Source organism: Callorhinchus milii, unplaced genomic scaffold, assembly GCF_018977255.1.
Source record: "Callorhinchus milii isolate IMCB2004 unplaced genomic scaffold, IMCB_Cmil_1.0 Scaffold18, whole genome shotgun sequence".
In the NCBI taxonomy this organism is placed as follows: domain Eukaryota; kingdom Metazoa; phylum Chordata; class Chondrichthyes; order Chimaeriformes; family Callorhinchidae; genus Callorhinchus; species Callorhinchus milii.
This window is the reverse complement of record NW_024704759.1, coordinates 11,751,788-12,036,184: the sequence shown is the minus strand read 5'-3', so window position 1 is coordinate 12,036,184 and position 284,397 is coordinate 11,751,788. Positions and strand designations below refer to the sequence as shown.

The following is a 284,397-nucleotide window of genomic DNA, read 5'->3' as shown; positions in this document are numbered from 1 at the left end:
CAGGCTTAGCACTCCTTGAACCAGAGTCAGTTCTTGACACTGACATTATTTTGGGTGTTTTCTTTGTGGATAACTGTGATCCGTGCAATTTCGGAGAAAACCTTTGACAATTGTGGTTACGAAAGCCTGTTCAAACCTGATGGTAATGGCGTTTCCCATTTAATCTCTCCCTAACCTCATAATGAGTGAAACAAGATATCCAGGTATTTAACCTCTCTTCATTAGGACTCAAATCTGGGTACACAATTCGCCACATTTCTCTTGAAGAGTCAAAAATAATTAATAAATAAATATTTTGGTCATTCAGTCCACGACTGTTTGTGGGACACTGCTGGGCGCAGTTGACTGCTGGGTTTCACCCACAAAATATACAGTCAATTTACTTTACAATATATTCTGTGAAGCGCTTTGAGACGTCTTAAGATGTGGAGTCCTGTAGCTCAGTGGTTAGAGCACTCGCTTTGCAAGCGAGAGACCTGAGTTCAATTCCAGGCAGAGGGCGAAACCTTGGGCAAGTTTCCTTACTCCACACAGAGCCTAATAATAATCCCTCCAAAACAAAACAATAATAAATTGGTCATTTTCAATCTACGACTGTTTGTGGGACATTGCTGTGCGCAATTGGCTGCCGCGTTCGCCCACAATTATACAGTCAATTCACTTTACAGTATGTTCTGTGAAGCGCTTTGGGACATCCTCCCGACGTGAAAAGCGCTATATCAAATGCAAGGATTATTATTATTATTAACAGCAGGCAATTGGACACAGCAGTGTCCCACAAAAAGTCATGGATTGAGTGACCAATTTATTATTATTATTAATATTAATACCCTGGTTCATAGGATTTAGGCACGTTTCTAATGTACAATTCTCTATAAAGCTGTTAGCAGGGAAAGAGCACTATCCAGTGTTGTACAACATTCCTGGAAAGGTAATGAGACCAGATCAGCTAAATTTCTAAACAACAGAGTAAGCTACAGCTTATCTGTACTTGGATGAGGTTTGTATTGTTAATTTAACTATTACATGGATCATTTGCGTTTCACCCACAAAATATACAATAAATTCACTTTACAGTATATTCTGTGAAGTTCTTTGAACTGTCTCAAAGACGTTATAAGGCGCTATATCAAATGCAAGGATTATTATTATCATCATCTTGTTGCAGAGATTGCTGCCTAGTATTAAGGAACTAGAAGGCATTGTGAGCCAGATGTTCCCACACTTGTCTAGGAATGCAAAAAGAGCAACAGAGTTCAACACGATTATGCAACCAAAAACAAAACTGATGATGTTTTTCCCCCCCAGAGACAGGAGACCAATTTCCTGTAATGAATATAAATGAAAAATCTCATTGTTCATTCCTTAATAAGGCATTTACTTTGTTTTGCCAGGAGACTCTGAAAACTCTTATTTCTTCTGTAAGATTTCTTGTTTCAACACTTTTGTTTGCGCAGAATTGTGGAAAACTCTTAAATTTAGTTGTAACTTGGAAGCCATGTTCTTTTTAAGCACTCTCGCCTCTGAGTCAGAAGGTTGTGTGTTCAGGCCTCACATTGGGACTTTCAGCTCACACTTCAGGCTATCATTCCAGTGCAGATTTGGGAGAGCGCTGTTTTGTTCGACCAATAAAATTGGTCATTCACTTGATGGTTGTCTGTGGGACACTGCTGTGTGCAAATTAGCTGCTCCCCTTTAAGATATTTTGACAAGGTGCTAAGGCTATATCGAACATAAGGATTATTACTATCATAAGAACTGCAGTAACACATATTACAAATTGAGACAAAATTACATTTTAAGACCAAAAAAAAGTCTTATCGCTAAGACAAGGTGACATTTTGTTTCTTCACTGTCTCAACCACCTCTCCTGGTCACCTATTCAAGTCATCAATTACCTTCTGCTGCTCGTTGTGATGCTAACTAATAAGATCTGCTTTATCCAGGTGCCGTCAGCAAGACTTTCCCTGACCATCCAGCACAAATAAAACTGCTTATTCCAGTATCGCCATCTTTGTACCCCAGGTGAGGGCCTTTGGGAGAAAGGTCAGTTTCCTTATTCACAGCTAGTTTCCCCCCAACACAAAGCCCTCTCCCTAGAGTGTACCAACCCTTTTGAGTGGTGAAATGAAAAGCAGCTTTGTAAATGGCAGCAAAACAAAGGGATATAATTTAACAGATCCTTGCAGAGCGAATGGAGGGAGGTGAATTGAAACTTTAATCAAAATCTTGATAATATTTTATTCATGAATGTATTTATTAAAAAAAATATTATCAGTGAAACAAATCAGATTTTAAATAACAAAGGATTTGGGATCGCACTACAGAGACGTTTTATATCTGGACATCTTAGATTGAGTTGTTCCTTGCGCTGAATATGGGACACAAAAGAATAGTATCTTTTCTTTTGTGCGATAGATCAGTTTTCTTCTTATTGGGTTTCATTAATGCAAATTAAAACCAAACTGTGGCTTGATTCTGTTTGCAAACACCCTCATTACGAACCGACACTGATAAGTGAGAGCGCGAATCAAAACAAGCAGCGACTGATACAGAAGATATAATCTTTAATTATAGCAGCTGTTCCTTTACGAGCCAGCTATGGAGTCCCAGGCTGATCCTTTTCCACAGGCATTTGTCTCTTAAAAGGATTGATGCACTTCTGAAGTTATGATCTTGTCAAAATGCATAGATCAACAATGACTGGTCAGAATTGTGATGTTTCTTGCCAGGGTGTACTTTTTTAAAAAAAATCTTCAATTCCTTTTTAACACTGAGTGAAATAACTAGGATCTACGCACTAGTGGTTTCCCATAGCGATAACTAATTATGTGCTGACGAAATCCTGTGCTTTTTTGTTAGCCATTCTAAGCACTGTGGGAATAATGCAGAGTGGACAATGAAGAAAGCCTAGAGTAGCAATGCTTGATGGTTGGAAGGTTAAAGGTTAGTTCCTCTGATTGACTTTGCAGTAGTAAACTCTGGCGCAATCTTTCTTTTGATGTTTAATGATAACGTTTGAGAGAAATTGATCATCCTGCATTAGAAAGGACAAAACTTGAGTCGATTAAAAGGGGCAGAAACTCCACTCAGATCTAGATTTATTCTGTTGACATAGCAATTCAAGAGCATCCAGAATTGAGCAAATGAATGAATTCAGCCTTAACTTTGCAGCCGGTTTCTGCAGTTCTTAAAACAAAAACCATTTATAGAAACTCAACTTCAAAATTAAGGCTGTATTTAAGAATTTACCAAATTCAAGAGCTCTGAAATGCAATGAATAGAATAAATCTGGATCTCGGTAGAACTTTTCCCCAAAGGTCACAATCAAAAATATTATCTGACACGAAACTTATTGACCATACTGAAATTTCCTCTTCAGGAAATTGGAATTAATTTGTAAGGAATATGCTGAAGACTTGATTGTTAATGATATTATACAAATCTGCAGGTAGCAAGTCTAGAGGTACTGAAAATGTATGTTCAGACTGAATGCATTATCGCATAGTCATTTTGATGAATCTTTGTAATTTAGCTGACAACTTAACCTATTTGAGGATGTTTTTAAAGATGGAAGTAAGGAACACTTATTTTACACTAGATAATGCAATGAGCTTTATTTTTTTATTTATGAAAATACACATTGCATTAGCATCATCCGGTGATACACAGTGAACCTCATTCCAACCAAATAAATACATGTTAATGATACCCTATGTAACTTGTTACGGCCATAACTGTATTACTATTTTATAACATGTAATTATGCATTAAGACACAGTGAACAAGCATAAATTAAGTATAATCAGATCATGAAAGTCAACGATATAGGAAAGTATCATTAAAAAAAGTACAGTCCTTAAAATATAATTGAAATGTGAAATGTAGTGGAACTGGAATGTCAGTTAATATTAGGTTGTAAGCGGGGTGAAAAGATTTTAAGAGCTAAATAAGAACTGTCCCAGTTGCTACAGTAACAGAGTGTTGAATGCTTTACGAGAAGACCGAAGTCTGAATCCTTGTCACAATTAATATCCATATTAAGACTTACCTTGGCCCTGGGTTCACCTCACTCAGCAGAGAAGAGAAAGCTGTTGGAGGTCCCTTTGAAAGCCATTAAGGATCATGTGAATCGTGGAACAGCAAAGATAAGATTCCTAAAAATACAAAAATACAGCCTTGCTTTACCAAGGAGTGTAATATTAAAGTGTAAGTGGTGTGGAAGGGGGCAGGAATGAATCACTAAAAGCAAGAGAAAAATCAATATGAGACTTCTAATTCAAGTTACCCTATTCGGTCAGATTGAGAACTAGCAAATCAGTTTGCCCTCAATGATGGTTCTATCCAATTTGCCTCTTAACACCAGCTCAGGGTCAGTTTCAATTTTCTTCATGCACAAGTGGTTAAGGCCAGCCTGTAGAGTTTTGTCAGTGAATAGCTTTTGCCACTGTTGTGCTTAGACTGCTGGGACTGAAGAGGCTTTACTCCTGAGTAGTGTTGTGTAGAAGTGCTTTTCTTGTACATAATTAAGCTTGGTGTTAACAACTATGCATACATACACTGCAATTACCTTTTGGGGCAAGTAATAATTCAAGAGTTTAACAGAGGATCTAACAAGAGTATTGTTAAACACTGGGGCAATAACTGAAGATGAATGTAACAACTCTTGACTTCAACTTTCTACCAGGGTACATCAATAGGATGAATATTTTAAGAATTTCAACACGAAGTGCACGAGAGACTAAAATTATAACCAAAAGCAATATGATTTCAGTAAAGGTAGATGTTCAATTACTTAAGCAGGTTTTTGGTGTGGTTGTTATTTCGTTAGCAGATGAGGGAAATACAACTGATATGATGTCCAGTATGACATTAAGTCACTGAATCGTAGAATGTTTCAGCACAAAAGGCAACTCAGACATTCATGTCTTAGGCTGTTCACTGTACGAAATAAGAGAGCAAGTTTCGGAGGCGATCGAGATATATTGAATAAGTATGTTTTTCCAGTCGGAGTTACCAGGAAATGGTTTGGCTCGTTTGAATCCTGAGCTTGAAAAAGGGGCTTTATTTGGGCTTGACTGTCGAGGTAAATTTGAAGCGTGGAACGAACGTAATGATTTTGGCTTGAGAGCACCGATTTATAAAATAAACAGTGTTTTGGGAGGTAGTGAAGCCAAGTGCTGTGTTTATGATCATGTTCTACATTGAAGTAAAGCATACTCTGGATCTACTGATAATTTCCATCAAGTTCTGGTGGGAGAAATGTGTGGGCGGAAGCTTGCCACGGTTTCTTTATTAAAATGTTTTTCTCTCGGCCTGACAGACGTATACTTATACATGCTACACATGCCATTAATCACCCCAGATTACTGGCAGTGAGGGGCCTGGATTGTGGGCTGCCTTGGCAAGTCATCCCAAAGCAAAAGGAATGACATTGATGAGCCAACTGACTTTTTTTAATATTTACATTAGTTATGTTGTGCGACTGGACCCAGCGTATAATGTGTCTAAATCTCCCGCTCGCCTTTTGCTTGAAGCAGGCTTAGCAATTGTGGCATTGTTGACATTTAGAACGGTTCCTTAAGGTGGGATTGAGCCCACAAACAGATGGAGAGAGACACAACTGAGAAATGTGCTTTGTGTTAATATCACTGTCAGAAAATAAATTCAAACAGTTGCTATTTTAGAAATGACTGTTCCCAGGAGCATGATAATGCAGGATTTGTGTGTTGATGTACTGCCTTTATAGCAGTGAATGTACCAGAATAATATCTGTGACCTTTCAAGAGTTGCAACCAGTCTTTCTTTAATTATAATGCTATGGCAGCAGAAGTTTGCAAATCTAGTATGAAACCGGTAACTGTAGAAAACAACACAGTTATGTGAATATTTGCCATCTGGAGACTATCTGAAACACTATGCTCTTCCTCTTTAACAAAACACACAGTTACTACACTTTACACTATATCCTGTGAAGCGCTTTGGGACATCTTGCTGACATGAAAGGCGTGGTACCAAATTTCAGAATTATTATTACAATGACAAAGACTTGTGGAGCCTATGGTGCTGTGGGGGGAGGGGGCGGGGGGGATGGATTCATTGCAATGCTAGATCAAGCTTACAATGGAAATGTGAAGTTCATCTAAATATATATTGATAAATACAGGGGAAAAACCAGACACGGGTAGTCAATTATTGCAGAGGAAAGCTTTTACTTCTGGTTTGCTTATCAACTATCTCTTCCATCACCACAGTGACTAGAAGTTGAAAGCTTGATTAATATTTGCCATTCTGAGATGACAGTGACTTGAATTATGCTGAATTGTGTCACTCTCTGGTGTTGACAACAACAATAATTTGCATTTATATTGCGCCTTTCACATTAGGAGCCAGAACATATCACAAGGCTGACTGGGAGCGCGAGCTGGAGGTGGGGGGTGTTGTGGGCGTGCGGGGGGGATGAAGCGGCCTGGTATTTGCTGAGCGAGGGGAGCAACAGGACTGTAGAGTGTGCTGAGGCCACGGAAGGTTTTGAAAGTGAAGTGATTTGAGAGACACTGTACTCATTCCACTGTCACAACACCAGCGTGGGATGGTCTTTGCAGATTCATTATTTTTTAAGCTTCTTTGAGCTCAGAAACTGTTCTTACATTTTCCTGCAGTGGGGTGGGGGGGGAAATAAAATGTTTCATGACAGATTCATTAAAATACTCGTTATCTCATCTGTCATGAAACATCAAGGTTTCACTCCTGCGTCTGCATACGCGTATCAAATATTCCAATAGAACGAGGTCTCAGATTCGAACGATTCACTTTTACGAAGATGTTTCAAGTGGAAATCCAGTGCTGTGTGATAGCCACAACTGTGATCCGTTTGAACAAAGAGCAAATGAATCTCTACAGATTTATTTGATTTTCGCAGTATTGAGGGCTGCAGCTTGTGGATTTCAACATAAAGAAAAAATAGCACTTTACCAATGACATCCTTCAATCAAGCTGAGTGACATTTAAGCTGCAGTTTAACTGAAATGACATTGTATGTTTGCCAGTTTAGTGTAATCTATCCCATAGATGCTTGTAAAATGCCTGCATGGATTTGCCTTGAGCATTTCAATCGAGAAGATGGATTAAATCTCATAAAATACCATCAATCACCGTAATAAGAAACATTCATTTCTGGCTCAGTTACCTTCTAAGGTCCTGAACCCAAGTCGTGCTGTTTTAAAGCAGAGAAGTAGATAGGTTCAATTGCTGAGCAGGTTTCAAAAATATTTGTGACTAGATTGCCAATTTGGATGGTGCAAAACAATAGAATGAAACATCCCGTGAGCAAGTAACATGGAAACACACACAACATCTGACCCCCCCGAATCAGAGTGGCTCATCTGAAACCGTACTGTGTTTAGTGACTTGTGAGTAATGCAGTTTTACTTTCGTATTCCTTTTTGGGGAGGGGAAGGGGGCGAGAAGGATACTTCTGATATCATTATTGCTCGTGAAACTGTTTTGTGATGTTTAAGTTGGGTATCTCCTTCTGCTACCACAGGCCAGTGTATGTTTCCTTAGATCTGTGTGGGCCAACCTTTTTGGATCAGCCAGCCAAAGAAATCTTCCTTGATTGAATATTTCTTGATTTACGATCGCACCATCAATATCCCTGCACAAGAGATGCTGGAAGCAAAATATTGATTTAACTTACAGATTTAGCTAAATTCAGAGTAGGAATATGACAACACTCTTACCGATATAGTTGCAGGCATCAAATGTAGACAATACACACACCACCAACAGTGCCAAGGTAAATGGATAGTGCAATAGTAGCACATCAAAGCCCAGATGGACATCACAAGAAGGCCCTTCAGTTTATCCGATCTCCATCACTGCATGTCTTCTTGTTCTATTGTCTGCTTACATCCTAAAGTATTCATCTGAGTTTACTTTTACAATCCCATTTAAAATTGAATACATCTCTATGAGATCCTCTCTGAGTCGTTGTCTCTCGAGACTGTGATCTTAAGATATATCATATAATTGTTTCACCCACAAAGTATGCAGTCAATTCACTTTATTCTGTGAAGCGCTTTGAGACGTCTCGAAGATGTGATAAGGCGCTATATCAAATTCAAAGATTATTATATTATTATAATTGAGTTGAGTGGACTTGTTTGATTATTGCCCATTTAATTCTTAATATTTCCAGTTTCCCTGCATCCAGATTCTTTTCTGCATTACTAATGCCACCTGTCACCCCTCAGGTGGTTCCTTTGTTTTTTTTAGTGCGGTGAACAGATGATTGGCTCCCACACATGTTATTCGGAATGCTGTCCCACTGCCCATTATACAAAATGTTCCTATATTCTGCGTACTGTTGCAGAAAGGGTGCTGAACACGAGGAGATTGATATGTTTCTCTACAGTTTCTGCTTTGAGTTCGAATGAAGAATAAGAAAAGGTCACAAGTCACATTTGCCAGTTCTTAAAACTTCAGGCAATCAGAGCAAGGAATTGCCCAGTTTAATGAAAGCTAAAATATGTAAGTGCAAAAATAACTAAACGCTTGAACCACTTCCTCATTCCTGCATTAAATAATGCAAGCAAGGATTGGGCACAAAATACGTTTAGTCCATTTATTGCAGAATTTAACCGTCTTCACTGCATCTATTTTGGGTGCATTAATTGAAGACCGCTGCTGGTAGAAATTCCACCTGGGCCTAGATTTACTCTCGTGATGTAACATTTCGGAGTGTGCAGAATTTGTCAAATTCTTAAGCACAATCTTTAATTGCCTCTCTGTCACATCTTTTAACTACAGAAAATGGGCCTCGAAGTTAACGCTGAATTTAACAATTTGGCAAATTCTGCACACTCTGAAGAGGTATGTTAATGGGATAAGTTGCAAGCTGTGTGGAATTTTACTTTGCATGAGGTTCCAGGATTGAAGAGGTGACAGTGGGTAAATTATCCTTGCTACTGATAGATAAGTTTATTGGGAATTTTCCTTGCTATGGATAGGTAGATAGAGAAGGGAGTTTTGCAATTTTGCCTGGTGTCCTGGCCAACAATCCCCCACATAAGATAGGTCATTTGTTTCATGGCTGTCTGTAGGAAATTGCTGTGCGCAATTGGGCTGCTGCGTTCGCCCACAATAACACAGTCACTCTACTTCACAGTAAATCCTGTGATGGCGCTTTAAGACGTCCTCCCGACGTGAAAGAATCAACACCAAATGCAAGGATTATTATCAATTATTATTATTATGAGATCCTCAACTTAATGGCATGTAGACGTGTGCGATTGTTGATGACTGCGGTAATGGTTTGTGTACGATAATAAGAAGGAAAAAATGCATTTCACAATTTCGGAATTAAAATAAAAAGTAACTAATATGACTTTTCAATCATTCAATTTACCACAGTTGAATAAAAATAATGGAACATGTTTAATTGCAAGCTACTGCTAGTTGTTTTTCCAGCATCAAGTGTGGGCTGTAGACCCAAAGCTGTTTGCACGCAATAATTCTTGTCAATGTATCCGGCCAAAATAATTACCATTCACAAATGACACCGACACTAGTCCACATCCCCCGCCCCAACCGCCCTACCATCGGTGGCCGGGCCTTCAGCCTCTCAGTCCCGAGGCTCTGGAACTCTATCCCCCAGTGCCTTCGCCGACTCCTCCCTTTCCTCCTTCAAGGCCGGTCTCAAGACCTTTTGCTTTGACCGAGCCTTCAGCTCCCCTCTCGACTCTCTACCCCCTCCTTGCTCCCTCCCTTCCCTCCCCTCACCCTGACCATTTCCCCCCGGCTCGGGTCCTGATCCAACTGTACAGCGCCTTGGGACGTCCTCCCGACGTGAAAGGCGCTCTATAAATGGAATCTTGTTGTTGTTGTTGCTGGTACTGACAGTGACTGGACCCAGAATTGAAGTAAATAAGTCAATGCAGACAAGTTGATATATTGGCCTCCCTATTAGCAGTAAGTATGGAGCAAGAGTGAGCCAGACAGGAGTGGGATGACTGTCTTTTCAATAGTCAATTATTAGAAATAGAAAACCTATTTACATTAGCTGCCAAACACAAATAACATAAATTGCATAATCATTTTTGTGATTGAAGTAACATTTGAGTCTTTTTTCCCCCTTCCCTCTCCCCCCACCCCCATCCAACACGTTTGATCTTTTTTTTCATTTGCCTAATTGATAAACGATTGCACAATCTGCTGCAGAGCAGCGAATGGAGTTAATGGCCACTGTTCCATTGAAAGATTTGACCAGCTCTCGTTTCCCTTGTGTGTTTTTTTAAAAAAATCTAGCAAGACAAAAACGTTAAGGTTGTCCAAATATGGCATTTGAGCCGGATATAAATTTTTAATAATTAGAATTTGACCTTATTTAAAATGCTTGAACTACGTCTGTCGGTGACGTGATGTTGTTGATGTAAGAGTTTAAGATTTCAGCTACATTGCCAGACACTGACACATGGCAGCTACACTGGACTAACCCTGTCAGACTGCCTGTGGACCTACACTGCCAGACACCGACTAGACAGCTACACCCAACCAGCCCTGGCACACACTGACTCATGGCAGCTACACTACCCCAGCTGTAGCCTGCAGTGTCTCTCGGCATCTCCGCTGACTTGGCATCTCTGATTAGGCAGCTCCATCCTGGAGTCCCTCACATCTTGCTTTGGGGTTGTTTGAAGAGATAGTGTCACCTTATACACAAACGTTTACTGTTCTGATGTGCGTTGCGTGGTTACCAAAACAGACAGTATTTACTGTCATGTAAACTTTAAACACTGATCAAGGAATAGAATTGCACAGAATGATGTTCGAAGGAACCCAGCCTACTCAAAACTCCCCCCCCACCATCCCACGAATCGACATGCCACGTTTTTCATGCTATCTTAATATTTGGAAATACCAGAGTCAAAAGTACAATTAATGTGGAAAAAAATGCTACAAATAGAGCAGCATAAGGTACAATAAGACATCTTAAATAACCAGCTGGTAAAGTAATGGAGCCACAGCAAGGATTTGAATTTGAATTAAATGGGCCAGATGTGTGTGTTCTATCAGTGTAACAGCTTTGGTTTGACACTGTACTTTTAGATGTAATTTGATAATTGACTACCTGACAAGGCTTCTGAGGGTTTACTGACAGGCAAATGTGACAGAATAATTTTTCCGCAAAGTTTGCCTGAAGCAGATTACGTGTAAGTATTTTGTTCAGATTAGGTTGGACAATCAACCTAGCTGCAGGACAACTGAAGAATTACTGAATATTCTCTTACACACTAAAAAAAATCTGATAACGATGTGTGTGAGCAGATCTCTGGGTGATCTGAATCCTTTGAGTACAGGTAAGGTGCTCCAAGTTTGAAATGTCATTCCGAAATACTTTCTGCACAATTGCAATTTAAAATGTTACAGAATAATTCACTTTAAAACTGCAGTATTCTTGTATCCTGAAGCAGAAATTTCCAAACATAGAAGAGGTAGGTTTTTAGAAGGGTTTGAAAGCAGAGAACTGGGACAATGGTAATTGAAAACTCTAAAATGAAACAATTTGTTTTCACTGATCTCTGACTGGTAAGTGACATTTTAAAGATTAAAAATGGTCAGAAAAGCGGGATGGCTAGAAAATAGTTAAATGAAGTTAAATGACAAAGTGAGAATAGTGAAAGAGAAAAGAAAGGTTTTCAATTTTACAGAGTGCGAGCTGAAAACATACCAAAAAACATTTGGTACGCCAACAGAGGCAAAGGTTTCTGATCACCTGCCAGGAGTCTAAGGGTTAAACGTTTAAACTGGAGAAACACGCTAATTGTTGACTAAATAAATGAGTTTTGAGAAGTGGCTGTTGGACCGAAGTGCAGAATTATCTATAATGAGCACTATCGCATAGTGAGGTCATAAGGATACTTGGTGTGGGAAATGAACATTGCATGAATAAATTGCTTCAGATTGCCCAGCTCAAGTTGAGGCAGTAGTACATTTTGAACTGTTGTAGAGAGACCTTTTTCCCCCATGTCTAACCCAGTCTACAACGCAAATATTTCATCTTTGCAGCACTCACAGATTGAACATTGATGAGCTGTTGAATAAAACAGTGCTCACAGCACATAATGTTCTTTTGTTATAAGGAAAGTTGTTGCTTATTTATTATCTTTTAATCCATTATTGATTACAACTGCAAAAGGTGTTCAGATAACAATATCACTTTCCCCTTTGTAATCTGTTTTTTTTAAAGTAGATCAAAGCCTAGACCTGGCAATATCAGTATTTATTATCGGACTAGCTACGTGGTTATCAGGATTTAATTGTGTCTAGTAGTAGAAGTGACTCTCCAAGGCCACCATAGACAGATAGAGAATTCTTGATCTGCATCATGCACTCGCTATCAAATTGAATTACTGTGTTCTGTGACATTGTACTTTGGAAGGCTATGAGTGAATTAGTGCTGAGTTCTAAAGGTAACATTCCTTGACATTGACTGGAACTGTTTCAATTTTATTGTTTTTGTCGGTTGTTTAATTTGTTTAAATTCACTGGGATGTCACTGTGTGCAATTGGCTGCCATGTTTCGCCCATAAAACATCCAGTCACTACACTTTAGAGTGTATCCTGTGAAGAGCTTTGAGACCTCATATTAGTATTATTATATTTCAAGTATTGAAACATGTTACCTTGAGATGTTTGTGCTTGCTTTCTATAAACTATGCAACTGTTTAAATACGGTTTCAGGGTTTATGTAAGCGTTTTCTTCAAATGGTAAATCAATGTTAACAGTGCAAATTGCAGAACCTTGGTAACACTGTACTCTACCTACTAATCAGAGTGTGGCAATCACATAGACAGCACTGAATAGATTCATTCAATCTCTCTCAGCAAAAAAAAATACATCTTGCCTACAGCACCCATAGAGTTTAATTAAGTTTTCTTCATGTCTATAGAAAGTCTGACATTGTACTTTAATACTTGAGTCTGACATTGATGTAATTTCTACTTGCGAATACTCCAGAAATAGCACACAGGAACAATGTGAAATGTAGTTCAGGTTACATATTAAATCGGTGTTTGCCATTTGCATCTTCAAAATTGTGGCTTTATTGGTGTTGAAGAAGAGCGATGAGGCTTTTGCCCATCAAGGCACCTTCTCTCCTCTGTCTGATGTCCAAATTGACTTGGAAATACTCCAACTGCATTTGAATTCACCGGAACTCAAGGTGGATCAATTTCAATTCAGATAAAAACTTTGGCATTACAGTACGCTGAGATTGGATTTGGATCATTCAGCTTCTGATTTTTTTTCAGAGGAAATAGTATTGATTCAAATTGCAGCACTTTAATGAAGATGTGGCCATTAGTAGTTCAAGATGAGCATTGAACACAGGCAGATGCCCCATCTGAATTTGACCACTGGCACCAAACTTGCTGCACTTAAGAGATTTTTTGCAGTTGTTAAGTTAGCACTTTTACAATGAATACATTCTGCGTTAATTTTTGGACAATTATATCCACGAAACAGCCTTGAATCAATATCTGTTGGGTCTTGAGAGTCTTGTCTGTCCTTTGAAATCTCACGAATGAAACAAATGATGAACAGTGACCTAATACTATCTACTTGCCTGACTCAGGTATTGTCTACCAACGGCATGATTTCGGCTGTTGCCCTGGCTGAGATCAGCCAGGAATATGAACCACATGACTTTCTGGTTTCTAATGCCCAGCAAAGAACCAGACAATTCATTTGCTTACTATACCCATGAGGGGAAGCCCACACCCACCTCTTTAATAGCATTACGAATTAAGCAATATTCAGCGCTAGTTAATGGAGCTTTTCCCAGGTATAGGACTTATTAATGCAAACAGAAAGCAAAGCCCTGGCATGTGCAATTGGGAGTGCATAAGTTCAAAATCCTGCTAGAAACAATGTAGTACAGTTATTGAAATCTGATCTATAATCAAATCAAAACATAACACCTTTTTAAGAATGGAATGAAAAGATATCAAATCTACTATTGATAACCTGATGTTGTCCAACATTAAAAAAATGTGTGCCCTTCGAGTCCACTGTTTTTATTATATAGCACAATTTCCATGGCAGCAAATTACCACCTCAGGACTTCTGCTTGTTGTCATGGAAACTCTGATTTGTCAGTCAGAGAATGTGCAAACAATATGGTTTATCGTGAGTTTGGCCGTTTTACATTAAATGGGGGAATTATTATTTTAAAAAGTGAGTTAGAACTAATGACGTGCCTTAATTGCACACACCATAAACATAAGATTCAGCAACAAACCAGAAAATCCGTGGAATTAAAGTATTTGCTCGAAATGAAACTCTTTGCTATACATACAACGTCTTTTGTGAGCTGATTCTGGAATGTATTCACTGCTATAACCAAAATAAATATATCCACGGAGGCACAGCTATGACCATGAATGTCTAAGATGAAGCAATGTTATTTTGCTAACAAAGCATGACTGTAAGACACAAGGAACTGTACATTGAACTTTGGAGCCCTGAGGATATCGTCGACCTCTATAGTCTGTATTTGACCAAGACAGGAACTCCTGTCGATGGTGAACAAGTTTCCCAATTCATTGTCACAACAGGACAGGAGTTAGAGGAAGGTGAAGGCAATGATAGCACAAATATCCAGTTGTGTTTCTGATGACCCCTAGGATTTAGAGCATTTTCTTTAATTTTGTTTTTTTTGGCTTAAAAAGCAACAGAAACAGAACAGTTGGTAAAAACAGTGAGTCAAAATGAAAACCACAGAGAGGAGATTGGAAAATAAAGATTTTCCATTACATCTTATGGACAAATTTTTAAAAAAAAAACAATTTGAAAACATTAAAGCGTATTAAATAAGATGATACACTTCAGGAAAGATTTTCAGTCTTGTTTTGTTTCAATCATACTTACCTGACTTAATGACTGAACAAAAATTGGTCAGTAACTGAATGTGCAGTGATCAGTTGGAAATTGCACGTTTCTCAATAGATTCAATGACTACTGGTATTTTTAGATTCAATTTACTGCTGATAACACTCTTGGCTTCTCTAAACTGTTATCAGTAGTTTTTTTTAATCTTCTCTGCAGCACACAAAGCAGAGCATTAAATGAATGAACAAGACTTGAATGCAAATGTTTGAAACTCATGATACAGTCACAATTTTTTTACATTTGTGAAAGTTGTGTTTCCGGTACCAAATAATTGCCCAATACATCTGCTATTAATTTTTGATAACATGATCCCTTTTCTTCTGTCTTTCCTCTGCTGCCTCGAAAAAAGCACACAATCATCATAATGGCCAGGAATTGGTCAATGTGTGGTTGAGAGCAAAGCTTGGATGTTGAATTTTTTTTTGTCATGCTTTTTTTTGGTGGCAGATGGATCCATTTTAAACACTGTTTTTAATTAAAGCCCAGAGTCATTTAGCAGAACTGCTCCTTCCTTCCAGTAAATTACTTTGAAATGCTCGACCTCAGTTAAAGCCTGACGCCTTCCTTGGACTGTGGTGGTGGCTCTCTTGAGTGAATCAACAAGCAACATTGCTTGATGGAGCAATTTAAAGTCCTCTCCGTGAATCAAAACGGTGAACTTCTTCTCGTAACAAGTCAGTCAAACATTTGAAGCTGCGTTTGAGAACATTTTTACTTATTGCCAGCCTTCACATCTGTATTTGTAAACGAAAGATAAGTCAATCTGTCAAGTTACCTTGTCTCTTTAAATTGCTGCAGGCATTCATCACAATTGATTGAGAAACTGGCAGTAGAGGTATTAATATGCTGGGCATTTTTTTTATTGGGGTGGGGGGCGAGGGGTTCATTACATCATATACACAAGGGCAGTAGATGCATATTGTAGGTACAGTGAACTTTTGTTGAGCAGATGGCAGGAACAAAAGAAGCATTAAAGGCAAACAATAGGCATGATGGTTCCTGTGGTCATAGGGTTATGCTTACAAAAGGGCACTGATGCAAATCTGTGGAATATGGTCTCTTTATTCAGCAAAACCATGGCAAAAGCAATGGAAACAAGGAGCTGCTGTGAGTTCAACTATACAAATTGAAATACACCACTTGATTATTATGTTAATAGTGTATTAATAAACCATTTTCTTTTTTGACTCCACAGCTTTCTAATGAAAGTACAGCCTTTCATTTATATCCAACTTCCAGCTTGGCATTCCCTGATCCTGGACTCCTGGAGTTCTTCATCCACTTTTTGGGATTTCTGACATTCTGACTTCCTGACTTGTGACTTATTACTTGTGTCTGATGGGTGAGTTCCCCCAAACCGCTTGAAAATGCACTTGAAAAAAAGGCATCCAAGAAGGGCATAAGATCATTCGTGAACTATTCTTCTAAATAATTGCCTGCAGAGCAAATTAGTGCTTGTGGTTAACATACCAAGTAGAACTTAGAAAACAGTGATGACAGAAAAGATTACCAAATATACCAACATAAACATCACTTTTGATTGTTGTTATATTTTTGTTATCTCAAAGTTGATTTAGTGTTTGACCAGCCTCTTGAGTTTTGAAAACTAGTGACTGCTCTGAATGTTGAATTGAAATGTCCCCTCTATGCACCTCCCCTTTGTTGACCTTTTATAGGCATTGGCTGTCATTTGTAAAGAGTAAAGAATGTTTGTGACAAAGCTTTGGACCTTTGAACAGATGGTAACCTTACACTGAATGTCAGGGTACAAGCTCCCTTGCAGCACACAGGCTTCCTGATTAAACTTTAATGTGAACCTACAGCTGTTGAACAAGGCTGCCCACAGACTGTTATTCAGCAAACAAGGGACATGTCTAGACCAGGCAATGTGCAAGTGTTAAAAGAAATGGATTTTGACTTGTTTGCAAACATTTTCTATGCTTCTCAGTTTTGCCAGTCAAAACTGATTTATGAATTGCACTGTGGTCACTGAAGTGTTTTTAATTACTGCAGCAACAAAATGTGTCTGGCGACAAAAAGCGACAGGAAAGAGATCTTCCTAAATCCTTTATAAATTTACAGTGTTCGTACCATGTTTCTTATGGTACTGCAGTGATCCTTTTCAGTAGTATTTTACAACAGCAATTAGATGGGCGTGCTTCGTTGATGAGGGTACTTTTGGTGGGATTCCCTCATTTTTTAGCTCTGTGGTACGTGTTAGTAGAGGAGCCGAGAGAAAAAGCAGTGACACAGTGCGCTGGGAAATGTTTCTGAGTGCGGTTAACATGTTATTTTACAAATCAGCCTGCAGATTGGTAAGGAAAGGCACCATGGAAACCCAGGCAATGTTCTGCTTGTTGACACTCTTCTGATGGGCACAGAGTTGATTCATTATTATTTGTATTTAGGATTAGAAAAGTTGGAGAAGAGACATTATACACCGTATAAATTCGTCAAGGAGGGAAATTTCATCCTGTGGTCTCTCTAAAGGAAAAAAGATCACTCTGAACCTAAATGTGCCAATTTAATCCCAATTCATGTGTTGAAGAACATCCTTCCATGACAGCAAGCTGGGAAGGAGTGACTCTTTGCTGTGGGAAGAGTCATTGGTTAACTTTCAAAAGGTAACATTTGCTGATTGCGATGTAGTTGAAGGGCCAATTTGCCTGATTGAGCAGGGAATGGTGGTGGGTCCATCATTAACATTGGGTAGGGTGGTGGAGGACCTTATGCAAGCAATGTAATCTGTGTGATCCATAGAATGTAACTCAGTCACTAACACTTGTCACTGGTCACTTGTCAAATGTTTCAAAATTATTAAATGTGTATTAAAAATGCAATGAAAATTAATATTAAACCCGTACCTTAAATCTACCTTCCTTTAAATATATAGTCTAACAGGATAAAATGGGTAGATAGAGTCTACAATAAGATAGGCTTCAGGGTGCCTATAGAAAGAGTGAGATTTATGGGACCATATGACTGTTTCTGGTCAATGTTCTCTTATGTGCAGATAATTGACAACTGGTACTTGGCTAATTTGTAATTTAATGAAGTTGAGCAAATAATATTTGCAAACGGAAGACAAAATAAATGTAATCCTAAGTGTTAAACTGATATAAAATATTCATGTTGTTGCACTCTAAAATCAAGGCTTTGTGACTCGTGTTTCAATCATGCTCATGCTTTCTTTAAAAAAATCATTATTTCTTCCAAATGCTGCCAGAATAAATCTCAAACATTTGAGCTCCTGAAAAAGGCAAGGACACTGTTTTTTTTGAGTCTTGAACTGATATGTTAAATACTATATGTTTGACATTGAAAATGAAATCATAGATTTACTTACATAAGCCAAACACATCATATATGGAGTAAAATAATACTCAACTCATAAATATTCCAAACCACAGCATGCATTATGAAATACTGCGTAGGAATAGACTGTCATACCAATTGCATTGTCAAATAACCATTGACATTTAAAAGTAAGACAACAGTAAGTGATCTGGCTCAAGTCTAAGTATACACAGCGCCTGCCACTTATGTCAAGGCAAGAAAAGATTGTGTTACAATTAGAGTCTAGGAAGACCTGGTCGGTTCTTAACGAGTAGGATTGAGTACATGATCAATTTCTGAATGAAGCTTGCCAAGTACAACAATCAATTGTGTGCTCAATCCCATAAATTGGTACCATTTTAGCCAGAAACACAGTTGTGTCTATATTTTATATCCAGATTTGCTGTTGATGGCAATTCTAAAGAGCATGGCAATTGTGGTCACTGTATTTCTGCTCATGAATACTTACAGAATCCTTTAGAAGAAAGCTGATTGAAAGAGTGATAGGGAAGGATTGATTGAGGAAAGGTTAGTTTCCAAAAGACTTTACGTATGCTGAAACAATCTGTTAAAAAAGCAGCCTTGCACCCTGGCTAAATAACTTTCTGAATTTATATTTAAAAAATCCATTGATTTAAACCAATGAATTGAATGCTTCAGAAGTAAAGTTAGTTGACAGTCTTAATACACTCCATAGACGAGAATCTAAAACAATATTTCATGGAAGAGTTTAGCTTTGAATTTACTAACCATTTAAACTGTGTTTAATCACATATTCATTTCAGAATTGGATCCCAGAGGCTTAAAACACAGCCTGGTCCTAGCCTCAAGGCCGTCGTCTTAAAATTGAAAGATTCTGCAAAAATTTTGGCAGGATAAAATAAATTCACTCTTAACTTCAAAGCCATTTTTTTAACTCCTTAATTCTTAGGCGTGTCTTGGTTACACTCCTTTGAATGTGTTCAGTAGAAGGGAGGCAAAGGTTTCATCAGTGGATGGTTAAGCTGGTTCAGTTGGTGGCATTCCCAACACTAATTAGAAGGGTTTGATTTAAGCTCCATGTCAGGGCTTTGGACTTACATAGTTTATACTGACATTCCATTGCAGTGATGGGTGTGTGCTGTATTGTTGTAGGTGCTATCCTATGGATGAGACACTAAACCGAGGTCCCGTCTGCCTATTCAGGTGGATGTTAAAGATCCCATGACACTATTTGAAAAGAGAAGGGAGTTTCCTCAGCTGGCTCCCTATTCTCCAATGGGTCATCTTGAAGATCTCATTGAAAAGTATCTTCCCGACCTCGCCCCATCCCAGGCTTTCAATGGCTTTGCCCCTTCCCGTTTCTCTTCCTGTTACTACTTTAATAGCTATCTGTAAATAATTATAAACGTGCAAGTTATAATTGCTATTCTGCAACATAAGGAAAATTTTAACCTTTAAACTGCATTTAAAATATTAAAGTATCCACATTAACGCATGAGCAATAAGCTTTTACGTTTTTTGTTCAGGGATTTGCAACGTTATAAAAGTTACACAGCCTGGGAATTTTGCTAGGTGCTACCTGTCAGAGTAGATGCCAGATGTAGATGTGCAATTTAACTGATGTGATGTATTGGTGCCACAGCATGTATTTTTCTTTATGAGTTCATTGCTGCAGTCGTTTTGATTCTAATCAACAGATATGACTTTAGAATAAAAAGGGACCCAGAACACAATACAAACACTGCTGATTTTCAGCATTCCTTGACAAGATCCTGAATGCTAAATGTAGGTTTAATTATCTCTCTCTTCAGCCTTTTATATTGAACTCTGGCCTTAAGTGAGCCTTTTAACCACAGTATGTGATTTGACTAGGTAAATTCGTATCGGTGTGTCCCATACATTATATTGTTGTAATTTGAAAGGGGGTTTGGAATGTTTTTTCTTCCAATTAAACTGAACTGACTTCAGTTTTATTGAAGCTGAGACCGTAACTGCATTAGTAAAAGCTTGATTTCCTTATGGGAAATTCTAAGATAAAGTGTACATTTCTATCTGTATCAAAGATCTGGCAAAGGTTCAGTCAAAGGAATTTATTAGTACCTACTTGATCTATACTTAGGATTTACACAAATCTGATTGCTACCTTTGACACACACGTTGTCCTTTTTTAGTACATTGATTCCTCCTGCTGCCTTTAACGCAGTGACTGAGTATTATATGGCAAGATTGGTTATTAGGCAAACAATATCGCAGGAGTTCACTTGACAATCCATTTCTACAGAGAGGGTTATTCAGTCATTCAACACGGAAAGCAACATTTCCCTGGCAAATGATTTGCTGCAATCAATGTGGTCTTAAAGAACAACTCCAAGAACACAGGACTCTGAGTCATTACACGAGATACTGAAGAACCTTTACATGAGAGTCTGTTTTATACGCTTTCTTGAATAGTGAGACCTATAACAGAATGTCATTGGAGAAGTTATTCCAATAGTAGTTAATTTATTCTTAACACTGGCAAACAAAGTTTAACTCGTGAGGTTGTTACCTTGGCTACTGCTAATTACTTAACTGTGTTCTGTGTAGGTAGTTACTATTCTGAGTTCAATGATGGTAAAGCAACCACAATCTACATGCCGTGCTATTTTGAAAATCACCTTCAACAAGCAGCTACTGGCATGCAGCGTGCTAACCGAATATTTTTGCTTCCCTTTACACATTGCATCTGTGCAACAGTCTGTATTGCCTGCGACGATGTTCAGTCTAGAAATACGAGGTGATGGTTAGACCAGGATAACTGAATCCAACTGATCTAACTTGAGATATGATACTCGACAGCCTGGCACTGAATGAGCAACATGACTCAAAGGCAACATTAAATTATCAGTTTTTACCCTAGAACGGTGGGACATATGTAAACACTGAATTAAACTCTATAGAAATGTATATTTTGGGGGGGATGCGCTCTGAAATGATTCCCTGGAATTTGTGGGCTTTATAGTGTAGGGCTCAAAAGTAGTCATGTAACCTTCACTCTATGCTAGCTGCCAGCCAGTGCCAAAAAGTATTGGGTCAGTTTCTACTAAATTCCCCATCTCCTATGGGAACTTCTTTGATTCCACTGAACACCCTCTTACCCACCCCTCTCCCTCCCCAAAGTGACACTAGCAATTTACTGTTTTGGAGGATCAGACACACTAAGCTACTTTCCACCACTTTTCAATCTTGAATGTGTTTTGAGGTCCTGTAATGTAAGGGATAACTCTTCATAGTCATTATACAGTCCAAAGGTTAATCACCTTCTGTGCTACCGAATACCTTAGCGTAATACCCAAGGTAACAAACCTACTGCACTCGCTCATTTCAAATGAAGCAATTGAATTAAATGTTCTTATCCCATATTTAAGTTCAAGAGGGACGTTATACTGAGTCCTAGGGAATACACTTTTGGAGCAAAAGGCAAACAAACTTAACAACTTAACTAACTGTTGAAGGAAGGAAAAATTGATGGTGATAACATTTGTAATTTATATGTAATAAATTAAAGTGACACGTACAACATAAAGAGTTTATGCTGTGACAAAATGTAACATGATCTTCCTTATCCTAATCTGTGCTTGGGTCAACCTCAGTTTTCAGGAAAGGATTTAACCTTTTGAACCCTTTAAATCCACAGAATTAATCCAAATAGAAGTTCTTACTAAAACGACTAGGGCAATATCTGTGCGCTACATAAATACTCTTCAGTTTCATTTTTTAGAGTGCATTATTTTCAAATCTGACCTCCTAGGGAGGATATCAGAAAGGATTCTTATATTTTTCTTTAAATTCTTAACCCAGTAATAAAATGATGCAAAGTGGGAAGATTTTAAGTTGGCAACATACACTGAACACTTTTTGTGTTACTTGATCAAATGGACTCAGCATCAAACAGAGCACCATTTCACAAATTCACTAGAATGGTTTGGATGAAAAAGACCCTTTAGCTCATTTGATCTCTCCCTCACAGAATACTTACCTTGCCAATTTTCCATCAAAGCAACAAGCTTTTCTTTTATCATTGAATCCAGCGCTCTGACCTCAACCATCCATCCTGCCAATCTGTTCCAGTTATTAATTACCCTCTGAATTACAAATAATACTTCCAACACGCAGCAGTTTTGATATAATTGATCTTGTGAGTCTAAACTTGTATTTCTCTGTCTGAGACAGGTTGCTTTACTTAACTGAATACCTGCGTCTCGCCTAGCATTGCTTTTTTTATTCACAGAAATAAAGCATTTTGTCATTTTTCATCCGTCAGTTATTAAACTGTGTTCAGTTACAAGTTGTGCAAATGTGGGGACAGTGCTGTACAGCCGTGTGACCTCTTTACTAACTTGTTAGCCTGATAGCAGATATGTGCAAAGTCATTGGTCAAATAACACAGATAACGTTGAGCCATTAGTTAGGATATAAAAGTGATAAAACTTGGCTGGAACACAACTGAGCCCAGGTGTTGTTGATTGATGAATGGTGTGGGCCAAACTGGCATGAAATAAGGGAACAGTTCAAGAGAAATTATATTTGCATAATGTTAACAATTTCTAAGTGCTGGACAAGTTTGGCCAATTGAAGTTAGTAATTCTGCATTATGTTCTGCAGAGCATGCTTAATTTATTTGACTTGTTCCTCGTTCATCACCTCAGTAGTGTAAAATGAATTGAAGAACCTTTTATAGCCTTATGCCATGAAATGCTGGTTCAAAGGACATCGGATTCTTTGATGCCATAAACTGGCAGACGTGCTTGACACCTGCTTGCTGCCTCATTTGAGAACCTTACGAAATGCTAGTAGCATTTCACTGTAACTGCTGGAATAAACTGCACTTTGAGATAGAGAATGTTTTGCTCCATTTTGTCCTTTAATCAGAATTCATACAAACTCCCTTCTGTATCCCTTTCCTGGTTTTAATGTATTTTCTGTATGTTTCTCAAAGTAGCATTACAGTGCAAGGAAGTACTGTATAAAACAATTGTGCATCTGCTTCACCAAAGGACTTTTGTTTAATGATTGCTGGTCAGTGTTTCATTTTGTTTGGTTCTCAAGAACACTTGAGCACAATTTAAACCCCTTGAACATTGCATTATTCCAACAAGCACTGAATATAATCTACTTCCACACTTGAAGTCAATTTCTACAATTTCCTTTTGTGTCACATCGGATTTCAGGCCATTTTTACCATATTTGATGGTGTTTTTTCTCAGAACATAAAACTGTTTGTGAACCTCCCCCAAAAATGTACTGGCTTGTCCTGCACCATGATATCCATGGATGGTGGCACGCAGCTTTGCAGTTTAACATTTCTGCTTGCTTGGCCTGTTCCACATCTGTGGGAAGCATTGACGAAACACACAAGAACATCAGTGCTGTACGAAAATGTGATTTCTTAGCCAACTGCACTGAACTCTCTGCGGTGTGTTTCTTTCTGATGGATTGCAATGGACAGAGGTTGGCAGCCGCAGACTGGAAACATTGGTGATGAAAAAAAATAGATTTTCACTTTTGATTATGTTGGAGCACAAGAAGGAGACATGGAGTTGAGGAATAGGAGAGGATAGAGCGAACAGCCCGAGGGTATGTCAGAGGTGACTGTGCAAGCGTGGGAAGAGAAATCATTATATATGGTGTAGTGATAGGCAGTAGACAGGTAGGAACATGAAAGTGCTTTGTCCCAGAACTGGACTACAGAGGAGAATGAAGAGATCAAAAAGTCTTAAGGCAACAGGGAGAGAGACCTTCGTGAGGTTCAATGTTGTAGGTGATTTCACTTGGTCCACAAGAACAGAACCAAAATGCATAGGTTTGTGATTTACCAAGCTTCAGACAGCATTAGCGATATTACAAATTTAGATTTTCCCCATAAATTAGTGGCCAGTTTGTGTGAAAATGGATTCAACTGACCTACACTGCAGGATCATAATACACAGAGGATGGCAGGCAAAGAAATAAGAGTTATTAAATGATAAATGCTGCAGTACTTCACCTGATCCAACCTGTAAATTTACGGTTGATATCGTACATCAAGGGTTATGTTTTTTTTATATTTGCTGTTCTGCCAAGCTGCTCGCTGGTTTGGTGTATATCCTTCTAAAGAAAAATGCAATTCATTCGAGTCTATGGTGTGAATATATCCGAACGTCACATTGGAAATAAGTTGCTCTAGATATTCTGAGCGGGTTACTGTCATAAACAGAGTAACGGCGGATGTTCTCTTCCACTGATTCCAGTTCTTACTAATGCTTTTTCAGAAATGTTGCAAGTCAGATGCTGGCACATGTAATGAATAGAAAATGGAGCAAATCTTAAGTTTTAAACAAAATGCTGATTCATTCACTTGCAACGCATCACTTTTAACTTAAACCCAATGTTTTATGAACTTGGATACGACGTGCGAAAGCTCTGCTTGGTTGGTGTCATAAATTGCAGTTAATGATATTCTCTGATGTATTGATAAGCAAGCATTGTTATGTACAAGCTTTTCACGTCCCAATAATTTGCATAACAGTCATTCACATTCTACCAGTTTTTGATTGTCTTACACTTGGGTTATGCCTGCAGAAAATTACCAGGAATGTTCGTGTATTATTATTTTATTGCAACAAGATGTTGTGCTAGTTCTATGTAGATACTTCTACTTGTGGAGTCCTGTAGCTCAGCGGTTAGAGCACTCGCCTTGCAAGCGAGACACCTGGGTTCAATTCCAGGCAGAGCGAAACTATGGGCAAGTTTCCTTACTCCACACGCTTAATAATAATCCCTCCAAAACAAAACAATAATAAATTGATCATTTTCAATCCCCTGCTGTTTGTGGGACACTGCTGTGCGTAATTGGCTGCCGCGTTTCGCCCACAAATAAGCGGTCAATTCACTTTACAGTCTATTCTGTGAAGTGCTTTGAGACGTCGACAAGGCGTGAAAAACGCTATATCAAATGCAAGGATTATTATTATTATTAGATACATTCACCTGGTCCAAAGTGATGGATTGTGCTGGAAAACATTGGCACAAAATAAAATCTAAGAGATTATTTTATTTACAGCAGTTGCCAAGTTATATTCTTCTCCCATACAGTGGTTCCAAAAAGGGTAAAAATAAGAAAAAAAATATTTTAGTAGTTGCTCTGAAAAGTTAATGTTTTTAAAGTTAACTGAGAACAGATTTTCTGTCCACAGTTGGGCTGTAGATTTTTTTTTAAACGTTTGTCTCTTGTGACAATTCAGAACATATCAATCAAGTGTAATCATTCAAATGCCCACTGACTGGGCTTTGCAGTAACTATTTCACCCAGTGTCAGTGATTGGCAAGCAGTGGGCAAAGTAGACACAGAGCAAAAAAAAAGTCCTCAACTTGTGACAGTGTAAGAAAGCATCTTATGAGAAATGACCATCTGATCCATCAAGCCAACTTCAGTCACAGACCACATGAAGTGTATCTTATTATGAATTCTATCCACCACTCTATACACAAGGCTATTCTGCATTACTACACGTTGATCTCCAAAGGCAAAGTTGGCCAGGGTAACTATCTCTGTTTTTCCTTCCTTGGGGTTCAGGCTGATATCTACCTACATTTGGGACCTTAGCAGATCAAAAAGCAATAATTTGATGCATGAAGGACAATGGATACGAACTGATGACTTATCGTTTTATATTATTCTCAATTCCTTTCCATTGAAAAAAAGCCTATTGAGATTCATATTTCTTTGTTACTATTTGAGCTTTGGGTCACCTTTGGTTCTACGAAATGTAGAAACTCAAGATGATTGAGAGTTATAGATTCCAATTACTCTACTGTTTCCTTGCTTATTCCACTCACTTCTATCCTTGTGTAACTTCAGCATCCTCAGCCACTTTAATTCCACGATTTTTCCTCGAGGACTCTTGCTATCGTTGTACATTATTTTTAATTGGGTTAGATTTCCCCTGAGTGATTAACTTGAGGGATGTTGCTAGAGTTTAGCAATTATGGCTTCAGTGTGCTCGTCTCCCTAGTAACCCAAATTGGTTTGGGAAGATGTCTTTTCTTGTTTCATTCTGTTGTATATATCACAATATGAAAAATGCAATGTCCATGTATGAATGCAACACTAAAGCTACTATATATACTTGTAGAATGACTTCTATAAGTTCTTTGCAGATTTCTAATCCAGATTCACAGTCCAGTCTTTCTTTCATTTATCTTAAAATAATATATTTACCTTGTAACATATTACTGAAGTATATTTATGGATTTGTTTTATTAAAGCAACTGTGGACAGTTTTTACTATATTTTAATGCCAAGTGTTATCTTGGATGAAACACTCCCACCAATGTATTTTTGATGTTTGATCTAAAATTCTTGTATATTCACATATCTATTGGCTTCCATTGTAAATACTGTCAAACTTTTAATACATAATACTCTTGCACTGTATCAGGCAGGAAATGAAATCCTAATTAAGATCAATATCTATATGCTTCATATATGTTGTGAGGGGCTGCCCTCATTTTTTATCACTGACGCTAATGTCCTGATGTGGTTGCAGGAGAAATTCTTCTCGGGCTGAACCGATAAACTTCAAAAGGTATACAACAAAGTAAAAAGAGCAGTTGAGAGGTAAAGGTGAAAATATCATCATTATGGAATTATACAGACTGTGTAGCATGGAAACAAACTATTGACCCAATTAGTCTGTGCTGATGTTTACCCTTAATGTGTGCCTCCACTCTTTGATACTTGCTGTGTAGATACTTTCTGCTTCAACCATGGCCTCCTATTTGATGATGAGTGATAATTCATTTCCCTTTAAGTTTGAAATCACTCTTAGAGGCTGTCATTCGAGGAACTCTTGACATCTTGCAATTAACATGTTAATCCTCTATTTCAAAGACAGTGGAAGGAATGCTAAGGTATAAATCTCTTCAACGAGTCCCTGCTTCACTCTGCTCGTCCCCTCTGTTTGGTTAACTCAGGATGTCTCCTGCCTGTTTGGCACCACCATCATTGGCCAAGCCTTCAGTTATGACTGAAGTTGGTATTTGGACTTGTTGCTAGGATTTCGATTTGTGAAGTGTGATATCCAAGTTTAATTAAACCTTCTCTAATTGGTGTCTGCGTAGAAAGTAAGATGGGAAATCCCACATGAGGATATATAAAAGCCTGTGGACATCCAGCTAGGTAGCAGAACTATTGTTAAATCACTTGTTATTAATTTTTCTCTAAATGGTAGAAATATTTATGGTATCAGAATGGTATGATTTTCCCCCTGGTATCCAGTCCTACTGTAACCCTGCTCACCCAATCCCACACATCTTTTTTTTTCCCATTCCACGAGATTTCTAGTGTAGGGATCTGTTATGCTGTATTCCTGAGTGGGTTTGGTGCAAATGCACATTGTTCCATGTGTCACGATGGGAAGAATGGTATGCTTTCAGTCAATCAATTCTAAATTCCTTAATCAATATCGTCAGGTGTTTTTAAGTTACTTCAATATCTGTGATTGTTTTTGTAAGATAATTAAGATGGAGCAAATATTCACAAAATAAAAATTCTTTTTTTGTTACAAGATATGCTTTTAAAAAAAAAGACACTTTTTAAAGTAACCTGTACATTTGGCTGAGTTGAGACTTCATATTGACCAAATTACCATGGTAACGAGTGATGTTCATCGGAAGGAAAACTCTATATTACTATTTCAGTAACGTTTGTCTATTAGAAAAAAAAGATTTTGCCAGGCGACTCTATATGAATCAAAGTGTGTGGATAAGTGAGAATCACGGGGAAAGGGTGTAGCTTTGGAACAATTAGTGGTGATTTGCTCTTTAATTAGTGACTTCTTCCCACATTCCAATATCGTTTCCTTGGGAGCCCTTGAGGTCTACATCAATGTGTAAAGTAAATAGCAACAACGAAGTCAGCACTGGGTGGAGAATGTTAGATTGCCAATAACTGGGTTGTTGTTCAAACTAGGAGTTTTATTTGGATGAATCTCATAGTTACACAAGAGATGTATTTGATTCTGTGTGTGGGGTGGGGGATGTATGGGTGGGTGATTTGATGTGTCTCAGTATGTCAATGCTATCAATGGGATCAGTGCTATCTCGAATGATGGAAACTGATAATAATAATCCTTGCATTTGATACAACGCCTTATCATGTCTTCAAAACGTCCCACAGAGCTTCACACAATATACTGTTAAGTGAATTGACTATATTTTTGTGGGTGAAACATGGCAGCCAATTCTCCCTAGCAGTGTCCCACAAATAATTGTGGATTGAGTGAGCAAATTATGACCAGAGTCAAACTTAAGCAATCATCCAGCCAGGCCCCACACCCCCCTCAACCTCACGAAACTGGACTTGTCCCCCTGAACAGGAAGCCGGGAGCTTGGCTCAACATTCAGCCCCTCGAGCCTGTTCTGCCATTCATGGCTGATCTGTAAAGATTAACTTATGCATTAAAGTTGACACATTTTGTGTGAAACAAGCAATGCATAAGATAAAGGGAAACTTCCTTTGCTGCAAACACACCAGGGATACAGATCTGCCAAAGCTCAGTTATTTTCAATGAGAAACAATTTGTTTATGGAAAGAAAATGAAACCTGTTTCCAAAAACCGATTGCTTGACCGTGGGAACTATGAGGACAAATGTTTGAGAAGATTTTCGTTGGCTTGCGAAGACCCCCAAAATTGTTTCTTTTAAAAGTTGGAAACTGGAGCTTACATTTCCCTTTAGAAAGTTTGCACATCCTCACAATATGCTAATGTATTTCCGAAAACTACGTACTTACTTAATTAATTACTGAAAACTACGTCTAACTTACTCGAACACTATAAATTGGTTTTAATGAGGTTTTTACTGTTCCTAGGTGACACATAAATATTTTAATATACAACAGAACACTGTCATCCAAAATCAACTGTCAGTTCACGGGTTAGTAATGTTTAGATAAGGAACTCTTCATCGGCATGTCTTCTGGGATTTGACTAAGCCTTTGAGCATTTCAAGTCTTTCCATTCAGCGTGAAATTTGAAATAACTCACTTTATCAAAAATAAATGTTGTTATCAATATGATTTAAACCAAACAAGAACTGAAATTGGATATTGCTGTTGTGGAGACCAATATTTGTGGATGTAGGAGTCCCTCAGGGCTTAATACATAGCCTGCTGCTTTTTCATCATTTATATTAATGATCTCTGCACTCTTGGAATTACTGCAAGACTTAAACCTGTGCAAACAACATTTTAGTATGCTACTTTGATCAAACAGTGCAGAACACTTTGGACATTGTTATTTGGAAATTGATACGAGGCTGGTTTACGGTACATTCTTTGTGAGGCATGATTGTCAAAAGTGAATGATGTAGACCAGAATAAAACCTGGGTTACAATAATAATAATAATCCTTGCACTTGATATAATGCCTTATCATGTATTCAAGACATCTCAAAGCCTTTACAGGATATATACAAAGTGCCAATGGCGAGGACCACATTTATAGATTAATAGAGGGCAGAATCAACATCTGAATTCTGACTCGGGCAACAGCAGAAACTCAGCCATCCAGAAGAACATTATAGGAACACGGCCACTTCTCTCCTAAGTTGCACACTGTGTTGCCTTGGACATAAGTTGTTGTTCCTTCAATGTCAATTGGTCCAAATCCTGGAACTGCCTCCCAAACATCATTGAGGGAGCATCATAGACACAGGGACTGCAACAACGTAAAGAGAAGGCACAACATTACCTTCTCCAGGGACGAAAATTAGCCGATAAACACTGGCTTTGCTAGCAATGCCCACATTCCAAGAACAGGTTTTTTTTTAAAAACTGCATTGAATTGAAATCCAGTCTAACATTTAGTTTGATGAGTGTGAATCGACTTGGGCATATAATGGCCTTTTGACTACAAGTATATTTATATTTCAAAACGTAATTGGAATTGCATAAAGTAAACAGTTGCATTGCTGTGAAGATACCTTTTTCATATGTGCAATTTACCTATTACTCCAGAGAGAAAACAAGTGAAATATGCAAGGGCCAATTTTCAGGACCATAATGCAAAATGCTAGAGCTGTTTAATATTAAAAGCTTAGCTTCCTAGTAATTGCCAGAAAGTGATTTTTTTTACATATGTATATAGTATATAGAAGGTTTCTATTCTCTCTTCCACAATTACCTGTTGGCAGTAATTAAATCCTCAGCAGGTTGGAGCAGAAAATGTAAAAAATGCAAATCATCACCTTTCATTATTTGTCAAACGGCTGCAATCTGAAAGTAATTTATTTCTCTGGTATTGCTCTTTAGTTTCCATATTGCACACTATGGAATAAATATGCACCTCCTTACCCATTGGAGAAAAACGATTAACTAGATAAAAGGCTGTATTATCATTTGCGAGACTATTTAATATCAGATAAAGATAGAAAATTATAACTACATTGCTGGCTCCCAAACTCTTAACTATTTGTACCAATAAGACCAGATTGCTTTTGGTTATAAAAAAAGAAAGTGAGGAGTGGGTTGCCGAAATTCATGAAATGCCTCGTGTGGATTATTCCGGAGTGTGGGAGAATGTGTTGACAAATTCGTCAACTGATAAGATTAAGAAAAAGGTTGCATTTGATAAGCATGTTTCACGTCAGGAGGACCTTTCAAAGCACTTCACAGGATTTATTATTAAGTGTAGTGATTGTGCATTTTGCAAAGGAATGGATGGAGTTTATTGATATTTTTGATGCGTGATAATTTACGTCAAAGTGTTAGTGTTGGACGGACTCAGGGGGACCACATGTCCAACTAGTTCATTGGTTTTGACATCACAACAGTGTGTTGACACACAAACATGTGAATGATATTGATGATCTTTATTGATGGTCTATTGGCAGTCTGAGATTTTTGAAAACAACAGGTCATAATCAAATCAGATATAATAAAATCATAGAAGTTACAGGTGGACTCTGGGACTATATACTCCACATTAGAGTTAGATATTTCCCAGATCATTCTTCCTTAATCTTGTTTCTTTAACCTGTTTCTCTTTGAAGTTACTACATTTAGTTTTAACAAACGTATAGAAGACCTTCAAAACAAAATGGGTACGGAATTCCTTTTACTACCCACATCTAAAGCAAATGGTTACTTTGATATTATTCTTCTACAACACTGGTGTGTGCCCAATAATAGGCAAAAAAATGTCAAAGTAACCCCCAAAACAATGGAAGCAATGAAAACCGCAATGAGGCAACTGTAGATTATGTTATAAATAAGGAGAGTGCAATGCCAACATTCATGCCAAAACCTTGCTTTAGGCATTATCAATAAGTTCAAGTGTAGGATCAGCATTATAAAAGGCCATTGTAAAAGTTAGAGTTTATACATCAAGGTGATCGTGGCTGAACTCTTAATACCTTTTGAGCTGTAAGTTGAAAAAAATCTAATATCTTTAGGCATCTGACATCACTTATTTATGAGAGGAGAGTTGACCTGACTTGAGTTTTTTTGTTTGTTACCCCTGTAAGTTGTCAAGTAAGCAACTTGCTCCCAGGCCTCTGCAGTGCCACTTTTGTGACAATTCGAAGGTGAGTTTTTTTCCTTACCATGGAGAGCACCACCTTCACTTGGACTTGACCTCTCTGTGGCAAGTGGGTGAGACCAGCAACTTGAAATATAGGAGCAGAGTGTGTTATACAGAACCTTCCCATCCACTCACAAAGAGTTTATAACTTCTTAATCTTTACTCAAAGAGGTCAAAACTGAATGGTTTCGAATGGGCTTCCTCAATCAAGGACTCTATGCAGGGACTCCTAGTAACTGGAAGTATGTCAGGCTGACTTGTGGGAATCCTGCTCAAAGTAGATCCAAGATAGGGGGTTCCCAATAGTTAGAGTGATGTCCTTATATATAATAAAAAAACATTCTTAATTTCAAAGTAGCACTTTTCACATTAGAGGACCTCTCAAAGTGCTGCACAGGATACACTGTAAATGTATAGTGACTTTAGTGACTGTAATGAAATTGGTTTGAAATGGCTGTGCTTCAGACCCACACTGCTGTCATCTTCTGGTTGTATTCTATACAGGCATTCATGACATAATAAGTGTTGTTACTGTATTTGCAAGACTAGTTAGGTAAAATAAGTATAGTGATTAAAATACATCTATTCTACTGTCCTTGGCTTGGGAATCAATTCCAAGCTACAATGAAGGAAATTTCAATTGCATACCTCTATTTGGAAACTATTGTATTTTTATAACAGCGTGAGAATACTGGGAAAACTTTACACTTAGTTGTAACCACAATCTTTAACAGGAAAGTATGTCACAATTCATTGCGTGCTTCAGTTTACCATTTAATGAATACTGTGTGTGACTGCAGCAATAAATTGTGTACATTATCTCATTCTGAGGTGTGTTCAATGGGTGTGAGAGCCAGCTGAATCTTAACCAGAGACCAATGATTGCTGTGAATACCTAAACTTAGAAGTCTGTGTCAAGGAGATTCTGGAAATATTGATAGATGGGAAGTTTGCACAGTAACACAAAAAAGGTCTTGGTGCACTCATCAGTTTCCAGGAATGAAATGAAAATAAATCAATTTCCAGGTGCCTTGCAGCGTAGCTTTCGAGCAGTCAAGTCAAAAGCTTTTTCAAGCTAGTGTGAGCAAGCCAAGGTTTGTTTGGCTGAGTTTTAAAGAAATTTTTCCTGATAAAAATCAACTGCTAAAAGCAATACTTTGAGCCAGTTGAAAGGCAGAAGAGAGGGATTAACAAGGATGCATCATAAATATCATGCCAATCTTTACTGTGGCAACATGGAAAAGGTTTGTCTCTGAATGTACAAAGTAGTCACAGAAGAATACTTTACTGTCAGGGGAGCAAATATCACCACAGTATATTAGGTGTCCTGTTAACCCATGATGTAAATGACCAATTTTGCCTCAGGGATTGTTGGCCAGGCAACCGGGAGAAATTCCCTACTTTTTTCAATTAGTGTCATTGGATCTTTAATATCCTACCTGTAAAATAGACACATTGATTGATATCCAATCTGGAAGACAGCACCTCTAAGTGCTGCATTGGAATGTCAGGCTTGACTTTCAGATTTGTAAGGGTTTCTTGAATCCCTACCTATATGGGAGAAAATCACAATACAATATTGTGTTGCTTTAAAATCCATTACAGATGCTTGAGCCACAGGTTTAATTTCAATCATTTTTTGAATTTAATAATTGAATGTAATGCATGTATCTCCTAAATAAAGGTAAATAATGAGATGAAACCTGTAGCGTAGTGTGGTTAGAACACTCGCCTCGCAAGCAAGAAGACCTGGGTTCGATTCCTGGGCAGGGTGAAACCTTAGGCAAGTTTCCTTACTCCACATACACGCCTGTTTCCTAGCAGTAAGTAGGAACCTACTTAATAATAATAATAATAATAATAATCCTTGCATTTGATATAGCGCTTTTCACGTCGGGAGGACGTCCCAAAGTGCTTCACAGAACACACTGTAAAGTGAATTGACTGTATATTTGTGGGCGAACGTGGCAGCCAATTGCGCACAGCAATGTCCCACAAACAGTCGTAGATTGAAAATAACCAATTTTTATTATTTTTTGGTTTTGGAGGGATTATTATTAGGCTCTATGTGGAGTAAGGAAACTTGCCCAAGGTTTTGCCCTGCCTGGAATTGAACTCAGGTCTCTCACTTGCAAAGCGAGTGCTCTAACCACTGAGCTACAGGACTCCATAACTTGTTAGGCGATTGGCGATTGGCGGATCGCTTTCTGGGGGGGTAATAATCCCTTCAAAAAATAATGAAATAAATAATTAAAATAATTTGGTCGCTCAATCCATGACTGTTTGTGGGACACTGCCGTGTGCAATTGGCTGCAATATTTCACCCACAGAATATACAGTCAATTCACTCTATCCTGTGAAGCGCTTTGAGACATTTCAACGACGTGATAAGGCGCTACATCAAATGCAAGGATTATAATTCACAACAAAACAAATTTAATCAGTTCTGTTTGAAGTTAATTAACGACAAAATAGTTACAAGTGAAAATTAACTATAGCTGAGCATTACATTAATTTGCCAGCTCTTTATTCTAGTAATCCTTTTAATACTGAACTGTTGCAATTTTACAGCCTGGCATTGAAATGTATTGAGTCTGTAAATCTCTCTATTTGACTCTACAGTACTACTTTTGAGAAGTTACATTATTTTTTATAAATATCTTGAAGTGAAAGACAATGACTCTTTGAACATAATCGCCAATTAATTTACAATTATTCTCCAATTATCTATAAAAGGACACCATGCACGAACATTAAACCCAGTCTTGCCTCCAAGACTGTTTTTGTTTTGATCTAAAGTCACTAACACAGTTGAATGCTTTTCCGTTGATTTTGAAGAATATCCACATTCATTCGAAATCTGAATTAACAAAATGCTAATATCACTTTGATGTGTCACACTAGCACAATATTTAACCTTGAGATGATATTCAGCTCCGTGCATTAATTTGGGAACTGATATTAAAATGGGTTCCATTAAAATCTGTTACATAATCTCTAATATGAAACTCATTTTTTATCTATAGGAATTACTACAGGTAAGGAATGTCCACATTAATGTTGTATCAGGTGGAAATGATGAGTGTGCTCATGTTACCTTCCATCCTCTTAAAGACTATTCCTCTGTCAGGAGCTTAGACCACACATTTGACCAAGTATTAACATTTCTTGTTCAGTGAGATTAATTGAATATGTTATTGTGAGATCACAGACTCGAAAGCTGTTCGACATCCCACACAAATGCGTATTAACAATCCATACAGCATGTAATCAATTATCAGTCGGTACTACCGTTTTGAATTTCTCCATAAGGAAAATGAGATCACTTTAAACTCCCTTATGCCATGCATATGGGCATCCTGCTGATCCCATAGAATGTAGGTTTCTAAAATACAGAAAAGCCATTAATTGCTTGGGATGAATAATGAGGCAAAGCTGGGGCATAATAGAAAACAGACTGACTCAACTAAAGTATGATTGATTTTAACGTACACCATTCTTTAATTTCAATGATGTGAAACTACAGTCTGATTTCACCATTTTTTGTCTATCAGCAATGAGCTGCTGTATATAGGATGGTCAAATGTGACCCAGAGTGCACAACTAAGGCGAGATTTGCCTCATTGCTTTGTTATACAAAAAATATCAAATTTGGTCAGCAGAATTTAGCCATAAAGTATTAAATGACAATTGGTGAGACAAATTGTCTGCTATTTCACCTGCACAATCACTACACTTTACAGTAAATCCAGTGAAGCTCTTTGAGACATCCTCCTGACTTGAAAAGCACTACATTAACTGCAGGGATAATTTATTGTTTGAAATCATTTCGAATGAATGTTTTGCTTTCCCACTCCAAGGGCTGCTCAGCGGTGAACAAAGTAATTTGCAAATGGGTTACCAATTATGTCAGACTCTGCTATGCTTTGAGGTGATCACCTCCATTAACACTGGTTACCGTCATCTCACATTTGAATGACTAAAAGGAAAAGTAGAAAAATATAATGTAAGTAATCAAGGCAGCAATTTTCCCAGTTTATTTCCCCCAGGTCAATTTAAGACATTATTCAGCATATTGCAGATTTCAAAGAGCAGTCAATAATTTTAATTCTTTGAGTAAAATGAATTACTGGAAAATTTGTTAAGTGGTATGACGTGAAAGCTTTGCAATGCATCTTATTGACATCAAAGCCAAGTTTCGAATTGGTGCTAAATGTTTTGTGGTGGACACTCACACACGCACACGCACGCACAAACACACAGCGAAGAGCAATGCTGAACAGAAAGGAAGGAGTGCTGATTGAGATTTGCAAACTCACAAGCAAACACAAAACATCTTACAAGTTTGACATCTTCACGGTTAAAACTTGTAGGTTCGAGCATTTGCAACGTGATATGGCAAATGCCCAACAGAACTGGTTGAGAATACGTTAATGGTGTAGGTAGTTACAGAGCAGATCAATTTCAGATCCTGTTCTCGAAACTAGTGAAGGCACGCAACCTATTAAAAGCTTGTTGCCCTGATTTCACATCAAACCAGTTTGGGTGGGCCCCATCTCTACTCTGCACCCCAACAAGCCTGAAACTGCTTTACTTATTTTTTTTTGGTGACTCTCCTTTTGGTACCAAAATATTGTATTTTTTATTAATTTCAGATGGTCGGCTTGGAGTCAGGCTCCGCCACTTTTAAGCGCTCTGAGACTCTGCCCTGTGTGGAGGGCGCTATATAAGTACAAGTTGTTGTTGCTTTGAGCTTTCAGTTCTTTTTCCTTTTGCTTGACAGGAGTTCAACAAACTGAAATCATAATTGGAGTCAACTACAATTAATGGTTAGAACAGGTCTAAAGTACTACTACTAATAATAATAATCCTTGCATTTGATATAGCGCCTTATTGAGGCATTGAGACGTCTCAAAGCTCTTTACTGAATATACAATAAGGTGGATTGACTGTCTATTTTGTAGATCACAAAATAGGGTGTTCCTACTCTAGTAGGAATGTACTTCTAATAAAAAACATCCTTAATTTTGATTTAGTGCCTTTAAAGGTAAGAACAATTTCTCTAGTTTTCACCTGTGGTATTATAACTAAAATCACAGTTTTAAAACTACTCAAATGCCAGGAGCAGCTTAACCAAGTACAACATCGACCTTAATCTGTATGATACAAATACTGCAAACAATCTAAATCAAATGTTTCATTCGTCAGGGGAGTCCCTGATGAGTTGACATTTTTGTAGGTTGACTTTTTCTGACCTTGGTGATTGAACTGGTCAGATCTATGATGTGATCTTATCAATCATCTTTTTTTGTTGTTTTTCGTCAAAACAAAGCCGCATTTCAGAATAGATGGTGGTGGTCGAACGCAAGAGATTGAGGAATGGTAGAAAACGGGTAAACTTAATGAAAAATAGCAATATTAAAAGAAAGGATAAACTAGGAGTGAAAAATGACAGGGTGAGCATAGCTTTACATTTTTAAATAAAATTTGGGCTATTTTTTGCATTTAGTTTCACGTTTAAAGGTAGTGTCACAGTTAAAGTTATCCTAGTGAATGAACTGTAACATTTGCATTCATTTCAATGTCACAGAAGCATGAATTGAAATATACATATAAAAATTATTATTATATTTTAAAAATTATAATAATTTGGTCACTCAATCCACAACTTGTTTGTGGGACACTGCTGTGCGCAATTGGCCAACTCTCTTCACCCACAAAATGCAGTCAATTCACTTTACGGTATATTCTGTGAAACTCTTTGAGACGTCTAGAGACATAATAAGGTGCTATATCAAACACAAAGATTATTATTATTACACCTCACCCTTGGCTCTGTGGCTATATTGGTTAATCCCCCTCACTTGTCAACTCAACTCATCCATTCCTTGCCTTGACCTCTTCAATTTAAATCTTCATCTACTTAATCAAATTCTCTTTTCAACATTTTACGAAGCTATTTAAACCATTTTCTGCTGTCTCTTTGCCTTCATCGTTGCTTCCTCATTAAAAGGCTGTGGTTCATGTGGTCCAAATTTTCAACAACTAACCAAAAAGTTTCCTTTTGAATAGAGCAGGACCCCAAATCCAATCAAAGACCATCAAAAGCCACAAGAGTGATGTTCAGATCAACCTCTGATGTGCTTATGTGCTAAAGCACGTTTACAGGCTGACAGCTATACCTATCAATGACTCAGAAGAGTGAACTGGGACAAGTAAAGTCATTTGAAGCATGTTGAGAGTTGGAGAACCCCAGTACCGAAGTCATAGCTGCAGATTTGGCCACGACTCATCAGCTGATAGTTCTTTCATGTTATGAAATACGGCCCACTTAAAGTGACCAGTCTTAAATCTGTAACAAAAAATCATGTTTGCACCACAGGCTTGTTGGGAACTAGTTCAAATAGAACCAGTTCTCAACAGCCTCAGGCTGGGAGTGCTCGGTTCCTGACCCATTTAATTGTGGGGTGGAATCCAAAGCACTAGTGGCAACATGGAAACAGCTGTGGTTGCGTGCGTTCGCTCATAACAGTGGTTTCCAAATCACAAGTTTGCAATTTTTTAAAAAAAAATTGGGGATTAGGGAAAATGAACACTAATCTGAAGAGAAGTCAAATTGAAGAAGTGTCCTTTCAGTGTGTTGCCAAAACTGCATTGGTGGCCTATCACAGCTGGTGACCGCTGAGAAAACATCACTGCCAACTAAACATAATAAATAAACTATAGATAATCCTTACATTTGATACAACAACAACAACAAAAAAATTACATTTGTGAAGCACTTTTTATGTCAGGAGGACCTCCCAAGGCGCTGAACAGCCAGGGATCAAATTACAGCTCCTTTCACTTTCAGATAGCTGTTTCAAAGTGCTTTTCAGGATATACCGTAAGGTGTAGTGACTGTGTGTTTCGTGGACCAAAGCAGCAGCCAATTTACACACAGCAACGTCCCCCAAACAACATGAAGTGAATGAACAATTTGTGGAATCCTGTAGCTCAGTGGTTAGAGCACCGGCCTCGCAAGCAAGCGACCTGGGTTCGATTCCCGGCAGGGCAATACCTTGGGTAAGTCTCCTTGCTCCACACGCCTGATAATATTCCCTCAAGAAAAAAAAACACAATAATAATTTGGTCACTCAATCCATGACTGTCTGTGGGATTCTGCTGTGCGCAATTGGCTGCCACATTTCACCCACAAATATACAGTCAATTCACTTTACAGTATATTCTATGAAGCGCTTTGAGACATCGAGAAGACGTGAAAAGCGCTATATCAAATGCAAGTATTACTATTATTATTATAACAATGTTACCTGGAGACTTGTTGGCCAGAACACAGGGACACATCCAGTGGAACATTACTATAACAAGACATTATTATTTTGTATATGCATTCATTATGAAATGAGTATTTTGTACACTAGCATAATAAGGATCGTAAGGTATATTTTTAATGATCATCGTGATTGGAACCTCATTAGAAAGCTAGATCGAACTAAATGGTGTTCTGCGCAGCAGACTTGAAGAAATCGTATTCCTGAAAACTGACCTTTCGGTGAATCTTTGCTTTCAATTATTATTGGTGGATGTGGAGCATAATTCCCACTGCAGACCTGGGATTGTCTGGTTTCCTTATTAATTGGCTAAGACGGAAGTCGTACAACTGCGATTGTATAAAGACAATTATATGAATGAGGCAGAAATGGCAAATAATTAAGAAATCAGTAAAGTGGCAAATTGACCTAATGTTAACCCTTTTCCCAGTTAGCAGTGTTGAGGCTCCGACGTGAGAGGCACTATATATGTGTATTGTATTATAACAATTAGTCAAACTAGTTATCCCAACTAGGCTCTGACTGCATTGATTTCTCCTTCAGATATGGTAATTTATGGGAAGACAAGAAAGATTTCCTGCACAGAGAGTAAATCAGCCGCAGACTTAATTGGCACATCCGAAACAAAAGCCAATATAACTGTGGCTCAGCTTCAGAAACATTAGTTGCAGTTAGACTGAAGAGCAGGACTCAACAATCATGTGAAATTCAAAAATAGTAGTACTGTAGGCCTAACACTTCATTATTAAAATATACATACAGTACAATCCTTGCTCGTCCAAGAAAAAAATTGTAGTCACTCAATCCACGGCTATTTGTGGGACACTGCTGTACGCAATTGGCTGCCAAGTTTCACCCACATAAATACAGTCAATTCACCTCACAATGTATTCTGTGAAGCGCTTTGAGGCAGCTCAGTGACGTGATAAGGCGCTATATCAAATGTTAGGATTGTTATTATTAGTAGTAGTTTACAAAGTATTTATTTACACTATGACAAACATATGAAAATTACTTGCGGCCAGTAGACTATCTATTATATGTTCATTTATGCAGTCCTCATTGGGCAGTAGCAGGTTTCAGGCGAATTTGGTTAGTGCTCACTTATAAGGAATTCAGACTGAAATAGATTATATCACGGTTTCCCAGCGGCTTTCACTTTTGTAGATGACTTCCACTCATGTAATATTTTTCAAACTGTTATGGCTTTCACACTGTAACTGCTGTCATACTGTTGCTTTGGTTCTTTATTGAAATAACCAAAATCATGGAACAAGTGACTTATACATTTTGGACTGTAAACTGATAAAATGTCTAAATCTGGAAAAGCATGCGCCACCATAAATTTGAATTGTTTTCTTCTGTTCATAATAGTGAATAGAATGAGTGTAGTTTGAAATTAGGTGGGATTATCAATCTCTTTTCACTTTACAGAAATATTGACTTATCCGGTAATTACTTAAATAGTGTTGACTGCATAACTAATAGCTCTCAGTGAACAGTGAAATCATCAATCTTCATGCAGTGAAATGCTTTTAGAATTATATTTTGTTTGCCACAACGTTTCTGGACTTCAAGAGCCAGTAGATTGAGCTGAATGTGAAATACAAGTCAGATAATTAAGTGCATTAACAAGGGAAAGACTAACTGTTCTCAAGTTACTTGAATAAAAGTTAACAGAAAGAATGTGGAAATAAAAGAATAGACTGTAAGTAATGGCATATAATGTTCGGTGAAGATTTGTAAATTTGGCCAGAGAAGGATTGAGAAAGATAAGTACACCCATCTCATGAACAGACACTTAATTAAAGTGGGATTATTTTCCTTGAAACTTGGTTTGTGGGTCCATTATGCAAAGCTTCCCAGTGCTTGTTTCACGAAACCTCCGTGTTACAGGACAATATTTCTTCTGTTAGCTTGGCTTGGAGAAATCCAGCTGACAGTATAGTTGACGTCTTATTAGCATGTCAATCTTATAAATTTACCTGATCATTTAATTTGTTAAATAATAAATATAATCCTTGTATCTGCTGCAGCTCAGTGGTTAGCGCGCTCGCCTTGCAAGCGAGAGACCTGGGTTCGATTTCAGGGAAGGGGGGGAACATTGGGTAAATTTTCTTACACCACTCTGTGAAGCGCTTTGAGACTTCTCAAGGATGTGATAAGGCGCTACATCAAATGCAAGGATTCTTCTTATTATTCTAAGCATCTTTCACATCAGGAGGATGTCTCAAAGCACTTTATACGGTTTTACTGTGAAGTATAGTAACTGCATATTTTATAAGCAAATGACTCGAATGCGGATTTGATTCTGTTTATGTAACTGGAATCATTCTATCTGGACCTGCTGTTCCGAGGATCAGTATCTGACTTTACAGCAGATCATCACAAATTCTGTGCTGCTGACAATTTCACACACAAGCACAACATAAAGAGGGCATTTTGCTAGCCAAGCATTAACACTAATGTTCACAGTTCTAAGCAAGGTGGAATTTAAATAATTTATTTTCTCAATCTATGAGCCATTAATGTCTCAGCCTTGAAACATAACATTTATAAATCATACAGGCCAGCCTCTGAATTCAGCACCAGGAAATGTACATCTAATTGACACAAGCACAGCTTCTGTTTACGTCATTGAGATCATTTGAATGCGACCTCTCTAATGCATGTCTGTAAATGCTAGCCTTTACGACTGCACAAGAGAACATAAAAAAGCATATTTTGATTTTTTGTTATTAATAGCATTTTATGAATACTTGCCTGCTGGGTGCAGTGATTCAGTTATTTAGGGCACATTAAGGAACTGTGCCCCCAAGTAAGTCTTGTTAATTAGGACATTATCTGCAGTCAGAGATCCCTTGTGAGAATGAATTAGAGCAGCTTTTGCTTTTTGGCATTTTTATTCAAATTCAATAGACTTAAAATTTGATTTGTCTCTCTTGATGAAAAGCAGGGACGTGTGATGTCTCAGTAACCGTTATTATGAAAGGTTCAAGGTATACATGTCCACAACTGTGCAGATCTGGGGATTAAATTAAACCGGGATGTTCAGAGAAAATGACCTGGATACAAAAAAAAATTTCAGTCAACTTGACATGGATTTGTATCCTATATTCTGGATATCTACTTCGCAATTTCACCCATTCACCGTGCAAATTGAAACTTGCAGTTCGTGAGTACGGTTGCATGATTTGTTATCAAATTTGCTTGAAAAAATTAAATCACTGGGATTTAATAAACAACTGGGAACAGATGCTTTGTGACCAGGCTTTTTACTTTTCGTACTCTTTGTCGGCTTCTTTTAGCCATTTTGTGGGCGAGGAACAAAATTCAGGCAGTGTGAAGGGTTCCGGTTTGCCAATGCTGAGTTTTAGAAACTCCGGTTTGCTTTGCAAATAATAATAATAATAATAATAATCCTTGCATTTCATATAGTGCTTTTCACGTCGAGAGGACGTCCCAAAGCGCTTCACAGAACACACTGTAAAGTGAATTGACTGTATATTTGTGGGCGAACGCGGCAGCCAATTGTGCACAGCAATGTCCCACAAACAGTCGTAGATTGAAAATGACCAATTTAATTATTGTTTTTGGTTTTTTGGAGGGATTATTATTAGGCGTGTGGAGTAAGGAAACTTGCCCAAGGTTTCGCCCTGTGCCTGGAATCTGCAACATTAACATCAGCAATATTCCTGACCTCTCACAGGAAGTTATGCTCTACCGTATTTATTTTTAGCAGCTTGAAAAAGACAGAAAATACCACATCACCAAAAAAACGACTGTTCCTGATGAGGTCAGGAGCACCTTCAAAAAATAACATGGTCAATGATTGGTGCCATCAAGTAATGTCCAGCTATAACACCATGTTGGAAAGACCAACAGACAATATGGATGGAAGACAGGAGTGCAACATGTGCTTGCAATAGTAACAATTGAAAAGGGGAATAATTTCAGGGCTGTAATCTAATTTTGAGTCAGATGACATTCCTAAATAGTTCGAATTTTACTCTCGTGATTTGTATCTTGTTAGAATCGTAGAATAATACAGTACAGAAGGAGGCTAGGCGTTTTCGTAAAACGTTTAGATTAGATGGTTGCATTTTAACCGCTCCAGTTATCTAACTCTTTGTATTTAAGAACACGTTAAATGAATGATAAATAAGCAGATGGTGTGCTAATCGACTTTCCTGTATGAATTTGCCAACAATACAATAGTAGTAGAAGTATTAGCATAGCCTGGATAACCTAAAAATTAAACATTGAGATGTTTTATCCTCTGCATGACACCAAATCCAAAATAAAGAACTCAATTTCAAATTTACAGGTTGATTTTCTTTTGAATGTGTATCTGATAAATGATGCATTTCTACTATAAATTATATATACAATGAAGTGCTATAAGATGTCTCAATGACTTATATATAAGCGCTATATCAAATGCAAGGATTATTATTATTTCAGCCATATATCTAGTAATATTTGATTACTGGTTATTGAGGTACTGAGTGTGTTTAACACAAAATATTCTGTACAATGCATCATGGGTTATACATTTACGTGTTGAGTATTTATGTAAATTCAGGTGCATTTTCTATAAATGATGCATTTTAAAATGAGTCCAAATTTCTTCTTCTACCAGATTGCAATTGATGCATTCTACACAGGGTCCTTTGTTAACTTGAAATATAATCTGAACTGGATGAATGGCCAAGTGCTTGGTTGCATTTAGCTGTCCATTTTCCGTCACCTCATGACTGGCCATATCACGCTTAATGAGAATTTAGATACACTTTAGCACTGTTACCAGACTGAAATATTAAAACAGTGAGACTAACTGACAGCACAGAGGACTAAAATGTAGTATCATTGCTAAATGAAGCACTGTTGCAAATTGGAATTGTACAGTTGAGACTCCTGTATCACCTTACTGGCCATTTAATGGATATTTAATTTATTGAACCACTGAAAGAGAAGTGGCTATATTCAATGATTTTTTCTTCAAATGAATGAACCATTGGTCATGTGTGAAACCTCAAATCTGATTTCATTCTATATAGAGCAAGAAAATAGATGCTAGCACAAAGCTTTGAGTATCTTTGCGCTGAAAGACCTTCACCAGAGAACTGGCTAAAGGTTAAACATGAATCCGTGTTTCCCATGACTACCGATCTAGCAGCAATTAGCCATCCCACAGGATATCTATTTCCAAACACAGCAGCTAGTAAATAGCTGTTCACTGATTTCTGCTTATCAATTGTGTTTGGAACTGTTCCTGTCAGACACCAGGTATATTAAATGTGCTTGCTTGATGGCTAAGCAAATCACTTTGGGACTTTGAATTCACATCATCCAGGCTCACACTCCAATGCAGTACTGGGGGTTTGCTGTGCTGTTGGAAGTTCCGTCCTTCAGATGAGATGTTAAACCGAGGTCCCATCTGCCTGTTCAGGTGAATGTTAAAGATCCCAGTCTTTCAAACTTTGAAAGAGATCATATAATACATATATATATATATATATATATTATCAGAGTTAAGAAAAAAACAATTATATGTTATTAAAAGATATGGTATTCCAAATATGTATCCTTTATTGATTATTCTCAATATATATCCTTTACATTAACAACAACCACAACAAAATTACATTTGTATAGCACCTTTGCCAAGGCGCTTATATTTTTTTATCTGTAGCAAAGGTAAAGTCATAAAAATTAGCTGGACAGTGATCTAAGTCTAAACTGGACTTTGTCTCAGTGCAGCAATCTTTATAGCTTTGTAAATGAAAGCCATAATTTATTGGCACTTCTCTTCATTAGCTCCAGTCCATATGTCCCNAAAAAAATCAATCAAAGCTTCTTTAACTGTTAATAAAACACTGACATCGCACAAACACTCAGGAAAGCCAGACAAACGGAATAAGTAGCAAAATACCAATTAGTAAATTCTAAACTATGAGTTAATCCAAAATAGCTATGTATGGGGAATACAGTTAAAATCTTTATTGCAAAGCTTGAGGATCACTTGGAAAATGTTCAGCAATAGTTACCTCTAGTCATATGATTATGAACTGTGATATTTGTCCTTTGCTATTTATATGATTGTGGGCTAAAGGGCAACTTTCAGTTGTGGATAATGTTTTCATTATTGGGATGATGATGACTAGCTTCCCCACTGAATCGGTCGTGTTGTACACCACAAAGCAGTTGCTTATTGTGAAGAGTGTTTATTAGTCAAAAACAGGTTTGAAACTCTTGCTGCCAAAGCATCAAGTAATCTCATTAGGTGGGAAGATTCATCCAACCAGAGTGGGACAACTCAAGTGAATTTGGAATTTCCAATCATTTGAGGAATGTAACTAGAAAAGCCTATATTGTAGTTCAGTGTTGGAGCTGATGGGATATGAACTCATTGCTTAACTCAGCAACATGGCCTTCACTCCTCTTGTGGTTGCCATTATCCTTTAAGATGAGAAACAGGAGGTTTGGGCACCTCTTCTGAAGATGTCATTCATGGACCTCGTGGAGGCGTAATGACTAAATAGGTCACAATTTCTCTTTCTTTGCCATTTTTTCTTTCAAATCACCTGGTTATGATTTAGCAGGCTTTAGCCAGACTATTGAGACTCCCTGTGTTTAAAGCTTTTACTAATGTGTTGTTCTGGAGAGATTGCAGACTCAGTTATTTCCAGAGAGCTATTAAGCAACAGCTGGAGAAATGGCGGCAATGTTTTTTATATGCCGTTACCATTGGAGAAGGTTGTGCTCTAGAGCCAAATATTGCTGATGATCAGCACAACTGGATTGCCATCAGTTTGTATCTTACAGTATTGTATAATCATCCTTCTAAGGATAATTATACAATACATTAAACCTATTCATATTTCTGGTAGAATTCTGCATACCCATATTTGGCAAAACTTTGCTAAATGTTGGAGAATTTAGTGTTAGAAATTGAATTGCATTCTTGAAGTTACAGCATCATGGAATGCTAAAAAAGGGCCATATCCCATAATAATTATGGGCTATCCCATAATAATTTTTCATAAGTACATTAGAGGAAACCTTATTACCCAGTCTGGATCATGGGTCTGAACTCTGATTCTTGAAAAATTCACAGGAATTCTTTAGTTTGAAACTGTCATTCTGTGAGATTTTTTTAAAATTCATGAAGAGAAACTGATGAATATTTTTGTCAGGAGTGAAATAGTTGATTTGAACATTCGTGACAATTGGAAAAAGAGTTTCTCTATGTTTATCATAAAGTATTGGTACTGGGGTGCCAGCACCTTGGGACGTCCTCCTACGTGAAAGGCACTTTACAAATGTAATTTTATTGTTGTTGTGGTGGTGGTGGGGGTGCCCAGGACTGCTGTAATCTTACTGCCATCAGGAGAAAAAACAATTTAACTTAATCGCCACAAAATGAATACTGCATTGTAAATTTTAAACTACTAGAGCTAATTTCTGATCTTTCAACATGATTTACTGTGTACATTGCCATCAATGGCAGCCACATGGTGGGTTTGAAATGCCTGAAGTACTCCTTTCAATTTAGCTCTTCCCCATTGGAATAAATGAGAATCTAATCTTGTCCGTTTTTGCTTTTGCTGGCGGGAAATATAGTTAATACATTGAGGGCACAGTTTGAATAGTTTCTGTGTTGCATGCAGTAATGTTCCTTTTTTTTGTGAATAACTTAAATAATTAACAATTCTGCTTTCGGGAGTTGCATTTCCTGTTAAAAAACACACACACACAATGTGATTTCAAAGCTATCCAGCACATTTGTTTTGTTTTATATGGGGAAACGCAATTACCCCAAAAACAGAATTGCTAATTTTGTAAGTCGTTTGACAGACAAACCATTTGGCAATAACCGTTATTCGGGATTATTGCGCAAGGTTATAGTTTTGTTCATGTTCATTGGAAATTCACATAACCATCATGATTATTCAGTCACTATAAAGGCATTGGTGCATCAAACATCTTGACAATTTCACAGAAACATCACATTTGCTTCAATTGTACAACAAATACGTTATGTGGGTTGTTTGGTTATTTGCTGTTAACTGTTACACGTATACCCAAGATCTCTTGTGCTGCACAATAACACACAAGTTCTCCAATAACAAGTGTATTGTGATACCTTGTTGTTGTTGTTATTGTTCTTGTTTTGTGATTGTAAAGATGTCCTACTTTAGCATTGGATCACTTTTACTTAAAATATTAAGATATGGTGCTCATTGTATGAATAACAATAATAGTCCTTGCACTTGACGTAGCACCTTACCAGGTTGTCGAAACATCTCGGAGCGCTTTATCGAATGGTAGGATGCAAGCATAAAATTCCAACATAATTTGACAAATTGCTTCCCATTCACTGTTGTTATATTGGATTCCTGACCCAAGCATAACCCTAATGCATAGCAATTATCTAAGTACTATTTGTCAAGCTTGAATTTTCATTGGACAGCTATTTATACTGGACAAGTTGATAATGAGTAACACTACATGTTCTGTGACCACAAAACCAACCATTGGCAAATTCTCCATTTTCTTTTTCACGGTTGCTTCATACACAGCGTTCATGGAATCACAGAATTATTCGGAGCAGAAGGAGGCCATCTGGCCCATTGTGTCTGTGCCAGCTGTTTGAAAAGAACAACCCAAATCAATCCCACTGTCTCGCTCTCTCCCCTTAGCCCTGCAAACTTGTCTTCCCCAAATAATTATCTACTTCTCTTTTGTGAATTTCCAGGGAATTTCTAGGTTCTGTAAAGTTCTGGGTGTTCAATCCCTGTAATCGTGAATGTTCTTGTAGTCAGATCACCAATACATTATCTCTTATGATGGGTTCATCTTATGAAAAGTACAACCACCTTGATTGTCTCCAATAGATCTTCCCGAGAGACATGTGCATAGAAAAGTTTCTTTTAGTTATAACAGCTGTTAATAGTGAGGTGCCACTACATAATAAAATTCCCAATGTAATCAAAGACTTTGAATATCTTCCATGAGTTACCACAATTCAGGTGGATCCTGACATAATGAATTTTCTAGAAATGATATTATAATCAAGCATTTCAATGTAAAATAGGCTGTTTTAGTGCCACCTCCAGTTTAAGACCCTGGCATATATATATTTTTCTCTGAGCACCCACACTATGCAGGTTAAATAATCTTCAGGATTTGTGGTTCTGTACTTATTTTCAAAAAGTTTAATTAAATTGCAGTCGGTTTGTGGAAACTTTGCACTTTTTTCTAGCAATTCTGTATGACAACGTGAACCATAATATAAATTAGGTGCGACACATCAGGGGTCCTGCTAAAATGGTTTAAATTAATTAATTGAATAAATATTGTCCAAATCTCTTTCTCTTTAATGGTTTGAATATTCCTGCTCTTGAAAGCCATTTTCTCTTTTCACTTAAGCACCCTCCTATTTTGCACACACCAAAGTCTGTGGAGTCCTGTAGCTCAGTGGTTAGAGCACTCGCTTTGCAAGTGAGAGACCTGAGTTCAATTCCAGGCAGAGGGCGAAACCTTGGGCAAGTTTCCTTACTCCACACAGAGCCTAATAATAATCCCTCCAAAACCAAAAACAATAATAAAATTGGTCATTTTCAATCTACGACTGTTTGTGGGACATTGCTGTGCGCAATTGGCTGCCGCGTTCGCCCACAAATATACAGTCAATTCACTTTACAGTGTGTTCTGTGAAGCGCTTTGGGACGTCCTCCCGACGTGAAAAGCGCTATATCAAATGCAAGGATTATTATTATTATTATTTTAATATAGATTCAATTGCTTTTAATAAGTGGTTAAAAATGCTGATCCAGACATATTTTGCTAAACGAGTTGTGTTTGTCTTGATTCAACAATGCTGGATAATATCAAGCTTTAGCTGTATTAGCTCCTTTCAATACTGAGTTAAAGAACACAACAGCAACAGCAACTTACACTTGTATTGAACCTTCCACGTAGGGAAAATTCTCAAAGCGTCTTACAAAGATTGAGCTGGAGTCCAAACTGGGAGAGAGCTCGGGGTGGAAGGTAGTTAAAGCAGAGTCAATGAATTAAGTCTATAGACTATTTTTAAAGGCAGAAAGGGAGGCGGCAAGATTGAAGGGATTTGGAAGGGAGTTCCAGAGAGCAAAATGTCTGAAAGCTCATCCTCTAATGAAAGGGTAGAACGGGCAGGATTACGAAACAGGCCTGAGTTGGCAATGTGGACAGAGCAGCCGAGGAAGTAGGGTAGAGGAGGGACATTTTCTAACTTCCAAAAAATGATGTGCAGGTAAAAAGGAAGCAATTGAATAAATCACGTAATAAGCTTAAAATATGGGATAAATATTAACAAAAGATATTGCTTGACACCTGCAAACAGTTTTAGACACACTGGAACCACGTAGCAAATGAATTGATCAGAGTGTTTGGATAATTATTTTATTTGAATGTTATTTAATTGTCACTAAAAGTGGTAGATACTTGTACAATGTAAGTGTACGGTGTGCCTGCATTGCATGCTGCGATATGAAGTTGTTGTAAACGGCAGTTCAATGGGTTGAGAAAGACCTTTGTCGTGAACTCCCAGTTTTGTTCACACGGATCAATAATAGTAAAATACTGTGGTTTCCATTCAGTTCATACCTCTGTTGCTTTGACGATTGCTTGTTGACTCTCAGTGTGTGCATTGTCGTATTTTTCTAGAACTGTAATCTGAAGATCTATAGCTGGACCTCAAGATGTGAAGAGCGAAATGACTTACCAGCCACAGTACAACAGAATCAGTATGAAAAAGTGTATTTGATAGACACTTCTTGGCAGCTGGCAGATGAAGCAGTAAAAGAGGAATTGTACCATTGCCAGTAAAGAACCGCATGATTACACGCAACTGCAAAACAATATAATGTTTATGAATCAAATACTTTGATGAAGGAAGGCACAATATTTATAGTTAGATAAATCAGTTCTGAGCAATGCTATTTTATATTAATCTCCTATATTGGAAAATCCTAGCATCATTCTAACACACAGAAACATTCCTCTGTTATGCAGCTTCTAAATTTTAAAACTGCTTTCCCTGTCAAGCTCTCTCCACATCGCTCTTGATGTTTTGTATTGTGTAAAAGTAAGCTGTGGGAAATGCAGTATTTGACTTCCTCAAAAGAATAAATATTATGATCATAAAATGAATCGACGAAGAGAGACATTACATGGCAACAGAGAAGCAAAAGCAAATGGTGTCATATTTATAATCCATCCAGCCAATACATATTTTTAGCTGTTAGTTAAATAATCAAGCATGTCACAGTGCCTCAGAACTCATGTGTTAGTTTCATGTCTGTAAATCACAAGAAAAGTATGGGTGTAGAAGGCTGCTGAGCCATTTAGATGGGAATTAAGTGCATATTACACATTTCGATGAATAGAGATGAATTGAAACATGACTATAAGCAGCTCTCCTGGAGATCACATTACAGTCCTCGTGTTTTATTGGATATTTCATGAAAAAAAAGGTCAACTGAGAATAGAGAGAAATGGACATGGTTCAGGATATAGCTGCGTGAATGAGAACTATCTCTCTGGTCGCTGTGGAGATCGTGTTGACAAATCTGTCATCTGTCTCTTTGTGAGAATGCGTGATTGTTCGGAACAAGAAGTGATTTCAGGGTCAGATACTTTTAAGGTCATGGGATCAGAAATTACATTAATTCCTTTGACAAAAGACAGTCTGATTTAATTTGATTCACACCCACGTCACCTGGACAAAATCGTCAGAAAAACGGTTGATAAAACAAATTCCCAAGACATGTAAGTTCATTGACTCTCATTTACACACAAACATCATCATCATCATCATTTTATTCGTTTCTGTCTCTCCTGAATGTTTTCTCTGTCTATTTCAGGTAATGTTTTTTCCACTAACATCTATTAAACCATGTAAATTCCAGTAATTATTTAAGATTCCCATTGTGTGTCGAGCAAAAACTGTTTCTTAAAATGTGACCATATGGAGGGTATGCCTGGAAACAGTAACCTATCTTTCTTTATCAGATGCTGATTGACCCATTTTCCAACATTTCCTGTTTGTGTTTTAGATTTCCAGCTTTCACAGTTTTGCCTATTATCTCCAACTAATGTTTCTCAGATCAGCTTCAGGTGTCAAGTTGAGATCTAATCCTTTAGGAAAAAATATTTCCAAGTGTACAGACATCATAATTAGCTTAATCATTCTTGAGGGTCACCTAGGAAACACACGTTCCTTTGTTCAGTACTGTAGTATGGCATACATAATGATCTCCTTTTGCAAAATAAATCACACTTTAATTTTGCATGTGTAACTTTTCCCTTTAATTAGGAGTATTTTTCCCATCTGTGTACTGGCATGTTGCTGACTGTGCTGAAGAAAATAGGGTGAGAATAAAACAAACTGCTGTGGAGTTTGCTTTCATGTGATCAATTTTGCAGCCGTGATTGAACTATTTTTACTCTTATTGTAGGTTAGGTTAGGGCAACCCTAACATCTAAAATGCTGGAAGTTCCAAGTTTATTTATGGCGGAAGGATGCTTGCAGAGCAAGTGGCCCGTTGTTAAGATTAGATTTGGTTGTTAGTCGATTGGTGGATCGCTTTCCAGGTGTAATATTCCCATCCCCCAAAATAATAATAATAATTTGGTCACTCAATCCACCACTGTTTGGGTGCAATTGGCTACCAAGTTCCGCCCATAAGCCACTTTATGTTTGGAAGCTGATGCAGCCGCATAGCACTCTACCTTTTGGGTTAAGAATACCCTGTTAATGCAAAGTTTACAATTTTCAGCTCTAAAACCATTGCAAAACCATTGCTGTACTTCACAAATGATGTGCCTGTATCATTGGATTGCGTAATGATTCTGAAGAATCAACTGATTAGTCATGCAGAGAAAGTAAACAAGCACATCCTGGGTAGGAAGACACAGGCGCATGTTTACATTTTTCCAGTATGACTTATTAAATAACAAACTTACTGGCTTCATTTCTCTTAAGAAATATTTTAATTAACTCACTTCCCGGAGAGATGGATTCTTGACCAGAGCTAGAGATTCTTAAGACGTCTGTGGCAAGCCAGGACCGTCCATGTGACATTTGCTGATGTTATAACTTGGCTTTTAAACTTTCACACAATTGTTTAGGCAATGGAAAGCTTGTTAATATTCTGGCAGGGTTACATGAAATATACAGAAAGAACATGATACTGTTCAGATCAAAATTTCTTCACCCGCCAAGATCACTTGCGATGAAGCACAACTAGAAAGTGTGCTCAGATTGCAGACTCTGCAGACATCCATCAAACAAAGTTATCATGGTAATTGGATTTTTATTGAAAAATGTTGCACCTTTGATCAAATTGCTTCCTTTTAATTCTATTTCCAATCACCATAAGGTTGAAAACTTCCCCCCCATAATTACCTTCATAGTAAGAAAATTCTCGAGAGAAAAGGATGTCGAGGGGATCTCAAAGAGGTGTATAACATTTAAAATGGAATTGAAAAAGTTAACCCATCAAAGTAATTTAGGATGTACCGAGAGAGCACAATAAGAAGATGTAGGTTTAGAGCTGCAGAGGGCAATTTCAGTACAGGAAGCTCTTCTTTATCACAGGTTAATTAATGACGGGAACATATTGTCAGGAAAGGTTTTTGAGGTCAGAAAAATAGACTTATTTAAAAAGCAGCTTGGTGCAGTGATGGGGGAGATAGTAGGATGAGTGTTGTGCAGGGATGAAATCAAATGGGTCAAAAGGCCTTCTTCATCCAACCAATCTTGTGAACTTGAGAAGAACCTCTTTAACTGTGAAACATGATTAACATACCTAACTATAGGCCTTGAGCCCAACAGCTTTGAATTCAGACGTTTCAGCTGCAATATTCAAGCTGGAAAAACATTTGAGTTGCAGTGACCACTCACATCATTTATATCTGGCTGGATATGAACTTGCTCAAGTTAAATAAATTTTCACATTGAAGCTATTTTGGATCTCATCCCTGCAGTCCAGCTGAGAATAACAACTGGTGTCAAAGGTTTGATCGCAGGACGTGAAAGGCAGTTGTGGAATGTGATGTTCATTGCATGAATAAAGGAGAACTACATTCACGTAAGATGTACAGGTCTCTCTCTTCGAGATTGAAATAAATGTTGTATTTAACAACTTTCAAGACAGTATTCAGTGTTCACACCGCTCATCTTCAATTCATCCTAAATTCTCCTTGCAAGAGGCTGAACATAGACACAGCATTTGAATTTCCTTCAGGCACTACAGGCTTTGTGGGAACACAAAAGGGATCCATAGTTACTGTATTTTAAGTTGCTGTTCCTCAAGCACACCTCTTAATCTCAGAACAATTCTTTTAACTTCTATTCTCTGCACGATTTTCCAGATTTAACCTATACATCCATTTAATGCCATTCATTTCCCACTTTCATTACCTCTTTCTGCACCTTATGCAGACTGTTGTGATTAAACATCTGGCGCACCATTTAGCTTGGTTTAGACACGCAACTGCAAATTAAAATTCAAGTAACTAAGAACTCAGACTGTTCCAGCCAGCAGATTTATTTCATTGTCAAACTGTAATGCTTTCTTGTCTGTAATGAAATATGTCTTTTTCACAGATGGTCAGGATTTTTATATTACGCACATCAAGACAAGATGCCCTTTCTCAGTAAATGAGCATTGTACCTGACTTGAGTGCCAGATAAGATTGTATGCCAGAACAAAGCTCTTTCCTGTTTTATTCACTTCTTGTCAAAACACCAGAGTACCATGATCATCTGCACCTCTTCCAATAGTCAGAGAGAGGAACGTTACATTTAATTCTACAATTCAATTTTGCTTTTCGCGGCTTGAAACATTTCCATGTTTGCTTCTAAATCCACAAGGAATTCTTTCCTTTCATCAGTTCAAGTGGCTTCTGGTAGTCAGGAAACAAATAACCTTTCGCAAGATGTTCTGGTCGATAAGGTGAGGGCATGAAAAATGCCAAACTATTATTTTGAAAAATATATTTTTAGGATCAGTACTTCCCACTTTGAAAGGAAGCAATGCTTAATGATCCCGAGTCATACAATTGAATCGTACTCTTGTTCTAAAACATTAATGTTGAATTTCCCCAAATCCCAGTTTTCATCATACTAGGCAACACATATGTTGTGCTCATTGAATCTTCATAAAGACTCATATAAATCCTCGTTAGGGTTCTGTATTGATGTGCCATTGGAGGACACTGATAACTTGGGTGTGAAAGTGCAGATCTATTATTGAACAATTGACTCCCTAATGCAGTGTTGGAGGAAGCTGGGGGTATTGTCGTTCAGATTAAGTATTAAACCAAAATCCCATCTTTCTGTTCAGGTGATGTGAAGGATTCTTTGGCACAAGTCAGAAAGTGAAGGATAGTTTCTCCTGGTGTCCTGGCCAACAACCCCCAGATAAAATTAGTTGCTCACTTCATGGCTATTTGTGGGACATTGCACCTTTGAGACCTCTTGACAATGTGATAAATGAAAGGTTATCTAATTTGTTTCATTTGTTATTCCACAATCCAAGTGGGATATGTTTTCTGGGCACTTTTGCAATTCTTGCACATTCTTTAGACAACTTTTAAATTAGTCCAAGAAACATTAGTCGTGGAAAGCACCTAGATGGCAGTTTTAATACTGCAATTATAATCTCAGATACCTTCATTACAATCTCAGTAATCTATATTGCCATATAGTGGAATACAAACTTTGTTGGCATATTGTGTGCTGGTGAACTCAATGGAAAATCCAGCTTTAATGTATCATTTGAAAAGGTAGTTTCTGTAAAAATTGTAACTAGTTTGGCAACACATATACTTCAACTTGGGATAAAAGTTCTATAAAATAGTGTGTTAATGGAGTGCAAATCTACATTTGGATCAGGGTAGGCATGGAATTTGTTGTTTTTCCCCAAATTATTAAAACTGTAGCAATAATGATTTGATGGAAGTCTTTGCCTTGACCACTCTAGTAACCTGTTGCAGCTGTTGACAGCAATGTTCCATAAACAGCCGTGGAGTGGGCGACTGATTTTATTTGGGGGATTTGTGGCAATCCTTTCTCTTTTCGAATAGTGCAATGGGATCTTTTAACCTCCACCTGAACAGGCAGACGGAACCACCTCTCATTGAAAAGGTGACATTGACACACTCCCCAGTATTGTCAGTGACACCCAACAACAACAACAACAAAATTACATTTATAGAGCACCTTTCACGTCAGGAGGATGTCCCAAGGTGCTGGACAGTTAGGGCTCAGGATCCAAGCATGGGGGAGAGGTGGGGTAGGGGTGAGGGAAGGCAGAGAGGTGGGAAGGCGACCAAAGGCATGATCGAAGAGGAGGGCCTTGAAGGAGGGAAGCGAGGAAGCGAGGCGAAGGGACGATGGTATGGAGTTCCAGAGTGTAGGGGCAAAGAGGCTGAAAGCTCGGCCAATGATGGTAGGGCGGGTTGGGCGGGAGACATGATGAAAATTGGGATTTGGGGAAATTGGGAAATTGACAGGTGGGGCTTAAATTTATAACATTGTGACTCAGAGGCAAGACAGCCAGGCTGACACTATGCAGCTTCCACTTGACTTCTCAAGGTTTGAACTCGCAGACAATATTGCCCAACAACATGTTAGTTTAGTACCTTCTCACATTATTTGGACAATGTGAATGATGAATCATCCAACCAACTAGGATGAAAATTCTTTTCAAAAAGAATTTCAATGGATGAAACTCCTTTAGGAGGTCATGCAGTAATCAATGACTTCTGGCAGATTGATTTTTATAAAGGCTACAGGATTAACATTTTATCATAATGATCATAATTTATGACTGGCTTGCCAAGAAATGTTTTGCTTGGTTGAAGATCGCTGTGGTCTGCAGTTAAATGTAGCTCATTTTTAAATCTTCTATTCAAACATGTTTAACTGTTGCTTTCTTTATTTATTGAACACTCAATAGGTTGAGAAAGAAAAATACATTAATGGGATATTTCATACCGTGAATGGATTCTGAAACAATCCTCTGTTACCTCAGGCTGTAACTTGGCCGTGATTTCAGTACGTGAGTGTGGTGAGTACTAAAATAATGGTTAACTAGGGAACATTGCAATTGGATTCAAGTGTTTGCATTTAAGGGCTATGAATATAAAAGCTCACCATGAAGGATTGGCTTGGCTCTTTATATTGTGGTAGTAACCATTACCCCTAGTATTGTGCCATTAGAATGTTTGGTTGCATCAAAACAAATTTTATCCTTATGAATCCTTTCAAATCCCTTCACTCCCTGGCACCTCCCTACCTCTCCGTCCTCCTCATACTCCAATCCATCACCCGGTGCCTCCGCTCGACTGGCACCGGCCTCCTGCTCGTCCCTCGCACCCTCCGCTCCACCATCAGAGGTCGCGTTTTCAGCCACTATGCCCGAAACTCTGGAACACTCTCCCTCAATCCCTCTGCCTTGCCCCCTCTCTCCCTTCTTTCAAGTCCCACCTGAAAACTTTCTTCTTCGATTGTGCTTATGGCCACTTCCCTCCTGCTTGGAGTCAGTCTCCACCATTGTTAAGCGCTCTGAGATGCTACCCTGTGTGGAGGGCGCTATGCAAGTTAAGTGCAACTTGTTATTGTTGTTGTTGTTGTTGAATGTATAGGGACATGATTCAGACTGTGCCAAAAATTCCCTCATTACTCTGCCTCATGGGTTTTCATTTGTGGCGTGCTTTTTTGGCTTGGGACAGGTCCTGCGATAACTTTCCTACCACCTTCTGCTTGGTTGGTTGTTTCTCAAGATCCCAAGACTGGTCTGGATGAAGAAGACCCTTCGATCCATCTGATCGCAACCCTCCAGAACATTCACCCTGCCATCTTTTCCTCGCGGCATCAAGCTACTTTTTAAATGAGTCAAGCGTACTGGCCTCTGTCACCTTTACGGCAACCTATTCCAGTTGTTGATTACCTTCTGCATAAAGAAAAATGTCTGTCCTGAAAATGCCCTTTACAACTCTACATATCCTCTTGTTCTACTGTTGTGTCCTCATGACGTGAAGGCGCTATACAAATGTAAGTTGTTGTTGAGCAGGGGTACTACAATTAGTCTCAGTACTGTACTCCTAAGTAGGGGAAGCATCAAGTAAAGCTTTTTCATTGATCGGTACTTATTGCAAAGTGCAGATGTAGGGTGAGAACAAAGGTAGTCGTGATGCCTTCCATGTGAATAATTCACTATCTAGGCTTATGCATGAAACATAACCTTTTGAAAGAGGGATTTGAAGAGTGGGTATTGCGTCCATTATGATTCAGCATCTTCAGGATAGGAAAGACATAAGAATCGAAATAAACACCTTTAGTGTTAACTAATTAGAATATACTGTACATTGCACTTGCTCAACACAAAATATGTAGCTTTTCTAAGGCACTGGATACAGTTTGGTATCAAGTGCATGTGGAATACTAAAAAGGGATTACTTATGGCTGTTATCAGCTAGATCAGTATTTGACTCTACATGTTAATGGCTTAAATATTTTAATGCACACCAGACTGCTGATCAAAGCTTCCTCACAGCGATGCACAGCTACCAGTTCTGTTTTGGAATCAATGTGTGCAATACTGTACAAACATTATAAATACCCCTAGTGAATACCTAATTTTTCTACAGGAGACGTCATGGCTTAAACATGTCATGGATCTAAGAGCCAGTAAGTCTGAGTCCAATTACAATATCCACTTTGGAACAAATCCAGGTATTATTCTCAATTAATTTACTTTTGAACTTCTGCGGAAGGATTAAGATCAAGAGGAAGATAAAAAAATATTATAGAAATTGTTATGAAAACTGTAATTTATCTGATCATATCTGGGACCGCACAAGTAGTCCAATATCTAAACTTAATAAAAAGGTAATATTGTTCCTGAACAGAAAGTGGAATTTCTATGTGACATTCATAATAGCATGCCCAATCAGCAAATATTTTGTGGCCTCTTTTCAAATGGTTACTTGAACTAAACAAAATAATGACTCTTTTGTGTTTCCTCATTAAAAATCAAATTAACCAAAAAGTGATGACAAAACATTTACAGCAAATTCCGAACGTTCGAGTTAATTAGCAATTACATTAAATATCCACTGTTAAACTCAATACATCCACTACTTACCACATCTTAGCAAAACAAGTGATTTTCTAAAGTAAATGAGATCAGTGAAAATTAAGCCTTTGAACTAAGGAATTCAGTGGTGAGGATTCATCATTTGAAGATGTGCAATCAGCCAAGTTCATTGTTTGATGAATACTTCTTATTTTAGGATCTAAGGAACATGGAAGAACATTTTTATAAAGGGTTGGCATACAACTGGTGGTAGAACAACCTGGGAGAAAAATCTTTCACCATATAAAAGAGTTGATAAACTCCAGGACTGATAAAAAGCCAAGAAACTATTCAGCAGTCAAATCAAATCCGAATCCTGCTCTCTCTGAATGACAGTTTCAAAGAAACTAAGCAAATGGTTAAGTAGCTTTGCTTTGGAAACAGCTTGAGTGCAAGTTTCCACGTGCCAAAAAATGTATGCCTCTAACAATACTTTGAGGTAAAAAATGTGACAATTATTGCCGGTGATAATTATCAAATTGCTGGAAAGCGTGAAAACATTTCCGAACTTAGCCTTCATTCTTTTTGCCAAATCACAACTATTTACTGTTTTAGGTTATAAGACATGTTCTTTGTTGTATTCTGCTTCTCGATGAATTATGTCTTAAAACCTAATACAGTAAATAGTTGTGATACATTGCTAGATTTTAATGTCGAAAGATAAAAATGGAAATGGAAGTTTGAATTTATACAGATAATCCCCTGGCTAGCCAGACTAATGAATGAGAGGTCCAGTCCATATTCACAGAAATAATCATACAATTGTGTAATCGAAAAAACACCCTCTGCCAATAATCCTTGGCCAAGAGTGATGTCCAAACACCCTAACAGATGCTGGGAAAGTCATTGGCCTGATTCTCCAATCCATTTAGTAATACTGAACTAACAAGTTGTGATTGAGTGTTAATAAATGCATTAAGACTTCATATCCTAATCCAAAAGCTGTTTATATTTATAAGTAGCCTTAGGGTGTTTACCACAGTTTGGTGTGCTTTGAATATATGCGGATTTTGGCACATATGATACATATCGATTTTGCTGATACTTCCAACCAGCCTGGGTTTGCAATCATTCTCAAATTGTTGGACTTTGTGGCAAATGATACTTCTCGATTGTACTCTGCTTTGCAAACTAACCAGTTTGCAGTAATATAAATACAACATATTGATTCAAAAATAAATTTTTATAATTCCTTTTCAACAGAAACAATTTCTGAGATGAAGGAGAACACTTTGCCATGTTTCTTGTCTTAATTAACACGAGGAAAAGGTTACGAAATACCACAAATTTTGCCCCATACATTTTCCTGAATAAACATATATCATTTGCCTGTAATAGCAGAATAATCTTCTTTTATCTTTATTCTTCATAAGATTTTGGGTTGGATTTGTCAATAGGTTACTGTTCACGTTATAACAAATAACTTACCATACTCTGTCCTCTGTTAAGTGAATATAACAATGCAATTGTCTTATTTATGAACCTATCCGATATTCTACGGAATTAATTTGAATGCAACATTTAACAGGACTATATTTGTCGAGCGCTGTTATATGTTAAGTCTTGTTTACTGCATGTCAAACGTAAGTGTTTCCTCAGTTTGGGATGTAGTGGAAGAAATAATAGTTTATTCACATACGACGAATGACAGCCGGTAGATAATTCCCCAGGCACATTGCAAGCAATTCACCTTGCACACAGTACCGTACAAGTCCTCCCAGCTTACAGATACACACTGCTACTAATGGGCCTTCTAGCTGGAAAATCCTCCGCAGGGAATTGTGCTCAGCTCCTCTACCTCCTATTACCACTGCATCCTGCTCACAGGTCAGGCAAAGCAGAGAGAAAAGCGTATGAAGTCGTAGTTCTTATATCTCGATGTCTCCCAGCAGGCTTTAATGAGCGAAAGGCCTTATTTCCTCTGAAGTGTCCATGAATTAGTTATTGGGAGCATTTTAAGTGAACTCACTTCCTTTGGATCAAAGTTCATTCCCTGATCGTTTCGCCCCAGACTTCAGCCTCCTGGGTGAGTGTTCCCATAACAACCGTGACACACCGGATCCAAGTTGTTAGAATTGCTCGTGGAATAAGTATTACTTGTTAGCTTTGTCACAGCAATTAGTACACGGACACTCTCACAACACTGCTAAATAGTAGCAATAATGATAACCCTTACATTTGATACAGAGTCAGTGTGGATGTCTCAAAGCGCTTGATAGTGTAAAGTTGTTGACTGTGTATTTTGTACGAAAACAGTTACTAATAGATTGAAAGGAACATTTTGCATGAATTATTCTATAATTGACATGAAGAATTCCGGATAGATTCTCATGCTGTATGTATTGGAAATATTGAATTTTATTTAAACAAACATTAATTTCAGAATGGTTTTAGTTTGAGTGTTCATGCCATTGATTCTTGCTATGTGCTTGATGTCATCGCACTACTTGTACTTGGAGGGTGGATGGACAGGAGGAGAGGTGAAGAGGATTGGTGTGAATAAGCTAACTCTGACTTCCTGAAGTTGACCTCCACTGCACAAACATCTCAATGACAGATGGTGACACCTAAATATTGGAATGGAAAGTGTGTTGCGTCAGAAGGGGTTTGATATGGTGACCACAGTATAATAAGTGCTATTTTCATACAGAGCATCCAACGTAACAGTATCAAGAATTACATCCAGGAGTAATTTTGTATTGGCGATTGGGTCTTGCTGGGATAAGTAATAGGGACATATTCTGTTGTTCACAGTTGCAGGAGGCTGGTTTGTACGTCCGTTATCATGAGGGTACCATGCGGGAAACATTTCAACTCACAAACAGTTCATTTCTGGCATTTTGGCTTGCTTTGAATGAGGTGCCACTAAGTACACTATCTGGAAAATACACTGACGACAAGGATTGCTGATATAATGTCACCAGCCATTGTGCAATTGTTTTTAATATTTTGCCTACAATTTTTAAAGGTTACTATCCCAGCTGGCTGTGCTTTTTTAAGCAAAAAGTATAACCAATGTTATGTTTTGCTGTAAATATCTTACAGATGGCTGGATCTTGGCGTTCACATTGAAACGAGGTTTTGAGCATTCTGGATGTAATCTTTACTTGCTTAATCCATCCTGCCCTTTGGGTCCTAATATTTGGTTCCCACCACATGTGTGTGAAAGATATCACTGTATGAGCCAAGAAGAAAAACATTTTACCTCCATTCTAGTATGTTTTTTTTGTTCACACAGGAAGAAACAACCTTTTCAACATGTGAACTATCGTAACAAGCTTAAATTGTATTGACGATCGGGTCTTGCTGGGATAAGTAATAGGGATATGTTCTGTTGTTCACAGTTGCAAGAGGTTGGTTTCTACGTCCGTTATCATGAGGGTACCATGTGGGAAACATTTCAACTCACTTCCTTTCCGCCCTCCCACTCCCTCACATACAAACAATGTAGAGAACAGAATTTTAGCAACATGAAAAACAGATTAGAATTTTCAGAGAAATGGAAATTCATGGCGCTCAGGTTATGTTGGGTAACACTTACCGCATGTGTCCCTGTATCTCCTGTAGCTTGAATGGGCATTAAATCCCCATCTCTTCATGCAGGTTTGAACCATGTGAGAGATTAGATTGCTGCAAATTGTGATGAACTTGTTAGTCTCGAGTCAGCTGATGATGAGAAGCCACATTGGGCGTTGAATTGATAACTCTGACTGGGTAACAGCAGAGTGGACTTTACCCTGGGCCAAGATATCCTGAATTTCTTCTGATAGTTAACTGGTACAGATGATCCATCCCGACTGACAACATGATCCTGGAATGTTTCAATTCCATTCCCTTAACCGGATCATTTTCTTAACAGGGGCAATGTCCAGTTCAAACTGACTGCTTCATGCAATTGGAGTCAAATGTTGAAAGAACCGTGCAAGATTAACACTTGTTTTTACATTATTGCAAAGAAAACATTAGAAACTAAAATTTGGTACAATTTAACATGTGATGATAAATTGGCCTTTCATGTGGGTGGAACATGCAGTGCAGCATGGGAGCAAACAAAATATATGACAGAGACAACACAATCCCCCAAATACCCATTTATTTGGTACAGGCTATGAGGTTGGAACCTGGCTAGCCATGAATACTCATTTATTCTTCTTTGCTAGTGAAATGTGCCTATGGTATAAATGAGACACTTTCATAATATTAATGTGGATCATTTCTTTTTGTGTGAGCTGTTATTCTAGGTAATGATTCTGTGAATAAATTAAATGTGCATTATCAAAGTCTTTTGCTCTTGTGAAACAATGGAGTTCACTATTGTTTACCACTGTTCTAACTTGCCTTTGCGTTCACACCGGGAATAAAATGAAGAAGGAAATCTATGTTGCATCCTTATCAGCACCTGTGTAGATCGTTTTCCAATTCTTTACAGTTAATCTAAAACCCCCAAAGTGCAAGCAAGACAATTTGAGCCAGTTGCTGGTAAATTTAACGTTTAATTGGCATTGCCACAATTCAGCCAGGAATTGTGATCTTCCCTCACCGAGTGGCGAAACTAAGGAAAACTGAACAGTAAACGAGTGCAAAACAGACGTAAAGCAACCGCAGGTTCCCATGAAGCGAGAACACAACAACAACAAATTACATTTATATAGTGCCTTTCACATCAGAAGAACATCCCAAGGGGCTGGACAGTAAAGGGTTTCCATCCTTTACTACCCAACGGCTTGGGACAAGTTTATGCTTTGACTTTGGGAGGGATGAACACAATCGGTTTCCAATGAGAAAAGTTTAATACATGCAAAAGGATAACTACCAGGAAATTCAAATTCAAAATGAAACTCGTTTTGCTCATATGTTTGCCTGTTAATTGAGCTGAGCTCTGGCAGCGTTTGGGGGAAAATAGCAGCTGCGGCTACTAAGACAGGTATATCCATATTATTATCTCAGCTCCATCTGAGCTAACACAACAGCATTACGAGCAGAATTTTTTGTCACTGTTTTTGGTCCACCGGGGACAAGGCCCAAACTGCCAGAACTCATTTTATCTGTGACAGTCGCTTCCCATCGTGAGCTGTGACCTGCTCTTCGTCTTCTATCTCTTGGCTGTACAGGGACTAAACAGTGCAGATGGGAATGAAATTTCTTTGATCGTAGCTGCGTTCAAGGGCTTGCCTCTGTACTGTATATATATTTTTTTCTGCCCCCTACCCCCCAAAAAAATTGTGAGGGAGTTTTTTTTTCAATCAGAATAATGCATATTCCAATTCCCACCCTCCCACCCTCCCTCCCTCCCTCCCTCCCTCCCTCACCCTCCGATTTTGGAAGGGCATTGAAACAGCACAATGTAAGAGACGCATTATCTTATTCACAAAGAATTTGAATTAATCATGCGTGTTACTAAGCACGTAGATATCAAGGGAAAATATGTCAATAGGAATTAGAGGAAGAATATGGCAAGACCAATCAAATCTCAAATCAGATTGTTTCTATTTAAATTAACTATGCCCTCAGGACGAATAACAATTGCCCTCCAGATTGTATAGTCACCAGATGTAACTGATTTCTGCTTTCATATTCTATACTGAATGCAAACGAATCTCCATTTTGACTAGCATTCTTTCCAAAAGTTAATCCCAATTAAAATTTTACGCAGCGCAGTTTCTTTAGCAGATATGCTTCAAGCTGTGAAGGATATCAATATTTAATAGGATAATTGAGTGAAATGACTTCCTAAGAGCAAAGCAGAAGGTGGGAATACCCTGGACAGTGAGGTTTTGGGGGTTGGTTCACATGCATAGTGTTAGACAGGTTGTCATGGACAATATGAATAAGATAATAATGCACTAGGGGGCATTATATATTTTGCTTTTTTTACTGCCTCATTGACTTTATGTGATGACCATTTGGCTCATGACAAGCAGGACAATGGTGTTCCAGGAGAAAGCAGGCTCCTGCCATACTCACTGAGCGCTGGCAATCTAGTTGTGGTAGTTATCTGTCTACCAGTAAATCCCGTATAGTAAAATCATTCCTGCTGCTGTAAACAGCAACGATTGCTCTGCGGTAACATTTTGAGGTTTCTTAGTTGTGACGAACCCCAGCTACTATCAACATATTCTGCATGGTGTGTATTTTTTAGTTGATAACGTATTGAATTCTGGTCTGTAATCTATACCTTTGTGTACCATTTAATTTTAGTGTAACTCTTGGCAAGGGAGAAAAAAAAGCCCAAATAGTTAAACTGCACAGAAATAGGATTTTCTTTGCATTCTGTCAAAACCATCCTCTGTTAAATAGACACCGATATACTGAAAGATTCTCCCCCAATCCATCCACTCACTATAACAAAGACTTCCCTTCAACTGGCAATTAAATATTAGTCAGCTTAATCACTAATAGGCCAATTCTCCATGGTGAGACTGTCTAGAATATATGTGAAGCAAGGTTGACTTCAGTTTGTTCATCTTAAGTTACCTAAGTAATTACTGTAAAAAGATGTGATGTGGTCTATGAGATTCAAAATGGAAGTCCAGCTAACTGTAGTGAATCCTTACTCTGATCCCATAATTATACTAATATGTGTCCTACTTATGAACAAATATCAAATGCAAGGGTTATTATTATACATCTTATTACTGTACAGTATAGGGTTAGAAGTGCAGCCAGGAAGAGCAGAGGGATTGAGTGAACTTAATTGAGCAAACTTTGCTTTTTTAGCACAAGCTACAAAGTTTGATGAGTAGGTGGCCTGAATACAGTAGATAGCAAAGAAATTACTTTCTCCCAATGGTGCAAAGTGAATAGCTTAACTACAAAACTTGTCAGGTTGTGAGACATTCCTTGTCCTAAAGGATTCAGATAGCTGCTGAACAAAGTGAGCAATGCAGCGCAGCCTTGTCAGTAGGTGATTTAGATACTCCAGTGAATTAGTAAATGCAGAAATCCATCATTTGTTATCAGTTGGACTGCAACCGAAAAAGCCTAGAATGTGATGTTTCAAAAAAGTGGTCGAATTGAGTTGGGACACGCAGCTTCAAATAAAATCAAATAGATTGTACGTAAAAGCCTCACAGCATAGTGGAGCCTTACAATAATGACTAAAAAGTATCAGGGTAAAATGCACTAAACTCTTCGCAAATCCTGAAGATAAAAATACAGTCAGATTAGGGCTGCAGTTAATGTACACATTTGTAATCGATTACTTGTGACCTACAATTTTACTGGTCCAGATACAAAATGCTAGCAATATATTCCAGCTGTTTTCCACTTTGTTGAGTTTGCTTCTTTCTGATTTTAAATTACATCCTTGTTGCATTTTGTAGCAAATTGTATCCTCATTTTGCATTTTGCTGTGTCCAGGGTATAAACATTCAGTTATGCACCAATTAAAATCCTCAATTAGCATTAAATAGCATATGCAAGGGATCAATGAATATTTAACAATCTCCCCCCACACTAGAATAGGGTTGAGACGTGAACCGAACCGGAAAACTACACAAGAGAAAAATGCTGTTATTGGCATGAGGTTTATAGATATAATTCCATAGAAATGTAGGCAGAAGAGCGTGTTGGGAAAATAATATTTAACAGGGTGTTCCCTCAGGTTTACAATTAGTCAATACATTGTGGTTACAGTTGCAAAGGGTAATTCTAAGACAGACATCAGGAAGTTTGTCTTTTCTTTACTCAGAGAGTAATTAACGACTGGAGCGGCCAGGAAGGGTTATTGAGGCTAGCACACTGGGACTCATTTAAAAACAGTTTGATGTTGTGATGTGAGGACGGTCACGTGGGTGTTCAGCAAGGATGAGATCAGTTGGGCCGAAGGGGCCTTCTTCATCTGAACTCAACTTGTCATTTTGCATTGCTGGAAGATGGTGAAAATTACTTTAATAATTTTCCTTCGGGGTCAGACTCTGCCACTGTCAAGCACTCAAGGATGCTACCCCGTATAAAGAGCACTATATAAATGCAAGTTGTCGTTGTTGTTGCTGTTGTTCATTGCTCAGGATTTACTCCTTAACAACTGCAGCACTGTTAACTCTCTGTGGTTTGCTTCATTTGGTGCTTGGTATTTCTTTTACTAGTGTGGACTCATTTTCATGACTTCCTGTCGTTAGCAGTGGCTTACTTACCCGTGAACTCTGCGGACTCGATTTCAATTTATGACTCAAAAGTTGACTTTACAATATTTGTTCTGTTATAAAACTGATCCGAACCCAATGGGATTGGTTAATGATTTAACTTGTAACACAATTGGAGCTTAACACGTTCACTAATATTTTTGTGTTCGTGATCTGTGCTCATCGATGTGAAGGGACACTTTCCCCCATTTGCACCCAATATCCAAGATTTTGTAGGATACGCTATCCCACATGAAATTTGACTGTATGCAAATGCTCTTTAGGCGTAGCTATATAAATGCAAGTTGTTGTTGTTGTTGTTGAGATAGCCCAAGCTAATTTCATGGAACACTTCTTTTATGAATCTACTAATAGATCCTATGGGAGATGTGTGCTACTACAAGGTACAGATAGAAATGATGGGAATAATAAAGCCAGATAGAAAGGAAACCCACTTTTTTGGCTTTGATTTCTCTGTATGTTGTGGCATTCATAGCCAAAATGTCAACACTCAATAGAAGGAGAACAACACTTAGCTGGCTGCCAAACAGAGCAGATTTCATCCCACAAATCTGGAATGGATTTGCACCCAGGTACCTGAGATGAATGAAACATCTTCCATTTCACTCCAACACTCATAGATTCTTGAGTTATTATAACTCTCAAACATCAGACCACTGCAGTTTGTTAGCAGATTATAGACTGAAGCACACGCGGGCTAGTTTTATTTTAGGACTAGGATGTGACCAGGAGTTCAAATAAGTCTGGTATGATCCGAATCGAATTGAGGATTTCTGTGTGTATGTGTGTGTGCACTCTAGCATTTAGCATTGAGGTAAATGGAGCTAGAAAAAGATTAGTATTACTTAACAGAAATAAGGAATATAACAGCTTAGCCATTATATTAGACTGTATGCAAATGCCCTTTAGGCATAACAACCCGTTGAGCAATAATTCTTATATTATAACTCACAAAGCTCCAGACTTGGCAGCTCATTTTGATTCTCAAGGGCATTAGTGGAACCTGGTATCTAGAAAAAAACCTTTTGACTGCAGATTTGAAATAAAAAAAACAGTTGGCTGTGTCAGACATCAAGTGGTATTGCTGTATTAAACTAATCTTAGTGGGTGGCAATTAAAAAGTATATATTTTATTCTCATGCTATAAAATTTCCTCAAGTACTGGGGATTTGCATATAGGCAAAATGGCACCACCTTCTTCTCCGCTTGCCTTGCCGTATCTGAAATTGTTCTGTGTTTCCAAGTATTTCAACAACAACAACAAGATTGCATTTGTATAGCGCCTTTCACGTCGGGAGGACATCCCAAGGCGCTGGACAGTGTACAGCATTTCAGACCCGAGCTGGGGTCAGGGAGGGAGAAGGGAGGGGAAGGGGGATGACCGATGACATGGTTGAAGAGGAGGCAGGACTTGAAGGAGGCTAAGGAGGGGGCGATAACAAGAACAACAGTTAACTTGCACTTATACTGACTCCGAGCTGTAAGCACAGTCGAAGAGGAAGGTTTTCAGGCGGGTCTTGAAAAAGGGGAGGGGGGGCAAGACAGAAGGATTGAGGGAGAGTGTTCCAGAGTTTGGGGGTGTAGTAGCTGAAAGCGCGACCTCTGACAGTGGGGCAGAGTGTGCGAGGGACAAGCAGGAGGCCGGTGCCAGTCGAGCAGAGGCTCCGGGTAGTGAATTGGGGAGTGTTCGGAGAGGCAGGGAGGTGCCAGAGACACTCAATAAACCATTAAGAATCTCACATGCCTCCATTGGTTCCCCTCTGGGACATTTTTTTTCGAGGTTGAAGAGCTCCAGCTTATCTAATCATTTCTCATCATTTATCTTTGCAACACTGGGAGCTAAGCTGTGCTGCTCTTCCCTGTACTGCCTTTGGGGCCTTGTGGTCCCCTTACACACCAAATTGATTAGATTTCAATCTATCTAACTTCACACTTTCTATCATTCACTATTTGAGGTGGAATGGCAAACAGACAGGGATAGGAGCACAATAATCAGCTTTACTAAAGGCAAAAAAAAATGTTTTTTGGAACCTGGCAGTTTTTAGGCTGGTGTTGGATGTTTGTTATGCCTTCATACGGTATTATAACAGTACGTAGCACATCATAATGGAATGTATATTCAAGCACTTTGGTGTGCTGGATAATGTCTTAGCATCAGCTAATGAGTAACGGATTGTGACATTCTACTGGGAAGTGTAACTCAACTGTGGTTTGCCTTCTGTGGAGCAAACTGTACAGCTAATTCAGTCCTCCATGTCAGTCATTTACAGTATCTAAGACCTCACATCTTAAAAACGCCAAAGGAATGCAGTCACATATGTTAGAAAATCTGCAAACAGAAAAGTACCACTTTAGTAATTATTGCCAATTCTGTGAAATTGAAGCCAAATAGTTCCCCCGAACTGGTCACGTAAACTGTGACTCGATGAAGAAATATGCAACATTTGCAATGCGGGCTATTTATAAAATGTTCTAATAAGGTTTGGGTTTTGGATGAGGTGCATTTCAGAATTCATATTAATTCTCTCTGAAACCAAACAAAAGCAAGCTGGTGATGGAGAAATATGGTAATGCAACTCCATTCAGTTTCAAAAGCGGATTGCCACTTTGGGAAAGAACTACAAATTGTATTACTTTGTATAACCAACAGTAAAATTTGGATTGGTTATTTTTATTTCTGCCATGTGTAAATTCATATGTCTGCAAATTATTTTAAGCAACATTTTGGCTTTTCCTTTCCTTCTAAATTACTTGTTTCATTTTTCTCAAATAGAATTCATAAAATACTTTGTTTCCCAAGGGCAATTAGCCGGCTCCATGTGTTTTAAATAACGTATTGATTTTTTCCAAGGAAACCGAGGGGTTTTAATGCAGTTCACATTTGCTGGCTTTTTGATAAGTCTCCAGTGCAGTGTAGCCAAAGCAAACAATTGTTACAGTACAGTATTATTTTGTCACTGTGAGACTCATGTTTACACAGCAGACCAAGATCTTGCATTGTGTATTTAAACTCTTTCATTTTATGCCACAATGAACAGCTCCAGTCTGCGGGGACTGGAGATTAGTTACCTGGAAGTGTTTGTCTATCTTCCAAGGCCACCTCGGTCTCAGATCAAGAGACTTGCAAATCCTGTGTTCGCTGATTCTATTGGAAATCTAGCTGAGGTTAACAGGTGGAACACAAGAGACCTCAGTCTGAAAGCGTTTTTTAAAAATTGTCTTGACATTTAGGAAAATTCTTAAACTGGATTCTAAATTTGGAAGCTGTATTTTTCTAAGAAATTCCTTTTCAAGAAAAACGGCTTCAAGATTAAGCCCTATGTAAATGGATTTAAGGCTAAGAACACGGAAAATTTCAGGCCTCTGGAGTCTTGCACCTATTTAGTATCTTTCAACATTTTTCATCCCCCTTTTGCTTAAGATTTTCTCTTTCAAACATACCCCAAATTCTTGACTCAGTTCTACAAAACTCCTATAATCTTCAATTTATTTAGCATTTTGAGACACACCTTTGACATTTTTTAAAATTCTTTAAGGACAGAGCAACCTTCTTACCTTGCAAAATCTCCTTTTTTACTTTTTTTCATGGCAAGTATAATTTTGTGCCAGAGAGCATGAATGCAAATTAGAAATTAAGGCCGGAACAGACACATATTCACAGGGACTCATTAGAGCAAACTGCATTTGCCTTATTGTGTATTTTTCACCATACATTTGCCATGCTCCACACGATACTTTTGTCTCTGAACAAAATAATGGAAGTGTTACTGCAAAAATAAGCTGCGTTTGCTATTTTTCCACTTTTCTGGTCACAGCAAATGAATGCCATAAATAACAATGGCTGCTAGGGTGTGAGGGAGGGAATTAACGACTGGCGTGCGTGTGTGTGTGTGTCGTGCAGGGGACAATAACACAATGCAAGCCAAATGGAAAGTATATACTGTATGCAAAAGTATGCATGAGCGTAGACGGAGGATGGCTTCAGGCTATGGAGTTATATAATGGATGGAGAGGAAGAAATAAAGGAGGCAACACAGAGCAGACACAGAGAAAATGTTTCAGCCCAGAAGAAGTTTCCCTGGCGACGGGCCAATTGAAAATGCTGCAGGTGATTTTTGCCTTGACAAGCAACACTTTATTGAGCGGGATTGAAGGCAGATCTGAATGGCAAGCCCTTTATGAGCACTGCCCTGCCAATGGTAATTAAGATGATAGCGTGTTCAGCCTCTCCACTGCTGCCTAATTCTACTCAATCGCTGGGAGAGGTTTGTATGCTTTAATCTACCAGGTGTAATGTTATTAAGCAGGTTACAGCTGCATTGATTGAATAGCAAAAAGTTTTATATTTAGCTATTTTTTCCTGAGGTTAGAGAAACAATCACAGGTGGTATTGAGTACACTTTAGGAGAAAAAGTGCTCTCGGCAACCCAAAAGGTTGACACTTCATAAACGTACACCAAGCCTCTGATAGCAACATGGTCTCACACATGTGTTTGACTATAATGAGCATCCAACTGTGATTGCTTCATTCTGGCTCAGTTCTCTCCTTGCCCAGGAGTGACTGGTGGGTTTGGCAGACATGTGAAAAGTAGACTTCGATTTAATGTCTCATCCAAAAGAGAGCACTGGAGTGTCAGTGAATTATCAAGGCTTGAACCCACAACCTTCTGACCCAGAAGCAAGAGTGCTGCCACACTGAGCCAAACTGAAAAAGGGAATTACTGTGCTGTGTTGAAATAGAGGTCTGCACCAGTAATTTTCCCCTGCGAACGGGGTGAGTTCCTGATTTCAATCATGTAATTGTTATCACGTAAGAGACACTTCCTCACAGGACAGTTGGGTAAATACCACAGGACAAATAGTTCTGTGAAAATCACTCCTGTCATTTTAAAGGAGGCATTTCGCTTTGTTTAAGAATTCTGAGTCAGTCCTAACCTCCTTGTATTTGACCACTGCTTTGTTCTGCAGGAGAGGAAACAAGATGATTGAACAGCACTGAATCCCAGTTGTGTCAAAATCCTACAGCTGGACAGCTTGTGAATGGCAGCCCTGAAACATATGGAGTAGCAGGTTTGTTCTGAAGGTCAGAGATGAAAGGGAATCAGGGACATCACTGTAATAATACTATCCTGAAAATCCTAATGCATAGGAAAGACTGACTGTGGCTAATATTTCTGACTCAGATCAGGACCTTGTTCTGACAGGAGAATGAACTGTTGTGTTATGTGGGTTTAAGGATTATAGGCACTGACATTTGCCTGTGGGAAATATGACTTAACAAGTTATTACCTGAATAACGTGACTGGGAGTAAATAGTGTCTGGAGGTGCTTTCCAACATGACTGACTTCCTTTTTTTCTATAATCACTATCAGTTTTCATGGAAAAGTAATGTAACAAGTCATCATCTGAAATCCAAAGGCAGAGATACTTAATCGGGCCAAAGAATATGTTGACATATCTGGATTGATTTAGAAATGATGAACATAAAGCATTTTTTTCCCTAAAAGCCTCTCCTCATACCTTCAAGTTCTTACGTCCCTAAGTCCTTCAAACTCAAATTGTTTCTCTGTTCTGAACCTTCTGCATTGCTTCAATCTCCCCGATTTCCCATTGCGATGTTCCATATGTCACTTCCATTAGCCACCTCTCTGCAGATGGAGCTTTCATCACTTGTCAGCACTTCTGAACTAGATTTCAATCCAAATAGCTAATTTGCTTCTTATTCAATGAGTTTTTATCCTCTTTAAATATGTCGTATGAATTTCGAAATAACAAACAAGTGAATTAAATCCACTGGATAGATCTCACACATTAGTTTTTTCATTTTGTCTGAGAATAATTTGATTAGGTTCATGAAGGATAGCTTAATGTTGTTTCTAAATCCACTTAGAGCACACCTGATGATGTCCATGCTCTTTCTTAGCCGAGCATTGATAATAATGCTGTCATGAAAGATCCCCCACTACAGATGTCCATAAATTTTAGTTCAGTATGTACGTAACTGTAAATTTGCGGATTATCTACTTCCCCTTTACTTCTTCAATACGCAATACAATTCGCATTTATGTAGTACCTTTCACATGGTGAGAACTTCTGTGTATTAATCACAGCTTCTTCTATGGTACACCACAGTTGTACTTTTTGTTTAAAACCTGGAAAATTCCAAACAATTTCCCCTGGCCATTCTTTATTGCCCTCACAGTTGTGTTTTCTTATTCTTACTTTCTATGTGTAGAACCTTGCACTGTGCTATATTGAATTTCACTTGCCAGTCATCAGTCCATGCGCCTCCTATCAAACTCTGTTTGTAAGATCTTTGCTGCCTCAAGTTCCCTCCAACTTGGTGTTTATCTGCAAATGTAACTAGCTTACACTTAGATCTTTAATGTAGAACAGGAAGGATCCCAGTACAGACCCCTGAGGAACCTCACTTAATACCTCCCCTTATTTTTGACGCAACTTCTCGAAAACAACCCTTCACTGCCTTCCGTTCAGTCAGTATTGAATCTTATGTCCACATTTTGCCCTCTATATATGGTGTTGTGAAAATGGAGTTTCCCAGTAATGAAAAAATCTGATATTGTGTCTCACAACTTTAGATTTGATTTTCCAGCCTGTTAAAAATAAATCACATAAATGCTGACTTCAGCACCAGCTCAGACAAAGAGTCTGAAGGATATAAAGTGTATTATTGTGAGCTGGAACTGCTGAGAAAATTAATTGTTACTGTAGAGGGTAATCTTCACAAGAGGTTTACAATTTGAATTTTACATTTGTTGCATAGTAAGTAAGATGAGACTATTGGGGTTAAGATGCAACATTTCACAACAGATTTGACAATGTGGGACATTTTATCTGTTATAAACATCTGTACAAAATTTGAACACTATAGTCTGCATTGCACAGCATATGAAATAACTAGGAGATACAATTCCCAAGCCATTATTTTGGTCCTGTATATGTGGGCAAAACACGCTCACTCTTGAAACTCCTTTAAAACACAAACCAAGGACAATTATGTGTGGAGAAATAAATGTTTCCCTAGCAACCTCTGTGTTACAAGTGTAGAGAGACCTTAACTAGTCATGGTCCCTGTAGAAACAACCAAGACAAAAATGATCAACTCAGCGACTACTCTGCTGCTTAGAATTGGGATAATAAAGTCACCTTGAAATATCTGACTTTATTCCATGGTCAATTTGGTGCTCATACTCCACTTTGGTGAGACTAGCTACTGAATAAGTGCTGAGTACAATAGGATCCTGATGCGGAAAGTCTCTCATTAAAGCAATTTACTACATATGTGATTCACCTTACGTTTATCGAGAGCACTAATCTGGCAATGTAAATCAGGTTTATTTATTTCTGAAATGAGATAATGACAGCTTGGCTGATACATTCAGTAGTCGTCTTGTCTCTGAATCAGAACGTTGTGGGTTCAAGCCCCACGTCGGGACTTTGAGTTCACTGTCTATGCTGGCCCTCCAGTGCAGTGTTGGGAGAAACGCATTGATGGAGGTGTCATCCTTTGGAAGAGATGTTAAACCAAGGTCCTGTCTGCCTGTTAAAGATTCCATAACTCTATTCGAAAGGAGAAGAGACTATCTGCTGGTGTCCTGGCCAACAATCCCCCAGATAAAAATTGATCATTCAGTTTATGACTGTTCAGTTCATTGAGTTTTACTGAAACAAAGTGCTGGTATACAAAATGGCAATTCTAAGGAGAGTGCAGGTGTGGTGAGTGAATTGTTCCTTTTAAACAAACACTGAGGAAAACATTATTTACTAAGAACCGGCTTGAACTCTTAATTGTAAGTCACTACGGACTTTACTTCATACAGTTACTTCACTATAGCAATTGGAATGGGATTAAAAGATGAATGGGAAACCATTGAAATGAAAAGACACTTAGAAGCGGTTGCTCGAGGTTACTCTGCAATCTGCTACCAGGAGTTGATTAGGTGAGTGTCACAACACTTTTTCCATTCAATTTCCTTTCCCCAAGGAGTTGCACTGTTTCAGCACAAAGCGCCATCTAGTGATTCTGGCCAATAAGCAACACATCTGATTCAATCAAGGCAAGCTAGGTCAGTCAACTGATGGCAATCGTGGGGCTCGAGCTTTGGTTTAGGAGTGAGTGAAACATTTAGGGTTCTGGACCACTCGTGGTATCATGATCTTGGATGATTGGATTGTTTGGATGACGCCTTTAACCCCCCAGAAGTGATTATCAGAGAAACCTTCTTTGCCGTGTTCTCTTTAATACACTCTCAGACCCCTGCTATTCTATTATTGCTTGCTATCAGCCTCATCGGCTGAGATATGGTTGTACATGGCATGTGGTCACTGGTGGATTCACATGAGCTAATGGGTCTCGTGATTCTCTTGTCTGTAATATACACAAGCAGGCCTGCTGCTGTCCGAGTGCAGTAAGGGAAGACTTGCCTTCAGTGGCCCCAAAGACCTTGAACTACAGTGCACTGTTGCACATCAGCACAATGTCTCTTTTAAAGAAAATAAACATTCAGAAATTTTGTTGGTTACATTTCTGGCTGCTAATGATTTTTCTCATGGAGTTCCAAGTTAATTGCATTTTTATAAAGTACTTTAACTCCTAAAGTACCGATTAAAGATTTTATATCACAATGTGATCTTGCTACATGGCAGAAATATAGCAGAGCTGCAGTGTTGACGAGAATCACATTTGAACAGTGATAGCAACTTCTGAATCTACAAAAATAAGTGTTGAGCATTGCCTCTGATTTCTTGAAAGGATTAAATTGCTGTTTCTTGCCCCCCTCCTACACCATAAACCTGTCACCACCAAGCGTTGAATTTCTTAATTACACCTAAAAGAAACTATACTAAACTCTTTGGAGAATCCAAAACAGGTTAATCTATAACCAAACTAAAGGTGTATTTTTTTTAGTCATGTATTGAGAAGCAGATTTCTTTTCCATCCAATTTTTTTTCTCTAAAATGACAGTTGGGTCAAACAAACAGAATGTAAAATGCTTACAGGAACTAAGGTCAGGTTGGAGGACTGTTTTGTAATACATTCTGAGGAGAATGGAAACACCTTTATCTTAAATCAGCAATAATATCTCTGCTCTGAAAGGGCTAATTAGAGATGTCCTTTCTTCCAAGAGACAGTGAAGTATGGCAGCGCTCTTAAATGAAAATGAAACATTCCTACCTCACAAGTATTGCCTGTGTGAGTGAGTCCAAAAGGATCTTTCTCACTGTAGTATACTGGAACTCTCTGACTCTGGTAAGATAAGATTATTTTACTGGGTCTCATAGTTCAGGTTCAGACATTCCAATATGAGCCACAAGAGCACACAAGCCACATAAACTGATAGTGATGCAAATACTGTACTTCCATCTTCCATTTCACAATCACATCCAAAATTGCCATATGAATAAAATCAAAGCTATTTGATGACAAGATCCTAATTGTTATATGTTCCAGACTTCCCTGTGATAACATACTGTCATTCTTCAATGCTAAGCCACACACGACAATGTCAATTTTACACAACTCATCATTTGTTTTTAAATTTTGTTTTTCTCCACACATGGAAAGTATCACTTGTGTGGGTGGAGAGTGAGATTACTAATCACACCCACAGAATAGTGGTGGTATTTACAGTGAAAAGAAAGAGAGAGATGTTCTTGAAGATTGCACGTAGAAAAACAGTCTGATGTCTTACAATGTACAACTGCAGGCACTTCCAATGATGTAAAACCCTTTTGAACACCGAATATTCTTTGTATTTTTCAATACTGTTATATTTTCTAACCATAAACGGATATTAAGGTGACTGTGGTATATTTTTACTGCAGGAGTAGCGTAAATTGAATCATAGGAATTAATGGAAACTGTATTGCATTAAACTTAATTTGATACTTGAATAAAGTAAAACCTCATCGGTTGCTATGTTCACTTACAGTAAATCTACTCAAGCGATTTGGGACGTCCTCCTGACATGAAAGGCACTATATCAAATGCAAGGATTGTTATTACTCATTGAGCCCCAAACAGATCTATCTGCCTGCCTGTGCATAAACCAAACGAGGAAATGCTGCTGTGATCCTGAAAGGGTTAATTTCTTGTTTTTTTTTAACCGTATCGAGGCAGACTTGTCTTGAAGACATCCTGCGCTCAGTCCCAAAGATGCTGATTATCTTCAGGTTGGTCATGGAAATGCCAAATATTTATATGAAAGTATATGTACTGAACATAATTGTTCAAAAAATCAATATAATTTATGCACAATTCACTGACAGATGAGGTGCTATCCTTCCGGTTAGGTATTAGAGAAGCAGGATGTGAAACTAGAATTGTTTTATTCATTAGTATATTCTGTTACTCTCTGGTGCTATCATAGGTAAGGTTTCCTGTAAGTAATATCATGTGGAATTTAAACAAATACCAGGGATCAATGAAGTGTTGTAATGATAAAAGGCTGATAAGACTCATGCATTCCACTCTGTGATATAGCCATAAACTGCACCAGGGGTGAATGAGGTAGATTTCTCTTTCCAGCTAATTAACACAGCTGTTTCGTAGTAAATAAGGTGAACCTTGCCCCTTGGGTGTGCAGAAAATCAACTGATGGCAGGATAATGCCTGCTACAGATGTGCTGTGAATGCACAAATAAACCCTGTCAGGAATCTGGAAGGTCCTTGAATAGCACAGAGAGCTTTAGACAGAACTAAACACGACTGATCCACTTAGTAACTTTCCCCCCACCATCACCACCACCTCACACAGCTCACACAGCTCATTCACCAATTAGCCCTGGAAGGTACCAATCACGGAAATCTGGAGTGCTTTAGATGGGAATAGCATTGCTCCGCCTCTGCTTCTAGGAAACACCCAGCCTGAAGCTTTCACACTGGGTGCAAGTAGAGTACAGTGCATAATCCAGGCGTGTTTCAACAGATGGTTGGAGCTGGCCTAATTCAGTCATCGCAGTTGAATGAGGTTGAGAGGAGAAGCTATTGAGAGCCCCTTTTGGAGCTGTGTGGTCTCAGAGTTTGCTTGGCATTGTTAAGCGGACTCTTTTTGAGCAGCCTCTTGTCCCAGAAATGAGAGGAGACTGACTGATAAAGGTACTGTGTGTGTGTGTGTGTGTGTGAGAGAGAGCTGCTGCTTTGCTGCTGCTGTTTCATTCTATACTTCTGCTTGCCAGGTTCAAACACCCACTATGTTACCATGCTGATTGCAGTCAGCTTGTCTTGTGCTGAAGGTAAGACTTTTATCCAAGCTGTTTCATGTGGTGGAAAGGTTCATTTTGTCAATAACGTGTCAACTTTATGGCTGTAAAATCTTGAGCAGTGTTACATCTGTCGGTGTGCTTTTTCAATACTGTTTTCATCACTGCTTTACCTAGTAATGTAGTGACAGTAATCTGGAAATTCAACCCGTGAAGCACAGTAACCAGTAGGAATGAACCCAACTAAGGAAGTAGAGAGTTATATATACATATATATACATATAATGTATTTCCTGTATTTGACTTGTACATCATTTCTTCATTTTCCCTGCCAGAGAATTGTTAATTTACAGATTTCCTATGTGTGTGGTTACCTGTTAGAACTGCGGTTACACAGAAACTTCAATTCTCAGTTTTGCTGAGGGAGAAAGAGAGACTTTGACTCAGTTTGCCTTTATTTTTTGCTATTTATAAGCTGCGACTATTTCATTGCTTGCAATGTGCACTAAGGAGGAACTCAGTTGATCAGCTTTGTGATATTAAATGGAATCAATCCAGGAAAGCTAATCTTTCCAACTTGCTCAGAACCTGTACTCTTAGTAAGCTATATGAGAGTGTGTTCATTGACAGTGCCATATCCATGCAAACCTACATAGTGTTTGTTATCTGGTTGATGGGATGATTTCACTTCCAGATATTAAAAGGGACCATATTTGTTTGATTCATTTTTGAAAACCTTTGCATTTTAAATTCGCAACACATAACACTTCTGTTTGCATTTTGGATTTTTAAATTAGAATTTTTTATAAAATGATCTTTTTGCAATGTCATCTGTTTGGAAGCGCGGTTGAAAATGATTACATTTTAAGTTGGTTGACTGTTGATTTAAATACGATTTTTTTCCCTCTCCTTTACTTTACCCTAAAATCCTTGCCTCTTGCCTTTTTTATGCAAATGTCTGCATTTTGTTCGGACCATGTGATTGAGCTCAGACATTTAATACAAATAGTGCACTTTGTCATTTTGTGTGAGAAAAAAATAGGGTTCAGTGAACACATGGCACACTAATAGGCATTTCTACGGCAAAGGGCATCAATTACGTTTTCTTATAATTGGCTTTCAGACCATCAACAAACATATTGGTGCATTGGGCAGTTAGACAATTCTTATAAATCGAAACGTTCAGATTTTAAGAGTTTTATTTCTCAGGATTTAAGAGTTTTAAAGCCGTCTAGCACGTCCTCCTGAAGTGAAAGGCGCTTTATAAATGGAATCTTGTTGTTGTTGTTGTAATCTTGTTGTTGTTGTAAATTAAAAATGCCAGCAATATGGAGAGAATGTTCAAGCGAAAAGATTAGGACATGAACTCACTTTCATTATTTATTTGTCCTGCTTGAACGATTAATGTGGAAATTTTATGAATTGTAAATTTCATGGATTTAAAAACCAGAATCAAAGCAGAAATAATCTCATAAAAACCTACATTCTGTTCTTTTCATACCCTGTAACTACAAGGTTGCACTTGTGTCTTCAATGCTTACGTCCCAATGTGTAGATTGTCGTGTCTCAGAGAATGACTGGGAATTGTACTGGGATTTGGTCTGGTTTTATTTAATAGCTATCCTACCATTGTGTGCCAGCCATGACTGAATCCAATCTGAAAGGTGCAGGAATAAGCTCAGTTAGAAACACTGGACTTGTTTTTGAGCAGTACATCAGGGTGCACACACAGGCATATGAACGCTTTCACCTGGAATATTTTGGCTTGATATAATTTCTTTTGTCTGTTTCGTCCTTGGGTTTGACAAAGCGTCTGCAGGCACAGTCTGTGCCTGACATTTGCACCCACAATGTGAGCGCATCCATTGGGATGTACTTTGGACCTATCTAAATAATGAAAGGGGATGAATTTTCCCCAGTGTGTTGAGCAAGGCGCTTTGCACGGGGAGATTAGAGTCAGGTGAAGACTAGTAATGTGTGCGACTCGGGGGAAGCGTCTCGATTTCAAATGATTTTTTGATAACAAAGTGTTCCTGTCCACATTGAAGCGGAAACGTATCAACTGGCCAGGTTGAATCACAATGAAGCAGTTGCTTCTTGAACATGTATCAGAGAACTGACCCTTACCTGCTGTAGCGGCCAGGGAGAAGGGGCTGCCCCATATCTCTTGTGCATGTCACATTGACGGCTGGAGCTATGGTCTGACCGAACACAGAATTGATTTAAATATTAATGAGGCAATTTGAATAGTGCATGATTCGCACAAAGCCAAAATTGGAATTCTGTGCACGTCGAGAATCGACATTTATATCCCCAAATGCGTGTCTGCGAATAAATAGAAAATTGAGCCCATTGAGTTAATACAAGGCGTTGCTCTCGCAGTGGTGATACCTGTTTTGATTTCTGATTCCGAATATTTTTTTTTACTTTGCATATTTCACTTTCCGAATTTTTCGCTGCTCAACCTGTGCGCGGTTGAGAATTTTGTCCCTTTTTGTTGGTAATTTCTGTTCGGCTTCAGTCGGGCCACTGGAGGGCGTTCTGTTGTGGTGGTGCATCACTTGAGCTGGAGGACGAGCGAAAGCAGCAGCTGTGAGGGTGGGACACAAAAGGAAAAGTATTTTCTCTGAAGTATGACTCATAGAAACTTTGTCATTGTGAAACACAAATGATTGCTTTCAGCAGTGCAAGTCCGTACTGATCGGGAGTATTGATTATATTTGCGCAGACACTGTATGATGTCTGGATCTTCTTAGGCTTGATGTGTTCTTAACAATAGACCAGGAAGAAAGTGGCATCGATTCGCTTCTCTTTCACACCTTCTACCTCACACTGGACCATCTGAACACAAATGCTTCTACATGTAAAAAGGTACATGATTCTTACCCTCCTTGAACTCGTGGCGAATGAACACATTTCTCTCCTGCCACTCAACTTCTGCCAGGTCCCAATTACATGGCTTCCACCAGACTGCTGGGTGGTAAAATGGTTTTCCACTTTTCCCCACAAGGTGCTGGATGTGGTTCCCTCCACGTACGAGACGACGGAGACTTAGATGTGAAACTCCATTGTCTTTACTAGATTGTTTGCATGTTGAGATTAGTAAACGTTCCTGGGATAGTCTAGTGACTGTCCTAAAGCCACTTGTGGTAGTCGCTACACGCCAAACATCTGGCTTCGGACTCCTTTCGTGTGTTGCAACTATTCAAGTCAGCATTTCCACAGACAGAGCGTCACTCTACCCATCTGGAATGTACTGGACTGATAGGTCATGTCACAAAGTATCACAAAGAATCCAAATTGATCTGCATTCCTTATATGAAATACGAAACATGTACATTTAACCTGCTCTTCAGTTTTCTTGTGAAAGTGATCAGCGTTATGAATGGCCTTGAACATCCTGCATGAAAACTGAAATTAGAGACTGGATTTTGTTTGTAGACTATAATACTAATCGGTATTCCAACCACCACTGGAACACAGTGCATCTGTTCATCATAAACTCCTTCTAACCCACCAGGAAACTGCCCTATTGACTACTCTAAACCTCACGTGCAAGTATAGAGACTCTGTCTGGCTGCTCTTCACTGATGCTTTCAAATGACCTGACATGACCTATCAGATAACGCTGTTAATCCTTTATGCCTGGCAGATATATGCAACATTAACACATCAGGAGGATTATCAGGGCAGTGATCGCGAGAGTCGATACAGCTGAAAGGAACTGACATGAAGGAAAGCCTTGTGGCTTTCGGATTCGTCATCACCCTAACATGTGCAATTCTCACAGTCAGCAAGGAATTGCTACATTTCCTCTAGTCCATCCATTCATCCATCTGAGCTTGATGATAAGACTGTCTGTTGCGGTAACTTGTTTTACAGTTAAAATCGACGGTCTGTTTCTAAAGATGGAAACAAACTTTTGAGAGCAGTTTTAATATGACCCAACGCAAATGTTGAGAAGAGTTTCCTGCTTCGGATAAGCTCTTGATCCACTTTTAAATTGCCTGTTAATGCAGCTATCTCAAACCTATTGAAATCTGGAGTCCAATATAGCGAGAACATGCTGTAGATACTGGTGAATCAAATTTGGGGAGGGGTCACTGTTGTTTTTCAAAACTTGTTTCAACACACAATTTTTATCAGTGAAGCAAAATGTGGAGTCAAGTCCTGAGGGAAAAATATAATCTCTTCTCTCTCCCCACCCACAGCCTCCCCCCCCCCACCCACAAGGAAAATAGTTATTGTGCTCAGTTAACCCATTAACCCTATTCGCTTCATCTTGTAAATTGTCGGGCCTGGATTAAAATCTTGATAAAATGTTTGTCTTTTAAAACCTACCAAAATTCCTATTGTATGCACTCACTCTTTGCGTGCAATAAAACAGCCTTCTGAGTTAATCTATCATTGCCCCAGTGTCTGAACTGTAAAGCTCAATGTTTCTCACATTTTAATGGTCCAATTTTCTTGTCACAGTGGCTTCTTACAATCTTGAGTGTGAACACCCTGGATAAAAATTCCAACACAGTGAATGCTGACTGTTTGGGATGGGAAAAGGGGGGAAGGGAATCTGAGCCTCTAACTTGAACTCAGTTCCCTGAAATTAAAGGGATGGGGTCACCACAGCAAAACCTTGCAAGGCACAGATAGAACCAAGTTAGTTCACGCAGGCAAACGAGATACCTTGCAGCATTGATCGCATCTAGTACACAAAGAAAAACGTTGTAGAATCAATATAAAAACATTCCTGCAACAAAAGTGGCATTGACAGCAGCCGTAATGATCAGCAGTTTCCAAACCATGGCAGAGAAGCAGGTGGATGTTGAGGCAGTGTCTGTTTCTCACTGGTCTAGGAACTGAGCGTGTCTAAAATCTCTCTGACAAACTGATGTGGCCCCTCTGATTTTTTTTGCTAAGGTAACATGTCACAGAGCGTCACTAATGGAGGTTTGCTATGGAGATCGGCTGTGTGACTTACTGATGCAAATAACGCACTTGATATTGTCTCCGACTCTTAATGTTTTGAAAAGCTGCTGGTCAGGTGTTGTACGTCAGCGTGGAGTAAAATATTCTCCACAGCAACTCCTTCCCATTGTTTTTAACGTTCAAGACGTTGGGATAATAATGTGGTCCCCAACTAAAACCTTCTGCAGAGTTAACGCTAAGTAGAATAAAGGACCTACACAGTGCTGGAAACACACAGGAGATCAGTCAGCATCTGAAAGAGGGCGATCAATTTAGCTTCCAGCAATGGCTTCTTTTTAATCTGTAGCTTGAAAGGAAAAGTGAGTGGCTTGTTTATCATTAGAAACTGATAAAATCACACCTAATAATCTGAGCAGCAAGTGTCGTTGTAAACAGGAAGTCTTGCTATCAGATCAATTGCTATGAAACAGACATGGATTTCCTCTTCACCGCTTTGCTTTCTCTGCACGTTTCAGTTGCTGTGTTAACTACTGTATGTGTAGTGCATGACTTAACCCAATGACCCACTGTCGTTTTACTGAATCCATTTTATTTTGATGTGGGGTTGGGGGAGAGAGCAATTTTTTGGGTTCATCAATGAGATAGATATCTGTTCAGGGTACTGTCTCACAAGTAAGCGCTTTGGGACGTCCTCCCAATGTAAATTTATACTGTCATTTGTATTGTAAGGACTGATAACGGATGCAAGTCACCTTGAAGCTGAAGAAAAGACTCATTTGAGTTTTCAGGAAATTCTGACTGTTTTCCTACGGAATAACTTTTGTGGTTAATGAAGAGAGATGTGGCACCTCAGAATATTGATCCTACAGGGTTTTGTTATGCCGGTCATGCATGCAATTAGTTGCTGAAACATAGCACACACACCGCCAGGCTCAGTCTGTCTTTTGTGTGTTTCTTTAAGAAGGCGATCGCTGGGATTTGAAAGACGGCTCCAATGCTTGAGAGCAGGTGCATTTCATTCAAGTACAAGTCTGTGTGAATTTCCCCGTTCGGTGTTTGTGGCTGTAAATTATTCAGGTGGGATGTTGTGATGGTTCAGTCAACCTGCCTGCAGTGGTTTGAATTGATTATATTAATATTTATGTGTAGGAGTTCAGCAGTAAATCAAACTTTAGAGTAAGATGTGCCACCAACCTGACTCAGTAGATTGCACTCTCGCCTGCGATGCCAAACTCATTGGTTCTAACCGATATTGAGAGTGCGATGTCTTATATAGTTTACAGCAGTGCAGCTGAGGATGAGAGCATCTGTCACTGACACTAAACCCAGCCCTTTCTCGCAGGATGTGACAGTCTATTGTTACAAATAATAAATAAACTTTGCATTTGATACGTCAGGAGAAAGTGCTTCACAGGATTTATTGTAAAGGGAAGTGACTGTCTATTCTGTAGCTGAACCCAGCAGCCAATTTGCACACCACAACAACTTGCATTTATATATAGCCCTTCACTCTGAACAGCACAGACAGCAATGTCCCACGAATAGCCATGAATGGTCAGTTTTATTTGGAGGATTGTTGGTCAGATTACCGTGATAAACTCCCTTCTTTTTTCAAGTCGTGCCATGGGACCGTTAATGTCCACCTCAACAAGCAGACAGATCTGCAGTTCAAAGTCTCATCTAATGGAGAGACTTTGGCAATGACAGCCTTCCCCCAGGCTCGGTATTGGGAGTGTCAGCCCAGATGATACGAGTTCAAACTCTTGATGTGGGGCTTGAACCCATGAACTTCTAACTCCGAGGCCAGAGTGCGACCAAATGAGCCGGGTTGGTACCTTGTTGGGAAGTGGGTTGGAACAAATATGCTTATTTGCCCTGGTGGTGAGCAGGCATCCCAATCGTAGGCATTTGAATAGCGTGTGTTTGTGTGTGGGGGTGTGTGTACCTGTGTGTTTTTCCTCAGTGCTGATTGCTCACTGGAATCCCTTCCTTGTTGATTGAGTAAGGACTCCTCCGACCTCACACAGGTATTGAAAACATGTCTGGAATCTAGAAAGTGAAATTCTCCCTAAGCTTCTGCTTGTGGGGAGGGAGGGAGGGAGGGAAGCAATGCTCCTACTATCTACAAGTAAAAGTGTCACTTCTAGATTTATGTTCACACAAGAATGCTTCTGGCACGGGTCTTTTCTCTTTAAAGCATCTGTTGAGAGTAAATGTAATCCCTTTAGATTTCATTGTACGCGTCTGGAAATGCGCTAGTGCCTCACCATCGACAGCAATAGGTAGGATGAGAGTGGAATAAATCCTGCAGAATCGCTTCTCAAAGGCTCGTAACAATGCGGAACCCAAACCAAATCATACTTGCTCAAACTCAAAACTCACTCGGTATTCGGCAATGCTCAGAAGGTCACGAAAAGACTCTTTCGGCAAATTTCCGTGCATTGTTATCAATGATTCTCTAGTGACAAAACGCAGCATTTTAAGCTGTGGGATGTATATGAAGACTGCAAAGCATGAGCTGACCTCTTATCCATTTATCTCATTCATTAACAATTCTTTTTTTTAATGGGTGGGGGTAGGGGGAGCGTGTGATGCATTATTAATTTCCAATCTGAAACCTTCAGGACTGCCAATTGGCGTTCAAGTTATTGATGGAACTAAATAAGCCGTGTGCCTTCCCCTCTGCAAACCGAGGGCCTTTCTCAACAAACCACTACTGTAAGCAGCCAATGCCTTGCGTGAATGAATATTCATGACGAATAAAGTAAGGCGACTCTGGTAAATACTGTCTATATTCTACAATCTCAGTGGCATTATGAACGTCTCCTTGGTTTTCTAAAAAAACACACACACACAGAGAAGGAGAGAGACAGACGAAAAGCGCTTTCCTGACCGCCCCCGGCTTGTGTTCATTCACTGTCGCCTTGCCCTAAGCCACTCTGAACCAGCGGCAGTCACGTTGGTTAGTATTCCAGCAGGGTGTACTGATTTTGCCAATGGGCGCATAATAAACTGACACACTTGTGGCATTGAAATCCCTTGTCACCCCCAGTGTGAGGGATGATGGGTGTATTTGTTTCTGTGTTTAAAAGAGGAGAGTTAAAGGCACATTGACCTGTATTGTGATCCTGTTTATGACCTTGTTAACCTCTGGTAATTGTCTGTCGACTGGTGTCCTGGGAACCGTGGGTTTGTTTTCTCAAAGGTGGCAAAGCTTTAGAAATGTGCAACCAGTGTTTATTGTACGAGTTGCATGTTATTTAATAGAAATTAGCTAATGGGCCATGGGGGGTTTGTGACTGGGGCAAGATGTAAACTGGTGCCATACTTTGCACTCCCATTCCACACACGTACGTTTACACACATGCAAACATACTCGTTCGTATACTTTCACTGATCATTCTTTTCCAGAAAAGAAACACAATGAATTTTTACTGAACACCCACATTTCCCTTTTCATTAGAAATCAGTGCTATGGAAATGGACTCTTTCCCTGCAGATTTATGGGTTGTATCTTATAAACCTGTTAAAAAAAATTAAGAAGACAAGCTCCGTAATGAATATTTGAGGAGTCAAAATATAATTTAGGGTTAGGGCTGGTGTTAACTGGATGTGTCACCATGATGGAATTACAGATCAGCTTGCTATCTCTCTCTCTCTTCCTCTTCTCTCCCCCCTCCCACCCCCTCTCTCTTTCTCTCTCTCTTATCAGAAGCAGTTGTCTCCCTCTCTCCTCGGGGTTTCAAATGCTGAGGCCAAAATGCAGCCACAGTTGAGATTTGCTGCATTTGTGTTTTTGTGTTTACACACTTTAACTGTGATCAAATTTATAGCCACAACAAATTATTTTTTATAGTGCATTTGAAGTTGGTAGGAACGTCTCAAGGCTGGACAGTTAAGGGTTTGCACCCGAGCTGGGGGTTGGAATCAGAACTTCAAACTCCGCCACTGTCAAGCGCTCCGAGATGCTATCCCACGTGAAGGGACGCTATATAAATGCAAGTTGTTGTTGTTAATCTGGCCTGTGGCAGCACAATGTCACAGTGTAGTTCTTTACAAAATTACTCTAAAGTTCCCAAATGTTTGCTTTTAGTTTCAAACACCAAGGACTACAGCCAATTTTTTGTCATAATGATTTAGAGGGTAACAACACATCATTTCTGAAACCCCAGATTGCAACGGATCCTAATGTGAATGAGCTGCCTCTAAAAGAAAGATGTTAATTTCTGTGGCTGATTCGAGGAGATTTCTCCCAAATGCCTGTAATCTTTATAATAAGAGTACGGTTGGCACACTCCATCGATCTGTTTTTACAATGGACCAACTCTGTGGAGTGCAAGCTGCCAGTTCTGCCATTAACACCCAACAACAGTTAAAATTTACAGATGTAGGGAAGTATTGCCGCCGTGTAACTGTATGTGAGAGCTGATCACTGAGCACGGTAGTCAGACTAACCCTGTCAGACTCCATTAACGTATTGCACACTGAGAAGTTTTTTTTCTGCACATTAGAGGTAAGGTAAGATAATCCCAACAGACAGCCCTATTTCCATCTACTTTATTTCCATTGCAGTAAAAGGAAAATGTGACTGAAAATGATGGGATTGCACATGGTGACAATCAATACAATTTTACTTAATCTTCTCCATCTGAAAGATTTGCTGCCCAGATAATTGAATCTCAACTGTCTGCTGAAAAGATCAGCTCTCGCTTGTAATGGAGAGACACAGTTCTTTTCTCTAGCGAGGACTAAAGCAAGCTGGGTTTTACTCCACAATAATCATTGCTACCTTTCATATTAAAGTATTCATTTGCTTTAAAAAGCCTGCTTTTAGTTTTGATTTTCGACTATTTTAACAATTTATTTTCTAGAAAGGGTGGAAAGTACATTTACTTTTGCACAGGAGCTCCAGACTTTGATTAACATAACTTCAGAATCTTGTAGAAATATCTTTATGGTTTTATGATGTTTACAACCCTTTCTATGCAATATTGTAGCATTGGGAATTTCTACTGTAGTTTTGAAATTGGTCGTAAAATTTGAAAATCTGAACAGTAAAACACACATGGATTTTGTAATATTGTTAAGCAACTGCAGTATTCTAAAGGAGATCTATCATTTTGTATAGAACTATAATTTTGAGGTCAGTCCAGAACCAAAGAAAAATATCGCTTGGAAATTCATAGGAATATTTTAATTGTTATAAAACCAAATCACAGACAATTTGATAGATTTTTGAGCCTCACTTAACTTCACCTTTCTGCCTTTGAGTTAATATTGGAGCAAGGACTCATTTGCATATTCTTCATTTATCTTAAACATCATCAAAACTAACCTCGACACACAGGGATTTGAGACCTGAAGATTCTGGGTTTGAATCCATTAAGCTCCTGATACTTTTATGGTCGATAGAATGATCCCCGTGCCTAAATCAACTTTTAGGAGATGGGAAATCAACAGGGTCTCTGTGGGATTGATGAACTGGTTCCCGGAAGCCGAAAACAGGCAGGCCTGTAGTAATCCCAAGACATTGCAGATTGACCCGCTCAATCAATGACTGGGCATCAATGAGACTTGGAGGTACAGATGTGTTTGCAACCCATAGTCCTAGCAGGGATGGGCTAGGTAGATAAGTGATGTGAAATATATTGGATGGTTGCTATTTTTGCTACTGCTGTCTCTAACCGGAAAAACTCCTGATACGAGTGCTGAATTATAATGTTTTGGGGAAAATAAACCAAAGGTTATTTTAGACACTCTTAAGTTTTGTTCCAGACCAAATTGAGAAGTTGTGTCAATGCGATATCATGGTGTGCGTGTGCAGAAGGCAATCCTCATTCCATACGTTTCTTAACGATTGAATTGTTAATTAAGTCGGTATTTCTGTACTTGCGTAAAGAGGAGCTTGAAATTGTATTGGTTAATGAGCGCAGTAGGTTGTAGAATTAAAATAATGTGGTCCGAGAGGTTCCATGGGTATGATTCCACTTGCGCTTTCCTGGAAACTGCATCATTCAGAAACAACTGCAGCAGCTTCTCTGTATATGACTGGCATCCACAGTGGAATCCAAATTGGTTAGATATTAAAGCAGCCGAGAGATCACATTAAAAGCTTCTATAATTACAAGCCGAATAACCCAGCACTAATGACTGTTGGAAAACCAGGAAAAGTGTCTTATTAATCTGAGTCCCCAAAAATTCGGGGAAATTGATTGAAATTTCTGCTGTACCAATGTCTGGGCTTAGATCAAAATGCACTATTAGGTCTCAGCAATTCTCCTATTGATATGTCTGCTGCAGATTGACATGCAAGTATGTGTCATATTGATTGCAAGTGAATTTAATAGGAGTCACTGCAGCTGTTGAAGGAGAGTGTTCAGCATTTGGTCTGTTGTTTAGCCGCAAGACATAGTCACCAGAGCCTCATAGACGATCAGCAGGAATTAGCATCAAGGACACTGCTGCACGACTGGAAATCACAAAGGTGGGAAAGTTCGAATGCATTATCCATATAAGATTGAAATTTCTTTCAAGAATTCACAAACTTTAAGATGGATATGGATAGCTCCAGGGCATTGTTGAGCGACATTTATTTTATTCCATCCTTTAGAGAAGGAGTGTAAAAATACATTATTAAAAATGATCCTGGTGATGATGATTTTTGCATTTGATATAGCGCCTTATCGCATCGCTGAGACGTCTCAAAGCGCTTCACAGAATATATTCTAAATGTGTATTTTGTGGGCTAAACTGAATGCACTCAAATGAACCCAAAGAACTTTTTTGTGCTGCTGTTTCTGAATTTTCACTCAAGGTCTCAAAACATTTCCTATTTAACTGACCATTGGAGTCTTTAACCGCTCCGAGACACTGCCCCGCGTGATGGGAGATATATAAATGCAAGTTGTTTTGTTGTCTTCGTGACACTTCTCTCAGCAGAGGTTTGAGAACAGGTCGCTGCTAACGTCTGCTTTTGAAATGTACCTGTTGATGTTTTATGAAGGCTCGAATTGGATTGTGAAATCTCTAGTATAATTTTAATAAGAAATCGCAGAAGTAATAACCTTTAATGGACTCTGCTAAGTACGTGATTTAATTTTCGATTCATCTGGCGATTGGTTCCTTCCACAGATCTGTTGTTGCTGCTGAGGATATTTCTAACTTCATTCTAATTGTCTTTTTTCTCTCTCTCTCTCCCTTGCGATACACTGCTATGATCTCTGCCTCAGCATAATTCAATTAGTATCTTATGACTTTGATTCCACAGTTGATACAGATTGCATAGCTGATACTGGCAAATAGCTGTCAACAAGCATTTCTGTAATTAGCTGCTTAATTTGTTTGTCATGACGAAGAGCTAAGCATTTATTTACATTTGTGGTGAGCCAAAGTTTCCTCGAATCTTAGTTCCGATTCCCATTTTCAATGCGTTTAGGGCTAGTAATATTCGGTAAGGTAAAGGGACAGATGTGCAATGGCTCTCTGGTGGAGAATACATTAGCTATTTCTGTGCACAGAATGCACAGAGTGAGAGGAAGATGTACAAGACAGTTGTCTCTTATGACATCTTCTCTGTTATGTAATAAATTTCAGTCTAAATCCTTGCATGCGTAAGTGACATAAAAGTTAATTTTTGTAGCTCAAGTCACGAGTCAAACTTGGCATTCCTAGAAACTTATGATAGTGCCCTGTTGTCCGTTTAATAATACAGCAATCACACTTATATATGGATTAATAATTGTAGGAGTACAGTTTAAGGTTGTACCACATCATGGTACCATTTCAATCCTGTTTGCAATGTATAACATCCTCCAAATCCGTTCACTGGATGCTGCCTTTTTATACATTTTCGTGCTTTGGACCATATGCCCCTCTGAGGATCAACTATTTGCAAAATGGGAGATAACATCTGTTGTGTGTTTATATAAAAAAAAACACTTTCACTTTTGGTAAAATTTAGCTACATTTTAGTGGTTCCTGCTTGAAGTGTTCCCTGCACTTGCTTTATTCATAAATCGATGGACTATCCTATATTTCAAATCTTTAGGGTTGATTTCCCAATTTAAGAGCTTTGTATGAAGAGCGATTTGCGTTTCACAATGCGAGCAGTGTGTTTGCGTAACTTTGTGAAAAATAACTGCACTCATTCCTCTCACACGCTGTCTGTAATTGTAATTAGATTGTACCATGCTTGTTATCCCTTTGCGTAGATTAACAAAGGCATCAGTGACTAGAAAATTACTAGGATTTTGCTGATCACAGCTGTATATTACATACCCCCCGCTGGAGCCCTCTGGCCCCAGTTTAATACTTGTGACAAAATAATTTGAACCACGAGAAAGTTTAATCAGGCTATCACTGTCAACCCAAAGCTTAAAACGATTTAAAAAGAATAAACCAAAAGGCATTTGCTTAAGTAAGGGATGCTGCATTCTTGGGAGAAAGATAATCAGTGGAGTCCTGTAGCTCAGTGGTTAGAGCATTGGCCTTGCAAGCGAGAAACCTGGGTTCGATTCCCAGCAGGGCAAAACCTTGGGGAAGATTCCTTACCCCACACGGCTGATAATAATCCCTCAAGAAAAAAACAGTAATAAATTGGTCACTTCAATCCACGACTGTGGGACACTGCTTGGCTGCTGCGTTTCACCCACTAAATACACAGTCAATTGACTTTACAGTATATTCTGTGAAGCGCTTTGAGACGTCTAGAAGACCTGACAAGGTGCTATATCAAATGCACGGATTATTATTTAGTATTATAATTGGAAAATCTCCAATGAACGACCGGTTTCCTGGACACCTAATGACTTGTGCTGTGTGTAGTTGTGTGCGTGTTTGGTGGTTGTATCAATTTCTCTTTATAAGGAACAAGATATTTAGCCACAGGTGCTGGGAAGTGGGGGAGCTTGCTTCAGACTCTTAAACATAGCCTTGGAGCTCAACGGATTAAAAATCCTCCTCAAATGATGCCCTGTCTCCATAATTATATGTTGTGCTTAAAGTAAATCAGTAGGGGCGCCATGTCTTCTGCGACAATCTTATTGAGGAAACATCAGAACCTCATTAATAATTCACGATGTAGTCATGTCAACACTCTCATGATTTTTACAGATGAGTCCCACTGCTGAACTGCTCTGTGAGGCATCACAATAACCAAGATGGAGGGAGGCACCAATCCAGATGTTGACGTATCTGTTTTGACTTGCGCAGTGGTTTCAAGCAATTATGCCCTCTGCAGGATTTGGGGTCTATTCAGTCAATTGTTGCACTGAATGTGAAGATACTTAATCTGTGGCAAGATCTTTTGTATTCTCTGGATGGCCGACATGAGCATGATAGTCAGGGGAAAACATTTACTCCATCTTGCAGGTGTTGACCATTAGATGCTCCTGTGCTAAAAGAGGCCATTTGCCTGCTTTATCTCCGTGGCTTTGTGCAGTCCGCATTCAGCAGACGTGCAGTAACATTACAGTATTTCACGGCAATTTGGCTGGGCACAATTGGCAGTGAGGTTGGCAGGTGTTCCCCACACAGATGCAATGCAACCATTATCTTGGGTCCATTAAGACCATTGTAGATTCCAAACCAATTCTAACACATTTGGGACAAAACATCGCATTGGTTCACAATGCAGTGTAATGCATTAATTGATCCTATAGACTTATTTTGCATACAGCATCTTAATATTAGAAAAAAGCAAAACAGGTGCTCTTAAAACCTGATCATCTTGTAGTACAGCAGGTATAAGATTCAAAGTGTAATGTAATTTCATCCCAATGGCTGACTTCACAAGTGTTTGTCACTTAGATAAACTAGCAAAATGCAACTTGGTATTATGCTTATTTCCAATTGTACTTAATGAGTGTAAGAATTACTGACTTCATGTTTGGAAATCAAAGCCAGGTAAGCCAAACTGATCTGGTGTAAATGATAGTGTTAGTGATAAAATGGTTCTTGTATATTTCAACTGAGGTGCTCTATGAATTCCTGATGTTTAACTCATACCAGCCAGTTCACCTCTAGTTTAACTTAAGATTTGTTTCATTGCAGCAACAAATTCTCAGAAGACAGAACTGAACTCTAAGGACATTTCAGCCACATTTCATTTCCTGGTTCAGGAGCATTAGATTTATAGTAAGGAAATCAAAGATGAGTAGTACTGCAATTTAGTCTTCATAATTATTTCTCTTCAAACTTTCAGAACTATATGGATACCTGTTAGAACATAAATTCTAGGAAACTGAAAGCTAAGGCTCACATCTAAGAAGCTGCATGCTACAGGTGTTCCATTTGATTCACTGTGTACCAGTGTGGAGCCCTGTAGCTCAGTGGTTAGAGCACTCGCTTTGCAAGCGAGAGACCTGAGTTCAATTCCAGGCAGAGGGCGAAACCTTGGGCAAGTTTCCTTACTCCACACACCTAATAATAATCCCTCCAAAAACAATAATAAAATTGGCATTTTCAATCAACGACTGTTTGTGGGACATTGCTGTGCGCAATTGGCTGCCGCGTTCGCCCACAAATTTACAGTCAATTCACTTTACAGTGTGTTCTGTGAAGCGCTTTGGGACGTCCTTCCGACGTGAAAAGTGCTCTATCAAATGCAAGGATTATTATTATTATTATTACCAGACAATAATGTTAGTAAAATATGCTATTGAAGTACATTCCGGGTCATGCCTATTCTGTTAGTGTTTGTAGGAATTGGTTGCTTAATCCACTGAGGTGTATCTGGTTTAATAGAAGGGAATGGCTGGAAAATAAATATTTTTTTGTTCACTCAAGGGTGTTTCCATTGAAACATTAACACACCCAGTATTCTCACCATCCCTGCTCCCCATTGTTAATTCATACCCATGAAAACAAACGTGTTAAGGCCAGGGCATGTAAATGACGCTTATAATCCATAGCAATGTAACTGGTGTCACTCATAGGCCGTTGATAGATCTTAACGATGACAATAGCAGAACTTTTACTTCAACTTCTTTGGTGTGAGAATGACTGTTCACAACAAATGTCATAGTGTTTTACGGTTTCACACGTAAGCGATTGATTCCATTTGTGAAAGTATTAGGCCCCAAACTGTCTATTAGTACATTATTTCCTTTGCAAAATAGCCTTACCTTTCAGTAACTATTATCAGTCATGCAGAGCTACTGATTCAATGTCTCCTGCTTATTGTATTTACACGTCATTGAGGGGGTTGGGATTTTATTTTGTGGAAACAAATCTCTCACTGACAAGAGTCCTTCGGTTCACTGACTTCTTCTGGCACCACTGCTGAAAATGTAAACTGAGCCCTTCAATTCCTTTGCACTTCAAAGTGCTTTGATGATGCACATTGTGTTTTTACAGTGGGTGGGGAAAAGAATACAGTATGCCTTTGTATTGTACACATAATGATGCTCTTTCATCTGTGTTTCAATTGGCAAGCTGCAGGACATGATGCTGCGGAACTTCTCAAATAAATATCACAAGGGATTTATTTAAACTCGTTGAGCCTATTCCTTGTAAAAAGATGGGATATTTTGCACAGAAGAGTGTCATTATTTGTGTGTATTCTGTAAACTTTGAATAATATACGATCTCCAGGATGAGCTCTTTTGACTGTTCCCATGTGATTCATTAAAATACCAGCCCAAGAACACAGTGATAAGCTGCCACTCTGATCAAATTTGAATTTGCAAAGCTCATCTGGAATTGACACACAAGTCTTTTAGGAGGCAACATCCATCAACTAAGCTTGACAGAGGAATCTTGTCAATTAAGAATTAGTCAACAGATGTTGACACAGATGATGTGAGTTACCTAATGGGAAAAATGTGATCTTTTAAGGAAAATATTTGTACGTGGGCGATGAAAGGGACATCAAAATACATTTGAGCTCCCTGATGGCTCATTGTTGCTGACAATAACACAGAACAGGAAGAGAAATAATTATAGTTTAGTGACCAGAATTTTGCCTGCTTCAAAACAATTCCAGAACCTATCTGAGGTTATTATTTGATCAATCATTGTTCTGGCCCAGTTGTGTTTCTATTTTTAAAAAATAAAGTAAAGGTACAAAATAAAGTCCAATTTTAAAATGGCATTTTCCCAGTGATTTGCTTCAGTTCCACAATGTTTCTGAAAGTAAAAATGACAAGATGACAATGAAAAATGAACTGTAGACTATTTTGTCATTAGTATTGGCAGAGCAGAAGCACATTTTGTGATATTTCCAAAACCCAGGGGACCTGTTATGGAAGAGAAACTGCATTCATCTGAATTGCTAACTAATCCTGAATGTTCTAGGAGGGAGTTATCAAAACTACTGAATCACACAGCAAAACTAAGTAATTCAGTATTTTCAAAGGGCTTCCGTTTGGAGCCTGGGTTTGAACCCAGTCCAGAATGACAGAGTGAAAGTCTCCTCTCTGAGACCTACAAGCGATCTATACTGAGTAAGGTTTGAAAGTGTAGTCTAGCATTTATTTTACTTTGTACCTCGCTCTGTGATACCCTATTCAGGATATTTAGAACAAAGTTTTAAAATAACTAGCTGCTCAAGTGATTTTGTGCTCTATTCACAAATAAGTGCACCAATAAAAGGACGCTTTCAAAATCACATAAAACTCTAAGCCGCTGGGACTCTGCCAGGAAATGAAACATTGCAAAACATGTATTAAGAGAACATTAGTGGTTTGGAGGGGGAAGTTGTTTTGCTTGATGAAACGTCTGAGCCCCTTGGAATGCAAGTACTGTACGTAGTTATGACAAGGTGAGGGCTTGAACATTGCTGCCACAGGGTCAATGGCAAGCTGTAGCCCGCTGTACTGCTCTGGAGCTTTGCCATGGGCGGGGTGCTGTTAACTGTTGTGAAAGTGTCTGCAGTCACAAACGATTCCATTCATATTTTTTTCCTGAGTTTTGGATGTCGGAGCAACAGACTGTAGTGATAGCCAGCTGCGAGAGAGAATGCAATTTTCTCAGGGAAATCGTTTTATTGTTTCTCTTGAAAGTCATCTTACGTTTTTCTTCAGTTTAGCTGGATTTGTGCCTCGCACTAAATGCAGTGGCATAGTTGTGAATTTTTCCCCCAATGTCGTATGATTTGCTACTCATGCTCAGGATATTGAACCAGCCATGGTTAATTGCTGGGTTTATTTCACAGGCATCAGAAAAGGCATAAAAATCCATTCATAACTAATACAGGTGTGAATGAATTATGAGTCTGCCTTGCAGATGTAATAAAACCCCTAACTCAACACCACTGATGTGACATGATCATTCAAATTCACAACGTAAATAGAATCTAAGAATATTTATATGATTTTAAGTGTATGTTCGGTAAGAGATGTATTTTAGGGAACATAAACTGCTCCATTAATCACAGAACCTTGTTTAAGTGTGTGTGGTCTCTTTAAATTGTTCTGCTAACAGCCTTAAGTGATTCTGTGTGTAGTGCGGGTGGTACTTCGATATTAGTGCATGTGATATCCTGTACACTTGTGAAAATAAAGATTCATCAGTCTGGGAAAACCCAACACACCCAAACAACAAATGGTGATCTACAACACTCGCACAAATTCAACCAGTGTCCTCTGAAGTTTAAGTTGCACTAAACTTAGTAACAAGTTAACGGGAAAATAGGTCACCCAGTCAATAATAAAGCATTCTACTTTGGCCTGGAAAGTTTAGTATCGAGATAGATTTTTATTTTACGGGGTTAATGTCAGTCGGTTTTATACGATAATGAATGGTTGGCAGTGAACTACAAAACAATAAGTCAGTTGAATAGTTCATGTGATGTTTCCAGAGAGGAAGCTCGTTTTGGCTTATTTATTTAATATGAGAGGTCAAGACAAGGGGCAAGTGTTGTACTGTGAAGTGCAGTGTCTCTGTATTTTATGGGTGAATGAGACAGCCAATTTGTACGCAGCAATGTCTCACAAACAGCCATTTTATTTTGGGGGATTGTTGGCCAGGACAACAGGACAAACTCCCTTCTGTTTTTGAATAGTACTGTTGGATCTTTACTGTCTACTTGAACAGGCAAGTAGGACCCTGTTCACCCTAAATCCCGTGAAACATCTTGAAGATGTGTTGAGACGTTATATCAAATGCAAAGATTAATATAATTTGTAAGTGCTCCGAGACGCTATGTGATGTGAAGGGTGCTATGTAAATGCTGTTTGTCGTTGTTATTGGACATTCAGCCCAATTGGAAATACTATTCAATTCATCCAATGTAAACTGATACTACCTCTTAAAAAAATACATTCTGCCATTTGGTCAAATGTGTGTGTCCATCTTGAGTTGTTGAGCATGAAAGGGCTTCATTATGTCTTCCTACGTTGCAATACCTGATGTATTCTACTTGCGTTAATTAATGGGCCTAAATTTAGATTGTGGATTTGATTATTTGACTGGCTTCAATTAAAGATGTAATTACAACATTAATGCAATTTAATATTTCACACACTGCAAAGCAATGTAACAAATTAATTGGCAAAAAGTAAACTACTGTCTGCATGCATTAAGAAAATCAGCATCAGAAAAAGAGGGTGAAAGGTCCACGGTTAATAAAAATACTGACTTGGGGGTAATGATGTGTTGCTTCGAGATGTCTTGAAGACGTGATAAGGCGCTATATCAAATTCAAGGATTATTATATTACTATATTACATTCAGAGAGTGTGATTTGTGCAGGGTGGAGTTGTACATGTGTGAACTGGATTGGAAAGGATGTTCGGATTATTTAGTTTACTGATTCAACCTGTTGTTTCCTGTTAATAGGATTTGGTTGTGGGGGAGTGGGGAGAGTCCCTTGTTTATCATCCCATCCATAATGTTTTCAGGTTTTGTCAAGTGGTTTTCAGCTTAGACTCCCCTACCTATTTGGCAAGAGCAGGCTTGATACTGTCATACAAAGAATAGGGGAGAAAATTGAAAGGGGAGAAGAGAAACAGGAGGGATCAATAGTGGAGAAAATTATGTGTGTATGTGTACACATATAAGTATATATATAGATTATTGTTGAGCTTTCCTTGCATGGTCCCATACAGCCACAGCTGGAAAGCAAATGACAGATGCCACCTTAAAAGGAATCTGAATTATGCCGCGATAGTTCTAAATCGTTTTTACTTCTTGAACCTGGTGTAGAAGCACTCCGGCAGATTGAATAAGTCATTGATTATACATGCAGAATATTCTCTTAATCAGCAAGTGAGGCACAAGGCCTGAAAGTATAGCAGCTGCTTCTGGTCATTTACAGTAGAAACACCTTCTCACCCATGATTTATTTGACTAACTGTCTCGAGAGGCTGTCAGTACTGTTTGCAATTGTGGTGTGTGGGGGGGAAGAGATACTAATTTGTCAGGGAGAGTTGTTGCAGTCAAAGAGAGAAGGGAATTAGCTCTTTTCATGGGAATGACATGTTTTTTCACCCGGACACTGGATTGAAAGATGATGGCACTCAGCCATGCATTCCTGATTAAGGATGAGAAGAGGGGATGAAAAGAGGAACTATGAGAGGTCATTGAATGGCGAGAGAAACTAAGAAGTGAAGCTGTGTGCATGTGCGGGCTTGATTTTTTTGTGTGTGTGTGTGTGTATGAGTAAATGATTCCTGTCTGCATGTAGATGCTGTGAGAATCTAGTTTTAAAAATATTTTCCCGTTTTGTTGCGTTCATTTCTAATCCTGAATTGCCTTAAACAAGTCATTGAAACGCTGTCCTAACTTTCTACTTTCGAGTCTCTAAGCTTGCTCCTTCGAATGATCCGAAACTGCATTATCTCAACCAGGTTTTCAAGGGAATTGTAATGGAATTTGAATTCTAAGCCTGCAAACAAATCCTGTTTTCAGATTCCATTCAGTTCCTTTCTCCACAGGTCCCACAGAGTTTGTGTTGACATGCTGCATGTGCAAAACAGGCTCCCATACAAACTCTTGTTTCTCAGTCTAATCCAGTACATCACCCACAAAATACACAGTCAATCAATCCACTTTACATTATATTCCGTGAAGCGCTTTGAAACATCTCAACAATGTGATAAGGCCCTATATCAAATGCAAGGATTATTATTAGTATAAATATAGCATGACATGGTGCAAGGTGCAGGATTCATCTCGAACACAGTTTCACTCAATGACTTTCATTGTAGAACCAGCCTTTTCACTTGTAAGGTTTAAGTTTAGATAATGCCTTGGGTGTATGTACGGAATTTGATTCCATTGGAGGTTCTGAGTAGGAGTTAATGGCAGTAGTCCCCTACATTTTGAGTTTATTTTGACCTCTTGCATTCTTCCATCTAATCCCTGTGCTTGTGTGTGCGTTGGAGATTTATTCAAAGAGAACACACTGATCATGATTTTCCTCCGTGCTAGTCTTTCCACATTTGACGATGCTCATTTATCAGGAAAAATCCTTAATAGTTTTGGGGTCATTAGTGTGCGAGTTGTAAGATATTAAGATTTTCATTGCTTTAGAGTTATGCAGCTGTTTAAGAAAAACGATAACTTTTTCTGGCAAGGTAGGGCCATTCCAGGTTCACAAACTAGGGGGTGCACAAGTTGCAGGGGGAGGAACGTCTGAAAGTCTTATAAATATACAGAGAGTAAGTTTGAGTGAGTTATATGAAATCCCCTTCCCTCCCCCCCATCTCCCCGTTGCTGCTCGATGATGTGTTTATTCTTTATACACATGGCTCATGATATGACCTAGTCATCGGAGCCATTTCAAATGAATTCTGGACTGGAGAACAGTTTGCGTACAGTTTTACTCCGAATTTGATTTGGATTATTTCACCTAGCTGTGAATTTATTAATGTTGTTCCTCACTGCTGGAATCAAAGTATTGATTTTATGATCATGATGAAGAGCCCGTTTACAGTGTGCTTCAAATACAAATGGTAATTATTCATGAGGCACGAAGAGGGAAGCCAGTTGTTCTGGAGCCTCTACTGAATCATCTTCCAGCAGCTCTTGTTTAAAATGGATATTTATTCTCAAGCGGACAACAAGCAGATGTGCTGCATCGAAAGCTTCTGCCAAAGCTGCCCTATAACCAGCTGTTCTGGAGAAGCTGCAATATTTATTTCTGCTTTGCATCTCTTTCGCTTTCTGGGAAGCACCTCGACTTGAGTTTTCAGCTGAGATCAGGCTTCTCAGTAACTAAATGCTCTGTAACTAAAGTTTTGTTTCCTCCCATTCCCTGGCACAGGGTCTTGGCACTCCCATTGTTTACACTGTCAGATGATACTGCTACCTTTTGAAAGCGAGACAAATTATCACCCTTCCCCAAAAAATCATTAACACTGAGCTTTGTGGACCAGTTCCATGTGGTTTGAACCACGTTTTCGTGGAACCTTTTGATGTTGCGTTTACCTGACTCGTCTTGTGAAATTCCCACTGCTGGAAGTCTGGAACATCTGTATCAGCTCAATTGATTTGGTTGTTATAAGCCACATGTTTAGATTCTCCAAGGGGCTCGTGTATTTGGGATGGGAGTACATTCTTCCCTTTTCAGGGTTTCATTGCTGTTCTGAAGCTACAGAAATCCTTGCCTTTGAAAACCATATAACAGTCTCTAACCTATTGAACAAAAAGCAAAGTACTGCAGATGCTGGAAATCTGGTATAAACACAGAAGTCACTGGGAACACGCAATAGGTCAGGCAGCATCCATGGAGAGAGGGAAAATGAGTTAACGTTTCGGGTCTATGACCTTTTGTTAGAACTTATTGATGTCAGTGTGGGTAGATAGTTGCTCTTTGCAAATATTCCACCTAATAAATCCATTTGGATATTATTGATCAATATTATTCTCTATTAAAAGACTTTAAGATGTTCATTTTATATGAAAGGCACTGTATAAATGCAAGGTGTTACTGAGTTATACTGTCTTCTTGTAGAAAAACTAACTCTATATATTCTTTTCAGGTGGACGGACGCACACCTTCTGTGACACTTTCGACATCACAGCTGCGACGAATCAGAAAGTTCCACCGAAACACTCTCTCGCTTTGAGGGGCAGAGAAGTGAGATTAAAGGTAAAACATGTATAAAGAGTGGAGGGAGAGGAAGTGAAACCTGGATTATGAAATTACGTGATGATTTGTGTTCTGTTGTATTATGATACTGTAATGATGGGAAAATGTAGTGAAGAACATTAATCCACCAGAATATTTTGGATAACGCAGTCGTGGGAGAACTAATGCTTATGGTCCTAATAAGCAGTGACAAGTAGCTTTGATTCTGTTCTGTTTTCGAGCTCCTCATCTCAGCCATGTTTCTGGCCAAAGTTGCTGAGTGAAGGCCAGGAGGGAGTGATACTTAGATACTTAGACTGCATTAACGGACTGGATTTTGAATACAGTTAATTGGTCTGCACTGTGCAATGGAAAGTGAAATCTATCCGAAAAGGCTTCATTTGGAACTGTGTTCCCTATTCGGACTCAAATTGTGCAGGTCGTTGACTTTCAATTAACACTGAGCAGCTTTCCTTTCCACTTGTGTTGCGCTCTCTATACAGCAAAATAAAAAAATAGCTGCGTACTTTTGGTGTATCTGAATGTGTGCAAAATGCATCTGATTTATTTATGTACTGCATCACACACACAAAAATAAAGTACTACGAAATGCATCTTGATGCATAACATTCGGAATGCAGAATGGAAATGACCTTAGGAGAGCAATGGTACGAAAAACAGCTGCCTTAATGATTCTGCATTGTGTTCTGAAATATACGATGAACTGAATAGTAGGAAGAAAAAGAAATTCCAATACTGATTGGAATTGCCTTTGAGTGATAAATGGCCTCTGGATACGTCTGAAATGCTGTACGCTGTCCAGCGCCTTGGGACGTCCTCGCGACGTGAAAGGCGCTATACAAATGTAATCTTGTTGTTTTGTTTTCCTGTTGTCGAGCAGTCTTGGATTCCACTGCTGTTACCCTCTATTCAATTTTTTTTCCCCTTTTAAATTGGGGATAGTCACTGCTGTAAATAAGGTCAGATAAAAGCCAAGCTCCCAACTGTTACTACTACCAAATGTGTCCCAGTCTGTGGTCTTATTCTGTGCCATGCATGGTTGGATATCTCTTGCCACAACTCTGTATATTAGTTTTGAAATAACATACGTGCCTTATAGCCAATCCTTTCAATCCAATCCCAATATTTGGTCGTGTTGAAACTGATTTACTGCTTACTGCAGTGGGACAATGCATCTCTGTAAAAATACACCCACTCCAGCGACAGGCTTTAACTGATGCCATTACGATCTGAAAATAATCTCTGATGGTCTTTCACTCATCATAATTCATTCCAGTTTATCAGCTGCCATTTACTTCAATGTTTTGCCTCAAATGTATCCAACATTTTGCTTCCCCACACCCTCCCAATGTGACAGTTTTCCTGGTGTTGTTTACTGGTTTGAAGGTTGGATATGGAAAATAAGGTTATTCAGCTGCAATGGATTAAGTTTCAGAATCTTAAAACCATTATCGGAAGCAATTGCAATCATCCTGTAAAGAGACTGCTTCATAGTGTTTCCAAAACCAGCAGCGAAAATCATGGTTACTTTTTGGAGTAAGGTTTAGGATTAGCACCTTGTTGCTCAGTAATTTCAAACTCAGAACATGTTAGCAATACATTGCATTTGATATCGTGCCTTATCACGTGGTTGAGATGCCACAAAGTGCTTCACAGGGATTGCTGTCAAGTGCAAAGTGATTGCGTATTTATACGTTAACTTCCATTATTTTTACGGATAATTTTCTTCATTTTTGCTACCAGCATTTCCAAATTGAGTACTGTGTAGCCTGAATTAACTGCGTGTGTGCGCATGTGGCTCCCAATCTATTCACATTAATCCAGCCTCAGAAAAGTTCTCCCTGTTGCATTGGCATGACACCTCCATTTATCACATTGGGCATCTTCGTGGCTTCTTCTGAATCGGATACCCAATTAGTCCCAAATTGTGGGCAATTTTACGATGTGAACTTGTTCTTACTGGGCATTGGATTGAGATTGCACAAATTAATTCCATGTTGGACACTCACAGCTGCCAGAGCAAAGCTTTGATCGTATCAGTCTGATCTGGAATCAAACAGAAGATTAAAGCGTCAAGAGTAATCCCAGAACTAGAAATCTCCAGTGCATTATTCTCTTCCGACTGTGTGTTAAATGGAGAAAATTGATGCTCTTAATAAACTATGAATACAAGCCAGTCCTAACTAGAAGGTTCTGACTCATTGGTCCACTCAAAATGTTCTTTGTATCAATGCAGCACATCTGCATTCAGTTTACTGTGTTTCAGAACGCACTCTTGCAGCTGTTTGCTTGGTTCAGGTGGTGAGGGTTCTCTTTGCAGCTGTGCTTGGTTGAGCTGACTCATTAGCTCGAACAGTATTGAGCCTTGGAGTTCATGCATGGATTCACTGCTGCACACCACACAATGGTTTTAAAGTCAATACGTCGTATATTCTGTGCAGCTTTTGGTACTTGAAAAAGAAACGTTAGCGGTTCCTGAAAAGTTTTGTGTATTCAGGGAATTGTTCGCAATTTGTGCTAGATGATATCCTCAAAGAAAAATGTGTATTTTATGTGTTTGCCCACAAAATACACAGTCACTGTACTTTCCAGCATATCCTGTGAAGCGCTTTGGGATATCCTCCCTTTGTGAATGTACCAAATATAAGGATTAAGGAATAATATATGTTGTATTCTGACATTTTGTGCAGGCGACAACATGCTGAAGTCTTTAATCAGCACAGTATTTAGCCTGCGAAAGATAGAATTAATGATATTTCTGATTTTTCATTTGTCATTTTTTGTTGGCCAGTTTTGAAACGACCTCCTGCACATTTTAGCTACAAACATCGAACAGATTAGCATCCGGAAGCCCGACCATTCTTTTTCCCCCGAAACCTTTTTTATTCTTCCAGATCCTTCCCAAACATCAGGGGCAGCACCAACAATTTTGCATTTGTAGTGTGCATGATACTGTGAAATCCGCCAGTTGAAATGGATGGGGCAAAATTCCATTGCTGCATTAACGTGAATTAGTGCCACACCGTGCAGTACAAAATATCAGAGAATAAATAGTTGAGATCCAATGAGCCTACGATGTGTTCTGGCAATAATCCTCAAAGAAAAATGTGAAATACCTTTCAAGAAATAGGTTAGCAGCCAAGCTCGGAATGGAAATCTGTATTTCAACTGAACTGTAAGGTTTTATTAAGCAGCTGAACAACATTCTAGCCATAAAACATAGTGAGGTGTTTTACGTATTGAATAGAAGGTACTTCCTTTTTATTTTTCAGGTTTTTAAGTCCATGTGAACATTACTTTATTGAAGTTGCTTATAATAATTATTAATGCATCTCTTAAGTTAGCTGTACGTGATGTTTGAATTTTCAGAGGGGCATGAAATATTGGAAGTCATTGATTTATACAATGTGAGGCAATCCTCAGTGTCTTATCCTCTGACCAGCCACCTTCACTAAAATGTACATAAAATATGAAATTAATTGCAAGTTGGAAAAATTGCAATGGGGGATCTGGAGCTAGGACAAAACGGTTTGTGCAATGAGGAAAACCTTTACATTTTCAAGTCTGTACAGTTGCTTTGATATAGTAAAGTATAAAATCAGGTTTAACCTAAGATTGACCTCAAACAAGATTATGGAAAGAGGGTTATTTGACATTATTTCATTCTATAGAAAGCTGATTTGTATTTAAGTATTTAGTGCCAACCTCTCTAATATTTCTGAGTCCAGAACGCGTTCAGCTGCACGGGTCCAGATTGTTGGTCGTGGCATTTGGACTATAGATGCAATGAGTTGTTTTGGAGAAACACGATGGCTTATGAAGTATCCCGTTAAATTCTTTGTATTGTTTCAACGTGATAAGGTGTTATATTATATGAATTGCCAAGTATTGTATCCTTTTGAATAACGTTTAATTGTAGTCTGGACTCGGGGAAACCGATTTAAGCCGTTTCTGAATAAGTATGAATGACTTCACAAAGGAAAAATGCAACGTTGTACAATTTAAAAAAAAGGGAATCACACTGTTATTAAAAGATTTCAGAGTCAGTGTTTCCCTACAGTCATGAAATTTGTATAATGACCACCATAGTCTAACTGCTATTATTATTGCTTGCAGGAATTCGTGGCTTACAAAACAAATCTGTGATAAGTGCTCTTAACTAAGGGAGAGGAAATAATATTATACAGCGTCTTTGAGGTACAATTTGGATTTGTTTTCCTTCATATTTTCAACAGAACAGTTGCCTCGCAGCATTAATATGCACAGTGTCAAATTTCCCAACTGTTGCAAAGTACAAGGAGTTTAATTTCCTGTTGCTTTAACTAGGTGCAGTACTTGCACACGCAGACATTTAAAATTCCACAGAGGTTTTTGATTTATTTTATGCCTGAGTTCTGATGGTGGAGAGCTAATGTTTTATTTCCTTTTTGTAATGATTCACTCACATCCTTTGGTGCCACGGTTGGTTTCTGCCGCTTTTGTGAGTTCCTTCAGATGAGCAGCATGTGCCGGGTAATAAACCCTCCAAAAAATCATAATAATTTGGTCACTCAATCCACGACTGTTTGGGGGATACTGCTGTGTGCAATTGGCTGCTGCGATTCGCGTACACAAAATATATAGTCAATTCACTTTACAGTGTATTCTGTGAAGCGCTTTGAGACGTCTCGAAGATGTGATAAGGCGCTATATCAAATGCAAGGATTATTATTATGTGCTGTTAAGTCGGACTTGAAGGGAAGAATATAACATAAGAAAAGTGTGCCAGAATCCATTTAAAAACCAAACCGGTCGTTCCCTCATATCTGTCACTGTATCTCTTCAAATCCTGTCCTGATGCATTTATGTTCTAAACTGGGTCAGTGGAATATGAACCATTAACACAGGAGGTTATGTTTCAGAACAGGATAAGCTACATACCCTCTGTACAAAGAGTACACTGCATAAATGGTAATATGTGTCATACTGCGACCTTTTCCGCTCTGTATTGCATAATGATTTGGTCTCACTCCATAAGCAGTGACACACTTCCACCTCCTCCAGATAGTTTGTGAAATGACTGAAAGCCTTTTGTTTCCATAAACTCATCAGCCAACGGAAGCTAATGGCACCTGTGTTCTCTCCCCAACCATAAAACAGGTCATTTCAAGCTGTTCAAGAATCCATCACATCATCATTAATCCTTTTTAATGGACATCCTGTCTAGCTAAACTGGAAGAGTAGACCTACAAATAAGTGGGAGGATCTCGATTTGAGACAAGCTATTTTTTTCCCCCGAAAGGACTACGTTGACAGAACTGAATGAAATGCAAACCTCCTGGTAATATCAAGGGTTCTCCTAAGCCCAATACTTGAACAGTTCAGGCAATCTGTTAAGATTACCTTCTAATATCTCATCTGTGACCTAGTCTAGAAGTGGATTATGAATATATACTTTTACTTAATAGGGTCATCCTCTCTAAGGAGCTGGTAGCTTAGTCCTCTGCTCGGGAGCAGCCTGGGGGGGCCCTATCTAATAGCAGTCGTCATCCCCGAAGAAATCTGCTCTTACTTGCCTCTCTCTCTCCCTTACTGCTTTAACACTCCATGATTTAATAGTTGAGAAGCCCTGCAGTTATCAAAGTTTCTCTGTGTGGAAAGTGTAAACTACTCTATGATGTACGGTTACGTCCTAAACACACCATCACCGCTCCTCCTACAGTAACATGGCATGTTAAATACGAATGTTTCAAAGTTCACCTAAGTCATCTGGAATTTGTTGCATTTCTCGTTTAATGGCCTTTAACAAGTCGTTAATAAACACAATAAGTTATTTCACATCAAAAGCAACATCTAGCTTTGCACTGGACTTTAAATGGCTGGAATATCGAGAACACTGCAATTCTGAACCTGATTTAAAACATAAATCCTAAAATTGCACTATCTTGCCCCTTTTATGGTCAATCAATCAAGTTATGGTACATTTTTTAAATGAAACCCCCCCCCCCAAAAAAAAAAACACACACAGTCTCGTCTGTTGAACAGCCAGGGTGATTATTTATTCATCTGTGAAATATTGCAGTGCCTCTCCAAATTATATTATTCATAAAGAAGCTCTGATTAACTGAGAACAGTTTCAAAACCTTCGTACAAATGCACTTTGGCACAGCCTCTGCACTCCTTTAATGTGTTGTGTCAATTGGGAACATGTCTCAGTCAGCGCTACAGATAAATATCTCTATGGGTGAGGCTGGCTGGAGGACTCACAAGGAATTAAGAATTAAGTCATTAAGATAGATCCTGGTCAGCCTCATGAAAGGAGATATTGATCACATCCAAATAATCTCCTGAACACATAATATTTATAATTCTTCTTAACATAACATGTAGGAGCAGGAGTAGGCCATTCGGCCCTTCGAGCCTGCCCTACCGTTCAATCATGGCTGATCCACAGCCCTAATAATATTCCCTCCAAAACCAAAACAATAATAAATTGGTAATTTTCAATCTACGACTGTTTGTGGGACATTGCTGTGCGCAATTGGCTGCCGCGTTCGCCCACAAATATACAGTCAATTCACTTTACAGTGTGTTTGTGAAGCGCTTTGGGACGTCCTCCCGACGTGAAAAGCGCTATATCAAATGCAAGGATTATTATTATTATATCTTCTAATCTAACTCCAGTTAATACCATAACCCTGCCTTATCCCCATATCCCTTAATCCTTTTTGCAATACGAAATATATCTATCTCAGTCTTGAATATGTTCAAGGACTGAGCGTCAACAGTCCTTTGGGGTAGCGAGTTCCATGCATTCACCACCCTTTGAGTGAAGAAGTTCTTCCTCAACTCAGTGCGAAAGGGCTGGCCTCTGATTTTAAGGCTGTGACCCCTGGTTTTAGTTTCTCCAACCAGGGGAAACAATCTCCCACTATCTACTCTATCATGCCCTTTGATGATCTTATAGGTTTCTATAAGATCCCCTCTAATTCTTCTATATTCAGAGAATATAGGCCCAAATTGGTCAGCCTATCCTCGTAACTCATCCCCTTCATCCCTGGTACTAACCTAGTAAATCTACGCTGCATCCCCTCCAAGGCAAGTACATCCTTCCTTAAATAAGGAGACCAAAACTGCACACAGCATTCCAGGTGTGGTCTCACTAGGGCCCTATACAGTTGCAGCAAGACTTCCCTACTCTTATACTCTAATCCTTTCATAATGAATGCTAACATATCGATCTTTTTCCGTGAAATTACTTTTAATAAGTCATTTTGTCCCTTTGTTTCTTTTACCATCATGTAAAATCAGTGTGAAGTGCAAAACAATGCCATTCATTGGGTTTCTGTGATATCTGCAGTAATTTCAGTGATGCTGTATATCCCCTAGTGGTTAACAATGTGCGCACCTTAACCATTTGGGAAAGTTTCTTTACAATTACCCTGACTGCTTAGGTCAAAGCAGAGCAAGATGTGAAACTTGACCTACTTAGCTGCAGTGTATGCTGAAGTCTCATCCTAGTTAGAGAAATGTGGGCAACATACTGTCACATATTAATGAGGAAGTTGATTTTAACTTTTCTGAGATTGAAGAGTATTCCATAGCTATAAGTGAAGCCTTAACCTGCACAGTGGCTTCAGGCTTGCATATGCATCAACCTGTGTAAGGCATTTTGAATCCAAATATTAAAAGCAGAAGAGATGGATATTAATTCATTCTGAAAACTGTTTAACACTTTCGAGGATATACAGTGCTTTGACAATGTACATTACCTTTCCATATTCCTCCCTGCACAGGGGATATCAAACACAACCGGTCTATTCATTATTCCCTCTTCTACCGGGGACAAGACTGATTATTAGAGTGGTTTGAATTACTTTGGATATCATGCCCTGGATGGTTATATAGAGACATTCGCAGTGTATTACAGAGGGATTCAGGTGAGATTGTGAACTGCAAGAATAAGGATTCAACCACTAGCCCTCCTCTGTCCAAACACTTCTTCATGAATACAATCTTCGCAGTCTACAATCTACAATCCCATCTGAATCATTCCCACACAAGTCACTGTGAGGAACCATGGGTGGAACTCCCCCATTTTCTACCAAAAGGAAAAAAAAAACCCACATCTGTATCCAATGTGCAATCCATGGCAAAGCGTTTGATACAAGAGACGACTCATCAATCATTCTCACCACAAGATATATCGCTGCATTTTGGCATGATTTATGTTGCTCTTGTGAGTACACTTGTGAACAGGTACTTTCTCCCACCCCCCCAAGAAGCCAGTGCCCCTTTAAGCTTGTCAAGGCACTGCGTATGGTTGGAAACTTCAGGTCTTTGACTTTTGCAATAATTCTGCGCCCTTCACAATCGTCCAGCAATAGCTTTATGCTGCCGCTTCTGACCAACCAGAAAGTCATCCATAATTGGACTTACAAGCTTCTTCACATCACCTACCTTTGCAATTATCTTGCGGTTGTCAGCTTAGGAATATATCTTTTGTGCATAATTGGTGCTGCAACGTATAGTCGCTTGCTGCTGAGGCCTCCATTTATCACTCTGATGGGACGTGGCTGTACGTTGACATATAAAATTGCTTTTGGGTATGCAAACAAGGTGAAATTAATCATTTTACTGAATAAACATTGTAAATAAGGAAGATTCCTGGGCAAGGCGAAACCTTAGGTCAGTTTCATTACTCTGCACACCTCTGTTTACCTAGCAGTAAGGAAGAACCCGATTTTTAGCGAAATTGGCTGCCGCATTTCACCCACAAAATACACAGTCGCTACACTTTATACTATATTCCGTGAAGCGCTTTCAGACGTCTCTTAAGACGTGATAAGGTGCTATATCAAATGCAAGGATTATTTTTGACTATTAAGAAGTAAATTTTAGCAAGAGAGTTGTTGGGAAGAAATTGTTTAGCAGCCCATTTGATAGCAAATGTAACTGTTTTGTTTATGTACCTCCCCTCGGCTTCCTCTGACTTGTTTGGTTTACTCATCACAACAGACACCTCCTGTAGCTTGGGTTTCTTTGATAGGTTTTGAAGATGATTCACAAGTTATGCTCTGTGCTTGTGCTGATTGCTGAAAACAAAACCCCCTTTTATGTGCTGCTGGAAAAGGTGACACCAGTTATTATTCACTTATCAGCAGTGATGTCTTCAGAAATTATGTTCTTCTGCACTGTGGAAGAGAAAAGGAAACGTATGCAACTATCAATTAAAATATTTTGAAAGCTATATTTTTTCAGGTGGCTATCAATGTGAGAATCTCCATTTAGTATAGATTGCTATCTATAGAAACAGAACTTCTTTCAGAGGTTCTCAAGGTCAAACGTCAGCCTTGACTGATCTCCAGAGTGACTTCCGGTTGTTGACTGAGGTTTTTGCCTCAGCTATTCGATGGTACAAAATGCGGCATTGAGTAATCTGATAGCACCCAATTCACCGCATCGTCCCTGGAGGCGGAAGAGGCAGCAGGCTGGCTAGAGACAGCAGCGGAGAAGCCATTGAAGAAGGCGAAAGGCGAATAATGCGCATTAAGTAAAATCAGCCACGTTCGCTTATAAATATCACAGTCACTACACTTCACAGTGGAGTGCTTTGAGACATGAAAATTGGGGGTGTTTTAAATGAAAGGACCACGTGATCAGGAGCTATATTAAATACAAGGATTATTTTACATAGTCAGTGACCCCTTCTGATGCAAAACATCTAGACCGAGGCTTTAAGCCAAGAAGTTTACTCCCAACTTAAATTTCAATGAAATAGGGCGTGTAAGCCACAGGCTTCTGACAAAAATGAGTTCAGGGGTGATTTGACATTCTCACACGAAATGGGTGTGTTATATAGACCAGGAATGTCAGCTATGTATAGGATAGTTTTCACCAGTTGTTTATGGCTTGTTTCTAGCATTGAACCCATGTAAGGTTATCCTTTATCATTTTATCTTAATATTGCGCTATCCTCTTATCATGGATAAGGATGTAAAGAGGAGAAGCCTAAAGTGTCCTGGCAGATGAGAGAACCCTGTTTTTTTTACACACACACTGTTTCTGTACAGTCCAGAATGAAGACATTTGCTCTGTGAGGATCTCCCTTACTACATAAGTTTGCATTCGCAAAAAGCACTGGGCTTTGACTTTACTGACATTTTACTCTCACTAGGATCATGATTTAGCTTTCCAGAGAGCATTAACATAGCCATCTGTTTTGACAATGAAAATACTACCATCAGCCAAAACAATTGATAAATCTCATTACAGTCTTGAAAGATTTGGTTCATGGTCAGAATCCTTTACTAATGAGACATTATGCATTTATACCCGTAGTGATTTATGTAGTTCTGCTCACGCAAGTTTGCAATCTTCCAGTTTACAAGGGGTTACATGGAATCCTTCACTGTACCTGTACCAGCTGATTAACTATATAATGAATGTAAAACTATATTTTCTATTCTAATTCCGATCAGTACTTTAGAAAGTTAGAACTCAATACGGAACAGTCAATAGATCTGTTACATGGGATGTTTATTTTGTACAGCTCTATCTAGGTACCTAGAAAAGGCAAATAATAATGTTCTTAAAGATCAATGAATAGTTTTGTTGAAGAACTAAGAAATTTACTGTAAATAATGCCTAGTCTAAATGTTATCATATAGTTCAAATATAGTGCAGAAAAATTGATTACATTTGATTGGAAGTAGTCGTTGTGTATGAAGGGTTTTATTGATGATCAATAATTGGGAATAATCAAATGCAATGAATGGTGGTGAATAGATACATCCATCATTTCTCGTAATTAAAGAAAAGCATTTGGTTTCCATTCAGGGGCCAAAAAATCAATGGTGCTTTTTAATTTGCCTGAAGTTGAATATGATTTTTTAAAAAAACTGCAAGTCAATATTCAGACTGTGAGACAACTGACTATCTGATCCCCTTCCCTCAATTCCCCATAGAATCAATGAATGAAGACATGTTATCCTTTCAATCTCACACAGGAGTGAAGAAGTGTAGCCTTTTGTCTAAGAATCAAACACTGATGTGATGGGGTGGGTTGGGTGGGGGGGGGTGGTGCGAGAGGGGGATCTCTGTATGGTTTCAATGCTGACAAAACAGAAATGTGCTTCTCATAGGCAAGTAAAGAGCCTTTGGTTTGGTATTTTTGTCATGATTGCTAAAGCCTTGGGCAGCTAATTAATTTCCTTCAGTTTGAAAAGACTGCAGTAAGACTCAGTGTGATTGGTGTACAACGAAACCTTGTTTATAACAATGACATTTTCTATCCTGAATTTGGAACACTCTGGTGTGTTTAACAACTTTTTCTCCTGTCTAGTTAGCTGGCTTCTCTTGACAATGACCTTTTGCGAACAGGCAGAAGCCATCCCAAACTGCACTGATGTTAAAATAATTCTAGCATCTGTTGTCGGTAAATAATGTTCAAAGCCATTTGAATCCTGAGCCAATTTCTTAGTTGCACCTTGTAGAATTCATGTCAAATTGATTTAATGCTTTGCCCTTACAAGACCGTGTTGTGTTACGTATAGGGCGGGAGAAAAAAGTATCTTAGCAATTTGGCAAACTCGCTGGCAACTCTCATGTTAAATAATGATAATCCGTGCATTTCGATTGATGTAGCGCTTCATCATGTCGTCAATACGGCTCAAAGCCCTTCACAGGATTGATTGACTGTAAAGTGTAGTGACTCTGTACGTGTAGGCGAACATTTTAATTGTTTCATTTTGAAACAATCCAGGAATATACATCAGGTGTCATCGGCTTCGGTCTTTCAACCCAAGACCTGTGGAGTCCTGTAGCTCAGTGGTTAGAGCACTCGCCTTGCAAGCGAGACACCTGGGTTCAATTCCAGGCAGGACGAAACCTTGGGCAAGTTTCCTGACTCCACATGCCTAATAATAATCCCTTCAACCCATTTTCAACCCACGACTGTTTGTGGGACGCTGCTGTGCGCAATTGGCTGCCGCGTTTCGCCCACAACTATACAGTCAATTCACTTTACAGCATATTCTGTGAAGCGCTTTGAGACGTCGAGAAGACGTGAAAAGCTCTATATCAAATGCAAGGATTATTATTATTATAAAGCATACGTATTATTGGCTTTAATTTCCCCAACTTTGCCCTCTACACCAATTATTAGTCTGCCTGTGGGGTTGGAAGAGCTGGGGTCCATTTGTAGCTGCAAAAGAGGTCAGGGTTGGAGTTTCGATTGTCTTGTCTTTTATGACTCAAGTTTTGATGCACAAGAATCTGAGCAAAAAAAATTTGCATATGACAAATCTCACCAAACAAAAGCGTTCTGTGTTAGGTGATCCTGTTTAGTGTCACCATTCCAGAGTTGCTGCTGCATTTTTTTCTTCTTACCTTGTTCCCCATTAATCTTCTGGTCAGGGTGTTCTAACCATGTCAAGTAATCAAGCTGAAATATAATAACACAACTCTTTTGGCTTGTATTTAAAAAAATTATTGTAAACTCATTTTGAGATGCTTTGACGCACCATCAAGCAGTAAGTGACACAAACTACTTGATCTACACAAAACAATAAATTTCCTTTCAATTCACACTCTGACCATTTATTCTTTTTAAGATTTATAGGTGAGAAAGCGCTAAAAATGGAACATTACATTAGCGGAAGAAAAAAAAGATAAAAAGTAGGAATGTTACTTATTTTATTGAGTTATCGCAGCACACCCTTATCAGTCTCTGATGCGAAAGCTTCTGTTGAGATATGATCACTTAAACATCTGATGTTGTGTGTTACATCTGGACGTTAAGGACATGGGAACGTGAAATCAATTCCACCAGTGACCCTGAACTCCTACCCTACAGACTATGGCACAGTGCGCAATAACTGTGCTCAGGAATGCTTTGCTGATGTGCCACTTGGGATCAGTGTTCAGATTTCAATGGCCCTATAAGGCTGATAATCACTCAGCCAAAACTAAAGACTGCTACTAAAAATGCCAGTCAATATGTAACTCTTGCTAACTCGGTTGAGCAACATACTCAGAGAGAAACAATCCTCTGATAAATCACCAGATGTACACTTGACATTAACTGAACCTTTTATTTTAGTATTTTTAAAATTTAAATGGGTAAATTTAAATGGCAGAGTATATGTTGCTTCACATGAAGATACACACGTGATGGTTTTTACAGAGTACCAAATATTCCAAATAGCTTTGTCTTTCCAGCCAGAAATTTGTAAACACATGTGCTTATTTTCATATCAAAATGTAAGTTTAATTTTTCAAGAGGCTCAAAGCTTTGATCTTCATGTTAAACCTGTACATATTAGCAACCTAGTCTCACTTACAAGATTCCCCAGATATTTAAGGATTACACATTTGAATCTGTCTCCATAATATTCCCTGATGGTGCAGTTGAGATTCTTTGCTTCTTAGGCAACTGGCTTTATTGAGAGTTTAAAATAAAAAGCTGAAAAATGCAATAAAGAATAGAATATTTATCATATAACATTTTACAACCCATAGTTTATTTCAAATTATTTCTTCGCAAAATGTTCTTACTTGCATTCCAGATTCAGATACAGTAAACTTCCTAATAACTCGACCCTGACTTGACTTGTCACTACCACCTTAGTCATCATACTGTCAATATCCCGGTTGTATTTATACACATGCCTAACTCTCCACTCCAGATACCTCGCCATTAAGTGACAAGTTATTAGGAATTTATTGTATTTCTGATTCATGACACCCATTCTGTATTCAGAATTCAGATTTGTTTTCCTTTTTTTTAAAAAAATCTCTTTTTAGCTATTATTAGTTTTACAAGACATTAAGTGACAAATTGCAATGTGCAGCTAAGGTTAATAAACTCCCTGAACACTGTCATCGAACTGTATTGGATCAGTTATCTGGGGATATGATAATTACTTCTCTTAACCTACCAGGTGATTTATTGTGCAAACATATTTTCAGATGTGTTATGGGAAAATAGAATGAGAAGATCCTCATGCTGGTTCCACGTTTATTTTTTGGCGATGATTCATACTGGGTGTTTAGGGAACCGAGGTATGAGGTTTGTACTCTGGGGTAGACTCTCTGCATCCCTTTAAGCGTAGACCCTTCCAACTGGTATTCCAAACACTCGCAGTAATGACCCTGTTAATCATAGACTTTTCACACAGTTTTTCGGATGTGCAGTTTGTTAATACAACAATGAACATCTTTCATCTGGAGTAGACTGTTCCATTCCGTCAGCACTTTTAGCAAATCTATCAGCTCACAGTCTAAAGCTAATTTTTCATTCTTAGTTTTTTTTTAAATTCACTGTGTTATATATAGTGTATGTATGTGTATATACATGTTTTTATAAATATGAACTTTGTCTGCTACCATTGCTCCATTACCTCGAGAGACAATAAAGTGGAACAAATTCAGTAGCACGACCAGAGGGTAACAGTAAATAGGCTACATCGAAGCAAAAGGGATTATATATAATGTGTCTGTTTGGGTTTAATATATCCTGCTCATGTCACAAAGGTTTGGGATTTTTTGTTGTTGCTGGTTCCAAATAATGTATCTTCTTCCAGAAGCAACATGTGATGGCAATAAATGTAAGCTTTGGGGGTTTTTTGTTTCATTTAACAATGCTATAACTGAAGCTGCTCTGGGTCCTGTAAACTTCCTTTAAAAAATAACGATTGGACTGGTTGAATAGACCTTGAGATGCAGGGAAAATTGGCACGTCACTTTATTCACATTCAAATCAGTGAGAAACAGAAAACTCCCCGTGTCTGACAGGTCTTGAGGAGTGTGAATAAAGTTAACAAACTTGTTATGAATAGACTTTCTGCACCATAAACTTTTATCGGTCCGGGTGCATATTGCCACAAGGTGTTAAAATAATGATTGTATTTTATACATTTGTGCATAAGAAGGTGATGTGTCATTCGGATTTTTATAATTGCAGGATTAATATTGTGAAATTTAGTTGTTCAACACAATAAATTCTCCACAATGTAATTCTGGGGACTTTGCATCCGATTTCTCTTCTATCGACTACATAGAATTCTATTCTCTTCTATCTGATGGATTGTAGACGGCTCAAAGATTTAGTCTGTCGTTCAAAACCATTGGCTAGACGTTTGGAGCTTGTGGGCTATTACTTAATCATTAAGACTTAATGCATTGTTAATACATTTTTTTAAAAAAAGTTACTTGGCAGGAAATCCCTCTCGCTTGAATTCTTTACTAGAATGCTGAATACATCCTCCCGACATAAAAGGAGCTATACAAATGTAATTTTGTATTGGAATACTGCCACATTGTCCAAAAAAACACAGACAAGATGGATTCTTCTGGGATAGTGTCAGTTTGTCTTTATTACCAGTAAGGTATGCATGGCCTGAAATTCTAGTCAGTGTAGTGTGTGTGGCACCTTCAGTGATTTGTGTTTATAATGGTGGAAAATCCCAATAGCAATCGAAATCACTAAGGACGTTACACTGAACACCGAAATTTCAGCCCAAAAGTACTTAGACGTTGTTGCTTTTCAACTCTTCTTCTGCACCCTTTTGATTTTTTTTTTGCTGCCGCCTTTCCTTATTCAGTCAAAGAGTTAAGAAATGTTTCTCCAGTGTTGCTCAGTGCCGTATTTGTTTGATGAATAGTGTAGATGGTGAGATGTCGATTTGCATTTTACACCCACACCTGTGGTGCAGGATGACAACTGACAAAACAAACTGTACATGTTCCTGGCAGATTCTGGAGGCATCAATAAGATTTTCGCTTTCACCCACAGGCATTAGCCGAGGAACAGAAGGAAGCCATTCAGCCTTCAAGCCTGCTTGCCATTAAGTAACTATTTGAACAGTCATTGCTAAAGCAGCCATAAATTTACGATAGGAAAATTGGTTGATTCTGGGGAGCTAATTTTGTCAAGAGTAATGATTTTTTTTTGGTAATAAAAAATGATTTTCCCAGGTAATGTTTGCAATATATACATTTACAAGCTGCTGAAATGACTTTCTTATTAAATTGGAGCAGGCACATTCACAGTACAAATTTCATTTCCCTGAACTGGTTTGCGTTTGAATATGGGAATTCTAATGATTTGCAGCAGCATGTAAAATACAATTGTGCTGCAGGATTATAAATAGGATCTGAGACTTTGTGATTTCAGCGTTGATTTTGGACTTTCTGGTAATAAAAATCAACAACAACAAATGACATTTGTATAGCACCCTTCACATCGGGAGGACATCCCAAGGCACTGAAAATCAGTGACCACACCCCAACATAGAGGCAACCATAACCCAACATATAAGCCACCCACATTGTAAAGAGACACATTACAAGAGAGTTTGACCATATTTCTCTTACACAATTGCGTACATCTTCAAGGTACCATGGATTTCCACGTACATTTCAGTTTGTGCCTTTACAGTGTGCACATTTGCTTGCTTATCTTAAAATTTTGGACAGAAATTAATAAATTAGTGCATTTTTAAAAAAAAAATCCAATCCAAAACATTTGCTGATTCCATTGCAACAGTCACTGGTTCCACAGCCCTAAGCCACGTTGCAAAACTGCTATAATGATGCCATCTGGTGTTTTCCTGGGACTTGCAGTTGGAGTGGCACCAAATAGTGTCAAATTCATCAAAAAACTTAATCCCCAAACTGCGCTAAGCCACTTGACCTATACTCGCTCGGACTGAACAAGTTCCGAAATGTGGTGGAGCTCAAAAACTGATCGTCTGCACCTGCAGTGAAGCATCTTCGAGAAAAAAAACATTGTGTTTCACACCCGGGAACGGAAGGACTCAAAATGTCGACTCTCTTTCAGACTCCGGCTGATCTGTTGTGGATTTCTTCTGATTTAATTTTTGCTTTAGATTGCCAGTATCTGTGGGGTTTTTTCTCTCCCCCCCCCCCCCCACGCCCACCAAAAAAAAATCGATTCCACGGTGCACTTATGAAATAATTACACTGTTCATTCCACTTGATTTTTTTTAAAAAGCAGGCCTGCTATTAATTTCACTCCGTGAAGAAGTCTACATTTTGATTTCATATAACCGTATATGGACAATAATGGCCTGAATGGTAGATGATTGCACACTCTAATCGGTATAATTACACACTTGAAGCTTTGCTAGCCTTCGACAACAAATTGTGTTGAAAATGCTTGAAACCTAAATACATTATTGCTTGAAAGCATGAATGAAGCATGGAAACAGCCATTCTGGGCAACTGATAATCTTACTGTTTCTGGCATATTGCCTGCCCTTAGAATTTCTTGTTCCAAATTATTAACCACTTACATCTTATTAGCTCATCCATTAGTATTGTCGTGTTCCTTCATGCCAAAAAGTTACGTCTTTTAGGTGGAATTGTCAGATGGTTATTTGTAAAGCAAAGCAAGTTTTGAAAGATTTTCGGGCAAGTTAATATTTAATGGGGTCTTATTTGCAGTGTTTATTAATGGGGTCCCTTGAGAATGAATCCTGTTAGAATTCCCGTCAACCTACTGGATTATTCTTTCAACACTTATTCTGAATGTTCCCATAATTAATGATTGCACATTGTGTTGTATCTAGCAAAGTAGCTGCAGTATTTTAACTATAAGTACAGATTAAGCTATTGCAATTTGAATTGTTTGTGTAAAATAAACTAATAAAACTTGGTGAAATAGCAGTAATCTATTTGCATAATCGTGAATAAACTGTGTCAATTGTTAATGACTTAGAAAGGCACGCAAGAAAGCATGCGTCCCAGTGAACTTCAGATGATTCTAGCCAAAGTTAAACTTTGCGGCAACTCTTGGTTGCTAAACCCATGAAATATTCAGAGGAAAATTCCATTTGTGTGCAGTAATTAGAGTATGGGGTGGAACCTACCGTTTAGTGCATGGCAAATTGATCAGAGTCATTTAAAAAATAATTGTTGATGAGTTATCAACACACTAGCAAAAAGGTTGACGCTCCCTTCATCCCCACCCACAAATTGTGTTTAGGCTGCAGGCTTTTCAATTAGTTTTTAAAATGAACTTGTTATGACTGCAAGCATATTGCAGCATTCCTACACTGCTTTTGTACCAATCTTGGTAGTAGCTAAAGCCTAAGATTGGTACACTTACCCTTCAAGCTTTTCCACCAAGTCCTCTATAACCGTAAAATATAATTGATGTAATTGCCTGTGAAATTGAAAGTGAAACCAGCGAGATTCATTCATTAAGATTATTTGACCTGGAGGGGTTTGCTAACAGCTGTAGGATTCGAAGATGTCCATTTGTACTGCTGGTGGTTCTTATTCCTTTTCCAGCATGATGAGACTGATCTGTCCATTGTACTCCACTAAATGTTCATTTCTGTTACTTATTTTGAGGTATTTATCTAATGCAAAAGTTGCTGGGTGCTCTAACGATTGTTGGAAATGCTGATGCATTCAGGACAAATAGAATTACCATACATAGCTTGTTCCACCAGCATATGAGAAAATTATCAGTGATATTTATCAATGAAACGTCAAATAATTCAGAAAGCTATTGGGTTAATGTGACAATGTAAAAACATTGATATTTTCATAATATGAGGTGCGAAATGTACTATTCCAGATTTAATCTTACACCTGTCTAAACCAGAAAAAGCCAACACAATATGGTCATGTGTTGTGTGTGTATGTAGTAGGAAGAGTTGTATCTGTCAGTAATAACAACAATCTTTTTTTAATTGGTTGATTTAAAATTAATGCAGTCATTTAGACAGATGTCAGTGATACAATGAGAGTAAACAGTCAGCAAGTGGTGACTTTTAATTCCTCGCTTGTTCCTTTCACTGGTTAGATGGACTTTATGCAGAAACTGTCAAAGACACACAAATATTTGTTGCTTGCAAAGCTTTTCATCAATTCTTACTGAATTGCTTTCCTTTACACATTCCTTAAATTTCAGTTTTTCCTGTGAATAGCCAGAAGGTCTCTGATTGTGAATTCATCCTTGGAGCTTCCTGTTACCTTGGAATTGGTTCCTTTATTACTTCTACGGTTCTGTTCAGTTATATCTTCCAGCCTTAGATGATTGTAATTTGAACAAAGAAAGCAATTGTATTGGCAGAATAAAACAGATTGGTTTGTGGTGCTGTTTGATACAAACATTGTTAACCAGGCTGAAATAATTTTCAGATTAACTAGGATTATTGTTCTGTAAATATCGCAACTGCTTCATGCTTCAGAAAGGTAATATTTCACTCTACTGTAATGAAAGTGTCAGCCTGGACGTCAAATAGATTCCGTTGCACTATTCGAGAAGAGGGTTTCTCCCAGTTTCCTGAAATAAAATTGGTCGTTCACTTCATGGCTGTTGTAGTCAAATCAGCTGCTTTGTTTGTCTACAAAATACACTTACAGTGTGTTCGGTGTAGCTATGTTATACATCATTTTAATATTTTATTTTTTCATCAAAGCATTTGATAAGCACATCAGATCAAATCAATCTCCTGAAGCCTTTTGCCTGTGTGGCTGGCTTTTTATCTGTGCTTGATGTATTTCTTGGCTTCTATAACTGCATCGGAGTCTTTATTCCTGAGCAGCTAACTGAGCTTCCTCCCGCCAGGTTCCAGTGTTTGCAAGAGCTACTCTGAAACTCAATAAGCCAGACAATAAATCTTTGTCTTTTCCAGTTCATTAACAATATATGCAAATTTGCAGTCTTAACAACCTTAAGTTTCTTTGACGCCAACTTTTTTTTCAGGTTGGTTTAACTATTCATTCTGTTTGGTTTGATATGTTATTAACGCGATTTGTGCAAGCACAGAATTCAGTTTGTGTCATCTGGGGCCGATGATTCAATCAGAAGGTGTGATATATAGGTTGTGTGGGTTACAACCTATACATCAGACCCTCTGATTGAATCATTAGGCAATACAAGTGGGATTATCAATACATCTTTGACTGTGATCTTGCAAAAAAAAAATCCCATGGCACTATTTGAAAAGAGAGGGAAATTTCACCCAGTTTCCTGGCTGACAAATCCCCCAAATAAAATTGAAGTGGTTGATCACTTCATGGCTGTTTGTGGAACATTACACAAATTGGCTGCCTCATTTGCCTGAAAATATACTATCACTAAACAGCAGAATCCTGCGATATCTCACAGCAACATGAAAGGCAACGCATCAAATGCATTTAAGGCAAGGTGTTTCCTCAAAGAGAAACAAGGAGGAGTTAGTCATTCACTCCTACCTCTTAACAGCTGGTTCAAGAATGTCAATGATAGAGGTGATGGAGTCTGTCTGCTTACATCTCGGTGAGGAATGGGGTCTCAAAAGAAGGGAACAAAGATATTTTCTTGCCTAATAAATTCAAATATATTGAAGGTGACTTCTTTGAAACCAATTCAATGCTTTTGGTGGGGATAGAAAATCATTAATCACAGTTAGCTCACTCCTGTAAAACAAAGCCCTCCTGTGTCAAACTATATGTGTGTATTATGACTTGTGGTTTGAAGAAACTTTGACACACGGGAAGATTATTTTATTTTTGTTGCTGCAATCAGTATGTTGCACGAATGAGCTGATGGAATGACACACCCAAATGCAGCTGTTTTCTGAGCAAAAGCGCATGGGGTTTGTTTAAAACTGTCTCCGTTTGTCACCACTGACCTTGCCATGCTGTGTTTGCTGCAGTGTCCTACAAGCATTTCTTTTTGTTCTTCAACTAGTTTCTTCAGTTACATCTGGAATTCTACCATATCCATCCATATCGTTCCTAGATTACTAATGGAAATCAGCAGCAGTATCCAATTTCAGCCTCTGGCACATTTCCAACCTGTAGTCTCAGGATTCCCGATGTACAAGATGCTCTTGAGTCTAATAAATGGTTTTCAAATAAGAATCTGAATCAAGGTAGTTGCCTTGGTTTCATTTTGGGGAATAATGGTCAAAATCACTATGCTTCATAGCACTGACATAAGTTAGCGTTAACCTCCCAAAATAAATGTTGTTTACTGGATAATTTTTTGTTGCAAATTTTTAATATTTATTATTTTATATGTCAATATTTACACTGTTACAGAAAATGTACTATTTGCCTGCCATAACTGGTGTAGTTTGCTCAACAAGGGGAACAGGGAAGCTTATTAAAATATTTAAGGAAAAGATACTTTTATATACTGGAAGCTGAAAAAGTACACTTTAATCCTGAAAGAATTATCTAGCAACAGATTTCGCTAGCATAACATGTTCATATTCATCTGAACTATTTGGGGAATTCATCAAATCAGATATTTCCAAAAAGGATTGACCCCCTGTTGCACGAATCGGAAATACTTGCAGTACAAATAATTTCGCATCCCCCACCATTCCTTCTCAACTTTGTTTGTAATTCCAAAGAATTAAACATCAAATGAATCTTTCAAATGCACGTGCGGTTTTAAGTATTAAGAGGAAACGTAATGTGCATTTGTAATTGCCTTTTTAGCAGATATTTCAGGACTACTTTTAGTACTGAATTTATCTGGCTCCACTTTTTACTGAGCACTGCAGATTTCTCACTGACTGGTGAGATAGGTCGGTCAACTTGCTTTGCAGTGAAAGGCACTTCATTAAAAAGAATAAGTCTAAATTTACAAAAAGGCTTCAATACGCTGGCTGATGCATTGAGAGTTTTAAGAGCTCTGACAGGCAGGAAAAGGACTCTGTGTCTTTGAAGGTACACTATGTGCAGTCTGCACATTTCCTATCTTTCTGCATTCCCAGTCAAGTTACAACAAAAGTCCAACCTTTGCACACAAAAAGATAAATCTGAAAAAAAATCCTTTGATGCAGCAGCGAAAATCCATTCCTGCTTCTTCTCCCACCCATTATTTTTCTAATTTAAAAAAAAAGTTAATATGATTCGTACAGTACACAAGTTCACCTTTCTGGACTCTCATTTAATTATTGTATTCTATTTGGGTGCTGACTGAAATAGGCTTGGCTGAGCACCTTCTTTCTCCCCCCCCCACCCCACTTCACAATCATGATATAATATCTTGCTCTATCTTGTTACCAGTTAGGAACCCTGTGCCTTATTGTTCAGGTGAATTTGAAATGCAGTCACTGAAATGTGTAATTAATTAAATCCAGATTTTTGCATTCAAATTATGAGTGATATCAGCCCTGCCAACGGTACTGTGGATGAGATGAACATTGATTTTTTTTTAACTGGTCCATTTCGGACATCGGTCATCTGAAGTAAGTCAAGGATATTGATGTGGGGCATTGAGCAAGTCACGCAGGCAGTGTTACACAGGGAAGCTATTCGATGCATGTTCTCTAGTATACATCAAGCTGCCAACAGGAATTCTGCCAAAAAACAAGCATTCTCAAATGGCATGGGGAGCTGGATTGCACTCACGTGATAAGCACAAGGAGCTCCCACCAACAGTCATCGTTCCCACATTGAGAGAGGGGTGGATCCTCTCGCTCATCCTATAGATGATCAGCAATGGCAGAAATATCACAGATGACAACGCAAAGTACTCTAAAGGCCAGCGTTTTGTGATAGTCTCCTCATTGCCTCATCCCTGCCAAATTTCCTTGGATTTTCAGCCCGATTGGTGAATAGGATATCTAGGATGTATAGATTCCCCTTGTGGCAATCGATGGAGATGGTTCACGACAGCACAATGAGGAGCAACTATTATTAGGATGCCATTCGGCATATTGAGCAGATGTTGCATTGGCTGGCACGTCAGGAGACACTCCACGATTCTCACCCAAAGAAGGTGACCAAAAGAATGGTCATATGATAGCAAGCAATGGGTTATAATTACGCTTGAAAGCAGAACAGGGAACAGACTTTGTTGAGCGGGCAGAAGCTAATGCTGTAAAACCTGTTAGCGCTGAACAAGGTCACCGAGAAGGCTGAGTTCTGAGGCAACTAATTATAGATTACTTCTCTTAGCAATGTTTGCATTCTTTAAATGCAATGCACCTGACTTAGTCCACTGCGGGCACATTGTGATTGATCGTTCCTTCTCCTACAAAGAGAAAAAAGAACAATAAATCAGACCATTTAATGCAATTTCAAATTGATGGGGATTTTATTGAGGCAAACTCATAATTAGTGCCTGTGTAGTGCATGCTCCAGTGACCCTTTTCTGTCTTGTGGCTCTTACCACATCACTCCCACCCTCGCTCGCCTCCACTGGCTCCCCATCCCCCAGAGGATCGAATTCAAGATCCTCATCCTCACCTACAAGGCCATTCACGGCCTCACTCCCTCCTACCTCTCTGACCTACTATCCCCCTGCCTACCTGCCCGTCCCCTCCGTTCCTCTGGCTCCGGTCTGCTCCACATCCCCCGCCCCAACCGCCCTACCATCGGTGGACGGGCCTTCAGCCCCGAGGCTCTGGAACTCCATCCCCCAGTGCCTTCGCCTTGCCTCCTCCCTTTCCTCCTTCAAGGCCGGTCTCAAGACCTTTCTCTTTGACCGTGCCTTCAGCTCCCCTCTCGACTCTCTACCCCCTCCTCGCTCCCTCCCTTCCCTCCCCTCACCATTTCCCCCCAATGCTCGGGTCCTGACCCAACTGTACAGCGCCTTGGGACGTCCTCCCGACGTGAAAGGCGCTCTATAAATGGAATCTTGTTGTTGTTGTTACGAGATGGTGTGCTAACCACCTTGATTCTGCCTTGTGCATCTTTTAATTTGAGTTTCACTAAGAAAGGGGCTGAGACAGGGAAGGTGTAGGGGAGGTGCAAATTATACTGATCTTCCAGTCAGGGTTTTACCTTGACTTTTTGAACAGAGAACAGACTATGTAGCCAAATGCAGTCGAAACCCTCGTGTATGTGTTTGTCACCTCCCGCCTGGATTACTGAAACGCACTCCTCGCCGGTCTCCCCAGCACCACTATTCAAAAGATCAGCTCATTCAGAACTCTGCCGCCCACATACTGACCCGGACTAAACTCCGTACCCACATCTCACCAGGTCTGGCCCAGGTTCCACTGGTTCCCCATCACCGAACAGATCGACTTCAAGATCTTCACACTCGTGTTCAAATCCCTTCACTCTCTGGCACCTCCTACCTCTCCAAACTCCTCACCTCCCCAATCCACTTCCCAACGCCTCCACTCGACTGACACCGGCCTCCTGCTTGTCCCTCGCACCCACCGCCCCACCATCGGAGGTCGTGCTTTCAGCCACTACTCCCCGAAACTCTGGAACACGCTCCCTCAATCCCTCCACCTTGCCCCCTCTCTTCCCTTTTTCAAGCCCCGCCTGAAACCCTTTCTCTTCGACCATGCTTACGGCCACTTCTTTCCCCCCACCCTCCCCAGCTCGGAGTCAGGTTCCATCACTGTTAAGCGCTCTGAGATACTACCTTGTGTGAAGGGCGCTATATAAGTGCAAGCTGCTGTTGTTATACAAAGTGTCTACACCTCACCCCCATCCTTGACTGGCTCCACTGGCTCCCCATCCCTCGGAAGGATCATGCTCAAGATCCTAGTCCTCACCTTTAAAGCCCTCCACCGTCTTGCCCCAACCTACTTTTGTGACCTTCTAAAACATTACCAACCCATCCAGTTCCCCCCCTCGGCAGGCTGTTGCAGGTCTGCTTCAAGCAATAGTCTCTGTTGGCCAAGAAAATCCAGGGTCACAAATTTCAGCCACATGAATTAAAATGAAGTAACCATATAAGGAAGCTTTTAGAAAGACTCATTCCCAGGCACAGCCAGAACAGCTTCCCTCAACTGAATGGAGTTGCATGCTTTATGCTTCATTTGTTGATGAACCAACTTCACATTCATCAGCCTGCTTTAGATTGCACACAGTCATCGCATACAAATATATCCTTCACATGGTTCAATGGCTGAATCAATAAATCTTGATCTCCTCAATCATTTTTGATGAGAATTTAATCATCTTTCTTTTAATCTGTGAATAATGTAGTATCTTCAAGACTAATCAAGGGCTCCAATCTTAATAATTTGTTATGACGTTACCTGTCTGTAATGTTCAAGAGTTGGAGCACTGCTGATTCCTGGGACAGCTCTTTCACCTCATCTCTTTCACGTTTGGGAAACAAGAAGAAAAAGCTTGTGGCCAGATGGGTGTTCCATCTCATTGCCAGTGTCCATCATAACCTTTTATATCAATTTGCTTTATATTGATGTTAAAATGATGATTGTTCCTCCAAACTTACCTTTTTTTCCTGCAAACTCCAACATTATCCTGCGTGCTCTACCCTGCATCCTTATCGTGTCACAATCAAAACTCTAAACTCACTTTTACCTTCAGACTATAGAATTATTCTTCCAGCAATCTCCAGGTTTTTTAAAACCCTGACTTGGTGTTACCTAGTCTTATCTTCCTCTTTTCCCTGTTGCTTTTTCAATTAAAAACAAAGTTGTATATTTTAGTTTTTACGTTTTTCTATTTGGTTTTATCTCTTTCAAACTAGAATGAGAATTACTTTGTTAAACACAATGTGATCGTTACAAAGGGATAATTATTTCTCCGATTGAATCGTCGCTCCTTCCACTCTGTATAAACATGGTAAAATGCCTTGAAACCCTTTACCATAGCAACACAACCTCTCAAATGCCAAGGTCATAGCGTGTAATTCATTCCTTACTTACCAGTGACACACTGAAGAAATGCAGATTGTCGCTGTGTTATTGTATGAATTAAAGATTTCGGTTTGTATTGTTGGAAAGGCAAATTACGTGTTTAATTGAACAAATTCTTTTTATTAATTTCATTAATTAAAACACTAAGTACCAAAAATACAAAAAAAAGGAAGCTGATGATTATTAGTTCATAGGAGAATTTCAAAACATCCACATATACTGTCTGATGATGCGTTGCTTTACACTTTGGCAATGATTGCATTGTAATTTTTTTAAAGACACTGTACATCTGTGGTCATTTTTAGAAAATAATACAATGACTTTGTAAGCAGACATGAACATGTGAATTGCCTCGAGGCTACTGAGGACTGATTACATGTCCTTTACTTCATTTCAGCATAAATTGACAAATGCATAACCTTGTCTTTTTGCTGTATTTATGAATGGGCCAGAGCGTTACCTGATTAAAGGGGAAGTATTTGTGTTTAGTACTATAATCCTAGCATTTAATAATTCTTGCATTGGAAATACCGTCTTATCACATCTTTGAGACATCTCAAAGTGCATAGACTGTGTATTTTGTGGCACCTAAATCACTAGGAGGAAAAGTTTTTTGCCAATGAATGTGAATATGACCTCACAATTTCAGGTTGCTGTTAAACATACCTACATATTATCTTTGTTGTGGAGTTGCATTAAAGCCCAGACTATGGCAAATGTGAATTGTGAGTGCAGTGCTGAAAAACTATTTTGTTTCAGTAGAATTTGGCTTTAAACCAGGATTTTCCACACCTTTTGAAAGTTTCACGATGACAAATTGCTAGGGAGTCACTGTGTGATGTAATATTTTAGTGAAATCTTTTTTTGTTGGCTTAATGGAATCCAGTGTCAAAGTTCACTTCTGTGTGGTGATTGCGTGCTAGAGTAATTTGCTGTTAAAAACTATAGCTGCCCTTTAAGAGTGTTGCCTGGTTTATTTAGTGCAGTGTTATCGGAACCAATAAATGCTGCACATTCCATGCTGTTTTGTAGTCAGCGGAGATCAGACATGCCTCCTGGAAATGGCATACTTCTGCTTATCGGAGTCTGGCCTCAAGTGGACCTTTTCCCAAAGTTTTTCCGTCTTGCCCTATCAGTTTTATTAACTTCGGAGGAGACTTCAAGATAGTTTGAACGTTTCAAACCTTTTGTAGGTTTACTTTACCCCAGTTCCATTTGTGCTGCAACTGGTAGAAAACTGACACGGTTGGAACCTTTGTCAAATTAATGAGCTGAATTGAAAATTAACTTGGCAATAGGCAGTAGACAGGAATGATAAATTCAGAGATTTACACAATTCTGGTTCCCTGCCATTCACACGATTCACAAACTATTTGGAAAAGCACTTTCAATATTCTAAAACTCGCTGCTGGTGCCAGCATGTGGTCAGGTGACACGTATAGGTGAGATAAACAGCCGTCAAAAAGACCTTAACCAATTAACCGCGGAGTGGCAAACGGATTTTAATGTGGCTGAATGTAAACAGCTGTATATCAGAAGAGAAAGCAGCAAAACAGGTTAAAGGTGGAGCAGGGTAAAGAGATTGGGGGTGTAATCACTGCTGCAAGTGTCTACAGCTTCAAATTGTAGGGTGTCGATATAACTAGAGTGTATTTGATTATGAATAAAAAACGAATTAAATAAATCTTGTGGAAATTCCTGACAAAGTTACAGTTGGATTATTCGGATTGATGCTAGAGGTGAGCAAGGTTCAAACACTTTGATGTTGTCTACTTGTTAATGGAGTGGTTTTCCAAAGGACAGTGATACATTTGAGAGGGTTGAAACAGGTGGGCGCTGTGATGGGTAGAGGGTAAGTAGGGTGGGTAGTCTGGAACAATGAGATCAAATGGACCGTTTTTTCTAAGTGGTGACGAGAGACTGACCCATGTTTCTTTCCATGGGACACGATGGTTTCTGTGTTGTGTATGTGTGTGTGTGTGTGGTGGGGGGAGATGTTGTCTGTGGATGGCAGCAGGACAGAGACAATGATTAAATGGGAGGGGAAGGAGACATGATGGTGTTGAACATTAAAGGCCTCAAAATAACGCAGTTGACCCCCCAAATGCCCCTTTTCTAGTTCTAAATTATTTGCTTGCTTAGTTGACCTCTCTAAATAGACTGCAATGAAAAGTGCAGTTGCGAGATAATGAAAGTCTGATGCCCCAGTAAAAAAAAATCAGAAATAGAGTGCATTCCTGAAACGTGGTTAGAAAAGTCGAGCTCTCTTATTTTCAAATCATGTCTTCTTTTCGTTTTGTTTTCAAATTCAATTACGCATCTTCTTGTTAGCTGCCATCAGTTCATAGGGCGTGTTTGAATTGCAGATCGTGTTCCTCTACGTGAATCTGTGTTGTTTGACTGTCAACTTTCTGTGTGTTCTGCCAATCTATCACACAACGGTGTAGGTTTCGTGAGGAGTGTAAGTAACGCGCGGGTTTACAGCCGTTAGAATTTGACAAAGGAAATGAAGAGATGCATTATTAATTGCTGGAGTCATTAAAAGGCCACAGAATTCTAGAAAGGATGTCTTATCAATAATCTAGCGCCAGAGATGACAGACTGCATACCACTTGGAGCCCACCAATGGCATTTGGTACCTCAGATCATTAATGCTTGGCACATCAATGAAAGATTTAGAGCTCAATATGGTTTTCAACATGAAAAGGAATTTGAATTTTAATAGCGGCCCAGCAGAATCCATTGTGCCAGCTTTGTACAGTGAGTTTAAAGAAATAATATTGGGATTGAAAAGATTTTACGGGGAACATTTGCTGTGAATATGCCTACTGTGTTCTTGACATACTAATGAATTTCCCCTTTCAGCCAGTTTTCTCTTCAACCTGATCAGAGGAAGAGAGGAAAGCAATGTTGAAGCAGAATGTATTTTGTGTATTTGTGTATTTTATTTATATCTAAATTCCCTGGCCGTTTTAAAATGATTTGGACACAACTCACTCTCCCTGTTCGATAAACACGTGGAATGGCATTCGGGCGAAATGTAAGAATTGGGTTGTGCCTTGACTATGGGAACTCCGTTTTCAGTGGGAAAGAAGTATGATGAAAATCCTATATTCACAGTGCAAATCTTAGTGTTTTCTTTGGTCAGCCTTGTGTCTGACAGATGCAGTATCCCATCAACCATGCTTAAGAATATCTAAACCGGACTGAGAGTTCCACATGTGTTTGCCACCTATGTGTTTCCCCATGTCTGGAATGGAATACACACTCATTCCTAGAGAAATGCACCGTAATGGTCTATAAGTGAGTACTCTTTGGAATAACAATTTACACAGTTGCTGAAGAATGTTCATTTCCTTCCTTTTATGCGAGAATTCGTAGTTGCTAAATCCTGAAATCATCAAAAATGAAGTTTGGGGGTTAAAAAATCACTAACGCAACAATACGAAGCAGTGAGATTTCTTTGCTAAGCTGCATCAGATGAGTTGACATAATATGATGGAGCTACACATTAAACATGACTGTTTGTGTCCCACTTAACGGTTCTAAGGAGTGGTGTATTAATATCAATTTATCACAATTTGTTTTATCAGCTCAAAGCAATATCCAGCACTCAAATGTGTCTATTCTGATTAAATGCTATCAGATCAGTTGACCTATCTTTAAACATCAATAAACTGGTGTTATCCCCCCAAAGTGTGGAAGTGGTCAGTAACGAATGAATTATTAAACGTGATGAATTACTGTGAAAGGTAAGATTAGAAGTCGTGAAAAGTGCTCACTTGGAACTCAATGTGAAGATTTATTGCTGTGCACCCATGAATAACTGAGTCATCAATCATTCAGACTCCTCAAAAGGAAGCCTATCAAGGTAACTATTCATACGTGGAGCACAAGCCAAGATGTCTAAAGTTATGTGTCTCACATTTAATCTGAATGATTAAAGGATCAAAGTTAACTAAGTCATAATGGTTCACCTATCCTTTTTATTAAGAGTTTTATTTTGTACATTTAAAAGAAACGTACTTCCATATCAGGCTGAGGGCTCCTCTGACTTCTGAATACTCAGGTTTCTTTGGATTTTGTGACTTCCCAAGAGCTAAAGCAGATACTGTACTACACTGATTAAGAGCTATTGCTATAACTTATTGTTATTGTACACTGACATTTGCCGATGATCCCATGTGCAGGTTGGTTGGTTAATGTAAGGAGGATCAATAGATTCGGGCCATTTAACAATTGGGCTGAGGACCGGAAGGTTGATTTTAATGTAAATTTGCAGTCAATTCACTTTACAGTATATTCTGTGAAGCGCTTTGAGACATCTCAACCACATGATAAGGCGCTATATCAAATGCAAGGATTATTATGATTATTGTTATTAGATAAATCATGGTGAAACATATTGGAACAAGAAACCTTCAGCAGGTATACAGTGTTCATGGGCTCTATTTGAGTCTGATTCTTGATTGAAGGTTTCCAGCCCATATGCTTTTTTTCTCTCAAAGGGCCAAATCCAATATCTGGATCAGAACAAACATTTGTTCAATTTAGGTCGCTTTTGCTTGACACAAAATCTACGCTATCTGTTAATTGATAGTTTTTTTTAAAAAAAGCTACTCAGTTGCATAAGGTTACAGGGTTCTGACAGGTTGGAGTATCACTATTTACTGGAAACGAAATCCATGATCATCTGTGACAATGTTGGAATTACACATTCTATTCAGTGTTCTTTCACTTTAATGAATGTGTGATTTTGTCTAAACAGTTTTCTAATCACTTCATAATCCCTTGTTGAATGTTGGATGAAATCCCTTCGATCAATGTAGAAAGTTTACAAACCAGGTCTACATTTTGTATCCCTTCCTGAACGGTATCACCTCTGAAATTTTGGCCTTCTTCTCACTACCATCAAGTCACAATATCCCAATCTCAGTTTCTGAGACAGCCACACTTCCACCTCAATGTATTTGAAACCCGATGAATGAGACACAACCCGATGCCTGGTAACAATGTATTTTCATAATAATTCAACCTAGGATCAAATCTACCATATTTGGGGTAACTGATTTCTTTGCTCTCCTCTGCACTGCTTCTAGTATCTAGGCAGATCCCATATATCATGACACCCACCCTAGAACCACATAAATTTATAGCAACGAAGACAGTCATTCAGCCCATCGTGTCTGTGCTGGCCCTTTTAAAGAGTATTCCATTCAGTCACATGTACCTGCCCTTTCCCCATACCCCGAGCCCAGTACTCTGGGTGTAGTCTGACTGTGCAGCACAAGCATGGCTTCTGGGATCTGAACTTAAACCGATTTGGCGATGTAGCCCAAGATCTTGTTTATCGTTGCTTCACACTGTTTGCTCATGGATCCTGGCTCTAAAACATCTGAGCTGGCTGTGGCCCAATGTTTACATGAATGAATGGGGAGGATTATGGCTGAGGGTAATCGATTAGTTGAAGTGAAATAGTCATGGGATAACACCAACCATTGTAGTAAAACTGGGCTCCAATATTTCAGGACTAAACTTTCTGTTTAAAGTTTACACGTCAACATTGGTGAATGTTGAAACATACCTTTTTCGACATCAAGGAAACTAATTACAGCAATGCCTCAAGGCATGGCACATCAGATGCCACAACAACACATCCTTCAGGAACAAAATTCAACCATCTGTTTATAATCCGCATTTGAAGATGTGAATTGAAATCACCTCTCACAGGTTGAAATAAGAAACAATTGGGGGACAAATTGCACCTGGGTCTAGATTTACTCTAGATGGCATCAGAATTAGTCAAATTCTTATATACAGCCTTAATTTTAAAGAAATCTTTCTCAAAGTTGCTTCAGGAGTAGAGAAAACTGACTCCAAAGTTCAGAATGGATTCAGCCATTTGCCAAGTTGAATATGGAATGTAAAAATATGAAGCAACTGTACAACTGGAAATCAATGATGAATAATTTTGTATGTCATAATCTCATCATTTTTAGTGACGTGTTTTTTTTAATCCAGTTGAAAATTAAAATGTTGACCTAAATGTTTTAAATCAGGTCCAGTTACTTCCGTGAAATATTGATGTGGCACACAGTTCCCTTAAATGCGATGATGCATATAAAATATAGACTATTCTGAAACTATTACACCTTCCTGCAGGATGTTTTAATATTTAAACAATTCTGTGTGTCATGTCATGTTTTATAGATCGGTTGGCAGTCTGTTCCAAAATGTGTTCGCTGCATAAAATTAAATGGTGTAAATTTAAAAATCACAGATATTATGCAAATTTACAATCAAAACGCTGTTTAATTTATTGTGTTCCCATGAAAACGGAGAGGGGGAAGATCGTTAATTTGCCAAATGAGTGTAGTAGCTTTCAAATCATTCGGAAAAACAAAATACAACCTTCACTGCAAAAGCACTAGTATGATTTAGTTTTTAAAAGAATGCTTCAACTAATCTCTGTGAAAGATTACAATCTGTAACAGACTGGGGTTGAAGGCACAGTGGTCAAGATTGCGTTTTTGCTTTCAGGCTGTTTCTCATTCAATAAAAAAATCTACCAAGTGTTCAGAGAGCAAAATGCCAGCCCCCAAACTGGCAAATCCTGCAATTTTAAATGCAAAAAGCAGAAGTCTCTTAGAACACAATTGTGAAGACTTCATTTTCAACCTTCCCTAAGATAATAATAACAATAGTCCACACATTTGATATAGAGCCTTATCATGTCCTCGAGTCGTCATAAAAAGCTTCACACAATTCAGCCCAAAAGTCTGAGAATTGTAACCTTTTTTTAGATTATCCTTTCATTAAATATAATTGGTTTTCTGATGCTTTCATAAATTTGTCCCAAGCTCAAGTACGGATATTATTTGACAAAATTCTTAAAGACGGACCTTCTGTTCCCTTGGATCAAGTGTAAGATTATGCAGTGATAATGTAACATAAAATATAAGTGCATTGGCTGTGCTTTGAATCAGCCTGAATATATAAAGCGTGGCAGTTGGATGATTTTGAATATGTGAAATTAACTTGTAATTAACAAATTAATCATTTGAAAGGGTTAGTGTTGTTTTAATTACAGCAAGTTAATTAGAACGCTTCTAACTGAAGATCTGTTTACCCTGTAATTGGAAAATACTCTGGAACCAGCAATTGCTGAATACTTAACACAATATGCAACAGTATGACTGCCTTGTAAGTCATGCAAGTAATCCACTACTGATTTGTGTTTCAAATGAACTCTCAACCCACCTCCCTCTTCAAATGGTGTGATTCTCTCAAGGGCAGTGTATGTAATGAACAGCAGAGAAAATAAATATTCTCAACTGAGAAGCTCTGTACACTATATTTACGATCTTCTGAGAATCAAACTCACAGCCTCTGCTAAATAATTTATACGCATCTCTGAAAACTTACACTCATTAGTCGTCTACAGGGGACAAATAATATCAATTACTATAACTTACGGTTGCTGTATAGATATACTTGGAATATAATTTGCTCTCGCAATACGTAAACTGGCATATTGAAGGAGTCTAGTGGATCTGCTGGTGTGTGTAAGTTGGGTGGAATGGTGCTCATTCTCAGTGAAACAAAACATATGCAGGGTATATCAAAGTTGAGCTAGAGCCCATTGTGCTGTAACTCTGTTCATGAAACCACCTGAAAAATGTGATTTGGGGAGCGGTTTGGCAAAGTGCAAATTAAATTGGGCTTCAGTCTCAATGATTCTTCGAAAGCAATCAAGTCCAATTGAGGGTGAAGGAACTTTCAAGGTATTTCTCAAATGATTTTGAAAACATTGGACTTATAACCACCTGTTTAATAACATTAAACAAATTAGCAGGAGAAGGGAGCAATTTTAAATAGATCAATTTATTTTATCTGTCTTTTAGAGTGTCAAGAATTCGGTAAATTCTTAAATACAGACTTAATTTTGAGAAAGCTCTTTTAAGACCTATGTACAACTGACTTCAAAGTTAAGGTCAGATTCAAAAAATTTCCAAATTTCTGAAATGCCACATAAACGGAGTAAACAACGATACATTGCATTTATATAGCGGCTTTCTTGTTAGGAGGATGTCCTAAGGTGCTGACTTAGGTGGAATGACTCCTAATTTCAGCATTGTGTGCACGTACACTATTTAACATTAGCTTATCTATTCAATTCCAATATTGGATATTAGTTTTTAGTATCTCCAGTGTGATAAGTGTGAAGTGAGAAGTATAAATCAGACTTTCTGCTCTACATTGCTATCTACTGCTGGAGAGATGCAGTAAAGGGTTTTGCCTCCAGCAATACAAAACAGCGTTAGATTGTTGTTACAATAAATATTTAGTTCTTAAATCAGATTTAGATGGAATGAGACCATAAGAAAATCCAAGGTACCTGTTGTAATGGGAGACAAATGGAAGCTATAGTATTTTACGTCTTTGATATCATGCAGTACAGAAACACAATACAATGGATGACATGAATTATTTTGTCCTGTTTTAATAATTGAGAATTGGTGCATTCATCTTCAACAAGCAAAATGACAATTATTTTAGAAACTGCTCTTGAGGGAGAGAATTAACTATTGATGGTTGCTCTATGAATGTTTTATGAGAATTCTGCCTCAAATGTTTTTTTCAACAAGCCTTGAAAGGTAACTTTGTGCAGCTTGGACAGTTTTATGTATTTGTGATTTCCATGCTGGGGAAACCGGGTTAAAATCCAGCCACAGCTGTCATTCAACCCTGGGCTTTTGAGGCTCAGCACTTCTTGGATCTGTAAGGTGGATTAGAAGAACTCAAAGCTGATGCTCGATGGAGAGCATCAGTGCTGATGACCTGGAAGGACTTCTTTCAGTTTGAAAGGGTTTCCGGAATCTTTATTCGTATTGTACAATTATGCAATTCAAAAACTAGGCTGCTTATGGGCAAGAACTTTGCCTTCAAGTTGTGTGCCTTCAACAACACAATCCTTAAGGATTAACATTCTGTGTTTAATGTCAAACTGCGTGATACTTTTACCAGCAGAGTGATAATTAATAATAATAATGCTTGCATTTGATACAGTGATTTATTATGTTTCAAAACGCACCACAGGATATACTGTAAAGTGCATTGTTTGTGTGTTTTGTGGGTTAATATCAGCTAGAGACAAAATGCATGAGAGCAAATAGTTGGAATGCTTTGAATTAGGAAAGGCTGCTCTCATAGAATCTGCCTTTCAAAATAACATTTCCTTGTTTAAGGTTTATAGTTATGAAAAGGAAGGACATTTTTTCGTCCTGCACCCAGCAGATGGATATTCTTGTCAGATTACTTGTAAATGTCTTCACTCTGAGAGATTTACTGTTCACAGCTTTCTGCTTCCTGCCTCCTGACAGAAAACAAGCTCAGGATCTTGTAATGTATTTTGCAAAACCAGCTTCCTGCACATTGTGGCAGAAAATGCCTTTGTGTTTCGCAGCTCCAGGCCCTTGACTGCATCCATACCAACCGACCTCTAGTACCAGCTTTACTTCTGGAAAAACATTTATTGCTTCTTGGGAAAAGATAAAACTATAAATTGTGAATTTTATAAATGGGGAATTTGATGTCGCATTGGTTAAATGTATATTATACAACACTTAACCTAAATTCAAATCATTGTAACATCTTAGCCGCAGAAGATGTATATTTAATCTTGTGTTGGGAACTGGACATTTTGCAAGTGAGTTTGATCTTTGAGATGATGCCCAAATGACAACAACAACAAATTGCATTTATACAGCACCTTTCACATCGGGAGGATGTCCCAAGGTGCTGGGTAATGAAGGCTTTGTACTCGAGGGAAAGGTTGGAATCAAGAGGGTTGTAGGTCAGAGTGGGTGGAGGTGGGAGGATGACTGAAAACGTGGTCAAAGAGGAAGGTCTTGAGAATGGGTCTCGAAGGAGTTGGAGGGACTCTGGGATGTGTTCCAGAGTGTGGTTCCAGAAAGCTGAAGGCCCGACCCCCAATGGTGGAGCAGGCAGGACAGGGGTTAAAGACCACCAAGTGGATGGAGTGGGCAGGTAGTTCGCAGAGGTAGGGAGGAACAAGACCATGGACTGTTTAAATCATTCATGTTTGTTCCCTACGATCATAATACTATGCAAAATTGGTTCGCAAACACAACTGGTCGTCTCGTTTAAAATCAAAGCTCCCAAATGACATTTTGTATGGAAACTGTATAAATGTAAAATACAGAGGAAATCAGCTGCAGTACTTGATTCACAGGGAGTGATCAACATGTGGGTGAGCTATAAGGGCTTTCTTTGTCAATGCATTGAAAAGGATATCCGACTGATAAATATGCATACAGTGCTGCAAATGCACAACAGGTCAATCAACATTTATCAGAGAAAGGCATGTTCCTTTTTTTCAGATGTTTCCCTTCATTAATTCTGATCAGCACTTTTTGGGTGTTTGTTTCCAGTAATCAGCTATTCTTTTTATTTCTGGATATTATACTATTCTTTTTCATGGTATTTTTATCCAGGAGAATTCATGACCCCAGATGAGTGCTTTGATTCAGTTGCATTTTAAAATGCTTTTGATGATTTCACAAACAAAAACCTATTTTCTTTCAATTTCGATAAATGTAGAATTTTCCCCACTTTAACACATTGGTATGCAGCTGTTGCACATCTAATAATAATAATAATTCGATATTAAATAATAATATTTGAAATCTCTTCTAGACATCTCAAAGTACTTCACAGAATATGCTGTAAAATGAATTCACTGTCCATTTGTGGGCGAAATCTTCTCACACCTAGTCTAAATGCTTCACATCGGGAACAGATTAAACCCCCTAACACTTAAAATGATAATATTTTTCTAATCTATTAATCCATCTCTTGTATTTTGTTTTCCTCTTTCACCTGCGCTGAGCTCTGGGTGTGGTTCGAAGCTGGAGCGGATTATCAGAACATTTTATTTCAGCCTTTTCCATAACCCTCTTTCAGTTTTCCTTTTCGCTGTGCCTTGTTTCTGAGCGAGTCAGGCCGGCTGAACATAAACAGCCCTCCGCAGTTCTTCCCTAGCAGGAGGGGAGCATGTGGACCTTTCCCTCTCCCTGAGCTTGACCCAAAGTCAACCCTCTTGTTGGTACATATGGTTGCTTTATCCACAAGGCTGGTGAGCTCGCTTCATCAAAAGAAATTCTTGTGAAGAACGATCCAGGGTGTCCACTTGAGTTTTTTTTTCTGTCTCCTCACTGAAATTATTTTTGCATCATCTACCTCTCCCTTGGCTGGAGTTCACTGTCAGGTGGTGTGGTGTAAGGCTGTGAGGAACCTTATTCTTTTCCCTCTTTTCTTTGTTCTGGCTCCCGCTCAGTGCCTCCTTATATAGGGCATAATCAAAAATAGAGAACTAGCAGTGTAGAAAATCAGAACACAAAGACTCTTATTTCACAAATTGAGTCCCAGGGTGACCTGGTTGTCTGAAGGAAGCAATATGTTTTGGTATCGCTTCTTTTAGCACCAGCAGCACAACTAAACACGCTCTTCTATGGGGAAATACAGAACTTGCAGAGTTTCCAGAATCTGAGGTCAGAGAACTCTTTCAAGATCCAAGAGGGTTATTGTGGAACAATCTAATTAGACCGGGTATGAATGGTAAGATATAATGGCTGAGCCATAATGTGCCTGTGATCTTATCATGGTTATATTTCACAAATGGATTGTTTTTGCAATTGTACAGGGCTCATTTCTGAACTTGATTCCAAAAATGATCAGTCCCTCATTTCATCAATGCTGACAGGATGATATTCATTTTAATTATCTATGTGTATATATATTGGCAGATTGTAATTGGATGTTGCTTATTTAATTCTGTAATTATATGACATTGATTGCAAGCGTGCCGATTCTAATGTAAAATAATGAGCTGAAACGGTGGGTGATTTCTGAACAAGCAATTGAAGAATGGGACTGTTCAGTTTTCACAGTTTGCTTTCTGTATTTTATTTCAGATTCTCTCCCTCCTTTCAAAACGTACATTATTGGATTATTTTTTTGCTCACGAGAGTGAAGTGGTAGTTAAGTGGAAAATATTCAGGATAATGTAGGCAGTGAAATTATCATTCCATTGAATGAAAGTAAATCAAGCAGTTTTCTCACTGTTATTGTTAAAATATGATCAACTTTCAAGACGGAGGTAGGGTGTACTTCAATTATATTTAAATACTAGAGAAGAATATTGGAAAGGTGTAGGGGTCGGCGTGGCAAAAGGTTAAAAGAAGGTCATGAAGTAGAAAGTTTACTTGTTGTATTTCGATCACAGTTGTAGAATGATGTAGATTCTTTGAACAGCCTTTTTCTTATTGCTACCTTACCATCTTACTGATTACTTTAGTCCTTGAACTGTTGTTTTCTTTGATTTAAATTCACTTGAAATACCATCTGATGAGGTTGCCAGTTGTCAAAAATCATTGTGAGGTTTGGATTGCCAATTGAATTTCAAATTCAATCTGTCTGCTCCGAAAAAAAAGGATTCCTGTCATTTGAAACACTCATCATTTACGCTGATGCCCTATTATCCCAATTATTCATAATAAAAAGTCAATCACAGCGCTCAGTAAATTCTTAGCTGACAAAACAGTGATTCATTTTTCTTTATCCTCTCGCTTTTAACTGGAGCAAAGTAGCAGAAGTCAAATCATCTGGTGTTTATTTTTAGGTATCAAGGTCAAAAAGAGGAGTTTCAATATCTTCACTGCAGTGGTGGAATGGTTATTTGAGTTTAGAGCCATAGCGTTTCGAGTCAGTCGCAGATGTTCACCCAGTTGTGTTCACAGGCAACTCCAGGAATGAGCAATCAGAACACGATTCCTGCAGCTAACGCAAATGAAGATAATTTCGTTTTAGTCAAACATACATTGTTGTAACCATAACAACCTGTTTCAGAGGATACATATTTGAATATGAATCATGTTGATTCAAGGTACTTTGGGAAACAGTAGTTCTGCTTTATATACAGTGGTTAAAGGATAGACTTGTCTTAAATTGCCTTAATTTGTGTAATGACTTTTTGCGGTAAATGTTCCTGTTCAGGATTACATTTGTTCCATGATTCATTTATCATTTGCTGTCAGATTAAATGAGTGCATATTATTTCAATAGTGATTTCCACCCTTTCTGAGGGATTTACTACACCTTTCAATGCAGAGGCCATTGTAGGTTATAGTGTAGAAATCCATTTGACCAGATGTTGTATACCTGATAGGAGGTAACATTACAGTGAGTGCTATAACACAGTGATAAAATTCAGACCTAGTGACTGGTAGTTTTTTTTTAGCTTGTGATGGAGCAAGATTTTATTCTCCTTTGCATTGCTACAAAATAGGTTCAACCCCACAATTATTAATAATAACAATCCTTACATTTGGCATAGCACTATTTATGTCAGGAGGGCCGTCCCAAAGTGCTTCACAGAATAAACTTTAAAGTGCAGTGACTGTGTGTTTCGTGGGTAAACATCTGATACGAGTGGCAACAAAGGACGCGAGCAATGTAGTGTGTACATATATGAAGGAGGAGGGAATAGAGGGGATAAGGAGAGACGGAAGCTCATGTGGAGTATACACACCAGCAAAGAATAATTGGGCTGAATGGCCTGCTTTTATGCTAGAAACTATGACATTTTATGTAGTATATTGTATTCTGCAAACATTTTCCCTTCTCAATTTGCAACAGCGCAGGTTTTCCATGTCTTACCAACATACAGGAGATCAATAGGCAAATCATAATAAATGCAACGAGGCAAGAAACAGTAACATTTCCGTGTACATGGACCATAAAATCTTTAGTGTTCACACCATCTCTCAGGTGCTGCAGTTGACCATTACAGAGTTATAGGCAGCTCATTATCTGAATACTCTGTGTTAGTTGCACATTTTTTTCTAATTGTACTTTGCTTATTTATTTGAAGGGAATTTTCCTTTAAACCTCTTGCTCCTCATTACATCCTTTCCCTCGATGGACCACAAGAGTCAGTAGCAGGAAAGAGCTGAAAGATCGAAATTAGAATTTTAAATTCTGTTGGCACAAATATCTATTTGTACTTCTGAGAGAGAAATTTATCTTTAAAATTTGCACCGTGGTAATGCACAGGAAAAAAAAATGCTTTGGGCATCACAGTTGAGTTGTGTTGTGACATGATTGAGAGCTTTGTAATAAATGTAGGTTAGCCTGCAGAATAGTAAGTACTAAAAAGCTTTGTAAATTCAGCCTTTGTATTAACACTTACAGGTGCAATTAGTTATGTTTCATAATATATTAGAGGTGACAATGTGTTATCATCGAGGGTGTTATGAAATGCTGCTAATTTTGACCCCAAACCTCTCTAAGTGGTCGCTTAATAATAATCATAGTGATAATAATTTATAACAATCCTTACATTTGATGTGTAGGATTTCACTTCAGGAGGATGATTCAAGGTGCTTCGTAGGATATACTGTAAAGTGTAGTGACTGTGTGTGTTGCAGGCAAATGCTTAGCAATGTAAAAAGTAAAACTTTTCAAAAAGGTAGTATTTCTAGTGTTGCCCCACCAACCGTGCTCTGCATTTAATTACTGGGAATGATTCTGAGCCATATTCCCTTGGTAACAACACTCCAAACTCATTAGTTTGTTCTACCTGAGTTGCCATCTCTTTTTGCATTCATACACATAAAAGTTATGGACTGAGCAGGTACTCGAGAAAGCTTTCAGCCTCTCACATTCTAACGTCCTATTAACACACCGTCATTTTCAAAGTAGAATTATTCAATTCCAGCAAAATCCGGTTTGCAAATTACAGTATAAATTCCTCCGACTGTATAAGCGAATGCTCCCGAAACTGCTCCCTCTTACTGGTTTGTGAAGAAATTAGTTTCACTGAAACTTCTGGTCACTTTCCTCCTCAAAGTCTATTGCTGCAAATAGTTTGTTGGGACGTCAATTTATCCGGAACGCCCAGAATTTAGGTCATGTTTTTACTCGTTTTAGCCAAATCTAATATCGGGGTTTACTAATTCATTGTTTGCTTACGTTAAGAAGTAAACCAGGTTCTAACAAATGAATCGTGTAGCAAAGAAGAATTTTTGTAATCAGAGAGCTTCAGTTTACTAGTATTACCAAATGAAGCATTCCTACAATGCTGATTTCTGGATGGGAGCATTCAGACTTGATAAAACCTCTCCAAAGTGCTAGGAGTGAACCGATTGATTACCTGTTATGATTGCCAAAGCATAAATTAAGGAATCCAACTGATAATAACAATAATCCTTGTATTCGGTGTAGCACCTAGAGTTCTGAAAACATCTCAGAGCTAGTTCTTGAAAGTTTAAGGTGTAAAGTGTATTGACTGTGTATTTGTAGGCGAACGCAGTAGCCAAATTGTAACCAACAATTGTAGTGAAGATCAGTTTAACTAGAGGATGGTAGGCCAGGTCACCATAAAAAACGCTCTTCTCTGAAAGTGCCATGGGATCTTTATCATCCACCTGAAAAGACTGGCGGTGCCTCAATTTAACGTGTTATCTGAAGGGCGGCTCTCTGACTATTCAGCTTTCCACCAGCGCTGTATTCGTGTCAGCCGAGACTGTGAGCTCTTCAACGTCCTGACGTGGGGCTTCAACCCAGAACTTTCAGACCACAAGACAAGAGGCAACCTGATACCGATGCTCTACAGGGTGGATTTACAAAGAGACGAGTGCCACTTTGCTGCTGCTTTTCCTCGATCGCTTGTATCATTTTTCCAAGAATCTGGTTATACATTCAGAGCGCTGAAATTGTTACTGTAGAAGCAGGAGGTAATATACCTACACATTTCGAAACATCGTGAAACTGAAAAATTCTCAATGTTTGATTGAAACAAAGGATGGGAAATTACATTACATCATAGAATTCTGACCAAACAAGGATTGATTATTTTTGCATTTAGTCTCAAGGATTGCAAACTGATTGAAGAGCCAATGCCTTTATGTGTTTAAGCATAAATGGGGAAGGGAAAGGGGGAGGTGGGAGAGAGAGAGAGGGAGAAAGAGTTTGAGAGCTCAGTTTAGTATGGATGTAAAGTATTAGCACCAAGGCAGTAAGTAGATTGTCTGAGATTTCTGTGGTCTGGCTCCTTAAAGCTGTGAATATAATTGACTTGCCAATCATCGCCTTGCAATGCCTAGCAATTCTGTGGGAAAGGATGCAAAGTAACTCCATTGAATCCTTGATTTGATATCAAGCCATAAGCCATGAAGTGTCCTTTTCCATTAGTGGCAAGTCTTTTTGATTGAGTGCAGTATTTTTTAAACTTAGGCCGGGAGAATCGTGGCAGATAGACCAGATTATTGATCAGTGTAACAAAAAAGTTTCTGACAATCGCGATGTTAATTATCCATTTCTACAGATTGTCTTGTTCAAGTACTGGCTGTAAGTACCCTAGTGAAGTGTCAGTGCCTATGATTTCAGTGCCTTGCAGTCTGCCTTTTTCAGAGAAGCAAAAGGAGCATTTGTTTTCACGATGTATCAGTTTTCTAACGGAAGGTAAAGCTCTTGTTTAATTATTTTAAAAGAAATAAAATGATTCTCACTATTTGGCATATGCCATCCTGTATTAAATTATGGGGTTGCCTTTAAATTGGATTGGAGGAGGCAAATAGGAATCTTACAGCTGCTAAACACATTGCATTAAATGATGGCTTATCAATAATAAATATGTTGGTGGTTATTGGGCCTTTTAATAGGAAATGCAGCAACCATGACAGAATTGCTGAGCTGTAGCATTTGGTTAAGTTGCGACTGCTTACAGCGTGATGATATTTTATCGTTTCATTTGTAACAGTGCGGTTCGTATCGAGATTCCTTCATAAGGATTTTGATTTGCAAATTGTGACTTCATCTGCCGGATGAAAAAGCAAATTATTCAGAGGAAAACTGTGATACGCGAAGTGATAAGTATCACTGGTGACTAGTTATTCAGCCCATGAAATATTGGTGATTTTAAAACACGTCAATTTATTCCGGAAATCTGTACAATATACCAAATTCAAGGATTATTATTACATGGAAGGATTTGCTTCTGAGCATTAAGGGATTTGCAGGATACTCATCCAATGAATCAGAAACAAATGTCACTCTGACATTTCGAATAGTACTGAAAACTGATGAACGTGAACATTTAGCTTTCCCTTCCAGATTACCTTTTTTTATTATGGGATCATTTCACAAGTGGGCAAGTGGAGATGATGATTGCGACACTTCTGACCACTCCCTAACAACTTCCCTGACCCAAGGGCTATCTCAGTCCTCTGTGCAATGGGAGCGCATGTCTATCTTCTCCCCTGTGTAGGTACTGGCTAGAGAAAAACAAATGAAAGAAATAAGCAGCTTTTTCTAGCCAAATGCAGGGCTCCGAAAGGCAGAAATTAGAATGCTTTGTGGGCAAAGTCAGCACAACTCATTTGTAAATTTATGGCTTGTTGTTTATGTTGTCAGATTCATTTATGGGGTACAAATGCTTTACTACAGCCTTGGGTGCTACAAATGCTTGCGTTTTATTGTCCCAGTCTATTATGTTTAGAATTATACTGGCAGCTTGCAAACTGAGGAATTTTTCGAGATGTTTCCAGGTGCTCACAAAGTCACCAGTAGGACGCCAGTCGTCAATTGCTAGAATCACTACGCTTTACAATATATCCCATGAAGTGCTTTGCGATGTCCTCCTGACATGTGAATGGCTCTACATCAAATTTGAGGATTAGTTTTATTATTATTGTTCAGTCTCAGTAGGAGGACTGCTGGATATCAGAGAAAATGATTGCATTGGGGAGGCTGCCTGTTTGTGTTTTTCTAGCCTGCTTTGGCAGCCACTCGAATTGTCAAATCCGGATGTTGTAATGGGGGAGAAAAATATTTCCTGACTGGTATGACTCAGTTGGTAATGCTCAACTCTGGTTCAGAAGGCTGCAGGTTCACCACAGTGTAATCACCCATGGAATTGTTACAGTGTCACTAACGTTCACATTTACCCTGGGGTTAGCAGCTTTTAATTTTGCAGTTTGGAGCGAACTATTCAACATTGAAGGTTGAAAATTAAAACTTATCAGGAATCCAGCTGGAACAGACCACAGGTCACCGGAGTTTAAAGACAATGTGTTGCATTAAGCTTTGCACAAAAGATATAATAAGGGGCCATGCACTAGGATTTCAGCAGACAAGAGTTTGACAGGAATACATTTTTACAATGTAAATGCGAAAGCATTGTGGAAACTGCAAAGCTTAATTGATATCATAAAAGTAAGGAGGCAGCATTGTAAATGTGAATATATCATTGCGTGTGTGTGTGTGTGCCCATGATTTTCAGGTTTCCAGATGAATCATTGAAGAATAAAGCATCACTGAAGAAGGTCAGTGATTTATTCTCCAGTGTTTCAAATTATAGCTACACAGCTACACTTTCCACAGCAATATCGTGTTTGACTTGGACGGTGCGTATAATTGACCCTGTTTTCACGTGGCATTGGTAATTGGTAATGTCTGTCTGCTCTGCAAGTCTGACTATGAGTTTAGTTTCACTTCACCTCAGTAAATCAGTTTCATAAACTGTTGGAATTTGCTGGTGCTCAATCGCTGAACTGCTTGATATTGTTTTTATTACCTTGGCAGACTGAACAATTCAGACAGACCACCAGGCTTTGTGCGATGTGAGCCGCAGAGGGAACCTGGTGTAGCCCAGAAGGCAAATAATCTTTGGGGCCAAAAGAGATTTTATTATAATTTTATTATAATTTATTAAAGGTTTCAGCATTGTGTACAGATGAAAAGAAACATATCATGTTTGTGGCATCTAATTGGTTCAGAGTTAAATGCACCATGGTCTTAAATGCAAGTCAAGAAAAACACACTTGGGTATAATAAAGTGCTTTAAAGTTGCATTTTACACTGGCCAGAAGATAATCAGCTATTTGTTGTAGTACCAGGAATTTAATTAAAACAAGCTATTTGCTGTAACAATTATCAGCAATTGCAAATGACGTGGTCTGTTGAGCAGACTCCAGGCACTGACTACAGTGACCATTTTCTTGGCTCTCACCTGTGCCACAAAAAAAGGGTGGAAGTGCACCTGGTTTTAATGCGAGTGGACTTATTTTCCTCCCAAAAAAACAAATGCAGTATTTCTGTTTTATTGGTCCAAGCAATTTTCTGTCAGAACAAACGGCTGGAGGTCTGTTCTGCTGGGCGATGGCTCCAGCTGTTTCTGATGTGAGCTAATCTGGTCTGCCATCGCACTGTCTGAGGGTAAGGAGTGATGATGGATGGGATAGTGGTCCTCAAATCTATTCTAGTGCCAGACTACTGCAGGTGGGCTTCTCTAGGTAGCCCCACTTCGCACATCACCCTCACAGTCAAAGTGACATTCCTGAGTGGACAGCAGGCCCACTAATCTGCCTTAAATAAAACAGCATTAAAAACAGTTGGAATTTACAGCAAAGTATGTGCATATGGTAATTATTATCTGACAGGTTATTAGTCATACGAATCACAATATTAATGATTCCTCCACTAATAAATCCTGCTTAAAACAAACCCCCTAGTCGTGTAGAATCGTGGTTATATGAATGGAATTTTTTAAAAAATGTTAAGAGATAAAATGAGTGAAATTCTTCTCAGTACAAATGCACCATTGGAATTTGTTTCACTGAGTCAGGAGTGGACTTTTTAAGTAAGTTCCTAAAAGTGTTTTGTTGCTACAGTACTGAAATCCTATTGCATCCGAGTGCATCGGTGTATCCTGTCTGTAGTGAATCTGAAAATGAGCAGATTGCAATGGCGTCTATTCAGGTAGCATTAAGGTAGCTTCAATCTCTTTAGAGCTTTCTTGTTGTAGAAAAAAAACTTTTCCACAGTACAGAGACAGAAGATAATACACCACCAAAATGGTCTTCGGAGTATGGAGGCTTTATCAATCAACCCAATGGCTTTCTCTACAGTAATCAACTGGAACACCTAAGGTTCATTAAATCTACATTCATTTATATGGATTTGCAGCTGTGCCCCTACTGCACTTCATTTATCATGTTAGCAACCAATTATACGTGCAGAAATCAGCCTGAGTCTGTTTTTTGGAACCATTATGAAAATTTATGTATAAATTTCTCCTCCTGACAGATATGGACAATGAGTAATCAATAGATTACTGACCGGACTATGCTTAAGAGTGCTTTCTTTTTATATGCAATACGCCTTTTATTTGAAAGAATTCCCCTTATCTAAAATTAATCTGTTCTGCACCTAGACTGATGAAAGCCACTTGATTTGCAGCTGATATTAGAGATCATAAAACCCAGTACCCTCTGGATTAGAAGGGGTTAAGGGGTTAGTTCCCCTGCAACACGTTATTTATACAGTTGGGGTTTGTCCTGAACCCTGTCGAGTTCTGCGTTCCTTTCCATCATTTGTAATAGTCATCTGTTTTTTAATGCTGAATATTAACAAGTCAACATTAAATAAATCTACAGTTGATGTAAACCTACAGAGTCTCTATTTACTGTATCCTCTGTATTATATGATGGATGACACTGGGAATAGATGTTTGGGAGCAACTGCAAGATGGCATTGGTATCGAAAGGTACAGGCACTGTCACACACTGAGTCAATGCCATTGAATAACTCTCAAGTGAAGCCCAAGATGACATTATTGCCTTGAAATCACTCCAAAGTTGCTGCCTTTTATAATACACTGGGGTTTTCTTGTGCAATGGTATTATCCTGCCACAAAATGTTTCATGAGTAATTATATTCTCGACAGTACAGCATTAGTATTTCGGGTAAAATATTGGGATACAAACACATTTTGCGCCATAAACACCCATGTCCGCACTGTGGGGCATTCTTTCTGTGGGACGTTCTCAAACTCAGGTAGGCCTCGTCCAGAGATTCGTGCAGTGTAAAGGTACAAGCATTTGGTCAATAAAATGCGGCACTCATCTGCTTCAGCATCAAGGTTACTCAGTGTTATTCAGATTCTCAGAGGATTAAAGACTAGTCTAATACAGGTGACATTATGTTTTATTGTTCCTCAACATTTAAATCTCTTAGTCTCATCTGTGTATAAAATAAATCTTGCCTTATATGCTAGATAGGGCAGCCACACAGTGGCAAATTGCTCAGCATGACCTCCAGGTTAGGGCACATCAGTCATTACAAGTGCATGTTTGGGAGCTAAAGCAGAGAAATTAAACCAGTACATTTGCAAGGACCTAAGATATCGAGCTCATGTGACTGACAGAGACTGAAAGAGCAGAGAGGCAATACTGCAAGCTCTATAGATAGGAGCTGCAGTGAGGATTCAACTCTTGAACAGATGAGGTAAGAAGATATGTACTTCAAAATGCCTCGCACTACATTGATGAAAAAATTGAGTTTTTTTTTCCCCTTCCCTTGAACACAGCTCGGTATGAGGACTGTAAGAATGTGATTTGTAGAGAAGAGGTGCTTCTGAGAAGTGCCTTTGCTCAGACACTCAGGTTATGACCAGCAAGGTAAAGCTAGGCAGTTTCATTTATCTGCAGGAAATGATTTCAGATGATAACTGATTTCAATGTAGAAGCTGCATTATTTGCCGGATGAAGGAAGGTTACTGAGAAAAACTAGTAATGCTGCAAAAATGGCACAGTCGTATAAAATTGAACTGAATTATTAAAGCCTCCAGACTAACGAAGGCTGGGTGAGCAAAGTCACCAATGTAGGTCTCAGATGTGTCCGGATGTCTCTGTTTTTAACAAGTATTCTCAGCGTGAGTGCTGCTCTAGCTTACCTGTGGATACGGAATACAAAGAAAGGCTAAAATGAGCTCTGGGTGGAGGTGGCGTGAAAGTGACGACCGCAGCTACAACTATGTGCTAGTTCAATTTTCAGCATTGCTTATTTGAGGAGTATCCCATCCAGAATACATTTCACCTTTTATTTTATCAATGTGTGTGCTGTTAGTTCGTAAAGTGCCTTTTGCGCATGGCATAGAAGCTCTATATTACTACCATTGCATTTGCATGTATATAGTGCCCTTAACACAGGTAGTGTCTTGGAGCACTGATATATTACTAAATTATTATTATAATGGATAGCGTAGCGGAGCAGAACTAAGGTACACCTGCAGTATCTGCACATCTTAACCACCTGCTGTGTTAAACATTTTGCTTCCTGTTTATAAGGAGTTGGGTGTTTGCATACAGATGTGCTCCGAGATCAATTTTGTAAAGAGCTTAGACATTTTTTTTCCACGTAGAAGGTACTATATTAATGAACGTTGTTGTTGTTGCTGCTGTGCATTTTGCTACAAACACAAGATGAGCAACTCAGAATTGCGTAGAGCACAAAACTAAGACCACCTTAAAAAGATGTTTTCGATAGCAAGTGGACACCTACAGCTGCAGTATGAATGCAGTTGGACTGTTTGTTGGCTGTTTTTTAATGGTGTTGCTAAAGAGTTGGTTAAATCCAACTGCATGTTATTTAACAGCCCACAGATCCTTCTGATAAGGAGGGAGGTGTATAAATCAGCCCTCCTGCTCTGAGCCATTCTATCACTTTGTGTGTAGCAGTTATAAGAGATGCATAAAACTGAATGCTATGCACAGATGCAGTGTGCTGGAGCTCCGACGTCTTGTGCCGTAGGGTTTCACTTGGAATCTAATTTCTCAGATGATGAGTGTGTGATGCCTTCCTGAATGTGAGTTTTGCGTAGTTCAAGAAACACTTGATTTTTCAGCCCATTTGTGCCCATTGAACAGCATTTATTGAATACTTTGCACTCACTTAACTTTCAAACTCAATTTTTATTGAATTATGCGGGTACAATTTTTCATTCAGTCCTGACCACTTGTGTGCGTGCAGTTATTACCCTCCCCCATTAGTACCATTATTTTATATCAGTTATTTTCCAAATGGAAGACNTTTTTTCTCTGTAGCTCATGCAGTTTGCACACATGATGCTTCCTAGAGTTAGTGTGTATGGAAATCTGATGTCTGTTGAATCTAGAGCCCAGCAATAATCCAATTTTAGTGAATCACATTAATAATAACCCTTGCAATTGATATAGCACCTTATCGCATCATTAAGACGTCTGAAAGCACTTCAGAGAAGATATTGTAAAGTGGATTGAATGTGTAATTTGGGGGCGAAACGTCAAACTAAATTTTTATTGAATTATGTGGGTGCAATTTTCCACTTGTACCCATGCACACAGTTATTACCCCACATACACACACACACTTACCACCCCTCCCATACCATGAAATCCCACTTATTAAATATGTATTTGTTCTAATAGCATAGTCTATATGGGTTTCTGATGTTTGATTTGCTAAATGGTAAATGGCTGCTGGGCAGAATTGATATTGTCAATTCTGTCGCAGTGAGCGTGGGTGAAAGGTCACCGCATGGCGGGTAGACAAAAGGTCAACTTTCAATTACCAAGTGAAAAGCTGCATTGACTGCATTGTTTTTCAATTGCAGAACTGAAAGCGACCGAAGCAAAGAAGAAATACTCTCCTTCCTCGGGTGGACAGGAGGCACAATGTTACAATCATGCCGGGCACTGGGGTTGATTTTGCTGTGTGCTGTAGCTCTTGTGAGTCCCGGATCAGCCGTCCTGCGCTTCAAAGCCCGTTTCCAACGAGATCGCAGGAACATCAGACCCAATATCATCCTCATTTACACGGACGATCAAGATGTGGAGCTTGGTAAGATGGACAACATGCTATTCTGATGGTTAAGACCTACTTTGTTCTGCAACAAAATCCACTTCCTTTTTCCCATTTACTTCCCCCCTCCCCTCTCGTCCTTTCATGGAGTTTTCCCTCGGCTAGTAAAGCAGCGAGAGGTAAACCCACCGCTACAGTCCGTGAATACTGCTAACAAATGTTTCAAACATCCTTGCAATTCTCCTTTATTTCCACCATTGTCAAGTGGTGATGATTAACACATCGAATTACATAGAATGCCCCAGAATAGAGCACAGAAATGCACTATTTGGTCCAGGTGTTCCATGTCAGAGTTTATATTCTACATGAACCTTAATCCATTCTAATTCCCCACCCTCTTCCCTACACCTCTATTCCTTTTAAAGACGTTCGCACTGCCTTTTGCGTGAAGAAGTTCCTACTAATCTTTCTTTTAGATGTAGAGGAGGAAAAATCATCACAAAGTTGCAAATCCCACCCTGTTAATTTTAAACGTTGCCATTTTTTAAATGCCAAAAGGAAATAATTTCCCAGCAACGAATAAACAAAAACATTTCAGGAACCAAACAGATGCCAAAGGAGATGGGTGATTCTGCCTAACCTGGACGGAACACAAGATAAAATTTCCTGATCCCTTTATATTCATAGCACACAGATCATTCAAATGAATAATAAAATCTTTGCGATTTCACATCATTCCTCAAATCGAATGGAACATTAATGCTCATTCAAAAAATGTAAATTCAAACACTGTCGCTAAACGTAAGTGTCTAAGACCGCTTCTTCTCGCTGGTCTAATTCTAAACCAATTTGCGTATTCCGAGTGTTTCTGTGTTCATTTCCTCCACTTTCCATGTGCCTGGCATCACATCATTCACCAGCTGAGAAGGTGGGATGCTTCATGCTGTGGATTTCTCCATGGCTTGTACTTAGTGACTCCCACTGATCAGCCTGTAGCAAATGTGACTCAAGCTCGGAGAGTTAAGCAGGATGATTCCTATTTTGATGATCCCTCCCTATCACCAATGTGCAATCATAGAAATTACTGCACAGGAGGAGGATTTGTGCTCCATCGGTGCTGGGTCGCACACTAAACTATCTATGCTAATTCCCATTCCCTGAATTTTTTTTTACTTGTGTCCTTTATTATCCTTCCTCTTCAAATGTTGATCAAATCTTTTATTAAATCCTTCAAAAGCCACCTGTGGCAAAGAATTCCATTTTCCAACAAACTTCCACGTGGAAAGGTGTCTTCTAAGCTCCTAACTGTGGTGAGTTATGTTGGGCAACAATTTCAATGGGGGCATCAGTCCTCAAGTTCCTCTTCATAACCTTGATGTTCCATAACCATTATTCTTCTGAAGCCAACAATGGCCCCTGAATGGTACAAATAAGAACATTTTCTGTTCCATACTACTGTTACAACTAGTCTGTCTCATATCCACATGAGTCTCCATCCCTCTTATTTCCCTCTACTGTAGCACTCTATTCCCTTCTTCCTCATGTGTGCAACAAGTTGTCTCGTAAATTTGTTGATGCTTCTTGCTTCAAACATGTTTTCCAGTGGTGTATATTCTTACTATCGAAAGGGTTGAGTAGTAAGGATTCTTCACATGGTTAAAATAATCAACTCGTAGCCACAAACTGCTGTGAAGATTGATTTGTGGAGATGTTCTTGTGTGATGCATTCGACAGAGAACCCCAATACTGGACAATGATTTTCAAAATTCTTATGTGACTGTCTTTTAGGTTCCTTGCAAGTGATGAATAAGACCAAAAAGATCATGGAACAAGGAGGAGCCCATTTCACAAATGCTTTTGTGACAACACCCATGTGCTGTCCTTCGAGGTCCTCTATGCTCACAGGGAAATATGTCCACAATCACAACACTTACACAAACAACGAGAACTGCTCATCCCCTTCCTGGCAGGCCACACATGAGGTCCGCACATTTGCAGTACATCTGAACAACACTGGATACAGAACAGGTCTGTTATTTTTCATCTCAATTTTTAACGGTGTCAAATAAGTTACGCTAAATCAGCTTAATCCTGTGAAGCTCTTTGAGACATCCTCCTGATATGAAAGGCACTAAATGAAATGCAAGGATTATTGTTATTAATTACTGTCAAATGCCGTGGCTGTACTTGTAGGCAAATACAGCAACCATTTGTGCCAGCAAAGTCTCACAAACAGTCATGTTTGACTGTTAATCAATTGACCTGGAGTTAATGTAATCACTGTATTTGAAGTGTATTTCAAGTGTAATGACTGTATTTTTAGGCTAACACCTACAAAATTAGTATAAAATTTCTTTGAGACATGTTGGGGTCCTAAAAATGTAAGTTCTTCTTTTTTTTTCTCATCTCAGTCTTTATCTTTCCCTATATCCTCCAATTTTGTTCACAAGCAGATGCTTATTCAAGTGTATTTTGAAACGATGCAACTTTTGAAGGTACTCAACATTCATTGACTCGAGCCTTAACTAGATTTGTAGCATCAGTAAAGCGAATGCTGTCACATGCCTTCCCCTAGTGGCTCCATCATCATGCTGGTTGAACAAAGCATGTAGACTTCAGTTTACACCAATGACCTACTTGAAGTTATTTCTCAATAGTATCAGGAGGAAATCAAATGAAATCAAAATGTCCCCAATGGTATTGCCGGAAACATATCATTGCCTTGCTTGCTTGCCAATAACAGCACAGCATGTTAATGTTAGAAAACATATATTATGTCCTCTCTAATTGTTAATCGAAAGAAAGAAGGGAAGTTTGTGTAGCACTGCGGAACGGATCCTGATTAATATAAATAGAATAATTCATTACCCTACACCAGGCTGTGATGGCTTGATAAGCTATCCTGGAACCTTTGTTATTCAGCGGATTGAGATACTTTTCAAATGTTATTTTTAGACAGACAACCGTGGATTTTTGCCTTCCTCCCAGAACCTCTTCACAGAAACAGAATTAATGAATATCAATTGTGGAATCATGCATTAGATATTTTTGAAGTTCACCATCCCTACAGTTGAACACAAAAAATTATATCCTATTTCACGGCTACACACCAGTGTTGAAACCTTAGCCATGGCACACTGCGCTGATTGCCTTGATGGTACAATTTTGACACATTCTGGCTGTGCTAAGAACAGATAGTAGCAAACTCAGAAAATACAAAAGTAAAATCGTTGCCATTTTATTAAGCAAGTATAGACTTTGTGCTTCCTTATGGGTTCCTCTTCATTCGAGAAGAGAACAAAATACCAGGCATACAAAAGATCATGTTATATGTACATTTTATAGGGTTTACGTCTTCCAGACCAGTTTTCAGACAAACTAGCAACCCATTCGGTTAAATATCTACTGCTATAATAATAATAATCCTTGCATTTGATATAGTGCTTTTCACGTCGGGAGGACGTCCCAAAGCGCTTCACAGAACACACTCTAAAGTGAATTGACTGTATATTTGTGGGCGAACGCGGCAGCCAATTGCGCACAGCAATGTCCCACAAACAGTCGTAGATTCAAATGACCAATTTATTATTGTTTTGGGTTTTGGAGGGATTATTATTAGGTGTGTGGAGTAAGGAAACTTGCCCAAGGTTTCGCCCTCTGCCTGGAATTGAACTCAGGTCTCTCACTTGCAAAGCGAGTGCTCTAACCACTGAGCTACAGGACTCCACAAATATGCTATGGTAATCTTTTGTCACAATTGAGAGCGAGCTCAATTGGAAGTGACACAAAGCTATTTTCTCATACAATCCAAACTCCCTTGTTTCGGCATAATTATTTTCAAAGGTTTTATATAATATTTTGTAAAAAAGAAATTGACATTGCTTTTAAAAAAATACCAGTATATGTTTGGCTTCTTGTGCTTCATTCCCACTTGATCATACATTGAGATCTATCTTCTGTAAAGATTATACATGTTACCAAACAAAGTAAATCTATTGAAACTGGCTTCACAGAGCTTCAAAATGTCAAACTCGTGTTGTCTGCATTGTCTTTAGAGAATTAATGCAAGCTATGTTCAGCTGCTCCATGTAATAATCTCCTACACTGTGGGTCAGAAAAATATTAGTTACTGAGATTGGAAAATGAGCACCGCAACAAAACTAATCTAAAACGAAAATAGATTTCTGCAGAACTTTCATGTCGAGACAGAAATTATGGTAGAATCTTCTCCCTGTTAATATGCGCGAGGAACATAAATTCCAGCTCAAAGATTAGACAACATTATCGAATGGCAGCATTGGACTACGAAATGTCAAAAGACTGCAACATGCTGCTTTCTGTTGTTCAGCAATTGATTGTGCTACGTCTGATAACTGCCCGTGGGCTTAAAATATAATGTGTGGTATCTATTCTTGAACAAATCACTTTAACCTTGACAGGACCTGCCCAGGTGAAATCAGCTGGCGGTGCTCAGGACTGAGAGAACTCATTTTGCAGCACTCACCTCCATCTCTTTTAAGATGCAAAAGTGTGAGCCTGACTTGACCTCAGCTATAAAGCTAAACTTTGGGATCAGTTTTTAAAATTAGAAAGAGGTACAGGATAGGCTATATCCATTAAAAAAAAATGTCACGGCAAATTTAAAACCCAATAACACTGCTAAAAATGTATCCAGTGGAAAACATTGCTATTTGAGTGTTGATTGTTGAATTATCTAAATTCAGATATCCTATAAACTGTGTAGAGCACCGCAACTGTGTAGAGGCCTAATTCCTCCTTCCAATTGCACAATAATGTGTTTTTTAATTGGAGTCTTGATGAAGTTTTCTACTGAATCCATACACACACAGTTTGATTTAAATTTGACTACACATCACGAAAATCATTGGGGCTTTGTCAGGCAACAGTACTAAGGTAGCTAAAAGTTTTTCCCATTCCTTAAATTCGCTCAGAATAATAAGTTATTGGTCTGGGAGCTACCAGTACATTCCCTGCTTAAATACTTGCGGCCACATTGTTTGGTCTTGCCATTTAGAAAACCCAATTTGGCACAGCTTACTGCTATATTACAAAAGTTTTGGATTTCACAATAAAACATAACCTCAAAGCTATTAATATGCGGTGAAGAGAAAGCAGAAAAAAAGGCAAGATAAATATCTTCACTGAAACCGCTAATGGGTTTTCTGTCTCCATCTAGCACTGCTAATACTATTTACAGTTTGAAACAGATCCCTGAGCTTTGGTAAATTAGAGAAGAGCCTGATCTAAAGAATGTGAGACTGGGATTGGATTTCACCCTTCATCCACGATGTGCATTTGCAAGCAATGGGCTGTATCTGTGCACAGGCTGAGAACATTACTATAAAATAATTTGTTATCAGAGTGTGTGTTGAGGTGTGCAAAATGCAATTTTTCATACCATCTATCAGGAGCCCATAAGATTGCTTTAGCTTAGCTTTATTCTGTCTCTTGCGCATCTGACATTCAGAAAGCTTTTTACCAGTTCCTGGGGTGAAGTAATTGATAACAATTTTCTTTATAGACCACAGCAATTTTCTGCAACACTATGATAAGAAGATGGCTTGGCACTATGGGGGTATAAGCAACCTACCAACACTGGTTTCCGTCTTACTGACCATATTAACTCTTTAGCATTTCTTATGGTCCACCTGCAGAATAGAGATCAAGCACAAGAGTTTGAACCTTCTGTAGCTCCTCGCTTTCCACCCATTCCAGTCTGTGAAACATATTTGTGTCACATAAACGTCCGAGGACTTATGGATAGTTCTTCCTTCTATTGCGTATTTCCATTGCAGATTGCCTAGCAAATACAAGCATTATTATTTGCTGCACATTGTCTTCTGGTGATGGATACCCGCATTAGTATGTCTGATAGAGTGCCACTTGGGTACCTTGGCACAGATTTTTAATCATGTTATCGCTTTCTGCTGTATCGCTTGAGTTAAACAAAACTCCACAGAAATGATGTTCGAATTGTATAATGCAATCCTCAGTGGCCATCGCGAGGTGCAATTTCTTTTCATTTCAAGGCGCGATTCAATCACAGTGGCACTTCATGATTTCTGCTATCAGCAAAAAAAATCTCATTGGATAAAAAAAGGAGAAAATATTGCATAAGTTCAAACTGTGTGTTTTGCAGAAGAACACGGATCAGATTGTTTTGTAAGGATTTCTGGGATTTGAGGCAATTTTGCTAAATTTTCCTCTTAATCCCTGATCCCCTCTGTATAGTTCTGCATTCCACTACATACAATTATATTATCAATTATAAGCTGTGCTCAAAGCTGTACTGTCAGCTTGCTCCTTCAGTTACTTAAGCAGTTTGTGGATTGTGTTAGCTTCATCAATAAGTAGACCATTGCATTTTATGACTCCAAATTTGATCTTTAGACCTCATTGACAGAATTGCATAGCTTTTTTGCCTAAAGAATTAGATTTTTCTTCAGGCAAAAACCTATGTAATTCTGTAAGAATATTGCCCCACCCCCTTGAAAAACGTGCGCTAATGTAGCTCTAAATTAAAATTATAAGTCCCGACTGTCTGTCCAGGTAGATGTTCAAGATTCCATGGCGCTATTCGAAAATAGAAGGTAATTTCTCCCGGTGTGCTGGCCACAATCCCCCAAATAAAATTGGTTATTCACTTCAAGGCTGTTTGTGGGACATTGCCGTGCAGAAATTGACTGGCGTGTTCACCTACAGAATACAGTCACTGCACATTACAGTACTGTACTGCTCGTCAAGACTTACACTTACTGATTGATCTTAAATCCTATTTTGCAGGCTTTTGCAAACCTGTCCCAGATATAGCCCTCTCATCCAGAAGATCTTTCCTCCCTTGCTTATTTTAATGTTACGATCAAACTCAATCTGTAGTTCTCTTAAACCTATCGACAAGGTGTAGGCTAGGCTCCCTCAGTTACCATTTTTTTTTACTGTTTTACTGTACACTATGACTCTCCACCAACTCCAATAGTTTGGCCACAATTTAACATGTTCACGACATTGAGAGGATATTTTTGGCTTGAATACAAAAAACTAACATTGAATCGAGAAGTAAAGGTTCCAGGATATTCTCGAATGGGCGAATGTGGCAAGGTCCATTATATACTCAAACTGTCCCAAGCCACAACGTGCTTCTCGCAAGAAGGAAAGGGAACATTTAGGGGATTTGGTAAGCTACAAAACACTCTTACATCCAGATTCTCTTCCCGATGTAAATTATAAATGTGATTCTCTGAAAACTGACTGATCAGAAATCTCCAGCCTGCTGATCTATTTGTGGAAGGTTTTTGAAAACTGCAGATTAAATACAAGAGTCCTTCTGTTAAAGTGGTTTAATTTTCTCTTTTTCTGTTGCAGCTTTCTTTGGAAAGTATCTCAATGAGTATAATGGCAGTTACATTCCACCCGGCTGGCGAGAGTGGGTTGGATTAGTGAAGAATTCACGGTTTTACAATTACACACTTAATAGAAATGGCGTAAAGGAGAAGCATGGATTTGACTACTCAAAGGTACTTGGCTATAAATAGTCCACTGCAGTTCTCTACAGTGTTCAAGTGATGAATATGGGCAATGATCCATCAAATTTAGTAATTTTAGTAAAAAAAATCTCAGTTTTCTTTATACAGTGCTGTCCCTGTTTCCTGAACAGATCACGAGTCCTTAAGAAAAGTCTAATAAGATTGAATTTCTGCAGTGATATAATTTAGTGATTTTTGCTTCGAACTTTTGTAATGTTTGGAGTAATTTATCTTTTGCTGACTCTGCTCATTGAGACAGTTTTATGCAAAGGTCACTGGTCAAGTTATGAAAGTGACCTGAATTGACATAAAGGACATTGTGGAAGGGAATCACAGCCATTAAAAGCAAATACAGAGGGAAAAATCAATGTCCATATCATTTATAATTGCCTATAATTAGTTGAGAGGAAACCTTAACTCTCCATTGACTACAGTGTTATTTTTAGATTAAGAAAAAATCTAGAAAAAGTTTCCAAATGAAAATCTACTAAATTATCGATATCTTTTTCGTTGTACTTACTGTCAAAGAGCAATCACATTATGACAATGTAGATTGTAGTTGTTAACAATTTCATGATCCTTTTGTTTAGTAGAATTTTAAGGAACCGGTATGGAAGATGATGCAGAAATAGAAATGGATCTTGACTTTATTGATGTAAATGAAATGCACCCAGTGGTTGAATGGAATCAAAGTCGTGATTCCCCTTGAGTCTGGATCTTATTATTTGTTCCACGATTTCCCTCTTGATTTAGTGTATTTATTTCTGCACTCGAGGCCACAAAGTAATATCAGAGTGGACCCGATGGCTCCATAAGAGTGAAAATATCAATACAGCACAAATCATTTTTCAGGAGCCTTGGATACTATTTGGATAACTGGTGTGGATTAATGTGTCTATTTAAATTTGAAGTTGTAAATTGAGAGACAAATTTCTTCTTGGTCAATTCAGTGGAAAAATGTAATAACCTAACCAGGCATCTTTCTGCGGTGTAAATCTTAGTGAGACGTGTTCCCATTTTCTAATGCTCAAAGAATATTAATGAGAAGGTTTACAATTTGCTGTCCGGTGTAAGCAAAGTTCCTGCTCAGCAGATCCATTTGCAAAGTGTCTACTTCTTTAAATTTGTCTGTAATGGTGTAAACCTAACACTCCTGATCCACAATAACCAGCAATTGATTTATCAGGTAAGGACTTGTGCTCCAGGCTACTCTCATTGACTTCGCACATTTTCTGTCGAGAAAGATCCTCTTTCTGGATATTGTCACATTTTTTTTCCCCTGATAGGGATTGATAGGCGAGGTGTCTAAGATGATTTTTGCCTCTTCCCTCCCTCCCCGGCCTGTTTTAATTGCCTGATCTTAACGTCTGTTTTTAAAGCGATGTAACCAATCATTTCTGCTGTCAGTGTCTCATCACCAGGATTTATTTTGTGGTTCAAAAAGAAGCTCTCCACTTCTATCTATTCAATCCTGTCTCCCCCCTCACTGTGAGCAATGGATATTGCAAAGCTTTTGTCATTGTCGCACGTCTTATCTTTGCTTGCTGTCATTTTGTTCAGCGTTTCTTTCTTGTCTCCATTCTTACAGAAACTATGAGAACCTGACATTGCCTGCGATAATTAACGTTCTGTTACATTTTCGTACCATTGTCTCCTTTTCCTTAACCCCTTTCCGCAATAATATGACTGCATCTGCTTGTTGGCACTGCCAGCTCAACAAGCTGGACTCTGTATTGAACTAGCTGATTTGTTTGCAACTGTTTTTGAACATTTTTGTGCTTCAATCACTCTTTCTCATGGCTTCTGCTGGTAACGTACAAATAATGTCTGCCAATGTAGACAGGGAGCCTTTAACTGAAGTCACGGGAGCAGGAGCTGAAAGATGTAACTGATCACAAGTTCAAAAGATTGGACTGGATCAAGAAGGCCCTTCGGCCCATCCATTTCATTCCTCCAGAACACCCACCTTACTTATCCCCTTATCACTGTATCAAGCTGCTTTTTAAATGAGTCTAGTGTACTTACATCCACCATCTTTTCTGTTGTGTGTTGGAACTCCAATACGCAATTCAAGTATGGGATCGCATCCAATAAATCTCTTTAATATTGAGGAGAAGGTTAAAGAGCTGGAGTGTACGAAAAAACTCTTATATATACATTCAAATCTTATACACATGAAGGTGATGGTTTTGTGCTGCTCTGCTCTATGTGGATCTGAATGTTCATGGATTGTAAACCAGATGCAGACTAAAAGCAATTCCAACAAATTGATCTCAGATGACTTTGACTGGGTACTGCCTTCACAAGTGGAAAGATAATGTACTACTGGGCAATGCTTTTTGTATGGAAATTTGATCTCACACTGTTGGCAAACTGAGTGTAAACATAAATCACAATGCCAAAAATAGCGGCTGATGTGGCATAAAGTGGTACTGATGCCAAGTGACAATTAATCTGTCAGTGCCTGAGCCATTGCTTTATATTTAGAACAGCGGATTCCAGTTGTTTCGAATTGCTTCAGAACTCGAAAATAATAAAACCAGAAACTTTTTTGGGGGGTTGAGGGAATGTTGATGCTTTGTTTATATTGGTCTTTTCATATTACCCCAACACGGAAATTGTCAGAGTGAATTTCGCTGGAGGCTGTCTGATAAAATCACCTTGAGGAGTTGGTATTGGCAGGAAACTACTGGTGCAAATGACTGCCTCCTCCACTGAATAAAATGACTTCCTTTAATGTTCTATTAAATTGCACTCGTGATTTGCAATGCAATTGAAGGATTGAACCTTTGGCGCTCTGAGACTCTACCCTTTGTGGACGGCGCTATATAAGTGCAAGTTGTTGTTGTTGAACCCAAGCCCTGGTTTGTGAAGTTCTGCATATTCATGCTCCATTTGCACAGTGTGTTCTTCAATGCTTAGCAAATCCATTGCTGCTTTGGGAAAAACAAGCATTGTTTTCACTCCCAATTTCAGATGTTACCTGAAGTGCAGAACCTTAGATACACCAGCAACCTAGACTAAATGATCCTGCCAGCAATATATTCCATTCTGACAGAACGAAGATAAAAGGAGCAACCTGGAGTGTGATTTATGTTGCACTATCACAATTTTTGCCAACAGCACAGCATGGTCCTTTTTGCCATCATCACGTTCATTCCTAGTGCCACGCTCCTAAGCAAAATGTTTTCATGAGCACTACCACTAAATCACAATTTACACTGCTTGAGCATGAACTGGGTTAGTGCCAGTCCCAGGAAACATTGGGACTCATTATGTCTGGCGATCAATGTTAAAGTAGCGCACATGTATACAATAAAATACAAATGTGTTTATTCAAAACATTATGGAGCACATGGTGGTCATTATGATTCATCATCAATGGGGCGTTTAGGACAATGAAATGAACTGAGATGTGTTCCATTCATCCTCCGTGTGTGGGTTTCTTTATGGGTTTCTGTGAATGAAAGGCCCATAAAAGCTGGGGATAGGAAAACCCATCATTCTAGCATATTGATTCATCCACTTTAGCATCGTAGTTGAGTATACAAGAACATAAAACTAGCACAATTCAACAAGTTCAAATGGAATATATATTCACAAAGCAATGAGTCCAAAAGCACACCATTTACCATAGCATCCCAAAACAGTGTCATATTAGCTCATCTAAGCATAGCAGGAAAATGGGTAATGTGTGAACAACAACACGATTACATTTGTATAGCGCCTTTCACGTCGGGAGGATGTCCCACGGAGCTGGAAAGAGTACAGCATTTCAGACCCGAGCTGGGGTTGGGGGTGGAAATGGGGGTGGCCGATGGTATGGTCGAACAGGAGGGTCTTGAGGCGGGACTTGAAGGAGGCTAAGGAGGGGGCGAGGCAGAGTGATTGGGGGATGGAATTCCAGAGGTTGGGGGCAGAGTGGCTGAAGGCTCTCCCGCCAATGGTGGGGCGGGTGGGTCGGTGGATGTGGAGCAGGCCGGAGCTGGCTGAGCGGAGGGAGCGGGCTTCTTGGAGATACAATGCAGCTTTACAAAATGATGGATAATTTTGATAGGGACACTATTTCCAATGACGTGCCAGTCAGTAATGGTAGGAAATAATTGAGGTTTATCACCTGGAGATGAAAAGAAGTCTAGCAGATATCGTTTATGAACATAGAGGGTTGTTAGAATGTTAAATGCTTTGCCAGAAATAGATCCTAATGCTAAATCCATAACTGTATTTAAAAGGGAATTGGATAAATACTTGAGGAAACATACTGTATTAATAAAAAATATGGGGAAAGACCATAAGAATGCAATTAGAATGGTTAGCTCCACTGGTGCTAACAGCAGTGTACAGATGGCGGGTTGAATCATCCCTTCTTGTACTGTAAATATTCTGTGATTTTCTTGAAGTTATCAGAAAGCAAAATGCTAAATATTTTAGTTCTCAAGTTGCCTGCAGGCAAACTGCATAGCATTCCCATTTGCAGTAACGTTGTGGCTTTATGGCGATCCAAGAATAAATGAATCATTTGTTGCTGCAGTCCTGATATTTGGCTTCCAACTCCTGGTTGAAGCATGCTAACCTTGTGAATTTAATCCAATCTCATAAACCACCGAAAAAAGATTCTGTCTCTGAACAAACTGAAACTGTAACAGCTGCCAGTGCACAGTTTATATAATAATAATGTTTGCACTGCACAGTGATTAGCTGCTTGCTAATAATGGGCAATGTTGATGCATTTATTATCAGGTCCCAAGGGTTTGGGTTAATGGTGCTGCAGGAGACTGACAATATAAATCACTGTAGCATACAAGCAGAGAATAACCTCACCACCAGCTCCGGATATTGATATCGTTTGGGGGAGACAGGGTGTCAATTTGATGGTCCACTTCAAATGGAACTGAATGTGGATGTCTTGCAACCCTCACCCCAACGATATTATCCTTAATGAAGTTGGGCAAATGGTTTAGAGACTATTTGTTCATTATATATATCATTTAATTCTGCAATATATGGCATGATAGTGAAAGCATAGATGTCTAACGTTATGTCAATGCCTAGTATGAGATTGCAATCTATTTGGGTTAAGGAGGGTTTACACAATTCTCTGCCAGAGTTCAGTTCACACAGTACCATGGATAACATGATATCAGCTATATATGCTTCTTTTTCCTTTATGATCATAGATGGTGAGAGATTTGTGTGATGTGTTTGCCTTGAATCTCTGATTCTCTAGAAGTGTTTTAAACTGTGAACAGAGGTCAAAGTAAATACTGTATCCTCATTGCTAGTTGCATCAAGACTTTCTCTGTGAGCGAACAGCAACTGATGTGTGACTGAGGCAGAAAAGCACAGATAACAAAACTGACTAGGCTTAATCCAACTACAAAGACACTCAGCAAGATGTTCAGCTCTGTGCTATTTAAATGTCATTGAGAAAATTGGTAGCTAAATCACTTGATTATCATGAGGAGTTAGACAAGGAGAGGTCATTATATTATATTATTATATTATATTATAAGCGGTATGCAATTCTCTGAGTTTTGTGACTGTCTGCAGAACAGACTGTAAATCTTCCGGCACATTGTGTGTGTACAGTCTGAGTTTTAAAATATGATGGATGACAATTTAAGGAGGCAGTGAAGCATTCTGCTGTCTTAAGTTCATTTTGTGGGCAAAATGTTACAGGGCGGCACATGGCAGTGCCTTTGAGGTTATCTATGGGTTTGCTTAATTGAGTGAAGTTAGAACAAAGTGAAAAACACTTGCATGTGCAAAACTTTGCAGTGTGTGTCTTGAAGTATGAGAAATGCACTACCTGCACAGTAGGGTCCTGTATTTTCAAACAAATTGAAATGTGTTGTATATTTCTGCACTCTCCTGATTTTCACGTCTAATGGAACGTTAAATCGTTTTACCTGGAGGGGGGAAATATATGGACTTTTTTAAAAAAAATCTTTAAACCCATTCTCCCCTCTCGCACCAGTGGCAGATTAACACTGTCGCCAGTGGCACGGTGATGCCAGGCTCATGCTCAGAAGGGGTCAATCCAGTGGCGAGGCTGACTATACCGGAAATCGGGAAATTTCCCGAGCGCCGACGGAATTGGCTGCCGAATTGTATCTCACAATCCCAAGGCCTTGCACGGAGGCAGGCCCAAGTCCACTGCTGGACCCATTAATAAAGTTCAAGTTACTTAACTTTCTCCTGCGATTCCATTCCATTCTGCCCACAACATACGCAGCCCAAACACTTTATGGTGTATCCTGTGAAGCGCTTTTCAGACGTCTCAAAGACGTGATAAGGTGCTGCGTCAAATGCAAGGGTTATTATTATCATTATTCTAAATGATTTTCTCGATAGGACTATCTGACAGACTTGATGACCAATGACAGCATGGATTACTTTAAATTGTCCAAGAAGATTTATCCGCACCGACCGGTCCTGATGGTCATCAGCCACGCGGCTCCTCATGGACCTGAGGACTCAGCCCCTCAATACTCCAGAATGTTCCCCAACGCTTCCCAGCACATGTGAGTACATACAGCAACTGCAATGTAACTCTGTTGACATCGCATAATTGTTTCAAGAACAAAATAGATAGATTTCTGCCAGAAAATCATATCTCAGGATACAGTATATAGTTTGGGACACGTCAAGCGATGGTGGAAGGCGAACTAGATGGACCTCGGTCTGCTTTTGCCAGCAAATTCTCTTGTTCTTATCACTTTCGCTTACAAATACACAGTCGCTCCACTTTACAGTATATCCTGTGAAACGCTTTGAGACGACTTGACGACCTAATCAAATGCAAGGATTCTTCTTCTCATAGTATTGGTGCTATGCTATGTCAAAGAGACATTGAACATCATAGGTTGCTTAATTCAGGCTTCAAACAAGTTTACAAAGAATACATTGTAGATTTGTATTAAATTTGCTTCCCTTCCCTGCCCCCCCCCCCCCCCCCCCACCCCACCCCCCACATGATCTTCATTGGAAACACAATGGGAGTGTAACAAAAACAAAAATAAAACATCTAAAATATTGTATGAAGCACCAATTGCACAGCATGGAAACAAAGGATAAACGACATTAAGAGTGTGTGAAAACCCAGTTTAGATTAGTCCCAATCTAAATTTGAAGTAACCAGGAGAAATGCTCTCGTATTCTCTTATGAATGCAAATCCTAAGAACATAAAATCCCATGTATTTGTTGGTATTATTTAGAAATCTATTTAGTTTAAGAGGATTATATGATTGGTAATCGGATTATATCATTGGCAATCGGAGCAGGACAGGAATGATGTAGGGATTAGCCAGTGGGGGTTTGGCAAGCGCTCCAGGAAATCACTCAGCAAGCTAACCCAGTCAAAGGGAGGTATTGGTCACACGACAATGCGTAGCGAGTTCTAAATGCTGCTCCTAAAGTCACGTCATGTCTGTCGCCACAGTTTTGGCCTGTTGTCAGACAAAGTGAAAGCAATTGGAGTGGTTTAATTGCTGCAAGTTGTTGTTGTGGTAATTATAGGGCTGAAAATTCTGATGTTTCTTGGCAGAGTCAATGCATTGATTAACACATCAAATCCGTTTGAAAAAAAATTGCAATTTTCACTCACCAGTCTGCTAAAACTCCAGCCAGTTGTGAAAAAAAAGGTCAGAGCTGACTTAATTACATTATACCTGCATCTGTGTGCCCTGGAAACCATGTGTGTAAGAAGGAATGAGAGATTATATTCTTTAGGTCATGACATACATGCATTAGGATGCAGAGAGATCATTCAAGGTTACTGGTAAAATCGGTCACAGGGAGGGCTAAGGCTAGTTTGATACCACGGCTGTGTTCACTCAGCCGATCATTCAGACCAGCAAGATATGGAAGTGGAATTGAATGCAGGGGAGATTGTTTTTAAATGTGTTGGCTAATTCAAGACATTTTATCTGGAGTTAGGTGCTATAATTAAATATTACCATTCAAAGGATTTAATTTAATGGAGGTATTCAGTTTATTCCATTAGACTACTTCACGAATACTATACTCGTGTTTGTATTTTATATGTATTTGCTCAAGTACAGATTACTGCATGAAATCAGCAGGGAAGAAGGATAAAATGGTAGGTGGTAAGAGAGAGAAAAATGATTTGAGGTTGTAAGCCTAGCTGCTAGCATATATATTGACAGGTATCTACATGCATCTAAAATCTGGATCAGTTGTAAGATCTGCTACTGAGATGAGATTCCCTTATGCTAGATTCAGCTTGGAGCTTATGATCGATTGTTTTATCTAATTTTATAGTAAAAAATCCTTTTTATGGCATTGCCAGTCATGAGCCTTTAGCTTCTTTGTGGCAACAAACACAACACAGTGCAAAAAAACAATACAGTGAATAATTTTATTTTAGTCTGATTTTACATCTGTATCTATTTAATAATATACAGAATTATTTTATATCGAGCCTGCCTTAAGATTTACCTCTTTGACTGCACTTTTGATAATCTTTCCCCTCCCCACGCTTTTCGGCTTCCATTTCCAGCTGGTTAATGGTGCTTTAAGATTTCCCCCCTGACATAAATGTAAATTGTGTTGTATTTGCCTTGTATTGTACTTACTTCATTTGTTGTAAAATGAGTCTCTTAATAACCGTTGATATCCTAAAAGACTTGTATCAATCTTGTATTATTATGCGTCAATAATGAGGATTAGTTTTCAGCAAACTGTCAAATGGTCGTTCCAGTATTCCTCCATGTGACTGTTATCGTTTGTCAACATCTCCTCGTAAAATACTGAATAGTTTCGCAAATGTATTTTTATCAGATTATCAGCAGATACGGTGATAGCTGCTCTCTCTATTTGAGCCTTTGGGTAAAGGGGCTTGATGATTAAGTTTGACGCTGTTCTTTACTAACTATTTTTATCCTGATGTTAATTACGACTGCAGCACCCCCAGCTATAATTATGCACCCAACCCAGACAAGCACTGGATTATGAGGTACACGGGACCAATGAAACCCATTCACATGGAGTTTACCAACATGCTGCAGAGGAAGCGGCTGCAGACTTTAATGTCCGTGGACGACTCAATACAAAAGGTAGGAGTAAAACTACCTTAAACATGCTAGACTATTTGAAAGGATTCAAAGCTCAAATTCACTTTCCACAGATTACTAAAATAGGTCATACATGTTTTATGACCGTTTAATTACTCAGCTTCTAACAATCTAGAGTGCAGAGCAATGGCTGTAGGTGATGTATACATATAGGAGAATTAAAGGGTGTGATTCAGGCACGTGAGAAAGAGAAAAAAACAGCTTGGCACTACAACATGTGCAAGAGCACAACTTATAGCTCTTCATCTGCATGTGGAGGTCGAGGGTTTCTCCTTCTACCCATCACTTTAACCAGGAACAGTGTTACAGCTTGAAGAGTTATCAAAATGACAAACTTATCAACTGCTAAATACATATGAACAGATCCTGTGGAAGAGGCATGACTGCAATTTGCTTTTCATTAAATAAGTTTTTGCCAATCTATTTTTCAGGTCTATGACATGCTGGTGGAAACTGGCGAAGTGGAAAATACGTATATAATCTACACTGCAGATCACGGGTACCACATTGGACAATTTGGGCTCGTTAAAGGGAAATCGATGCCTTATGAGTTTGACATCCGCGTGCCATTTTTCATACGTGGTCCAAATGTGGAGTCTGGATCAATGTAAGACATTATTAAATTATTACTTTTCCACGAGCTGGAGGAAGGCTAGCAAGCATGATTTATCAGCCTTATAATAGAAACTGCTTAATGGGATCACTCTGCGAACTTTCAATTTTGACCGCAAGTGGTTTGTGTAACTTTAGAAGCCAGTTTATACCCTAAATGTTTTCTATTAATGTTAATTCTGTTGATGTGCTTTTTTAATATGCGATGTGGTAATTATCACTGTGACGACACATGTTTCAACCCAATATCTTTAGTGGCTTAAATGTTAATGTAAGGTAAGTATTTTTAAAAACTTTTAAGTTGTAACTTGGTTACAAGCTGTCTCATTAACTGAATTTTCCTAAACAGGGATTCACTCTAATTATGAGCTTTACATTTTACAACTAAATTCCTCTCCCTCCCTCCCACCACTAAATGACTTCCACTTCATTGGATTCAAAAGAAAATGGAAAGAACATTGCTAACACTCAAATACATTTAGAAAATCTAAACAGAAATGAGAACATCCTCCACATGATTATTTGCTTCATTACGTGGGTAATACCAAGACTATCTGATGGCTATTGTTGGAGGCTCCAAAACAATCTCTAGAATAGAACTTTGCTCACTTCCTAAATTCCCATGAGAACACGGATGCCCCTTAATGAAATTGCCTTTTTGCCGATTAAAGTTTCTCGTCTGTAAATGCCGATTGAAACCTCTCACATCAGTTAATATCCCATTCATTTCCACGATGCCTTTTTATCCTTTCACTGAAGTGAAATGCCGTGCTAACGACACAAATTAGGTTGCGCTCCAAGTGCCTCAACCGATGCTGGGACTCTAATTTAATATGATTGCACGAACCTGAAATGATTTTCTGCCACCTGCAATTTGCTGACGACCTACACGGGTGCTAACTTTTCTGACTTGGAAAGTGTGAGCACAGATTGCAATGGCTAATGCGACTGCAGATGAGTTGATAAACCCTTCAGCCTTGAAAAGAGACTTCTCAGGGGAGATGTAAAGCCACAATGAGTTACAGAAAATAAACCAGGAACAGTCCAGTCCTTTCAGATTCACAAACGCAACAAGTTGAAAGGGCATACTGTTGAGGAGTGTGAAAGGCACATTTCGGACATGCACCGGAAAGTATATATTTTATATGCAACAGAAGTTAACCAACAACCGATAGTGGCAAAGGTCAGGACACTGGACTAATTTAACAAACAGCTTGATGTTGTGACGGGAAGACAATTAAGTTGATATTTGGGAAGGGTGAAATCAAATGGCCTGAAGACCCTTCTTCATCTCAACCACCGCTCTTGTTAAGGCTGATTCAGGGTAACAGGCGTAGCCTCACACAAGGCTGTTGATTTAATAGGTTAACCTGGTTGAAGTCAGATGGATGTTGAACAGCGTCACTTGTTATAGAGAGGGCTTTGTCTAAAATGTTTTAGTCTTAAACATAGCTTGAGATTTTTATTTTTTATATATAAAACTGATTGCATAATCGATGGAGTTAGATATGGACAGTTATTGTCCCTGACTGCATGAGGGAGTAAATTAGCACAGGCTTAAAGTGCCTGGTATCACTGATTATCACAAACTAGTGTGATCGAAGGGCCAGTTTCCGGGCTGTATCATTCTATGTTAATTCAATGTTAATTCAGCTCCCTCGGTTGCTGTCCCAACGAGTTTCTGTGATGTCAGCAGCACCCAGAAAAATATTCAACGAATACTGGAGTTAGAAAAAAAGCAAGTTGATTATAATGATGAACTTCCCTCTTTAAGATAAATGACCTAGCTTTTCCATGAGTGTAAACCACAGCAGAATGCGTAACATGTAGCATTTTGACTGAAACTTACACTGGATATTTGTTTCACGTCGGTGCCGTAGAGTACTTCATATTCCCAGAGGAACACCATCAAAAGTAACTTATTCGCAGGTACTAATGGCCTCAAATTGCTTGCAGAAAAATACGTGTCTTTATTAATATCTTTGAAAGGCTTCACCGTATGAAGATTGCATCCAGATCGAGAGAGTTGATGACAATAATTCGATCAAAGGACTTAAATTATCTTCTAAAACACAAGAGCAAAGCTCAAATGGTTCAGACTTGCTATTTGAACTAAAGAGACTGTAACACTGCTTCAAATTCTTTTCCACTTACCTTATTAACCAGATACAGTTTCAGTTTTTAATTCATTCAATTGAATTTACTTGTGACCTTCAGCTTTAAAGAGTTTTATTGGGCCGTCATACTTTAGATCAGGGAGAGTGGATTACAAGTATTGGGATGTGAGTGGATACAGTATAGCTATCAAGAAAGGTTGGAGAGGTTGTAGCTTTCTCCTCTCTCTAGAGATGAGACAATTGAGAGGGGGACCTGATAGTGGTGTTTAGAATTATGAGAGGATTTCATAAAGTGGAAGTTAATGGGCTGTTTTCACTTGGTGGATGAGTCTGAAATGACATAAATATAAGATAACCAGTGGAAGAGGTGACAGTGAATTTCAAAGCAACATCCTTACGCAGAAGGTGGCGAGGACACGGAACTCAACGCTGGAAGCTGTGGATGAACGGAAAAGCATCAACATATTTAGGAGGAAATTTGATACAAGCGTGAGGGGGAAGAAAATAGAGGGGGCTAGGGGAGGAGGTTAGGGAGGGTGGAGGGTCATGTGGAATATAAACAATGTCACCGATTAGTTGGGCTGAGAGGCCTGTTTCTGTGCTATAACATTCTAAATATTGATATATCGCAAATGCAGTTTGATGGATCACATGGGTGTTGTAGGTGTTTAATGCAACATCGCTTGCCATGGGAAAATCTCATCATCTACGGGGACAACTGATTGATCATTAATGACATCCTGAACTGGAGATGGCACAACATTGGGAACCGGTAGCTGAGCATGGACGGGAGTCAGTGATTGGGCTGAAACACGAAGATAGCTGTTTAATTGCTCAACAAGAACTCTGTGCCTTCAGGAAAGAAGCAGAAAAAACAAACACGTTAAATCATTTTAAGAACTTTAGAGATACTGATAGTTTTGCAGATTTGCTGGGTAATCATTTTGAACGGCAGCATAAACATGTTTTTATTAAAGATTTTCAAGATAAGATCAGCAAAAGAATTGGGCATAGATTTTGACATTAGATAACTATCCCCAGAGTAAATAGCAGTAGTTATTGAATATACGAAGCGGTACCTCAACATGTGATGTGACATTCATTGATAATACAGAGAAAGTGAGAATCCCACTTGTGTCTGTCACATATAAGTTTTCATGCTGAGGTATTTGCCAAATATTTTATGTTGTCTATACTTGTGGTAATGGGCGGAACGGTTAAGCTGATCTTGTGATTGCATATGACAGAATAGTATTATCTCCAAGTCTCTTATGCAGATCAGAGACAATCCTAAACCAGTCATTCATTCAACCTTTCCCTTTCTTTCTTTCTTTCTTTCTTTCTTTCTTTCTTTCTTTCTTTCTTTCTTTCTTTTTCTTTCTCCACAGAATCCCACAAGTTGTACTGAACATTGACCTTGCTCCAACAATATTAGATATCGCTGGCCTCGACATTCCACCTGAAATGGATGGCAAGTCTATCCTTAAACTCCTAGAAACCGAAAAACCCGTTAACAGGTAAGAATTTTGTAACAGAGTCCAGGAGATCAAGAGATAAAACACAGCAGCTTCACAAGACAAGCTTCTTGATAGACTGATTTACTGACTAAAGATATACTGTATTTCCCTTTCTGCTGACTCTTTGCCTTCGATATTCAATCTAAATCAATGGCATTTCATTTGCATTATTCATAAACAGGATGTGTTGTTTTAATTGCAAATGCCGGCTTGTGAAATTGCTATCCTTCCAATCGTCACCAAAGATCGAATGCTAAAGGCTGGCCAGTTGGATGTTTTGCTTACAAATCTTTTTGTTTTGGACTTTGCCAACTTGAGGTTTACGATTCGAGGGCTGTGAGTTTCGTCAACGGGAAAATCACAATCCAGAAATTTGCAACAATGCAAGGAATCTGATTTATAGATATTGTAATATGACTCCAATAAACTAAATTAGCAGTGTATCAAGTTTAACCAAATGTGTGGAAGACTCTTTATCGAACTGGATAATATCAGGTTGCTGTGTAACAAAAACACACTTAGTAATAATCCAGTCTTCATCAGGCAGATTCCTTTCCAGTCCTCCATTTGTTCAGAGTCATTCATATTATACTTAATCTAAAAAAACAAAGTTAAACAGCTGAATTACAGCAACAGTTGGAAAGATTTTTTTTTAAATCATTGATTTATTAATGTCACAATTACAATATTTTCAGGTTCAACTTAAACAAGAAAACAAAAGTTTGGCGAGATTCCTTCCTTGTGGAAAGAGGGTATGTCATTGTGTAATAGTTTTTCCGAGTTATTACATACCTTGTAACTGTTCCATTATGATCAACAATTCTAAAAATATGTTTCTTTTGTTAGCAAACTCTTACATAAGAGGGAAGACAGTAACAATTCTCAGGAGGAAAACTTTCTGCCAAAGTATGAAAGAGTGAAGGATCTTTGCCAGAGGGCAGAATACAAGACACCTTGTGAACAAATTGGCCAGGTAAGTGAATGTCATCACTATGAAACAATATATAGACCTCCAACACCTAGCTCCTTCAAGCCAGAAGGAATTGTAGTACATTTTTGTGCAGTAATCGGATGTGATAGGATCCTGCACCAATAATAATAATAATCCTTGCATTTGATATAGCGCCTTATCACATCTTCGAGAAATCTTAAAGAGCTTCACAGCACATACTGTAAAGTGAATTGACTGTGTATTTTGTGGGCAATGATAAGGAGCGAAATTTCAGCAGCCAGCTGATATGTTTGAAATGTTTCAAGATGTTCCATCAAATGCAGAAACTACACAACATTACATTTACAGACTGAGAGATTTGGAAATCTCCTAAGCAAGCTCTGTTTATATACAAAGATATCACAAGCAGTGTCGATTCTTGTCTGTTGTGTTTATGTAAGTGTGAACATGTTATGCAAACAGCACCTTCATTGTGTCTATGAAATGATGAGTGAACAGTGCTTTAATCAGAAAAAACATACAAATAATCGCCTTTGTGGTGCACTTAGCACAAATTACATCTTTTGTATTATTTCAAATCGAAGATATGAAGGAAATTCCAACTATTCGGGCTTGCCAGTGTTGTAGTGTGTGCAGCAAAGTTATGTAACCCTAATCTATTGTAATAGAAGTGAATTCAATCCTGTGTAAATGTCCCCTTTTTTTGCAAATATTATTGATGCGTGGAGCTTAACGTAAACCCTAGTGTAAAACCACAGAATATATTTCTCTAAACCTTCGTGCACATCACATTCCTTTGTGCATCAAGGAAAATGAGCTCGACGAAAGATACAAGCCCCAAGAGCAGCTGCAGCAAGTGCCCTAACCGTGACACAACCTGGGAGATTAGGCAGGGAAGTAGGTTAACACACGCTTTCAGCTTTGGGAACTGGGTTAGAATCTAGCTCAGGCTAATGGATGAAATGCTCCGCTCTTTCAAAATGCGACGTGGAGGCATTTCGGTCATGTCAACTCCAGTAATAATAATAATAGTAATAATCCTTGCATTTGATATAGCGCCTTATCGTGTCTTCCAGACGTCTCAAAGACGTGACAAGGCGCTATATCAAATACAAGGATTACTATTACTTCACACGATATACTGTAAAGTGAATTGACTGTATTTTGTGGGTGTAATAGGCATGATTGAACAAAACAGAGCTCTCTGCACATTGATACTAAATTGTTAGTTGTCCTCAGAATACCAAAGCAACAGCTAATGTAGAAAATGTAAACACATGCACTGGTTTACTGCAGCGTTCTCTGCTGAAATTAAGATTGGGGTTAATGTTGATGTTGGCGCAGATTTGCCGGATGTTTTCACATTGTTCACTCCACCTTGAAATCATTTGTTGCGTACCCAAAATAGACACGGGTTCAATTCCACATGATTTACTGATGTCTTCCATTGTATGCCAATTGCTCTTCCCCCCAAAATGACAAACACAAGAAGTTTATATAAGAAAATCATCTCTATTATTCTAACAAATTAGCAATAGGTTAAAAATAATAATTCTGAAGTATATTCAAGTTCATTACAATCGAAACCGAAAAGACTTTTTATTCTCATTATGTGCAGGGTGGTGTATACAATCCTATAATCATGGCTGATATCATAGATGGTCAAAACCTATCCCTGTTCAAAGTTCGTAACATAGAATTGAACAAAGCGTCACTGATATTGTTAGATTAAAGTTTAAAATCCCATAAGAAGTGCATAATACCTTTTTCATTTAGTTAAGTGTTAAAACATTGTTCCTCCAAAGCATCATTCTGGGCCCATAATGTACATTATTATGCAAACTATGCCACATACAGTGTGATGTGTTAATGTTGGCACTTCAGGGTTCCTCATTTTCATGAACTCATTTTAATGCTTGGAGCTTAAAGGTGCAGAAATGTTTCAGTAAATGCAGGTCATTGCAATTTAGTGAGTCCAGTCCACTTCATGCCCGATTATATGAGACATAATATGTATCTATATTTATACTTCAGTGGTGATATTCTACATGATTTGAATCTAACCATTCTGCCTGTGATACTTTGACTTGTGAACATACAATAATAATAATCCTTGCATTTGATGTTGTGCCTTTCACATCAAGACTGAAGAAGGTTTTCATTCCCATTAGCTCACCATGACATTTCCTTACGGAACAAACCGATTCACAAAACAGTCAAGAGGTTAAAACATTTTACAAACTACAAAACAAAAGTCTACAACTGAATCTTTACCGAACGCACTCTCAACCAAATGCAATTTCCTTTCTTTTAACTTGAGATGACCTTGCTATTTCCTGTTATTCCTCCTAGACCAAGTTACATTATCCTGTTTAAAAAATAACAGCAGCAACAGCTTCAAGTTTACAACAGAAGTCATCGAATTTGTTTGTCTCCAGTTTTTAAACTATCAAACAGAACTACATTCCCGTTCAGCTAAAACAAACAGTGCCTATTCTGGTGAACCCTTTGAGACAGTTAATCAGGGTTGCAACTGGCAATTGTACCATGTTGTAAGTGGCTTTGTACCAAAAATGCTTGCTGTGGCTAAATGCTAACAGAAATTAATGTCAAGATCCAATGTATGTTTCAATATTGTATTGTTTTCTCCAGAAAAAAATTGCTTCTTTTGTTTTTCTTTAGTGGAGACTACTTTAGATTAGGTCCAAGGTTGATTAACAATAAGAATAATCCTTACATTTGAAATGGTGCCTTTCACGTCACAAAGACCTTCACATGATTTGTTGTACTGCATATTTGAAGGCAAATTCAGCAGCCAATTTGCACAAAGTAATGTCCCACAAGCATTTGTCCCATCTTTCCCTACAAAATACATAGTCACTGACTACATCGCACTATATGTACACAATATATCCTGTGAAGTGCTTAAGGACTTACTCCTGACGTGAAAAGCACTGCATCAAATGTAAGGATTATTATTACAAAGAACCATGGAGTAAATAACCAATTTTATCTGGGAGATTGTTGTCCTGGGTATCCAGAATGTGTCCTAGGATTAATTAATTTCACACTGCAAATCTTCAGCTAAACCTTGCTTCCTTTGGCAACTTTTTTGACAAACTGAATTTGATAAACGATTGAAAGAAAAGTTTTATATTTTGAAGCAAAAAAATGTTACTTCATTTGCCCGCTCCCCAGCCCCACCATCCCTCTCCCTTTCCAAGTAGCCAGCGGGCAAATGAGGTAACATTTGCTTAATAATCCTTGCATTTGATGTAGCATCCTATCACACCTTCAAGACGTCTCAAAGCGCTTCACAGAATAGACTGTAAAGTGGAGTCACTGTGTATTTTGTGGGTGAAATGTGGCAGCCAATTGCACACAGCAGTGTCCCACAAATACTTGTGGAGTGAGTGACCAAATTATTATTATTTTTTGAAGGGATTATTACACTCCGGAAAGCAATCCGCCAATTGACTAAAAGTTGTTGTTGTTGCTATTCGGTTATGGGGAGGAGGTGAAGTGTGGAGCTCAGTCTTGTTTAACAAGCGATGTGTTTTGTGGTTGTCCAAGTTTCCACAATGGTAACCGAGTGGTACATTTCTCAGAAATGGCAGTGCGTGGAGGACCCGACAGGAAAGCTTCGGCTACACAAGTGCAAAGGGGTGGCCCTGGCATCATCAGTTTCCAGCAAAGATGACACCAGCAGCCTTCAGCCCAAATCCTACAGCAGCGATGGAGAAGACTGCAAATGCGAGGAAAATCGTTACAAAATAAGCCAAAGAGTGCGGCAGAAACAGAAACTATTTTCCAAGAGAAGTGAGTACAGCGATGCATTTATTTTCTGTACAATACCACCATATGCATTCTGTATTTTATGTGTCATTGCACTGGAATACAATACAAGATTACATTTACATGGCGCCTTTCACGTCAGGAGGACTTCCCAAGGCCCTGGACGGTCAGGGATTTGGATCTGAGCTGGTGGTTGTGATCAGGGAGGGTGGAAGTCTGGGAGGGTAGGAGGATGGTTAAAGGCGCGGTCGAAGAGGAGGGTCTTGAGATCAATGTCAATACCAATCAAAAAGCTTCTTAGAATCGAATCAAGTTTGTTTTCCAACTGCAGGGAAAGAGTAAACATTCAACAACAACAACAACAACAAGATTCCATTTATAAAGCGCCTTTCACGTCAGGAGGACGTCCCAAGGCGCTGCACAGTTGGGTCATGACCTGAGCAGGGGGGAAATGGTCAGGGTGAGGGGAGGGAAGGAAGGGAGCGAGGAGGGGGGAAATGGTCAGGGTGAGGGAAGGGAGGGAGCGAGGAGGGGGAAGAGAGTCGAGAGGGGAGCTGAAGGCTCGGTCAAAGAGCATAGGGAATTGGAGAAAGGGATTTGCTAGTTTCTAACTCATTACATTTTTGGGAGACATTTTCTTCCGCAACATTTTGCCCCAAAACTAAACCAGGTAGATCGTTCTAAATAATGCAACGGGGAGGTAGTCCTGAAGAACATCATTGGTAAAATAACTTGTTGATTTGGCCTGCAAAATAAATCTCTATTGGATTCTCCAAGCATGAGAAAGCAGAGTGTTGATGTACACTGCATATAGCAATGATCATGACATTTCTAATATATCAGATGGAGTAAACTATGTGAACAACTCCATTGTTCCTCGAAAGGCTTAAATCCTGACCAGCTACAATCTTCCACATCTGGCTATTTGCTGCCTTCTAGTGACGGTTTTATTTTACAACACTGGCAATGGTACTGCTATCCATTAACATCCCCCCATGCTTTCTGCAGTCTAACTGCCAAAGTATATAGCATTAACATCAACCGACACTGCTTTGTACACAGCACCACTCGTGTTTATTCAAGATGTAAAAACATTCTGCCACATCACAGTGCCTTAGAAGCCCATCTTGTTTAAAGCGTGGAGTATGGGATGCAAGTTCTCCAGGTCAGTTTTTCGTACATCGATTGCAGCAGGTGTAAAACAGCGCCTCTTAATCATTGCAAAAAATTATTATTTCTCTAACTTGTTTTCACTTCAGAATTGAAGCAGAACTACATGCGCAACAGGTCTGTACGTTCAGTGTCCATTGAACTGGAGGGAGAGGTTTATGACCTGGATTTGGATGAGGGATTTGATCCAGTTGTGCCAAAGAACGTCAGTAAAAGGCATTATGTCGCTGACGAGGATGAAGAGAACATGGGTGAAAGCAGTGGCACTGACAATAATAATGAATTAATCATACCCAGTTCGATTAAAGTCACACATAAGTAAGTTACCATATTATTATAATTATTTTTTTTATTTTTTTATTTTAAAAGGAGCTGAGTTTCCAATTTTTCAACAAAGCTTTTTCTTATCCACGTCTACTCGGATTTGTATCATAAATCATTCAGCACCTCTGAAACCCACCAAATGGTGCCAGGAATCCCTTGTGGATTTTAATTCAGTGGTTTACGTGAATTAAAAAAAGAGACAATTGGCCATAATATGGAGCAGAAGGCGAGTTCTTCCCGAAAATTTTAGCTGTTGTATAAATTTGTGGCAACATTCTCATAAAATTTTAATTGTGATGCATTTAACATGTATATGAATTTCTTCCTGGTCTATATGAGTGGTATTGTCAGCAACATCAAGCACATTTAAGTGCACCATCATGTTGTGGAGTATCAAATGAATTCTGAGATTTGTCAAGCATTTGGGAATTCTGGAGTTACATCGTGTTACAGGGTATCTGGAAATAGATTTTAAAAAACGGTTACGCAATAAGCCGTTTTAGTTCGTTTTCGTTAGTTTTAGTTCCTGGATTGGAAAACCTTTTGAATTTTAAGATCAGCAACATTTAGAGATCAGCTAAATTGGCAGAATAGATGCCTTCAATGTAGCTGTCTAAGCTCTCTAAGAGGCTGTCTGCCTCTTTGGAGTTAATTAGATCTGTATCATTCTATTATTATTATTCCAGTTTTGGATCTGTGAGCCTGTGATGATGTGGAATTTGAACCAGTAAAGATAAGACATTGATCCCATCAATCTTGGCTTGATTCACACCTAGTGCCAAAGAATGTGGCTATAGCCCAGTGCATCGCACAGTTATTTTCTTGCAAGTTGCAATTTTAAAATTGGGTTTAATAATACTGTAGTTAGTGAAATGGATTTTCTGTCTTCCTTTGGATTAGATCTTTCGTTTAAACTCATCATCATTATCTGAAGCGAGCAGCACTGGTGAATGAAGTAATACTGTTGATTTCAGCAATACTGTTGAATGGAGATTACACACAGTTTCCTTTTGTTATTCCAGATGCTATATATTGGCCAATGACACAGTTCATTGTGATGGCGATCTGTACAAATCGCTCCAAGCGTGGAAGGATCACAAACTGCACATTGATCATGAGGTCAGTTGAACCATAGAACTGATCATTAACCGAACCTATTTCACAGGGAGATTCACCGAATGAGTGGAAATTATTTCGGTCGAACTTATTAAATAGTTTAAGATACTTTAGTAAAAGTGAATTTAGTTTCATTTCAAGCATTGGTTGAAATTAACCTACATATTTCCATTCAATTCGACAATTTTGCTTGCCTAGAATCATAGCTATCGACTGAATATTCCTATTGGGATATTTGACATGTAGAATAAACCATTTAGACTGAGAGATGTACATTCTGGTGAATTGATTTCTGATGAATGAATTCCTGTAAGCAGGTAATCATCTCTTGACCTCTGTCCTTAGATTGAAACCCTCCAAACCAAAATAAAGAATTTACGTGAGGTTAGAGGACACTTGAAGAAAAAAAGGCCCGAAGAGTGTGACTGTTCCAAATTGAGGTTCGTTCAGGAATTACAACTCCCTTCATTGTATCACCGCAACAATCTTCTCTCAGCACTCCACTAACATAATGTGGTCATTACCTTGTGCAATTATTCATGTATTATTTTATTCAATTAGACAAGTTGAATAGATGGAATGAATTGTCAGTAATTTACATTTTACATCATTTGAATCTTGAAATACCACTTCCACTCAATATTAATTCCCTCCTTCCTTCTGTTTTGTTTTATCCTGTTTGTATTCTGTAGTTTTACCTCTAAACATAAGGGAATGAAAGGAAAGCTCAAGCACAAAGGAGCTAATCGTCATCCCTTCAAGTAAGTTCCTTATTAACTCAGTTACAAAGGAATAAACTAGCTATGGGGTTCCAAGTCCCTGATGCTATAAACCAGTCTGTTGGAGCAACTCCACATTTGAGTTAATTCTTCTAAACTTCTGATGAAATATTCTGGATTGCATGGTTGGAAAACCGCAGCTTTCATTACACCCTTTTGGGCCATTAATGGCTTGGCTGTTTATGTTTCTTTGCATGAGACTGTTCTTACTCGATCCTGTTCTGAATAGTTCCCCTGCCTCAGGAAATTGGCTCAAACAATTTGGAGCTCTAACTGACTAAGCTCATAGCCTCTCTCTATCCCAAACAAGCAGTCCACACACATGATGTCATTTCACGGTGAAATTTCACAATCAGAATTCCTATTAAAAAGCCAAGCACATTTTAAATGCTAGTGAATGGGGAAGCATTATTTTAAAAAAATTCAATCTTCAACTAGTTCTTTAATAACAATAATCCTAGCATTTGCTATAGCGCTTTATCACGTCTTTGAGACACTTCACAGAGTATACTGTAAAGTCAATTGACTGTGTTTTTGTGGGAGAAATTATGTTGTTGTTAGCAGGTCATTGTAATCTATTGCCATGTGCTCGCAATGAGTTGCTTTCAAGTTAAACTTCAGAAAGGCCAAGAATTTTTCCGACTATCCTTAACTTGTAATGCGGCAAATATAATTTTTTCCTCCAAAGAAACATCTACAGATTTTCAAGCCCATCTGTAAATATTGTCAGAGAAATATTTTCAAGAAAAGTTTGGCAAATCCTAATAGCCCTTTAATCAAAGACACTATGGAGCAAGTTGTCCACCCATCTTATAATAAGTCACCCTCTCTACTCACCTTCAGGAAAGGAGGCCAGGATAAGAACAACAATCTCTGGACCTTTAAGGAAGAGCGCAAGAAGAAGAAACTGCGGAAGATGCTGAAGAGGCTGAGAAATAATGACACCTGCAGCATGCCTGGTCTCACCTGCTTCACACATGATAACCAACATTGGCAGACCCCCCCACATTGGCAATGTAAGACAACAGACAACATGAAACTCCTCGAAACAAGGCTACATAAAACCTTGTTGTAGTTTAATGAGTGGTACACGGGTTCTCTGGAAATCAATCCCTCCGCCTTGCCCCCTCCCTCCCCACCTTCAAATCCTGCCTAAAGACCTTCCTTTTTGATTGTGCTAATGTCACCTCCCACCTCTCTCTCCCCCGGCTTGTCGTCAGACTCCGTCACTGTAAAGCGCTCCGGGATGCTACCCTGCGTGAAGGGCGCTATAAAAAATGCAGGTTGTTGTTGTTGTACTGTTGATGTTATTAGTTCTATTGCAGTACTAGATAAATCGTTAAATGTTTGTTCTGTGTTGGCATAGTCAAATGCTGCTAGTGTTCGCAATTGCATCAAATGCATGTGTTAATTACATCTTTGGCAATTGCTGGAAGGAAATGTTTGTCATCGATTGAAGTTGTACTTTGTGTAATGGCGTTTAGTTACAGAATTGGTTGAAACTGCCTTTACAAGTTTTACATATCATATATATGTTTAAATCCGATCTCTACAAATTCCAATGCATGCTGACGTCAGTATACAATCTTTTTGAAACTGATCCTTTTGTTTGAAATGTGATTTGTTTTTTTATTGCTAAATTCATGTCCCTTCTCTACTCATCTCTGCTATTTTCTCTGTTAACTTACGTCCTCTTTTAGTGGGCCCCTTCTGTGCTTGCACCAGTGCAAATAACAACACATATTGGTGCTTAAGGACCCTCAATGAAACCCACAACTTCCTATTCTGTGAATTTGCAACAGGTTTTCTGGAGTATTTTGATATGAACACGGATCCTTACCAGGTAAGAGTACATATAGACATCATTGACCACACTGGCATAAGATTAATCATTGAGTTTCTCCAAGGGATAAGAATTCTGTCTGCCCAAGCTTTCAGAATAAATGAAATTAGCTCAAGTGTTACTTCTCGTCACGTATTGACTTGTATCCTTCTCATGAATGATAGGATTGTTTTGTTTTGATCAACTGGGTGGTTTGACATATTATAGTTAAGGCATAGCCACACCTGACTTACAGTTCCCCATATGTATTCGCAGCTATGCGTAGAAATTTACCATTTGACTGGAAGGGAGTACAGGAGTACCTCTTACCTATTCCAGAAAGTATTTAGCGCAGGCTGCTGGGAGTCGAGGCTTAAGGGACCCCCAGAGCATGCGTGGGATACTGCTGGAATTTCACTGACTATCTGCTTATCTGACATCAAGCTTGTTGTTGTTCTAATCTGACTTGGTATTCTTCTATATTTAGCTTATTAATGTGGTGAACACATTAGATCGAGATGTTCTGAACCAGTTACATGTACAACTTATGGAGTTACGAAGCTGCATTGGCTCGAAACAGTGCAACCCACGCACCAGGAACATGGACGCAGGTACACACTACACTGACTGCTCAGTCCTCCCAGAATAGCAGCATTTCTGCTATTGTATATCTACAATATATATATAAGTCCACATTAAACCGTTTAATTTGAAAATCACCGTATGTCTTCGGAAGACTCATTGTTTGTTAAATAGAAATATTTGGTTGTCACGGTTCAAAGAAATCTTTTTGCCCATTTAATTGTAGTTACCAGCTTTCTGTTTTGTTAAACTCGCGTTTGTTAAGTTCAAGTAAAATTGGTGATCGCCGTTAATTAGGTCTTAATGTTTTTCCTGTTTAGAAGAGAAAGCTGAGGAAAACTTTGATCAATACAGGTACCTTTGCTTTATATTATCCTTTATTTTTCTCTCTCTTTTTTTAGAAATGTATTTTTCACCGAGTCTTATTTGTGCTACTTATTAATCAAAAGGAACATTGGCCTCTATTACATCGGCCTGGAAGATACATTATCAGCCTGGAAGATACATTATCATCCATATTGGGTAGATTAGTATTGGTTTACAATGGTGTTAAATGTACATAGTTTACGCCAAATCTTTTGTTTTGCAGCTTAAAATCCTTTCACTCTTAAGTTCAGATGGAGGTCACAACGCTTTGAGGCAACTAAAAGCAATCTGCAGTGTTCACATGGTCTCAAATTCTTTATACAAATGCACGTGACACGACTGACATACTACATGCATACATTACTTCGTTACTACGAATGAGGGGATAGACAATGCCTCGGACATGCCCCTGCTTTATTATTCTGCACACTTATGCCACGTGAGAAATGGAAATAGGCAGAGAGTAGTAGAGATCAATCGAGGGAAGCTTCCCCAAACAGATCAAGAGGCAGATGAAAAGAATTCATCAACGTACAAGCTTTTGTATCTGACTGTGTTGGACGAAAGCGACTTCTGATTGTCACACATTAAATGCCCACACTATGGTCATACGGTTTAATCCAGTGCCAAGATAGCACTTAAATGAATTACACCGACCGAGACATATTTATCCCGAATTGCCCTGTTCCCATTAACCCTCATTAAATCCAATTTTCCTCTCAACGGGTATTGATGGATTTGATGCAGTCAGATGTTAAATTTGAGGCATTGGCAGACTGCTGTTAATGCACAAAAATCGCCAAAGAAACATAATTCGCTACATCTTCATGATACGTGTTACATATACTTGGTGCTGTGTTTTAATGAGGGAGCTTCATCACTGACAAGGTAAGAAAGAGCATCAGTCAGTGTATAGGCAGGCCATGTTTAAGTAGTTTATTGTTACTCGTTATCAAGATCTTTGGTAAGAGCTGATGTCTTAGATCAAGTCCATAGTGCTACCAGGAGGGGTATGTGCATCACCAATTCAATGAATGCTCCCGTTATGAGTTTCTGCTTTGAGATGCTAAGCTTTTTTTGTGTTTGCTGCTCGAAAACCAGGCAATATCAGCGTCGGAAATGGCCCAAATCGAAGAGACCAAACTCCAAGTCCCTGTGAGTTGTGTGAAGAGCTCTTCATTAGGCTTGTCTTCTTTTTTTAAAAATCTTCTGCTACCAGCAAATAAATAATAATAATAATTTGTTCACTCAATCCACGACTGGGGCACTGCTGTGACTGGCTGCTGTGTTTCGCCCACAAAATATACAATCAATTCACTTTACAGTATATTCTGTGAAGCGCTTTGAGACGTCTCAAAGACATGATAAGGCACTATATCAAATGCAAGGATTATTATTATTATTGTTATTATATAAATGATTTTCTTGCATGCAACTGCTTGGCTTTAACACTCACCTGATAGGTTTGTTTGCCCACTTTATATCAACATTGGAAAAACCTGCAGAGATTTCATTGCCTACAAATGCGTTCTCAAAGAGATTATTCAGAGAAACAGTTGATCACACATGACTTGGGGGGGTAAAAAAAACTGTGGATAAAATCCAGTATAATAAATTATTGGTCAGCATTTTATTGACGCTGATATAATTATTTTAAAATATTTGCTCTAAATCTGGTTCCCCTTTCTTCACTTTGCTACCAACGTCTATGTTCATCAATCAAATAGTCCAAATATTTGTGGAGTCCTGTAGCTCAGTGGTTAGAGCACTCGCCTTGCAAGCGGTTCAATCCCAGGCAGGGCGAAGCCTTGGGCAAGCTTCCTTACTCCACAGGCCTAATAATAATCCCTCCAAAAAAAGCGATAATAAATTGGTCATTCTCAATCCACGACTGTTTGTGGGTCACTGCTGTGAGCAAATGGCTGCCGCGTTTCGCCCACAAATATACAGTCAATTCACTTTACAGCATATTCTGTAAAGCGCTTTGAGACGTCAAGAAGATGTGCTATATCAAATGCAAGGATTATTATTATATCATAAATAGGTTTTTAGTCGTGTGGGTAACATTAGGTTTCTAGAAAATTACCAGGGATTTAATCTGAATTGCAACGAGTGCTCTATTTCACACAGACAAAGATGTGATGGCAAAATATATTTCATATCTTTATAATTAACCTTTATGCCTACTAATTAACCTTATTATTAAGGTTATTCTCCTGCTCCTGACGTGTGAATAAGCTATCGTGAGGCTTAAAAGCATTCAGGGTTAAAATATAAAGCATTCATTGTAAAAAAATTATCATATTAAAAACACCACAAGATATTGAAGTTCTACTCTGGTGGCATAATGCCCTGGATCAATATGAGGTGGTTGACTTCTGCTTCAGTCAGGGAATAGGGAGTAATTTTTTTTTATTTCTGTGGAAAAGTTAAGGCTGCATCACTAGTAAGATCACAAAACTCACGAAATTCACAACTGTTTCTCTTTATGATCATACAATGCTAATACTTTCATTTATCCACTTAATTGTAGCATTGCACAGAAGAATTCTCTGCATATTTTTTCAAATGAATAAATTAATCAATCGCTATAGTTTTATTCCCATGTGGGGAACTCAAACATAAATGATTCCTGCCTTTTTAATCATTGGAATTAACACAATAAGCATGTAAATGAAGAGATGTGTGAATTTGGATTTATTTTGAACCGCTATTAGATTTTGCATGCAATTTTTTTCTCTTATCCTTCACTAACAGTTTTTTTTCTGTGTTACATGTTTAAAGCTTCTTATTTGGTTCTGGCTTCTGTTTGCTTTTGACTTTGCTGGTTATGTATAACCATTGGGGGAAAAAAACTTTGAGCTGTTTCAAATCTTATTCTAATAGTGAATTTGTTTGCTTGTGTGGGGGGGAAATAAATTCACCAAAACTGACAGGATTAAGAGCACGAAAGTGCAACGGGATTGTAACAGGGATAGTTATTCTTTACGGTTGATTCATCCTTGCGTTGGGGAAAACCTATTGCTGTGCTGCATTTTGCATTGGCTTTATTTTTCTGGGGTCCACAGCTTTCTGTTCTCTTTGCTTCAAATCACACAACCTCCAGGTTCCTTGTGTGCAGACTGTTTAACAGTAATACGCTGGAGCTCAGAGGGGGGGGACATTTTTTTTTCAATTTGCAGTCTGATCAGATATTTAAATTTACATTAAAACAATAGACTGGGACATCTTAAAGCCAGGATTCTACAAGAACACAATTGCATGGGTCTATATCATGCTGTTCTTTGGTTTATTAGTCCACTTGAAGTACAGAAAATGTTTTTTTCCCAAGAATTGTGCAGTTTATTCCTGAAAGCCATCAAAAAGGGTGACAGGCTATTTAGATAGATGAGCCAATGGAAGCATTATGTTGCAAAAGTCTACTCGTATTTTTGTTTCAGGGGACAACTGTGGGAAGGATGGGAAGGCTAGACACCTGGGGAGCCCAGATCTCACTGGAGGGCATCAACTGGCAACAACTTGAACCTTTGTACAGACGAGATGAAAACCTATGTGATTATCAGCTAAATTTCAATGTTAGCCTTGAAGACTGGATGAACAATTGGGCTGATGTAGATAGAATGTTTGCACTGTTGGGAAATTTGAATAGATACCAATAAATCATCTTCCAGGGATGACGAGGGAGAGTCTGGTTGCTCGTCCCAGTGGCTGTAACTCAGAACATTTCTTTACTTTGTCCATAATAAAAAAAAAACACCAGTTTTAAAAATGGACTCTGTTGCCATCGAGGACCTGAATAACGATTCAGTATGAGCTGGGGTGGGGGCAGGAGGACATACTTTGCTGCAGCAACAGGGAGCACAAGAAATGCCAATAACCAGTCAAATATATTTAACTTATCTGATGGGGGAGAGGGCTGGGAGGGGAGGGGAGGGAACTCGTGCAACAATTACAAGGATAAGGTTGATCAAAGTTCAAGAGACACTGGGACAAAAATTCAAAATCAAGAATCAGAAGAATCCGATGGAGTTGTTTGTTTGGAGCCACGAAGACCTCGTGGAATACAAACAACGTGACTGTGTGTGAGTTTAAGTGCAAGGAAAGAAAACACTTTAACAGAGGACAATAAATGTTATTGAACACCCTCCCTCCCTCCCTCTCCCCCTCACCCTCACTCTCCCTCTCCCTCTCCCGGTCATTCTGATCGTTCTTCTGAGGATTTCTGTGTTGTCTCAGGGTCTTGCAATCCGTCCAGCATTAGCCATCATTGTTTCTAGTCAGCTTCAAGATTCACAACAACTAGAGAAACACTGTCTTCTTCTGTATAATATGTAGGATCACGACTTGTAAATATCTCCTTTTATTGTCTGTCCATCGATGGAAGTTTTATTCGAGTGATTTAGAATGTAAGTCGGTACAATCTGGAGTGGCAGGTTACTAGGGCTGTACGTGCAAACACAGTCGCCAAAAAAAAAAAAAACACAAGTCACCATTAAAATTCCCGTCATTTGATTGATTTAGGCATTATTTAATGCTGTACGGGGATCTGCTTTTTAGTTGCACCAGTTTGGAATTCAACCAGCTACTGACAATGCCTTATTCAGAAAATAGGTTTATTCTAATATAACAGAACCTTTATAGGAACCTTCTCCATTGCACAGTGTTGGAACATCTTTTCCTTTGTACAGACACAAAGTAAAGACAAAAAGCTCCATGTCAAAGCACATCATTTCCTCACTTGTGAAAGAAAGACATTATTTTGATTAAAATAATTATTCCTTTGCCCCACGGAGGGGGGGGGGAAACAAAAAAAAAGTATGACACATACATTATTTATAAAGAAACTGCTTTTTAAAAAAAATATGATTTTCCTAAAATAAGTATATTATATATATATAAAAACAGATTTAGATTGATAGTATTAAATGCTTTTTTTTTTCCTGCTGTTTAGCAAATGTAGCACCGAATGCATTATCAATGCAATTTCAAAACCAAAGGTGCTATCAGAAGTAACATTAGATGTCCTAGAAATGAAACATTGGTGTCTTACAATTCGCTAACATAGACATCAATAGTGGTAGTTGGCTGAAGCTGAGTCTCAAAGCTGCCAAACAAATTCATAGAGATTCTCTCACAAAGTCTTTGTGTTCTCACCATCTGATCAAACTAAGATTTAGAAGTATTTTTTTACAAACCATAGCTATGACTGCTCACCACCATCTGAATCTTCCACCACTAAATTATCAGATTGTTTAAACTGCACACGACACACCCAATCTGTGTCAAGATGTCTCACTCTGTGTATTGCACTGGGACTTTAAATGCACCGTTTATACTGCGAGAAACAAATTCACTTCCCTTCCAGTGCATGGTATGGTTCCATGTCATGTCGCCTCGTATTGGTGTTCTGTTCAGGTGCTCCCCTTAGTGCTCAAATGTTCTTGGGACTATTTATTGAAATGAACGAGAGCTTCCAAGGGAATAGAGAGGGGCAGAGCCAGGTTGAAACTTACGCCAGTGCGTATTTGCACTGCAGTGGAACCAGCCGAATTGCTTGAGAATTTGCCTCCTTGAGAGAGTGAGAAAAAGCAATGTTCCAGTGCACATCTGTTTGGTTCAGTTCTAACTTACACTGCACTGTTTGAGGCAAATTAGCATCAAACCTCTGGTGAATCACTGTGAAACGTGTGATATCAACACAGCACAGAATATCCTGATCGGATGAGTCTGGGTATAGAGTCAGTCAATTAATAACTTCTAAAAAAAAAACAGTTTACCTACAAACACCATGGGACTTTTCTACGTGGACTTGCACAATAAGACTTTTTTAAAAAAAGATTAAGCTTTGGTTCATTTTGTACATCTCACAACTTGCTCACTTCAGAATTTTTTTTTGAACAGAAAATGTTCAGTCTTTAAACGAAAGCCCATTGATCAAATGCAATTAAAGCAAAAGGAAAGGATTGAAAGCCAAGTGAAACACTGGGTCATTTTCAAGACAACATTTTACAGTTCATACAAGGGAAAATATAGCTGAGCAGATCATGGGGAAGCACCTGCTTGTCTGTTCACTCCAGATTGTAAAGAACTGAATAGCTTTGCTCTGTCTTTAGTTAGGATACATGCACTATCGCAAAGTCATTTGAGCTAATTACCACATCCCTTTCAAATGACTTATTGAGGGGGCTGCACTATAGATGAATGGTTTGATTTAAAATCTTAAATAGCCTGCTGTAAACATTTGTCGTTTAACGTTTCTTGTGGACATAAAAGGATTTCAAAAAGATAATTTTTGTGTCAGACTCAGTTGTGTAAGTAATATTGCTACAAGTATTTGTCTGCCTAAGGCTGTGGTTTTAATGAATTATTAATTCCTTACAGGAGAATGGAATGTTTGGTTTTTGTAACTGTAATTTTCTCAGTAATGTTGAGGCAGTCTGTTACATTAGCACTGATGAAATCCTTCTTTATCGCAGGCATCAATACTTACAAAACCGATTTTTTAAAAAAAAAATATTAAAATTTTACTGTGATGTGTTCCAAAATAAAAAAAAGTGTCTATAGTCTTTGTACCTCCAAGCCCTTAATCGTACTGTTCTGCAGTCTGTAGAAACGGATTACGGAATTAAATTATATTTAATATATTGAGGATTAAAGTTACACTTCTGCTGCATTCAAAATAGTACAATTACAATTTTATTCAATTCTCGACTCACTCCAGTTATGTCTCGGTAGCCACCTAGAATACACCTCTGAAAAAAACACTAAAAATAAATAGCTTCAAAGGACAGACATTCCTCAGAAGTTCTAATGATCGTTTGGGGGTTCAGAAAAGAAGACGATCTGAAAAATATGATCACTCATCAAACAAATGACTTGACTTGGGATCGAATCCCGGTCTTATGGCTTCAAATATAACTGAATAACTTTGATTATTACCTTGAAAGACTCTCGTGTTTTGGCTCTGGGCACTGCTAGCTTGTGTTATCTGGTTTAAGAACAAAGCACATCATGCAGTCCACATCCAAACCTTTTGTTAATGTTTGCTGATTGACATGGCCTTTTTCAGTGGCACAGAAGAAACCTTCAATGACTGGGTCCAAGAGCAAAGATGTAAGCTCTCATAAGCTCGGCCTGAAAGGGTGGTGGAGGCCGATTCCATAACTACTTTTAAAAACGCGGAGGACGGTATTTGAGGAGGACGGGTTTGCAGGGTTATGGGGCAAGGTACTGGGGAGTGGGACTGACATTAATTGCTCTATTCAAAGAGCCGGTACAAACTCGATGGGCAGAATGGCCTCTTTTTGTGCTGTACGATTCTATGATTCTACCTAGGGTTGACGTCTTTAGGTTTTAAAGAACTATTATTGCTTTTTATTGTTTCCTAAAGCAACTCACAATTATAAAGTAGTACCAACTCGCATGGCTCCTGCTCATCTGCACATTTCATGCAGAGTTACAGAGTTTTCGAATACAAACTCCTTGGGAATTTGATTCTTGTGCATTAACAACAACAAAATTACATTTATATAGAATTACATTGACTTTCAGCTACTTACTTCACTTCGCTAGAGAAGCCACGTGAACAGAATGTGTCAAAACGTGTGGGGGGAAATTTCACTTAGGTCCAGATTTTTACTCTCTTTAAGTAACGTTTCAGAGCGCCTGAATTTGGCAATTTGTTGAATTCGGTCTTAACTTTGAAGCAGCTCTTTTATAAGTTCTTAAAATAACAAACCGATTGCAATAGAGACCGTATTTGAGATAACGCCAAATTCCTGACACTCTGAAATACTAAGGAAAGAGTGTGTACCTCGACCCGAGTGGAAGTGGCCCTCATAAGATGAAACAGAACTTTAGCACACGGAAGGCTTGTTGCCTAAAAGTCTGGGTTCTGAAGCTTTGGAATTCATGAGTCAACCTTAACATTGACTTACATTGCACTTATGTTATGGTTGATTATGTCGCCTCATTACTTGAGGCAAAATAAAGTAGTTAGAATAATTACTACCTCATTTCGTAGTCGGGCAGGGCAAAGTCAGTTGTGAAACCAAAGATAATAATCTTTTACGTAAGCCGAAGAAAACCACATGATCTTAACTTCAGTAAAATATTTGTGTTCCATTAGCTTTATCACTCAGACTATCTAGAAAGTGTCAATCATCTCTTAATTGGCCAAAAACCAAGAGAAACGCTTATCTTTGTTCAAATAGTGGAGTTGTTGTCCTGGCCAACAACACCCTTCCCTGATAAAATGGATTATTTACTCCATGGCTCTGTGTGAGACGACACAATTGACTGCTGCTTTTCCCTACAAATTACAGTCACTACACTTTACAAAAAAAAATGCAGCGAAACACTTTGAGATCTAGATGTGAAAGGCGCTGCAGCAAATACAGGGTTTATTATTCTTGTTGTTCTTTTTACGACTTTAATGAAACTCCACCCCGTCCACTCTCTTCTTGTGGAATGTTCTGTGCTGATAGTGTTGTTTTGCCAAAGTTAATCAGAGAATCGCTTTGTAACAATGAAGAAAAAGTGACATATCTATCAGTAACTCCTTGCTGCCACCTGAGGGCAGAGTAACTGTGCGTGTGCAAATCCTTTCATGGTATCTTGATTCACATCAGTGAAGATATTTTCCAATAACTTTTTTATTTTCTCTTAAACGTGCCATGACATTTTTATTAAAACCCAATTCAGATTTTAGTATTGCTTTGAAGTTATTTCTTTCTATATAGAGAAAAAAATGATATGTACTGCACCCAGTTACTACATATTCACGACAGGTGGAAGTCTCGAAGTTTATCGTAGTATTTTACTGTAAATATATCCTTACATATGACATGGCGCCTTTCACGTCGGGAGGACGTCCCAAATCGCTTCACAGGATTTACTGTGTGTTTTGTGGTGTGACCTCGGGAGCCAATTTATGCGCGACAATGTCCCCTTAACAGCCATGAAGTGAACGCCCAATTTTATTCGGGGGATTGTTGGCCAAGACAGCAGGAGAATCTCCTTTCACTTTTCAAACAGTACCATGGGATCTTTAACGTCACCTGAACAGGCAGACTTGGGCCTCATCGGAAAGCCAGCACCTCCAACGATGCTAATCCCCCACCCCCCCACAGCCTAAGACTATACAACTTCAAGACCAGATGTGGGTCTTGAACCCACAATCTTCTGACTGAGTGGCAAGAGTGTTACCAACAGAGTCACGCTGACACACAAAATGTCCCCCCCCACCCAAGCATTGGAGAGTCAGCCTAGAATAGGTAAGTTCAAAGTACTGACGCAGAGCTGACTCAGAGGTGTGAGTGCTGCCAACTGACACGTCATCCACTGAATTGTTGGTACCATCCGCTGGAACCCTCAAAGGTGGGAATAATTTGAATAATAAACTAATATGTATAAGCTTGGGACAATGAACTCTTGGATCCTTGGGTTCAATAAGGCACTCATTAGGCTGTTAAAAAAACATGCTGTTAGTTCAGAGGATTTACTTTAAAAATACAGTTGAGCATTGGTTGTCTGGCTCGCTGTAACCGAGATATCAGAAAATAGCATTTTCTGCTCTATTTTATAATTAAACATTGCTATGACAACCATGCTGAATTTTTTTTCAGTTCAAATGAACGAGGCAGACAGATAAAATTAGAAGTCACATTCACTTGTTACGTTGTCTTCTTCGACCTATTTTTAAATGCAACCCAGCACGCTTTACCTTAGACGCTATACGATCACCACGCTGACCTTTACAGTCTCCCCACATAATTGCGGTTCTTGCCACATGATTTTAGTGACCTAACACTTGGATAACTTGAGAAACGTACCATTGCGATTCACGCTTGGAGTCACACGTTTACAAGTGCAGCAGAACCCTGGTCTGCCACATGCTTCACACCCTCACACCTCCTTAGCTCTCTCCGCCCTGAAAACTTCCCCTCTGTCCCACCATCAGCCTTCAGCTGCTATGCCCCCACGCTCTAGTATCCCATCACCCTCCCACCCATGAACCTTTTTGCCTTGCTCCCTCTCTATCCATGCATCCATCTGTCCGCCTGCCTGTCTATCCATCCATTTAACTACTGTATCTTCAAAAGCTATCTTCGACTGAGCCTACAGTCACTTCCCTCCTTTTCCCTCTGCTTGATGCTCTCAATGTCTCTGTGATGTTACTCTGGTCAAGTAGAGTTTTGAAAACAAACTTGCTCTTTCTTTTGTTTAAATGTTCAAAAGCATGTGTATTGTTGCCATCTACTGGTTAGTAGTATTCACGCAGGCAAAAATATGTATGAACCGTCTGTTTCCCAACACTTATTTGTTACCAGAAAGTATTTAGCTCAAATATTCTATTTTTTTCTTTCCATAATAGCCTGCACCTGTTTTTTTTTAAATGAAATGAATCTGAATGATGTACGTGGGGAATGTCGTCGAAGCAGGTTTGACTGTTGATTCATTTTTATTACCGGTTGTTAACATATTTGCCAGCTCTCTTAATGTTTCTTCAAGATCAATGAAGCATTGATTGCTTCTATGAGGTTTATGGCAATAGATATGTCCTTAAGCAATGCACAAAACTCAGGATAACTATTGTAGGAGTATAGGAGTAGGCCATTCAGCCACGCGAGCCTGTTCCGCCATTCCATTAGATCATGGTGGATCTGTACCTCAACTCCAATTTTTTTTATTATTTCAATTATATAAAAATATCCTATTGTATATGTGCACCAGATAAATATCTGAAAGTAAGACATTTCCACGTTGTGTTTCTAAGCCCTGTAAGTGAGTTGCTGCTTGCTTTTTATTTTGTCTCGTTCTGAATCGAACCCCACCGTTCATTCATCTCAAAACCCTGGAAAACGATTCCCTGAATTGGAGAACCCATTTACTTAATTCGAATACAGCAGAAACCTATTCCATGTTTGGCAGCTTATTGTATTGTTAATAAGATTGGTCGGGGATTTGCTGTCCATTCTTTTGAAAACTTTCCTGCTCGGCATAGTACAAATCACCACCTTCAAAACTATAACTATAATACATCATACAATGTTATTAGAATAAACTATATTTATTGCACCAAAGGAAATAGTTTTGGGAATACTGTTCAGAGGATATTATGTAGGTACAGTTTCATATGCTTTCTTTTATTCACTAAGGTGCTCTAATATTTCTTCCTCAATGCATATTTGCATTATTGACTCAAATACTATTTTCTGAGTGTTATTGTTCAGCTGTCCATATTTGGCTTAATCAATCAACATCTCGGAGATTACTGTGGGGAAAGGGTGTTTCTGAGGATTCTTTCATCCAGGAAACAGAACGGGAACATTTTAAGCACTTAACACACTTCCTATTGAAAATAAATGTAATAACTAAAATTACTCACAACCTCCTTCCTAACCCCCTACCAACCCGCCCGCTCCCTCCACTCAGCCTGCTGCACGTCCCCCGCCTCACCATTGGTGGGTGGGCATTCAGCCATTCTGCCCCCAGCCCGCAGTCCCTCCACCTCCCTTACTTCCTTAAGATCCGTCTTAAGACCTTCCTCTTCGACCGAGCAATCGGTCACCCTCCCCCACCTCCCATCCTCTCTGATCATGATCCCCAGCTCGGGGCTGAGACACTGATTGTCCAGCGCCTTGGGACATCCTCCTAACATGAAAGGCACTAGACAAATAGAATTTTGTTTTTGCACATCTAGGGCAATTATGCTACAAACATTTGAGATTATACTCGACTTGTTTTGGACATGCTTTGTGCTGTGGATAACGTTGCACCATCGTGACACGACCTCTCACAAAGATGAACAGTTTCACAATTGTTTTAAATTACAGAAAATAAACAGCAAACAAACACTTAGTCTTGAAAAGACAGATTTCACAGGGGTCCTTGCAGGGGTATAATAAAATATTAAGTAGGATTGAAGAGGTAAACCCATGATAATACTTTAGGATGCACCAAGACAAAAGAACAAAAGGACATGAGTTTATAGTTGCAAAGGCCAATTTCAACAGGAAGTTTTTCTGTACCCAGAGGGTAATTAACAACTAGAACACATTGCCAGCAAGAGTAGTTGAGGCCAGGACACTGGCACTTATTAGAAAATAGTTTGATGCTATGATGGGAAGACTGTGATGGGAAGCTTGATGCTGTAATACGAACTTGTGATTTCCAAATATTGCACTTAACAATATTGCTACTGACATCCTATTAGTCACCTACCCTCTCTGTGACATTGCTTTTAAGCATATGCCTTGTTAGGCCCTGTTACACCCTGTTAGGCCATGTTAAGCCCTGAAGGACCTACTTTCCATTTAATTATCAGTTTGTATTTTATTGTCTCATCTTCTGACGGTTCTATTGATCTATTTATATCTTTGATAGTCTCTGTCGACTGGATTTTATGTGAACTTTGGTTCCAAAGATGCTCTCGGCTTTTATTTTCTTAATGCATTTGATGTAGAGTCAAATTTGATGTAGAGTCAAATGCACCTTGTTAAACCTTCCTAAATGGGGTTGCCTCACTGCTGCTCTATGCCAGAGAAATGCTGAATTGTTCATCATCTCGTTAGTTTCGGTGACTGATAAATCATATGTGAGTACGGGCTCGTGCTGCATCATTACCAATAATTTGTTTACAGGATGGATTATTAAGTTTCCAATACATATTCATGCCTTAACCAAGTATGTGTATGTAAGAATGGTGACTCAAAACAACCTTGCAGTCAGGTTTGATCCAGTTATTTGAGGGTTTTTTTTCAAGACAAGCAGTAAAGTTAGCAATGAAGAGAAAAAGCTATTAGCATTACTCCAGGACACTGAAGTTGTTTCATAAATACAGTGGAGTTTCAATCCCTCTCTTCACAAATCAGTATTCATAATTGTTTGACAGAGAATGTGAGTGCAAAGGGCTGCATTCAAGGCTGTAGAAATAATATTGTGAGATAGAAATAGAAGTTCCATTTCGCTGCTATTTTCACTCTTCACCTTCCAATCAAGGATAAAATTGGCCAACCTCACTCTGTTGCTTTTTTTTTCCCTCTTGTGAGTTCAGTAAATACAGTGCTATTTACAGACGACGTGAATTTATAATGGGATTTTTACTTGATAAAGACACAGGTCGGTAAATGTACTAAACAAGTTGAACATAATATATGCTCAAAGCTCAAGAGATGTACTGATGAAGGAAGGCTAATGCCCTTTTTAGATATATTTAGGGACTTGCACTGAATCAATGATCCTGGGAATGCGAACGTTTGAGACCGAAAGTTACCTGCCATCCGGGACAGCCCACATCACAAAGTAAATATATCTGCAGGAGTGGTTGAGTATGTAATTAATTGCTGATAATAAATGGTACAGAGCAGAAATATCCAGAAGGCATCCTGGAGGGAATCCGGTGCTCATTTGTCACATTCAACTTCCGAAATACATCAAGAGGAAAGTTTGACACTGATCAAATAAATCCAAGAGCATGTTTTTAAAGAACCGTGCAATTCATTTGGGTCATGCATCCAAGCTTCTGTCATCATGCTCTTCCATTAGCAATACATTTAAAAATGTGATGAGTTACTGTACCATGCCTGAGTGTTGACAGATATACTGGCCTTTGTTCATCCACGCTTATTTTGCACCAAAACTCTTCCTGCACATATTCCTTTCTCATTCCTCCCCAATCGGAAAACAGAACAGTTCTTCAAGGATAATAATAATAATCCTTGCATTTGATATAGCGCCTTATCACATCTTTAAGATGTCTCAAAGCTCTCCACAGTATATACTGTAAAGTGAATTGACTGTATAGGTGTAGGTGAAACACGGCAGCCAATTGCACACAGCAGAGTCCCATAAACAGTCGTGGATTGAAGTGACCAATTTTTTGAAGAAGAAGAAATTATTATCCCCTGGAAAAGCAATCCGACAATTGACTAACAACCGGGTTCCTACTTACTGCTCGGTAAACAGAGGCGTGTGAAATAAGGAAACTTGCCCAGATGAACCTGTGAAGGGAACTACGTGAATGCAAGTTGTTGTTGTTGTAGCAGCTCGGGGCACTTAAATACATCAATAATTGCAGTTCGGCCCAGCATAATTATTTGGGTTTTATACATAATTCTATTGCATAAAATAAGAATTGCAATATTTTGATACTTAAGAGACCCAGATTAAAAATATTATCGGTTACCTTGGTTACTTTTAAAGACTATTCCTTTTCCTTTGTTTAAATCAGTCAAAGATTTGGCAGTGTAAAGCTACAGTGCTGTAGAAGTGGTCTGCACATAGTTAAGTGGACCTTGAAGCTCTTAGGGCAAAATAATCTTACCACTATTTGCAGCAACCTCAATGAAATCATAGTGCAAGGAAGAGATCTGGGTTCTATTCCCGGTTATTAAGTCAATTGGTGGATCTTTTTTCCGGGGATAATAATCCTTAAAAAAAACAATAATAATTGTTAATAATTATTATATTAACTGCTATTATTATTATAATAATAATCACTCAATCCACAACTGTTTATGAGACGCTGCTTTGCACAATTGGCTGCCGTATATTGCCCAAAAACATACAGTCAATTAACTTTACAGTACATTCTATGAAGCGTTTTGAGATGTCTCGAAGACGTGAAAAGCGCTGTATCAAATGCAAGGATTATTATTATTGCATCAACAACAAGATTACATTTGTATAGCGCCTTTCCCGTCGGGGGGGCGTCCCAAGGAGCTGGACAGAGTACAGCATTTCAGACCTGAGCTGGGGTTGGGGGGGTAAGGGAGGGGAGGGAAAGGGGGGTGGCCGATGGCATGGTTGAAGAGGAGGGTCTTGAGGCGGGACTTGAAGGAGGCTAAGGAGGGGGCGAGGCGGAGTGACTGGGGAATGGAATTCCAGAGATTGGGGGCAGAGTGGCTGAAGGCTCTCCCGCCAATGGTGGGGCGGGTGGGTCGGGGGTCAGGAGGTGGCAGAGGTAGGGTGGGGTGAGGCCATGGAGGGCTTTGTATGTGAGGACCAGGATCTTGAACTGGAACCTCTGAAGGATAGGGAGCCAGTGGAGTCGGGCGATAGTGGGGGAGATGGGGTCACAAAGTTTATATTATCATTCACAGTATTAATTTTAACACAGTCATAGAAGATTGTAGAAACACAATCATGTCAGCCAAATAAGTCTTACTGTTATTTGTATACAACCAAATCGCATATTACAATTTCTTTGCTTTATGTTCATGGCCTGGAGCATAAAGGGAACATAATCAAATATCTAAATTGTGAAAACAAACAGTACTTAAGATTTTGAAAAGATATTCTGCAAAATTCGAACAAGTTATTTCACACACTCTGAAAGCAATGAAAAGTTATCCTCTTTTGCTGTTGTATTGTTATATAATGTTATATTTTACATTTTGCTGTTTTGTAAACGGTTTCAAAGGAATAACACGGCCACAGAGGCTTTTTTTCTACAAGTTGTTATCAGTTTTCATTTTAGAAGTATTATTACCTCCTAAATTGCTTTCTGTGTTCAAGATCAGTGAGTACTCATCTGGGTTTTGTCCTTTATAATTTAACAACAGCTTTATTGGGGATTCTGAAATCTGTAAGTCAATGTCTCTCTCCAGTTGCTTGAGTGTAATAAGTGCAATGCCCATTTGTATCCAATGGAAAAGATAAGATTGATTTAAAGCTATTGAATCCTTCTGACATGCTATTAATGAGCACCCACCAGCAAATCTCCAATGAACTAAGTACACACTATAAATTCTATTAATCCTTTTTTTAAGTTTGGATAGATAAACAAACAGAGTTTTATTTTATTTCAGAGGTTCTTTCGTTCATGTGATCTGACATGCGAAGATTTAACCTGAGATAGAAACATGGATGAGAAAAATATAGCCAAATTTAAAATGATAGCTGCCATGGAGACCAGTTTAAAGAGCATATTTGCAGAAAGTGATGGCTATAATGAGTTTTTGAACTAAAAAAAAAGCACTTTTAAGCGGTATCGCTTTACATCCCTATTCTTAATTCGGATGTGTCAGCCTGGCTCAGTTGGGAGCCAGGTTGTGGGTTCAAGGTTGTGGGTTCAAGGCCCACATCAACAACAACTTGCATTTATATAGCGCGTCTTAGGCAGAGTGCATTAACTTGGGATTAGGCTGACACTTCAGTGCATTGTTGGGATGTGTGCAAGAGATGCCATTCTTTGGATGAGACATTAAACCAAGGTCCTGTTGGCCCATTCAGTTGGACGTTAAAGATGTCCCGTGGCACTAGTCGTAAAGAGAAGGGATTTTCTCCTGGTGTCCTGGTCAACAAGTCTGGAAATAAAATTGTTCTTTCACTTCATTGGCTGGTTGGGGGATATTACTGTTCATAAATTGGCTGCCGCATTTGCCTGCAAAATATACAGTCTCTACAATCTCCAGAAAATCCTGTAAAGTGCTTTGAGATGTCCTACTAACTTGAAAAGCGCTATATTCAAATCTAAAGATTATTATTACTGAGAAGCTTTTTTGTTTTTATCACCATTTTCATCCTGTATATTTACCTATGTGAGTAAGAGTGTAGAATCATATCAGGAAAGTGAAGCTAATGATCTAAGATGAAACTGAAGTGATATTTAATAAAATGTACAAACTTTACCTCCCAGAAAAAAACAGAACAGGTCTGAAGCTGATGGGTTTCAATTCATTCAATTTGGATAAGATCAAGAACTACCAGATCCATTATGTACCTTTGTTTCAGGATTTTATATAACTTATAAGTCCAGAAAACTAATAGAAAAAATTGTTAGGAACAATAACAGCTTTCAGAATGCCCACATCTGATCTTAAATATTTTAAATGTAAACTATCCTGATCGATTAACATGAATAATAACACTAATTAATAAATGGATGGTACTTTGTGCTGCTTGTAGGAAGCCATAATTTGCATTACAATATTTAAGAGGCCATACAAAATAAAAATAAAACTCACTCGACATAATGTCTGCTGAATGATTCATCAGTTTGTTTGAAAACCACCGGCAATTTCAATAACAATTCATTTTGCATTTGGGAAACATTGGGTATCATTTGCAAAAAGCCTTTGATTTCCATCTTCGCTGTGTGCGTGTGTTTTATACGCTGTGTGTGTTATATGTGGATTCCCTTAGCGCAGTGGTTAGCTCGCTCGCCTTGCAAGGGAGAGGAACCCAGGTTCGATTTGATTCCCGGGCAGGTCAGGTCGGGGCGAAACCTTAGGCAAGTTTCCTTACGCCACACACACATACACCTCTATTTATCTAGCAGTAAGTAGGAACCCGCTTGTTAGTCGATTGGCAGATCGCCAATTCATGATTACCACTAACAAATTCATAATTACCACTAATATAGAAGACCTAAATAAATTGAATCCCTCTCCTATATAAAGCACATACTCAAAACTTTCACATCTTCATTTTCAGACAATCATCAGTGATCCTGTGGGTGGAGGGTTTATCGAACGATGAGATCAAATGGGCTGAAGGGCCTTCATCATCGAAACCGAGCCTTTGATCTTTTTAACTAAGATAGCAATGATATGATTCATGCTTTGAATCTGAAACAGTGTGATTAAAGATTTGCATTAGTTACAATCATGAAGCTCAGAATATATATGACCCCACCCAGTGTGAAGGATGGTATATAAATGGAAGTTGTTGCTGTTATATATTTACACAAAAATGCATTTGTGCCTTAGATAAACTCTAAAGCATTGATGAAACTCCTTTTACCTAGTGAATCCATAGCTAAAGTAAGTCAGGTTAGATTTCCTTACCCATCTTTACTGAGTTTGCATTGAACCCTCGGCTTGGTATTGTGAGATCAAAAGTTTTTGACCAAAGCAGTAGGTTAGCAAATAAATAACATGAAGGCTACATGCTGCAAGGCAGCCCATTCAGGCCTCAGCTCAAACAACAATTTAAAACCTACTGCATCTGTTCCAGGGATTGTACATTCTCGTGGAGTCCTGTAGCTCAGTGGTTAGAGCACTCGCTTTGCAAGTGAGAGACCTGAGTTCAATTCCAGGCAGGGCGAAACCTTGGGCAAGTTTCCTTACTCCACACGCCTAATAATAATCCCTCCAAAAAAACAAAACAATAATAAAAAAATTGGTCATTTTCAATCCGTATGACTGTTTGTGGGACATTGCTGTGCGCAATTGGCTGCCGCGTTCGCCCACAAATATACAGTCAGTTCACTTTACAGTCTGTTCTGTGAAGCGCTTTGGGACGTCCTCCCGACGTGAAAAGCGCTATATCAAATGCAAGGATTATTATTATTATTATTATTCTTACCATCAGTTATCACCTGCACGGCGAGGAGAGAGGGAGAGAAAAAGAATAAGTGGACACAGTTCAGAAACCAACAAGTGAGAGGATTCACAGCCTAGCTACCAACTGAGCCAGGCTGACACCTCCAACAATGTAGTAGCAGTAATTATTTATTATATTCACTATGTGCATTTTCTGAGTTCTTTCACTGGGTTATACTTCATTAAGCCATCCACAATCGCTCCTATTGAGAATTGCAGCTACTACAGCCATTATAATGACTACACAATCGGTCCCTGATAGAATATTGCTACCTTTAAGATAAGACCATTGACTCCTTGGAATAGCTCTAACCCTGGACACCTTATTTTCATGCATTCCGACAGGTCCTGAGAGAAAAAAAACAATAGTGCTGCCTTCTTGTAAACTTTATTTTCTCTCTTGGAGTCTCCCTAATTGTGTATCTACCTTGGCAGCAAGAAGATTGCATTCTCCGCTGGCCTATAAGCTTTGGCGGTGTGAGTTTATAGTGAAAAATTCTCTAAGTGACTGTAAACCAAAAATGCTGCAAATTCGTGCAGGTATTTACACTGAAGGGAGCAGGAAGTAGTAACTGGTATTTATAATAGTAACAATTATTGCATTTGAAGCAACACCTCATCAGATTGTCAAAATGTCTTGAAACACTTCAACTTCATTGTAATGACTGTGTATTTGATTTTAGAATCAATGCAATTTGTTTTTTGCACATCGCACTGTTTCAGGTTTATACGATGGTTCAACTAAGGTATAATTCTTGAGAAGCAACAAGTGTTTAAACAAGCATTGCTTACGTTTTGTCAAATGTAACATGCTAATTTTATTGCTATGAATCACAGCTGAACTGGTTAAGGAGCGATTGATTGCCATGAACACCATCTATCATCTTGGACAAAGTAAAGGCATTTTTAAGTGTATTTAAATTACTTTTTAAAGGTAATCTTTGATCCCATCATATTATTGCCCTCTTCTTGTGTTTTAAGCGTGGATTTCATTGTTTACCGTTCAATGCACATGATCATGATGTGAGATCTATTCCTCGGTTTAATTAAACAATTAGCAATGTTTTCAGAGGTTTACACTGAAGGTCAAAGGAAATCAGAAGGTTAATACTGTACCAGGCAGGTAACAAAAGGCAAGCTCCAAAACATTATTGCAGAAAAGGTGTATTTGGCGTAAGTCCAATTCTCATGGGAATAATGTAGTAGTTGGTGTATTTAGAGTTTCTCCTGGTGTCCTGGCCAACAATCCGCCAAATTGGTTATGGACTTGATGGCTGCTTGTGGGACATTGTGGTGTGCAAATTGGCTGCTGAGTTCACTTACAAAATACACAGTGACTACATTTTACAGTAAATGCCATGATGTGCTGTGAGATTCCCTCTGAGGTGAAATGTGAATCCAAACCAATGCATTTCTACGAAGAGTTTACAAAGCAGGAAAGCTAAAAAGAGGCTTGAATCAAGTGAATCCGTGAACAATGCCTACCAGGTGCAGAAACAGAGATTGTGCACATACAGTGAATGAAAAATGATGTGCCTCTTTAAATCCATTCTCTGAGATGGACCCAGAGAATACATCATGACCTCCGACTACTATGTGTTTTGTTATAAATAGGTAAACAAAGGACCTTCTATGGGAAACAAATGACTGGAGTATCTATTGAAAATGGTGCCCTTTTTACTTCAAAGGACAGCAAACAGTTCTCATTAGCACTGCCTAAGAACGAAATGTCAGAGTGCTTCCTGCAATTTTTATTGCATTACAAACATTTGACCATTTTTCATGCTCCATTTAATAAGTCCGGCTTTGACGTTCTGAAAATGAGCGTGTATCTTGCAAACAAAGCAATGCCTTGGGATGTCCTGTCGACATGAAAGGCGCTATACAAATGTAATTTGCAGTTGTTTTTGCAAATCCAACACCCTACTTCTTTACTTAGAATTGGCTTGAATACTGCGCGAGAGTTAAGTGTTGAATTTTTTAAAGAGGAATTTTTATGCCTGCAAAATCTTGGATCTTAAATTCTGGCTACAGGATTCAATTGAAATAACAACAACAATAAATTGCATCCATATAGCACCTTTCATGTCGGGAGGACGTCCCAATGCACTGGGCATTAAGGGTTTGCATTATATTCAACTGTGCCAACTTTCAATTGTTAGATATCTGAGCCACTATAGACTTTACTCATTCGTTGCTCCCACCTCCCTTTTTATTGCAATTTTTACATTGTGGATTGACCTGTTGAAAACTGATGATACACCCGCATCAATCTTCAGTGCCCAACCTTCTGTTTAGCAGAAAGAAAGTTTCAACGAAAGAGAGTGTGGGAAATATAAATCCTCCAGTACGAATGGGGGTATAAAAGGGGTTAATTTAGTTTATCAACCCTAACCCATCTCTTTGCTTAAAACTCAGAATGTAGTCTATGGACACACCAAGTTCTGTGAAAGACAGAGGCTTGAAAGCTTATGGGATTAAGACAGGCCAGTAAGATTGAATGAACATATTGCTCTCAGACCTGATGCAGACTCAATGGATCAAATGGCCTCCTGTGCTGTAAACTTCTATGATTCTCTAAGTGCCGACTGCTGATATAATTTAAAGGCCAGGAATATTACATACAATTCACCACGAATCATTTTTAAAGGCTTTCAGTGGGAAAGAAAGACTTGATCGTGCATCAAGTGACTGTGGTCTCGCTCTTTGATACAGAGTAACGAGACTTAAGGCTGGAGATTTCCCGCACAGTGTTATCTCCCAATCTCGACTGATGTTATTCGGGTTGCTGGTAAGTAGCAATGAAGAAAGGGAAAATCAAGCTAGAAAGTCAGCTCCCGCTGCTCCCTGCTCATCATTGTCAGTCAGTTAGAGAGATGCATTCCTGTTGCCTGGGAACAATCCTCGGTCAGTGGTTGGTGTTCGACGGTTATGATTATGATTCAAAGTGTAGTAACCGCAGCTTGAATAGTCAATCAATACCGAAGTAAATCAATTTGAAAACACAGTGCAATATGACGGTAATTATGATGAGAGAAGAAAACAGAGGCAAAATGTATTTCTGGTCGTTGCTTCCTGAGTGTGTCAGTTACCCTGTACGTAACCTGTTAGACCATTAGCTGAGCGAAACTTTTTTTTGTCAAAAGCAATTTTATTTTTGGTAGGAATTTGTTTAAAGTGGGGATTTCACAGATGCAGGTTTGAAGTGAAAAAGAGCAGCTTGATTCTCTTTCCCTGAACTGGTTGGTCTCTCTTTGAGCAATGAACAGTTACTAAGACCAAAACTACAGTCTTGCTTTCTCCATCAACTCTATTTCAGTCTTCTCCCCTGTCTTTTACAATAACAATAACTTGCATTTATAGAATTGTTCTCCTCATGCAGGATAGTGTCCTGGAACACTTAACAGTGGCGGAGCCAGCAGGAGTGAGGAGGTGACCGTAAGCATGGTATATAAATGCAAGTTGCTGCTGTTGTAGTTGTTGTAGTACTAATTTGTTAGTGCATTTCAAATGCCTTATCGCATTGAAACATAAGAAATCTCCTTTCTCTTTCTGAATAGTCACAGGAACCTTTAACACTCACCTGAACAGATAGACAAGAACTTGCTTTAAAATCTCATCCCAAAGACAGCTCTGACCACGCAACTGAGTACTGCACTGCAGTACCATGCTCAGACTATCAGCTCAGGTGGAGTGTGAACCCAAGACTGTTTGTGGGGACACTGCTGTGCGCAATTGGCTGCCGCGTTCGCCCACAAATATACAGTCAATTCACTTTACAGTGTGTTCTGTGAAGCGCTTTGGGACGTCCTCCCGATGTGAAAAGCGCTATATCAAATGCAAGGATTGTTGTTATTGTGATAAGGTGCTGCATCAATTGCAAGGATTATTATTCTTATTATAACCCCCAAATGCCTGACCCAGAGAAGACAGAGCTACTAAATGAGCCAACAGATGTAGCCAAGATAACAGACTTATTAAACACATTCAGCAGATTGCAATATACATTGAGAAGCATTAAACCATCCAGGAAAGAAAGAATGATTTTTTTTGGCACAGTATTAGTAATGTACTTAACTGGAATCTGGGAGTGTTTAATAGATCAGTCTTAACTGGCTTTGTGTTGTGTTTTTCATTGATTTTTATTTCTATTAATTGAAGGAGGTTTTGACCACCTCTGGCTGCCAATTGTTCTTAGGCATCGCTTTATTGATTAACTTTAACCACTTACACAATGACCTGTTTCATTCGTAAAATAAATTAATAAATAAAAAAAAAATCTCTCCAAAACAAAACAATAATAAATTGGTCATTTTCAATCCACGGCTGTTTGTGGGACACTGCTGTGCGCAAATGGCTGCCGCGTTTCACCCACAAATATAGGGTCAATTCACTTTACAGTCTATTCTGTGAAGCGCTTTGAGACGTCTAGAAGACATGAAAAGCGTTATATCAAATGCAAGGACTATTATTATTATTATTAAAGTATTTCTTTTTAGTTGCATTCCCAATAAACATTTTTATATACTGTACTAAGGCCAGTCAGTTCCATTACAATGATCAATCTAAGTTTGTGATATTATTGTTATTTTAATCACAATTATTATCGATAATAAATAATAATAAGAGCATTAATATTATAATTAATAATAACAACAACCAGAGGTGAAAGTGCTGTCAACTGAACCAAAGCTCACAGCTTTTTAAAAGAGAGATTAGATATGATCTCCAACCACAATGTGAACAATGTTCTTTGAGAGAAACGTAAATATCAAGTTAAATTTAATTCAGCATGAAGATAAGAGTTGGGATTTGGCTTCGAGGTAAACAAGGTCAGTCTTATAGCTACAAGGAAATATGTTTTATTTAACCGTTTTGTAGGAAAAAATACAACAAAGCTGTTTAAATACCCCAATTTAAATTCCCCCTGTAAACTAAGTGATTTCCCAGCATCTCGCCAGTTCTGCTGGCAGTTTCAATGGAAATAATTCTCCTTTTCTTAATTATGTATTCAACAATTTGTAAGTAGATTAAGATGCCCTTAACATCTCAGGATAATCTGAAGTTATCTGGGTATTCACCTGTTGGTTTCTGACACTGGGAAGTAACATGGCCTAGAGCTTAATTTTCCTGTTCCAAATGGACCTTTTTAACTATGTGGAATAAGAGTTTGTGCGGTTTGAGTTCATGCGTTGCTAGCATTCTAATTATTATAGTGCATCACCACATTAGTCATAAGAATTATAGCTTTTCATCAAATGGGGATGAGTCTGTAACACTAATAATTCTTCCGCTAGTTTTCCCAATAACTGGTCTGCTTGTCCTCTTCTCATTAGACTCCAATGACAGTTAATTTTGATACAATTCATCCATCTCCTTACGTTAAAGGAGTTTGCTCTTTTCAGGTTGAGAAACCTGATTGAAGAGATATACTTAGTTTTTGATGAAGAATTTAGATATCAATTGCAAAGATGGTTTGAAACAAGTGCAAGTAGGTGAATTTAATCTTCCTTATGGTACAATAAGTCATTGCTGAGAATACATCAGAATTATGTTTCCAAGCGAGAAAAGTCACCGCAGTGTTTGAATGACACTCATCCTCCTCATCTCTGTTTGAACAAATGACTCCAATTTCAATTTAGTTTTAAAGCAAATCATCCTATCATTTTCAGATGTTCACAGTGTTTTTGATCCAAGTTTCTTTATTCCTTCTGATGTATTTCTGAGGTTCTGTTTTATATTTGTTAACTATTGCTTCTCTTAGTTCAATATAAGGGCAAGGGTAGTTTCTGCCTAAGTTATACAATGTGTGGTATCTGTGAGGGATACAGGGGATAAGATTTTCTATTGGTGTGGATATCTAGAAGGAAGCGATTCTCTGTAAAAGAGTAATACCACTGTCTCATAAGTGGCAATTGCGAACTGAACTCTAGCCTGACACAACTGTGATTATAAGCATTACTGGTGGAACTGTAATTAAACTGTCATTAGGAGAAGTTTATGCCACTGTAGAAAAAAGATGTGCAGCTAGGCTGATTGGTTGATTGCAAACTTGCAGGGTTACGTTGATACTATCGGTTTTAGCAACAACATAAAAACGTACCAGATGAAATACCAACCATTAATAGGTTGAGTGAATCCAAGCACAAAATGCCATCAACTTTGTTCACCATTTACTCACCTCTGTGTGCATCGTTTTATTTGAATTCTGAGTTAGCATTTTGCTTGATCAATCCATAAAGTGTAAGCGTAAGTGATTTATTTCATTTGTCAGGGGATCAAAACTAATTTAAAGTTTCTGTAAAATGTCAACAATACGTGTAATAATTCATTGCACTGCATTAAAACACACACAGCAGCCAGCAGCCTTCTGAGTTTAAGGTTTGTACGAAGAAGGTATGGTATTCAGACAGGATTGCTTTGCCAGACTAGATAAACCCTTTTGTATATAACAAAATGTATGGAATTGATTATTGTTGAAAAACGCAGGATGGCAAGGGAGATATTGCAATTTTAAAGAGATGTTGTTCTGTGCAAATAGTGGCCGTTCACAAATCACGGCAAATAAATAGTTCTGACTAATCTGCCAGATGTCATATTGGAAGATGAATCTAATCTGAAGAAAGATGAACAGTAGACATGATGCCTCCCTCCTGTGCAGCACATCAGAAACCAGGAACTCTATAGGAGATCAAAACCTACCCTCCTATCAAGTGAACAAGCTGCCTCACTTTTATATTTTTTAATAACTGAAGAGAAAAAATGATCACAGTAACGCCCAACCTTCAACGATAATGATAATTAATCATTCACTTCATGGCTATTTTGTGGGACATTGCTGAGTGCAAACTGGCTGCTGCATTTTGCCCACAAAATGTAGTCAAAATCATTTTACAGTTTATCCTGTGAAGTGCTTTGAGATGTCTTCACAACGTGATAAGGCACTATCTCAATTGCCATTTGATATAGGGCTTTTCACACCAGGAGGATGTTTCAGTGCTTCACAGTATTTATTGTTAAGAGTAGTGACTGTATTTTTTAGCAAATTAATGTCATTTAAAAGAGCTCAGACAATAATAAAAAAAACTCCCACAACAATAATAATAATAAATAATAGTGCATAATATCTACAGCCTCCCTTGACAAGCTGTAAGTAACACATTTTCGTTTCCTGTTGTGCATTTTAGCAAATCTTTCTAAAGTTGGCAGAACCATCATTTTGGAATCAGGATTTTTATTAGATAATAATTCTAACGCCACTGTATCCATATAGAGAATTTATCACTTTACTGAAAGGAAACGGACTTTGTTGCCCAAAAATGTTAAGGATAAGCACTCCAGTGCAGCTTTTATTTTTTAATAACAGCAGAGTAAGGTATAAATTAAAGCATAATATGGGACCTATGGAAAAAAAATGCTGACATCACCACAATATTTCCTATTGTCTTGTCTGGCTGTATTTTGTAAAGATTTCACTAACCCAGTCTGACTTCTCTGAGTTTTTGTTAATAAACTTGTGGAATTTCAGGCGCAATAGCAATCTTTGCTGACTTTGGTGCAAAAAGTGATACAAACGTATACCAGAACGTTTTAAGTAAACTTGCAAGTCTAACCTTATATCCAAGCTACATTCTTACATCATTAACTAGCTTTTGCTTCACTGTTCAATTACCTAATCTGGGACATGACATCCCGAAAGGACAATACTCATTTTAAACCTTAATCGTTCGTGAAATATATTTAATAAATTCAGAAGAAATAATCTCTTTCAACCTCACAGCTAGTTATTTGCCATAGGTCTCCTACTGTCCTACTGTAACTGAATGGTTTACTCCAAATCCATAAGAAAAATTCAAAGTTAAATATAAATTTATGCCAGTTCTTCCATGTGAAACCGCTGTTGTGCTGCACTTCAATGTTGATTTGATGTGGAAACCAAGGGGAATCAAAGCAAAATTTATAACTATCCTAGCATTTTATCCAGTGGTTTATCATGTTGAACATCTCAAAGCACTTTAGAGAGTTTCCTGTAGAGTGTGATGAATTAATAGCAAATGTAGCAGCCAATTTTATCACACAGCAAAATCTCCCACAATAAGCCTTGAAACCATTATTTTAAATTTTTATTTAAAGGATTGCTGGGTAGGACATCAGGAGAAACTGACTTCTCTTTTTGAGCAATATCGTGGGATCTTTAACATTTACCCGAAAAAGCAGAAAGGGATCTCAATTTAATGTCTCATCTGAAGGACAGCATTTACAATAATAATAATCCCTCCAAAACCAAAAAAAAAAAAAAAAAATTGGTCATTTTCAATCTACGACTGTTTGTGGGACATTGCTGTGCGCAATTGGCTGCCGCATTTGCCCACAGATATACAGTCAATTCACTTTACAGTGTGTTCTGTGAAGCGCTTTGGGACGTCCTCCCGACGTGAAAAGCGCTATATCAAATGCAAGGATTATTATTATTATTATTATTATTAAGGACAGCATTTACAATAAGGCAGCCTTACCCCAGCACTGTGTTGGAGGGTCAGCTTAGGCTATGAGCACAGAATTCTGATGTGAGATGTGAATCCACAACCTCTGACGTAGAGGAGAGAACACCGTCTGAACCAAGCTGACTCAGTGAATAACAAATTTGTTACATGCCCAATTGGGACGTAGCTAAGGCTTTAAAAAGAGTATATAGTTTGGGGACAGGACATGTCAAGCGACTGCCAGGATGGTGGAAGGGGATCTAGATAGACCTTGGTCTTCTTTCATCCAGCAAATTCTTCTGGCCTTAGCATTGGAATGAATTGCAGCAGTGAATAACACGCAAACACAGCAGTGGAGCAGCAAGACCTTTGACTGACGAAGGCAAACATCTATCTTTTCCAGATTCTGTTCGAACTCTCTCTTCTTTTAAATTCTCTTCTATCCTTTCATCTACTTGTGGAGTCAGATATCTTCATTATACAACAGACACAAAACACAAGGCTTGTATCCCTTTGAGCATTTTCTTTAATCTAAGATCCACATGCAGTTAATAATTGATGAGGACTATTCTAGCTGTCCCACAGTCAAGTTAATAAAATACTAAAGGAATAAAAACTAGGAACAAGTGCTTTGAATGTTAAGTGCATATCCCTATCCCACCGTGATACAAGCTAGCTAGTTTTATGATGTTTCAATATAAAGTAAAAGTCCCCATTTAACAGCAATTCGGGGGAACTATAACAAGGAATGATATACAACATGTAATCAGCACAAGTGGCAACAGGTTGCATATCCATTTAAACATATGGTCACATTTTTAAATGAAGCAAAGTGCTTCACCCGAAGTTGCTTTATAGGATAATATTGGAAAAAAAAGTATAATAGCTCATTACTAAATGCGCCAAAATTAGACTACGCAGCCTAGAAAGTTATTACTGCTGTGTTTGCATGTTATTCTGTCTTATTTTGTGAGCATTTTGCACCCACAAAATAGGACAGAATAAGACACAGCATCTCAACAACTTGATAAGACGCTATATGAGATGCAAGGGTTATTATTGTTATAAAGCACACACGTGACAGTAATTAGAGCACTCGCCTTGCAAGCGAGACCTGGGTTCGATTCCTGGCAGGGCAAAAACTCAGGCAAGTTTCCTTACTCCACACGCCTGATAATAACCCCTCAAGAAATAAAAACAACAATAAATTGGTCACTTCCATGCACGACTGTTTGTAGGACAATGCTGTGCGCAATTGGCTGCTGTGTTTCATCCACAAATATATACAATCAATTCACTTTACAGTAACAGTATTTCCTGCAAAGCGCTTTGAGACGTCTGGAAGACCTGAAAAGCTCCATATCAAACGCGAGGACCTTTTTGTTTTATTATTAATTTCGCCTGAAGCACCGTTGAGACGTTTTGACGCAAGTGGGAGCAAAGAAGAACCTGCTTCATTAAAGGTGGCTTAAACTGTCAAATACGGCGTACGACAGCTCAGCGCTCAGCGTGAGTTACTGTTGACGAAGCAGATTTTCTTAGGAAAGTCACTCACTGTGAGTGTGTGAGTGAGTAAGTGAGTGAGTGAGTGAGTGAGTAAGTGAGTGTGTAGAGCAGGAAGGCATTAGGACCTGGGATTGCAGCCCTCTGTGCTCTGCAGTCTGCTGAAGCAGTTCCATTGGACAGGATCTCCTGTACTTGCTCCTCCAGTACCATTCAGTATTCCTCCTGTCCTACAGTGCGAGATGTAGGCAACCACTTCGCCACACTGCATCTCCCAACACTTGCTGAGCCACTGCAGATTGCCTCTGGCTCCTGACAAAAAAAAACACACGAATAAGTCCATGGACTGAAACCTGCTGCTGATGAAGTAAGTGATGATATCCATTTTTAGTTCCAAAACTCTATCTTTCTAACTATCCATATAGATGTATATCATCCTTTTTGCGAGTCCTTAAAATGGCACAAATGTAGCACATTCCTAACTAATTGGTTCACTGTGTATTGTATGTGGATGCAGCAGAGTATTGGCTTATACTGTGCACTTATATTATGCACATAGGAAACTAGGGAAATGTCCTAACAGCAGGTATTGTCTCTTGGATAACTCCCTATTCCATTGAACATATCAATTGTATATGAGTGTTTAAGAGATAAGAAGAAGAAACCTGTCCAAGGGTGTGTGTGTGTGTGTGTGTGTGTGTTTCTTTCAATTGAAAAAAATTAACCCTTGGAAAAATTGGACAACAATTCTCTGTCCCAAATTACCTGTGGAATATTTACAGCTAAACTAACTTGCCAGTCGGTGTCTTTCTGAAGTTAGAATTTTGCCTGGATTCGAGCAATAGCTCTTGTAATTCAGTGTGTGATGAATGAATGAATTGTGTTGGGAAAGGGGTTCTGTACTGGTTTTAAGAGAAGGAAAGGCAAGGGAGATTCTTAATAACCAGCTTTTTATGGGGAATTAGTTTTATCCATGTTTCACTTTAACAGAGAACAACATTGAACCCTAGATTTCATCCCCCCCCCCCCACCCCCCAAAAAAAAACTGTTCATTTGAATGTGTGGAGTAGTTTTAATGGTGTGGGATCTGCATTTGTGTTGTTTTAACGCAGGGTTCAGTAGAGCAGAGACTGTTAGCAGAGACTGCTCACAGTTACCAATTGTCAAAGAAGTCCTTAAGACAGCAGAGCCATGGAAAACACATCCCTTCCCAGCCTGATGCAGTTGCTGAACGGCTCGATGAACCAGACCCAGGACATGGAGAGGATGCCGCAGAATTCCCTCCAGTACCAGGTGGTCACCATACTATTAGTGCTGCTGATCTGCGGAGTTGGAATAGCTGGGAACATCATGGTGGTCCTGGTGGTGCTGAAAACCAAACACATGCGAACTCCCACCAACTGTTACCTGGTCAGCCTGGCCATAGCCGACCTGATCGTGCTCCTGGCAGCTGGTTTGCCCAACATCACCGAGAGCGTGGCTGCCACCTGGGTGTACGGATACACGGGCTGCCTGTTCATCACCTACCTCCAGTATCTGGGTATCAACGCGTCCTCTTGCTCCATCACCGCCTTCACCATTGAGCGCTACATTGCCATCTGCCACCCCATCAAAGCCCAATTCATCTGCACCGTGTCCCGAGCCAAGAAGATCATCGCTTTCGTGTGGGCTTTCACGTCAGTGTACTGCGTCATGTGGTTCTTCTTGCTGGACATCAAGGAGGTCCTGTATGCTGACGGTGTCCGTGTGGCCTGTGACTATAAAGTCTCGAGAAACCATTACTTGCCCATCTACTTTCTGGACTTCACCATCTACTACGTGATTCCCTTGTTCCTCGCCACTGTTCTCTATGGACTCATCGCTCGGATCCTGTTCCTGAACCCCATCCCCACCACACCCCAAGACACCGAGAGGATGGGCAACAACTCAATTCACCAGGGCCGCAGCTCCAACACCATCAAGATGTCCTGTCATCGGAACAAGAACGCTCAGTCATCAAGGAAACAGGTAACTCCCCCTTCCCCACCTCCTACCGCCCCCCGGGAACCTCAAAAAAATGTCTTTGTTTTAATTACCTTTCTTTTCCTTTTTTTAGATTATCTTAATGGAAACCGTCAATTAGGGACAAGGACAAGGACCAATTTTTTTATGGTCACTTTTTTTATGGCTCCACCTGTTTACAATGCTATAATTGTATGTTTCTTTTATTCATTAATTAATCAACTCTACAATTGTATGTTTTCAATTCAGCTAGAAATGTAACGGGCTAACATAGAAATTGCAAGTTGGCAGATCTTAAGTCTTTAAGATGCTTTAAGAGCTACTACACAATTGACTCTAAATACGTAACATGGGATCAAATGTGTTTCAATTAGTTATCATAATTTACAAGCAAATTGTCTTTCCCCCAAGTATGGCAGGAATCCTTGTCTGATTTCTACAGATTGGTGATGATTAGAATCCACTCAATGAAACCCAAAGAGTTTGGTCAGTCCGATACTTACTAAGGTTTCTAATTGCAAATGACGAGCATTTAAGGAACTACGAGACTCTATTTATTCTTCAGTAAAAAAAAAAGTTCTGTAGTGCAATTCCGGAATTCTGTACTTCTCAAAATACAGTCGTTGAAAATGTGGTACTTGCAAACCGTCTTCAAAATGTATGTGTCTCCTGTGATGCTGTGGTGATTTAAAAACAATTGCCGCATTGAAATACTATATGCGCATCTCTTCTGAATTAATATGACAATTTTTTTTAAGCAGTGGAAAATTCTTCCTTACTACGGTATCTTAAAAACTCCAAACCACAAGAGGGACACTAGATGGCGATATTTCTCCCCACCCTATAAAAATATTGCGTCTAATGTCCCTCTAGTCTAGATTCTTGCAAATAGTAATCGTGTTCCTAAAGGATTGTTCCCTTTGAGAATTTAGAAGTAGTTTAGCCGCTGTTCGCAAGATCTATGCAAGTTAAACTATTAGTTGAAGAGAAAAGGAGAAACCAATTTAAAAGTTCACTTTTTTTCTGAATGAAGTTGCAGTAAATAAATATCACACGAGTATCAGGGAACAGATCTTGGCACCTTGCAGAAAGTCCCTTTAACATATTAATTTGTTTTTATTGTTATGGATACATATCCCTTCAATATCCCTTTAATGCTATACTACAGTTTGTCCATCTACACTGTAACTAGATATATAAATATTTATTGAAAGGGCTGAGATCACAGTTCAGAAGTCTGCCACATCCCAGAGTTGCTAATTTGATAATAATAATAAGCCTTGCATTTGATGTAGCAACTTATCACATCGTTGAGACCTCTCAAATAGCTTCATGGGACATATTGTAAAGTGGATTGACTATGTATTTTTGTGGGCGAGACACAGCAGCCAGCCACAAAATGAGTGACCCATTTTATTCTGGGCGACAGGAGAAACTTTCTTCTCTTTGCAAAAAGTGCCACGGGATCTTTAACGTCCACTCGAACAGGCAGATGACGGGTTGTACACTAATAAGTGAATTGTTTAACCGACAACAACAACAAATTAAATTTGTTTTGCGCCTTTCACATCAGGAGAACGTCCCAAAGACAACCGCAGTGAATGTCTCTGCATTGAATCTGAATTGGATGCTGAAATAGGCACTGCTCGTTCTTTTGTACAAGACCATTTTGCTTCACACCGTCTCTTCCTAGGACTGAACTTTTACGTGATGTAACACAATGTCTCCATTTTTTTCATTGTCTTACACCCTCATTGATACGCAAGTAATAATAATCATTTTTTTAATAGAGAATGTGAAATGGATTTGCTTCAGGTAAAAAAAATACATATCTTGATTGACATTTACTGTTGGTGAGTGGGGTGGGGGAGAGGAGGTAGACAGGAGCCATAAATGGAGTCAATCAATGCTTCACCTCAGTTCATTATGAATGCACATAAAAATAATAGCGTTAGAAACTTATACATATCCTCTGTCTGAAGTGTCATTTTATACCACACTTTCAAAAGAACGCTATAATTTTATTCGCTGCCTGCAGATTTGTATTTTAATTTTCAACAAAGTTGAAATGTCACACTTACTATCTTTGCAGGCTGGTTAAATAATAATAATAATAATAATCCTTGCATTTGATATAACGGCTTATCAAGTCTTCGAGACATCTTAAAGCGCTTCACAGGACATACTGTGAAGTGAATGGACTGTATATTTGTGGGCAAAACACCCACAATAAGTAATGTTCAAATCATTTATGACTTGAAAAGACAAATCCAAAAATAAGTTTGGATATAACTGTATAATGTATACACATTATATATGTATAATGTTGGGTTAATTATTTTTTTTTGTAGTTATAGTCTAAAAATGCCCCACTTTCTTTTTATGTGCATTCATGTGTGTGGTGAATCATCAAGTTGTATAATACTGATCTTTAGTGTTTTTGTCTATGTCTGGACTTTAAAGGTCAAAGTGTAATTTTGATACAAAACCAAAATTTGTAAATTAGGTTAAATATTAATAAGAAAAATGGATTGACCAGCACTGCAATATTTTGCTGTCCAATTTATTTTTGTACAGCCAGATAAGCAGAAAAATAATGGACTAGAATATACAATATCTTGTTACTCTATAAATCATTTGATAAAGGTGCCGAAGCAAGAAACAATGCCCTACATATTTCATTTGATCATTAGATTAAATTAAAGTAAAACCAAAAGCTTAGGATTCATCTGGCAGTTTGCCAATTGGCTACAATATGTCATATAAATACATCAAGAAACCAAATTCATTTCCCAACTAATTGAGACTTTAATAAATGGGAAATAGAGTTAATGTCATCTCGCAAAAACTATTGGGTCATCTATCTCAGGTAGAAGGAATGTTTCAACATTATTCCTATCACAACTGTTATGTGTAAATATCCAAGATATTATCTATTAAATATTGGGAAAGTATGATTCCTGCAGCTATGTCTCCAAGATAATAAATGTTGTAAATCATTTTTAATGTTAAAGCAGTTCTTCAGAGTGTTAGATTTCAAAATCACATGAAAAGACTCATATTTTAGTAATTATTCCAGGTTAAAGTTTTTCTGCTGTTCGGCTGTCTCTAAGGAATGACTAACAATTCATCAAAATTAAATCGCCGAAATGTATGAATGTTTCAGGTTCCTTATGATCCATTATTTAAAAGCCCAGTGTGACATGCACACACAGACACACTATAAAAGTCCTACGTTTTGATTCATGATCTACACTGAATTAACTATGTTAGGTATCCTCCATCCGGGGAAAGAGAGAAAAAAAATCCTATTCCCAATCACCATCCAGTGAGCCCTGCAAAAGCGTTGTCAGATAGTAGTCGAAGAAAAGATTTTGCTGTAACATTTTCGTATGCCAAAATATTCTGCTGATGCTGTGGAACCCCTTTATAGCCCATTAATTGGAGCTATTTATAATTTAGATAATTATTTGGGAAGGACAAATTTGCAGGGCTACGAGGAGAGCGCGGGGGAGTGGGATTCATTTGGATAGCTCTTTCAAAAAGAGCTGGCACAGACACGATGGGCCGAATGGCCTCCTTCTGCGCTGTATAATTTTATGATTCCAGAAAATCCCACACAGAGTTATATTGGAGTGCAGTCACCAGTCGGCACTTCCATAGTCATTGCACGCGAGGATTATTTATAAGAAAGAAAAAAAAATTCTCATCCTCTGCAGGTATTTCCACACTGTAACGGTGCCTATTATCTCTCCGAATTGTGGTTCACTAGCATTGTCAGAAGAATCAATAACCTCTTTGCAAATTAACATGAGGATCCATTGATAACCGTCTCTGTTTTTCGCTGGCTCATTTTATCAGGTCACGAAAATGCTGGCAGTGGTGGTCATTCTGTTCGCCCTCCTGTGGATGCCCTACAGAACAATAGTGGTCGTCAATTCGTTCATGAATCCGCCTTATTTGAACACCTGGTTCCTGCTGTTCTGCAGGATGAGCATTTACTTGAACAGTGCTGTCAACCCTGTCATTTACAACCTGATGTCTCAGAAATTTCGAGCCGCCTTCAAGAAACTCTGCAAATGTAAACAGACACGGGCGGAGAAACCTACTGCGTATAACGTTCCTGTTTACTACAACGTGATAAAAGATTCATCGCATGAAAGCCCCGACCATGACGTGACAGAGCAAGAGGATGTCAATGGGTACCCTGTTTCTGACAAGCAAGGCAACTTCAGTCATTCTTGTACTGACTCTAGTACAAGTGTCGCTTGAGCGACGATGACAATACTGTAGTGTGATATTTGTTTAGGAACACTCGATGCCTATTTGCCCAGCAAATTGATTGAGTGACCCTGTGCTTTTACCTTTGCATTTATGCTCTTAAATATCCCCAAAGGGAAAAGTCAATCCCTGGTCATTTTTTAAAAAAAACGAACAAACAATATTATGGAAAAAAAACTAAAGAACCTACTAATTCTTTTAGTGGAAGGCACCAACAGTGTCAGAAACTATCAGAAATAAGGACCCCCCCCCCGCAACCCCCAGTATCATAGCTTGGACTGAGCCCGCTACATTTGAAAGAAACCGTCTTGTCAACATCCAGCTTTTCAGAGTCACAGCACAAGTGATTCAGTCACTCAGTGCGTTGGCAATTCTGATATGGTGAGTCAACTGGCTGGAGTTTTGACTGACTGTTTCATTGAAATAAGAAACAAAAAGGTTTTAGGAGTTCCTTACTTGCTTCCACCAGGACTGACATTTGTAATGAGCAGTGAACATTCCTGTCCTCCTGCTGTTGAGCCCTTTCTCGTGGATTTATAGGGAACAGGCGTAGAAGTCTACGTGTGTGTCTGTTCGCTGGATGTACAGAGAGACCAGAAGGAGAGGATAAATGAGGATGTGTCACCCTGTGTGAATGATTAAACTAAATAACACACAGTAAGTACTGAATAGTAATAGTATTAGCCTAGCCTGGGTGCAGTTTTGGAGCGACAAGCTATGAATGAAAAATAGTAAAGATACTTCCCCTGGAAACATATTAACTGTTTCTTTTTGAAGTTTTAGAGATTTCATGAATAACTAGAATAAAATTTAACTTGCATCTCAATTACTTATTCGTTTCATTTGGGGTAACTGAATCATAATACTTTGCTTAACAATGCAAGAAAATGATTTGTAATTTGTATTGCAAACTAAACAGGACAACAGGACAATTAATCTAAAATAGTGATCAAATGGTAAAAGTCTTTGTATGGGTCACACAAGTAGATCTAACTGTAACGCTATTCTTGTAACTGAGAAGATGACTTTCTATGGTATTGGGAACTTTAGAATGAATAAAGCTGATCTATGTAAATTGTTAATGTTTGTATAGAAATATCATGAACCAAATGTGGCAGTTCTGCACAATGTGTATTAGTACAGGATTTTTGAGACAAATTTATAATGTGCTTTTTGTGAATGTTAATATTAAGGAAATATTATTGGAGAGTAATTTATTAAATTTATTACAAATTATTCTCATTATTTGTTAGCACGATGTCAAGTGTGTAAATCACACTTAAAATGTAAGCAACTCACACAGCACATAGTATACAACTAAATATTCTTGCAGCTTTTGTGTATTCATGGGAGAGCTCATACACCACCAAGTAGCCCACGTTTGTAGTTATGTCTAATTGTTATGCAGTGGATATTCAAAATGTAAACTAGCAATTAAATGTTGCTTTGGAGTCTTAAGCCATTTTATTTTATTTCACAGTTCAGTAAGTTAATGCATATCTAAGAAGAAAATAGTTTGACTGTATTTGACTGTATTTGTGCTCTTTTCTTCATGTGCAATAGATTAAACTGGTCCATAAAACATTGTGTAAGTCTCTAACTGAGAAATCATCTTACAATTACTATTGGTAATAAAGCTGAATGTAATGTTTGGTGAATACAGTGGTTTCTTGTATTGAAGAATGTGTTGATTAAAGTGAAGTGTAAATTCCAAAGGTCATGCTGAACAGATCTGTGGTTATCCAAAGTCATGTTGTCAATTCTTGTCAAGCTCAATGCTGCAAATTCCTCTTTTCCTAAAAACAATCCTGCTGATCTCTCTTTGCAGCTTAAATATTTTAGAATTAATTTGCGACACATATTTGCGCCTTTCGACAATATGTTGGGAGTGATATGTTAGTGCGCAATTTGTCAACAACCTCCAAGAAACAGCCGTCTTTACTAATTCCTGTTCAACAACATTTGGGTTCCATAAGGGTTTCCCAGCCTGGAGTTTTGTGGTGGTGGTATTGAAAGAATATATTGGCCTTAACCTTTACATCTGTTCCTATGATCATCTCCAATTCCTTTTTGACTTACTTCTATAGCCTCTGCCCAATAATTGCCCTTACCCTCTCCCTCAAGCTTTCCAAATCACAACTTTCATTGTTGATCTCCCTTTTCATTTCCCTGTTGATATGTTTCAAGGTGCTGTTGTATTATTTGCCCCTGTTGCATTTAGGTAAGTGCTGAGTGCCTTGCATTGCATTGTTGATTGATGCCTCCAGAAAATTATCCTTGAGTATTGCCCTCTAATCTGTAACATCAGCCTTCATCCCCCTGATGTTTGCCTTCAGAGCATTGTGCAGAAAGATTAAATTTAAGTGTCGATGACAGCTTTATTGATCTTTTGTCTTCGCAGAAACAAATGCATCATCATCACCGCATACCGCTTAATGTCTAAAGTCCCATACTGTTTCCTCGTGCTTGATAGAGGTATTAGGCAATTACAAATATGAATCATTCACCACATTTAATTCTTCCTTTACAATTGTGGAGTCCTCAGTGGTTAGAGCACTTGCCTTGCAAGCGAGACACCTGGGTTCAATTCCAGCCAGGGCGAAACCTTGGGTAAGTTTCCTTACTCCACACGCCTAATAATAATCCTTCCAAAACAAACCAATAATAAATTGGTCATTTTCAATCCATGACTGTTTGTGGGCTGCCGCGTTTCGCCCACAAATATACGGTCAATTCACTTTACAGCATATTCTGTGAAATGCTTTGAGATGTCTAGAAGACGTGAAAAGCGCTATATCAAATGCAAGGATTATTATTATTATTTCATATCTGAGTAAGATTCAGTCCAACTTAATAAAACAGAATAGATGTAATGCAAAATTGCTGTTGCTTAAGAGAGTCTTTTAAAAGTCTTTAAAATCATTACAACGGCCTATTCTTGTGAATCTTTCACTTTCATTTATATTTAGCAGTTATGCCGAATACATCTGCAGTAATATTATTTTGGTGTTGGCATTCTGAAATAGCTACTTTTGCACTCTACTCACACACGTTTGAAGGGCACGGTGATTAAATGCTGCACAGAAGACTATATTTTAGTCATCCTTGATGCTCTCTCTTTCTCATATACTGCATGAACATGTACAGATCATGGGACTTCAAAAATAGAGGTTTTAATTCAGACACAGTTTGGTTGAGATATATACAAGTTGCCTTTCAAAGTCATCTACATTTTGAAATGATTTGAAGTTGAAAGAATGTAACTGAATCCCATAACCGGTACTCATTAGAAAGCTAAATAATAATAATCCTTGCATTTGATATATAGTCTTATCGCATCTTCAAGACGTCTCAAAGTGCTTCGCAGAATATACTGTAAAATGAATTGACTGTGTATTTTGTGGGCGAAACGCGGCAGCCAATGGTGCATAGCAGTGTCCCACAAACAAAGGTGCCTTTGTCAACTGAGCTTTGCAGGCACTGTGTGCAAACAGACCACTTTGTATGCCTCAAATACAGCTTGAACTTATTGACATAGTACGCACTGCTGTTATCAGACCAAACACACACTGTGTATCCAACACCACAGAATTCACACTCGTCTAATATCAGACCCTATCCAGAGGAATCCAGTCTCTTTGGCTTTATAGTGAACGAACTGGGTCAAAACTACTCATTCCCTATCTTCTTGAAGTCCAGAAAAGATAAGGTAGTTTACAAACCTACATTTTAACAAGCAAAGACGAAAAGTCATTTAAAATCAATGCTCGTGAAATTGAAACGTTTCTGCTCTGCTGTTAGAATGCTACACATTCTGTAAATGGGTTTCATTGTTAACTGCTTCAATGACAAGAATATCATCCCAAACCATTCCAAAAATGGTCTAAAAGATATTATAATAATAATAATAATAATCCTTGCATTTGATATAGCGCTTTTCACGTCGGGAGGACGTCCCAAAGCACTTCACAGAACACACTGTAAAGTGAATTGACTGTATATTTGTGGGCGAACGCGGCAGCCAATTGCGCACAGCAATGTCCCACAAACAGTCATATGGATTGAAAATGACCAATTTATTATTGTTTTGTTTTTTTGGAGGGATTATTATTAGGCTCTGTGGAGTAAGGAAACTTGCCCAAGGTTTCGCCCTCTGCCTGGAATTGAACTCAGGTCTCTCACTTGCAAAGCGAGTGCTCTAACCACTGAGCCACAGGATATTGACTTTTAGTGGGTTGTGCAAGAACACAGACATCTTTACAGTAACCAGCCAGCAGTTTTTTTTAATCTCTCTGAAAATAATTGTAATAATACGCACAATTATTTCAAAATGTCCTTCGCTGTACGGAATCCATGGGAAATTTGAAAACCTCAATCGCACTCTTAATCGGTGTGTGTTCAGGACACAAAACTACCTTAGTTCTGAACCAGCCAGCAGTCAATGGTGAGTCTCAACAACAATACCAACAACGCCAACAACTTACATTTAAATAGTGCCCTTCATGCGGGGTAGCGTCCTGGAGCACTTTTGACGCAGGCTATCACAGTCTCACCAATTTTGACCCAGGCGATCAATTGACATTGAATGTTTGAGTTGTTTTATTCTTATGGTGCCTTTTCAGGACAATTTCTCAAGAGGAATTCTTTTCCCATTTTGGTTTAGGGCTATTAGACGAATTTGAAATTTCCCCTTACTTTACCATAAAGAGTTGACATTGTAACGTTTGAGCTTCCTTCTGTTGAAGTATTGTTTATAATTGTTCAGACATTAATAAAGAGGCATATCAGTGGATGGTTAAATGTAAAGTGGATAAGTGTCCCGACAGGCTCTTTTATCAGAAAAATATCACTGGTTGATTTCACTTAAGTCATCATCAATTTTGTACAATAATAATAATAATAATCCTTGCATTTGATATAGCGATCCATCACGTCTTCAAGATGTCTCAAAGCGCTTCGTAGAATACACCGTAATGTGAATTGACTATGTATTTTGTGGGCGAAATGTAAAATAGATGAATCCGAATGCTTAACTGATTTAGATGGGAACAAGTCACAGACAAAATTAGGTCAATAAATAATTTAAAATCAACTTATCATGAAGAGTATTTGATTTTACTTCACCAACACACAGCTCTTTGGACTGTCCAAAGTATCTTTGTATATTGCACAAGTATTATCCTGAGTCTATAAACTTTTTTATTCAATTTACCCGATGGCTAAAACTTACACAATAGTTTTAAATAGTTCTTACCGAAAAAAACAGCTGGTTGGGAATGTTTCATCACCACAGAAGATTCAATTTAAAGGAACTAACCAATGAGTCATCTAATTGAATTGATAAAACCACAACTGAGATCAAGCAGAATTACAGAGGGTCAGTCACAACACATTCGGGATGCATGATCTGCACAACCTTTTGCGACGTTTACAACAACAAATTACAACAAATTATAGTCTTTGACGAAAGGAAGACGTCCCAAGGCGCTGCACAGTCAGGGATCTGCTCTCGAACTGGTGGGGTGGATGGCGGGAAGCGTAAGGGGCTGACCAAAAGCACGGTCGAAGAGGAAGGTCTTGAGACAGATCTTGAAGGTGGCAAGGGAGGGGGTGAGGCAGAGGGACTGTGGATTGGAGTTCCAGAGGATGGGGGCAGAGAAGCTGAAGGCTCACCCACCAAAATTAGTTTGGATACCACTGTGGTTTTGCTTACTTTGGCAAGTTGGTTGTTAGGTTTATCTCCCTCACCAGCACTGTAGGTCTAGGATAGTGGAGCTGAAGGCTATTTTCTTCGATATTCCAAAAATCCTTGATCATTTTTTATTGAACATTTGCCAAAACGCCAGTTTGTGCACTGATTGGTGCCTGGAGCTGAATAGACTTCCATTGATTAGACTTCTTGTGTTGCCCTTCTTGGTTGCTATGGAGTTGTTCTCTCTCTCTCTCGCTCTGCCCGCTCTATTTGTTCATTGACATGGACGATCCATATACACTCACGCTCCGGTAATTAACTTAGTTTCTTTTGTGAGTTTTTCTTCAAAATAAGGCGTTTTAACTTTTGAGCTTCATACTCGAGACTGCACGACAATACAGAGACACATTGTCATCAGCAATCAATTTCCTCCGAGCAAACTTCTTTAGCAATAAAATTCTGAAACTCTACTGAACATTATGAAATGTTCCCGAGTTTACAAACGTTTTTATTCAGTTTACCCAATGGCTGACAGCAGAAACTGGTGGCATGTGCGAACTCTCTTGCATCTGTGGCTATGAATGTTTTGAAATGCGAGGTTAGCGCTAATTTGTATTGCACAAAACAGAACAAACAAACAAGAGGAAAACATTTTTGCAAATTGCTCATTATTACTAATTATGTTTCTAAAGTACAGTACGTGGTGGCTCAACATTTAATTACAGTCATCCAATTACTAAATCGCTTTGAAAAGTGTCGAGGTGAGTCAGAATTTCCTGTTTTTTTTTTTAAAAAATGCCTCGGTAATACAGGTTCAGTTAGAGAAAATTACTGTTTCAGGAAATCGACAGCATTCTCCATTACATTTTCAACAACCACCGAGTTTTATGAGCTGTAAGACTTGCACACCATCAAAATATGGTGGAAAAACCATTCATGCTAAAGTAAAATATTGTTATAATTCAAATTGAATACATATTTCAAAGTAATATGACTGCAATGCATTTTTGATGGTGCTGTGGAATGAATGGATATGACATAAGCTTAAGGACCAATGCGCTATTAGCCTTAGAATTGTTCGACAGAATTGCATCTATTACTTTTTTAGGTATTGGGTCTATAATCTTATATTATTCACCCACAAAATGTACAGTGGTTTCATTTTACAACATACTCTGTGAAGCGTTTGAGACATCTCAACGCCATGATAAGGCACTATATCAAATGCGAAGATTATTATTATTATCTAGCTATGAATGCGTAATCATAATGCCAAAAAACATACCTGCTGTGCAGATGCTGATAGTAAAATGATTCTGAGTTTGTTGTAAAGTGAGTGTGGTTTTTTATTATTTGCCAGAGTGATCTGAGAATTTCTGTGGTAAAATAATGTGCTCTAGTGCACTACTTTGTCTCTGACGGAGAACATTCGACAGGATTAGTACACTACAATTTTACAGGCTGAGGATGATGGAGAAACCTTGACTAAAAAGCTCTGGAAAACACCAAGAACATAGGCAAAGAATAAAAATGTAGATGCAGCATTAGTTTAAGAGACTAGAGCTAGTGCTTGCATTAATGAGCCCTTGTAAATGCAACCACCAGTCCTCGACAATTATCCATCAGATTAATTGACCAGTCATCTCATGGTTGTTTGTAGGATTTTGCTGGCACATTTGCCTATATAAAAAACAATCAATACACTTGACAGTAATTACTTGTGAAGTGCTAAGGGACATTTCTACACAATAAGTTTCTAGAAAAAAATGCACGTTTTAGTTTGAGTAAAAAGTCACTGAATTGAATGGTTTCACTAGTTATTTTTCACCTGGGTTTATGTTTGGCTTAGTCTGAAGGATTTCATTGGGGGGAAAAAAATAGAACATTCCACCCCTCACTCTTTCACAAGATTTCCATTCGAAAATGACCATTAACAGGATTTCAAACCCTATGTTGGGATTTTAAACATATGGGAGAAGCCTTGTCTAATGCTATAGCCAATGATTTTTGTTTTGTGAGCTTCCATTCCTCTTAGTTTCCACTATGATTTCCCTTGAGATCCTCCAAATGATCCATTATTGCTGAATATCCAGGAGGACATCAAATTAATTGATGGCTGCAATGGGACATAATAAATCCTTTCAGCTGCGATACATTTAATAATCCTTGCATTTTGATATAGCGCTTTTCACGTCGGGAGGACGTCCCAAAGCGCTTCACAGAATAGACTGTAAAGTGAATTGACTGTATATTTGTGGGCGAACGCGGCAGCCAATTGCGCACAGCAATGTCCCACAAACAGTCGTAGATTGAAAATGACCAATTTATTATTGTTTTGGGTTTGGAGGGATTATTATTAGGAAATTTGCCCAAGGTTTCGCCCTCTGCCTGGAATTGAACTCAGGTCTCTCGCTTGCAAAGCGAGTGCTCTAACCACTGAGCTACAGGACTCCATGTTGTTGCAGGTGAGGCAAAGGAGTCACCAGAAAGTGCCAGTGCCTACAACTGCAGTATTTACTTACATAGGAACAAGACACAGAACATTTGCCTCTTTCAATGCTCTAAGGACAACTCTATTTCTTGTAGTACACTCACACAGCCCACTCAATGCGATAACATTACTGCAAATAAAAGGGTTTCTTGTTCTGCAGTACACATTGAAGATGAAATAATATATTACGTAATGCTGAATAGTAATATTGTTGTTTTGGAAAACATATACATAGATGAAAACGAACCATGACAATTTACGTACAATAAATTAATTCGGAAAATACATAGGTTTTTTTTAAGGAAGATTCAGAAATCTTACGATCATGATTTTCAATAGAAGTTTCTTTTTTATTGTAGTTATTACGAATCCTTAATCTGAAATTTCTTCTAGGCACAAGCTTAATGTTCTGAGTCTGAAAATATGTTCCTTGTTAAGCTTCAAAGTGTAGTTTTAGAAAAATATAAGCATCTGTGAATTTGTTTAGCAAGAAGCTATAATTCTGTGAAATGTGTGGATCACTTTACTGTAAAATAAAAATACTATGCTACTTTCATTTGGTCCAATGTCTTATCACGTCAGAAAGATCTCTCAAAATGCTTCACAGGATTTTCTGTGAAATTGGCTATCTGTGTATTTCTAGGTGAATGCAGCAGCCCAATTGTGCACAGCAATCCACAAATAGTCATGAAACAAATGACCAATTTTTATTTTGAGGATTGTTGGTCAGGGCATTGGGAGAAATTCCTTTCTCTTTTCAAATAGTGTCACCTGAATAGGCTGACGAGACCTCGAAGGACGGCACCTCTGACAAATGCAGCACACCCCCAGCACTGCATTAGAGTGTCAGCTTAGACCATGTGAGTTCAAGTGCCGACATGGGATTTGAACCCACAACCTTCTGACTCAGAAGCATGATTGCTATCCCTGAGCCAAGCTGACACACAAATCAATTCTGTCTGTAAATCAATTAATGGGTTGCTGAATTTTATTAATTTTATTTTATTCACAAATCAATTGCTATATGTAATTAGTCAAACGTGTAAATTTCACAAATAATAAATCATGATTTACTACCAGATTGCTAAACTTAAAGCATGGAGGGTATCATTTTGTTTCATAACTCACAATTCAGCTTGAAGCTCATTTGTCTTCTCTGATATTTGTTATGAACTGTTGAACATCCACGACTGTTTGTGGGACGCTGCTGTGCGCAATTCGCTGCCGCGTTTCGCCCATAAATATACAGTCAATTCACTTACAGCATATTCTGTGAAGCGCTTTGAGACGTCTAGAAGACGTGAAAAGTGCTATATCAAATGCAAGGATTATTATTATATTATTATTATAACATATTGGTCCTAATTTTATACTTTTTCAACAGTGCATTATTATATATTGTAAGAAATGTTTATCTAGATTGAGAAAACAAATGGGGAGAAATAAGGAAGTAATTTAAGTTACATATTGTTGATTTTGTACATCTCAGCTTGGTTTAGTTGGTGCAGGGTGTGAGACGACACGTATTGAAGTTTCTGCTTGATTTCCATTGAGGTTATTATGGTGTCTGATGCAGAACCTTCCTTCAGGAGATAGAGTAAGGAGGGAGGGTGGTAAAGTCCACAATAGCCTTGGGCTAAATGGCATTTACCCATCAAATGCTTTCTTATTTTGCGTTAATATCCATCGATTAAATCTTCTCCAAATGTTAAGGTGGTTTTATTATCAATTTGCATTTACATTTTACCAGTTGATGATCTTTCTAGCAAAGTGTTGTTGAGCTTCAATTCAAATGTCAGGTTTAATCTGTAATCTCAAAGCTGTAATCAAATGAGAATCACACCAACTACTGTCCAAGTCAGTAAAGTAAATGAAAACTTGCCTTGACTTCAGGTGTTAACCCCTTCAGGTCTAGATTCACAACTCTGGGGAATGGAAAATGCCAACAAAGATCAAATTCAGAGTAGCTCATTTGCTGGACTTCAATTGGTACTCAGCTGTTCATTTTTATGTGAAGAAAAGTGTGTTAATACTAGATTTTTCTAAAACAAATTGTATTTTTCAGGTAATGGGAAAAATAAATCTATTTAAGTATGACACTGGGTTGCTCAAACAGTGAGACTGGATGGCAAATGGTTGTGAAGTAAAAATATCAGGTGCAGAAGAATATTGATAAATTGCTATTTTCCACCATTTTTATTGAGTACAGTGGCTGGCAGACTGAAAGAGCACACTTCTCAATCACCTAGAAAAGAACATGTATCCATCCAGAATCTCATTATAAATAGCCAGTATTTGGAAAGTAAAAGCATTATGGAAGAGCAAATGGATCAGAGTTCTAACTACGCAAAATAATTTTGACTTGGTCGTTAATCTTAATTATCAACCCTTGGTTATCCATTTATGCTCGTTCCAATTAGTCCTCCTGTACATGTGCCATGATGAGCAATTTATTCATGTATTTAATTATGAAAGATGTCTAGTTGGCTCGATCCTGGGAGTTGTTAAAATGCACAACAAAAAGCACGTTCATCTGACCAGTGGCAGTTCAGGTTTACTGTGCAATATTGCAGTAGGGAAGTGAGAATGCAAGGAAGAAATAAATTGTGCCAACCTGAGGTTATGCATTTCTAATTGCTCTCTAATTAAGCAGTATCAATTTTCTTCTCCTTAATGGTTTATCAAGATAATAGTCTTAACTAACCATGCACAGAAATAATTTGTCTTATCAATGTTTCGTGATATAACCATGAACCAGTTCCTGTAGGGTATTGATGTAGTCAAGAAATAAACCAGACGTTATGGATGTATTGAACCTGCCAATGCTCTACAACAGAGAGGAAAACCAACACATCAGGTGCCATCAACATGTAGCTATGTAATCAGCAAAAACAATCTCGTCTCCAGCTGAAGCACATGGAGCTGGCAATGAATCCCAGACAAATGCGTAGCCTGCTGAGGGTAATGTAAATGAAGGCAAAGATCCCAGGAATATGCTGCCAACACACATCAATCTCTTCAAATTATTCCTTGTGTTTAACATTGAATGAAAGCTATTGTTGTGAACCTTCTTGATCCATTTTCTCTGACGTAGATGTGCTGAGAATGGAATTATTCATCAACAACCCCATTCAATGTATTTATTATTTTATTAGCAACCAATACCATAAGCGTACATTCTAAATTTCATCACTGAGGAGCAGAATTTGATGCCAATCCCTCTTTTGTTCCGCTACTCAAGGTTACATTACATGATATCATGTGTAAGGCTGGCTCAGTGGTAGCGCCCTCACCTTACTTGGAGTCAGAAAGTTGGGGGTTCAAACCCCACGTTGCGACTTGGAATCACATTGTCTAGGATGACACTCCAATGGAGTGCTGGGGGGGTGTTTCATTGTTGGTGGTGCCGTCCTCCGAATGAAACATCGAACCGAGGTTCTGTCTGCCTGTTCATGTGCACATCAATGATCCCATGGCACTATTCAAAAAGAGAAGGGAGTTTCGCCCAGTGTCCTGGCAAACAAATCCTCCAAATAAAATTGGTCATTCACCTCATGGCTGTTGTGAGACATTGTTGTGCTATCAAGTTTTGCCCGCAAATTACACCATCAATCCACTTTACAAGATATCTGTGAAGAGACATCTTTGAGACATCTCGGGGGCATGATCAGGTGGTTTATCAAATGCAAGGATTATTATTATTTTAACTACAGTTTCCAGTTCACATTTGATTTGACGTGTAAGCACAAGAAGCTTTTAGCAATTACTAGCAATTGGTTTCAGACCAACTTGCAGATGTAGGTTAGAATGGAATAGTGCTAGGATTGTAGGGCACAGTAATGTAGACATTATGGTTGCAATATAATCCATATAGTATTACATAGAATGTTGTAGCACAGAAACAGGCCATTCAAGCTCTGCTAATACCATTCTATTCTCTGTGAATGCATCAAATAATCTACCAAAGCTGTAAGACATTAACATGGAAACTCATGTCTTGCACTGTATATTTGCTATATTGTTGAGTAGTACTGAAGCCATTAGTATGCCAAGCAGATTCCACATAGAACCACAGAAAGAAAGCATTTTTCTGTTCTTGTGGCAAAATTAGAACAGTTTTTGTTTCATTTGGTCAGAAGATAATAATCCCACCATTGAATTAAATTATTGGATCAATTATTCTCAGCTAAAGTTAATGGTAATTTTAACCTAAGGGAAATTATTGAACATAAAAGCATGCATTGCTAAAAATGGTTTACATTTCTGGACGATTATGCAAAGGAGGTCTTATCTGTTCTGCAATCGTTATGTCAGAATTGAAATTGCACTGTTTCCTTTTGCAACTGATAAAGCTTACATTGGGCAATTTTAAGTGAATTGAGTATTACATGAACTGAACTCAGAATTTTTGCAGCATTTACCCTGATTTCCAGATAAGGCAGACACTTTTGGAATGGAAAGATCACCATTTTAAAGAGTAATAAATAAACCTTCTCTGAAACAGTTTTATTATAGCAATTCAATTATGCATCTGCAGCTATGGTTAATTTACTATACTATTAGACCATAATGTTAGTCAACCAACTGTAATTGAGTTTGAATTAAGTGGGACCAATTCATTGCAATAAGCAACTGTTCCTCTCAAGTGACAAATCTGTTGACAATACATGAATATGCATTTTGTCTTCATCTCACAGCTGTTTAAATGTAAAAGTGGAATAATACTTTTCAGTCTTCATCCTCATTTCTCCAAGTAACCCTTTGGTCATTATCTTGAAAACTCGAAGTAGGTGGCTGCAAAAGAAAGATTCTAGATATCCCATTGTTGTTTTCAGATAAAAAGCCTACTTCATTTACACTCTCTGCCATTCAGCGCACAAATCAGAACTAAAATAATGAATATTTACACTTTTTTTTGAAGTTCTCTTCAATCACGGTATAAAAATATGCCTGCCTCTTTCATCAATTATGAAGGCCTCTGAAATATTTCAACATAATTCTTGCTGAGGGATGTAAAAGATGGAGACCAAAGATCTTTAAAGTGAGAATGAAAACTATCTTGTACAACTGAAAATAAAAGCTATCAGATGAAGTGTTCATGCCGAAAGTAAGATGCTATCATCTGCCCTGAGCAACACACCGTGGTATTGGAATCAGCACATTTATTTTACACATTACCATCGCGATTGATTGTTTGGAAACAGTTTAGTAACAGTAGCAATATCTCATTTAAACTTTTCACTCTTGAAGTCTAGCTTTCCTCCCCCATTGCCTCAAACTTCTGTGAATAAATTGCTGGTTGCAAACATAGCGAGTAGTTCTAGATCAACTATATCAGCAGTTCATTCAAATGTATGTCAGAAAACTACAATAGCACAAGGAATGTCTATGCATTTCATATTCATAATTCACATTTCGTTGATTTCAAGCAGTATATTTTCTTGGCACTATAAACAACGGATGATCAATGATTCATACTTCATTATCTAATCATATTTTTGTTGTTAATAGGGCTTGAAGGCATCCACTATTAATCTACCTCATTTATCTGTTTTATTATAATTGTCTTTGTTACGGTGTCAAATGGGAACTTTAACACCTGACATATTAATGCAATTCAGTTATGGTCGACTGATTATGCCACACAGTGCCGAGATAATCATTAAACCAGTTCAAAATATACAATATACCCACATGACACATGCACAACATTTTAAAAAAGCCTAAAACAAAATGAGAGATTTGAAGATTATTTTCAATTCATCTTCTCATGTATATGTAAAATAGGGTTTAATTCCTTTGCGATCTCTGTCAAGTGGGATGTATGAGGGTTTTCAAAGAGGAATGAGTGATACTTATCGGTGACCAAAGCAGGATCCAGGTTTAGAAAGATCAAGGCTCCTGTCTCCTTCAAGGCAATGAATCAATACCAATGCAAAGCCACGTACATAACTTTAATTCATTTCTTTAAGGGTTTCNAAGGAAGGAAGGAAGGAAGGAAGGAAGGAAGGAGACTACAAGAAATTTGTTCCTCAAGCCTAGAAGCAAATACATTTTTCTACTCAAATAATGGAAAGCTTAAAAACAACTCATATTTACAGCAACTGTTTATTATTTTCTTCTAGGTTATTGTCAAATATTGCTTGGGATTGCTACCCTAACAAAAAAGTTAACAGTGACACATAATACTGATTTGCAGACCTCAGGGCTCCAGTATTTGAGATCAGTTTTTTCAATAACCTTGTTATTATTTTCCCTCTCACAATCTCTGCACTTCAACCACTATCTTATCTGGACAATTTACATTTAATAGAGTATACTGACACTATTGATACATTGAAGCTATCTTTAGGCATAAAAAGGACATTTGACTGTCTTTCTCAGATTATACTCTACCTAGATAACAATTGTAATTATAATAATATATAATCATTGGATTTGATATAGCACATTATCATGTCGTTGAGACCGTCTCAAAGCAATTTCCAGTATAGACAATAAAGTGGACTGACTGTGTATTTTGTGGGTGAAATGTGGCAGCTGGTTTGTGGATAGCAATGTCCCACAAATAGCTATAGAATGAGTGACCTTTTTTTTTATTTGGAGGATTGCTGGCCAGGGTACAGGGAGAAATTCCTTCTCTTTTCGAATAGTTCCTCAGGATCTTTAACATCCACCTGAACAGGCAGACGACACCTTGGTTTAACATCTCATCCGAAGGACAACACCTCCGACAATGCAATACACCCCCAGCACTGTGTGGGAGTGTCAGCTCTGGCAATGTGATGGGGCTTGAATCCACAACCTTCTGTCTCAGAGGCAAGAGTGCTACCACTGAGCCAATTAGCTGCCTCAGTCAGTACTCTTAAGCATTTCAATTCCTTTTATTCTGTTCATCCCAAGAATTCCCTGGACGTTGATAAATGTATTGCATCTCGGTGAGCACAAACAGCATATACGCATAATTCTGAAAAATTAACAACATAGATACATGTGGAATTTCACAAGTATGATATTAGTGCCTTTGCTCAGGGTTGCAGTGAGGATTATATCTGAAGATCACATCAGACTGTATGATGTAGGTTTACTGAATAATCCCACCTGCTTTATCATCAACAAAATATTTCAAATAGGCTTGAGACAGTCTTTTTTAATATCAGTTCAGAACTAATAGAGTGCAATGTTATCCATACTATTAATTCAGAATCGTCAAAAGGAATAAATTGCTACTGGCCTGCATACATTGGTTCAGATTCAATAAATAGAGGTGCATCTCTTTGAGTTTAATAGTTTTTTATATAATGCTTATCATAAAAATCATTTCACTTGGTAATCATTTAAATTTTTTAATGAAGCTTGGAATAATATTGTGTTTAAAACAAACAAAATCATGTCTTTGGATATATCTCGATTTTTACTTTGGGCAATCAATATGCTTCTGGCCCTTTTTACTTTATTATGTTACAATATTAAATCCCTTATTTGACCGCAATTATCAAAATGAGTCAGCTCCATTAAGGAAGTTCAAAACTACAGGACAATTACTCAACATAAGTAGTCTCCGAATTAGCTGTGAAGATGGCTATTATAAGCTGACAATTTAAAGTATTTACCAATAAAATGTACAAGTATAAAAGGAATATTGGGCTCTATAAGAACATAAGAAATGCTAGATGAGAAAAAGATTAAGGTCTATCTAGTTCGCCATCCTGGCGGTTTCATGCACATATGTCCCAAACTACGTATGTACTATATCCCATAATGTCATTTCCTCAAAGAAAACAATCTAATCTGTTAATCTAGTTAAAAGAAATTCTGAGTATGGACTCCGAACATGAACTTTGTATGATGGGTTGTTACAATACTTATGTGTTCAGAATTAGCAATTACAGAGATGTCTTCCATTTGCGAGTAAGAAGATGTTACTATTGCCCGGAATCACAATAAAAATTTAAAGATATCAAACATTAAATTTTCCTCCTGATTCAGCAATCTCCAGTTAAGTAATCATAAAGGAAGTGTTAAGCTTTGGCATTTCTTCTGCAGAAATAGATCAGATGTGTCAGATTTAAAACTTCTCACACAGGAAGTGTGCCTTGTAACAACCAACACCTCGATCTACACAGCTCTTTCACACGAGCGATCTAACAGCTAAAAATAGTTGCTTTCTTTTGCCTAAATGAAAAGGTGAAAGATTGGAGACAAAGCTGCATTATAGAATCCTACAATTTTAAATCGTGGGAAGAGACCAGTCAACTCGATATTTACTTGCTAAAAATAATCAAATTTCCCTTCGCACTAAGCATTTCTTCATAGAAAATCCACAGCAACAATAATAATCTTTGCATTTGCTATAGCGCTTTAATGTGTCTCAAAACACTTTACAGGAATTTACGATGCAATGAACTGACTATGTATTTGTAGGTAAACAAGGCAATCAATTTGCACACATCAATATCTCATAAACAGCCACAAAATGAATGGGGGGTTGTTGGCCAGGACACCAGGAGAAACTCCCTTCAGAATGAAAGGTTTAAAATTGCTGGAGCTAATGATATCTGGCCTTTTTTACACTTGGGCTATTTAATACTTCTCACTTTTCATGAATAAACACTACTGAAAAGTGATGACGTGTCAGGAAGCTTTCAGACATGAAAACTATCTACTGTGAAATTATTAACATATTTTAATTGTTTGTTTGGTATCCCATGGAATCCCATGAACCAACAATTTGAATAATGAGTTCAACATCTTAAGTGCATCCAAATGAATTTTCCCAGAGCAGATTCTGTGAGATGAAATGTAAACATCTATGAGGCTATGAAAGAAAAAAAAGGTGTTTCTTCTATTTATTCATAATATTAACATCTCATTTAGCAGATTTTATAACAGTATTCTCCAATGAAAAACCCAGTTGGAATTCCATCAAGTAAATCAAGCTTGCTCTGAGAGCCTGTGCAGACTTGATGGGCCAAATGGCCTCCTTCTGCACTGTAAATTTCAATGATTCTATGAGACACTCACACCTCAGTAATAAATTGGGTGAAGAGGGGTTACTGCAGGGCAACATGGCATACCGCCACTGACCTGAAGGAGACGCTATTTGAATGACTGAGTTTCCTTATTTAAACATACTCGTAAGAAATACTATACCATAAGATAAGATATTATTAATAACTAGCTGTGCCCATTGCAGCTTCGCTTGCAACCAAGGATCCAATATGGAATGTAGATTGACACACAGACAGACACGCTCACTTATCTTTAAAAGGTTTGATTTTTGCTTAGGTATCTTTATAATGTTAACTATAAATGTACAATTTAGAATCATTGGGATGTCCTCCCGACATGAAAGGCACTTTAAAAACGTAATTTTGCTGCTGTCGTCACGGCTTAGCTTCGTCTGTGTTCTTTATTTTGTTCCTGTGGCCCCTTGGCTACATGCGTGTTTTGTGACGCAGGATGGCACAGTGCCACAGTCAGCCGACGGGGCCACCAGCTGTAACTGCAGCAAAAAACGTAAAACTGAAACACATTTTAGGTCATAACCCATGAACGATAGGAGATACACAAAAACAAATATGCCCATGTCACTGCCACATTCAAGAACTTTCCGATGAGCTATACATCATGTCTCTACGTCAATCAGGTATTGAGATCCTTCTTGAAGTGCACACAGATAGTCAGACATTGTCGTTTTATGAATACAGATAATAATCCTCACATTTTGATATAGTGCTTTATCATCGAGACATCTCAAAGTGCTTCACAGGATATATTGTGAAGTGATTTGCCTGTGGATGTTTTGCGGGTGAAGCACGAGTAAATAGGAGAAATGCTAATTTATTTATTTGACAATTTTGTTGATTTAATGATCCCAAAAGATCTTGTCATTTCTTTTGTTAAATCTATAATATTACCTTGCCTTTGAGCAAGATTTTCTGTTGTTAGCACTTCCAACACTCAGTTATAATGTTAATAAAGTCATGAATCTATCCATCATAAAGGTAGATTCTAAAAGGTTTGTATATATTGATGAGGGATCTTAGAGACTGCTGTTCTGTCATGATTGGTTTAAAAAAATATTTATTTATTGTATACCAAAATGTTAGAGAAAACTTTGAAAGCCAACTGTAACTTTGCAAAACACAATTTTATAAACACATATGGTAGCAATTCTTACTTTAGTGACTTCAACCACAAAGTAATTGAACTCTTTGGTCTCCCCAGTGTTAGCAGAATGCCATTGACTCGGCAGCAAAGGTCTATTGCCTAAGGTAGGAGTTAAATACAGTGTCTCACATCATTGAGATTTTAATATGACTTTTTTCATAAAACCAGTGGTTAAAGCTCTGTCATTACTTTTTATTCCTTCAATTCAAGGTAACATGTTTTGCCCGCAAGGCTTCGATTATGGACATAAGTGGCTTTGGTGATCATTTGCTTGATTATAATAATAATAATAATCCTTGCATTTGATATAGCGCTTTTCACGTCGGGAGGACGTCCCAAAGCGCTTCACAGAACACACTGTAAAGTGAATTGACTGTATATTTGTGGGCGAACTCGGCAGCCAATTGCGCACAGCGATGTCCCACAAACAGTCGTAGATTGAAAATGACCAATTTATTATGGTTTTTGGTTTTGGAGGGATTATCATTAGGCTCTGTGTGGAGTAAGGAAACTTGCCCAAGGTTTCGCCCTCTGCCTGGAATTGAACTCAGGTCTCTCGCTTGCAAAGCGAGTGCTCTAACCACTGAGCTACAGGACTCCATTCTTATTGTGTCTAATATTTCTAACCAGTGTAAGAGAATGTGACTGTTATCAAGGGATAAATAACTTCCCTCGCTGGCTAGTTTTTCAGCATTGGCAGCTGTAGTGAAGAGAGCATCTCATATCACACTGCTCTTCAACCAAATAAATCAACTCTGTCCTTGATCTCCAACAGATTCTTCTATCTTTTGATAGATTAAATTGGGAGCGCACAGAGCTGACTCCCACCAGCTGTTTTAGCTGAACTTGCCCAACAGCAGTTTTGGTAGTGTTTCTGTATTAAAATATTTCATGTTGATCCCTCAGACATTTCATATGAACCAACTCAGCTAAAAAGAACAAGCAAACTCCTCTTGTCAAAGCACGCCACAGGTTATTTATTGCCCAGCAGGAGGGATACATCAACACAGGCCTAGATTAATCTGATATTGATTAATTCCCAACTCCTATGAACTGCACAGAGATTAAACTCACCGTATTCAGGGTGTCCTCAAAAGTCCTGTTAAAGTAATTTTTTTTTCTACAGGGCACTGACCAACGCCTGAAACATGTGGCAGAATGATGAGACTTGTATTTAGAGGTCCAGAGGATCAATCTGAGGGCCATTATTTTAATGGCAATTAATGATCTGTCACCATGTTTGTTAGCATGGATGAAGTGAGGAGGCGAAATGCATCTCTGACAGCTTGTTTCAGCTCCTCCATTGCCTCATATCGCTGTTTTATAACAGGAGGATAAGAGGACTTTTTGCCTATGGTACATTGCAGTTTTCTGTGGGACTAAAACACCACCACCACCAAAATTACATTTCCATCACCCTTTCATGTCGGGAGGACGTCCCAAGGCGCTGGACAGTCAGTGTTTTGGACCCGAGCTGGCGGTCGGGGTCGGGGAGGGTGGAGGGCAGAGGGGGAAAGAGGGTGATCGATAGCACCATCGAAGGAGAGCGTCTTGAGATTTGTCTTGAAGGAGGCAAGGGAGGGGGCGAGGCAGAGGGACTGCAGGGCGGAGTTACAGAGGGTGGGGGCAGAATGCCTGAAGGCCTGCCCGCCAATGGTGGGGCGGGCGAGGTGGGGGACGTGAAGCAGGCCAGAGCCCACTGAGAGGAGCGAACGAGCAGGTTGGTAGGGGGTTAGGAGTTTGCAGAGGTAAAGGGGAGCAAGGCCATGGAGGGCTTTGAAGGTGAAAGAGACAACCAAAGAGAAATGACTGTAAGAATTTCTGATTTGTGAAATACCATTGCCATTAAGCACAAATCTCCCTTTCAGCCTTTCCTCAAACATTATCTGTGCATTAAATAAAAACTATAACACGACGGCAAGGTTTAACACCATTTCTTCTTTCTAACTCATCATATTGTGAATGACCTTGTAACTCATGTTGTAAAGCCATGTAATGATACATAAATAATTCTGTTCAACGCCCCTCACCCTCCAATAAAGTGCTTCATTTTTGTATAAATTGAACTTGTATTATGTTTGAAATTCAACTGCACTTTCGGCGTTCAGCAGAGAAGAGAGGGATTTGCTACAATGTCTGTCGGCCTAAGAGATATTTATAGACTATTCACGTCATCAGTTAAACCTGTGTTACAGCTTACACAGCTCTCAGCAACTCAAGTGCAAAGGAGGTTAAACACTCTTAAAAATATCTTCTGCAAGCATCACACATGGAAATAGTTCCCTCATCAACTCCAGCAACTCCTCAGTGAGTACACAGTCTCACAAATTACTGACATGGTGACATCTCCTGTGCAGAATTAGACTTCACAAGTTTGAAAAGTTTTTTTTTTAAAGCGTGTGCCCCACAAGATCAGAGAATAAGTGTGTCGCTGAAGCAGGATGAAAGATAATTAATTAAAAAAAAATAATAATCCTAGCATGTAACACTGTATAGCGCTCTCAGGTTGGGAGATGTCTGAAAGCACTTCATACGATTTACTACAAAGTGCAGTAACTATGTACTTGTAGGAAAACATGGTAGGCAATCTGCACACAGGATCAATTTTACTGGGAGGAATTCTCTTCTGTTTTCAAACAGTGCCACGGGATCTTTATCGTCCATCTGAACAGGCAGATGGGACTTTGGTTTAACCACTCATCCTAAGGACTGCACCTCTGAAAAATGATGGAGACCCCATGCCTGCGCAATGAGAGCGACAATGATTCAGTGGTTCAAAATGTTGCCAACTAAATTAGGCAAAAGAGTGTCTCGAGACACTGGAGACTTACCACCAGGATTGACTCAGATTCATTAAACAAAACCAGCCCTTTATTTGTGCCTGGCGTAAAGGTGTTCTCAGATCTATTAATTTATTTGCGTTATTTTAATTCCCGCCATTGTTAACAGAAAATAAATGAATCTAACGCTTCAAATTCACATTTTTTGCCACGTGGAAGATGTTAATTGTTAGAATTTTAAAACCTTATTTAAAATTAAATATCTTATGGCTTTCATGAAAGGTGAATCAGAACTTTCTTTGTGGATCTTAAGACTAGTGTCTATGTTACTTCAGCCCACACTGTAATTAGATTACATACTCACTGGTGCTCAACTTCAGTAATAAACATTACAAGGCCTGGATTCCCTCCATTTTAGTATAAGCACAGTACCTTCAGATGCAATAACTAAAACGTTGCAGCTTTTAATTTGCTGAAACTTTTCGTTTCAGCAAAAGAAAGAGAAGGATCGAACATCAATGTGACAACAAGTTCGCAGGAGCCAATCAAGACCGCGTCACTTATAATTCTGCCCGTACTCACCACGCGCAATCTTCAAGAGCCATCCTGAGATTGCACAGATATAATTGTGCCTTGTTGCCATGGGATCCCTGCAGACCCAAAACAAGTGGCTCCCTTTTTAGAAAACAGAAACCTCGCAAAATAAAAGGGCCAGGATGACCCACCATGTTCAAGAGAGGAAAGGTAATCAGCATAACATTTGTTCTGGTAGTTTTTCCCAAGGTTAAATAATTAGTTAGTTAGCTCGCTTGCAGCACAAGGTGTGAAACAATATTTTACCTTTGTTATTCTGAGCTGATTCTTATTTACGTTGCAGACGTGAACAGCTCCTTACTTATGTATGGCTGGTTGGTGGCTATTTCCCTGTTCATTCGCACTCTTAGTAGTTTTCTTCCGCTGATCTCCTCTTGGTGTTTAAGGTGTCTCCCGTTTTAACGGAGGAGCCCTGTTTCTGAAATTCCAGCACTGAGCTTCACACAGTCTTGTTAAATTCTAAATAGAATCCTATTTAGCGAGGTCCTGGTTATTTCTAACAGGTTTATGGAGGGGAAAAAAAGCCCGATATTGTTTTTGGAACCCATTGAAATGATAAAAAATGTGAGCCTTTCTACCTCCCTCCATAAGAAAAAAAAGAACTTCGCTGAAAGTAAGAGATCTAAAATGCCTCCATTAATCCCAAGCACATTAACATGGAAAATATCATTTAGCTGTAAGACACTGAGTGGAAGAGATATGCAGGGTGAATCATATAAGATGTATTAGCACTGCAGCTAACCTTGCAGGAAATGTCTAACTACCTATTTGGCTCTTGAATGACATTATTGGAGGGTAATGTCAATTTGTTATACCGTACAGCCTACATTAAACTACGGTTACAATTTGCCTCAGGATCAGATGTGGGTCAAGATACAGATATAAATGATTTGCCTGGAATGCTAGTCCTAAGAATCAGTTAAAATACAGGAATGATAACTCTGCAAAGTACGAGGAATCAAAATGCTTCTTTAGTCCTTTTTTTTTAGTCGCATTGTTCCATTTGTGTCCTATCTACTTTTAATAATGATTGGGAAAAAAAAGGCACACATCCAGCTGACCAAAAGAAAATCATTAATTTTATGAATGTCATTAAACCCTTTTTGAAATTTGCAACTAAAGTTGTAATTAAAGATGCCTGCTATAAAGTCCTTATGTTGTGCAGATGCTTAATTTACTCCCTGTACTAGAAAACACTGTGCTATTGCCAAACACAGTCTTAATAGCAATTCTGGGCTGAAGCCAAAAAGTATTAACATTTCAGTGGTAGAACTGAAAGTGAGTGTCCTGGGTTGCATTACTTTGACAGTGGATGTATACTTCAATCCTGTAATAGTGCACAGAATCACTAAGACACGATTCATATCACATATTTGCCACTACATCAATTTAGCAGTGCTGCAAAGTGAATAAAGTCCATTACGCGTAAGTTGGATATATTAGATGTAAAAAAATTACAAGGTGCTAATACCATTAGCAAACACATTCTTCTACAGAGGCTGCTGTAAAAGGAAATCATTAATGTTAGTTGTATCAGGGAGTCTAAATAAAGCCAAAATAAAGGAATTGTTCAGTGAGGATAAATAGCATTATGTTGTCATTGGGTTTTTTAAACTGTGAGTGTTTTTTAGTCACACCTAAAATGTCTGACCCCCTGGGGAAACCCACCATCATGGTTAAGAGTATTCAAATCAAGAGCCAGAGTCAGCATCAATACAATTATTTTCACAATAAACTGACTGTAAAGTTTTCATGATCCTTTTGACACTTGAGTTCCTGGAGACTTTAACTTCTGGTTAATAATGTTGTGCTTTTTTTTATTTGATGCGTTATCCCATTTTCCCCGATGCACTTGACGTTATTATTGATCATAAATATTCATACGGAATCGGACAGATTTTTCTTGACAGCCTAAGTATCTGGCTGTAACTCATGATGGCACATTATACCATATACAACTCATTCAAAAAGGTATATGAGGAATGAAGATAAGAAGCTAAGTCAGCACCCTGGAGAATAATAATTCCCTTCACTGAAGGCAAAAATTGGATTCATCTGAAGCAGTAGATTATGGAAGGTATAGTGCCATTGCCTGAATGTCGAAACCAATCCCTGATTAACAGAGAACAATACGATGATTCCACTCATTTACTCTGCCACTTTAACTTGCTTGTTTTCTATCGGTGTGAGGCAAAAGAGAAAGCGGGACAAAATGGCCTGGGATGCAACACCTGTTGATGCGCTAGCTGTACAGCTTCTCCAATAAGCTGTTCTCTCTTGCAGGAAAGGGTGAACCCAAGGCTATAATGACTTCTGTGCCATTGTTTGAATAAAAGAGAAAATCGGGAGTGGCTAATGGTGTCTTATTGGGCTGCACCGCTGGAATGGTTCAGATAACAACTTCATTCATGGGAGCAAATGCTTCAACGGTTTACAGTCTTCAGAACTCCAACCATGTGTTGCGTCATTTCATAACACATTCAATTAATTTTTGGAAGTTTAATCACTCTTGCTTTTTCCATTGGATTTCTGGCATTATTATGTGACTGGGTTCAATTCCTGGCAGTGTGAAACGTTGAGCAAGTTTCCTTACTCCGCACGCCTCTGTTTACCTAGCAGTATGTAGGAACCTGGTTGTTAGTCGATTGACGGATCACTTTTCTGGGGGTAATAATTCCTTCAAAAAAAGTAATAAATTGGTTACTTAATCCACGGCTGTGCGTAATTAGTTGCCCAGTTTCACCCACGAAATATACAGTGAATTCACTTTATAGTATATTCTGTGAAGCGCTTTGAGACGTCTCGAAAACATGATAAGGTGCTATATCAAATGCAAGGATTATTATTGTTATTATGAGCCCCGATGTTTTCCAATCAGCTCCATTTCACTTGGGGGAAAATAATATTTTACAATGTTTAATGCTTGTGTTTCACTCGTGGCACACTGTCACCTGTACCATTTGGCTTTGAATGCAATTCACCTTAGAAAATGTTGGTTTCAATTGTGGGTAAATACTGTACTGTTGGTAGAGATGGAATGGAGGAAGGGCAATGGATTTGGGTTATTCTTACTTGTTGTTTCCTCCAGGTCAGTGGTGATACATTCAGAGTTTATGCTTAATGTTACCCAACTTGCATCTAATGCATTTCATCTTAATGTTACCCAACTGCCCTCTCCTTAATCACTACCAGAACAGCTGGGAGACTTCATCCGTTGCAATCTGATGAATTATGCCAACAGTGGAAACAACCTGATAAAGCAACTGCCTACAGCACTGCTCACAATAACTTGTTCTAATAATATGGATTAACCATTTTCAGTATTTCAGGCAGCCCTTTATTACTTGAAACAACCCTTGCATTTGATATAACACCTTATCGTGTCAAAAAAAGTGCTTCACAGTAATTACTGTTTGGTAGAATGACTCTGAATTTGTAGACAAATTAGGTACTCAACTGTGCTCCACAAAATAGCCAAGAGAGGAATGATCAATTGAGCTGGAAGATAACCAGGAGAAACTCCCTAATAGTGTCATAGATTATTTAATGCCGATCAGATCAAGCTGACGAGGCCTCAGTGTAACGACTCAGATGAAGGACGACATCTCCAACAGGGTCGTGATCCCTGATACTGGATTTGAACTCGCGATCTTCAGTCCCAGAGGTGAGAGTGCTCCCAACTGAGCTAGGATTTTTTTTTATATGTACAATCCTTTCATTTTGTATTGCTGCTCATTTCCATGCTCTTCTATCACATTAATAACTTACACAATTTATTGACGAATCCCTCCTGTATCTGTTTAAGTTAGTTTTTCTTTGTGCTGTCAGACTAGTTGAGTGAATTAATGGCCCCCAGGATGCTAGACACTCACTTTACAGTGGTTCACGATCTCATGTTACACGAGAGTAAACACCCACAATGTTTCAGTTGTGCATAGCGGAATATACGAAGCTTGGACGCTTCACAGAAACTCAAGGGAACTAGTTCATCATCCATTGGTCATGCTTTGTTTGCATTTTCTAAGCAACACAATTGAAACATATTATTATTCGCATTTGCTTGATGTGACAAAGAAAAATTGCTAATGATAAGAATCCTTGCTAAATTTATTCTTTAGCATTTTAGGAGTGTGGCTTCCTGGCCAAGGGGGGAAAATGAATTATATCTGTGCCGAAACATTTAGCCATTTGGATCCATTCAAATAAACTGGCTCGTCCTTGTTTAAATCAACCGATTTAGTACAAAGCTCTGAAATGCAATTTATTACACTGTTTCTTAGGCAGCATAGTGGTATTGTATTTCCATCAAGCTATTAATATCAAAGGCACTTTCAGTGTTTCGGCTTGGCGCTTTCATCGACAAAGACTGCTCCCGATTCGTTGCTAAGATTAGAATCCACTGATTTCCCATATTCACAGTGCAATTAAAGCCGGAGACTCTCTTAATTTAAACTTCCCAGAGACCGGTGATTGTAGTGATGGAAACAGAGAGAGTGAGGCATTGTTACTTAGACAATCCTTAAAAGAGCAGAGTGACAGCACATCTAAACGTTCTCTTTCCTCACTACTGGACTAACACCAGGTGAGCATGTTACATAGAGTTGCGCCCGGCAAAGCTCACAATTAAAGCCAAACAGAGTTCAACGTTCATTCTCTACTCCTCCACTTATTTTAATAAAACTTCCATCTTGAATTATTTCCAAAATGTTTTGAAAATAATAATTATTATTATTTTTAACGTAACTTGTATTGTATTTGAGATGTAATTGACAACGTGCCTTATACTGTATTTCTTCAGCAGCAGCAATCTATTTGTGATTTGTTGCTATTCAGAACATGTGTGTACTGATCATCAGATGCATTTCTCTTGTTGACCTTCTCTAGTCAATAAGACATTTGATTGATATGCACGTGTGTGGGAAATATCAATGTTGTAATACTTTTATCAAGACAATATTTGTTGTTTTGTACAGCAGTTCAAGTCGCTTTTTATACCATGTCAGGTATACAAAGTACAAAGGGCAACAACAAATTAATTATGGCTTCTCCATGACAACTGTTAAATTCAGGAAAACAGAATAAAATTGCAGTTTATTTTACAGAATTGATTTGAGTCCATATGGCAAGTAACTGGTTTTGATTCCAATCGAGCAGTGGATATATCATTCTTCTTGTTTGTTAACATTATTTCAGCTCTGGGAGTTTACACTACTGTTCTGACTCATTTTAATTAGTAAGCTGTTAAAGCTGTTCTACCTGTGCACAATGCATCAATGTTAATCAATATATTCTGATGGCAGGAATTAATTACCGGACAGATTTATTGATGCATCTGATCCAGGGGAGAGCTAACTTTCTAGGCTCTTGTTGGTATTCAATTAATCATTGGATCATGTCTAAATGTAAAGATTTTATGTTTCTGCCTTCCATCACAGTGAACGTGATGGTTCAGTTTGTTTCGAGATCATCATCTGATTCTTAATTTAAAGGCAAAATCAATCTTAATTCAAATTATGGGTAACTTTTAATTTCCGAGTGAAAAATTGTTATAATAATTTTGGTTACAAAATGCTACAAAATAAACCTAAGTGCCCAAACTCAATGCATTCAACCTTATTTTCTTAAGGCTGGGATCTTTCCCGACGGAGGTCACAGAGGTAGGGGGACCAAGGCCATGGAGGGCTTTGAAGGTGAGGACCAGGATCTTGAACTGTATCCTCTGTGCGGTGGGAAGCCATTGGAGTTGGGCGAGGATGGGGGTAATAGGGTCACAGAGCCTGGTGCAGGAGAGGACATGGACTGCAGAATTCTGGATGATCTGCAGCCTATGAAGGGAGGAGTTGGGGAGGCTGACAAGCAAGGAGTTTGCATCATCAAGCCTCAATGTTCTTAAGAGAGATATTGCCAATTGCAACAGCATTCATAATTGAGCATCACAATAATTTCCACAGTCCACAAATTCACCTTCACATGAAACTTGTCAGCTGGAAAGATTCTGTGTGGAATATTTAAACAACCCAGATTCTCTTAATGGTTGTGACCGTCAGAAAACTTTGCTAAGATGCCCTGAATTCCAATTTTCTACTCAGTCATTGTTTAATGCTGTCACTTTTCTTTTTCATGTGTATAAAACAAAGATACATGAAGTCCCTCTCCAGGAAATAGGCAAACAGAATTATCAGGTAGAAGGTGAAGACTCTCAAAGTCTCAATTGACAATAAGCTTGATGCGTGACTAACTTTATCAAAGCTGAAAAGTAAAATACTACATTGGGTTGTAAGCAGCAATCCATTTACCTATCACTTTGTAAAGTTTTGCTCTTTTTCACTAGAGGCTCCAGTCTCCACGTACTCAAAACCATACAGAATTCCGCAGCCCATATCCTCTGACTCACTAGGTAGGCTCCATGAGCCGAACACCCTTAACCTTGCTCAGCTCCACTGGCTCCTTATCTCCCAACGAATCAACTGGAAGATCTTACTATCCTGAAGAACGACAAACTATCCTGAAGGGATAGTTACATTAGCCCTACAAAGGTTGCATTGATTTGAATCAGTTTCTTCTTTGCATCAATGCAGTTTGCAATGCACCTGGATCGGAGTTGTGGACTGATTTAACGGAAGCTGTGCAAGGATTGCGTGAAACAAAAAAGTAGGAAAGAGCTAAACAAAAATTGGTCATCTGGACTGACTGTAGTTTATTGATAGATTAAGACTCCTGGCCATCCCAGCTAGAGATTAGAAATGTTATTGGTGTTTGAGCGATTGATAACTGTAGTAACAATGTTACATGTATGGAAAAACAATAGATTGTGGATCAGTAAATGCATCGCTATCAAGCAAGCGAGAGAGATAATTGAATAGTTATTGCTCTTTTCTCCTCCCCACTGAAAAATAGTTGAATCCTGTAGCTTCGTGGCTAGAGCACTCACCGTCTCTCAAGCGAGAGGACCTGAGTTCGCTTCTCAGCAGGGTGAAACATTGGGCAAGTCCTTACTCCGCACACCTCTGTTTACCGAGCAGTAAGTAGGAACCCGGTTGATAGTCGATTGGTGGATCGCTTTTCTGGGAATAATAATCCCTTTAAAAAAGAAAAAAAATTAATATTAATTTGGTCAATCAATCTACGACTGTTTGTGGGACACTCCTGTGCACAATTGGCTGCCGCATTTCACCCACAAAGTCTACAGTCAATTAACTTTACAGTATATTCTGTGAAGCGGTTTGAGACGTCTCGAAGACGTGACAAGGCGCTATATCAAATGCAAGGATCATTATTATTTTTAAAAAACTCTATCCCTGCAGGTTTTTTCATCTGAATGGCTTAATGCCCCGAATTAGAACAGACACTAGTAATTCCACTCAAGGAATAAATTGCGCTGCATCATTATCACTGTTCATCAAATGCAACATATCTGCAAAGAATGCAGTCTGGTTTTAGTTCAAAAGAAAACTGGCAGCTCAATGTTCTGTCTTTGAATTCCAATGATGGAAAGGAGTTGACAGATGAAGTATTGTCTGAAATTTAACTCTATATATGTTTGAGTATACAGACAAGGAATTCAACATTACACACAGATACAAATTGGTGAGCTAACCATTTTTGAAAGGATAGCGTCACTTGTTTGAGTATAGCTGGGCATTAAGACAAGATCACGACTTGAGAAAGTGTGACCATAAAGGTGTTAAGCATTCAGCCTGTTCCCATCCTTCAATCAGAATGGCACCAGCACTGTAAATGTTAAAAAGATTTGTGATAATCTCGCGCAGAAAAAGAGACATTCAGGATTTTCAGTGATTGGGGAATGATCACTTTTTAAATGTCATTTTTAATCAGAGACATGCTCATACCAACTTTGACAACAAGTCGGTCTTAAAGCTCTCATGGAGAATAAATTATATGGTAAATCGTTTACTCAAAATATCATGTTCATAGATAACTGAAAAGATGTGATGACGTTCCAAGGATAGAAATTGTTTAAAAATCAGCATCTTTTACACTTCAATGTATAATTTTGCAGCTGTTTCACTCTAATCATTGCAATTAAACAGCCTGTAATGTGGGTCTGTACCCTGCGTTGAGAAATAAATCCATTTCTAGTAAACAGAAAAGAAAGATTTCAGCATACAAAAATCAATATTGCCTGGCCTAATTTCAGATGGAATATAAATATTAAGGACATATTATATATATCATGTCACTGATCAACATATGGTATGGTGAGATATCAAACAGATAGAAAAGATTGTGAAGTTTCAATTAATATAATTTGCTTCCTCTTAGCACACTGTTCCAGAGGTAACTGTACAGCTCAAATCCATATTGGAAAATTAGCTGCTACATTCCCTCGAACAAAATACAGTCACTACGCTTTTTACTATACCTTGTGAAGCACTTTGAGATGTCCTGCCAATGTTAAAGATGCTATTTTAAATGCAGGAGTTTATTATTATTATTATTATTTTTTAAGCTTTGTTTGGTTTAAGAGAGACAACGTTAGTGTAAAAAAATACTACATAAAATCAATAAGACCCATTGACTGGTTTGACAGGAAATGTGGCAAAACGAAGGGCAGATAAATGAATGTCTGGGCTTCTTACTTTGACAAACAGCAAGGATTCTCCCTTCAAACCTGAACTGTCCAATTCTTCAACAGACTTACTTCTTGTCTAAAAAAAAGTACATCCATTAAAAACACGCCCATCCTGAAATGTTGATTTCCTGTGACTTCTGTAATTGCTAGTTATCAACTCTGTAATCTTTTCTTGATAATTGGCATATTACAATGACACTGAGTAAGCTGTCAAACTATAATAAAAGGCAACGAGGTGTATATCTCCACAGAGGCACACTTTTTTTTATATACACCCAGAACAGTTTGTTGAGAGTTTTCTTCCCAACCTGACAAACGACACGTTCACATTCAATGCAAGAAGCAGCTACAAGTTGGGATAATTGTACCAGAGCAGTAACAATCAGCTTTCTCTCCTACACCGGTCAAAAATATATTAAACTGACCTTTACCCATTGATCGCTTCATTTGGCAGTATTATTTTTGTCTTTCCAGAATGTGTAGTAATGCAAGAAGAATGGTTCCACTGTGGCTCTTAATTCTGTAATGTTCCTTGCCTGGGTAAAAACAAGATGATTTATGTAACTGTGCACTCAAAGAGGATAGGAAATCATGAATGGCAAAAATAGTGCTCAGTTCATGGAGCCCATTTGTTCTTCTGAGTATTTCCGATGTCATACTTTCTAAGACGTTTCAAAGTATCTGATGACTCTATCTCAAAAAAAATTCTGCAAAGACAACTGGCACATTACAACTTATGTCCCATCCCTGTAATGTATTGTATGCAATTCTGAAAGAAGACAAAAATGTTGTAAATCCATACCAAGTTAGTCAGTATCTTTAAACTGTAAGATCAGTTAATATCTCAGGCCCAAACCTTCATCAGAAATTCCAGCATTTCTTTTTTTGTTTCAGATTCATTCAGACATCGTGGGTATGAAATATACAGAGGGATGGTCCAGTATCAGAAAAAGAAAAACATATTGATACGCATGCTCTCCTCAGGTTATAGTCAAAGCATGTGTGGAGAAGAGGTGGAACATTATTGGCTGGGATTGTCTCATATTGCAGCTGACATAGGAGGGTTTGATTCTGATAAGACTGTTAAGAGCGGAAAAATATTCTATTCCTCAGGAATCACAGGCTTCAAAGAACACAAGAGTTTGCTATAAGTATCTTTTTAAAAATATCTGGAGGAAAAGAGCAATGACTGAGCATCAGTTGGCTGTCACTGAATCTCCGGTTGGGTATATTTCTGAATAATAATTTCTTATTAGTGTGACATTAAAAAGCCATCAGCCGATTATTTTAATCGCTGCGTAGGGGGTGGGTGCATCCTGCCAGCTGCAAGCTGAAAGAAACATATATATTATAGCGGCCTTGAACAGATAACCGAGATAACAGATACCAGATAACTCCGTAAAGTCAACATCTATAGAAAAACGTTTAGTTGATGTTAAAAAAAGGCTTTAAGATTAACAAGGTTTGTAGCTACATCATTTGTAAAAAGCTGCTATAAATGTTTCTGCAATGAGAAATCAATTAATATTCAGGCACATTTATAATAATAATAATCCTTGTATTTACACCTGCGCCTTGTCACACCTTTGGGACGTCTCAAAGCAATTCACATAATATACTGTAAAGTGAATTGACTGTATATTCTGTGGGCGAAACGCAGCAGCCAATTGCGCACAGCAGTGTCCCACAAACAGTCGTGGATTGAGTGACTAAATTATTATTATTGCCATTATTATTTTTGGAGGGATTATTATATCATTATTAAGCATGGGGAAGAAGGGAAGGGGGAAATAAAAACACTCACTTAAGGCTTTGAATTATTGATCATCAAGTGGTTATCACTGCTGTTAACTATTACCACCCTATTTCCTCTCGAAGTCAATCTAATTTCTAAACTGGCCACTCAACAGATTCGCTACCACCTGCAACACATTATTTGCAACTCTTCATAATTTGGATGAGTTTGATAAGTTCTGACATGCAGATGGAGATTTTGACAGGCTCATTCGTCTTGTAACACCCAATCAATATTTACAGTGCTTCAAACTCTACAGTCTTCGCTTTATTGAGATTGCTAATATTTTGAGCACAGGAGCATTGCAAACTTGGAAGCACCACGTTGCAATAATGAAGGTTTTCTTGTAAAGCGATCACACGACTAAATTCAGAGACACGGGCAATTAATTCTGGTTTCGAAGTGGCTCAGGCATAATTCACCAGCAGATGTTTCCGCCCCCCCCCCCACCCCCACTTGGAAGGGTAGGTAGCATGTTTTTTGTCGTGTTGATGAATGATAACAAAGTAGGAAACTTATTTGCTCACATTTCACAACCTTCTTCGTGAGCACAGATTCAAAGCTGCTAAACCTAGTGCAAAGCACCCTCAGAATTCATTCAAATGTTCTTTTTTGTTCGACTTTCAACAACAACTTGCACTCAAATAGCGCTCTCCACACAGGGTAGCGTCTCAGAGCACTTTCAGTAGAGCCATGTTGAGAAGCTAGAGTGCAAATGGTTAGTGGCGTCATCATGCTCTACCTCACTATGACAGTACAATTGATAATCATATTGGTGGACCGCTTTTCCGGGGGTAATAAACCCTTCAAAAAAATGATAAATAAATAAAATAATAATTTGGTGACTGTTTGTAGGACACTGCTGTGTGCAATTGGCTGCTTGCAAAATACACAGTCAATTCACTCTACAGTACATTCCGTGAAGCTGTTTGACACGTCTCGAAGACGTGATAAGACGCTATATTAAATGGAAGGATTATTATTACTATTGAAGATGATTTTATTGTGCAATATGTCCATTAACAAATATGATACTGACATATTACGGCAGTGGATTGAAAATGCATCAGCTTTTAGCTTCACTGACAGACTGGTCAAGTCCAGTGTTAGTATATTAAACGGCATGTGCCATCCAAACTGAGTTCGTCTGTTTTCAAATATTTGTGAATACACTAACAATCCCTAAAATGGCCAGTTCTTAAGTGTTATGAATTATCAATTTGCTTTGTCACATGCTCCTCATCGCAGATGCAAACCTTTCTGCTGCCTGACCCCTAAGAATTCTCTTTCACCATGAACTAAACTCCCCTTTCGCCAAAAGATTAGAAACTAATAATTTGTTCAGACCCTGTCAGTCGAACAACGTTATTCATGTTCGTGCAAAAAGTAATGATGGGAGTAATTAGAATGTAATTAAAGTACAGTCCCGACAGCTATTAGCGCATATGCAAAGCTTATTTGTTCAAGTGCTCCTTTAGATTTGCCATATAATTAGCAGACAGTTATTTGAGACTCTGCTATGAACAAATCATAGCTTCTGAAGCCCTTGAAATAAAGGTCATAAACAGTCCAGCATTAAAGGAAAGCCCACATAGCACTAAGATAATCATGGAGTTGATTAAACTAGCATTAGAATTATTTAGTTAGCTGAAGCATAATACATATGTATAAGTGTTGTCCAGCTGCATTAATCATCACTATACTGTGTCCAGCTCAGTGCTTTTAATGTGTTCATTAATCCCTGGAGAATGGCTCATACATAATTAATCTAAAACTTTGAAGTTTTTTTTGTAAAGATAAGTAGCATTGTTGATTATTTTTCTTTGTATTAAGTGCACGACGCTTATGAACATTGGCCTGTTGAGGTCTAGCTTGGTGTTAAATAATCCATTAAAGGTACCATCTGGGGCCTCAATTCTCTATTGAGTAAAGGCATCGCTTGGTATAGCAAAAGGCAAAGTACTGCAGTTGCTGGAAATAAAAATAAAAACAAGATCATTGAACTGAAACTTTAACCCACTTTCCTCTTTCCATAGATGCTGCCAGGCCTGGTATAGCTTTTTGGCCAGCTACAGACTGGAAGATTTTCATTGAGTGAGCAGATCTCAACTAGAGCAACAATAGCTGGGCAAGGATATTGATTCAACACAAGGGAAATTTTACCTGATCCGGAAAGATTTTTAAAAATGTCATCTTTTACTTTATTTGCTTGAGTTGTTGTGCAAACTGTAATAACCGGGTTTGTGTTATGAGTCCATTATGTGACTGTGGTTGTAATCAGAAATAAAAATATAGTTAAAATATAGGGTTAAACAATTATGTGTCAGCCTGGCTCAGTTGATAACTCTGCTCTGAGTAAGAAGGTTGTGGGTTCAACAACAAGATCAACAACAAGATTACATTTGTATAGCGCCTTTCACGTCGGGAGGACATCCCAAGGTGCTCAAAGTCAGCTCTTTTAACTCATATAGTGCAGGCCAACATTCCAATACAGTACTGGGCGAATGCTGGATTGTTAGAGGTGCTGTCCTTCAGAAGAGATGTTAAACCAAGGTCCTATCTGCCTGTTCAGTTTGGAAGTTAAAGATCTCACGGCACTATTCAAAAAAAAGATTTTCTTCAGTGTCCTACAATCTTCCAAATGAAATTGATCATTCACATCATGGCTGTCAAACAGTTTGAGATGTCCTCCTGAAGAGAACGGTGCTATATCAAATGTAAGGATTATCAAAGTCAGCAAAGTCACTATTATAGCTGGTTGTGCAACCTTTCTGGCACAAAAGGCTGCCATATTGGTGCAAAAAAACAAATTACATTTGTATAGCCTTTCACCTCAGGAAGACATCCTACTACACTTGACATTAATTACTTGTAAATTGTGATGAGGCATTTTGATGTGATAAGATGTAATAAAACTGCAAGTTCTCTCTTTCTTTCATATCTTTTCCTCAGTAGAATTCCTTAGCTGGAAGGGAACCTGAAGAGTAATTTTCAATAATTAGTTTCTGCTATGCATGAACTAACATACTTTATTTACAAGCAAGCTTTGCATAAAGAATGCTGAATGTACCGTAATATGATGAATTTAATGGCACCTTTAAGCCATGACCAGCCAAGACAATTAAGTTGGAAAATTACTTTCTTTTATGTAATATCATAAATTTCAAGAAGAGTTTTATTTCATATTTAGTTTCAATTAGTTTTGAAAACAATTAATAAAAGTTCACACTGATTAATGTTGTTACACAAATCAATAGTCCAGCCATATTTTTGTTCACTTCTAAACTTTCTTTTATTTGCTCTTGCCCGATAATTAGTCTTCTTTGTTATTCATCACTTGCAACCAAGAACATTCATATTGGCATTTAGCCAAGTCCTGGTCAGTGCTGTTTTGGAATTGATTAGTAAGTGAGGCAAAAGAGCAATAGTAGTAAGATCCCTTTGCATTTTCTCCTTCCCTCTGGAGTATTGCCTCGCCTCTGCTCAGCAGCGGTAATCACTGACCAATAGATCAACAACTTGCATTCATACAGCATAATAATAATCCTTGCATTTGATATAGTGCTTTTCATGTCTTTGAGACGTCTCAAAGAGCTTCACAAAATATACCACAAAGTGAATTGACTGTATATTTGTGGGTGAAACACAGCAGCCAATTGCGCACAGCAGTGTCCCACAAGCAGTCATGGATTGAAGTGACCAATTTTATTATTATTTTTTTCTTGAGGAATTATTATCAGGTGTGTGGAGTAAGGAAATTTGCCCAAGGTTTCGCCCTGCCGGGAATCTCAGTTGGCCTTTTGTAATGCAACATGAAGCATGCTAAAATATGGGTACAGAATTTGTATTGACCTAAGGGGTCAGATTTGCCCGTATAATAAATCAGCACAAAAACATGGAGAAGAAAGAAAAAGACTTGGGATTTCAATAACTTTCTCAAATATTTCAAAAGATGCTTATTTCCTGAACATAATTATCTCTGGTAACTTGTTCTAGGAGTGCTGATGTTATTCGAAAAAGTGAGCTCAACACTTGAAATAATGATTGTAAAGTTGTGATTCATTATGCACACGTAGATTACTTTAGACATTCAAATCTCTTCAAAGTTAATGCGAAAGGCTGCCTTCAATCAACCACTTTTTATGGACCCTAAAGACAGGTGAAATGTTTGGCACAGAATCAAAAAGTCATGTCATGTTTAAATGCTGTGATTATGGTTTTGTTTGGGTAAAAAACTAAGAAGCTAAGAGGGTTTTTTGGGGGGCTAATAACCCATCTTCTTGTCTTGAAAGCCAAGGCAAATTCTTCTTTAGTGCTTCACAAATAAGATGCAAATACTTTGTAAAAATTGAATTAATGCATGCAAATTTGGAAATAGTTATAAGTGATGCTTAACATTTCAAACCCTAATCCTCCTTCCCCAGTGTGAAGTAACAATTTTCACACCCTTTTCCCTTGCGTTAAGTAGCAATTTTCTTTCTCTGATTCCTGTTACTGCACAAGTTAGGAAACCTTATATATACCGTCAGCAGGATTTCTTCGTTTAAGCTAAAACAGATTCCAAGAATAATAAGGGGTTTCTACATATGTTCTATTTTTGGCTTCACAAAGTTGCTTTGATATAAACTATAATAATATAGTTTTGCACAGCTTTAGCGCCTGTGACAAGTCAACAGTACTGATCAAGGTAGCATTCGGTACAAATGGGAATGGCAATCTGCTTTTTTATTTAGATTGAATGCCTTCCATCTATTCCTTCTTTATTAGATATAAACTTCATGATGTATGGACACCATTAAGATAACTGGATCGGCAAAGTCATTTGTAAAATGCTTTGACCTGACATAATTTTTTCTAGAGACAACATAGCAGAACAGTTAATTCCGATAGATGACTGGAACATTATAGGAGGTTTTACAGAGCAATATCATACTGGAGCAAATGGTTATAGCTTATCAGCAGTTGCAATCATAAAATAAGGAAGTTTACTCGTTTAATTTTGTTTATAGCAAAGGATGCAATTTTAGCCATAAATTCTTCCTTTCTCCTCAACACTCCCCCCTTTCAACTCCTCCCCAGTTGCATCTCCCAGTCAACAGTGAGAAAAGCCTTTGAGACATCCTCCCGACATGATAAGTGTAAAATATGCAAGCCTTAAAGAATCCTTTTCTGCATTATTTGCAGTTAAACAAAACGTTTTCTCTTCAGGCAAAATATTTTTCTTTGAAATCATCAGATTCGACTTGGCAAGAGTACACAAACTTTAGATTTGAACCTTTTCTTCACTATTAAAAGTCAAAAATTCGGATAATATTTTGACATCTTACAATTGCTACAATGCATTGATGTATTTCACCTTGGACACTGTTCTAGAGTCTAAAAGTAGCATTTCACCTATAACCCTTTGCATTTGATACAGCGCCTTATCGCATTGTCTGTCGAGACATCTCAAAGCGCTTCACAGAATGTACAGTAAAGTGACCTATACATTTTTATAACTCCAAAATGAAAACACTGCATTTCTCATGTATAACCACTACTTAGTGTAGCAGAGAATATAAATTACAATAGTACTTCTCTTTAATGGGTTTAGTTATGCGACAGTATAAATTACATCTGGTGCATTGTATGGATGCCAGGCAATGCTTCACTGAACCGTTCGACCTTAATTTGAATAGTGTACTTTACAGAAAAATAAAGTTTCTGAACAGAGTTTTTGGATCGCTGCTCAATTATGAATGACAAATGAGAATGATGCGTATATTTCTGTGTGAAAGGCACTTACGAAGTCCCTTATTTACTGTACCATCAAATAAGGCAAGTTTGGCAAATGGCATTGCACTTAAGTGCACAGTGCATAAAAGATGAAATTCGCCGGGCAATTTGTGAAGTAATTAAACCATTCTTATTCTCAGTAGGTTGCTGCAGAAATTCTCTCTGTGAGAGACTGTCAGAAGCAACACTGTAGTATTAAAAATACACTGCTCTCCCTGGAAGTTTCCAGCTCAAACTCCACTTGGTCCAATTATCCACGTAAAGTTGCAGTATGTGACCCATGGAAGTTTCCACAGTATTATAGCCACTGTTACTTTAGTTTAGAACATTTTTCTCAGGAGAATCATTGTGCCTCTGCTTTCTAATCCAGTTCAATGTAATATTTAGTCGTCCAGTGCTAGCTACTTGCATTATACTCATACAATCATAGAATCTTAAAGCACAGAAGGAGACCATTAGACCCATCGTGCCTGTGCCAGTCCTTTGAAAGAGCTAGCAACTAGTCCCACTGCCCTGCTCTTACCCCATAGCCCGTACTTTTTTTTCCTTTTTAAGTACCTATCCAATTCCATTTTGAAAGCTATTACCAAATCTACTTCCACCACCCTTTCAAGCAGTGCATTCCAGACCGTAACAACTCTCTGGCTAAAAAATTTCTCCTTGCATCCCTTCTGGTTCTTTTGCCAATTATCTTAAATCTATGTCCCCTGGTTACAGACTCACCTGCCAGAGGAAACAGTTTCTCCCTATCTCCTCTATCAAAACCCCTCATCATTTTGAATACCTCTATCAAATCTCCCCTCAACCCTCTCTGCTCTAAGGAGAAATAATGTCAGCTTCTCCAGTCTCTCCACATAACTGAAGCCCCTCATCCCTGGTACCATTCTGATTTAATGTGGAATTGTATTTGTGTTCCAGGAATCTTTTCCAGTCTCAGCATATAGCTAAATTACAATTATTTGAGAGAACTGGCAAATTTTATAATTTTGACATAAACACTAACCAGTGCAAAACTTTAATATGCAAATTAGGGCATTGGGTAGTTCAGTAAGTTGTATTCATTTTAATTCAATTTACAATTTAAAACATGTACAACTTGACTCTAAAGGTTTGCAACAGCAATTATACTTTTGAATGTTGGAAAAGCATTATTTGCAATTTCACCTGTTTCATCATCAATCTCTTTTGATTAAGTCAATTCCATTTTATAACCAACTTAATATAAATAAGCCAGACCACAAGTTTTAAATCTAAGCTAAAAATAATCCTTGAGTACCATTTACCAAAGTGAAGGAAAACTGGAATCTAATGCAAAGCCAGTTAGTGTCATTAAAATAATAATTCTTATGTTGCATGTGAGCTGCTTATGCTCTGTTTATTTGATTCAATACTATTTTAAAACATTTAGGGTTTTAATAGTGAAGACAGTGGTTAAAGCCTGGGTCAAAAAGAGTTAAAACGGTGCAGTGTGACATGTTCAATATCACAGTTTTCACCCAAATATATTTATAATAATGCTGTGTGAAACCTTGGAAAGGTCGATTCAATTACCCAATGATTTTGTTCCTCATCAAGAAAATGCAAAATGCTGCAGATGCTGGAAATCTGAAAACAAAAACAGAAGTCGCTGGGAACACTCAGGGGGTCAGGCAGCATCTATGGAGAAAGGAAAGTGAGTCAACGTTTTGGGTCCACGACCCTTCATCAGAACTCAATGTTGTCAGACCGTTCCAGTGACTTCTGTTTTTGTTGTCTTGCTTAGTGTTTGGGTGTCTATTTTTAAAATCGCTCGCTCAATCTTCACACGTTCACTGCAGTTCTGATGCTACCTTCCTGTGGGAAATCTGTGACATTGCTGCATATACAGAAGAATTCTTCTCAATGCTTCGAAGGGATTGATGTCAAAGAGAGAATCTATCGCTCTGAACAATCTGTGATGATACTTAGGTGCATCGTAATCGCTACAAATCGGGTTATTGAGAAGCATTGAATTAATTACCGCAAGATTACTACAAGATTAACTACTGTTAATCAGTTTGTTTTAACAAGAGCCTACATGATGTTACAGGCTCGACCAATACAGGCAATTGCAACAAAATGACTTGAGCACATTATCAGGGCTGACACTGCAATGCCAAGTGCTGAGCGAGCTCTGCATTTATTCAGGTACTGTCCTTTGGAAGGGACATGAAGCAGGTGTCCTGTATGCTTGTTTTGGTGAACATTAACCAAATTGAAGATAACCCCACACAATACAAGACTGGACATTGCATTGCTTATCCCAGTTCAGGCTCCTATTCTGCCTTTGTAAAGCTTTTTGAGATGTTCTTCCTTATGTAAAAGGTATTCTACAAGCACAAATTGTTGTTGTTGGTGCCTGTGCTCTGTACGAGAGCTGCTGAATGTTTTAACGGCCTTTTGTGTGTGAAACAAGGGTGGAAAGAATTCAAGTATGTTTCTATCAAGAAAACCACTTAAAAATCAAATTGAAGGGTGCAATTCACAGTCTAACTGATGAAAAACAAGTAACAGAAGGCATTTCTATTTTTACTACATCATTTTACACCAAATTAGATCTTAGCAAACTTGTCAACGTCACTTAAGAGGTCCCAATTTTGTCACATGCTTATCATATGTTTAATTGTCAAACTTTTTCGCCAAATGGTTATTATATATGAGAGCTATGCAAATGAGGAAAGCAGGTAATTTTAAAACTCCAAGATAATATTCTTTGAGGTGGGGGGAATGCGTTCTTGTTCTTTTTTGCGCAGATATAGGTTTCTTGAGCTTCACTGAGTTTTCTAGATGTATTTATTATCTTTGGCGGTTTCTCAATGGTTTAGTTTAAACTTGCAACCAGAATCCATATGGAGATTACTCTCTCAAAGAGATTGAAACGATGATTGAAAAATGTGGATGATGGAGACCCTTCGATCTTATTCTCCCAGAATACCAACTTTACCAGTTGAGCATAGGACACTGAACTCATTTAGCTTGATGCTGTAATGGGCTAGGGTACGGTAAGGTGGGTTGATTTGTATTCTGGAAAATGATATAAATTAGGCCAATTCATCCAATTCTTTCCCAATCAATCCAAATCACATCCAAATATCAGATTCCCTTAATAGCATCAAACCATTTCCTACATCAATCAGTGTCCTAATCCCTTTCAGTGACCTAACCCATTCCAGCTGTTAATTTCCATTGGAATTGACTCGCGAGTCCAGTGGCTCCTTTTACTGTAATATATTTGTAATCACTAAACCTATCACCCAGGACAATTTGTTAGCACTACCTTGTAGATTTTAATTGAAGATTATCTGGAAAGAGGACAGTTTAATTGTTTAATTTTTTAAACTTGTAGTTGGTTCTGTCAAAAATCCTAATCTGCAGTGGGGAAAAGAAATCCAATCTCCTAATGAGTAATCATAGGCATAATTTAATTCATTTAACTAAATGATACAAATAACTAATATTTCTAATAAAATCTACATTGTAAGCCATCATAAAAATTCATACCGAGCTATTTTAAACATTTGCATGTCTATCAGACATATGAATATGTGATTCAATCTTTTTTGCCCCCCACGCTTTGCAGTAACAGCGGTGGAATATTAATATGGTCTAGACAGTCCATTTCATGCAGTAATCACTCCTGTCCAATGATCCTTACTGCCATTAAAGGGCTGCGCCAGACTGCTCCTAGTGAGGAACAACGCACACAAGGAAAAAAACTTCACCAGCTGCCTTCTAAACCATTTCAAACTCTGGCTTATATAAGAAAGGATGTTCACGTGCAACGGGAAAAAAAACTAATGAGGCGTGCTGCATTCTTGTATATTTTAGTGTTTCTAAAAATAATTTTCTTCGCCTTCCAAAGAATCGTGCTCAATTTCTGATGTCAGATACAACAAATGCTCTGCGTTGAAATCAGAAAGACTTTTGCGGTTCTCTTGCTCTGCCTCTGTAATGCAACTGGTTTTCGGAAACGGGCTCCTCCATTGAGGTTCCCGTTGCCCCGGCCCCCTATTGATGCTGCACTTTGCAGGAAATCCTTGCCATTTTTTGGCAAACGTGCAGCAAAAACATAGCGTCACAGTCTGATATGTGGAGCGCAAAAAACAAAAGAGAGCTTTTCAAACTGCAATCTAATTGCGCTCATTAAGCTGTCCTGCAAGATGCCAATCAAACTCAGTCAGAACAGCTGTTGGAAAGATGCTTTCTTCCACCACAGCCCATTTCTTCCAAGTCTGTTGTCAAGGCAATGCATGAGGCACTCAGGAGGAAATCTCCACTAAACTCTCAGACATTACGAGACCACCAATAACCCATCTGGATTTTGAGTTGTAGCCCACAGCAGGCAGTCAACTTGGTTTAATGGGCTATTTCTCTATGGAGCTGGTTTAATGGTTTAATCCAGGTTTAAGGATCCATCTAAGATGTTGGAATGCAGCACCCCACCACCTCCAATAGAGCCCAGGGCAACAAAAACCTCAATGTAGTCCCATTCCTAAAAACACCTGGATTAAACCAGGTAGCTAGATACAGGTGGGTTATTTCTCCATATACATGCTTAATGAGCTATTTAATACCTTATTCTTCATACAGTACCTTATCGGGAAATAAGCCATCAATTCACAGGGAGCAATTGAAGTCGGCTGCATAATTCTACAAATCTCCATCACACCTTACAGTTCTGACACTGATCTTTTTTTTCTAACACACTGTTGTACCCAATGACAGTTTCATGTCTGCAACAGATCTGCACCCACACTTTATCCACTGCAGAGAACAAATAAATGAGCATATCACCTCTTCAAAGAACTTCTGGTTTACCAAGAAATGGCATTTAGAATTTTAATTAAAACAAGAATTACAAGTGTACATGTTATTTCATAATCAGTTATAAAAAAATTTTAAAAACTGTATATTGACCCATTGATATGACAAATTAAACATTTGAGAGCTCTTTTGAGATAAACTCCCTGTTGGTAGGGAATGGAATGCTTTATAAGTTGCAAATTTTATATTGAAAATTTCCAGCAGCGTAATATTATGTATAATGATACGTATCGAACAGACATTATTTGGGATAATGGTCTGAAACAATATTTCCATCAATTTTAAATAGTTTGATACCATAATTTACGTATATTTGGCAGCCTGGCTCAATTGGTTCTTTTGGGGACATTGCTGCGTGCAAGTATTCTGCCTGAGTTTGCCTCCACACACACACACACACACAGTCACTACACGTGATCTTCTCAATTGCTTTCGGACAACATTATAAGGCTCTATCAGATTCAATGATTTTTTAAACATGTTTATATAAAATATCAGAGATAAGGAGTGAAGGAATTAAGACGCAAAAATGCCCAATTATTAATCTTTCAGAGAGCGCAGATTGCACATCCGAGACAGAGCATTCGATAATTTTATAGTCTTTGACGTGAAACACCGCAAAAAATATGATTAATATTCCAATAAACTACTTTTTTGTTCAAGTGAAATTAAGGGGCAGGAAGATTAATTTTTCCTTCAGGATTCTTGTGAAGTATAAAATTATGTGGCTGATTTGCATTTGCCCCACAGTCATTTCTTCTTCTGCAGGGGCTTTCACTATTGCTGATCTTGCTAAAGGATAGGCCCCTGGGTTATTTGGTCTAAAAGCGATAAGTGTTGGGGAAACCGCTTGGAGATGAGGCAGCAGTCAGAATTGATGCATATGACAAATTTCGAGGTTATAAAGAGTGCAAGTGTGGCACCTTTGACAGTGCAGCACAACCCCAGCACTGCACACCCACTGTCAACTTGTCTGAAGTTTACTCAGCTCTGCTCCATCCTACAATCCCTCCACCTCACCCCTTCCCTTGCCTCCTTCGAGACCCGTCTCTTCGACCATGCCTTCGGTGCCCCCTCCTACCTCTTCCTTCCCTTTCCTCCACTGCTCCTGATCCCAACCACCAGCTCAGGTGCTTGGGAAGTCCTCCTGACGTGAAAGGCGCTCTACAAATGTAATTTTTTTGTTGCGTTCTACTCAAAGTGCTCACACATCCTTTGCTAAAGCATATTTTGCCCTGTTTGGGAGGTTTTCCATTTTCAAGGTCTGCCTTGAATGTAATTGTAACTTAATAACTAATATCAAGTAACGCATACAACATGAAATTAATGTTTGGCAGTGATAGAATTTCATGTTGTTTGACACTATTTCAGTGGATCTCTTTGTTAATGTCACTGAAGCTTGCGGACTCGAAAAAAAAAATTCATTAAAGTTAAGCTTACTTGCATCTGTTTTTCAGGAAATTATCCGTGTACTTCAGTTTGAACATGAGCGGACGGGGACTTAAAATATGGTGTGACAATCATTGCATGAAGCCGTGTGACAAATCACTTCATTGCTTTGGAAACACATAGAGCAGTGGGCTGGATGACATTAAATATATTATCACATTGCCTGTGAGTGGTGTTGTTGCCACAATAGAACACCAAGCTCTTCTCACTTCACTTCCTTACCAAACAAAACAAGGCTTGCAACAAATGCTTTGACAAATGGTTCACTAGACTGCCTGAGAGCTTTCAGCAGAGCAGGGGGAAGGCAGCCCAGAATTGCCGCACAACTCGTTCAGAATTTGGCCACCGTTTCTGTGCAGCAAGACACAGAACAGCAACCAAGTCCTGTACCGCGACATGTTCTAAATAGTTCAGTTAACGGACAAGTTAAAGGCAGAGGCTTTCTCCCACGTATAGCCTGTTCCGCGGGTCTGCCAACTGACCTGCTTCACCATCGGTTACACGTCCGCTTTTCGAGGTTTGGAGCTGCTCAGCAAATATGCACTTCATGCTTCAACAGAAAGAGTCATAAAAATATTGTAAGATCAAGATACATTGTACTGCGAGAGCTGACATTTTTATAGACGTCAGCGCTCAGGTCTGTCTTAATTCCAGCTCCTAATTGGATTCCCCAGTTAGTCACAACAATGAGCCCTGAACCAAATGGAAGATATCAAACAACACATTCAAGAGCATAGAGGCTGCACCTGAACTAATAATCTATTCCCCCACTTCATCCAGATCAGCCTTCTTGATGTGTTCTACAAGAGGGTTACAACACATCATCTGGCATCTCACTTATTGTATCACTTTCAGTTTACCCATAAAATAAATTACTATGGAGTGTGATTCCTTCCAGACTGACATATATGTGGATTTCTTGGGACATCGTTTAGAGATATTTAACTTCAAGGACTGGCAGCAATTCTGATGCCAAACAATGGGCAATTTTTTTTGCCAGGGTCTGATTGTAAGAGTAACAAAATTAACTATAAAGTTGAATTGAAAATGAGATTTGAAAGGTTTAAGCCAATTGTTTGATACACTCTGAAAATTTATCAAGTTTTCAGTGTAAAAAAGGGTCTGATAGGAATCAAATTCATAAAATTTTACAGCCCAGAAAGAAGCCATTTGGCACATCGTGCCTGTACCAGTTCTTTGAAAGAGCTATTGAGTTAATCCCATTTCCCCGTTCTTTCGCCATAGCCTTGCAATTTGTTCCTTTTCAAGTATATATCAAATTTTTAATGTAAATATTATAAGAAATGGAATTTCAAATTGTTACAGTGCAAAGTACTGAACTCAAGTCAACGGTTAGTCGTGGAGTCCTGCAGCTCAGTGGTTAGAGCACTCACCTCGCAAGCGAGAGACCTTGGTTCGATTCTCAACAGGGCAAAATGTTGGGCAAGTTTCCTTACTCCACACACCTCTGTTTACCGAGCAGTAAGTAGGAACCCGGTTGTTAGTCGATTGGCAGATCGCTTTTCTGGGGATAATAATCCCTCAAGAAAAAACAACAATAATAATTTAGTCACTCAATCCACGACTGTTTGTGGAACACTGTTGTGCGCAATTGGCTGCCGCGTTTCATCCACAAATATACAGTCAATTCACTTTACAATGTGTTCTGTGAAGCGCTTTGGGACGTCCTCCCGACGTGAAAAGCGCTATATCAAATGCAAGGATTATTATTATTATTCAATTCACCTTTACAGTATATTCTGTGAAGCGCTCGGAGACGTCTAGAAGACATGAAAATGCAAGGATTATTATTATTATTGCTAGAATACTCACAAATACCATCCTAGTTGTAGCCAGAGAGAAAGATAATGGACTCAATAACGCATTAAAGCATATCTAATGTTTCAGCTCATTAAACATTTACCCAGTAATGTATTAAGCTTTCTGACACAATAACCATTAGATTTATCAATTATATCAAGGTTTTTGTGTACACCACCACTATTACCGCATTACCCGGTTAATTAAATGTTTTTTATTATACAGATTAAAAATAACTTTTTAAACCTGCATTTATTTGGACCTGTGAATACCAATGCAGATCTGGAAAATCCCAGTTTGATTCCTGTTCTGTATTGGCACCTGCACATGAACAGCCAGACTGGATTTCAGTTTAATATCTCATTGCAGGTTGGCACTGAATTTCCATCAATGCAATGCACTCTCAGCACCGTATTGATGTGACAGCCTAGACTATGAGCTAAAAGTAAGGCTTTGGACTCGAAACCGTTTGACTCAGAAGCAAGAATTGCTACCAATTGAGTCAAACAGACACATGAGACCTGCTCCGCTAGAATAAATTTCTATTCACTGTAGGTTAACCGTGTGCTGAAGTAAGATACGTTTCAGAAATCGGGTTATATAAATAAGGCCACTTTCTACTGTATGGTGATAGCTATAAATAGGCTACAGTGTAAACTAGTCACTTGTTGCGATGTGTACTTTTAGACTGAAAACAAATCTGAGTGAAGTATTCATGGTGCTTCAGGCGATCAATCTCTCGCTGTGGGTACAGTCAATCTTGGAAGCAGGAGGGGGAGAATGCCGTCAATAGACACGTAGTTCACGCTAATTTGGTTGTAAATTATTTAATTATTTTAATTATTTAATACAGCCGGTCTGAAAAACTACAGCTGGGCATTTCTCCCGAACAAGACATTTCTTACATACTTTGGCTTCTTACCCTGCCAATTCTCTTTTCCTTATCTCTTGTCCTTCAGCTTTTGGGTTTCCTATACTGGGAGCCGGTTAACTAAACGGAATATGGAAGAGCAATATTTCACCTCCGTTTGTGGAATACTCTTTCGAAAACAGATATACACATTCCACAGAATTTTCAAAACAAAATGATGCCAATCAGAATTGCAATGGCTATCTGTGTCAACCAGCATGTTAGATTATGTCTATTCATTATTAGATCCTGGACAGAATCTTTAACAAGCATTTAGAGCAGGGCAAAGCCACAGCTGGGTAGTGGTATATGTTCAGAGTGTCTCAATAAAGAAACATGTACAATTGCTTCCAATTCAGCACCTCCCTTGCTAACACCCACTGAGGCAGACTGCCACCTTAAGAGGTGCTAATCTGGAATCACAAATTAATTTTGCATTGCAATTTTCGTGCTGCAACTTCAATGACTTCTCAGAAACTTCGCCCCGTGTATTGTACAGCTTTGTAATCCTATCATTAGCGTCCAATTTACATTTGCTGGAAGCCATCCAATATTGCTTACTGCTTATGATTGCTGAAGGAAAATAATAATAATAATCCTTGCATTTGATATAGCGCTTTATCATGTCTTCGGGAGGTCTCAAAGCACTTCACAGAATATACTGTAAAGTAAATTGACTGTGTATTTTGTGGGCGAAACACAAAATGGATAGGATTCACATTGATCTTTTAGCCCAGAGAATTTTTGAATAAGTTAGCGAGTGTTGCATTCACGCACAGACCTGACTGTGTGTTACTGTATATGTGGAAGATTAAGAGTTGCCATAGTATTTAATATAAAGGACACTTAGGACACTATCCTTTAAAAAGGAAACAAACACCGTGGTCCTGGACTATTGATAAATCTGGAATTCATAGAATGGCTTCCTCCTGACTTTAATGTTTTAGCCTTGCAGTGTTGAATGATGAATGTGTTTTATAGATGTACAGCTATAGTTCCTTCCTTCAGGGCCCTTTAGCTCTTATGATAAATAAAAATAACATGCACACACACACAGTCAAATTTCATGTCGTTTAATGTTCCAAATGTTCATAATAAACACAGAAATCTTCGAGAGAAACTGATGAAAAAATATTTAAAAAGCAGCTATAATGTATTCCAGAGTGGCAACATTATTATTTCATGCCAAAAATGTATACCCCTGAGCTGAACGTTATGGAAGTACAATTTTATACCAAAATAATGAATAAACCTGCTGGAATATGTTGTGTTAAATCAATCATATATTGTCATCATTTTGTCTCAAAGGAGTTAGATAACTAACACCAAAACGTCCTGTAGAATTTCTCTGCAGAAGATGTTAAAAAAATGTGTAACTTTGTTCCATTGAAAAATCTCTTAGAAGGTATTGAACATTACCAATATCCTTTGTCTTCAATGCAATTTAACTGATGGATATTTGAACATTATAATTATGAATGTAATTGTAGCAATTGGTTTCTCCCATTGCTGACCTGTGAAATCCAGAGCTTGAATTGGTTTGCAAATCCAGCCAGACAAAAAGTCTGTAGTATATTCATTTCACAGGAAAAAATTCAGTTGAATTTCAAAAATAGATTCCCACCCAGTGATTTGCTGCAGGATATGCTATATAAACAGGGGCTCAGTCAGCGGGAAATGTGCTGGAGCCCTGTTTGTGATGCCATCTGGGAGGTGGTGGTGTTGAGTAAAAAAGCAATTTACAACCACTCAATATAACATGGTGATGGATGCAAATCACACTGAGCTACAATGCCACCTGCAGGGTAGGCTGTTAGCGAAATACATAATATTCTGTTCTCATAAGATTTCATATTTACATTTCAACATATTTTCCTGCATCCGCTGACGTTTGCATGGCTTTGCCACCTAACTATGGGGTTCTCCTTGTGGTCTCAGAAATGTCCTCTTGAGCACAAAAACTCAGTGTCCACACAACAATAACACAGCCCCCAGAGGCAGACTGCCATGTTGTTTTATGGTAATAATAATAATAATAATCCTAGCATTTGATATAGCGCTTTTCACGTCGGGAGGACGTCCCAAAGCGCTTCACAGAACACACTGTAAAGTGAATTGACTGTATATAATTTTTGTGGGTGAACGCGGCAGCCAATTGCACACAGCAATGTCCCACAAACAGTCGTAGATTGAAAATGACCAATTTATTATTGTTTTTTGTTTTGGAGGGATTATTATTAGGCTCTGTGTGGAGTAAGGAAACTTGCCCAAGGTTTTGCCCTCTGCCTGGAATTGAACTCAGGTCTCTCGCTTGCAAAGCGAGTGCTCTAACCACTGAGCTACAGGACTCCAGGTTATTGTAATGTATTGTAATATGGTACATTTTTCAGTTCAATCCCAAACCACTACCAGTAGCACAGAGGTTAGTTATTTGTTCCTTATGAAGTCAGCTACAAAATCCAGTTGTTTTCTGGCTATTTCAAGATTGTGGATTCTTACGACCTATTAGAGTAAGTCACAACTTTATATTTTAGTTTACTTTCCATCGTGTTAAAATAAGTTTTTTTATTATAATAATATAACCCTTCAGTCCAGCTCGACCTACCTCTGCATCTCGTGCAGTACCAGACATGATAATTAGTTCTTATCACCTGGCTTTCTTTACTCTCAATGAGAAATGGGATCAGTCAGCAAGCAAGCAGGATACATTCTGGTTCAGTGCCCTCACTTACTAATACTGTACTTAAAGAAGGCTTATATAGAGTGTGGCTAACATTTAATAATAATAATAATAATAATCCTTGCATTTGATATAGCGCTTTTCACGTCGGGAGGACGTCCCAAAGTGCTTCACAGAACACACTGTAAAGTGAATTGACCGTATATTTGTGGGCGAACGCGGCAGCCAATTGCGCACAGCAATGTCCCACAAACAGTCATGGATTCCAAATGACCAATTTATCATTGTTTTGTTTTTTTGGAGGGATTATTATTGGGCGTATGGAGTAAGGAAACTTGCCCAAGGTTTCGCTCTGCCGGGAATCGAACCCAGATCTCTCACTTGCAAAGCGAGTGCTCTAACCACTGAACTACAGGACTCCAGACTGAGCTACAGGACTCTATTTTACCAATAATTTACTCAAGAATATAACTGAAAGTGTTGGAGGAAAATCTAGTGTGCAACACTGTTTTTGTTAAATGAAAGAAACTTTCTCCAAATTGTTCAGGAGACAACACAAAAAAAAAATCACTGAACTATTTGCATTTAGTTTTTGCTCTGAAAAGCTTTCTCGCAGCATTTCAGACAGATACAACAACGCGTTGATTGTGGACTAAAATTCTGTGTAAAATGACAGCACATTCTTTAAATGCCCTGTAGCTATTAATTCACTTGCATGGACTCCACAAAATCAACACTGCACTAAATCCAACCTGCACATTAACAAGCCATTGTGTATTGAAATTCTTTAAATAAGTAGACAGCTTAATGGCATTAAACAAAAAGAGTTAATGAACCATGTGACATTTCCAGCATTTGTTACCCTAATTGTTATCTTGCTGGAAATGTGATTATTTGTAGTGAATTGTTATGTCAGGACCTTAGCCCTAAAAGATCTGATGATAATCATTGCACTATGCAAAAGGGCTGCAGGATGCTATTCTTATCCAGTCTTTAGGTTTAGAAACTTTATTGCAGCAATAAGTATAAATTATGATGGATTTAGCTTGAAGTAAGAATGAAATCCTGGTAAGAAACAGTTTGCGAATAAAGTACTTACTTATTCATGTACAAATTCTTAAGGGTACAGTGCATCGCACCACATCTGCCCTCTACAGGATTTAATGAGAATGATCATGTAAATTGGAATGTATTAGGGAAAGTTAATTCATCACCCTTGGAAGAGGCCTGCAGAGAATTGAATGCAGCTTTTTGCTAATTGTTCACCCACAAAATAAACAGTCAATCCACTTTACAATACAATATATTCTGTGAAGCGCTTTGAGACGTCTCAATGACGTGATAAGGCGCTATATCAAATGCAAGGATTATTAATACTATTATTCATTGTATCTGCTTATTTATATCTCACACTCAACAGAGCTGAAACACTCACCCGCTCTTTTGTCACTTCCCACCTTAGTGAAGAACTATTACCTGGGTTTACTTTTTAAATGAGATAAAATTTCATTTTACTGTTAAGTTTCTTCAGTATGGATTTGTCTAAACAAGTGTAAAATTGTTCCTGATTTACCTTCATTTTGTAAGAGTCACTCAAATCGCCCCTAAATCTCCTCTCCTCTGGGGACTTTAACCAAGTTTTGGAGTTGGAAATGGAATGCATATAGCATAAAAATAACTTTGTTTAAATAAATTTAAACGGGTTGGCCATCAATCACTCTCTTCCAATAAATAAAGGCATTTCGCTCATTCAACTCACTCCATCTCCATTGCACAGGACCTGATCTGTTTCAATTTTTATCTGGAATGTCAGTGTGCAATTCCCCAAACACAGATTGGACAGAATTGTTTTCCAAATCTACAGGACTATTGCCTTAAGGGGGAAAACTCAATTTTTCACCCAAGATTGACTTTTTCAAATCAGATCAATTCTGTTTCTTTAAACTTAAAATTCAGTAGATCATTTATTCCAAGTCATTTTCTTTTCTGCCTATTCCCATTTGTCTGGCTAGCAACCGAACGTGCGATAACAGGGGGAATTGTAAACACTTTGTTTGCTCCTACTTGTCTCACAACCCTTCACCAGCAGTGCTTTGAGGATTCATACTTCATAATTCACAATCTGTGCTTTTTTTTGATTAGGGATTCGTGTGTGGCAAGCTGAGCAGAGTTTGCTTGGCCTCCCACTTTGAATAAACACCTCTGTATTATATGATGCTCTATCTGGTGGGTTGACTAACAAGTGTCTGGCAAACAAGTCTGAACAACCAGCATTACAATATCAATTCCAGTCCCAAAGTGTCAGATACTCAGTGAGCTATTGGACTGCTCACAGGCTAACTACAGGGTTTAAAATTGCATTTCTTCTGCAAGGGTAACTAAAACATCACCTAAACCTAGTTCTTATTTGAAAACGTAATGCTGTGAAAGAATGAAATTTGAAAAAAAAAGCTGAAATGTCTTTATCCAGACTGGGTGAATGAAAGTACGTTTATACATGGATGAAATTATATCAAAGAGTTGATGTTCAATAATAGTCAAAGAATGATGGTCGATGCAGAATTCACACATATTGTGTTCTTCGTGGCTTTGAATTTGAGAGGAACAGCTAAAATGTGTCCTCGCCGATACATTTTATTCTCTCACGTTACTCTCACAAATTCTTCAATAGATTCCATTATTTTGCCAAAATAATTAATTACAAGTCCTCTTACTTTGGGATCAATGCAAAATACTGTAATTGCTGTTGTTATTTTCTACATTCAAATCTGAACACAGCTTTTTTCTTATATTAATTATAAGGCATTTTGTTGGATAGTTTGTTGATTATCACATCTGTGATACATTTGCAATTTGGCTTGAATAAGTTGTGATTATCCTACAGGATGTTGTGATTATGACTCCCACTGGTCACATTATTCAGATAAAGTTGACACTCGAAATTTGCACTTGCTAGCTGCTAAAAAAAATTGGAGACAGCAGATTTTTTAAAATAAAAATACATGTACTAAAGAAGTCAAGGGAAGCAATTTCTAATATTAACTGTACTGACGACAATAATCTATAAGGCCAGGTGAGCTATGCAGGGGAGATTGGTAGCATTAAAGGTGTCCGTAATTAAATCTTAAGATAATTCACATTCATCCAAAAAGCATGAAATGTACACGCAATAGAATTGGACCCATTGGGAACTAAAAAGTCTTTGAGTGTGATTAGGTGTCATTCAGTAAAGGCAAGATCTGTAAAAAGACATGTAAGGGTATTATGTTCTCCTTGTTCAGGTGGATGTTGCACATTACATTTGCACTAGTTGAAAAGGGAAGGATACTTTCGCAGTGTCCAGGCAAATAATTCTCCAGGTAAAATTGATCATTCACTTTATTGTTATTTGTGGAACATTGCTCTACACAAATTAGCTGTCATGTTCACCTAAATGTATGGTCACGTTGTAAAGCTTCTTTGAGATGTTCTCAACATGATAGGCACAGTATTAAATACTGCCATTATATACAACTGAGACCCATTTGAAATCATATGTTCAACATGAAGCACTTTAGTTCCAGAAGCAAAGCTTGAAAAGTTTCAGAAAAAAAATCAGTTATGCGTTAGAAGAGAATCTGCTTTAATCGCTGAAAGGGGGATTGCAAGGGAGAACTTTTAGGATCGTTAAAAGTCTCCATCGCTCATCACAAGGAGAGCAAGAAGGGTAGAACCATCACTGTACAGCTGCAAAACCACATTGTCTCTTGGGCCATTTGTCCATTCCTGGCTGAAATTTGACCTGTTCTGTTTAACTTCTATGCTTGGAAAGATGCGAAGTTAAAGGGATATTAAAAGGTTCAAAACCCAGAGATATCTAAACCATATTTCTAGGGTTTTTAGTAGTACGGACAATGTGATCAGGTCATTAAACTCAACTGTGACAGCAGAACTAAAGGACCAATATTTTGTCCAAGTAAACTAGATGGTTAATAGAAATGATACATTACCAGCTCATACCTTCACCAGGACAAGAGAGGACCCACAAAGCACAATACAATACAGTAAACTTATATATTTATTCTTTATTGACGCACAGATTTTTCCTTCTTCTCGGCTTATCTTTTATGAATATTACGAGCCTGCCAATTCAATAAGACAATATCATTTCTTCCAGGAAAAATTCAACAGGGTTTGTGATGGCAAAAATCAATTGAAACTCTTGGTTACACATGATATTTATGTCAACTGGGCTGGTACAGAGCTTTGAACCGTGTCTATTTTTGAAGCCAATCGGCAAGTTTTTGATTGATTTGTAGAATTTCTTTATCGAGACATTAAAAAAAAAAGCAATAAGCAGGCTGCCCTTGACAATATATTAGATAGACCAAATCCACCAGAGCCTAGATTACTTTGTGATCTTCTTTAATTAAATGTTTTTCCACAAATAGAAAAGGTTGTTCAATAAATTACATGCAAACTGGCATCTTGTCCATCCAGAGCAACGTATTTCAGTTAGTTTTTGCTGGACAGTAATATTTCATCAATCCTGTCTACATAGCAGTGGTGTGCAAGGCTAGTCGGGCCTAACTCCCTACATCACAACATGTTAATTCTATGAGGTTCTCTGCCCATCACACTTCTCGCCGATTGATTGCCTGCTTTGTTTCCAATTTGATCCTTTAACGGCTGAGATAATAATTCAGCCCAATTTTGAGGGTTTATTGTGCAGTAAAGCAATTATTCAGATCTCTTGCTTTGCGAGATGACATGCCGGAATAGGATTGAGTTCCAAAAAGTCACAACCTTTATCAATAAGTGACATGTTGACCTATATTCTAAACGTGAATAGTCTAAATGTCCTCCTGATATTTGTTATTAGAATCAGTTTTAAACCATTGATTCTTAAATGAATATCAAAACACACACAACACTTTTAATTTTGAAATATTTCAGTTATGAATTCAGGTCAACATCCAAACCTTTGGAGAATTCCATCCCTTAGCCAATGGATTCCATTGGCGATATCACATATGCACTTAGTTTGATAACTTCCTAACATTGTTACAAAGCAGTTCTCAATCAGTCAGTAATAAAATAATGATTTTTACACCAATTGTAGTGCCACATGATCATTCAGCCCCTATACAAGGGAAGAGCACTATTCTTTAAATGCCCAACGAATGCAGTGCCTTTCCAGCCATAATGTGCATTTATTGACATTTGTTTCAAGCTTACAAATTGCTATAATTAAGGGTTTCCATCATGCTGTCATTCAAACTATAAACACTTGAATCAAATCATTTGTGACACTGCAGAATTTTTCTCTCCAGCATTAACTATCTTAATTGTTGTATATCAGGCTCATTATTCTGTCCTGGCAGTTCTTATTTAGGGAGCTGTTTATTTTTATTTTCTGGGCAATGATACTCTTTTATAGGCAACGTAAATGTTAAGTACTCCATGGGAACTTAACTGCAGAAAAATTAAACTAAAGCTCTGTTATTCTTTATCGTTGGAGACCAGCTAAAATGCCAAGATAGTGACACCATTCTCTTGTGTCTCATATATGTTCTGATCACAACTCAGATAACATTTAAAAAAAGGTCTGTATTACAGAACAGCAACAACATTAGTATAGCATATAAAAGAAACGTTTTGAAATACAGCAAAATATTTGAAATGCCTAAACATTTTATGGCAACTATTTAGAAGGGTACAATTACCCTAAAGTGCCAGAACTGGAATATGAGGACAATAAAACAAGGACAATCCATCTTTCTTTTAAAGGATAATTGCATTGAGACACTTTGGCACCCTTCGTGAAATTATACAACAGTTAAATCAGTCAGCTTTTTCATGTGGATGTTAAAGATCCCATGGCACTATTCAAAAAAGAAGTAAGTTTTTCCTGCTGTCCTGGTCAACAATTCCCCCAAATAAAATTGTCTATTGCCTTCATGGCTGTTTGTAGGATATTGCTATGTGCAAATGGAGTACAGTATTTGCCTACATATACAGTCAGTTTACTTTAAAGTATATTCTGTGATATGTTTTGAGATGTCCCTCTGACCTGAAAGGTGCTATGCCAAATGCAAATATTATGATGATAATTATAACTTTTTCCAATCATTAATATTAAAATGAATGACTTAAAAATATGTTTTGAAAACATTGCTAGCATTAGCAAATCACATGCGTTAGACCTCGGTGTACAGTTTGGAAGAAACAATCCTTTGAAAGCAGGGTTTTGTCTGTCACGCGAGATTTAGACCCTTCAGAAATAATATTCTTGAACAAATCATGGCAAGTCCACTATGTTCAGCAGAGTGCCTTTACTGGGTTAAATGGTTACTGTGACAACAACCATAAAAAAAAGACACAATTTAAATAAATATTCAAACAACAACTAGAAATCGAAACTGATAATTTTGCACAATTACAAACTTTTCAGTGCAGATTATCCCCCATATAGACTGATGATAACAGTGCTTGCTTGGATATATGTGAATGTCAGGCAAATTTTGACAGGGTCAGGATGGGCCACAATACAACTTGTGATTGAATAGCCAGTTGACAGTCATCATATAAGCTCAAGCACAAGGGTTGGGCAATTGGTAAGGTATTGGAAGATATTGATTTCCTTAGAATGATATTAAGAATTCCAAGGCCACCCAACACTATTCACCACCAGCATGAGTGCTGTTAGGTTCCTGGACATGTAATTTAACAAAGTGCCTTGCAGTTGCTAAGTAAAAAAAATGTTGATTACTGACTGACCATAGAGTGACATTGGTAGACAATATTCTTGATTTACGAGTCCTTGGGTGGAAGGGTACATTAGATTTTCCGGTTCTTCTCATACTCTGCTGTGTCAGCAGTCAGTCTCTTGCAGTAAATTCATTACTGCACAACATCTGATCTACAACACTTTGCTTCCATTACTTTCAACTGTCAGCTTCTATATCTTCTCGAAGTGACAGATCTTCTAACACTATTTTTCGCATCCATTCTCTATCCCATCAATAGCCCCAATGTTTTTTGTGGTAACGTATGACAATTGTACTTGGTGCATCTTGCATCACGCCTGTTATATTGGCAATGAAAAAAGGCAGGATACACAAGTCTGCAATAATCAACCACGACACTTATCTATCACAATGCCATGTTTGTCAGGTAGACCTGCAGGTAAATCAGAAGCAATTCCACTATATCTCAAAACCCTCCGCTTCGACCGAGCCTTCGGCCACCCTTCTGCCCTCCCTGTTCTCCACCCTCCTGCCCTCTCTGGCCTCCACTCTCCCTGATGCCGACCACCAGCTTGGGTCCAAATCCCTGACTGTCCAATGCCTCGGGACATCCTCCTGGCGTGAAAGGCGCGGTACAAATGTAATTTGTATTGTATTGTAATTCTGTATCTGCATCACAGCTTGTTCAGTACCTACACTACTCTCTTCTGTCATGAAGATCACAAGCGAGAGATGGATCTTCAGCTTGCCACCATGAGGCAATGTTCTGGCTGCTCATTCGGTTGTATCGCAAATTCCTCTTCTTTTGCTCCTCTCATTGCTCACCTCCTGCTGCACTAAGAACAATGTTTTCTGAATTCCTACAACAGTAGTTACCACGGGTGGCAAATTAGATGAAATCATGCCAATTTCAACCTTTACCAGCAGAGTCCCTTGACCTTTTCTAATAAGTGTGGCTTTTTATGCGCTGATAACATAGAATTACTGATGAGACATGTTAGAGGTCGAACAAAAGCCAACACATTAAATGGTGAGAAAAGTTTCTCGGATACTTCTGTCTGGAAGTATCAATATCTTCTGAATATGACTATATCGTGACTAAGATTAACCCAAGAAGTTAAGAAAAAATATCCACATCACTAAAGACGCAGGGGAAGCTGAAACATAACAAATTGACTCAGGAATAAGTGACACCTTCACTAGAAGATCTTAAAAAAAAGGAGGTGAAAGGGATGGGGCTGAGAGACCAAGAAAGTAAGTAAATGTGCTCAGAAAGAGAGCAGAAGGAGGAGGAAACCATATCAATTGACACAAAAGATTTCAAATCCAGGTCTCAGAGGTCAATGACTATTACGCTACCCTTAGCTCTCAAAGTCTTGTGCAAATGTTGATTTGTTTTGTGGTGGTTTCTTTTTTATGATTGCATAAGAACATAAGAATTGCTAGATGAAAGAAGACCATTTTGCCTTCCACCATCCTTGCAGTTACAGGCACATTCCAAAATGTAGACTGTATTTCACGTACGTTTACTTCCCACTCTCCCTTGCTCAGCATCCATCTCCACAATTGTACAGCAGCTCTACGAGATGTTATCCTAAGGGAAGGGCTCTTTATAAATGCAAGATATTGTTTTTGTTGTAGTATGTAATCTATAATATTCACTTCACAATACCTAACGACATGCTAATAATTATTCAATCACAATGATAATGCACTCCAATGTATTAATATTTGAAAAGTGCACAAACTTTTGCATTCATTTCATTTCCACATGAGAAATATAGCCATTTCAAAATTGTGATATTGTATTTGAATTATGCATCACACGTCACTACAGTATGCAGATCTAAATGTCACATTTAATAAGTCTGAAATACTGTGTGCTGTTTCTTCCATGCTAATCAGGTATGTTTTTGAAATGGCTGCAGGAGCTATTTTTCTTTAAATTACTGGATGTATCAAACAAATTCATGCAAATTAGAGCTGCAATTCTCCATTAATTATTATCTCTACTACAGATAAAGAGCGTCATAAGGCACGCAAGAGCGAAAAAGGTTGGGGCCCACAAATGAAAAGTCACTTAGTCATAGGCTATTAAGGCTATTTATTCAATAATTTACTTTCCTAAACAAGTCACTGAGTTAAGCAGGCAGCTTCAACTATTGTTGATTACTACTTCGTTGGCTTTTATCATTGCTTTATTTTATCATTGTTCTTTTTTGTAACACTTTTCTATCTTTTTGTATTAAGTGTCAGCATCAAGCACTCTTACTGTCAGCCTGGCTGTGTCAGCAGCACTCTCTCTCGCCTCTGAGTCAGAAAGCTGTGGATTCTGCCTCGTGACACATGGAGCTCACACAGTCTAAGCAAACGCTCTGGTGCCGAAGGTGCCGTACTTTGGATGAGACGTTTGACCCAGGTACCCATTGGATGGTCAGGTAGGCTTTAAAATAATAATAATCCTGGCATTTGATATAGCGCCTTATCACATCTTCAAGACGTCTCAAAGCGCTTCACAGGATAAGCTGGAAAGTGAATTGACTGTATATTTTGTGGGCAAAATGTGGCAGCCAATTGCACACAGTAGTTTCCCCACAAACAGTTGTGGATTGAGTGACTGCAGTTTTTTTAACAAATTTTATATTTTTGACAGGATTAATTCCCACTGAAAAGCGATCCGCCAATCGACTAACAACCAGGTTTCTACTTACTGCTGGGTAAACAGAGGCGTTTGGCATAAGGAAGCTTACCTAAACTTTCAGCCTGGCTGGGAATCAAATCCAGGTCCTCTCGCTTGCGAGGAGAGGGCTCTCTTAAAAAATCTCATGATACTATTCAAGGAGGGAAGAGGAGTTTCTCCTGGTATCCTGGCAGACATTCTCCCAATTAAAATGGGTCAATCACTGCATTGCTGTTTGTGGGACATTTTTGAGTGCAAACTGGCTGCTGCGTTCACCTACAAAATGCAGAGTTATTCCACATTACAGGAAATCCTGTGAAGAGCTTTGAGATATTTTAATGAAGTACTATATCACATGCAAGTATTATTCTTATTATTACTATTATTATGATTATCAGGTTAGTATAGACTGAGTTAGATGAACAACTAAACCGTTTCCCTTAACATAACTTGGGGCATTAGCTTAAAACGTAAGGGAAAGCCCTCATATACCAGTGTGACATTTCTAATTTCATACACCAGTGAGATAGGTTTCCTTGCTTACTCTTATCACTCACTCTTATTCTCACTCAGCCACACAGAGATCACATGCTTTTCAAAATTAAAAAGCAAGGTGGATATTAGCTACTACCTGGTAGGACAGAGTACTTAGCACTGAATGAACGGCCAGTCTACAGCAACACAACACATTACAGTGAGAAAATGGTGATTGGGTCAATGGGTTATGCAGCTCAAGATTGGTATCTTTGGAAAGCAATGGGTGCGAGACCTCATGCAGGAATAAAAGACTTGAAATAATAATAATATTAATAATAATCCTTGTAATTTTTATAGCAACTTACCACGTCTTAGAGACGTCTCAAAGCACTTCACAGAGTATACCGTAAAGTGAATTGACTGTATACTTTGTGGGCGAATAAGAAGACAATGCAGATGTTGGAGATGGCAGACAATGTCTTCTGGCAATTCCAGGCAGGGCGAAACCTTGGGCAAGTATCCTTACTCCACACGCCTAATAATAATCCCTCCTAAACAAAACAATAATAAATTGGTCATTTTCAATCCACGACTGTTTGTGCAATTGGCTGCCGCGTTTTGCCCACAAATATATGGTCAATTCACTTTACAGTCTATTCTGTGAAGCACTTTGAAACGTCGAGAAGACGTGAAAAGCGTTATATCAAATGCAAGGATTGTTATTATTATAACAAAAATAGCCTGGTTATCATGATTGATTGACTGACTGATGGAACAGCAGTTGTAAAATATCCTGGTGACTGCAACAACACCAATGTGTGGTGATCTGTTATCCTGAATCTGCAATGCAGTATGAAATTCAAAAGCAAGCCAGCTCTGCAATGACTGACACAATAGAAATAACTGAAACCTGAACACAAAGACTATTCAGGGCAATAACCAAGGGGAAAAGAAAAACTGCTCAAAGGAGCATCAAATTAATTAAGAACCACCCAAATCACTTACACTGTTATTGTGATCATGTCAGACCAGCTTTCAACATTAATTCTAACTGATACATTTCAATCAGTGATTATTTATAATGAAAATTTAACAGCCATTCCTAATCTGTTGATAATTTGAGCTAGATTTCTGAAATGTACTTTAAATGCGTCAAATCCAATTTTCTCCATAATTAAACAGAATAAATGCAAATCAAGTATATGCCGAGATTTCTTTCAAGTCAATCTTTCATTCATTAATGCACTCTTTGGTATCAATCAATGTTGTCAGCCTGACTCAGTTGGTAAAGCTCTCACCTCTGAGGCAGAAGGCAATGGGTTGACACTGCAGTGCAGTGCCAGGAGTGTGTTTCATTGTTGGAGGTGTCATCCTTCAGAAGAGACACTAATCCAAAGTGTTGTCTATCTGTTTAGGTGGATATTAAAGATCCCGTGGCCATTCTTCAAAAAGAGAAGGGAGTATGTTCTGATGTCCTGGCCAACACCCAAATAAATCCTCCAAATAAAATTAGTAATTTACTTTATGGTTGTTTGTGAGGCATTGCTATGTGCAAATCAGCAGAATAAATAGATACTAGGTGATGTATGTCTTGGTGACATTGGGTCGAGTCGTTAGCCTAACCCAACGTGTATTGATAAAAAGACGCTGCTGACAGTAAATCTTAGATTGATTGTTCTGTTGAAACCAACCAGCGCAGTCTGACCTGAACATTATAGATCTCTAGATAACGTATTCAAAACTGGATGAATAAATAAGTGACTAAAGTATCAAGTTGATTGAAATGCTCTGGAGACAGTTATATAATCCCATTGCGCTAACTGTCCAAATCTGGCAAAATATTTTAATTTTAACAATGGAGATATTAAACAGTTGGTGGGGGTAGAGAAAAAAAACCAACTAATTTCGGGTAAAATGCCAACAATCCTTTTACTATTATCAGAGCATAATAAAAATAAATGGAGTACACTTGCTGAGGTTGTTTTCCCTGTGTTTTTTGATCATTAACCTAAATTGGTAATGTATTGTCTTTCTTTGTGACTGAAACGATATCGACCACCTGTCAGGACGTGGAACCATTCGCAGAGTAGCCTTCAAATCTCATTTCTATGAGCAATCAGCCTTGCAGGTTTTAATTGACACCACGCTTGAAGTTCTCACCTCAGCAGATCAATCAATAAGCACCTCATCAAACAAGGTTCATACCTTTGATATCAGCATTTAGAGCATGACTGGGAGAAAACTTTCTCGAGCGAGAGAACGTATCACTTTCCTTGGTTTCTGCTGCATTTCTAGTGGCAATCGAGTATTGAAATGGATGAACTGTATTTTGCCTTTTTAATTACTAATGTGAAGATACTAAAGGCTATAGAGTACAAATCATTAAATAACAATAAATCACACCCCCACCTCAGAAAATATATTATGACTGCCCCTTGAGATATCTTTACCCGACTGTGAAGTGAACAGTACTTTTGGAAATTTCACAGAAGATAGACCTGAGAAAGAAACTACAGACTGGGCTAAGCATTATTAGAAGATTTTTGTGAAGGCGAGCTTCGAGTTCAAGGACAATAGATCCACAACAAGCTGCATCGACATAGTGCCTTTCACATCGGGAGGACGTCTCAAAGTGCTAGACAGACAGGTGACGGTTTGCACCGCAAGTCTTGGCGTCTATGAGGCAAGGATAGAACAATGAATAAGACTTAATGCGAGTGTGAATGATCGGGCGCTGGGTTTCGGTACAATAAGGCGTGGACCTCTCTGCCTGTCCAAGTAAAACCAATATAGAATTTGCAAGCATAGTTAAAAAAAAAAATTGCGGATCTGACTCTGCATTAACAAAAGATGAATACGTAATCAATAATGTCAGGATATTTAGATCCTGTAAATGTAAGGTCTTTCAGCTGTCTCTTTAATTGGGCTCCTTTTGTGAGGTTTTAGAAATTGGAGCGCGTCATAAGAGTTGGGAGTTGGACAATTATCAAAGCTCGTTTCAAGTCACACAATAGATTTTCAGCCTAAAGACCAATGTAACACATGGATGGGATGGGGGATGGGTCGTAGTATAACAGCTGGATTGTATCGTTCAAGCAGATATTTCAATCTTTGAGTCATCCTCAGCAAGAAACGTTTGCTGAGATGTCACAATATTTTTTGTTTCAGTTCGTTTCATCCTTATTCCACTTGTTGTTTAAAATAAATGACGCATCAATGTACTTTTTTTTTGCAAAAAAAATTGGCTGCAACAGCCTTTGCACTCTTAGTTACATATTTTGTTTCTGTCGGGAAAAGTATTCGTGAATAACTTCAAATTATAAGTTACAGCGCTTTCGCATGCAAGGGCTTTTCTGTGAAATTGTAGGGTTTGATGCGATAATTATCACAGCCACAAACGGAATTAAAAATCATTTTCACACAAAGCAACAGAATACTCGATTTACAACAACAACTTGTATTATAGTGACTTTCACACAGGCTTGCATCTCGGAGCAAAGTTGTCAAGCAAGGGAGACGGGGAAAGGGACGTGACCATACCTATGGTTGAAGAGTTTAGATGGGTGTTTTAAAAAATGATAAAGAGGAGGAAAGGTGGAGGAATTGAGGTTCCACAGATTACAGCTATAGTGGCTGATGGTACGGACACAGATGATGGCATCAGGGGACTGTGTGCATCGAGTGCTCTAAGATGCTACCCCACATGAAGGGCGCTATATAAAGGCAAGTTGTTGTTGAGTGTAGCTGTGCTGATTATCACAATTTGTCTTCACACATTTTTCAATTTGAAAGGTTTATTAGTATTTTGACATCTGAATGAAAGCTACTTTCCCATGTTCAGAACCCATTTCCTTTGTAAATGTTCTAAACGCCCGCCTTGCAATCACGATGAATAAAACCTCTCAGCTTATTGTTCCTTGTTGTTGAGTAGTCTTCCCACTCCACAAACTGTGCTCCAGATCCAAGTCTTCCAGAGCTCCAGTTTCTTTTCTTCTGAGCTTTTATTTTTTTATTTATTTAATGGTAAAACCCGATTTCCTATTGCCTGTCAAAGTCTCTCATATCTTCTCAGAATCACTTGATTTAGCCTGTTGCAGACCTTCCTTCAGGGTTGATTTAATGTCCTGCTCTTCTGCACAGGTAGAACATTTCCTGTTATCTTCAAGGCAATGACTGAGAGCATTACCAGTGAGCATACTACAGCGTAGGGTATTGCTTCTGACTTGTTTCAGCGATTATTAACTTGCAACCAGATGGGGCTCGATTGCAATCAGGCGGTGCTGAACCTCACAGTCACTTCTGATGTGTAACATATAAAAAAATCAGGATGGGAAATAGTTAAACAGCTGGCAGATGTTCTCCAAGTGTTGAGCAGGACAGGCCGTCAGCAACTAATCTGCACTCTGCACACTGTTTGCTCCGTGGCAGATTCTATTTCTCTTTGCAACTCATGATCAGGCAATAATTATTAATGAGACTACCACATCAGCAAAGCTTGTACTGCTGAATTAACCTGATAGCGGATAGAAAAACACTGCATATTTAGTGCCTGCAGCTCATTTGTATTTTGGCAGCATTTTGCCACCAAACATGCAGCTTAAACTTTGGGTTCAGATGCCCAAGTATCAGGTTAGAACTTGGCTCTTCAAGGCATAGGGGACGAGGTGGTGTAAAGATGTAGAGCGCTTCGTGCTAGGTTTAAAGCTCTTATCACAGGAATTTTGAGTAGGCTGGTTTTAGTTCAATTCCAAAGGAGATTGTCAAGTTGGTTCTTCAATAACCTCAACAGACATTGGTATTCTGTGAGTGCACATCTTGGCATTTGTGGAGAACGGCAAAACACGTCTGTTAAAAGATTCAAAGCAACGGGAGGCATGAAGTATCATAATCAGGCTTCTAACGTCATGTTTTTATGGAGTCCTGTAGCTCAGTGGTTAGAGCACTCGCTTTGCAAGCGAGAGACCTGAGTTCAATTCCAGGCAGAGGGCGAAACCTTGGGCAAGTTTCCTTACTCCACACACCTAATAATAATCCCTCCAAAAAAACAAAAATAATAATAAATTGGTAATTTTCAATCTACGACTGTTTGTGGGACATTGCTGAGCGCAATTGGCTGCCGCGTTCGCCCACAAGTAAACAGTCAATTCACTTTACAGTGTGTTCTGTGAAGCGCTTTGGGACGTCCTCCCAACGTGAAAAGCGCTATATCAAATGCAAGGATTATTATTATTATTATTTATCCTGCTGGATAGAATTTGCTCCTGATCATAAAAATACAGCACCCGAGGCCAGATATTTCGCCTAGGCTTACTCCGCAGCTCTTGTTAACCCTGCAACCCAAAGCCCTAATGGATGGAGTGGTCCTAGCTGGGCAAGCAGCAGGAAAGTTTGCCAGGCAGGTCTCTCAATGGCACGCTATGTGTATTTTTCCAGTTGGACTCCAGCAGTTACTCCAACGCACACTCTGGGATCTCCAAGCCTTGGTTCTTGCCGACCTGCGCCTAATACTTTCCAGAATTAGCTAAACGGGATGCGTCGCTCCAGGGAGAGAGTGGGCATTCCATTCTAATAAACATCTCTGGAATTTCAATGTGTAGGTGGGATGCGTGGAATTCTGTTTGGTTTGGATATTCTTAAACGTGGTGATGAGTTTATGCATGTGTCAGACAACCACTGACCAAAAATGAGATTCAACTATTTTTAAAAGGTCATGGTACAATTGAGGAAAATTGTTAAATTCTGTCTTAAATTGGTTGCTGTTCTTCCACAGTTCTTAAGAAGAACCGGTTTTACAGAATAAGATTCTAATTCTACTTGATCATCAATTTAAGATGAGAACATGGTGTTGCAGGCCAAGACTAAGTGGAATATCAAGTCACAGATGGTCTTGTAACTTTGAGTCTGACTCGGTGAAGGTTATTTGCTATGAAGTTGATATTTAAAGTTCTCATGGCAATAACCTAGTTGACTACCCCCTCATCACTAGCACCATGTTAAAAATTAAACATTAACATACCTTTTTATCTACGTCTTGATTAATTTTTTAAAATATCTTGTTAAACAATGACTGAAGATAATGACATTCACAGAGCTAGTGCGGAGCAGTATCTGAGTCAAGCGAAAGGCTAAATTAACACGCAGATGAAATAATGATAACTGTAGCATTATACCTCAACTGATGTTAATTTGGATTCTGGTTGCTGACAAAACCAACAATTCCTCTGTGGGAGTTCCTCATTCTTATATCTGCACAATTCTCCTAAATTAATTTAATCTCGATACATTTATAGATATGAGAAGTCCATTACTTAATGAAATCAGGCCCTGCCTGTTTTCAAGATATGTCATGATTCTCTAAACAAAGAAACAATTGTGAATCAATAACTTTCTTGTGAGGACATTGTCTTAACCATCGTAGGTAAACATGTCCAGAGCGAAAGACATCTACAACAAGTTGCACTTATATAGTGCCCTCCACCCAGGGTAGCATCTCAGAGTGCTTAAAATCTACTTATATTTGCATAAAGAAGAATCATCTCTGGACCTAATGTTGAGTGTCTACATATCTTCCTTGGGAAGTATGCTTGTATATTGCAAGATTCCGCCTTAAAAACACGGTAACTTTGGGACACAAATCAGTTCATCAATTTTTTGTACTGCTGTGAATTGCCAAAGAAAACAGCTTATTTTTTGGAAACTGTTTGACTGGACTGTTAAGCAATTGTCATGAAAAGTGGCCTTGCGACATTTCTCTCCTCTATTGTTCTTTTCCTTCCGTTCATAAAACGTTCATCTGCTTTAAACCATTTTCCAATTGGGGGAAAAAGTCAAAGAACATTCCTCTTAGGCTTATTACTGAGGCAGGTAATGAACGATTGGTTCCTGGATGGCTAACATCCCCTCTTCTCTCTTGGTACTTGTTACATCAGAAGTTTGATACTTGAGTTTATCTGGTATCTGAACTGAAACACTGCAATCCTCAATATATGAAATTGCTATGGCTGCCTTAAAGTCCAACCATTTTGATAAACGTGTGTGTGTGTGTGTGTGTGTAGATGATCATTTTCACAACTAAACAAAGCAATCCTAATAATAATAATAATAATCCTTGCATTTGATATAGCGCTTTTCACGTCGGAAGGACGTCCCAAAGCGCTTCACAGCGTACACTGTAAAGTGAATTGACTGTATATTTGTGGGCAAACGCGGCAGCCAATTGCGCACAGCAATGTCCCACAAACAGTCGTAGATTGAAAATGACCAATTTATTATTGTTTTGGGTTTTGGAGGGATTATTATTAGGCGTGTGGAGTAAGGAAACTTGCCCAAAGTTTCGCCCTGACCTGCCGGGAATTGAACTCAGGTCTCTCGCTTGCAAAGCGAGTGCTCTAACCACTGAGCCACAGGACTCCACTCCACTAATCAAATACTGTGTCAGTGAAAATTCCCTCTAATACAACCAACTATCTTAACTAAGTTGGCTGCCTTTAAATATTAGATTAAATTATGTTAACCTAACCATGATGTTTCTACTGATTTCTTTTTCTGTTGCACTGGATGTTTTGCCAGAATGTGATTTGCAAGACTGTTAAAAAATGTCATCATGTGACCAAATGAGAAACTTCAAGCAAGCCTTGTCCTTCCTCGCAAACATTCTCTGCTTTAATAAGAGTTTAGCGAGTGTATCAGTTTTATCAGGCGGTCTTTGATTTACAGCAACTATCGAGTCAAAAACTTGTCCATCTATGGCACAATAAATAAAAACACACCTGCGTTAACTCTGTCGTAAATCAATATAGTGCTTTTACAATGCCGTCTAGGAAACTGGTCAACAGAAACAATTCCTCAAATGTGTCTAATAGTTGATTGCTTCGGGTAAAAAAAAAGGAAAAATGGATCATTTTAATAGTTTATGGTAGGCAAATTATAAAGATTAGAAAACCCTTAAAAAAAAAGCCAAAGGTATTTTTAATTGCTGCTGAACTATTTTAGCTTGTTTTTAATAACTGAGCAGGCGCAGATTACTGAGTGGAGCTGACTATGATTGGTAGAACGACTGTATGACTGGGTGAAAAAAAACGCAGGCAATAACTAAATTGATGTGCCGTGTTACTATTACTACAAATAACAATCCTTGCATTTGATATAGCGCCTTATCACGTCGTCGAGATGTCTCAAAGTGCTTCATTTGATACAGATCCTTTCACTCCGGATCACCCCTCAAATCTCTTCACAGGATAATAATTTTTTTATTATAGTACATGCCTCTTCCTGTCATGCTTGTTCCATTTGGATTACAGTACATTCGCTTTACAAATGACAGAACATCACTCGATCGCTGTAAGTCTGATTGCGTTCATTGGAAATACAAAGAACTTTTTTTGTCTGGAAAACTGGAAGAGTAGTATCTTCAGATTATATTAATCAGCGTTGTTTGTCCCCCATTCTAACAATGAACCTTATAACTGTTCAGTGTGCAATGTGCAAAAGAGTTCAAGGGACTCTG

The 284,397-nt window shown here is 38.5% G+C and overlaps 2 protein-coding genes across 6 annotated transcripts; both read left to right on the top strand.

The window, feature by feature from the left end:
- The first annotated feature begins 71,596 nt into the window (after positions 1-71,596).
- LOC103190585 (extracellular sulfatase Sulf-2) lies at positions 71,597-186,610 on the top strand. 5 transcript variants are annotated; one of them, XM_007911439.2, is made up of 23 exons: positions 77,385-77,666; positions 77,747-77,803; positions 100,621-100,730; positions 149,835-150,061; positions 151,811-152,050; positions 157,406-157,557; positions 163,921-164,090; positions 166,494-166,644; positions 167,094-167,269; positions 170,780-170,908; positions 171,604-171,660; positions 171,755-171,881; positions 175,469-175,679; positions 176,915-177,143; positions 178,172-178,268; positions 178,611-178,705; positions 178,958-179,026; positions 179,888-180,060; positions 180,745-180,887; positions 181,354-181,477; positions 181,769-181,802; positions 182,916-182,969; positions 185,255-186,610. In XM_007911439.2, exons 4-23 carry the CDS (start codon positions 149,896-149,898, stop codon positions 185,283-185,285), a joined length of 2,628 nt encoding a protein of 875 aa, XP_007909630.1. In that variant the 5' UTR covers positions 77,385-77,666; positions 77,747-77,803; positions 100,621-100,730; positions 149,835-149,895; the 3' UTR covers positions 185,286-186,610. The 5 variants fall into 5 exon arrangements, with proteins under 5 accessions (XP_007909624.1, XP_007909630.1, XP_007909616.1 ...); XM_007911433.2 differs by lacking the exons at positions 77,385-77,666; positions 77,747-77,803 and adding an exon at positions 71,597-71,616; XM_007911425.2 differs by lacking the exon at positions 77,747-77,803.
- A 24,710-nt stretch (positions 186,611-211,320) lies between these two features.
- Positions 211,321-216,402, top strand: LOC103172792 (thyrotropin-releasing hormone receptor-like). Its single transcript, XM_007885503.1, has 2 exons — positions 211,321-212,136; positions 215,992-216,402. The coding sequence occupies exons 1-2, from the start codon at positions 211,321-211,323 to the stop codon at positions 216,400-216,402; spliced, it is 1,227 nt and encodes a 408-aa protein (XP_007883694.1).
- The last annotated feature ends 67,995 nt before the right edge of the window (positions 216,403-284,397 follow it).

What these genes read in the sequence shown, in the direction of transcription:
- LOC103190585 (XM_007911433.2), top strand. Translation starts at nt 149,896, where the DNA reads ATGTTACAATCATGCCGGGCACTGGGGTTGATTTTGCTGTGTGCTGTA. An exon ending in TCGATTAAAGTCACACATAA is followed by an intron (nt 177,144 to 178,171) that starts GTAAGTTACCAT and finishes TTGTTATTCCAG; the next exon opens with ATGCTATATATTGGCCAATG. An exon ending in TGTGACTGTTCCAAATTGAG is followed by an intron (nt 178,706 to 178,957) that starts GTTCGTTCAGGA and finishes TGTATTCTGTAG; the next exon opens with TTTTACCTCTAAACATAAGG.
- LOC103172792 (XM_007885503.1), top strand. Translation starts at nt 211,321, where the DNA reads ATGGAAAACACATCCCTTCCCAGCCTGATGCAGTTGCTGAACGGCTCG. An exon ending in CTCAGTCATCAAGGAAACAG is followed by an intron (nt 212,137 to 215,991) that starts GTAACTCCCCCT and finishes TCATTTTATCAG; the next exon opens with GTCACGAAAATGCTGGCAGT.